This window comes from Salvia hispanica, chromosome 4 (genome assembly GCF_029641045.1).
Source record: "Salvia hispanica isolate PSC_SH4W2 chromosome 4, Shi_PSC_v1, whole genome shotgun sequence".
Classification (NCBI taxonomy): domain Eukaryota; kingdom Viridiplantae; phylum Streptophyta; class Magnoliopsida; order Lamiales; family Lamiaceae; genus Salvia; species Salvia hispanica.
In genome coordinates this window covers 45,417,289-45,705,646 of record NC_142695.1, presented here as the reverse complement: position 1 = coordinate 45,705,646, position 288,358 = coordinate 45,417,289, and the positions used below count along the sequence as shown (strand labels likewise).

Genomic DNA, 288,358 nt, shown 5'->3' with positions numbered 1-288,358 from the left:
ATTTAAATTTTAAATTCAAGTGTATAGTTGTATTGTTGTATTTTGTAACTTGTAAGTTGTAAGTTGTAACTTGTAATTGTATTGTAGAAATTTACATTCAAAGTTTCAAATCAATAAAATTGCAATTATTTATCGTTATCAATTATCTTTGGATTTTACTATAAAATTTAAAAGTTATAACTATAAAATTTAAAAAAATAAAATAAAAATTGAACCGGAACCGAACCGGAATCGGCCCGGAACCGGAACCGCTGAAAAACCGGCGGTTATAAACCGGAACCGGAACCGGAACCGGCGGTTAAACCGGAACCGGATAACCGGTATCCGGACCAGTTACGGTTCCACCAATCGACGAACCGGAACCGCTGGTTTCGAACCGGAACCGGCGGTTTTTGAACCGTGGCCACGTCTAGACTTTCAATATGTGAAATGTCTAAAAAATCCAACTATGTACGTAGAAATTATCTACGTTTATCACTGTTCTAAATTTAATGACTAAAATAGCTGTTAAATCAGAAAAGGTGACAAAAAACCCGAAAATAGTGGAAAATTATTTTAAATGTGCTTAAGTTTTTGTCTAAAAATTTCTGATGATATCATTTTTACTGGGTACCGGAAAATACAAATTAAACGTGACTTTTTTTTTAGTTCGCTAATCGAATAATTATATCTAGAAAGCTCAATAATATATTATCGGAACCATATGCAATTTTTAAAATGCATTTAATTTGTGATAATATTGAAAAATCCTACTATTTGAGGCACCCAGTAAATAAATCTGAAATGTTTTTCTGTCGGTTGTGACGGTGTTCTACAATAAAATCTTAGTTTATTTGTCCAAGTTAATAATTAGTGCCAGTAAATTAAAAATATTCTATGCAAGCATTAGATATTAATTTTCTCTGATAGAATATAAAGTGGAAGAAATTAAATCAAATAATATATTCAATTAAGTTTGACAGATTGGAATTAAGACAACTATTATTTTCAATGATTCACCTACTACTAAGTCAAATTTTCCCTTTTATGAACGATATATGTGTCAGGCACATATGTGACTAAAAATTCTATAATTGATGGATAAAATTTCAAAGGGATATTGGTTCAAAAAAAAAAGGTGAACTTTAGTCGAATTTTAGTATTTTTTATGAATTTTAATATTGATCTAAAATATCACAAATTCTATATTTTGTTTGTTATTTTTCAATCAAATCTAAACAATATATCTTTGGTCAAAATCTTATTCAACGTGGGCAATTATGAAATGTTTATGATATTTTAAATTATTTTTTAAGTTCGTGACAAGTAGGACGAAAAATTATGTAGAAAACCACGTTGATTTAGTAGTGCCAAGTAGGATAAAAAATGCACGGAAGTTGGTCGGATACGGTGTTTGACCTGCCATGTGAAATAACAAACAAAATGTAAAGTTTGTGATATTTTAGACTAATTTTAAAATTAGTAGAAAATACCAAATTTTGGCCAAAATTAATGATTTTAATGACAAATAACTCAATTTCAAACGTACACCAGTCTCATCAATTATTTTATAGAAATATTATTATTCAAAAAATCGTCAACCAATTGGATTTTTATTTTAAAAAATTATTTGTATTCATTTATATTACATTATTATAAGAAAATAGTGGCGAGTTGCACAATATATAATATAAGTTAAAATAAAAAAAAGAGATTAAATAATTATGACCGTTACTATTGAATTATCTATGGACTATTTTTTTTTGGGATATTGACATCTAATATCACGAAACTTTCAAAAAGTTGGGTTTTTCCCACGAACTTTAAAACTGGCAAATAATATCACGAACTTTACCCCGTGTTTGTTTTTTTCCCACAAATGAAAAAATTCCCACAAATAATATTATGTACCGATTTTTTTTTCGTAATTTCTCGACAACAATTTTGAAAGTCTCAAGTTTTTCAATTTTTGAAGATAGTTTTTCTTGAAGCACACCCTCCAAAATTTTCTTCAATCTATTAAAATAACATGAATTTTTTCATTCGTGGGAAAAAACAAACACGGGGTAAAGTTTGTGATATTATTTGCCAATTTTAAAGTTCGTGGGAAAAAACCAACTTTTTGAAAGTTTTGTGATATTAGATGCCAATATCCTTTTTTTTTTTATAAGATTTGAAAAATATCAGAGGTTGGTTTGGAGATTAAAGGTCGCAGGTATGTTGCTTGGTAAAGCTCGGGGTTGGACTTTTCTTTTTCTTCCTTCTCCTGTGGTTGGCTGCGTCTAAGGAATGTGGATGCTTGGTTGCTCGGTGTTGGTCAGTGATTTGTGTGTCTAAGGCTTTGTTAGTTGTTTTCTGCTGTTTTTGCTTTCTTTTTTTCCCCTTTTTGTTGGATCTTTGCTCACCTTCTATGGTCTGAGCCTTTTTTAAATAAATCAAAAAAAATTATCCATGGACTATTTAACTGGCTAATTAGGAATTAGGATTATTGCATGACCTGGAAGGTATAAACCACTTTTATAAAGATGTCAATAAAGAGACCTTTATGATTATAAAACTAATGGATTGATTAGAAGCACACAAATTTTGAGTCAAAAGATATTAGTCCAATCTTCAACTACCTTAAATGAAACGCATGCAGTCCTCCTCGAATTGGCTCATAATATTGTTTGTTTATTTGTATTTGATTAGTTTGATTTTTCAGACTGTTTTACCCTAACCTATATACCCATTAGAACAAGATTATCAATTAGCAGTAGAAAAATAAAGCAAGCTCATTTTCAAGAATCATAGGGCATTAGGGCTAGTGATGTTAAATGCTGTTCTTTGTTTTGACTATTCCGAGTCTAATGCTTCTAGTGGTACGTATACATTTTTTTGCTGGTTGATATAATGTGCTAATTAATGCAAGATTAGAGAGATGAATATTAGTAGTACATGATTGTAAATAATTAAAATTTTTACTCAATATACCTATCAAGTGTGAGGATATTAGATATATGTGCAAAAACTATTAGAAGTTGTATGCTAATAATCAAACAGAGGCCTGATCATAGTATGTAATCTATAATTTATAAATTTCAAAAAAAGGATTAGACTATACTATAGATTACTGATCATCCTAATGAAATTTGATTTAGAATACACATTAGAATATGTACTAATTAGATTAACTTAGTAATCAATCAAATTAAAGCCTTAAAGATTCGTTACACGATATTAATTCTCCAATTAAGTTTACATTTATTTATCAAATTTGTCTTAAGTCAACAATCTTATAGTAATTGTTAATTTTGAATCTAGATATATGGATTGATTTTAGCGTACAATACTTAGGTTTAGATTCACTAATCCCTGTAGATAAGATACCCTTAGCTTAATGTTATAATTATACTACTCCACTATTCACTTGCGGTAGTATTTGCAGGTAAAATACGCTGCATCAGTAATCAACAGAAAAAACAATTTATAATACATAGGTTGAAAATGAAAATTTAAAAGAAGACAGACATATTGGAATCCTATGTGAACTGCAAAAGGAGGATTGGACTTACTGCCAATTAAAAACTAATTCTTTTACTATATATTGAATATGCACGCCACAAAATCACGCGTATATAAGTAGAGTATAGTACTACTATATATTATAAATGTGATCTTAATTGAATAATATATACCGCAATATAAAAAAGACAAAAATAGAAGAAAGTGCAACTTCAATAATTAATAAAGTAATACTGTAGAAAATGAGAGAGTCACTAAAGTTGGATAATGTCCATTAAGTTCAAGCCACGTCTTAATACATCTATAATTACTACACCAACTTTGACATAAATCCAGTGGACGATGAGGTCCGTGTGACATTTAGTTACGTGGCCTTTCTCTTAATTGATCATTTGATTAACGAATAATTTTGTTTTAAAAAAAAATGAACTATATAAATAGATATGGTTGTGACTTGTGCAATAATCATAGAGTGCCCTTTAGTTTGCTAGTATATTAATTTATTTATGATGGTGATCAAATTTGTTTATGAGTGCAGGTTGAACTACTATTTTGCTGCGGTAATCATATTGATGTTGTTGATGATAAGTTTATCGTGGGGCAGCATCCATCCCTCCTCGGCAACGCTCAAAGAAGCATCGAAGAATATTCGGAATCGCCGGTTGGCCGGTAACGGCGTTCCTCCGTCGGGTCCGTCGCATAGAGGACACCAAACACATGATTAAAAAGTGAGTGTTGTGTTTAAATTGTAATGCAATATGAATGCCGTGACGCGTTTGGTGTATCAATCTTGCGTTGTAATTAAAGGGAAATGTTTTTTTTATTGTGGTGCTAATTAGAGAAGTGAAAATGAAATTTTTAGAAGATCAATTAAATACTCATTAAAAAAAAATTGAAGTTAAATATGAAGAAACTTAACATGTGACATAAGATAGCGAATTTTAAATGCTGCCACTCAAACCACTATAAATATTTGAGAATAGAAAAATAAGAAAAATTTAGTTTGCCTAAAAGGAAATAGGAAATCTAGAAGAGGTCGATATCGCAGATTAAGAGGATGGACTAGGGTTGGAAGGAGACGAGGATGTGACAAGAAGGTTGAGCCAAGAAGAGGAGGGAGAGCACGGTTGGTGTCAATAGGGTTGCGGTGGAGGATGTGAAGGGAGGTCGTCGAGAGAAAAGTAAAAAAAGTGAAAAAAGGATAAATGGATAGAATGAAATGGCTCGAGTTGGATGAGGAAGAATTGAAATGCATGGTTGTTTGTCACTACACATATTTAATATTCTACTATATCTAAATTTCGTGAAAATAATATCTATTTTGAATTTTTTCAGTACACTATTTTGTGTGGGAATAATTCATATTTTTTTTTTATCTATTTTTATAAATTTTATCCATTAATATCTTAAATCTTAATAAACATAGATTGTCAAGTTATTAGAAATTGTTATTTATTAATATTATAGTTAGTTATATTATTTTATTTTATTTTTTTGTTTTTAAAAAAATATCTCGCTAAAAAGGGTACAAAATTATTTTAGTCAGCTTTTAAATTATTGAATGCGATATTGATTTGTTATAGACATGAAAATTATAATTCTGACTGTTTGTTATATAAAATTGAATAGGAGTGAAGATCAATAATAAAAAATATTGAGATTTAGATATTCGAGATTAATTGAAAGTTCAAATATTAAATTTGGTTCATTTTTAAAAAATTTCTATTTCATTTTCTCAAAAAACGGATAAAGTGGCTTGACTTTTCAAAATAAAATAAAATTGGAGTAAGAATTATGTTTATATATATTATCACATGCTTAAGTTGCTAGAAGAAATAAAATTCAAAACTATATTCCAAATACAATGTGTACTACTAAGTGTCTGAATGCATACATTTGCATTTCTCATGGGTCGTGGGATTTTGTTGGAAACTTGGCTTGAGCTTTGTATGGATCTAACCAATCTGGGCCACTATTTAAATGGTGAGTCATTCGTCTTTTATATGGACAAAGCCTTTCATCTTTAGGGCATCTAAAATGGGAGGCCCTAAGCGACGCCCTGTGCACCGCCACGTCATCATTTTATCCTCCTCCTATTCCACCTGCAGTGGGGCGGATTATAGCCCGCCCTAAGCGACGCCGTAAACATTTTATCTATTATTTGAATATTTAAATACTTTAAAATTTGAAAAACTAATTTCATTTCATTAAAACTCAAACATTACAATACGAAATAAAAAAAAACTACAATTTCTCAACGGCGGCGGTTGTCGGTTCCAAATTTTTGAAAAAATTCAAAAAAAAAAACGAAAAGCGTTCCCATCGTCCGCGTCGTCCACAGTGGCGGACAATGCGACGGACGATGAGTATCCTCCGCGCATCGTCCGCGATGCTACAGTGGCGGACGATGCTACGGACGATGCATCGTCCGTCATAGAGGTGGCCACGGTTCGAAAACCGCCGGTTCCGGTTCGTCGAAAGCTTGAACCGTAACCGGCCCGAATACCGGTTATTCGGTTCCGGTTTAACCGCCGGTTCCGGTTCCGGTTAATAACCGCCGGTTTTTCACCGGTTCCGGGCCGGTTCTGGTTCAGTTCCAGTTCTTTCTTTTTTTAAAAAAAAAAAATCTTAGAGTTATAACTTTTATTGCAATTCTATAGTAAAATCCAAAGAGAATTGATAACGATAACGATAAAGAATTGCAATTTTATTGATTTGAAACTTTGAATGTAAATTTCTACAATACAATTACAAGTTACAAAATACAACAATACAAGTACAACTTAAGTAAACAACTAGAGAGCAAATTGAGAGAATGAGGTAGAGAATAGAGAATTGGAGATTGAGAGATAAATACTTGTTAACACAAGAATGAGGTGAGTAGAAGTGATGAAGAAACGGGTATTTATAGATGAAAAATGGGAGAAAAATCTGATATTAAAAAAAAAAAGAATTGAATTTCAAATTTGAAAACGGTCGAAAACCGTCGGTTTGTGTTAGAAAACCGCCGGTTTCTGACCGAAAATCGGCGGTTTCCAACACTTTTTCAGACCCTACGCTGCAACCCTAGACGCCTACGCCTGAACCCAGCCCTGAACCGTCGGGAACCGGCGGTTTTGTGTCAGAAACCGCCGGTTTTCCGACACAAACCGGCGGTTTTCCGGCCTTTTTCAGCCCTACGCCTGCAACCCTAGGAACCTACCGGCGACAGCTACATATTCCCGGTTAACCGGCAGTTAACCGCTTAACCGCCGGTTCCGGTTTCGTATTTTTGGAACCGTAACCGAACCGTTATAACCGTGAAACCGGATTTTGAACCGGAACCGTCGTCCGGTTCTGGTTCCAGTTCCGACCCGCCGGTTGGGAACCGGCGGTTAACCGACGGTCCGGTTTGGTTTGGCCACCTCTAGTCCGTCACATCGTCCGCCCCATTGCGGATGCCTTTAAATTGTTGTAAATGTCGATGTATTGATGAGAAGGCGTATTGGCCAGCCTTCTCAAGTCTTCTGTTAAGTTTGAAAGAGAAACATATTCTATTCGCACTTTTATAACACAATAACTCAAAGCTCACGAGATTTGCATCACACACATCTTTAATTAGAAGAATTGTTTTCTACATTTCTAGAATTCTATCAAATTCAAATTGACACCAACGGGCTCGAATCGAAAAATTAATTATAGTAGATCCATGTGCATATCGAATTGAAAAAATAATTATAGGAGATCAATGTATATCCAACTTTTCTTTCGGAAGTTGTACTACTCTCTCGACTCACATTCCTTTTTGGGAACGTCCTAAGATAAATGAGTCATTTCCTTTTTAGGTATTCTCTCTATTACTTTTTCTCTCTACTTTATTAACTCTCTTACTTTATTTTCTCTCCATTTACTAACAAAACCCCATTTTCTTAAATCTCATGCCGAAAAGTTTATGCTCACTTATCTTGGAACGGAGGGAGTACTATTTTATAAATTAAGCGAAATCTATATATGTACGTATTTGAGAACGATTGTAAATGAATATATTTGCATCCACTATAATTGGAGAACAACATTCTTTAAAGCATCTTTCCACCTACTAATAAGGTGTAATGTGTTTGTGGCCCGGAAATTGCACTAAATACTTCGATAAAAGTTCAATTTGAGCTATTCTTTACAAAAGCTACCGACAACATATAGAGATGGCAAAAGAAGTCCCATTTATGGGATCAATTTAATATTCTCTTCTTCAACACTCATACTCCATATTCACAAACAAATCAATAAATAAATACACAAATTTTAGACTCAACTTCCAAAATCACGCAAACACATACTTATTGCATATAGTATTTCAATACATCAGTAACTACAATTCATCATTTTCATGTGGTCATCAAGAGCTAACCACTTTCTGTCCCACCCATTTAAAGAATAAGCTTTCACTACAATTCATAGACAAAAAAATAAAATAAATGATTATTCTGTACAGTTTAAAGACACCAAAATTCCTATTACTAATTCAAAACCAAAAAAAAAACTTTCGTGATCAACAAAACGATCCGAAATTTCGGTCAAGATGGAATCGCAAAAAAAAAAAAAAACTCAATTCTTTCGTAAAAAGAAAAAGAAAAAAAGGCATTAATTAATATATTTACGTTGATGAGTGCTAGTGGCCCATGCCGGGGCTGGGGACGGAGCGGAGAATCCGATCCACGGCGGCGAGATGGCGAGCGATGAGCTTCTCGTCGGTGGTGTCTGAGTGGCCTCTCTTGGTCGGGGCGGAATTCGGTACGTTCCCCTTCGGCAGCGCCGCCAGGTACAAGCTGCCCTCCACCGCCAGCAGTTTTCTACCGCTTGTTGAGGAAATTAGGGTTGAGAATAGGAGAAGAAGAGAGATGAAAATCAATGATTTTGGACTCATCTTTTTAGCTTATAAGAGAGAGAGATGGATTAAGAAGGAGAGTACTCTGTGTTGAGAATTGAGATATGTATATATATATACACAAGTCACAACGAGAGAGGGAAAGGATCTTGGGACTCAAGGTTGTTGGACAAAGTCAAATTTGAACTCACCTTCTTTTTTTTTACACTAATTTATTTATTTTTAATATATTACTAGTAATTTCATATTTGGAGTGGCGGCGGCGAGTGATCCAACTAATTTTACCGAGATTTGTGCTACTTATCCGTAATGTAGTGGTTAAGCTTAATTACGGCCCTATTTTGCGTTTACCATTATAGTGTGTATGATCATCAATTCATTCTATTTTTCGGAGGGAGGTAGATTTTATCAAATACGAAACTTTATCCATTTCAAGATAAGATGTGATGTTATATCACTCTTTTTAAGCCTTGAAAAAGGGAGGAGAATAGGTTTATTTACGAATGCATACGTCGTAGAGATTTGAGTAGACGTTTAAGCCTCTCTACAAATGTCATTTTTACCCAAAATAACTGAAATTTTCATTTACTATAGTACATGGTAAAATGACTACTAATATTTTATGCGCCAATATAACATCTGTAGTACAGATCTGATCCGAGTCATTGAATTTACTTATTTATTTTAAAATATAAATGTTTATTAATATTAATATTAATCATAACAAATGTCACTTTTTTATTTAGAATATTGTGATCTTTATTTATAAAAATAACTTTTCTACATCAATTACTAATTTAGTAGTACCTCAAAAAAACACTCAGTCGTTTTTAGTTTTTAATGCAGTATTTTGTACTCCCTTGCCTCCAAATTAGTTGAGGCATTTCTTTTGGACACGAAATATAAAAATTGATATTGTTAAAAATTAAAATGATGAGAGTAAAATAAGAGAGGAAATAGAGTAAGATGAATAAAATTAAAATAAAATACTATATAAAAAAGGAGAAAGTTTTTATCATAAAAGGAAAATAACTCAATTATCTTAATACAGTAAAAAATGAATAGTATACTCAACTATCTTGGGCGGATGTATAAAAATAACAACTTCTTTAATAGATTCATGGTGAGGAAGAGTTTAGTTTAATTTTTGTCTAGGCTGTATTGGGAAAATGCGATTATGATAGAGTACCAAAACCCCCTCCCTTTCAAGTTAATTACGATATCTCACTAATTAAGTTATCAAATTTAAAACTTGGAAGCATTTTTTTTCTTTATTTTCGAGTTTAATTTATACACATGTATAATTAATTTGTTGATGGTCAGCATTAAAATTGAAGCATAGTATATTTGAGATCTTTTATAGCAATATAATTAAATAAAAAAATAGAGGGCCCTATGAAAGTGGAAGGGATCTGGTAACCTAATAGGTGGAAAATTTGCAATGATAACGAACTTAACACTTGTTAGTGACACTGCTTTTTTAAGCTAACCACTTATTACAACATAGTACCTCCCATTAACGTAGTATTTTGATCATAATTTAGTACCATTATTTTATAAATTTAAATTTTTTTGATAACACGTCTATCTCTTTTTTTTATCTTTTGGCAAGCCGTTAATATAGTTTCATATTAACACAGCAACATTCAACCCAAAAATTGATCATTCTTGAACCTTTTGAAGGTAGATCCATGCTATTGAAGTTTTTAGAGGCTTAAAATTAATGATTAAAATAGTTGTAGCAGGTCCACATCACGCATAGTTGAAAATTAAAGTTAATGGTTCTTAAATAAAAAAATTTAATTTGGTGATAAGGGTGTGCATGCTGGAAATAGTTCGTGAGCCATGTGCATAAATTAGGGGGCTAAGTTGCCGGCCAATTTTCTGACTAATTTAAACTATAGTATTTAATTACACCGAGATTTGACATGGAATCTGAAGTTGAACCTAAGTGTATTATCTATTCTTTAGTTTGCTTTGTTTGATAATTGATTTGATACTTTAATGATAAATATTATAATATTAATACTTAAAAAATTAACCTTGAATTTTATATTTATATATACGGAAAATTGGTCAGAAAAAATCACAAACTTTCATAAGAATCCGGCATTGTCCACAATATAAGTGGTCTTAAAACTCATCAATTTTTCGAATTGTACGGATTTCTCATACTATAGTTTCCGGCTCAAATTTTGCTTGTGTGAAATGCCAAAAAACTTACGTGTAATAGTCAGGGTTAAATTTCATCTTGTGGGAAAGATGAAACTGATGATGATATATGCATGCCCTATTAGTGTCGTTATGTCAAAAATTTTAGTCTAGGAAATTCACACAATTCAAAAAATTGGTAATTTTTAAGATCATTTTCAAAGATTGTGAAAAATACCAAATTTTCGTTAAAGTTCATGGTTTTTCGGCTCATATGTCATACTTTTTACACTATTACTATTTCATAAGGTATGAGTTTAAGCATCTCAATTCTCATAAATAAATATTTTAGATTAAATACGATAAAAATTTATTATTATGTATTTAACTGATTATATGGTAATTTTATCGTTAGAAGCCTGATTAGTCCGTTAGATTAGCGTAAAATTTAAACTTAGAATTGGGATTGAAAATTTCTAACTTAATAAATTATAATCAAATTAACCCACAGTTTGAGTAGAGTTACCCGAATATGAGGTTTATAATATTGCACTTTGCTCAAATCTACCAGTTCTGCGATCCTTTTGAATTGATGATGTGTTCGACAATAAAGACAGGAGTGACGTCACAAGAAGATCAGTTTTTGAGTAATGATAAACAACCAAATTTTATACAACCAAAATAAGATTATATTAGTAATTTTGATGTGTTAATTAAATATTAAAATAATAAATATAGTTAGTTAACAAATTAAAAACACTTTATTAGTTTTTGGCCTCATTTTCAATTTTTTATTTTTATATTTGAATTATTTCTTTATTATTTTTCAAATTTAAAATAAAATATGCATTAATTATATTTTATGATTAAAAAAATTTAAAAAATTATACATAAATACCATAATATTATGAACGTTACCTATACTATATATATATATCTATATTTTTTAATTAAATGCATAAATAAATTACATTTTTTCTCAAATAAACCAATTTTTGGTTGTATAAAATTTGGTTGCATAGCTTTATTGTTTTTAGTTTTACACTTGTAGTAAGGGCCGGGGAATGGAGATCATCTAAGCAGCCTGATAATTATGCTTTTACACTTGATCTGACGTCTTTTGACGTAGATTAACTACCTCTAGATAGCAATTACTCTTGTTAATTAAGTATCTACACACATCTAATTGTAACTGCATAAAAACATACAAACTAAACTACTTACCCTCTAAAATGACCAGTCATAAATAAGTCCAAAATTAATGTCTTGCTCCACAAGGGATTCCCTAGTCAGTATAGCCTGCAATCCGTGGATTGACTCGAATAGCCCACCAAATTTTTAGGGTTAGGGTTAGAAATTTATAGCCCAATAAAATTAAAACCCGATTAGTCTGCACTCGATTAACCCGCAATATGTTAGGGCCAGATCCGAAAATCCGATAAAATTTCTATTATTTTATTTTTTACTCCTAATTCAACCCTTCATTAATTAATTTTATAATATAGATAACTAAAAAACATAAGTTTCAATTTTATATTAAATATATAAATTATATATTTAATTTTTATTAATATAATAATTGATAAATAAATTAAAAGCTTCAAATTCACAAAAAATTTAAATTTCTAAAACATGCATTAAAATTTCACGAAATATCTTAAATATTAGTATTTGATCATGTTTATGATTGAGTTTAAGTATATATTTCAAATTTATCATAAATAAATATTTTACATTTTACGAATATAACTAATTTTCATCAACATTTATTGGATTGATAGTATGTTAATATTAACGGTTGCAACCCGATTAACCCGATGGGCTAGCTTGAAACCCGAGCTTTAAGGGTTAGGGTTGAACTTTTGTAACCCGAAAGAAACCACAACCCAACTAGCCCACACCCGATTGACCCGCAATCCGAATAGGGTTGACCCGAAACCCAGTGGGCCGACCCGATTGACATCCCTATGCTCCACGCACCATCCATCATTGTCCACCTTCTAAATTTGGATAAAGGTAAAGTAAAGACAAATTGAGGTAAGGTTATTTAGAATTAAAATAGGCACGTTTTCACCTATTTAATTTGAAGAAGTAAATCTTAGAGAAAGTAATTTGTAAGTGAATTATTCTAAATAACATTAAATCAAATTATTTTGTTCTTGTTTCCTAATCGGGTGCAGGTTATTGAAATACACTACAGTACTTAATAAGTTAAATACCATCAGTTCGATTCAATCAAATTTATTTCTTGACAATTTTCCGGACTAATTACTTTGTTTGTTTAAATTTGTTTTAAAAAGATAAAGAATATGAGAGATACTCTATAATACAACTCACTTGTGTATCGATTTAGTTATTTAAATTAAGAAGATGCAGTGATTGATAAATATTGAAAAGTACGGAGTATTATATCCTATCTGTCTATGAAGATAGTTCATTAGTACACTTAAATATTCGTATTCTCTGTAAACTGTGAATTGTGAAAAATGATGAAATTATAATTAAAATTATAAATTTTCCCCAAAAAAACTTCAATTCAGCTAGGTTTTGAACTTAGCAAATTAATAAATTCTTCTTAATTTTAACAATTCATATATTAAAAACAATTACTAATTCAAACAGACACAAAGTCACAAACATATAAAATTAACCCACACATGTGGTAGTTAATTTGTGCATCTGTGCACAAACTTTATAGCCCTTCATTAAGAACCTCGACTTCATAAGCAATCAAGACACTGAAAAATTCTCGCCCTACATTTATTAATAATATTAATCATTAATGAACAGATCAAGACTTCTCGTATCTAGTAAGAGTGATACTGAATATCGAGTCCACTAAAAATAAACATAATTATATATGACATAAATTTTAATCTAGAATTGAAAAAGTAAGGGAAAGAAAAAAAAAACAAAGCGATAAATAGTGGATTGCATAGTATTTCACATTATTAATACTAGTACTCCTTATTTAATTGTTTACAGCTTTCCATATTTAAAAAGTAGTCTAATTTTAGTGGACAATTCAAATTGGTAAAAGTCTTTTATCTGTGGATGTAATATATTATGAATATTCAGTCAAAGTATTTTTTTTTTTCAAATTTTATAGAATAAACTTTAAAATTTAAATTATTAATATATATTAAAATACAACAATTAAATAGAATTTGAGCATTCATTGGAATTATAATTTAATATATATACTAAAAATTCTTGGGTGGCCTGCCATAATTTTAACTGGACTTGCTCTAGCCCCAAAATAGTGCAACTCTTGACTTATCAATTTTTTTTAAAATCTTTTATTACTCATGTCGTACGTCATGCAACGAGGTCAAGCATAATAGCGAAAAACTTAATCAATGGAAAAATAAAAACTAAACAAATATTCAGTTAAAACATTAAAAATTGGTATTTTTCCCGCAATTTTTTTAAAAGATACTCTATTCAGATGGCAGCTTAATTATGTGGCATACCATATCGTTGATACAAACAATAACATAATTCAATTAATTCAAACAAAATTATGCAATTTTGTCATAAAACAGAGTATAAAATTTCACTACACTAGTCAAATGTATCCCATTAAATAAAAACTCTCTAAATAATGTGTATTCAAACTGATGTTATACTTAATTCACTAAAAAAGTAGTACTCATATTTAGCAAGTTACACTAAGATTTAATTAAATTTATTAGTAAGTCATACTTCATCATGTAATGGTGTTAAAGCAACTTAGACCATCTCCAACCATGCATACTCCAAAAATGAGTGTTAGTGTAGAAATCTTTTTCAATTATACACCAAATTCAAATTCATTTTTGATGTTTTTGTGAAACTATACCAAATATAGTGTTACTGCAATAATTTTGTGAGACAAAAACCCAAAAATGGTGTAAATTTTAAATTTGGTGTAATTGATTGGAGTAAAACTACTCTTCAGCGTGATGTATACTAAAAAATGAGTTTAAGTTTGATGTAAATCGTTGGAGATTACAGCCGAGTCACATCTGTTCAATGCAAGGAATTTATCGAGAGAGTGTGACTAGAATTTCCATCCTAATTATGAATTATCCCAATTATCAGTGATCCTTCCTAACTTGGATCATAAGATTTCGAATTTAGAGAGTAGTGGGGCGCATGTGTCTTAAAATGCCTAGATTGTCGGCGTCAAAAGTGAGAGCATGTCAAGGCGCTCCACTCCACCATGTTCCGCCTCTATGTGCCTCTACTCAGACAAATCAAATAATTAAGATATTTTTATTTTTATTGGATATTCCTCAATAAATGATACTTCCTCCCGGTCTGTGAATAGGATTTTCATTTTTTTCATTTTAGTCCATCTATGAATAGAATTTTCAGTTACTACAAATAGGTAATAAGGTCACACATTCCACTAACTCATTCTACTCACATTTTATTTAAAACTAATATATATATACAAGTGAGATCCTTATTCCACTAACTTTTTTCACTCACTTTTCTTAACATTTTTTAAAACTCGTGTCGCCAAAGAATGAGACTCTTAATGACAGACGGATGGAGTAATTATTAGGGTATTTATTTGTAAATTATCTAAATTAATTTAAAGTATACTATTTCCTTAATCTAATATCCAAATTGTAAACTTCTGTAGAAAAAATTAACACCGCCACTTCTGTCCAATCCGTCTATATATCATAGTCTAAATCTCAATTAATAGATACATTATCATTTTGGTCTAAATCAATATTGTTTTCGATGTTGATCCCGTAGTTCCAATTCATTTTTTTAAATGGTAAATCAATAGAAAGTTTTAAAGCCTGCGTCACTGAAAATTCAGGTTTTTTTCTTTTTAATCTATGTCGTACATGTTTGTTTGAAAATTGCAGAAAAGTTTATCGACATTATATCTGAAACTATACTAAGATTATTAAATGAGTCCATGTAATAAGGTCTTCTACTTACTTGGGCCTTGTTCGCAGTTTAATTAACCGGGCCTTGATAAAGGACAAAACTATATACTAGTAGTATTTGGGATAATTACTATATATAATATGTTTCATAAATATTTTAAAAGGGTACAAAAAGTTTTGCATCCATATAAATAATACAAAATATTTCATTAATTTTTAAATTAATATAAAAATGGTTAAGTGAAGCGAGGAATTTAAGAGAGAATGTATGATTTATATAAACTAAAAAACTTTTTATACTATTAATTTGGAACATCAATGAAAGATTTTGTATATAGAGTGTAATTATATCTACATGCATAACCAGACAACAGAATACAACTGATTTTTTATTATTATTATCAAGGGTGTCTATCGGCGGATCGATTGACTATTCCCCGTGCTGATTAGTAGAAACTCCAATGGATGGAAAAGTTGGCCCAATGATTGAAAGCTGCTTCATAGCCAAAGATAAGGATACATCAGAATTTTTACCTGAATCCAAGCCAAACTTCTCTCTCAAAATTTGGTCAAAAGATATATTTTCATAATTTAGACTAGTGTCTTGGAAAACAATGAAATTTAAATCTTAGATAGAAACGTTTGTTTTTTATGCATGGATTTAACTGAAAATGTATGTTGTAGTAGTAACTAGTAAGTAGTTGTACTCTCCATTCTACTAAAAATGACTCATTTTCCTTTTTGATTTGTCTCATTTAAGATGACTCATTATTAAAAATGGAAACACCTTTTATCTCTATTTTATTCATTCTCTCTTACTTTACTCTCTCCATTTAACACACAAAATAAAGTTGCAATAAAGCTCGTGTCGCTCAAAAAATGGGTCATCTTCCTTGCGACGAAGTGAATAGAAGATATGGGTAAAGTTGCAAGCAAGAATTGAGCGTTGTATCTCATGAAATGAAAAGGCTGGCAAAACTTTGAATTTGTTATAAAATTTATGAAAAAGTATATGTGAATATTTTGTTGAAGCATTGCAGACTGTTGCTGTCTAATTCAGTCGACATTGTCAGCATTGTATATATTCCCCTGTTCTGCAATATGCAGTGCCCTTCCCAGATTCTACTCCTAGATATTATGCTACTTTTAAATATTAAAAAAAGAAGAAAAAGATTATGCTTTCGATTTATTGTTAGGGTCGATATAATTTAAAGGTTGCAATTAAATTAGAAATTTAGAATTCTAGTATATCCGTCAAAACTCATTTTTTGTTTACGCAATTCAAATACTTAAAGAATGAGCATTTATTTGAATAAAAATTGTGATTGCAACAAATCAAAAGATGTGATGGTGAGTTCTAAATTATGATTATGACAAATATTCCTGATAGTAATTGTACAAAACAATGGGAGTAGTATCTTTGTATTTATTGCCTTTACGGTTTCTCTTTGAGTGGCAGTACTGCCGGTCGGACATTGGCCTATATATATCATATTCATTTACAATTTGTGTATGACTTGTCGTTGTTAATTTAGGGAGCTACTGTAAACCTTGTTTGTTTCTTTTTGGTATATATTTTATTAAAATATATGACACGGTTTTATTTGTACAATGGTGATGATTTTAATATGCGTGGTGCTAAAAAAATGAATTTAAGATTCTAGAAAATACAGGAGAGCTTGAAATATTTATAACTTCAAGCCAATCTAATTTATATTTATATATGTGCATTTTTTATAGATTATCAAAAATCTCAGCCATGCGATGATATTGGTTTCATACTTTCATTTAATATAATAAGACTCAATTTTTGTCACAAGCTAAGTCTACCCTACTAGTATTCGATTTTTAGCCGCTGACGTGTTTTAACATTTTCAAAACATTGACTCATCAATCGATCAAAAGAAAGAAACAAAACAAAATAAAATATCATAAACAATAATTATAACTCATGATGACGAGTATTGTACAATTCCATTCACAACCATTTCTAAAATAAAAATTTCAAACATCAACTTCTTAGAACCTCTTCGGCGAGCACAAACAAGCCTGCAAAAATTCAAACAAAAATAAAATAAAGATTCAAAGCCTTCCTACTCCCCAACACAAAATTAATTAAAAAAAATTAGTGATCGACGGCAACATATATAAAATACGTACATTGAACGAGAGACGAGATCTTCGTTTCTCATGCATCTCGAGCGCGCTTCTCAGCTTCATGGCCATATCATTATTGGTGAAAATATGACCGGGAGAGTCGAGAAACGCGCTTCTTTGAACTGGAGGAGACCACAAGCCGCTCTGCGTGTAGTCAAAGCCGTATTCGGAGATGTCGTAGAATTTGGAGAGGAGCCGGTCGGAGACTGATTTTGAGACGAGTTGAATCCTTTGGTGATCGGGAGAAGAGGATGAGGTTTCAGAGATGGACATTTTGTTTTTTATTATACCTCAAAAATGTGTTAGTGAAAATAATAGGGATGGAAGGTGGAAGATGGTGTGTTTTTGTTGGGTTGTGAAGGTGGGGTATGATGAGACAACGAGGTTACAGAAAAATGGTGGATCTATATTTATATATATGCATATGCATGAATATATTTGTGATCTTTATTCTACATATTTGGCAATTAGACTCTTTCAACGTGCATACCATTATTAGTTTTTGGTTTGTTCAACTTTATGTTCCAACTTCCAAAATTATTACAGAATTTGAAAACCCACATAAATTAATAGAAAATATTGGGTTAATTAAATAAGATGGTTGGTCACTTGGCACAAGCTGCTACATCATCACCAATTTTGGACTCTATACTACTATAACATCTTATATTGCTGCAATTAAATAATGACATATATATGTTGACTTTGACCATACAAATTGCCACGTGGAGTTCATTTACATATGCAATAGAGTTTTACTTATATAGATGTTGACTCATTATTTTTTCAGTTTCAATTTCATATCTTTAATTTAATTTATTTTATTTTATTTTATTTATTCCAACAAATTAGATAATTATTTTTAAAATTTTATATTTAATATAGTATAATTTATTTTTAGGATTGGCTGTGTACATTTTTTTAACATCGAAGTTTTGAGTTAAAATCAAGTACTATGATTCATATTAGAGAGTACAAAAGTGGATCACAGTGGCACACAAAAAACTAAATTGCGTGACACTGGATCGTATCCTGTCAGTCCCCCAACATCCATCATCTTTCGCAAGGTTATGGAGATACATGGGCCAATATGGCAATATATAAGCATTATGTAATTTTATCTAGATTTGTCAAATGGATTAGCAATAAATATCATGGGTTACTTTTTAGAGTTGTCAAATGTTTTGGGCCGGGTCAGCCCATCATGAGCCAGGCCCATCTTCAAAGCAGGTTGGGCTGGGCTAAGTTTCATTTTATAAATTTGAATTCTACCCAACCCAGGCCCACTTAGTAGGATGGGTGTTATGTACATGCAATTTTTTAAATTTCTCGTAATATAAATTTTTTAGATTCTCAAAGATCAGGGGTGTGATCAATTGCTAACTTTCTTAAGTTGCTAACTTGTTAACTCATCAATGTAATGTATTAAAAATGTCAACATAATGACATTAAAATGTCAACACATAATTTTGTTGAACTTCAATATAATGTGTTTATATTATGTGTTGACATTTTGATGTCACCGTATTGACATTTTTAATATACTATATTGATAAGTTAACAGAGTTAACAATTTAAATTGTTAACATCATAACACACCCCTCGAGATGATATCTAGAATACATAAATGCTAGTGTTGCTTTAAGATATCTTAATTTAAAACTACTCCAATAAATAAGAGTAAGTGACATCAACTTCCTATAACTTTCTTTTTTGTCTGATTTTAATTAATCCATTTGTTTAATAGTTTTTTATTTCAATTACTCCATTCCTCTGTCATTAGGAATCCATTTAAGTTCACCACTAGTTTTAAAAGATATACTAAAAGAAAGTGAGTGAGAAAAAAATAGTGGAATGTTACTCATTTTTATGGTAAAGTATATTAGTTTCGTAATAGAATGTGAGTGGAATGAGTTAGTGAAAAGGGGAGTCTACATGCCATTACAGTAAAGTGAACCGAGACTTCTAATGACAGACGAACTAAAATGATAAATCGGAACTCCTAATAGTAGATGAGAGAGTAATATTTTCTTTTTTTAGTATATAAGTTTTGCTTGCAGTAGGCCGTCTGGTCCCTTTGATTCGATACTATCACTTGCCTTTAGGCTTTAGCTATATTAGAATAACAGGTTCACCTACATTAATTTATTGTAATGCTGATTAAAAAAATGCATCAACGCGCTCCGTAGGAAACATTTTAAAAAGTACTACTGTACTACTATTACTACCGAGCAACGTTCCAGTTGGTAATTGGAGGGTGAATTCAGATATCAGATTAAAAAAAAAAAAAAAAAAGTCTGCAGTATATGTAAGTTTTCTTCCTATAGATCAATTTGCCACTTTGCCACCCAATTTTCCATTTTTGTGTGTTTTATTTCTCATTAGTTCGAGAATGAATTGGAATCTCTGGCATTATGGTGGGCCAAACTGCACACTCTATTTGTCACTTTATTAAGTTGTAACTGTGCATCTATTATTTTGTTTGATTTTGATGACAAAATCTAAGCTTCATCTATCGTGCAATCAAATACTACTATTTCCCAAAAATATCGCATTTTGTGTTGATGCACATTAGTACTATCAATGACATAACACGTGAATACTTGTTTGCTCTAATGTAATTTCTCATATTTTGTTTTTCTTCCAGCACAATGGAAGCCACCTTCACACATCAAAATTGAAAGTGGCTCCCAGTTACAACGTAGTAGGACTACTAATAAAATAGCAATACAAACTAAAAAGTGCGTAAAAGAATAAATACAATAATTCAAAACATAGATATTTGAGTTTGTGGTTGGATGAGCTGGAGAATGGCGTCCCTCAAGATTGAGGCATCAATGGTGTCTTCAACAATGGCTTCCATCCCGAAAAAATGGTTGCAAGAAACCCTAGCTTGCAACACATTCACATTTAATTTCTCAAATGCCTCAAGAATTGACACCAAAATCTCTTCTCCTTTCTTGCAAGTCACCATTACTACTAGATGTCCTGTCCCAGCCTTCTCCACCTTCACTTGCTGTGTTTTTTAGTGAATAGTAGTGTATTAAATACTAGTATAATTTCAAGAAATAAAATACTAGTACTAATACATGAGGGAGAGAAAGAGATGTACTCCACTTACTTGGATATTGTTGATTAGGTATTGGTACTCTTTTTTGATGGCTTCAACTTGGAGCTTCAACTTGTAGATGTAGAGAAAAGCATCCATGATAATGGAACTCCTTTTCACCTTCAACACAAAAATCAAATAAATCTATATCATAATAAAAAAATTATTACTACTACTACTAAGTTACCGATTTAGATTTGGTTAGAGTCCTCAAGATGTGAAGCTTTCTTCGCAGTGCCATTTTCCTCTGCGTTTTAGCTGCCATCTTTTCTCTAGTATGTGTGTGTGTGTGTGAAATAATGATAAAAAAGGGGTGTGAGTTTTTATAGAGACTAAAAGAATGACGATAGCTTTTGGAGTCACGGAATGTTGAGATGTGTACTGACATGCACTTTGTCATCATTCTTGAATTATTATGTGTAATAAATTTAAAAAGTACTACTCCACTCTTCTTCCTTTTCACTAATCACTATATAATCATTGCTATCCACTACAAAAATAATAATCAAATTTATTTTAGGATCGACATTCTTTACATGCCCAACCGCTAACAGAATTTTTGAAAAGGTTCAAATAATCAGATCCTATCTCATGGACCACCAATGCACCTTCGAAACTAGTACTACTCCATAGACACTTACTCTAAATAAAAATTATGTGTCCTTTATTTCTTAATATGCCTTTGGTTAATATTACTCCACTTCATTAGAATAATACCTGCGACAGTAGCAGCTTATACCCTATTGTAGTCAAATTCACCAAATTAATTAGACAGTGTACATTCATTTATTTTACCGACAACAAATTTCCCACTTCATTTCCAATTTTAGAATTTCCACCCTCCCGTGCCAATGAAATGACAAAATTAATTAATACATAAATTCGTACATATAATAATTCCGAAAAAAATAATATGATGGCAGTGGAATCCGTCAGATGGGACTGAATTAATATAGGCTTATAGTAGAATATAACAATACCCATTTATACAATTACCAATTTATATTATCTGAAAATATGATAAAAGTTGAAAACACTCTTACAGAATGGAAATTTTAAAATTTGGATATGGTCAACATATTTAACCTGCTAAAACGTACGAAAATAACTATTCACATGTTGAATTTTATTTGACTTTGTACAAATTTCGTTACTGTTTATTTTATGATTTTTTATGCAATCTAAAACTTGGATAAACTCTATGCTACAAAAAAAAAGTTCTTTACCAAGAACCAAAGTAGTCGTTATATAGGAAAAAATGCTCGAAAATGATATAATAACGATGAGATACAATTGAAAAGATGGGTCGGTAATTCAGAATTTTGATTGAATTTGCAAGTATACACAACGATGATGGGTCGTGATAGTACTGAAACAAGTGGTATTTTGAATAATTTAGGATATAATTGATCAATTACATATATATAGAACAAGATAGAATTGAGCAAATTATAATAAGAGTGAGGTATATTTGACTGCTTAGTCTTATTAAGAATTATTAATATTCAAAATTAAAAGCTCACTCGTGCGTAATAAGTTGAAATAAGCCCAAGGGAAAAGAAATTTCAAAGGTTGAGCTTGATTCACCTTCATTATATATCCAACATATAAGAGGAACTCAATCCTAATATTAATCCACATTGGGAGCGTTTGTTGTTAAATAGGAGTATTCTATAATTAGCATTGAAATCCCCAATCAGAAACATAAAAATAAATGAATAAAATTGAAGGTATGAACTCAATAGAAAATTAGTGTCAACATCACAAATGCAGCTATATTAAGCTGAAAAGTAGTTATCGTATCATCAATCATGTAAGTTGTAACCAATGCATTGAAGCACAGAGCTTAGCATTAAATAGGCCTTATTTTGGAGCCTACAAATAGTAATTTTGCAGTCAATTTGTTGGTATCATACCCCACGGAAAACTCTCTCTCAAGAATATCATTCTAAATTCTAAATCATCGATAATATTATCAAAAGTTCAAGCCTTTAAAATTATAACAAAAAAAATCGCAAGTTAAAAATATCAGAATAAATTGAATAAACGTAAAAGTTCCTTTTAAAAGTGTAAAATATCAATATACCATAGTATTTATTTGTAGCTAGTGGGGGCGATCCATATAAAATATTAATATTGGATATGTATATGTTTTCTAAATTTATTTTGATTTTTTAGGCTATTTAAATTATTGGCTAACGTACAATTTACATAAATTTTGGATAAATTTCAAGCCCTATAAAAGAGGAATTTTTTAAAAAATAAGCTTTGTGGTGCTCCAGCTCCTTGAGCAAGTCATTTGTGTCCACAACTTTAGAAGTCTTGTATCTATAACATTTTTTCCCTTATATGTTTTGGAAATTCTCACATTAGGGAAAATAGAATATAATTACTAAAGTTCGCTAACATACAAAAAATATCCAATAACTATTCAACTTTAAATTTTACATGATTTTGCCAACAAATTAGGAATACTAATATATTCTATTGTAAATTCCACGTGGACAAATAAGCTAGTGTGACTTATCAAAATATCATTTTTATTTATTAGGACAACATGAAAAGGCTGAGATATCAATTTGAATGAAATCTTTATTAATCACATTATTGGAGATTGCACGAACGGGTTGTAGCGTGGTTGGCAGTGCGGAGCTGGTGACCTTGAAGTTACGGTTCAACCCCCGTCACACATTGAAAGACTTTCGGCCTTAATCCACAAACCCGCTCGAGCAAGATTAATCTGATTCCGCCAAAGATAGATCCAGTACACCAGTGGTCAAACAAAAAAAAATTTATAGGAGATTGCCTCGATAAGAATAATAGTTAGAGGATAGTTGGAAATGGTATCCTCGAACCGATCCTTGTGGAGCATTTCAGTATAGTCAAAACCATTTCTTTTTATATGCACATGTAATTTCACTCGTATACTATATTTCCTCCTAAATACTCCCTCCGTTCCATAATAATGGAGGCGTTTCTTTTCAGCACGGAAATTAAAAAAAATTGTGTTAGGTGAGTTAAATAAAGGAAGAATGAAGTGGAAAATGAAAAAAGGTAGAGAAATGAATAGAGAGTAAAGTAGGTGTGGAAAAATGTGTTGGCTTTTACTTAAAAGGAAAATGACTCTATTACTATGAAACGTTCTAAAATGACAAAATGACTCTATTACTTTGGAACGGAGGGAATACAGTGTAAGAATTACTAATATAATTTCGACCCTAGGTATATTTCTTAACCGATTTAAATTTATCAATTCTATTCAATTAGTAAAATACTACTCTAAAGCTGAGTAGTGCCTGAGTCTATTACTCTTACCTGCATTCTCTCCTTGGAAGCATTCAATATTTTGGAATATTATCTGAAATATATTCTTGTGACGAACATTATAGGCTAGATATTTTAATTAGTTTACCAAAGCAAAGTCAAATCAAATGAAAATTGTGATTCAGAGAGAGGTAGAATATTACAAAGAAATTATAGTGGAGTATATTATTTGAATTGATAGTTGTCAGGTAAAATACTTGAACTAAGATATGATTTCATAAAATATGATCTCTTCCATTTACCTCGACCTCGAGAGGCAAAAAAAGTGAATGATTCTCTGAGTTTTCGAAAGATAGGTGAAAGTATTGATCGAAAATGTTCATTTATTTTCTCTCTTTCTCATTGCCCATCGTCAGCAAATTTAATATATGAAATGTTGCACAAATGTGACCTAATTTTTTGGATCATTTCATCGTACTGATATAAGGCAAAGACAAATTGAAATATCATTTTCAATGCAGAAAACAAAATTAGCGACCAACAATAAGAAAAACAAAAATGATGAGAGAGATATATCAGTTGAATAATTCAATATATTAATTGAGGGGAAGCATGCTTGAAAATGGCAGAAGAGGAGGGTACATACAATACAGAAAAGCAGGAGAAAACGAAATTGGAATTTAGTAGCTACACACCTCCTTAAATCACTCTTTGAAGATTTTGGCTTCATTTTTGAGGTGGGGAGGGGTTGTCACTCTCATTGTACCTCCTACTTCTTCTCATATTTCAATGTTTTGCTGCAACATCTGTCTCCCTTCCCCCCTCTGCCCTGCATTTCTGAATTTACAAAATATGATTTGACTCTTGTCTTCTTCACCATTACATTACTTAATTATCCATGAAATTTTACTTAATTTCTCTTAATAATGAAGCATAATCCAATTAGTAAAATGTTTTCTTTCCAACCAATAATTAGCTTTATATATATTCATGTCATTTAATTTGTATGGCTTTAGGCGTGTCATGTGATGATGATTTGATTGAATTCTTGTGTTTTTACAGTGGTCTTGGCCTGAGTAAATTCACATTTTGTTGCAATAGTTTGCAAATAGGAACACCTAATGAATGCCTTATTTGAGAAATTAAATACTACTATGATAGATGTGACATTCCTTTGCTCACGTCTTGTAATTCACTGATGAAAGTAATGTTGTTTGGGGTTAAATTATCAAACGAGAAAATATTTTTTTAAAATAGTAGTAGTAAATTCTCAAGGGAAAAAATGTACTATTTTATAGAAAGATAGGAAAAAAAATCTTAATAAATTACTTTCATCAAAGAATGGACCCAACATACTAGTACTTATTATGTTAAATTAGTATACTAAATTTATTGGGCCTAATTTAATCTTATATTTCGCTCTATATCTCGTTTTGGGCCTTCAGACAAACAAACTATTGGGATCCCAAAACCCAAAGAGAAGAAAACAAAACCAAAAAAAAATCTTAGTATCTACTTTAAGCAAGTAGTATATATATTTATACTAAGCTTCTTTATTTATTTTTTCTTCTCTTTTTTACTTTATCCTGGTTGAGAAACAGTTTATTCTTCAGAATTATTTGAGCATTAGAATATGCTAGAAATATCCTAGAATGATCATTTTTTTTCAGAAATTTACCTATAAATACTCTAAGAATTGCATATTGGTCAAATAAAAACCGTTTAAAAATCATGAGTATGGATGCATTAGTGGGCATTTACTCCCTTGGCAGTAGCATTAGCATATATAGTCATTTGTGAAATTTTATGTTTCTTTTTACATCGCTCACTGCCAAAGGAGAATTGCCCGGTAATTCTGCCCATGCTATATACTTTCATAATTACCGCAATCTATCTTTACAATTACATGTTTGAGGTAAATTCAGTCGTGTTCTTATTATCACCCCTGCTTTCATTATTCATAAAAACTAGTAGTACCTTTTTCAATAATGTCGTGCTTTTTGTTTAACATTTTTCAGAAAGACCTCAAGACGCTAATATCTAATACAGTAGATCGGATAATTGACGTGGAATGTGATATGGTGCAAAATTGTACACGTACATGACACTGTCGGATTAGTGTTTCATCATATTAGTGTGTCATGTTGATATTTCGATGCCAAAATTTGGGTCTCGTGCCATTGCTAAAAAAAATACTCTCTTCATCCCATAAAAATATAAGCATATGATATGGCACGAGAACTAAGACAAAATTGTCAAAGTAAGAGAGATGAAGAGAATGATATTAGTTAAAATAATATTAGCGGATGATGGGACCCCTCATTACTATAAATGTTCTAATGGTGGTATAAGTGGTAAATAACTTAATGTATATGGGCAATAAATTGGGATAATTTTATGTAAATGAAAATGCCCATAATTATATAGAATGGACATAAACGAAAAGTGTACATATTTCTATGGGACGGATGAAATACTTAAATAAGGTGTATCAAGTAAAAAAAATAAATGTGGTGATATTATATTGAAAAAAATAGTCAGAAATCGATGTATTAGAAAGTGAAAAAAACAAATACATACTACAACATAAAATTTTTGGGAATATAAGTACATATGTCACGAATGTTCACTAATACATTATTAATCTAAGTTTTTTTAAAAAAAAATCGTTATCGAGTTGCCGCGTATATGAATATGAAACTATATTTGCTAGAAAAGAAAAAAAGGTTCTGTTTAAAATTGCTGGCAAGAATTTGTGCCTTCGTGGGATATGCCCTAGGAAATATGAAGCATATGCCTTTTGTTACTGAGGGAAAATACATGCTCAAGAATAACCCGTCTGTTCATTCAATTACAAAAGATTAAAAAAAAAAGACTACAAAGTTTTTTATACTTTCTGTTTTTTGGTGAATTAGAAAGCATGCTTAGCCTGAATTATACTTTTATTTTAAATTTTGGTTTTTTCTTTATGTTTGCCTTTTGTTGAATTCATCTAAAAAAATATGATTATAATTAGAGGGTGAGATTATAGTTTTAGCACTCTCATTGCATACGTACGGTACGTAGAACCATCTTGGTGCCAAAATGAGACAATTATAGCACAAAACTTTAAAAGATCATCCATTCCCACTAAGTATATCATACTAAATGCACCCTACCGAAATATTAGAATTAAAGTAATTAAGCTTCCTTTACCATTTTATACATTATTTGCTTTGACATTTTGAAAGACTTGGACATGATGTATAAAATTTTGGCCTATCCTTTTTTAACTTTGGACAAGAGAGATAATATACCTTGGTGTATTCATCTCTTTAGTTAGAAAATGTATCCTTAAATTAAGACATTATTATTCCAAGGAACGTGATATAGTAAGGACAATTTGTATAACTCATATTTTATTCATAAATTTCATACAAAGTGAACATGATACAAGGTTAATCAAAAGGTTGAGTTATATAATATCACAAAAACGCACAAAAACAAATACAATCTCGACTTTAAGTGTTAAATTTATGTTATTCATGTAATTCGAGAGATCTATATTTTTATGAATTTAAATACTCCATGATTTAGGTATATATTTTTGTAATGAATATATAAAAGATATTTGAATACCAAATGAAATTTTTATTGGCCAATAAGGTTGTGAAACGACACAACCTCATTGGTCAATAAAATAAATTGATTAAGAGCATCTCCAATTATTCATACTAAACTCAAACTCATTTTAATGTAAATGTCTCATCAAATATGAATTTACTCCAGCTATTTACACGAAACTTAAACTTAAAAGAATATTTTCTATATTATGCATTTTTACTCATAAAATTTGAAAAAGTTTTTTATTTTGATTTAATGTAAACCTAAAATTAAGTAGTACTTATTTTTTACTAAATAATCAAATTTGGTATGGTTTGGGGGTATTATTGAAGCTAATTATTTATCTTATTTTAGATTTTAGTGTACGAGAAGATAGTCTAAGAAAACATTTATTACCACTTACATATTCAGTCGGCCAAGCTCTAGAATAGAGAGAGACCTTGTTTTTATTTTAATTTAATTGAAAGGTCAAATATTATTTCACAATAAACTCATAATCACCCAGAGTTCTTTCTTTCATCATTACTACTAATTTTTAATTGAATCGGACAAATCATGTTCGGAATTGCCACCTATATTAATACGAAAACATTAAAAGAGCGTTGAAATTTGAATATGTTGACACCCAAACTTCAAAGTTTGGGATATGCCTACGAATTTGGAAATGAGTGAAATTGTGCTGTATATATCCAAGATACTATTCTCGTAGATAATAAGATGAATTCTCAGAATAAACTTAGTTTTGACTTTAGGCTTGATATAGAGTACTCCTATATACGTAGAAGATGATAATAAATTTGAAATATTTGTTGTAGAAAATATTACTCGTATTTTGTTACCGTTGGTAGTCCAGGATTATGCATGAGATTAGAAATAAAATTAAAAAATATTTCCGTTGCCGGGACTTGAACCCGGGTCTCTCGGGTGAGAGCCGAGTATCCTAACCAACTAGACTACAACGGATTTACTGGTATTATTTAATTTCATACTAACTTACATATGGGATTGGAAGAAATTTCTAAATTATGCAATTACAATGTTCTAAATCAGTCTGTAGCAAACAGGATGTTGCATTATTTGTCATCATATTTTTAAAGATATTGCTAGTGCTTAGTTAAGCAAAAGAGAGTCATCTGCGTCTCTAGTTAGGAACAAAACAATCGATATATGTATTACACGATGAAAGCTCATTTCTTGAAAATACTAAGTAACAAAATCTTACTTCACCATCCAAAACAAGAAGACTATGCGAGCCATGCCAAAGAACTTAATTATCTCCAAAAATTTGTCAAAATTGAGGATTCGGTTCCGTGTCCTCACAAGATATTTACGCGAAAAAACCATGGGAGGACGAACGCTATTACCAGAAACGCCATCAAGAAGCTACACAAGAGGTGGGCGCTCAACCACCTTGTGCGCTCTCCTGTTGGGCTTTGAGACTCCCTCCATTCCTCCATGAACTGGATGTCTCCCAGCCCAGTGATGTTCTTTGCAGTCTCACTGCATATCTCACACATTCTGCAACCAAGATTGGAAGAAAACCATTTAAAACCAACTTAAAGCACAAAATGATGTGCATGAAACTAAGCATTTACTCTCAACTTTGCACAGTATCTATCATTTTCCATGTTTATGACATACTATTAGGCTTCTCCTCCTATGATAATCAATTATGCTTTAGTCAAGAGATATTCACATACAAAGTCCACAATGGGTAAAAGAAAGGATATGGAAAAAGATTTCAAATTCACACGATCCAACCCATGGATTTAATCAGATTAAACAGACGCGCGCACACAAGCATGGATCAGAAGATTGAAGAAAACAGGACAATTATCCAACAGTTAAATCAATAAAAAAATATGTCTCTCACCTATATCCTCTCACTCTAAACCACGCCTCAGCGCAACGCAAATGAGCAACTCCGAGCTCCCCTTTGCATCCACAACCGAGCTCGATCAACTCCACCGAATTCTCTCCACTCTCCTTCCCATTCAAATGGCATATTCTACACACTCTCTGATTTTCCACCAGAAATTCATCGCATGTCACCTCGATTACATGCGACGGACATTTCTTTACCCCGTCCATTTTCGACTTGGCACCGGAAATCCTACTCTCCTTATTGCTTGAATTTGATATATCATCGGATTCGGCTCTCTGATTGATCTCTTGCAGTTGGTCATCCATTAAACACAATAACCCGGTTTTGCCAAATATAACCGTGTATATGTACGAAACTGGACTGCGGAATTGATATACTACTACATTGAAGGAGATGGAGAATAATAGGCAGACGTGATTAAAGGGGAAGGTGGAAAAACATAAACGTCTGCTTAGGCCTCGAAAATTGGTTGACCAAATTGACATCATTTACACTTCCTTCAACTCCGTCACTGGACTGCCCAGTTGACTCTCTCTAGATTGTTTGAAACATAAGAATAGTAGTAATGGCGTGTGTAAACATATCGCGGACAGCCTTTGACATTTCCTTTCTATACTAAGTTTAGAAATATTATTTGGTTGGGATTTTACAGTTTTACACAATTTTGGTAGTTCGATAGTTAGCTTAATGAGTTCAATCACAAAATAAAATAACATAAGATAAACTAGTTGGAAGTTTAGAGCGAGTATTTTTGTGTGAGCTATGATGCTATGCCGTGTAGCATTATGGTGATTGATGAGTGGTCTATTTATTTGGTGCAGTAGTAGTAAAATACTCCACTTATGGAGATCTTGCTGAAATCAAGGGGCAAATAAGTAATGGTACAAAAACTTGGCATAAATAAGCAACATATTCTCTTTCACATGTAAAGGAGGACAACTGTAACAAGAAGAAACAGAAGTGAAAAGCAGAAGAAAAATAGGAAAATGAATCGAACCTACCACTTTTGGTTTCAGGCTGCCTCCTATAGGACAACATCTATTCATACACTCTGATGATATCGTTGCCTGTTATGCATTCTTCCTTGTGGGTAACCAAACATATACACAAAAAGGATCTCTCCTCTTCCAGAAACGCTGCTGCTACAAGACACAGCCCAACAGGCAACTATGTAGGAAAAGGGGGAAAAAACAGCATTGTATGGAAGACACAATCCAGATGAGCCTGCAGTGGGATTATTGCCCATCCCCCTTCTGTCCTGGTCCTCGTAGATCCACAGATGCCGTTGGTTCAGCTAACCCCTCTCAGTTAGAGGTGTTACAAACCGTTTTAAGAGTTCTTCAACCCGTTAACTACTATTACTTGCAGGTATAATCTATTTTACGTCATTCCATCATAGGATGCAAAGAACTGTAGGCCCATCTGTCTTTTCACGTGGTCAGGTATTAGCTTGTTGATAAGATCTGGAGATGCACCAGACAACTATATGCACAGAAGAAGAAAGTTATGTTAGTAGAAGAGAAGACAACTTAGAAAAACAAAAAAAAATTAATAACACCGTCGAATCTAGTAAGAGACAGGGTTGTTTGGAGGGGGGAGAGATTAGAGGTGATAGCAGAGAAGCTTCCTTTCAAAAGAAAATTAATGACTGATAATATGTTCCGGTTCACTTTAAAGACATGCTAGTTTGGATCAATTCTTTACCAAAAATGCAAGATGATGATAGAATATTCACGTACCTCCTGTTTGAAGTTGAACAGAGGCGGCAATGGGCGACCATTTGGTAACCGTGCATTAGGTTCCCGTAGCTCATCAAAGAAAGGATGGGCACATGCTTCAAGCTACACGAAGAAGCATCAATTTAAAGGATGTGCATACAACGACATATATATTTGGAAAGCATGTAGGCAGCAAATCGCATCAAATATGAAACCAAGAGTCAGATAATCTTTACTTCAACCAAGACCACATCATTTTTCCAAACAGACTGCAAAAAATATAGAAGAAACTCACCGCAGTGCAACGAAGATTTGGAGAGTATTGCAGCAACCTGGAAGTAAGATCTATTGCTTCTGGAGGCATCCTTTTGTGAAATACCTGAAGTAGCCATGGGTAAGGGGCAGGTCAACATATGGAAAGTATGCAATGTTGAATCACGATCCTCACAAAGATACTTTTAAAGGTTAGAACAAAATACAGAACAAAGACCAAAGAGTGAATACATGCACTATACATCAGCATCTGCACTATGCCACAATACAACAGGACTACCTGCATAACTTAGATTCCTCTCAAGTGTTTTTCCTTCTCCCATTCCTCCCCTTCTTTGACTCTATAATGGGGTTGGATAATGTGCATGGTTGTGCACGTTTAAGCATAACTAAGGGGATTGCAACAGGAGACTTATTCTTGTATTGAAATTTGAGGTTGTAGGGACATAGCTAGACATTACTCTATTTGTACATTGTACCATATTGGTATATAGCACCATTGGACAGCAGATCCTCTTCGATTCACCAAGGTTTCCATCATGACAATCCAAAGCAACACATTCTTGAGATGAACTTAGCAATTGCATTGATATTGACCAGTCTTTGCTAAGCTCAGTACAACTCAGAACAAATACATTATTGATCACAATGATGTCAATGATCACCGCATCATCATTTGAGAACAAAGATGGGTAAACGGGTGAATAAATGTCAAAGATTTGACTTCGCCACCTTTGAAGCTCAGCACAGCACTCTAATTACAAGAGAAGCACAATGCAACTCTAGAATGTATTTAATCAATGCTACCCTTCCCATTCTTCTCAACCTTCCCCGACTCAGATATGCCAATTCTAGATTACCGAATTTCACAGGTGAAAAGCACTGTAAGAGTCCAAACAGTATCAGAGATTGCAACAGGCAATGGAGAACTAGAAAAAAGCCACAATATTTAGCTCCAGCAATGGATCATACAAAACTTGAAATGTTGAAGGTATACCTTGTGCCAAGGGTGTGCTTTAATTTGGGGAAATCTAAAATCATTGTAGTTTGGATTCATACAACGGATTTCCTCACGTGTTGGAGTTCCAAGCACCTTAAAGAGAAAACAATATAAGTCAGGAGATAAGTTAATGCATAACATGCCCTCTGAAATAATGATCTGACGATACCTTAATGACTTCTACAAGCTGGCCCACGGCATTTTCCCCAGGAAACAAAGGCTACGCATTGCACAATATGTACTATTAGGTCAAGTGAACATGCTAATAGCCAATGAAGGTGACAAGCATGTGTGTATATCAAAATTAGCAAGGCAACTCACTTGACCCAGAAGAAGCTCAGCAAGGACACAACCAGCTGACCAGATATCAATGGAAGTAGTGTATTCAGTTGCACCAAAAATGAGTTCGGGAGCCCGATAAAATCGAGAACAGATGTACGATATGTTTGCTTCACCTCTTACCTATTAAAAATAGAAGTCAAGCAATCATAAGTACAAGAAGAAACATTTGAGTTGCAAATAACTTCAGTAAAAAATATCAATATGGAAGCTAAGAAGCTAACGTCCTCCATTTATCTCAAAATCATAAGGAGCTTTAAAAACATCACTTACTAATACTTTTGCACTTCCAAAATCACAAATCTTGACAATATGGGTGGCTGGATCGACCTACAGAGATGGAGAAAGCAATATCAATATTAATACCACTCATTTTCTTCTATATGTGAGTGCAAAGTCTACTTATCCCTACCAAGACATTTTGGGGCTTCAAGTCTCTGTGGCAGACACCAGCAACAGAATGCATGTAAGCCAACCCTCTGAAAATCTGCATAATATATCTTAATTATCGTTTTAGAAAACAAAGAAACATTAAACTTGAAAGAACTTTATAAGAAGTTATTTTACTTACTTGATAAGTGTAAAGTTTCACGTAGATGAGTGGCATTTTCTGGTTTGCATCACTATAATGCTTCAGAACACGAAACATACTTTCTGGAACATACTCCATAACTAAATTGAGAAAAAGCTCATTTTGACTTGTAGTTGAGAAGAAACAATGCTTCAAGGAAACAATGTTCGGGTGATCCATAGTCCGCATAAGCTGCAGCTCACGATTTTTATATCTTCTGTCTTGCAAGACCTTTTTTATAGCCACAGTTTCTCCAGTTTCAATGCATTTTGCCTAGAGTAAAATAGCATATAGCAAATAAGTTTCTTGAGAACTGACAACAAGAAATGGGAAACTAGCACTAGTGGCCTATAGATGTAAATACCTGAAAAACAATTCCAAATGAACCGGTCCCTACAACTCGCTCTGCCATGTAACTAACTGTCTGCATAGTACCAAAAAAGAAATTAGAAACTCCATAAACCAAGGTTTTCCTTCTTCCTAGGTTTTTTCTCATTGCAGAGAAATTGAGGTGTAAGAACCAATTTTAATCTCTTCACCCTTGTCTTTGCCAGTTCATCCCAAACTTCTTTTGACTCACTTACGAGTCACTAAAGATCGCCTTAATCTCAAGAGCTAGACTTGACAGCTCAAGATTCTTCGCTATAGTCTTACTGAGTCAAGCCTGTTTGCTTCATGCAAACCAAATGGCCAACATCCCAACTTAATCAAAATTAAGCTGTAGTTATTAACTCATCCAGTCAAAACTTAAGACAAACATTATCAGACAATAGGTTTACCTGCTTAGGTTCCCCATTCTTTCCCCCTATGGTGGTCGAAATTATGTGACCAGTAACTGTGCCATTCCCATCCATCACTGGAGCAGACATCTCCTGTATAAATGATAAATGCTCATATTAGAAGAGAAACCACGTTACTCTACTGGTACTAAAGATCAGCTATGAAAGAACTTCCCACAGATATGCACATTTTGCTAGAATACACAATCTAGCAGATCATGTAGCAAAGTACAAATATGTAATTTAGCAAAGATCAAGAACATAATTCAGGAAATAATGTGAAACTGTTAATTTACAATCCACACACTAAATCAGCCAGCAGAAACTTCTAATAAGTAAGAAATTTTGTGGCTTAAGGCGTCGACATATTCCAAGGTCATAGAAACTTACTAAAATTGAAGTAGATAAACATAAAAATAACTTTCTATAAGCCTAACACTAAATAAAGGATCAATCTAACCTCCAATTCAAATGAAATAAAATACTCTTAGCTCGTCTAAAATTGATAACCTAGGCAAATTATAAAATTGAAGTTTTCACATACACAAGAAGAACAGAGACAAGAGCTACTGCAGAACGATTACAAGCAACAATAACCTCAAGCACCAAAACTATAGAAATCAGCTAAATTAAACGCCGGAGTTCACTGATTGAGAAAAATAAAATAAATAAGTGAAATGCAGATCTATCGTTTCCGGAACTATGACTAATTAAAATAGAAGATCTAACATAGTGCGGTATTTAGAAATCAATCTCAGAATGAGCACAATCTTCCGCAAAGAAGGAAAAAAACTGAATAAAAAAATAACCTTATCGTCGGCCATAACAGCAGAAGCAAATCGAAAGGCGAAAACCTAAAAAAAAACTTAGAACGAGATTTCAACTCTGCGATCTGCGCAGCATTTTTGCGTTGATGATTGAGAGGTTATGATTGTCGGTAGAGAAAAGGAAAAAGAGGAACACAATTAGAGAGAGAGATAGAAAGAGAGAAAGAGGAGAGAGGCGTGGTTAGGGTGGTGGTGGGGGGTGGGGTAGGGATGCCGGGTCCCACAAACCAAACAGCATCCCATGTGATTCCAGCTCTCGCAATTCCTCTTTCGCTGACTCTGTTTTCTTCTTTTTCTATTAACTAGTATATCCCCTGCGCAACACTGAGAAAATTAGCAGTAAATCATATAATTCCGAGACATGAATAAAGAAAATTATTTAACATATTTTATGCCTAAAAGTTTTATACCAATTTAATTGGGACAAAGAGAGTATAATATTCCTATAAATTTATAAGAAAAACATACTCTCTTTAGTTAAGACTAAAAAGATTATTTTAAGATTTCATACCAAAAAATTATGTACCAACTTAGTTTGTACAAACAGAGTACAATAATTAAGAGAATCTAAAGTATTAGTACATCCCCCAACGCGTGGCGCAGTTGACGACATTCGTAGTTAATTACGTATTCATTTAATTACAATTGTAATTAGTTACTGAGTTATCAATGGAGAATGCATATGTATAAAATATTGAATACAATTTTAAATATTTATGTATATCCCTATATTTATGCTTGGTTTTCGGTCAAAAAAAAATCTAAATTATCCCTATTGAAAATATGAGATGCACTTCATTATTGCGTATAATCTTAATATATTATTTAACAACCCAAGTGCAAATGAAAGTAAATCTTATGCGTAATAATTGTGAAAATTTAGAGGTAATATTGTATTTCCTTATCCATTCTCCCTCAGCCACTAAATCAATACAATTTTAAACTCTTCATTAATTATTTTCTTAAATACACTACAAAGAATTCAAATCCTTTTAACCTACCAATCCATAAAGGCAATAATCAACTTATACTAAAATCAAACAAAATACTTTAGCAATAACACATCTTTCAAGTTATATTACCCTATTAATAATTCCTCACAGAATTAAAACCATGATTCACAACTTTCCACATTAACGAAAGAAATAAATAAACACTACTCGCTCCGTCCCGGCTAAGATGACACATTCCTTAGCCGGCACGGGATTTTATGAGTTGTTGGTTAATGTGTTTAATTGGAGAGAGAAAAGGTGGGTGCAAGTATTAAAATAGAGAGAGAAAGAAAGATGAATATTTTAATAGGGGTGAGAAAAAGTGGTTGGGTGTATTAATTGGAGAGAGAAAGTTTCCAAAAAAGGAAATGTGTCATCTTAGTTGGGACAAACTAAAAAGGAAAACGTGTCATCTTAAGTGTGACGAAGGGAGTACAATATAACGACTCTAAGAATAAAAATCAAAAGCAGAAACCTAGCTTCAATAGATATGCAAATCATAATATACAAACACCAATAACATAATATCAGTTTAACAAATACATTTATCATCAACAGAAAACAAAAAAAAATGCAGATATATATTAAACATTAAATATCGACAAATAAATCCTATTATGTAAAACAAAATATAATAACCATATTGCATGTACTCATATTTTATTGCATAGATTAAAGCACAACATATTAACAATTATAGGAATCTCAGCAAAGGTAAAATAATACGATATCATTGTATAATGCAATTATAAATTATAGGTAACAAATTAGTAAATAAAATCCAAACAAACTTCGAACTAATTTAAAAAGTAATCTAGCATGCATTATCCTTTTTGACTATTATAAAAACTAATTTAAAAAGTAATACGGCATGCATTATGTGTATATACGTGTAGTTTATAAAATTGTACGTTTATCAATCACTTTTCTTTATTTTTACTTAGAAACAATTATACATACAGATCTGAAAACACAAGTTGAAGCATAATGTTATTGCACATATACTACACGTCTATTAGTCACTTTTAGGAATATTTTCCTTATATATCTATATAATAAAATGGAGTACTATATTATTTCCTCTTATTAAATTTACAAGAATGATGGCATTAATTTATAGTATTTTATTATGTACTTGAAAAGTTGAAATAAATAGAGAGACGATCTCATCATATCTTTTAATGTTAGTAATATTAATTAGTGATAATTTAGTTGTAATTTAATATATACTTCCAAAACCTATAGAATATTAATATACACCATGTATACTTCCAAAAACTATAGAATATTAATATACTCCATGTATACTTCCAAAAACTATAGATTATTAATATGCTCCAAAATTATTATTACTAATTTCCATCTTTTTTAGGACCAATTGTGTATTTTCAATTTCATATTTCAATTACTGTAATTTATGTTGTTTATTTTATACAATTTTAGTCTATCATTTATCGTGCTTTTTATCAATTTTTAGTGTGCAATAATAAATTTATCATGTAATTTTTTATTATAAAATTTAACAAAAATAAATATATAATGGTGTGGTTGGATAGTCACTAATAAATTACAAAAAAAGTATAGTTGAGTTTGTTGAATATTGAGCATATCTTAAAATATTATAATTTATTATTTTAGGTTCTCTTATACATATATGAGGCAAAAAGTAAATTTCTCATTGATTGATTTAAACTCAATCAAAGATAATAAAAAAGTCCAAAAGTTACATAAATTATATAGCTTCTCTAAGAAGTTTTGCACACAAAATCTTAATAAAGTGCAAATGTATACTATGAGTCAATCTTTGTATGGTTTTTTAAAATATGAGATAAAAATACACTATTGATTAATGACATAAAAAAATATTTTCTTCCAAATTGATAACAAAATTTTATATAATCCATATATCAGTATGTTGTACGATTCTTTCTTTGCACAAATGAAAGGAAAAGTTGAATTAGCCATTTATGATAGTGGAATAGGAATAGCCGTTATAGCCTCTACAGTGTGAATTGGGAATATGAGAATGCATTGAGAATAGAGAAATTTTTTGGAATATGCATCATATGGATAAAGCACCATTATACTTTGTATAATGCACATACAAAACGTGAATGAGTGTTATTGATGTGATTATCAATCAATAAATCAATGTACTAAATGGCACAATCTCATAGGTTGATAAATATTTTTTAAAAAAAAATTATATATGTTTTATCTATTATATTAAGTAATTATATAAATTATACCAAAATTTTTAATTTTTCATCCTCTATAAATATAGACCGCATTTGCTATATTTATTTTATCATAGAAAAATATCATCTTTTCTTCTCATATAATCCCTCTTCTTTGGTTGTAGTCTTCTTTGTTTTTACTATGAATGGTGGTGAGAGTAATATATTATATGATTCTCAAAATTACTACTATTACTTATTTCCATCTTATATTTTGAGCACCAATTGTGTATTTTTCAATTTCATATTTCAATTACTGTAATTTATGTTGTTTATTTGTTTATTTTATACAACTTTAGTCTATCATTTGTTGTGTTTTTTTATCAATTTTTAGTATGCAATAATAAATATTTCATCTAATAATATTATTATAAAAATAAGTATATAATTGTGTGGTTGGATGATCACAAATAAATCAATCATAAAAAAAAAGGTATAGTTGAGTTGGTTGAATATTGAGCATATCTTAAAATATAATAATTTATTATTTGGGTTCTTTTATACATATATGATGCAAAAATTAAATTGTCCATTGTACAAAACAAAAGCTTAAAATTATAATTATCACTTTAAATGTAATTCTAAATTATTATACTATTATGGACATTTCTTTACGTGGAAAGATTAAAATTATAAATAATCACTTTAAATGTATATTGTTAAAATATACTTATCAATTATATCAACTAAATATCCATATTTTATCGAAAAATGATAAACCAAGAGCCGATGTAATCTATACATCTATATCTATATTCATACATATATAAATGTCAAGTTGTAAGAATTTTTATTTTCCCACTCAGATTCATGAATTTTATTGAGTATATTGTATACATCTTTTAGAATGTATTATATAAATTTATGTCAGATGCATGACTTGATAGATTGTCATTGAATAAAGCACCATTATACATTGCATAATACACGTACAAAACTTGAATGAGTTTTATTGTGGTGATTAATAAGATACTACTCCATAAACCAATGGTCAATAAATAAATCAAATGACACAATCTCATTGGTTTATAAATATTTTTTTAAAAAAATTATATATCTTTTATCTACTATATTAAGTAATTATAAAAATTATACCAAAATTTACAATTTTTCATCCTCTATAAGTAGAGACCGCATTTGCTATATTTTTTTTATCATAAAAAATATCATCTTTTTCTCTCATATAATCCTTCTTCTTTGGTTGTAGTCTTCTTTGTTGTTCACTATGAATGGTGATGAGAGTAACATATTCTCCGATTCTCAAAATTACTATTACTAATTTTCATCTTATGTTTTGAGCACCAATTATGTATTTCATATTTCAATTACTGTAATTTATGTTGTTTATTTGTTTATTTTATACAACTTTAGTCTATCATCTATTGTGTTTTTTATCAATTTTTATTATGCAATGTATAATATTTCATGTTATAATATTATTATAAAAAAATTAATAAAAATAAATATATAATGGTGTGGTTGGATAGTCATTGATAAATCAACAAAAAAGGTATAGTTGAGTTGGATGAATATTAAGCATATCTTAAAATATCATAATTTATTATTTTTAATTCTTTTATACATATATGATGCAAAAGGTAAATCGTACAAAACAAAAGCTTGATTTATTGACTGATTCACAATCAGTCAAAGATAATAGTAAAAAAGCTCAAAAGTTACATCAATTCTTTAAGAAGCTTTGCACAAAACCTAAATAAAAGGCAAATATGTACACTGAGCCATTAACATGTCCAATATAAATAAACCATTGATTATTGACATAAAAAAGATTAAAACACATTTTCATCAACTGATTTTAATTTTTCAATCTTACCTACATATTTATTAAACTACACATTAACCCAACAACACCATTAATAATTTACCATTATACAACATTTTTGGACTGCATTGGGACACTCTCATAAATCTATATGTTATTCATTTGCTTACGTATCTAAATTCCACGTTTAATCTCACATCACTCACGAAACATATTCTTTAACCAACACATATATCCAGAAGCAATATAAATAAAATATACATATGCATATGTCTCTCTATTCCTTTTTATTATTCTGTTACATATCAAGCCTGGTATCTGTTCGGGATTCTTCTAGGACCCGAAGGTCCCTCTGTAATTGGACTCATAGGCCCCTCTATAATTGGACATATAGGTCCTTCTGTATTTGACCGGAAGGTCCCTCTGTATTTGACCCGTAGGTCTCTCTGTAATATCATATCCAGGGCAAGACCATCACAGATCCTCTTTAATCATATGATTCATGTACTTTAATCTCAAATAAAAAAAACATATTTCCTCACATCATATTCCACCAAAGAATTCCAATATAGTTTATAAATATATCCATTGCACCAGTCCCACACAGCCAGATCATATTCTATCATTAATAACAAACAACATATAATCATATTAGGTTCACATCATATAATATAATTAATCTCTTCACCAGAACTCAGAATAAAGAAGCATGTGAAACATGTAAAATTAAAAGTATGATTTATACACACCTAAGTACTATAGATATTCTCATTGATTCTACCTCCGGCTGTGCAATCCTTTTCTTCACCCAACTGACTCCGTTATTAATTTGTTACTCTTTTTCAAAATATTATCGGACTATTGCTTCTTTCAATTCCGTGGTTAGGATGACATGTGTATTATGGTGAAATATTATTTCGTAAGGCACATGTATGAATAGGATTTTGAAGCTGAAGTTTTGAGTATACAATTTTCTCATTCACTTTCTTAATAATAATATTCTATTAACTTTAATTACATATTTATAAACCAAAGAGTCGGTGTTAATATGACTAATTTCTCCAACTTATCATACGTGTTTGTCTATTCCATAAATTACTCACACGTATAACACTTCTAGCTATATGTCATGCGTATTCATATAATATTAATTATTAAACTATTAATATACATCCATTTGCCAACACTTTTCTATAATATTCCATGCACCCACTCGTTAATTATACATATATGTATATTATTTATATAATTTCTCATGTGTTTTACATCTCTTATATACACATACACACTTTGTGAATAGTTTAATAATTTTACTATCTATGTTATTTTTTTCGTATAATTATAAAAAATAATAACTATAGTTTATAATAAAATGAAGAGTGATATTAATGATCATGGTCAATCTAATAATAACTATATGTTATAATAAAATAAAGAGTGCTATTAAACTTTAGGAAAATTAGAAGTTAATATAGAATAATTTGATTTGGGCTTATAAAAGAATAAATAAATAGATGAAATATGAATTTTAGTCTGAATAAATTAGAAGATGTTACAACTATACAATGAATTTTAGGTAATTAATTGTAGGTATAGTTATTGATATTTTAAATAATCTATTGCGTAATAGTCTGATATATTGAATAATTACTAAAAATTAGTATTTTATTATGATGGATGGTAAAAAGAAAATATAATTTTTGAAAATGCGAGAAGCACATGTTCTTAACTCATCTATTTAATATTTTAAATCTATATAGTTAATATTTTATATTTCATATAGAATATTACATAGAAAAAAAGATATTGCAGAATGTTGTTAAATTGTAAACTATGTTACTAAGTCCGTACTACAACCTAACCCTATGGATTACTAAACCCTTTGGAGATGGATTTAACTTCGATCACATAGCGAACGCTATTTTATTGAGTTGGTACTATACCATAACCCCATGTACTACTAAACCCTTGGATTGTTGGATTTACACTTCAGCCCCGGCGCGATGCGCAACTGACGATATTTTTAGTAATTAAATAATTACATAATCATGTATTATTGATACATGTGAACTTTAGATTCGAATCGTTATATGCTCCATCCATCTAATAAAATATTGTCCAAATATTCAATCCCAGGACGATGCACTATTTTATTAATTGAATAAGTATATATTTAAGTATTGTTAATAACGTTACATTTTGATATCACTATATATTATTAAGATGATTTTTTTATCCACAAAAATAAACAATTAATGATTTAAATGAATAGAGAAAAAGAGCTCGATATTTTAATTGGAATGAGAAACATGGTTAAGTGTACTAATTGAAGAAAGAAAGTTTTCAGAAAAGATAAAAGTATCATCTTATTTGGGGCAAACTAAAAAGAAAAATGTGTCATCTTAAGTATGTGATAAAATTTACTAAAACTAATACTCCTACATGGCAATAATTAAAATTTTAAAACTAATACACCTACGTGGCCATAATTAAAACTTTAAAACTAATACCTTTAATTACTAAAACTAATATTCCTACATGACTATAATTAACATTTACTAAGACTAATACCTTCAATTTACTAAAACTAATACTTCTACACGGCCACAAATTAAATTTAAAATTATCATTTATTAATTCAAGTGGGGTTTAGTTAATCCTTAATTATTTTTGGCCCAAAACATGTTACCCTAGCCCAAATTCACTTTTAGGGTTGCATTATTCACTATATAAGTCCAACAACACTATTCAATTCCTCCCAACGGCACTTTTCAATTCCTCCAAGTGGTGCCTTTATTTCTTAGTTATTTCTACATCTTTCACGCCACAAATTTTATTCCAGATTTCTTGAATTTGTTTTGTTTACTAAGAATATGGAATACATATGATGTGGAATGTTACTCCATGTTATAAAAAATAAACGAATATGGAATGCATATTATAAAAAGTAAATTGTCCATTGTACAAAACAAAAGTTTGATTGATTGACTGATAGTCAATCAATCAAAGACAATAAAAAAGTCCAAAAGTTACATCTATTATATAGCTCTTTAAAAAGATTTGAATAAAACCTAAATAAAATGCTAATGTATACATTGAGCCAAATTGATTAAATTTATATTATATTAGTATGTGGAACGAATTTTAATTTACATGACCATACCTGATATAAAGTACATAGCATTACACATAGTTTACAAATTTTTACTTGTTTTCTTAATTAATTTTTGACAAAATTTAATAAACTATTTAAACGATTAAAATCTAAAAAATAGTTTGATTAATACCATCATTATGATCTAATTAATGTATATTTTTTGGAGTATTTGATAATGCCATCAGTATTAATTACCTAATAATCTTATGTTTAATCGATTAATGTACACTAAACAATAATAAAATTATTAATGAAGGAGTGAGACGATAGGTCAGGCCAACAACATATATAACAGTATAGGTCATCCCAAGAATCCAATCTCCCTTACCTTTATCCCAAAAAAAGTCCAAAAGTTACATCAATTATACAGCTTCTTTAAGAAGCTTTGCATAAAACCTAAATAAAATGCAAATCTATACATTGTACCAAATTGATTAATTGGTGACAAATTATGCATTAAGAATAGAGAAAACTTTTTGGAATATGCAAATGTATACAATGTGAATTGGGAATAGGAAAATATGCATTAAGAATATTACTTGCTAATCATATAAGCATTACTACATATATTTTGGAAACACTCTTATCTCTATTTTATCCTCTCTTACTTTACTCTCTTCACTTCACATACAAAATAAAATTATATAAAATTATCAATTTTAATTATGCAATAATAAATATTTCATGTAACATTATTAGTATTATTATAAAAATTAATAAAAATAAATATATATAATGGTGAGAAATAAAATGCAAACATGCATTGAGCCAATCCATCATTTGTCATTATAGCCTCTGCAATATGAATTAGGAATAGGAAAATGCATTGAGAATAGAGAAAACTTTTTGAAATATGCATTATTGATATACGTGTGATTTGCTATTAGGAATAAGGCATTAATTGAGTAGACAACACTAAAAATGGAAACACTCTTATCTCTGTTTTATTCTTTCTCTTTTATTTTACTCTCTTAACTTCACACACAAAATAAAATTACATAAAAATATCAATTTTTATTATGCAATAATAAATATTTCACGTAATATTATTATCATAAAAAATTAATCAAAATAAATATATAATGGTGAGAAATAAAATGCAAATGAATACATTGAGCCAATCCATCATTGGCCATATATATGTGAGTGAATTAGTGAATATATGGTAATGCATATTATATGTGGGTGTGTAAAATTTTCATAAAATATATTATAGTGGGGCAATCATGTATGCTTTAGCTAGAGGTGGGTCCCTTTTGTATTTCCATTTAGCAAAATAATGTTGGTGGGACACATCACATCACATCACATCATATCATATTTCTATGGTGGTATCAATACGATAGCTATGAATTAATGCTACTTGTTTCAAGTTTAAATCCTATAAAATGAGCTCATTAGGTTGGACAGAAAATGTATATATTAGTAGTACCTATTAATATTATACTGCATTAATTATTAATTGCTGAATTTTTAAAAAAAAATTTATTTACTTTACAAAAGTATAGAATTTTAACTTATGTAACCTGTTAAATGCATTAATTATTAATGACTGAATTTGACTTTAAAGAACTGCATCTGAAGTAACTTACTTTTAATACTGCAGTCTACTCAATTAAAAAAAATGGGAAGCAACTTGCACTCTTTGCACAATCCTCAATTTAGAAATGAAGGTTTTCAATCTTTTCAGTCTTTTCATCTTTTACAAAGTAAAATGAAACAAAATAAATTTGCATGGTGGAAATCATTTGATGAATTAGAATTTTGGGATATTTAAATCCCTAAAAAATCTCCTACCTTTTATAAGCAGTACAACTGTAAATTTTGGTGGAAATATTTTTGGAATAAGAAAGATATAAAATAAAATCTATCAAAAATAGATTAAGTAGGAAGAGAAAATAATATATCAAAAGCATAATTAAATTATGGAGTAATAAGAAATAGTACTAAATTTCCAACCCCTCTGACCCCCTCTGATTCTTTTAATCTCACCTCCACATCCTTGTTCTACTTTCTCTCTCTCGAGATATATATGAGCATACATATATAATATTAGCATTTATATAAAGTGTCCAGTTGGTCATCAATATTGTCCACCAATGAAGTACATTGGAACTTGCAATTACAAATTATGACAATATATATAGGGGTGCGTTAGGCTCCTTTGCACCCTAAGTGTCCTATTTCCTTCTTAATCTCAGCCTTTGGATCCTTAAATTGGATGGTTGTGATCAATGCATTATTAGTCTATAATGTTGCATTATTAGCCGCTGTGCATTATTAGAATGAAAATGTGCATTATTAAATGACACGTGGCATTAATCTAACCGTCAGATGACAAAATCGTGGGGCTAGGATTAAGAAGGAAAAATGACAAAAGATATGAAAAAAATTTGAATACATCTCTATATATATATATATATATTGGCTTCAACTAAAAATGGGTATCATTGCTCTTAATTAATGAAGTTTAAAATCTATTGCTTCACAATAATCATATGGCTACTAAACTTAATCTCAACTCTTTGTGCCACCTATTTCTAATTGTATCTCTCATTCTCTCTCTTCCTTGAGATATACTGTACGAAACCAATGGTGAAGAAATAGAGGATTCTATTTTATGTCTTAAAGTATATTAAAATAAAAGAAAATATATTATACTAAGACAAAAGAAAGAAATGGCATTGATTTATTGATCAATAAAAATATATAATCATTTACATAGAGTATTGTTCAATAAAAGGAAAAAATGACATTGTAGATGTTGTTTATTTTAGATAAGTTGATTTATTGATTGTAAAAAAATGTACTCCATTTAATACAATTTGAAATTATTTGATTAGAATATATATTTAATGGACTTATGAGAATTAATACAAATAAATAGAGAAATAAAACTCAAAACCCATTTTATAGTTGAAAACTAAGATATTTAATCCTTTATAATTATATAGTACTCTATTATATTACAAACTCATATTTTATGGAAAATGAAATGCATTCCATTCTATTTTTTGTGCAATTATTGCTCCACAATGTGTATACATTTATTGCCTATTAATCGAAACAATGGAAGAGAAAAACCTCTTCGTCATTTTTTCTCTTCCCTTCCTTGTCTTTGGACTAATCATCTTACACAAAATATATATAAAAGAAGAAGAAGAAGTGCATCTGACACTCAAACGTACAAAATGATAAAAAAAAAATATCACTACTAAAAACAAAAAGAAGTGCATCTGACACTCAAATGTACAAAATGATAAAAAAATATTACTACTCCCTAGGAAATTACTCTCTCTCCTCTGCTCCTTTCACCCCTCTCTATCTCTCACTCCTTTCATCTCTATATCCCTCCTTTTTCAGCTATTCAGTTTCACTTCCTCTGTATAAATGGTTGGACAGCTCCGGCAAGCTATGGCCTATGCTGATTTCGTTAGTGCCTTCATCTGTTCTTAGTTTTATGCTTTTTCTCTGCTGGATCTGTACTTCTCTTATCATTCTCTAATTTACTCTTCTTTTGATATTCAATGTTTGTTAATATCTACAAAAACCCAGAAGATGTTGTGAGATATTAGATTTAATAGGACAAACAATGGTGAGTATTAATAGAAGTGAATGCTATTGTGGTTTAAAGAGTTAACCTATGTAAAAAAAGAAAAATGTTAAATAATATTTACATACCTTAAATATCTGCAAAATATAAATGGTCAAGATAAGCAACAAAACATTAAAATAAAAAAAATATAAAGATGAAGATGAAGAAAGATATGGAAGTAAACGTAGAGAGAGAGAAGAACCTGTAACTTATGTAAAAAAAGAAAAATGTTAGATAAAATTCACATACCTTAAATATCTGCAAAATATAAATGGTCAAGATAAGCAATAAAATATTGAAATAAAAAAAATATAAAGATGAAGAAAGATATGAAAGTAAATCGTAGAGAGAGAGAGAACCTGTAATTTATGAATGTGTGTTGTTGCAACTGATATTTATAGAACAACTTTCTAAATAATCTTGGATTTTAAATTTCAAATTTCAAATTTTTTTTGCTCTAGAATGAACAGATTTCCCCCCTTTTTTAGCTCCAAAAAACCCCTCCATTTTGGAGGGGGGAAAACCCACATTATTTTTGGGAGGGAAAACCCACGTTTTCTTTTGGAGGCAAAACCTACTTTTTATTTGGGTGGGAAAACCTTGTTATGCTATGTGTTTCGTATGCATACAAAATGTATTTGTATATATATAGATGATGTAATGTTTAGTCAGCTTTACAATTAAAAATGATGCTATAATCTGATGGTTTTAATGCATGAAGGTGATGGGGTCATTTTAACTATCGGTCAAAGCTTGGAAGTGTAAGTTGGCGGATAGCATTTGCAAAATTCCCTCCAAATCGCAAATTTAAAAACAGGGGGAATTCCCTTTGATTTTCCCCCCCCAAAAAACCCAACTTTTAATGATAGTATAGATTGGGTGTAAAACCACAATGATAGTATAGAATGGGTGTAAAACCACCTTGCGATTCATAAGTAGTCGCTGTAGTTCGGGCTTGCAAGAGCGCAACAGATGGGCTTGGCCTCCTATCTGTTAATTTTGAGCCCATGGTTTTCTTCTACGTAGCCCAATAACTAATTAACATATTTATTCTTCCGATGAAGTTCATCTGCTTTCCTTAAAATCCCACCACTGCAAACTTAATAGTAGTTTATGGCCCAGTTATAACTTTTAAAATACGTATGAAAGAAATAGTTTGAATATATGGCCCACTTACTATATTTATATGGGAAATTATCTATTTAAGTTTGTAAACTTTTTTTCAAGTACAAAGTTCACATGAAAAATATTAAAATTTTCAAAAGTTTATTGACATTAGTCACCTCTTTTGCAAGCCATGTTGTTAGAATCGTCAACTGCAACATTAGTTTGATATTATCCGCTTTGAATTAAGTTCACACGGATTTGTTTTTGGGTCACTCCCAAAAGGCCTCAAACTAATTGGGGTTGGACAGGAATTATATACACCTTTCAGCTTCCCTCCCTTAACCAATGTGGGATGAATTTGTAACCCAACAAACCTCCCCTCAAACCGAGACCACATTGGGAACGCAGTCGACACAAACATGGGTCGTTCCAGCCCTGGCCCCTAGGTCATCCAGGGCTCGACTCTAACCTGAGTCTTTCAAGGCTCGACCCTTACCGAGGCTCATCCAGGCACGACCCAAAGCCACCTGGGCTCTGTTGGTTTCTGGATCTACAAGAGATAAAAGCCGGGCGTAATACAACCCAAAAGAAGGAATACAAATGGAAAACTGAAACGAAATTACAACTGAAAATCGAAACAAATAAACCGTGAATAGTTGTTAGCCGAGTCGAGGAGTCCTCTTTCCGCAAGACTGGATACGCCCCGGTAGTGCTCTTCGGATTGCGTTTCGTCCCCAAAGATAAAACGGCTACGTCTCTGATGAAGCAGCACTGCTATCAGCAGACATCCGGCAAACTAGATGGAGGAGAGTAGGGGTGAGCATTCGGATATTCGCTTTTCGAATTTTTTGCTCACCCCTAGAGGAGAGGGCAGATATTTCGACATAAAACAATGCAGAGAGAGGAGAGAGCTTATGATGCAGAATGCTTGATGTTGTGTGTCTAGAATGCTAGAATGACTAGCCTATTTATAGGCTCGATCCACTGCAGGGGGTCAACAGCCATGATGACTGTCATCAGTGCTAGACTCGTAACGGTCGTCGGTTACAAGACGTTACGGAGCTGGAGCTGAGAGGGTGAATCTAGACGCGTCTAGGTTCATTCACGACGTGGACTATCACATGTCAGCCACGTTGGTTTTACCGCATCATACTGACGAGGTGTCATCCCGCTTGGCTCGCTGATGTAGAAACGGTGGTGGTCTAAAAGGAACTAGACCCACTAGCCTTGGGTCGAACCCACAGACCAAGCCCAAAGACCAATTGCCAAGTCCAAGGACACAGGCATGAGGCGCGTAATAGATTAAAAAAAAAGATTATTCATGTGCATTTAAAATTGGAATTACAGTAGCACGCTTGGTTGGTGTAAATAAAATTTATGTGTCCAATTTATAATAAGGAATCCAATATCCAAAATATAAAAATAATGAAAATTAATTGATTTTTGGAAGAGATTTTGGTGCAGATTTAATAAAGTGTTAGAATGTGAAGAGTATATTTCAGATGAATTAGGGTAATAAAAGAAAATATGATTAATAGGATTCGGGAATGGGTATGATGAAAAGGCACGTGGCAGCATAGATATTTCCGCACAACACGTTTTGGTGGCCATATACGCCGTCTGTGACCCCACGACGTTTACTACTCGGAAACTTCTTCTATTTCGACTTGGATATCAATATATCATATCATCTCTCTCTCTCTCTACAATATCTCCAAAATTTGAATCAACTTGAGACTCAAATATGAGCGGCGGAGACGACGATTGCAGATGCCGCCCCTTGGGTTTTCTCCTCGGCCTCCCCTTCGCCTTCGTCGCGCTCATCCTCTCCCTCCTCGGCGTCGTCATCTGGATCGTCGGGTACCTCTCTCTCTCTCTCTCCGGCTAATTTGCTCAAATTTAGGTGGATAATTAATAAAATCGGTGGTGTGCAGGATTTTGTTGAGCATCGTGTGTCCGTGTTGCCTGTGCGTGACGATGATCGTAGAATTAGCGTTGGCGCTCATCAAGGCTCCGTTTTCTGTGATCAAGTGGTTCACCAAGCAGATTCCTTGTTAATTCATTTCATATCAATTCGGTCATTATATGTTGAATCTGAATGTTCCTAGTTCCTACTATTGAATTTGATTCATCACATTAAATTTGATTTTTGTATTTGTGTTCCTTTCTCCTCTCTCGCTCTACAATTGATTGCTCACTTACCACTCCAATAATGCATCACGGTTTCATGAATTTAGTAAACTCCCAAACTACAAATCATCTAGCTGTACTACAACTGTATGTATGATTCTGGATACTATATTAATGATTAAGTCTATTTTTTCCAACCATATACTACTAAACTCCTCTGTCTCATTGGTTTCCCATTAGTGCTACAAATAAATATTTAATTACTTCATTACTTGATAATAATATATAATGAAAATGTGTTGAATTAAAAAAAGAAATAAAATCAAAGTCAATGCTTATGTAAGACAAAAGAAACGGAGTAGTAACATTTAATCATTTAAACTCTTTAGGGCACGTTTGGTAGCTATGTCATGTTTCGACTAGACATGATACCATTATGATAGTAATCATAGTTTCGATTAGTTAATTTACATATATTGGGTGTTTGGTAGATTAAGATAATTGTGAGTTATCTTATTGTAGTGTTTGGTACAATAAGTCACAAGTAAGGATTAAAATTATGATTGTCAAAATTATCCTCATTAGTTTAAGTTAATTACTAAACTATCATCATTTTACCCTAATTATTCCTATAAAATCGTTTTGTTTAAAATTAACATCTTTTCAAGCTAAACTCCTTATAAAAATTAGCATCTTTATATCAAAAAACTTATATTTATTTTGGTATTCTATTTTTGTGAGCATTAATAATTTTGGACAAATTTTATGAATAATCAATTATTATTTTGGACAAATTCTATATGAAAATATTTTATCAAGTACCAAATTTTATATGTTCAATTTTTTTGAAGTTTAAAGCGTTTGTGGATTGAACAACATCGTATATTTATGTTCAAAACAAAAGCAATTGCCTTCAAGTATTACGTAATTATAAGTATAATATAATATAATGTAAATAAAGTAATATAATGAGAATATAATACGATTTAATGTAAAGTAATATAACGAGAACATAAAGTAATATAATGAGAATATTATAATATAATATAATGTAAATAAAATAACAAAGTAATATAATTAGAATAACAAATTGACATCAACAAAATTCTTAATATGATTTAATAGGAAAATGACGTCCTTCAATACAACAACTAAGTAAAATTGATGGGTTAGAAATTTTGATGGGTAAAATTGTATTTTGCTAACTTAACTAGGCTTCCATGATAAATAACATAGGATTTTGGGTAGTTACAAATATGACTAAAACATAAGATTTTCAGTGGGCTTTGTGCGGGCCGGAAATAAAACACGGGCTACTATGTTTGGTAACATAACTACCAAACACACAAATAAACCCAGATTAATCTCTTATCTAGGCGAAACATAGCTACCAAACGGCCCCTTAGGGTCTTAGGCCCATTAAAATTAAGAGTGAACTGCATAAAAGGTCCCTGACTTTTCGACTTGTTGCACCGTTGACCCCTAACAAAAAAAAATCCCACTTCAGGGGTCTAACAAAAACTAAATTCACAAACCTTGCATATTTTGCCATTTTTCGGACGAAATTGCCCAAATGGCTGGAAGGGCACTTTCGTCCGATTATCCATGAAACCTGCCACTCTGCACCCCTACGAAGTGACTACTAGGTGGCGTGTGTAAGAGATGACTCAGGCGACGCGACTGAATTCAAATTCGAAGTGATTTTGTGATGTATAAAATTATCTCTCTCCATCCCCTTTCTTCTTCCTTCCTTCTTCGTCCTTCTTCGTCTACCGTTTTTTTTTTCTCCGTCGTCGTGTTGTGAACCCCACGAATCGCCATCCCATACTCGAGTTAGTGTGGTTCTGTTTAATTTTTTGTAGAGTGAACTGCTTCCAAATCGATTAGCATGGCAAATTAGGGGTTTAGGGTTTTCAGATTTCTGGGTTATCTACATTGCAAATTTTAGGGGATTTAATTTGACAGTCCAATACTTCCCGATTAGGCAAATCGATAGGCAAAAAGTGAACCGTGATTGTTTTTTTTAGCATATGATTCATTTTAATTTTGCAATTGTGGTAATAATTTTGGCAAGTTGGGCGACTGGATTTAAGCTTATTATTTGGGGATTTCATGTGTTGTTGTTTTTTTGCTTTTGAATTAAGTTTACAGCTGGTTTGAATTATGTTATGTTGAATTGAATTCAGGCCCAATTGCAATGTCCTCTTCTTCTTCTCAATCTTACGGGTCAAGCTTCAATTGGAATTGGCCTCGTCCTGAAATTGTGAACTGTAATCATGATCTTGAGGCGGAGCTTGTGATATCTAGGACGGCTGCTAACCCGGGTAGACGTTACTATCGCTGCCGTATATGGAAGGTTAACATCTTGTATTGTATTCAATATTTCAAAGGAATTTTGTTGGCAGAAAGTTTAATCACAAAGTTTTCTGTTGTGCAGGAAGATGACTGCAAGTTTTTTCGATGGGTTGATGCGGGTTTGTCCCCAAGCCAAGACAGTTACTTTCAAAGAGTGAAACTTGAACGAGACCAATTCAAGTCTCAGCTTAGAGCGAAATCGTTAATTGAAGGTGTTCTTGAAGAGAAATTGCACAAAAAAAGTGAGGAGTGCGAAGCGTTGAAGTTACAATTGGCAATGAAAACTGACGAGTGTGGAGCATTGACACTGAAAATCGCTAATACAATGAAAACATCCCGAAGGTTTAAATTCACAATCGTGTTGTTATGCATTGTAATATTTCTACTTTTGTAACAAATTTATGGTATGTAATTATCTTCTACTTTTGTAACAAATGTATGGTATCTAATTATCCTTCTACTTTTGTTAACCTACTTTTGTAACAAAGCTACTGTCTTCTGTTATCTAATTATTTTATCCTGTTGATTTGTAAAATTTTGCATATGATGAACACCAAATATAATACACTGAACTGCACAAAAACATTTACTGTATAATTACACTGAACTGCACAAAAACATTTGTAATCACTGAACAGAGCAGGTAATAGGATAACAATCACATATGAGGACACACAGTACCAAAAATCACGGATGAAGTTTGCATGTTTTTCAGAAATCACGACTGAGGTTAACCATTCAAATTTGAAGCAACACTCCCAAACCCTCAATCAGTACCAACAAAGATGAAAATTACTCATGAACATTAGCATCACATTCAAATTCGTTAATAACTGTCAGTTTTAAGCATAAGTTCATCACTGCTATGCTACCAAAATATATAAGTTCATCCTTGCCACCAAAATACACCATCATTGTTTAACAAAAATACCATATCAAAAACCACCAAACACCATCAAGGTTATAGGGTTGTTTTGCCATTTGCAACTGATCCAGTGTTGCTTCAATCTTGATCACCGCGGCGGCCACAACGCTGAGGCTGAGACCTGGCCCTTGTTCTGGCGGCCCTAGTGCTAGGTCCCGGATCGGCAACATTAGGCTGCAAGAAAAAAAAGAAATATGATATAAAGCACTTCGTATGTGTATAATTATGCGAGAGCCTGATATGTAATGAATACTACCTCTTGGCTTCGGCGATCCGCTTCGGGCAAGTTACTCCCCCTCGTATCCGTCGTACGCGACCCAGTTTGATGCGAACTCTCCCCAACTTCAGCACGAGCATCTGTCCGTGGATCATTGGTGCAAGTCCTCCTGTTATGCCCTTCTTGGCCGCAGCGGCGACATCTCATGATGAAGGTTCGTCGCAGTGACTCACCTCTGTCCGCATGAAGACGAATCTGGGGCTCCTCACGCCTCAATTTCTTCGGTCGTCCACGTTGTCGCTTTGTCCTAGGAGGAGCCAGTTCCAATGCACCATCACAACTCTTGGGCCAGTTGTCAACCCCATTAATTGGGTAAAGGACATTCTCGTATAGCATCGTCATTGTGGACTTCAGATAATAGCGGGAGACGTATCGCATGACATCCTCGCCGTTCTTGTTGATTGTTGCGATGGCATGAGTACATGGAATCCCTGTTAGCTGCCATAGTCTGCAAGAGCATGTAAAATCGCGCATGTTCACAACATATTGCCCAGACGGCCCTGATACTTGGTACGAAGTATCTCCATTCCATGTAGCTCGCCATGAAGAGGCCCTCGCGTACCACTTGTCAACAATCTCCTTGATAACAGGAGGGACTGCGTGATTGTAGCTTTTGATCCACTGGCCTCTGATCTGAAGCCTTTCCATTTGACTCGTTCGGATGTCCTCCAACATACTGATAATAGCTTTTTCTCGCGCCAATGCAATCTTCGAATTAAAAGTCTCACAAATGTTGTTGAGTAGCACATCACAACAAGTATGTGGGGAGAAAAAAGCCTTCACCCATTTTTCTTTGGGAGCAACCCCAGTAAGCCACTGATGTGCTGAAGGGTACTCAATCCGCAGAGCTTCCATCTTGTCCAAGTAATGTTCAAGGGTTGTACTCGCGCCTATCTCCCACAAACGTTCTTTGAAATTTTCTCCGACAAATCTCTTCTTGAAATTGTTGTATATGTGCTGAACACAGAAGCGGTGCTCGCTCTGTGGGAATTCCTCAAGAATCACTTTCGCAAGCCCCTGTCAATGCACAATACCATTACCACTGAATCACACATCCAGTACTAAATGTTTGAATAAAATCACAGATAGAGTACTAAACTTTAATCACATCCCCAGTGTAATATGTAAATGCGAAATCACAAAAGAGGTAAATACCTTTTGTTGGTCAGACATAAAGACAAATCGTGGGCCATTTGCATGCAATTCGAGGTCGTCGGCCAAATAATCCAGAAACCACTTCCACTGGACATAGCTCTCCGCTTCGGTCACAGCCCATGCAATCGGCCACCATCCATTGTTGGGATCAATTCCCATTGCTGTCATTAGCTGCCCTCTGTACATTCCTCGCAAGAAACACGCGTCCAAGAAGATTATTGTCCGACATAACCGCGTCCACCCCTTCTTCAGTGATCCAAGGCAACAGTAGAACCTCAGGAATCGCGGGCCCACGGCGCCAACATCCCTCGTGTTCTCATAATGGATGTGTACACTGGAATCAGGGTGTGTCCGTTCCAATTCGGCTTTGTAGTAGAACAGGTTCTTGTACTGGGTTGCCGCAGAACCGAATATGCCATCCAGTGCATGCTCTCTGGCCCGATATGCCTTCATCCTTCCGATCTTCAGGCCAAAATCTTCATCCACACACTGCCGTATAGCCGCAAGTGGAATGTGAGGGTTGGCTTTGATCTTCTCAATGTACCGCTCACCTAGCCACTTTGCAGTGAGCCACTTCTGATCCAACACTTGGGAGCATGTGTGCGCGTGATCCCGTTGCATATTCATCAGTACATAATCTGCTACGTTGTTTGTCTCGAGCTTCCTCAAGTATACATACCACTCACACCCTTGCCCTTTACAAACGGCACGTAGTTTGTCGCCGTCATTTCTTTTCACGTGCACCCGCCGTCTAGTCATGATTGCGTACTGTCTCAAGACATCAAACAAAAAATCTCTATGCTTAAAAACATGACCAGGCTTCCAATTCGGGATCTCATTAGGGTTGAGCTTGAACGGGGTATACTTGATGCCTTTCTTCTTCAAACCCTCCAAATCTTCAAGGTCTTCAAGGTCATCAAGATCTTGCAGCTCATCCACAATCTCATCCTCGCATAGTGGGTTCTCTGTCGCCTTCTTTTTTTCCACATAAGGCGAAAATTTCCTCCGCCGTTTCTCCCCTACCCCCGCCTGGTCTTCACCTTCCCCCGTCTGGTCTTCACCTTCCCCAGACTCGTCTTCAGCTTCCTCACACTGGTTGACATTCTGTTGCTCCTGTCCCGGATGTTGTTGTTGGAATATGGATTCATAGTACGACGTAAACAGCTGCTCATCTCGGCACATGTGTGCCAACGAGATAAAATGGTCCATCTCCTCATCTTCATCATCACTCGGAGGTCCCTCGTTGTGCAGATGGCAGCCGTCTGGAACATAATCGAACGATGGCATGTAAACCTCCTCTGGTGCTTCTAGTTCCGGCTCATCATGTACTTCCGGTGCAGCATGTGGTACATCCGGCATTTCAGATACTCCTACAGTTGGTCCATCTTGCACATCACCATTGAAGCCTGACATCAGCATTTCATCCGGTATGTTCTCCACGGTGGGAACTTCCAGATGCGGTTGACAAACCGCTGGGGTTGCAACAAAGTCCATGCTGGGTTGGTATACATCGTCTTCAACTGTTCTTGGCTCTTCTTCAACTGGGGCCATTGGAACTACAACCTACAATGGACAAAAAAGATTATTCACAGATGCAAACCCAACAAAAGACAGAAATCACAAATATAGTTGAGTAGTAACCTCTGCTATGTATTCAGGGACAACTGGCCCAGCTTCATCCACTTCTTCAGGGACAACTGGCCCACCTTCATCCACTTCTTCAGGGACCACTGGCCCATCTTTGTCGGCTTCAGCCTCAAATTGAGTATGTGATTCAGATGGCCGCAGTGGAGATAATGACTGCCCAGTTGACTTACTTGAAAATGTGACATCCTACAATAACAAAACATCATAAATCACAAAAGCATACCAAAAACAGTGACATGCTACAATATTTATTGCAATGCAACTCAGAAATCACAAACAACACATCAACCTACCTCTTGCAGGCATGCATTTACGTCTCCTACTACTGCATCAGGCTCATCAATAGCAACCACAACAGCTTCGGGTTGTGCTCCTTCTGCACTCCTACATGATGCAAAAGCTTCCTCCAAATTTTTACGGGCTGCCTCCTCTTCTCTCTTCCATTCCCGACGTTTGTCTTCTAAACTTTTGGTCAAAAACTTTTCAAACTCAACATCCCTAGGGTACCACTCAAGCATCAACAATGGTGACACTGTTTTCTTCAACTCAGCCGCCAGTTCTCTCTTCTTTGTTGGTTTAGGTTTGGGCACAATAATTGTTTCAGGCTCGTCAATCTCCTCAAGCACAACTTTGGATTTTTTCCTATCTTTGACAAACTTTAGAAACTCCTCCGCTTCTTCAATAAGGCTGCTGCCGCCGTCATCTCGACGACGTAAATGGGAACTAGCCTTGTGCTAGTAGCCGCAACCTCGAGAAAAGCGGCCAAATGTGGGTCGTCAGTCATGGGCATCAGCTCACCGTGTATGTCAACGCCCATACAATCACCACTATACCTTGGATGAACGTAATAGAACTCGCAGACGGTTTTCCTATCATACTTCAACCTTAACACCATACTGGAGAGATCCAATAGCTCGAATTGGTTAATATTACAATAGTCAAACAATGTCAAGTGACCCCCAACATACTTCTTCTGTCCATTGATTTCGAAGAGTGAACCACCGTGATGAAATGCAACGGAAAACCTCCCAGGATGGTCCCCTTAGAAAAATAGAAAAAATTACCAAAATTAATCCAACAAATGTCACATTAGGCCCTAAACCCTAATCACCGAAGAACACAAGGTAATCAAAACAAATTCCCAAAACTAACAATTTTCGAAACCCTAAATTAAATCACAAAATTGGGTACGTGACCGATTTGTGAAATATAAAATTGAACTTACTGTATTCTTCTTCTGGGTAAAAGATATCCAACGCAGGATTGCGGATGTCCCAGGTTTCTGGGTCGACGTCGAATACATCCGGACGACCGCGTCTAGGAGACGGTGGCGGAGACGAAGACGGAGATGGAGTCGGAGACGGAGACGGAGACGGAGACGAAGACGCCGGCGGGCACGGATGCTTTTTCCGCCGCGACGAGGACGAGGACGCTCCACCGGTAGCAGTTCGTTTTCGTTTAGGCGGCATTGATGAATGGCTTCTGTGAGAGAGAGAATGGAGGGAATGGAGGGACTAAAAGTGAAAGTGAATTGGAGGGAAGTGAAAATAAGTGATTTAATTTATTTCCTCTCTAATATTTCCCTCAATCTATTCATCACAAAAAAATTTCATTTCAGGTAAAACAAAAAATTTCACACTATTCTGCGTGTGAGAAGCCAAACGTCGCACAAGTATAAGTGAGAGAGATGAGAGATTTGACATTTCCATCACATCATTGGGGGCTGTCTGTCAGCATCACTGCATGTTGCAGTGAACATGCAGAGGCGGTGCAACAAATGGGCGAAAATGCCCTTCAAGGGCTTAGGGGTGTTATTGTCCGAAAATACCTGGTTTGTGAATTTAGTTTTTGTTAGACCCCTGCAGTGGGATTTTTTTTTGTTAGGGGTCAACGGTGCAACAAGTCGAAAAATCAGGGACCTTTTATGCAGTTCACTCTAAAATTAATATTATGGGATGTGCTTAGATTCTAAGTTAAAATTTTATTTTATTCTAATTATCCAGGGAAAATCTTGAAATTGGAAAAAAAATATCCGAGTAAATCTAATGAATTAAAACCTTCAAAAACTGCACTACTTATTTTATTTAAGATTTTGTATTACTTATAAAAAATCAAATAAATCAAAGAATTTGAAAGTTGGGAATCAAATTACTTTCCCCTATCAAATGGATCATTTATGATTAATTTAGTACGTATAATCCTTTATAAAATTATGACTCAAAGAAACAATATATATTAAGCAAATTGATTTAGTCGATCAACTATCATAAAATGCGTAGTCTTGGATTAGAATCATATATTCGGTGTAATTTCAGAATATAAAAAGTTTGGAGCTTTTACAAAAACAATAGAAATTTTTATTGTAATTGAACTCCGTCCGTCACAAAAAATAGTAGTCGAAGCGGATGACATGAATTTTAATACAAAATTGGTAAATTAAGAAGGTTAGATAGATAAATGGAGAAAATGGTTGAAATAATATTGATTGAAAATAAGACTTACCTCATTATAAAGAAATTTAGTATAAATTCATAAAGTCAGATTTTGGTGTATGGAAGAATATGAAAAATAAAATTAAAATAATACTTCATCCGTCTCACAAGAATATGTAATTTGAGTTGAACAGAGTTTTAATACACAATTGAAAAACTAAGAGAGAGATAGATAAAAAAAAAAAGTAATTAAAGTATTATTAATGGAGAATAGGTCCCATCTCAATAAAGAGAAAATAGTTTTTAAAATTGGAAAGAACGTATTCTTGTGGAACGGACTAATAAGAAAAGAGTACATATTCTTGTGGAACGGATGGAGTATTTTTTTTTTTGACAAAAATAGTATACTAGTATTAATAAAATTTCCCCCTCAAATTCCATCCTCGAAAAAGCTTTTACAAATTTATTTTTTTTAAAGAATTTTTTCTAGAGTGGTGTGAAAGAATATTAACAAAATTTATTTTGTTCTTTTTTTTGACTGGGAAAAAATGAAACTTGGAGAGGTTGGGCCATATATGTGAAGCATTATATTCAGGCTTATTTTAAAAATTTTGATCCAGCACTTTCAACATTTTGGGCTTTATAATTGTCTTGTGCCTTTATCTACATCCAAGTAGTATATTGCATAGAATATCATTTGAATATTCAATATTGAACCTATATATTCATATCTAATTGTAAACATTACAATTTGATTAAAATATGTCATATGAATATTCAATTTTATATCTATAGAACAAACGAACTCAGCATGCAGTATTCCAATTTTACACATAATGTATTGTTTAAATAAATTAAAAGCATGTATACCGTGTTGGGGTTTGGGAATTTTGAAAAAGTAGTCCATATCTTCAAAATTGAAAGGACATAGGTTAAGGGGTCACAAAATACAACATTTGAATGATCAATATATTTTGTTTTATATTTAGGATTATAGTGACGTAAAAATGGACTTGTACATGAAGTTTCCCTTTCAGGTTGCCATGTTGCATTAACGTTATTTGTGGGGGCATATTTAAATTTTAATCATTCCACATCTAATAAAATTACAATTCCTATTTCCGTTTTCTTTTTGTTCTTTCAATTGAAATTACATTTACTGTAGATAAATAATATATAGCATGGTACAAATGAAAGTTAATTATATCAGTGAAGGAAAATTCTAAAATTTAATATGGATTAATCTATAATGCCAAAAAACACTTGTATATCCACTTACTATAATTTTAGGAATTGGATCATCTACTGTGGCTAAATGCACAGCAGGGATGCTGTGCAAATCATATCCCTCCATTGATTTTTATTAAGTTTAGATTATTTTCTTTTATGCATAAATGAGTGGCTTTGATCTACACAGCATCCCCTGCTGTGCATTTTGCCACATCAGGGGATCAAGTCCTTAATTTTATATAGACTATCCACTGTGTACTTGATTTGATGATCTGCCAGCTTTGTTCTTAGCCAATGAAGGAAAAACCAAACCATTGTACACAAGGACCATTAATTAATTCTCCAGATTGGGGCGATTACTTATTTCACAAGACCTCAAATATGTCAATTTTTGAATTTATTGAAGAACTTGAAGAAGGGAAATATTATAACAAAAATGTGACAACTGACATGGTTATTTGTTCACAAGTGAATTACCATGTGTGAGCGGGCAGTTGAGAGCATGAATATAATGTGATATATAGAGGAGAAATATATAAACAATAACAGACTCATCTAATTTTTTTTATATAAGATTCCAAAGTCGTAATTGTTGATACAATAATCCAGCAAACAAATTAATTGCAAGGATAGGTGTGAATATATAAGGATGTTGCATGTGTTTGTAGGTGTAATATGCAAGGATATTGCATAGTTGCATGTGTAGGAGCTATCAAAGGACCGCCAACCATTTATTCTCACCTCTCTCAAATAATGATCTCTATTTTCCAATTTTCATCCGCGATTGATGATCAATTATCAGAACCACTTCTTGCTGATTTGGGTAAAAATGTTCAAGCAAATATTCGGCTTCGGCCAATAGGCCCAGTTCTAGTTGGTAATTACTCATTGTCTAAAAAGGAAGAAAGTTAAACACATTTCATTGGCAAAAATTGTGACACTTTTCTTTTTTTGTTGTCCTATAAACAGTGCCACATTTTCATTTTTTATTAAAAAAAAAATCATTATTAATGTACTTATTTCATTATTAATCTATATATATATATATATGGAGTATTACATTCAATTATTTTGTACACCTCCTAAAATCTCTGTCAATTGTCATTCACTAAGTATATCATATTTTCCAAAATTGAGGAAATAATAATAATAATAATAATAATAATAATAATAATTATAACAGAAATAATCATCCTTGATTTTCATAAATGTCACAAATAGACGAGGTGCATAGTATCTTAAAAATTATACCGCTTAATTGAAGTTTTAAATTTATACTTACACAGAAGTGCATCAGTTTTCATACCATGTCATCTATCAACGCATCTAGAGGCCAAATTTTAACACTTTACATAATCATTAAAATATCCTAATTCTAGCTCTCTCAGATTATATTCATGCATCTCCTATATAGACGATATAGGAATGAGCAAATAGTGATATAATCTTCTAAAAAGGGTATCCGAAAACAATCAGCATTAATTTTATAATGTACTACTATCATTTAGATATTTAGTTGTCCAAAGGGGACAAAAGCAAGTTAAGACAACAAAGATGTGAAAAAGAAAGGGTAGGGTTAGCCAATGGCATATCATTTAGACTAGACCCCCCCTTATGTTGATAGTGATATATCAATCTCTCTCATTTAATTTGTAAATTTAGTTGTATATTCATCCCCACCTAAATTACCACAAATAATGGCACTTAAATATTCACAAATAATGGTACTTGAAAATCCACAAATAATGGCACTTCAATTTTCATAATTACTTTACCTAATGTGGACTATGAGTATGGTGATTAATGGTGAGTGCTGCCGTTGGCTGATAATGTAAATTATTGCTGAATATGCTTGAATCATTACATGTTTTTAAGATTTTTCTTTTGTTAAAAAATTCTATTTTTCTTTGTAATTTTAAATTTTGATTTGGTATATGAATGTTGCTCTTACGAGCATTGTTAATAAAATGCGACTTTAAATACAAACTGCTACTCGCTATAATATTAATAGAGTAAAAGTCAATTACGGTCCTAAACATATGAACAAAATATAAATTTGGTCCAAAACATTCATTTTTTGAAAAACAGGTCCATAGCAAATGAAAATGTCGCGGAAGTAGTCCTTTTTTTTACTGTTAACGGTCAACGTTAATTGCATAATAGCATGACCATTAGTTTTTTTATGGAACCATCAAAAAAGGATTATTTTGACGACATTTTCATTTGTTATGGACCTGTTTTTCAAAAAATGAATGTTTTGGACCAAATTCGTATTTTGGTCATATGTTTAGGACTAAAATTGACCTTTACTCATATTAATATCACTCTCATTTATCAAAATAACTGATCCAAATTACTCCCTAAAAATAGAAACTACTACTTCAACCTTAAGTTGGAGTGGAGTACTCTGATTATGTCGTTGTGCATCTCACGTTCCATCTCCAACATTAACGACGTTTTCTCCTTCATCAGTCCCCTGGATCAGCCGATCCGCTTAGTAAGACTCATTTCGCCTATCGAAAAAACAACTCTATCTAGATTCGGGTTGGATATATAGGGGTTGGGGTGGTTCAGTGCTCGAATATGTCTGGGGCCTTCCCTCTCACTTTTCTCTTTGTTGTCTTAGTCTCATTGGACGGCTCTAAATGTTTGGAGATGAGGTTGGTTCCTCCCTCGTCGTGAGGTCCATGAATGCACCTCCCCAGCTCGTGGAGTAGTCGTCGTTGGCCAAGATGCCACCAAACTAAGTCACATCCTTTTGCACTACAGACCAATGCTGCTATAGCATGTTCAAATCACTAGGGGCGAAGCGAAGAATTTGTAGCTAGGGAGGGAAACAAATTTATATATGAAGGAATTTTAAGAATTTGAGGATGGGCATTTAGTAAGAAATTAAAAGAAATAAATTAGTTGGTAATATATATACATATTAGTTGGAAAATATGAGGCGGGTCAAATGCCTTTCATGAGCTATTGGTAGATCTGCCCATGGCATTCACGCCTGTGTGCATCATTCGGCCTACCTACGATGTACTTCTCGGAAACCCGTTCCCAAAATATCTGGAACTTTTGGTTGTTGATGCGTACGACATACCTCTTTAGCTCATACCCAACCCAGTCTCCGACTTCTTGCCTTCGCCCCTCCTCCGACCTGGCCTCATCTCCATCTAGCAAACCTCGTAGTCATTAGTATTCAACACCAACAACTGGTAATGACTATTGTTCGACCCCGTCAACGGATAAAGGAATACAATATATGTGCTGACTTCCCATTCCGTCAGCCTCTCAGTGTTCCCGCCCCTAGGAAGTGAATTTGAAAAGGAAATGGACGATACATCCTCTTTTACAAAATTTATGGGCACGAAGATTAAGAAATTGTGTTGAACATATTAAATTAGAGTGAACTACAAAAATGGTCCCTGGACTATGAGTTTATCTCGCCCACAGTCCCTGGACTTTAAAAATATCGCCAATAGTCCATAGACTAAGGATTTATTTTGAAATTGGTCCTTTTGGCTATTTTTTATCCGGAAATGCCCTTTTGAGCATTTGGGCAATTTCATCTTTTCACATTTTAACTATTTCAATATGATATTATTTCAACTATGTACTTAATCTGATATTATTTCAAAATTATCTTCTTCTTCCATTTGCCATCCTTCACTTTGTTTTTTTATTTCAATGTTAGATTTAATTTTATAAAATTAAATTTAAAATTTCAATTTTTAAATATCAATAAATTATTTTAATTAAAATTACTAATTTATGTATTTTTTTCTAGTCTCATAGCTATATATGTAGAAATAAAACTATCCAGCCAACTCACACAAAACTTAATTATAGTAGTAATAAAATTAATAATTTTAATTAAAATAATTTATTGGTATTTAAAAATTCAAATTTTAAATTTAATTTTATAAAATTAAATCTAATATTGAAATAAAAAAACAAAGTGAAGGTTGACAAAGGGAAGAAGAAGATAATTTTGAAATAATATCAGATTTAGTAAATCATTGAAATAATATCATATTGAAACAACTAAAATGTGAAAAGACGAAATAACCCAAATGCTCAAAAGGGCATTTACGGATAAAAAATAACCAAAAGATTCAATTTCGAAATAAACCCTTAGTCCAGGGACTACCGACAATATTTTTAAAGTCCGGGGACTACGAGCGAGATAAACTCATAGTTCATGGACCATTTTTGTAATGAGTGAACTACATAAATGGTACCTGATCTTTCACTTTCGCACATAAATGGTATCTGATCTTTACTTTATATCGATTTTGGTACCTCGTGACAAAAATAACCCTAGGTACCAAACATGTGATTTTTTTATTATGGAGGATATTTTTGGAAATTTCAATCAAATAGAACCATCTATGTGAATTTTCTTTTTCCTTTCTTATTTCTTTTTAGTATTTTATCTTCCTTTCTTCTTTCTTTTTTCTCCCTAATTTATGTTTCCTCTTTTTTCTTTTCTCTTCTTTTTCTTCTATCTTTTTAGTGTTTTATGCATTCATAATATAAATCAATAACAAAACACCTAATTAGATTAATTATTTAAAATAATTAAATCAATTGAATATTTTTAATTAAATTATTTATACTCATTTTAGGGTTGAAACATCTAACTAAAAATATTCAACTCTTTATCATTATGAATATCAACTCTTTAAATTTTGATTAAGACTATAATGAATAGTTATTAATTTAATATAAAATAATAATTTTTAATTATTAATTACTGCTACTAGTTTTTACTATTATTACAATAATATTATTATAATAATTAAATATAATTATAACTATAATTATGATTAAATTTATTTAAATGATAAGTATTAAAAAAGAAATTAATTATTATTTTATAACATCAAAGTAATAATATTAATATTGATTAATAATAATAGTATAAAAAGTGGAGAGAATGAGAGAAGATATGATAATATCATTTTTGGTACTAATTTGTCAATGCCCAAAATATCCTTTATGGCACAAATGGAAAATCAAATTTGTTTAGAGGGTATTTTGGGGTTAAAATTGCATTAGGTACCAAAAATGTGATTTATAGGTACAAAAAACGATATAAAATAAAGATCAGGTACCATTTATGTGCGAACGTGAAAGATCAGGTACCATTTATGTAGTTCACTCTTTTGTAATTCACTCATTAAATTAAAGTAAAATAAAAATAGGATAGAGAAAGAAGGAGGAGAGATATGAAAAAGTGAGATAAGTGATGAAATAAAATAAAAATGATTGAATGTTTTATTTTTATTTTTTTAAAAGAAATACTTAACTTTGTTGGGATGTCCCAAAAGTAATATGACTCAACTTAGTTGAGACGAAATAATTATTACTCCATCCGTCCCAGATAATTTGATCCAGTATTCCATTTCGGGTCGTCCCACATAATTTGTCTCATTTTACTTTTATCATTTTTGTTAGTGGACCTCATATTCCACTAACTCATTCATACTCACATTTTATTATAAAACTAATACTTTAAAAGTAGGACCCACATCCCACCAACTTTTTAAACTCAATTTCCATTAGATTTTTTAAAAATCGTGTCGGGTCAAAGTGTCCCAAATTATGTGGGACGGAGGGAGCATATTTCTAGTGTTTTGAATTTGAAATATAAAATAAAAATTTAAAAAGACCCCGTCCCGACGGCGTGACACTGCTCTCATGTTGCCCGCCATCCCCACGGCCCCTCCACTCCGTTGGGGGTGGTCTATGGCCAAATTCTCGATTGGTGACTAAAAATCTAAAATATAAATTTTCACCTAAATTCATTATATTTTACAGAAGAAACTAATATTTAGATTATATTTTTAAATGACTCCAGACTCGTCTGTGCTATGAACTCTATTATTTGAGATTAGATAGTTGCAAAAATATCTTGTAATTAAGATTTTATTTCTATTTAAATACAAACAGCAACTTAAAATATCTAAACATCATACTGTGCATACACATCTCAAACAATTTTATGATTAATTCAAAAATAATATATAGTTTTTGCTTCCGACAAACATTCTGTCATTTTGGACTTAAACATGATTATTTATTCTTCAATATGATAAAAGAGTTGTGTTAATCTATTTTTTGGAAAAGCAGATATATGAATTTAATTCAAACAAGTTACCCTCTCTAAGCCGCACAGAACAGTACACCAAAGTAAGATCGAAAGATCTCAAGATAAGCCGACCGTTGGCCCTTTTAACTTTCAAACTTTAATGCAATAGTATTAAATAACTTTTGGCAACAGTAAATTTGAATTTCATCTCACAAATTCCAAAAAACGAATAACTAAAACAATTGAGAATGGAGAACCACCAACGGCACCAGCGCGTGTGAATAACGTTAGGTAGATGGAATAGATGAGAAACTAACATTCTACATAAACAATAGTGACATTTATTAAATCTGTCGTCCATTAACTATTACTCCCTCCGTCCCACAAAGATTGTCTCACTTTGACCGGACACAAGTTTTAAGAAATGTAATGAAAAATGGGTTGAAAAAGTTAGTGAAATGTGGATCCTACTTTTATATATTAGTTTTATAATAAAATATGTGTAGGAATGAGTTAGTGGAATATGAGGTCCACTACAAAAAATGGTAAAATGTGAAACGGGACAAACTTTGTGGGACTGACGGAAATGAAAAAAATGGGACAATCTTTGTGGGACGGAGGGAGTAACATTTACTCCATTTTTTTCTTTTTAAAAAATAAATAAATTCCTATATAAATGAAGAAATTACAATTGATGTCGAAAGAACTAAGACTTAGCACCTCATATAATAATGTCTAAGCTCTTTACCGCTAGGACAAATGCTCTAGACAACATTTACTCCATCTTTTTCGAATCTAGCTAAAATTACATCATGACAACACAAAATTATAATAATTCTGAATATTATAATATCTGGATGAAGAAGTTTTTATCATATCTAGATGCATTAGTTTATAGCATTGATAATAAGAGATGTGTGTGAGATATATATAGTATAAAAAAACACTAATTCTTAATTACTTAAATAATACTACTCTACTATATATACGAAATTATAAACTTTCTTAACTATAATTTATTAATTATGAATATTATTATAATTGCTTATGCAACATAATGTGTTATAGGGATTATATTCTAGTAGTATCTTCGAATGTTATATCAATATAATTGTTTAACCAACATTACGCATGTTATACAAACTTAACCCCGTACATCAACACAATCAGTTTATTGAGCATATTTTCTTAAAATTTGATAGATATATTTAGTACTCCTAGTACATTTTAAAATGAGCACAATGCAATAAATTAACTTAAAATTATATTTATATAATTTTTTTTCTTCCTCTTTTTATTTTTAGCATTTCTCCTTCTTACAAATTAATCTTTTACAACAGTTTATGTACGTTTATTTCTCTAGTTTCAACCCCTACAAGTACCGACTTTCACCCGCATCAACGTAGTAAGAGTTAAATATGTTTTCCGTTTCTTATAAATTAAACAAAAGAAAATAATAGAAAAGATGAATAAAAAATTGCGTGGTAATAGCTTACCATTAATTTAAGTAGCACTACTTTTATTTTATGTATATCTGTGAATTATTTATGATTTTAAAATTGATCAGGTAAATTAATTTTCTACTGTATTAGTAGTTTACTTTCCATTTGAGCGGTATCAAATCAGTAGATCCTAATATTAATTAATAAGGCAACAAATCCAATTGAACACATTTCCAGGAGAATACTATCGCGCAAGTCAAGAATTGCATTAAACATTGTTCTTGCTAAAATAAGAGCATCCGCAATGGTCGGCTAGCCGATTCATCGCGCTAGCCGATCGGCTAGCTGAACCATTGCAATCGGCCAGCGCGAAATCGGCGAGCGCATCGGCGTGGGCTGGCCGATCGCTCGTTGCTGGCCGATGCGCTGGCCGCCATTGCAGACGCCAAATCGGCTAGCGATCGGCCAGCGGGTTTTTCCGTTTTTTTTTTTTTTTTTTTTTTTTTAAAACCTATATAAACGCGATTTTCGTTTCATTTTCATTTGCACCACTTGTTTTAACGAGTTTTCTCTCTCTCTAACTTTCTGTACAAGAGCATTATTGAGCGATGGATCACAACAACGAGTCCAGCCCGGCGACGAGTGGCTCTCAGACTCCCACAGTACCTGTGGGATCTGGATGGGGGCAGATGGGCCCGGGATTTAACATCCCTTGGAATCAGATGATGGGGATGATGGCTGGTGCGCCGGGGGGGGGGTATGCCTGGTGGGATGCCGGGGGGTATGCCGTGGGGGATGACGGGCGGCCAGGGGAGCGGCGGCCAGGGGAGCGGCGGGCAGTCAGCGCCCGGGTGGGGGGGGTATGCCCCAGATGCAGCAGCAGATGATGCTGCAGCAGATGATGGGGATGATGTGGCAGGGGGGGGTGCAGCATGGTATGTATCCCGGGTTGCAGGGGCAGGGGTCACCGGGAGGGGACCCGGTATATCGGCCGTCTCTTGATTTTTTGACGGCGTCGTCTCACACTTCGACCCCAGCGGAGACGCAGTTCAGCGATGACCTTCTGTCGTTGCATGACATGGGGATCGATCTCGATGATCCGGATACTCCCGTTCCGGCGAGGCGGGCCGCGCCGAAGAAGAAGACGAGGGGGAAGGCGAAGGCGGTTGGCGAGTCATCACAGCCCGCGGTTGACCACACCCCGACCCGGAGGAAGTGGACGGAGGATGAGTACGTCGGGGTGGCCAGGGGCTGGTTGGAGGTGTGCGACGACCCGCTGGTTGCGAACAACCAGCGGGTCGTCAACATGTGGGCGAAGATCAGAGCTGCCTATAGGAGGCACTGCCTGCAGGGGAAGGACTTCAGCAACGAGGAGGTCCGGAAGGGGTGGGAGCGCACCAGGGACGCGGTGGGCCGTTTTGCGAACTTGTACGCCAACGCCCTCCGTCAGCTCAAGAGTGGGCAGACCGAGGAGGACGCCCGGAGGATAGCCGCGGGTCAGTTCCCCGTGGAGGGGAAGTATAAGGAGTTCACCTTCTGGGAGTGCTTCTTGTTGCTGAAGGACTCCGAGAAGTTCCGGGCGGGGTGCGACGCTGGGTGGCCGAAGAAGCAGCGACTGAACTATAGCGGCGACTACAGCGGCAGCAGCGGCGGATCCCACGACCTCCCCCCGGATGTCGAGGAGTTTCCGTCTCCTCCTTCATTTACAGGTCGCCCCCGCCCGATTGGCCAGAAGCGGGCGCAGCGAGCTGCGAGGGGCGGATCCCCCCTATCGCCCCGCGAGGTCCAGTCCTCCGCCCTCCCACCCGCCCCACTCGAGTACACTCTCCATTCGCGTAACCATACGCGGGATCAGATGTACAAGGTCTTACAGAAGTGGAGGGCCGCCACAGACCCCACGGAGAAGATGTTTCTTCAGGAGATGCTCGAGAGCATGCGTGCCGATTTAGCCGCCGCGAGGGCACGGCTTGCGGGTTCCGACATGGGCTCAGATACCACGGGTGGCGGCAGCGGCAGCGGGGGCGGCGACGACGACGGAGACGGCGACGAGGAGTAGAGATCGGCGGGGCCCGTGTGTTGAAGCCCTTTTTTTTTTGAAAAGAATCATGTATTTTTTTTAAAAAAAATTTGTACTTTTTTTTAATGGAATGGATTATTTTTCCCGTATATGTGTCGTAAATTTAATTCCGTATTTTAATTCCGTAAATGTAGTGTATTTTGAATTATTTTTATTGCGGCTGGCCTATGGCTGGCCTAAATCTGATGTGGCAGGGGGTTTTTTGAGTGTTGCTGACGTGGCAGGGGAGAGAATGGCTGGCCTATTTACCATTGCGGATGCTCTAAAGTTGATAATTAGGAAAAAAGGTATATTTGAAGTACTTACTAAATATAACTAAATTTTTCGTGAAAATACTATAATTTGCTCTTTTTGCCCTTGTTATGCAAATCTATTTCTTTTTTATTTTTTTTAGTAATTTTTAAAAGAAATTTTTTTTAGTAATTTTTAAAAGAAATTTTTTTTAGCTGTTTACTTTCCATATATGAATAAAGACTTGAGCGCGTGGATCGGTAAAAATTTGAATTCTATTTACCAGACAGGATCCAAGAAAAGAAGACCGTTTTTTCCATAATCGTTTCATCTCTAACTCAAAGTCTCAAACCCTTACTCTCTTACTCTTCTCTGCTTTCACCACGCCATAACCAATCTACAAAATACACTCATAACGAAAACGACATCTACTCTCGTCCTACTCTTTCCACATTCCCATCCCATTCACAATTTGTAAATAATTTGACGCAATTCAAACATCGCCTCTGCTCCCACAAAATGGTCGCCGGAAAAGTCAAAACGGCGATGGGACTGCAGAAATCGCCTGCTCGGGCGAAGGCTAAGCCCGACGCCTCGCCAAAACCGCCGGGATCCGGCAAGCAGAAAGGCTCCGGCAACGGCTTCTCCCGCTCGTTCGGCGCCTACTTCCCGCGCTCCTCCGCGCAGGTCCAGCCGCGGCCACCGGACGTCTCGGAACTCATCCGATTGGTCGAGGATCTGCGCGAGAGCGAGTCGCGCCTCAAGACGGAGCTCCTCGAGCACAAGCTGCTCAAGGAGTCCGTCGCGATCCTGCCGATGCTGGAGACCGAGATTTCGAACAAGGATTCTGAAATTGAGCGGTTTAGGAAGAAGATCGAGTGGCTGGAGGTGGAGAATGAGCGCCTCAGGAATGAGAACGAGTTTCTGCACATCGAATTGACCCACCAGAATCACAAATACGAAGAGAACATCAAATACATGCAGGCCGAATTGCGCGATATTAAACGAGCTGTCGCCGAGCACGAGGAAACGACGCCGTCTTCTTCTTCTCCGCCGAAGCTCGCTCATGTCACCAATAATTACCACAAATCCAATTTCTCTGCCAAGGTTTTGCGAAAATGCGTCACGCAGAGTAACATTGCCTCCAATTTCTGCGATTCTGTCGCGAGCCTGAAGAAGGACAACACGGCGGAGAAGGACGACCGGCCTCGGAGTTCCCGCTTCGATTCCGAGGAGATTCCCGGAACTTCCGAACCGTTGATCGCGATTCGATCCCGCGCGCCGCGGGTTCCGAAGCCGCCGCCGCTGCCGTCGTCGTCTCAGTCTTCATCCGCCTCTCTTTCTGATTCAGCTGACCGCGCATTGGCGGAGATTTCCAACATTCCGCCGCCTCCGGCGAAATCCAAGGTGTCTGCGCCGCCTCCTCCGCCACCGCCTCCGGCGAAATCCAAGGTGGCTGCGCCGCCTGCTCCTCCGCCACCACCTCCGAAGGGGGGTAAATCGAAGGTCAGGAGAGTTCCGGAGGTTGTTGAGTTTTACCACTCGCTGATGCGGAGGGATTCGAGCTTCAGACGCGATTCCAGTGCCTCCTCCGATGGGATATTGGCCGGAGCTGCGGCCAAGGATATGATTGGAGAAATTGAGAATCGCTCTTCACATTTACTTGCGGTAAATTATTTTTTTTATTTTTATTATACTAGTTACTACTATTTTTTATAAAAAAATAGATTTAATGTCACATTCTCACGGACACGGGTTATGTTGTTTGTCTTTTTATCTGGATTTCTGCACTGCTTTTTTCCCTACTGGATTTTGTCAATTTCATTTTGAAGATAAAAAGGGGTTGAAATTCAAAATCCATATTGGTGAAATCCAGAAAGCTGTAAAATTGAATGACACTATTAAATTCAACGGTTTAATTATATTTACTAACGTTTTCCATGAATTGATTGGCAGATCAAGACAGATGTGGAGACCCAAGGAGATTTCATTAGTTTCTTGATCAAAGAAGTTCAAAATGCTGCCTTCACTGACATTGAAGATGTCGTCCCGTTTGTTAAATGGCTTGATGATGAGCTCTCGCATCTGGTTGATGAGAGAGCTGTGCTGAAGCACTTCAACTGGCCGGAGCAGAAGGCTGATGCACTGAGAGAAGCTGCTTTTGGCTACTCTGATCTGAAGAAGCTGGAGTCTGAAGTTTTGTCGTTTCGCGATGATTCTAGGCTGCATTGTGCTCCCGCTCTCAAGAAAATGCAGTCCCTCTTTGACAAGTATGTAAAATGCCACTTAAAATTTTGAAGGTTGTGAGATGGCAATTAGTAATTCACATTTTGTGCCTTGCTTAATGCAGATTGGAGCACAGTGTTTACAATTTGTCGAGGTTGAGAGAAGTGGCTACTAATAGGTACAAACTTCACCATATTCCGATGGATTGGATGCTTGAAACCGGCTTTGTGAGTCAGGTGAATCCCCCCGACCTAATCATCTTGTTTGCAGCTTAGTGGTGTATGCAAAACAGAGGAAATTGGTAATTTATTTAGGCTAAACATGTGTTAAGAAGAAATTAAATAAAGGCTGTGAATGATTCATTTTAGGAGAAAATGACCGTTAGGTAGAGGACAATGGGATTGAGAAGTTTTTTTGTCTGATTAAGCCTAATTTTGTATTGTCCACACGTGCTTCTCAGTAGTACTACTACTTTTTATGTTGTTGCTGATTAGCTGGGAATCTGGTTATTTATTTATACCTACCATGATGTGTATATGTTCTGCTGCTATCTTGATTGTTATAAACTGATATTTTTACAATTATGCAATGTAACATATGTTGTAGCCACATTTAATTACATCCCAACTCCCTCTCCCTCTAAATCATTACATAGGAATTGAACCCTCAATTGTTCTTATCAGTTATATGTATGGCATTTGAACTTTGCAGATAAAGCTGGCATCAGTGAAATTGGCAATGAAGTACATGAAGAGAGTAACGGCAGAGCTGGGAATGGTAGCCGGCGGTCCTGAAGAAGAGGATCTCATAGTCCAAGGCGTCAAGTTCGCCTTTCGAGTTCATCAGGTAAGAATATATTTATTCTCGTGTTTCACCTCACCACTGGAGATTAATAATGGATGGGGTTATTTTCTCTTCTCAGTTTGCTGGGGGTTTCGACGCGGAGACCATGAAGGCGTTTCAAGAACTGAGGGACAAGTTTCAGTTGTGCCAAAATCAACACCAACGGAAATTTATTTGTTGATTCTGTAGCAAACTCAGCTTCAGAAAATGGCTTATTTTTTGTTGTATAGAGTTCAAATATGGGATATATGCAGATTTGTTGTTAATACAGTTGGGCTTAACTTGCGGCCCAAATATATTTATTTATTTGAAAATAAATGAAAATTTCACAATGAACTGAGCAACATATCTTATAATTTCAATTTCAATTTTAATTTTGTAAGAGTGTGTGGTTTTAAAACATGCTTAGACCAGACGCCCCGAGTACCTTAATCTGTTTCAATTTTAGGACGACTATATTATTCACCAAGCTTGCAGAGTCTCGCAAATACTAATGTCAACAAGAAATAATAGATCATAAATATTGGGATTGTGAGAAATGAGACAATATAGTATATAATATTTGTTTGGTAGGAAAGATACGATGATAACTTATCATAATTAAGTCTAAATCGTGTAACTACTAAGTGCTTGTTTAGTATTCTTGGGCCAAGACAAGATATACTATGAGTTATATGAAATTATTTGACTACTTAGCTCTAAAAATCTTGTGTTAACTTAATGATATTTGACATATAAGATATGAAAATACTAGTTAATTTAAACCCTAAATTTTAAGATAATATGAAAGACTTTTGTATCTTTATTACTACGAGATTTAATTTAATACTTTTTGGTTACTGATTTAGTTCTTTATGAATTAAGCTCAGTTAAAATAACCTATTTAGTTATATTATTCTTTTTTTTTGTTTTCCAAGAGATTCATAGTGCTGAAGGCTAAAGGAATAATCCCCATCGTAGCGAAGCTAGAGGACTAATAATCCTTTGTCCCAATGCTCAGTGTACTAGACGATAAGGGACTAACAAAATAATTTTTTCCATTCACATGAGACTAATCCCTCGTCGTGCGGAGGGACAAACCCCTGATATCATGCTTAAAGGACGAGGTGCTGAACCACCGCGCCAATCATGGTTTCATTATCCTAATAAATGGAAACTTATATGACTGCAATAAATGGAAAATCACGTAATTAAATCCTAATAAAAAATTAAATTGGAGTATAAGTTTATTTATAGATGTGAATTAAGAATGGAAAAAAAATAAATCTCATTTTTTAATGAAAAATAACTGAATTAAAAGCCACATTGCACCATGTGTTGGCCACGTATTAACGTGCGCAAGTGTGCACTGTGCAACCTTTGCATGCTCAATCCGTGTACTTGGGTGTGACCGTGTGAGCATGTCGTTGCGGCTACTCTCACTTTTATCTTTCTTTGCCATGAAATCCTAAAACTATGACTAGAACATGATGTCCAAGCAAAGTTTCAAGAGAAGGGTGTATGAGTTGACCAAGAAGTAGAAAAGTTAATATCTGTTATAAATTTGAGTCTTGCGTGGCTCAGCATTTAAATTTAAATTCATTTACCAATTAAAAAAACAAACAGAAAGGATGTGCTTTCACATTTTGTATTTGTTGAGAAGCAAAGCTGTAGAGCTACTTCCAGTAACAAAATCCCCAAATTGAAACCCTAACTCATAATTCGAAACCAAAACCGAGATGTCCGGAGGTGATGAAGGGATCGAAGAGGTCATCATCTGTTGCAATCCCTCCCGTCAACTGCCGGTTTGTGATCCGAAGCTTAGGTAACGTAAGTTACGAAACCATAATACTTCTTCCTAGCTTGATTTCTTGCATTTAGAGTATTTAGTCTGCGGCGTGGGGTGATGGGAATGCTTTAAACATAGCTCCAATGACGATTTTCTACAATGGAATGATATCTTTATTTAGCGTAACTCCTGTATGAGATTCTGACTGAACTGGGTGAGGGAAAAGTGAAGAAAGAACAGTGGCATTTTGGGGAAGATGAAGTATAATCGGGTCTTGTTTCTGAGTTTAGATCGTTAATTTTCGAAAATGAGTCAAATGCATATTAATTGACATTGGTATGATACAGAATTGATATAATCAACCATATTTAAAATGATTATTAATATGAAAAGGCATAGTACACTTATAGACATACATCATCGATAATGCATAACCGAGCAACTTATAGGAACGAAATTAAAATGTATGCTAATTAACATTTTTTTAGATAAGCGTAGCTGGTAGATAATCAATATATAAAATCATTAGTAATATTTACCTATTGCTGCGACTTATATAGATTTGATCATGTTCGGATGGTTGAGACTGATTTATAAGCTATTTCATTTCCTCTTGAAAAAAAGCTCATCTTGAAAATGCAGCATTTCAACTCACTGATTAGCCAATCAAGGTTTAACCGTTTAGGCCTAATTTCACAACCTGCATTTTCTTATTGTTTACAGAAATGAAGTCACCTCAACTTGCCTTTGTTTTCCTTATCTTTTTTTCTTTTCTAGGATCATGTATTATTGGAGAGACTATCATGGGAAATTGTGGTCTTTCCCACTGTTATCTATATATTTCAGCAATTGGATTGGCTCAACTTTCTTGTATGCCAAAAATGACTTCAAATATTGGGCACAATAAAAATCAAGTTTTTTTTTTTTTTTACTTACGTTGCCTAGATAAAGCTTAAATGTTGCAACATGTAAATAGTAGTACTAATAATCTTTGAGTGTATGTCTTCTGCACATGTTTGTTGATTGATCATTCTTCACTGACGTGTATCGAAGATTTGGTTAGCCATCTCGGACTAGGTTTTTCCCCTTTCTTCTCTTTTAAAAGCCAAAGCAATTTAGTTAGACATCCAGGACTAGGTTTTTATTTTTGAAATCAGGATTTGGTGTAGATCTAGCTTATGGATCCTTTAAAATTATTTATTACTATTAATTTTTATTTATAGCTTGATTTCTACATCTAGCAAGGGAGATACATCTAAGATGGATGCATTCAACTTGATATTCACTAAATGCTTTATGTTTTTTATTTATATCAAATTTTGTCACTAAGTGATCCCTTCCACATAATGGCATTAATTTCAAGTTGACTTTTGACTATTTATATATTACTGCACACTCCGCAAACATGTTCCTATATGTTATATTTTGTTTTTGGATTATGATAATAGAAGTCAACCTAGTTCTCTTTAACTTATTCCAACATTTCTATAAATAAATTATGGTGTACTAGTATATGTTATTGTTTTGAATTATGATAATAGAAGTCAATCTAGTACTCTTGAAGTTATTCCAATATTTCTATAAATCAATTCTGGTGTACTGTTCTCTTGTAATTTACTAAGCGACAATTGAAACTATATTTTATTATATTCCAAATCCAGTTAAGCATGCAAGGCTAACTCAAAGAGAGTGTGAGCCATGCTTGAAATCTTAAGACCCATATTGAAAATTCTTCATATTAGTTGTAATGTTATATATATGTCCTACACATGCACTAAAGACAAAGCACTTCTTTAACAACTCATTAGCTCTAACAAGGAGTCTTTAATGTCAACTTACTAGCTGTATATATATATATATATATGGTGCTTGACTCATTATTTCAACCACACCTTCCAATTTGTAGACATGGAGAAAAAGTTTTATTGCATTCTTGCATATGCATTCCTCACCATAACCTTTCAAACACCTTGTATAGCCAAAATGAGCCTTGCCACTGATCAAACTGCTCTTCTTTCATTAAAGCAACACATCATCTCTGACCCTTCTCATACACTTGCTGCAAATTGGACTAATTCGAGCTCCGTCTGCAGCTGGATTGGCGTGTCTTGCAGCTTGCGTCACCATAGAGTAGCTGCATTGAATCTCTCTTACATGAATCTCTCCGGCAGCATTCCACCACAACTCGGTCAGCTATCCTTCCTCGCCTCCCTCGACCTCACCAGCAACCTGTTCAGTGGAGCGTTGCCTCACGAGCTGTCTTTCCTTCACAGGTTGAAGTTCATGTCTCTCCGACTTAACAACTTCACAGGAGAGATTCCTTCTATCTTTGGTCATCTACCAGAGCTAGAGTACTTGAATTTACGCAACAACAGCTTTGTAGGTTCCATCCCAAAATCCCTCTCAAATCTTACAAGCCTGGAATTCCTCAACCTAAATTACAATTCTCTAAGTGGAGAAATTCCAAAAGAGTTAGGCAGACTTGAAAATCTAGATTCTCTTTATATTAATTGGAATCGTCTCTCCGGGGCTATACCATCAGCGATATTCAACCTGTCGAAGCTGGTGTCTATAGGGTTCACAGGGAATGAATTGAGTGGAAGTCTTCCAACAGACATGTGCACCAATCTTCCATTTCTTGTACAGATCTATTTTTCTAAAAATCAGCTTAGTGGCGCGATTCCGACAAATCTATCACAGTGTTCAGAGCTACAACTGCTGTCCCTCTCCCTCAACTCATTCAGTGGGCAGATACCTGCGGAAATCGGCCACTTAACATCTCTTCACACTTTATACCTCGGTGAAAACAATTTGAATGGTAATGTTTTTATTCTTACCGCACTATATTGATGTAGTATAAACTTGTTTGAATATTCATAATTGTTTTACAGGTACACTACCAGCTGAGATTGGCAACCTTCACAACATGGTTTTTTTTGGTGTTGAAAACAATCAGATTGGGGGCTCATTTCCTTTTAGTATTTTCATGAATATGTCTTCTCTTCAAGAATTAACACTATGGAGAAACAAGTTCACAGGGAATATTTCAAAGGATGTTGGAAATCTTACAATGCTAACTCAATTATCAATTTCCCATAACTACATGACAGGTAATTTAATTAATTTATTTAATTACTAGTACTACAATTTAATTACAATTTGTTTTGCAGGGATTATTCCCACTGAAATGGAGCAACTTTACAGACTGACTATATTAACATCAGATGACAATTACTTGAGTGGTTCCATTCCACATGGTCTCTTTAACATTTCTACTCTTCAAGTTCTTTCATTAACTGGGAATGCCCTCTCTGGAGTTCTTCCACCCAATTTGTGCCAACATGAAACTCTTCCCATTATTGAAGAGCTTTTTCTTGGCAAAAATTCCATCTCTGGACCAATACCCAACTCTATCTCCAATTGTTCCCAACTCAGATTTCTCGCACTTTCTCAAAACAAATTCGGTGGTTATATACCTACTGATCTCGGCAACCTAAGACTTCTCCTACGCCTTGAACTGTTCAGCAACAATCTTTCTTCAAACCTCGATTTCATTACCTCATTGTCAAATTGCAGGTCTTTAAATCGTCTGACTTTAGCTAATAATCCTCTGTATGGCGCCATTCCACCTTCTATTGGGAATTTATCTTCCTCACTCCAACAGTTCTATGCCGGTGGCTGCAAATTGAACGGCACCATTCCTGCTCAAATAGCCAATTTAACAAGCTTGGCGATCTTGAGTTTCCATGACAATGAGTTATCTGGTAATGTTCCCCTCTCAATCAAACATTTGCGTGACCTTCAAGGATTAGATCTTGGTGCTAACATGTTGCAAGGCCCCTTTCCGTATGCTGTATGTGATTTATACAACCTCGTTCATATAAATATTAGCCGAAATCAATTCTCAGGTTCAATTCCTAAATGTTTGGGTAATGCCTCTTCTTTAAGAGTTGTTTTACTAAACACCAACATGTTCCATTCAAGTATACCATCCAGCTTATGGGGCCTTGAAGATTTGCTCAATCTTGATTTGTCCTCAAATTCATTAACTGGGTTTTTACCTCAAGAGATAAGTAATCTAGGAGCAGCAATATCTATTGTTCTCTCCATGAATCAGTTGTCAGGGTCTATTCCTGACACTATTGGAAAGTTACAGAATTTGGCCAATCTTTCTTTGGCAAATAACAGACTAGAAGGTTCTATTCCAGTTTCCATGGGAAGCATGATCAGTTTGGTGACTCTTGACTTGTCCCACAACAACCTCTCTGGTTCAATTCCAAAGTCTTTGGAAGAGCTTCAATACCTCAACTATTTCAATGTCTCTTTCAATAGTTTGAGTGGAGAAATTCCTAGTGGTGGCTCTTTCAGAAACTTTACTATGGATTCTTTTAAGGGCAATGAGGCATTGTGTGGAATCCCGAGATTCCATGTCCCAATTTGCCTAGCTGTTTCTAATCATGTATCAAAGAGGAAGAGGGTTGAACGAGCTTTATTTGTTGCTTTTGGAGTTGTGGCTTTCGTTTCAATTGTGTCTTTGGCTTTTATCTTATTTAGATGCAAAAGGAAAGATAAGACAACTAGAGAAGTTGATGAGTTGATATCCATTGTGCCAGAAAGAATATCTTATTATGAGCTTATGCAAGCAACTGCACATCTCAGTGAGAGCAATTTGCTTGGAATTGGGAGTTCTTGCTCTGTTTACAAAGGAATTCTTAACAATGGGAATGTTGTTGCTGTTAAGGTGTTCAACCTTCAATTACAAGGCATTTTGAGGAGATTTGATGTCGAATGTGAGATACTTCGTAGCATTCGGCATAGGTGTCTGACAAGCGTCTTAAGTTGTTGTTCTAATGAAGAGTTCAAGGCATTGGTACTTGAATATATGCCCATGGGAAACCTTGATATTTGGTTATATTCTCATAACCACTGCTTGAATTTTATGGAAAGATTGAATATAATGATTGATGTTGCATCTGCTCTGGAGTATCTTCACCATGGTTGTTCAACACCTATTGTTCAAAGCGACCTGAAGCCAAGTAATGTGTTGTTAGATGAAGATATGGTTGGCCATGTAAGTGATTTTGGGATAGCAAAGTTACTATGCGATGGAGATAGCATGGTGTTAACCAACACCCTAGGAACATTGGGTTACATTGCTCCAGGTGAATTGTTATTCTACATTAATTATGTACTGTATATACTTATAAATGATGTTTTATGTTTACTGACTGGTATAGTATGGTTTTTTGTGATTTTAGAGTATGGATCAGAAGGACTAGTCTCCACAAGGTGCGATGTGTATAGCTATGGTGTGATGTTGATGGAAGTATTCACGAGAAAAAGGCCAAGTGATGACATGTTTGTTGGAGATCTAAGCTTGAAGAGTTGGATCGAAAGGTCAGTTCCAGAATTCACATATCAAGTTATAGATGCCAACTTAGTAGTGAATGTTGAAGAAAATAATGGCAAAAATATTTTGGAATTCACAACATCCATATTGGAGTTAGCTTTAAAGTGCTCTGCACATTCCCCTAATAAAAGGATTAATATGAAAGAAGCTCTAGCAGAGCTGCAGAAAATCCAACGTGGGATTATAGGGTGAGGCCTTATAGAGTTGTTTTATTACTTTTTTTAGATGTTACTGAGATATGTATAATATATTTGGTCCAATACTAGTTAGTTCTGTTTTGCATTCAATCATGTTGTGTAATGTAGTACTGGTACTTTTTTAAAGATAATATTTGATTCATTACTATTTGTGGTAGTTTCATACATCATTCTTTTGCCAATTTTTTCTGTATTTGAATTATTTGTATCGTCTTTACAAGGTTATATGGTGAAGCAAATGTTAAAATGATAATAGCAGTAGAGTTTATACGAGCATGTTTTTTTTAGTTCGCTACTGGATGCATACAGGTAGATATTCAATAATGGTAGAATTATTAAGTTTTTTGTTTTCAATTAATCCTGTCACTAATGGCAAGTTGACTTTGGATTGTTCATTGCTGTACATTCCACCCATCATACTCCTATATGTTATAAGTACAATATCACAATGCAAGGGTTATGATAATATATACTTGTAGAAGCCAACCTGGTGGTCCTTAGCTTATTCCATTATTATTTCTATAAATAAATTCTGGTGTGCTGTTCATATGGAATTTAGCCAGCATTTTATCTTTTATCCAATAGATCGAGGGTTCAAGTCATTAAGGGTGGATAAGTCATTAAGGGTGGATGAAAAACTGTTATTGATCCTTTTTTAAGTCATTAAGGGTGGATGAAAAACTGTTATTGATCCTCTTTTAAAGAGAAAAAAGTTCAGCTATTTTATAATTAAAATACAGCTAAGCATGCATGGTTATGGCGAGATTTAAGTAGATGAGTTGGTGTCATTTCTTGCAAATATTGAAGCTTTGTGTTGGTGAAGGTGATCTGCCTAACTCTTGTTGAGAAAGAAGTGCAGAGCAGCAAAAAAAACATTGGGGGAACTGTGTTTATTCAACTAGTCATGCTTAGAAAGTTATAAACAATGAAACCAAATTTGAATTCAAGAGTATTATTTTATTCCTTATCCTAATCCGAGACACACGTTGAAAAATCTACATTTAGCTGTAATGTTATAGTAGTAGCTAAGAGGGACAACTGAAACACCACTACATACGAACTACACAGATCTTGAACAACTCACTAGCTTGAACAAACAACACATCATCTCTAACCCTTCTCGTATGCTTGCAATAAATTGGACCAACTCGAGCACTGTGTGCACATGGATTGTCATCACTTGTAGGTCGTGCCACAATAGAGTTGCTGCATTGGATCTCTCTGACATGAGTCTCTCCGGTAGCATTCCACCACAACTCAGGCAACTCTCCTTCCTCGTTTCCCTCGACCTCTCCAGTTTGCCTCACGAGCTGTCTTTCCTTCACCAGTTGAAGTTCATATCTCTCCAGTTTAACAACTTCAAGGGAGAGATTTCTCCTATCTTTGGTCATTTACCAAAGCTAGACTACTTGAATTTATGCAACAACAGTTTCATAGGTTCCATCCCAAAATCCCTCTCAAACCTTACAAACCTCCAATTTCTTGACTTACCAATTCTCTAGATGGAGAAATTCCCAAAGAGTTAGGCAGACTTGAAAATTTCTGTGTATTCAATGGAATCGTCTCTCCGGGGCTATACCATCAGTGATATTCAACATATCGAAGCTGATGTCTATAGCATTGACAGGAAATGAATTGAGAGCAAGTCTTCCAACAGAGATGTGCACTAATCTTCCATTTCTGGCAGAGATTTATTTTTCTAGAAATCAGCTGAGAAATCTGCCACGATGTACACACACACACAGTTGCAGGTGTTTCGAGTGATGTTGTGAATCTTACAATGCTAACCGACTTCCAAGTCTCACAAAACTAGTTGACAGATGTTAGATGTCGAGAATTACAATACTCCATATGTAAATATTTTTGCAGGGTTTCTTCCCTCTCAATTAGGCCAACTTTACCTAGTGAATACATTATCATTACAGTGGAACAAGTTTAGTGGTTCGATTCCAAATAATCTCTTACTATATTTTATGGAAAGATTGAATATATTAGTAAGAAGTAACTGATGTAGCGTCTGCTTTGGAGTATCTTCACCAATGCTATTCGACACCTATTATTCAAAGCGACTTGAAACCAAGTAATGTGTTGTTAGATGAAGATATGGTTGGCCATGTGAAGTTGCTTTGCAATGGAGATAGCATGGTGTTAGCATTCCTCATTAATCAGATGAGAAGTCTCATAATAAAGAATGAAAAGTCTGCAGTTACACATCACATCAAAGAGGAACATGTAAAGTTGTGTTTCAATTATGAGAATTGTCTTCTCATTTTCTCGTTTCTTAACTAGCTATGCTAAGCTGTGTTAGTCTAGATCCTTCCATTGAGCAGTATATATAGAGATAAAATTGTATGTCCATTATGATCAATCACCTTATGAAAGTGACTATACATTAAATCTCATATTCTACGTTTTGATCCTATCTCTCAAAAATGGGTCTACTGCATTTCCTTTATGGTATCTGAGCAGGTTTTTAACCTGTCTCTCTTACCCTTCTATCTCCCTTGCCTTTGCTTATTTTTTTTTAGTTTTGAAAACATGGCTGAGTTTTCAAGCTCAAGCAGTACCTTGCATAGTGATTCTACTTCTTCCTCCCTCACCTATAATATTCCCACCTTACCAAATAACCAACCAATCTCTGTCAAATTGAATGACTCAAATTATTTGATATGGAGGCAACAAGTTTTAGCCACGATTGAAGGCTATGGGCTGGAGTCCTTTCTCACAGGGGATCATCCACCCAGAATGATTCAAGACCAAGGAACTGAGCGAATGAATCCAGAATATTTGAATTGGCATCGCCAAGATCAACGATTGTCGGCCTGGATCCAGTCTTCTCTCACCGAAAGTGCAATGGTGTTAGTTGTTGGACTGAGATCTACAAATGATATATGAAATGCTCTTGAAACAAGCTTCTCAAATCAATTAAAGGCCAAGATGATGCAATACAAACTACAACTCCAGACTATGAAGAAGGAATCCTTATCTATGAGGGACTACTTGAGCAAAATAAAGAATTGTTGTGATTTACTTGGAGCTGCTGGATGCAAAGTGACAGATGAAGATCAGATCTTGCACATCCTGAGTGGCCTTGGAATGGAATATGATCCTGTTATGGTGACTATCACTTCAAGGGCTGAGCCTACAACTGTAGAAGAAGTAAGTGCTTTGCTACATAGTTTTGAAACACGATTCGAATCTGGAAGAAATTCATCTATTAATCTGGATGGTTCGCAACCCTCTGCTAATGTTGTTAACATGTCTGAGTCAAGAAAGGAAAGTGGTTATGGAAAGGGAAATCCACAATTTTTTAACAGGTTTCAAGGAAATAGGGGAGGACACTCCTTTAGGGGTAGAAGAGGTGGAAGAGGAGGAAGAGGATTCAACAACCGTTTGGTTTGTCAACTCTGTCAAAAACTAGGACACTCTGCTGATAGATGTTGGAACAAATATGAACAATCCAGTGGCTTCAACTCACATCCTAGACAACAGCAAAATCACTCCTACCAGCAAACTCCCTTTCACCCTTCAAATCCTACTGCTAATATAGCTCAAGCCCGGGGATCGCACAACTTCCAACCACAACCTGCCCATCAATCTATATCTGAATATGGGTTTGACAACAACTCCACTGTCTCATGGTATCCTGACTCAGGAGCTACTCACCACATTTCAAATGACATCTCAACCTTGAACTCTAGCACAGAGTATCAAGGAGGTACTGAACTTCTTCTTGGTAATGGTATTGGAGTTAAAATTGCTAATATTGGTCAATCTCATGTGATTACTCCATCTGCTGTTCATTCTAAAAATATTCTTCATGTCCCGGATGTCACTAGAAATCTCCTTAGTGTATCTAAATCTTAAAAGGATAACAATGTTTTCTTTGAATTCCATCCTACCTTTTGTCTTGTCAAGGATCAGGAATCCAAAGCAGTCATCCTCAAGGGCACCCTTGATCAAGGGTTGTACCAATTCTTGCTTCCCAAGCAATCCAAGCCACCCATCAGTTCAAATCTTTCAAATACAATCAAGAACATCAAGCAACCTACTATCTTCTCAGCTCATCTAGGACCTGCTGCTGTTCCTAGTTCACTCCCTTGTTTTTGTTAATTTTCAGGGACAGACCGATATGGTATACTGTGTCAAAATTTGGGGGAACGAGGTAGTAATTTTTTCAAAGAAGTGAAGAACAATATTTTAAACTTTGATTTCAGTCTCAAGATTAATTAGTGATTTCAAAAATAAATAATTCAGCGAAGTAAATAGGATTGGAGCAACATGTGAATATTGATGGTCTAGCAATATTAATGGTTCATTCACGTTTTCATATAACAATTCAAAATTTTATAATCTATTGATGTTTTCTAAAAAACATTTGCCCAAAAAAATATAAAAAGTAACCCACTCATATATCTTATTTCAAATAATTTTTTTAATTTTTTAAATGAGTTTTTAAAATATGATGACAATAATAGAAAATAAATGGAGATGCGGGGGATCGAATCCCGCATTGTGCATAAATTTATGGCATAAAAGGTTAGGACATTGTGCTTTTGATATTGTTGAGAAAGCTCTTTAAAGCTGCAATATTTCTTTCAACTCAATGAAATCCAGCTTACTTTGTCATCCTTGTTGTATTGCCAAATCTCATCGCCTACCTTACACTCCTTCTACTGCTCAACATTCATCTCCGCTTGAATTAATTCACAGTGATTTATGGGGACCATCTCCCATTGTTTCAAGAAATGGATTTTCCTACTATGTGACGTTCATTGATCACTACAGTAGATTCACATGGCTGTATCTTTTAAAATCTAAAGGGGAAGTTTTGAATGTTTTCAAAGCCTTCAAAGCTATGGTGGAAAATATGTTATCTTGCAAAATTAAAGTTCTTCAGTCGGACTGGGGAGGAGAGTTTCAAGGGATGTCTTCTTTTCTACAAGAATGTGGTATTTTACACAGAATATCATGTCCTTACACACCACAGCAAAATGGTTTAGCGGAAAGAAAACACAGGCATGTGGTTGAAATGGGGTTGGCTTTAATGTCTCAGGATGGCCTTCCTTCAAAATTTTGGGATGATGCCTTTACTACAACATCTTTTCTCATCAATAGAATTCCAGCAAAACCTATTCTATTCAAAACTCCATTTGAACTTCTTTTTAAAGCCAAGCCTGATTATAATCTTCTGAAGGTTTTTGGGTGCTTATGTTATCCATTTATGAGACCCTACACCAGAAACAAATTGCAAAACAGATCAGAAGCAGCAACATTCATAGGTTATAGTTCCTCTCACAAGGGTTACAAGGCACTTCTCCCATCGGGAAAAATCATTGTCACTCGTGATTTTCTTTTTGATGAATCCAAATTTCCCTTTCTATCATCATCTACACATGCTCCTATAAATCATGCACCTTTGCCCTTTTTCTCCTTCCCTCTACATCAGCCTGATATTGCTCCACAACCTCAGCAGTGTCCTCAAGCTATAGTCAGCACCTCTGTCTCAACACATTCTACTCCTCCTACTTCGCCACAACCTAACACTATCATCTGCAACACCTACTACCAATGTGCATCCAATGGCACTCGTGCTAAAAGAGGCATTTTTAAACCCAAACTCTATAATACTTCTATACCCTCCTACACTCTTCCAAAATCTGTTATTGCTGCCCTTCTTATTCCTATTTGGAAGGATGTAATGTTGGCAGAATTTCTTGCTCTTCTCAGAAACAAGACATGGACTTTAGCTATGCTGCCACCTGGTAAAAATGCTATTGGTCGCACCTGGATCTTCAAGCTAAAGATGCATGCAGATGGTTCGATTGCAAGACACAAAGCTAGACTCGTGGCTCAAGGCTTCTCTCAACTCCCTGGCTTCGACTTTACTGAAACTTTTAGTCCAGTAGTGAAGCCAAGCACCATCAGGATCATTCTCAGCCTTGCTACTTCATCACAATGGAAAGTTACTCACCTTGATGTGAATAATGCTTTTTTACATGGTGACTTGAACTCTAGCACAGAGTATCAAGGAGGTACTGAACTTCTTCTTGGTAATGGTATTGGAGTTAAAATTGCTAATATTGGTCAATCTCATGTGATTACTCCATCTGCTGTTCATTCTAAAAATCTTCTCCTAAAAAATATTCTTCATGTCCCGGATGTCACTAGAAATCTCCTTAGTGTATCTAAATCTTAAAAGGATAACAATGTTTTCTTTGAATTCCATCCTACCTTTTGTCTTGTCAAGGATCAGGAATCCAAAGCAGTCATCCTCAAGGGCACCCTTGATCAAGGGTTGTACCAATTCTTGCTTCCCAAGCAATCCAAGCCACCCATCAGTTCAAATCTTTCAAATACAATCAAGAACATCAAGCAACCTACTATCTTCTCAGCTCATCTAGGACCTGCTGCTGTAATACCCGCTTCTTTAATTACCCCGTTACGTTAATGCTTAATGACGAACTACAAAATTTTCGTTCTCTTGATTCGTGATCGAATGGAAATCGTTACATTTCCTTGTTTATGTTTAATGGTGAGGTTCGCAAAGAGATGAAAGCTAAAGTAAGAAGTTAGCAAGCAAAACAACCTCGAATGTGCGTACAAAATATTTTCGAACCAAAGGTGTTCGAGTACCTTACATACATAATGAACTAGCATCTAATTACAAATGTTTGAATGAAGCAATGAGAGGAAAATCAGGATTTCATTTATTTCACTTCGGGCCTCCCTCTTTAAGCCCAAGTCGCGACCTGTTTTGAGCAGCCCGTCAGGCCCAAGGCAGCAAGGTGGCAGCCGAGATTTGCAGTTCCACCTGCAAGGTAAAAATAAACATTTATTATTTGGGAGACAAGAAGAATTAAAGGGAGCTACTATTAGGAACTTGAGGCAACTTTCCTTTACCAATGAGAGACTAGGATATACCCAAAAAGGGCAAGTCAATACCTGCAACACCCTCTCTTCAAAACAGCCCCTGCAACCTTCTTGTACACTTCAAAAGCAAACAAAAGCACATCAATGCAAGGTTTTGGAACCAAGCCTAACAACAAGTTTCATTAATAAAAAGTAGTGAGGATCAAAAGACAAGAGATATGCTGGGCATAAAAACAAAAGGAGATCAGCCTCATTAACTCCTCCTAAGGTACACAAAATCAGCCTATAAAAACCCCTCCACACTACATATGAACTCCCTTTCACATACTTCAAAATTTCCAGCAGTAAGGAGAGTTAGAGAGTGAGTAAGAAGAGTAATAGTAAGGAAAAGAGTGACGGAGCTCCCTTGCACCACCAGCTTGAACCAAAATCCGCCAGCCACTCAAAGAGGTAATCACCACATCCATTTTATTACATCCATTCTAGAACATCAAATATTAGGCACATCATGATAGACTTTAAACCACAACACAGTAACTATAAGTTTTTACAACAAAACTTCAGCCGATAGAAGCACTTCAGTTTTTCATGTTCAAAATGCAAAATTTACAGTAGCATATATATATGTAAAGACTCTTTCCAGTGAGCTAAATTTATCTCCAAGATCACATCCTCAAAACACAATAAACAAAAGGTCTCCAACATAGCTACTGCCCAAGTCTCAACAAAATACTTAGTAATGAAAGGAAGTATAAGAACGTAGCTTTAAGACCGAGGGGCTCCCTCGGAGACCACCGTAGACGGCGAGGCCAGGAGGGCGGCTGCGGAGACTCCACGGGCAGCAGGTTGCCCGGCTGAACAGCTCCAGCAGCGGCTGTCCCACCGTACATCGGTCGGCGAGGTGGTGGCTGTCCAGCGCAGCAGCAACGACGACTCGTGAAGGACGGTGGCGGCGGCTGCCCAGCTCTGGACGGCGGCGAACAGTGTCAAACGCCAGCAAGGAAAGCTAGGCAGGCGTGACCGCCCGCATGCACCGCTGCACAGCCGACGGCGTCCGCGCGAAGCGACGGCGAGGGCCGACATGGAAGAAAGTGACGCCGTGGAAGAGAGGCGACACCCCCTCCCCTATCGGTGAAATCGCCGGAAAATGCGAGAGATGGAAAGAGGAGTCGTTTCTGTCACAGAGAGAGTGAGAGAGACAGAGGGAGCGACGGGGGTGAGAGCAGCAGCAGGCGGTGACGGCGGAGGGTTTCGCCGGTGAACCGGTGACGCTGGGGAGCTGGAGCCGGCGGTACTCCGGCGACTAGGTGGGGCGGCGATTCCACCGAGAGGAAGGAGGAAGAAGGAGCTAGGGTTGTTCTTTCAATTTGGGGATTTTTGATTTTTATGAAATGAGAGAGAACGATGGATATGGGGGAGTGTTTAGTTTGGGCCAGGCTTGGTGGACTCATGTTTAAGTTGGCTATTTTTCTTTTTGGGCCACTTCATCAATTAAGTTTTAGGTTGGGCCACTAATTAAATTAAAGTAGGTATGAGGGATCTAATTAAATCATGGGCCTTACTATGTTGTGGATTTAATAATTACTGGTCCGCTAATTATTTCCACGAGGATAAGTCTAAATTTCCCGGGATTTAGTATGAGTGCTCAAATAATTAATTTTCCCGATTTAATTAAATCTACTGATTTAATTAATATTCAAGAATTCTAGAACTCTTCTAGAAATTTTTTTTAGAATAAAACGATCACGCACTTAGGATGCATTCATGTTTAAGCTTAATGGATATCTCAAAATCTAATTAAGTATCATTTTATTTACTAAAGGGGCGTCTTCGAACGTCGTCTAAGACCAAGATAAGGAAATTTCGGAAGGAGCGTTAGCTTTTGAGGTGGGCATTTCTTTCAAAATGTGATTTCAGTATGAAAATGTGAATCTTTGCTCAAGTATGTTGTCATGCCATGTTTTGTTTTATGATTACCTATCTGCTTGGCTATGCCAATTTAAGTTAAATCGAATTCGGGTCCCAGTAGGGCCGCAAACCCTACTCGGACTAGTGTACACATAAGGGGACCGTGAGCTAACAAAGGAGTTGGCCGATCCAGTGACCGTCGTGGAATGTGGCCACATTCCCGGTTCACATCAGTTTCAGATATGGTATATCTATGTTATGTGATTGCGCAATCAAATCTTTACTAAAGGAAAAGTATTTTAGTGACTCGGGTCTTTTAAGTAAAACCCCGTGATCACTTAACTGTGGCATTGACAATTTAAAATAGAACTGTTTTTGGCAATGTGCCCACTGAGTATATCAAATACTCAGCCCTGCATGTTATTTTCAAATGTGCAGGTTGAACGTGGACGAGCAGGCGAAGGTGTTGGGAACGATCCTTAAATAAGTAGATAGGTAACCCAAGGTAGCATGTCTTCATACGTGCTATTTTGTCTTGGACTCTTCCGCTGCAAATCTAGAGTTATGTGCTAGAAAGCTATGAACTTAGTCTTGATTCTCTGAACACGTTTTGAGTATGTACCCATATGCCTTTGATACTGTTGATTTAAGTGATTTCATCCTTTCTATGTTGTCCCTTGATTATTGAGAATTGTTTAGTCGCGAAATAGCTACGCTCACTAGCACTAGGGAGTTGTGGTCGTGACAGAGTGGCATCAGAGCAACGTTCTTTCGCTCTGGACCCAAGAACCTTCTTTTCAAGCCTTAGTCTAGAATGATAGTACTAGACTAGAATAGTACTAAAATGGAAAGCTTAAAAGGACCCAACACCTCGACTCGTCACGTTCAACTGCAGCAATGAGGTAAGAAAGAAGTTTTTACTAGAAAATTTTCAGTTATTCATGAAAGACCTTGATAAAAGGAAAAGTGATTTTCTTTCTGAGGATATTGTGAAAACATTCAACGTTTTCAAAAGCTTGTAAATTCCAATTTTTCCTATGAACTATGGAATTTCAAGTTTAAATGTTAGGCATAAGGATGTCTTGAGACAAATGCTAAATTATTATTAATTACACATGCTCGATTATGTGAAGTATAATGATAGATTAAGAACTTTTAGAAAGTTACGAAATGACTAATGCATGCGAACATAGTATGCCTAAGAAGTACATTAGGCTGAACGCTCTTGAACAGTGATATAAGTTGATGACTTCCTTTCCGCTTTCCTAAGCGATAAAACGAACAAGTATATGCAAGTTAGGGCAAAACCCTAGTTTTGTTTCAAAATGAGGAAATATAGATGAATGTGTCTAAAAGTGGACCCCACACCTTTTCCTCTACCCTATCTCTTGACGAGACCACGATCCATGATGTTGTAATTGGAACAATTCCAAATTTACAAGAATGAACCTAACAAATTATAAATAACCCATCTATTCTTAGATGGTAACGATCACACGAGATACGAGAAACTACCTACGGCACATGGGCGTCTGTTGAACGTTTTAAATGATGTGAACAACATGAAGTTCCCTTTGTCTTCATGATCTCAATCATAACCAAAATGAGCGTACCCTCGATCCAGTTAAGGAGGTGTATCCTTACACGAAAAGATATCGTACCTACGATCTAATTAAGTGATCCAGTCTTGCGTAGCAAATCAAGGAGGCTACGCGATTTAGAAACAATGCTTATAGCACGCTGTGAAGCACGATGGAGAGTGCAATGTTTTACGAGAATGACCGTCCTGACTTATCGAGAACATTATGAAAATATGACCTTCAACGACAGTTATTAGTAGTAACACCAGGAATCCTAGCTTGGAATGTATGGCTTCCTATAACGCCCTGATCATGTCCGAGCTCCGAAAGAGCAAACAAGGGGGTGTCACATAACTGGAACAGATGATTATGATCAACAGTACTTACTTGGATTCCAATCGATTTCTTTCTATGAACCTCCTTAATGAAAATGCCCTCGTCTACTTTAGACTTTAGATTTACTTGCATTTATGCAAGTCATGCCTCACTTTTTCCTTTCCTATGAAAGTTGTGACTCTCTTTCAGTAGGTTGGCTATAGTAGTTGAGCTCCTTGTTTAGAAAATGTAAAGCGTTGAATTCATAAGCTTCGGTCATAAACCTACGATTCTAAAGTTGCTTACGACCATACCCTCTAGAATAATCTCCTTTTGAACATCCTTAAAAGGGTGTCCTGCCGTCTATTTAAGACCTTTGATTGACTCGCGTTTTGGCAAGTAATAAGTCACTATCATTTTTTCAACGAAAGTGGTGACTTACTTTCAAATCTTAAATTTAGAAGACTCGTATGTTCTCAAACATCTTTGTTGGTTGTTGTCTCCTATGACCCCCCATTTGCAAGATCAATATCCTGGTTTCATTAACTCTCACGATATAACTTCATCCTTAAGTTGCTTATTGTTCAGACATTTCTCCTCAGAGAATGGCACAAAAAGTGGAACTTTTGTTCACCTCCTTATTTGGCAACCATATTGTGACTATTTCGTTCTTATATGGGTGAATTTGTTTTGCCCAGTTCCACTACGTGCATTGTTTCTAGCTCATGATTTCTTTCTAAAACACTGAGTTAAGGCTAGTGTATTGCATATCCCTTGATGTATTGGACCTATTTGATCGATCGTTCCAAAAAGTTTCTTTCATCTTGGTTGCCTCTAACCAAACTTGCGAACCCATTGACGTGATTCCACAATATCACATTATGATGTCGTTAAACCATGATAAACATTGATTCGTGGCAATTGCCTATATTTCTAAACTCTTCCATGACTGATAAACTCGGGCTTTGACATGTTGAAACCATCATCCTTAATGTTCAGATCTTTTCAATTTGAGCCGACAATTGAAATATCCTATATGGTAGCCCACTATTGAAATTGAGAGATAATTCAACTTCATCCTATTTTCATGATCCATCTCATGTTATTCCAAGCTTCCATCAGAAGTGAGTTCACAATCTCATGGGTTTACCTAAGACCATTCGAACCACGTAGTTCTCTGATTGGTCATGATAAGTTCAATTGACCTCAGTGTTTGCCTTCAAAATAAATTGTCGCAGCTTGATTAAAGAAATTTTCAACCATGCTTCTTCTACGCAATTTCAGATCCTATCCAAGTTAAGACTGATCGATAAATCGTCGAGTTCTTAATACAAGACTCTCATGGAAGGCATAACCTTAATTCCGTATAGATACAGATGACCGACATACATGCAGAAGCAATACGCCAACCAGAAGCGACGGTATAGATAACAACATGAAAAGTTGACTATTCGCACCTGTGTGCCACCTGTAACGAGCTACTAAGGGATGGAATGTTACGCTATTTACGCAGGTAATAGGACACAAAAAGAGAACGGTAAATGAGTCTTATATACGTATAGACCTAATGACTCTTCGTCTTCGTCGCGCAAGACTTATTTAACTAAACAATTCAGTGATTGGCGGGCAAATAACGAAGTGAACTAAGAGAGACACAAGAAATGGAGATCAAGATCATCGTTAGGAAATGAAATCTAGTCAAAATATGAGCACTGTCATAGATTACGGATGTCTTCGACAAGAGGAAAATCGTCTGGGATATGGCGCAATAAAATCAACGAAAGGAAGGAACGATCGAGAAAATGGAAAACGAACTTCAAATGAGAGTAAGAAGCAATAGCTTGCCCCAAAACCACCGCAGAATGGGGTAGACAAACCGATCTCAATAAGAGGGTTGAGTACCGACCTAAGGCCGCTCCCTGTGCTAAGTGGTCAATAAACCACCACGGGGAGTACAGAGTTAGGACATATAGGTGCTTTAATCATGGCAGAAGCACATTTTTCCACGGGATGCTTGAACAAGAATACTGTGGCAAGGGTGGACATTTCTCTAGAGAATGCCCGGATAAGAATGCTGGAGTAAGAGGGAGACAGAACTATCAGGGGCAGCGTCCGCAACTGCGGGCACTTCAAGCTGAGCCGAAAGAAAAAGCGGCCCTACCCCAAGTTCCACAACACCAGCGGCAGTTACGGCAGAGGCTTCCCACTCAGGCCAGAGCTTTTGCACTGAGACAGAAGCAGCCTAAGATGGAGCAAGGGAACCAGGAGCAGGGCAATCTGGCAGGTATGGGAACTCTCCTCAACATACCTATTGCCATTTTGTTTGATACTGGTGCATCACACTCGTTCATATCAGCACCTTGCGTGGATACTTTAGAACTACCTACTGATGCAATCGAACATAAGATGAGGGTGTCCTCACCCGTAGGAGGCCTTATAGATATCTCACGAACTTGCTCGAACGTAGAATTCACTATGGAAACCCTTAAGTTAGTGGCTCACAATTTGCATGTGATGTTGATGTGGAGCGTCGACATCATATTGGGAATAGATTGGTTAGTCGAAAACTACGTTACCATTCTTTGTAAGGAAAGGCAGATCTCTCTGCAATACCCAGGGAAAGAACCCACAATCTTTCACGGAATCTCCATGAGGCGACGAAGGTCCATAATTTCTGGACTACAAGCAACCACAAAGATAAGGAAAGGATGCTCTGCATACCTCGTGTATCTGAATGGAGGAGAGAAAGAGGACCGAATGATAGAGAAGGTAGCAGTGGTACGAGAATTTCCGGATGTCTTTCCTGACGCACTACCAGGATTGCCGCCAGACAAGCAATTAGAATTTACAATTGATCTCGAACCAGGATCAGCCCCAGTATCGAAGGCACCATACAGAATGGCGCCTAAAGAGTTAGAAGAACTCAAGATACAGTTACAGGAACTACTAGACCTGGGCTTCATCCGACCCAGTGTGTCACCATGGGGCGCACCAGTGCTCTTCGTAAAGAAGAAGGACGGAACACTGAGAATGTGTATCGACTACCGAGAGTTGAACAAGTTGACGCTCAAGAACAAGTATCCTCTACCGAGGATTTGATGACCTTTTTGACCAACTTCGAGGGGCTGGTATATTCTCAAAAATGGACTTGAGATCAGGCTATCACCAACTGAAGGTCCGACCAGACGATGTACCCAAGACGGCGTTCCGCACCAGATATGGTCATTACGAGTTCACTGTAATGCCTTTCGGGCTTACAAATGCCCCGGCGGTGTTCATGGACCTAATGAACCGCGTGTTTCACCCGTACTTGGACAAGTTCGTCCTAGTCTTTATAGATGATGTACTTATCTATTCGAAGAACGAGAAGGAACACGAGGAACATCTGAGAACCACCTTAGAGACGTTGAGAGCCGAGAAGCTCTATGCTAAGTTTAGCAAGTGTGAGTTCTGGCTTAACGAGGTGAATTTCCTTGGACATATAGTAACGGCAGAAGGGATCCGAGTGGACCCTACAAAGGTGGAAGCAGTACAACGTTGGCAGTCACCAACAACACCTAATGAGATTCGAAGTTTCTTAGGTTTGGCTGGATATTATCGAAGGTTTATTGAAGGATTTTCGAAAATAGCCAGGCCAATGACTCAACAGCTCAAGAAAGGGGCTAAGGTCAATTGGACGCCGGAGTGTGAGGCAAGCTTCCAGTTGTTAAAAGAAAAATTGACCACCACACCAGTCCTAGCCGTGCCAGCACCAGGAGCAGGTTATGTGGTGTACACAGATGCATCAAAGATCGGACTTGGATGCGTATTAATGCAGAATGGCAAGGTGATTGCGTATGCGTCACGCCAATTGAGGCCGCACGAGTTAAACTACCCCACTCATGATCTGGAACTAGCGGCAGTGGTACATGCCTTGAAGATTTGGAGACATCACCTCTACGGAGTTCGATGTGAGATCTTCACGGACCACAAGAGCCTTAAGTACTTCTTCGAGCAGAAGGATTTGAACATGCGACAACGCAGATGGTTCGAATTAGTCAAGGATTATGACTGTGGTATAAATTACCACCCAGGCAACGCGAATGTAGTGGCAGATGCCTTGAGCAGGAAGACTACACCTCAAGTGGTCACCTTCCTCACACAGAATGAGGAGCTTATACGCAAATTTGCTAAGATGCGACTGGAGGTAGTAAGAGCACCAGAGACGGTGGAAAGTAGGATCGCCACTTTAGTGATTGAACCAGACCTAAGGGCCAAAATTGTTGAGGGTCAAAGGAGTGATGAAGCATTAGAGAAAATTCGACTTAAAGTGAGGACGGGAAAAGAGGTGAGTTACCGCGAAGAAGCAGATAACGCCCTCACGTTTGAAGGGAGATTATGTGTGCCCAATGACGAGACTCTCAGGAATGAGATCATGAGCGAAGCTCACGAAACACCCTATACTGCCCACCCAGGAAGTACGAAAGTGTATCAAGATATGAAGAAACAGTTTTGGTGGGATGGCATGAAGAGGAGCATAGCGTCGTTTGTAGAAAGGTGCTTAGCATGCCAACAAGTGAAGGCTCTATATCAACGACCCTATGGGAAATTGCAACCCCTAGAAATTCCCGAGTGGAAATGGGAGCACATTGCGATGGACTTCGTGACAGGATTGCCAAAGTCACAACGAGGGAATACTGCTATTTGGGTGATTATAGATCGCCTCACCAAGAGCGCCCACTTTGCACCAGTTCGTATCACTTACGGATCGGACAAGTTAGCTCAGATCTATGTGCAAGAGATCATACGGTTACATGGAATACCGGTGACGATCACATCAGACCGTGACCCGAAATTTACTTCTAGGTTTTGGATAAGCCTGCAGCAAGAGCTAGGCACCAGGTTGAATTTCAGTACGGCATTTCCATCCACAGACTGATGGGCAGTCTGAGAGGACAATTCAGACCTTGGAAGATATGCTACGGGCCGTAGTGCTCGACCGCGGAGGAAAATAGGAGCCAGTACTACCACTTATAGAGTTTGCTTACAACAACAGTTACCAGGCAACTATAAACATGGCCCCATATGAAGCACTGTATGGGAGGAAATGTAGATCACCGCTTTACTGGGATGAGGTCGGTGAGAGAAAGACGCTTGGACCGGATTCTGTAGAGGAAATGATAGAGATCGTCCGCCAGATCCGTGAGAGAATCAAGGAAGCTCAAGACAGGCAAAAGTCTTACGCGGATGCTCGCCGAACCGACCTGCAGTTCAAGGCGGGAGACAAAGTTTTTCTAAAAGTATCTCCGTCTAAAGGAATTTTGAGATTTGGCGTCAAGGGAAAGCTAAGACCACATTTCATCGGATCCTATGAAATTCTAGAAGAAGTCGGTCCTGTGGCGTACAGATTGGCACTCCCACCGAGTTTCGGAATATGCACAATGTCTTCCATGTGTCACAATTGAGGAAATATGTGCTCGACCCAAAACACATAGTCCACCAAGAGGAAATGGTTTTGGAGCCAAACTTAAGCTATGAAGAGAAGCCAGAAGCAATCTTGGACCGGAAGGTCAAGGAGTTGAGGAATAAATTTGTTGTAACAGTGAAAGTTCTATTGAAGCGTCGTGGGCACGAGGAAGCTACATGAGAATTTGAAGATAAAATGAAAGAGAAGTACCCAGAGCTTTTCGTTTTGGCATGAGCAAATTTCGGGACGAAATTTTCGTTAAGGAGGGTAGAATGTAATACCCGCTTCTTTAATTACCCCGTTACGTTAATGCTTAATGACGAACTACAAAATTTTCGTTCTCTTGATTCGTGATCGAATGGAAATCGTTACATTTCCTTGTTTATGTTTAATGGTGAGGTTCGCAAAGAGATGAAAGCTAAAGTAAGAAGTTAGCAAGCAAAACAACCTCGAATGTGCGTACAAAATATTTTCGAACCAAAGGTGTTCGAGTACCTTACATACATAATGAACTAGCATCTAATTACAAATGTTTGAATGAAGCAATGAGAGGAAAATCAGGATTTCATTTATTTCACTTCGGGCCTCCCTCTTTAAGCCCAAGTCGCGACCTGTTTTGAGCAGCCCGTCAGGCCCAAGGCAGCAAGGTGGCAGCCGAGATTTGCAGTTCCACCTGCAAGGTAAAAATAAACATTTATTATTTGGGAGACAAGAAGAATTAAAGGGAGCTACTATTAGGAACTTGAGGCAACTTTCCTTTACCAATGAGAGACTAGGATATACCCAAAAAGGGCAAGTCAATACCTGCAACACCCTCTCTTCAAAACAGCCCCTGCAACCTTCTTGTACACTTCAAAAGCAAACAAAAGCACATCAATGCAAGGTTTTGGAACCAAGCCTAACAACAAGTTTCATTAATAAAAAGTAGTGAGGATCAAAAGACAAGAGATATGCTGGGCATAAAAACAAAAGGAGATCAGCCTCATTAACTCCTCCTAAGGTACACAAAATCAGCCTATAAAAACCCCTCCACACTACATATGAACTCCCTTTCACATACTTCAAAATTTCCAGCAGTAAGGAGAGTTAGAGAGTGAGTAAGAAGAGTAATAGTAAGGAAAAGAGTGACGGAGCTCCCTTGCACCACCAGCTTGAACCAAAATCCGCCAGCCACTCAAAGAGGTAATCACCACATCCATTTTATTACATCCATTCTAGAACATCAAATATTAGGCACATCATGATAGACTTTAAACCACAACACAGTAACTATAAGTTTTTACAACAAAACTTCAGCCGATAGAAGCACTTCAGTTTTTCATGTTCAAAATGCAAAATTTACAGTAGCATATATATATGTAAAGACTCTTTCCAGTGAGCTAAATTTATCTCCAAGATCACATCCTCAAAACACAATAAACAAAAGGTCTCCAACATAGCTACTGCCCAAGTCTCAACAAAATACTTAGTAATGAAAGGAAGTATAAGAACGTAGCTTTAAGACCGAGGGGCTCCCTCGGAGACCACCGTAGACGGCGAGGCCAGGAGGGCGGCCGCGGAGACTCCACGGGCAGCAGGTTGCCCGGCTGAACAGCTCCAGCAGCGGCTGTCCCACCGTACATCGGTCGGCGAGGTGGTGGCTGTCCAGCGCAGCAGCAACGACGACTCGTGAAGGACGGTGGCGGCGGCTGCCCAGCTCTGGACGGCGGCGAACAGTGTCAAACGCCAGCAAGGAGAGCTAGGCAGGCGTGACCGCCCGCATGCACCGCTGCACAGCCGACGGCGTCCGCGCGAAGCGACGGCGAGGGCCGACATGGAAGAAAGTGACGCCGTGGAAGAGAGGCGACACCCCCTCCCCTATCGGTGAAATCGCCGGAAAATGCGAGAGATGGAAAGAGGAGTCGTTTCTGTCACAGAGAGAGTGAGAGAGACAGAGGGAGCGACGGGGGTGAGAGCAGCAGCAGGCGGTGACGGCGGAGGGTTTCGCCGGTGAACCGGTGACGCTGGGGAGCTGGAGCCGGCGGTACTCCGGCGACTAGGTGGGGCGGCGATTCCACCGAGAGGAAGGAGGAAGAAGGAGCTAGGGTTGTTCTTTCAATTTGGGGATTTTTGATTTTTATGAAATGAGAGAGAACGATGGATATGGGGGAGTGTTTAGTTTGGGCCAGGCTTGGTGGACTCATGTTTAAGTTGGCTATTTTTCTTTTTGGGCCACTTCATCAATTAAGTTTTAGGTTGGGCCACTAATTAAATTAAAGTAGGTATGAGGGATCTAATTAAATCATGGGCCTTACTATGTTGTGGATTTAATAATTACTGGTCCGCTAATTATTTCCACGAGGATAAGTCTAAATTTCCCGGGATTTAGTATGAGTGCTCAAATAATTAATTTTCCCGATTTAATTAAATCTACTGATTTAATTAATATTCAAGAATTCTAGAACTCTTCTAGAAATTTTTTTTAGAATAAAACGATCACGCACTTAGGATGCATTCATGTTTAAGCTTAATGGATATCTCAAAATCTAATTAAGTATCATTTTATTTACTAAAGGGGCGTCTTCGAACGTCGTCTAAGACCAAGATAAGGAAATTTCGGAAGGAGCGTTAGCTTTTGAGGTGGGCATTTCTTTCAAAATGTGATTTCAGTATGAAAATGTGAATCTTTGCTCAAGTATGTTGTCATGCCATGTTTTGTTTTATGATTACCTATCTGCTTGGCTATGCCAATTTAAGTTAAATCGAATTCGGGTCCAGTAGGGCCGCAAACCCTACTCGGACTAGTGTACACATAAGGGGACCGTGAGCTAACAAAGGAGTTGGCCGATCCAGTGACCGTCGTGGAATGTGGCCACATTCCCGGTTCACATCAGTTTCAGATATGGTATATCTATGTTATGTGATTGCGCAATCCAATCTTTACTAAAGGAAAAGTATTTTAGTGACTCGGGTCTTTTAAGTAAAACTCCGTGATCACTTAACTGTGGCATTGACAATTTAAAATAGAACTGTTTTTGGCAATGTGCCCACTGAGTATATCAAATACTCAGCCCTGCATGTTATTTTCAAATGTGCAGGTTGAACGTGGACGAGCAGGCGAAGGTGTTGGGAACGATCCTTAAATAAGTAGATAGGTAGCCCAAGGTAGCATGTCTTCATACGTACTATTTTGTCTTGGACTCTTCCGCTGCAAATCTAGAGTTATGTGCTAGAAAGCTATGAACTTAGTCTTGATACTCTGAACACGTTTTGACTATGTACCCATATGCCTTTGATACTGTTGATTTAAGTGATTTCATCCTTTCTATGTTGTCCCTTGATTATTGAGAATTGTTTAGTCGCGAAATAGCTACGCTCACTAGCACTAGGGAGTTGTGGTCGTGACAGCTGCTGTTCCTAGTTCACTCCCTTTTTTTTGTTAATTTTCAGGGACAGACCGATATGGTATACTGTGTCAAAATTTGGGGGAACGAGGTAGTAATTTTTTCAAAGAAGTGAAGAACAATATTTTAAACTTTGATTTCAGTCTCAAGATTAATTAGTGATTTCAAAAATAATTAATTCAGCGAAGAAAATAGGATTGGAGAAACATGTGAATATTGATGGTCTAGCAATATTAATGGTTCATTCACGTTTTCATATAACAATTCAAATGAGGCAACCCCCAGGTTTTGGGCAAGGAAACCCCAATCTTGTTTGCAAGCTGAATAAAGCTATATATGGGCTCAAACAAGCCTCTCGGGCTTGGTTCTTTAATGTCCACTCGGTCCTCTTATCCTTGGGATTCTCTCAATTAAGAGCTGATGCCTCACTTTTTTACAAGATCAACAATTCTGAAGTTATCTACTTGTTGATATATGTTGATGATATTTTAATCACAGGTTCTAATCCTTCTTCGATCCAACAAGTAATTGATCAACTTGGCACTCATTTTTCACTCAAAGATCTTGGGGAAGTGAAACATTTTCTTGGTGTTGAGGTGTCTAAAACAAAAGAGGGACTTCACCTCAACCAGGCTGCCTACATCATAGATCTTCTCCAAAAACTGAGTATGCAAGAAGCCAAGGGATATCCTACACCTATGGTCTCTAATTCTCATCTTTCTAAATCCAAGGGGAATCCAACTGTTGACGGGAAGATGTATCGAAGTACAGTAGGAGCACTACAATATGTAACGATCACACGTCCTGAAATTAGTTTCAGTGTGAACAAAGTGAGTCAATTCATGTCATGCCCTTTGGACTCACATTGGAAGGCGGTGAAACGAATTCTTCGCTATTTGGCTGGATCAACTGACTATGGAATACATATTCGAGCCTCGAACACAGTGGTCAGGACATTCTCAGATTCGGATTGGGCTGCTGATCTCGATGATAGAAAATCCATAAGTGGGTACTGTTGTTATCTTGGTGTTTTGATTTCATGGAGTTCCAAGAAGCAAACGGTTGTTTCTAGGTCCAGTACAGAGGCAGAATACCGTAGTCTAGCTCAAGCAGCTTGTGAGGTAACATGGATCAGCTCACTATTGAGTGAATTGCAAGTGAAGCAAAGGACGACTCCAACAATTTGGGTTGATAACTTGAGCGCAATCGCATTGGCGTCTAATCCTGTATTGCATGCGAGGACCAAACATGTGGAACTCGATGTACATTTTGTTAGAGATAAAGTGGCGAAGAAGGAGATCGACTTGAGACATGTTCCAACCACCGATCAGGTTGCAGACATCATGACCAAACCTCTTAGCTTCCAATTCTTCGGAAGATTTCGGAACAAGCTCGGGATATGTCCTCTCTCTTCCCTCGAATTGAGGGGAAGTGTTAGCATTCCTCATGAATCAGATGAGAAGTCTCATAATAAAGAGTGAAGAGTCTGCAGTTACACATCACATTAAAGAGGAACATGTAAAGTTGTGTTTCAATAATGAGAATTGTCTTCTCATTTTCTCGTTTCTTAACTAGCTATGCTAAGGTGTATTAGTCTAGATCCTTCCATTGAGCAATATATATAGAGATAAAATTGTATGCCCATGATGATCAATCACCTTATGAAAGTGACTATACATTAAATCTCATATTCTATGTTTTGATCCTATCTCTCAAAAATGGGTCTACTGCATTTCCATTACATGGTGTTAACCAACACACTACGAACATTTGATAACATATTCCTATACACCATGTTATACATTTTGTTTTTGGATTATGATAATACAAGTCAACCTAGTACATCACATCTAAGATCTAAAGATAGATGCATTCAACCTTATTAATATTCACGTAATGGTATTAATGGTTATGTTTTTTATTTATTTCTTTATTTCCAATCTTGTCACTTAGTGATCACTTCCACATATAATGGCATTAATTTCAAGTTGACTTTTAATTATTTGTTACTCTACACTCCACCGTACATATTCCAATTTTATACATTACTCCTTCGTTCATCTGTCGCTGAGTCATATTCTCTTTTGGGTTGTTAGCTGAGTCAATTTTTTTTTTGCAAAAGGCGAGTATATTTCTCTCTTATTTTCTCTCTTAATTTCTCTACTTTTTTCTTTTCCTACTTTATTCTCCATTCACTTAACTCATTTTTAACACAATTTCTTAAATCTCATACAGAAAAGAAACGTCTCTACCACATACGGACAAAGGAATTACGGAGTACTATATTTTGTGTTTGCTTTTCTTTAATTTGTGATGAATTGTTCAAATATGATACTAATAGAATTCAACCTAGTACTATGTAAGTTATTCCATTGGTCATGTTTGGTTGTCAGGATTTTGTGTGGGAAAGTAATCTAATTCCTTATATTTTAAATTCCTGTGTTTGTTTCAATTTTTAATCAGACTGGAAAAGTAATCAGAATCCCGGAACAAGGAAAGTTAGTACAACTTTTCAGGATTCTGAATCCTAACTTTTCTTAGGTATTCTCTTTCCCAATTTTAGGATTCTTACATATTTAATACAATATTATTATTATTATTATTGTTATTATTATTATTATATTATTATTATTATTATTATTATTATTAGTTTTATTATTATTTTTATTATTATTATTAAATATAATATTTTAAAAATATTTTAAAATTATAAATCATATTTAATTAAAGTATAATAAATAACTATAATTAAATTTATTGTAATTATAATTGTATTATTATAATATTTATATATAATCATTATTATAATAATAGTAGTTAATAATTTATTAAATAATTATAATATAATTATAATATAAATAATATAATAATAATAAATAATAATTATTATTGTTTTATAAATTAATAATTAATCAATAAAATCGTAGTAAAATTTAAATTATAAAATTTATTTAATTATAATATCCGCAAATATTATTATAATAATAATAATAATAACAATAATAATATTAATAATAATAATATTTATTAAATGATTATAATACTTCATGTAACTATAATGACAATTATATTATTATATATTATGATGGATGATCCACATTTAAACTATCCATCGTAATAATAAATATAATAATATAATTATTATCATTTGTAATTAATAATTTATTAAAAAAATTTATATTATTATTTTTTTTATAAATAAAAAATAATATAAAAAATACTAATAAGTACCATATATTTAGTTTGGTGTTTACATCAAATATAAAATATAAAATCTTGATATTTTCCAAACAGTGAAAAGTAAAGTTATTAGGAATCATATTCTCGGGATTCATTTTTCCGGAAATTATTTTTCTTTCCAACTTTACTTTTCCGTCAACCAAACATGGCCATTATTTTTATAAATCAATCCCGGTGTACTGTTCATTTGTAATTTACTCAACCGACAATTGAAGCTAGTAGTACTATACTTATTTTATAAGATCCAGTTAAGCATGCATGGCGTGATTTATGCAGTTCATGTGTAGAAAATTTTCATTTGTTTTATTAAAGAGGAGTTAGCTGTCTTTCACAAAGTTTTATTATATTGTTTCAAATGATATTGTTTTCCAATAAATATAAAATCCTTACACCCTGAGTCCCTGACAAAAGACAAAACACTTCTTTAAACAATAATTTCTACACACCAGGACCAGTTTGGTGGACAAATTTTTATCTGTGCTATTGTGTTTTGGTAGACCAATTACAGACAGAGTTCCGTCGCCCCGATTTGAGGCAATATTACACTTTTGCCCTCTTCTCCCTTTGTTGAACTTTCAAATCATGCAGGTCGATCCGAAGAGGGTTAAGATAGCTTCCTCGACGGATTGGTGGTGGGTCTCATCTCATCCAGAGGCTGCCCCTTTTAGTGTTGGAAATAGTGTAGCCTTTACACGGGCAACTCTTGCTATTACAAAAGAACCAAAAATTAGAGGTAAATAAAACAAAAGAAATACAATAAAAGAACAAGATGCAAACTATTGTCTTCTTCAAGTCGAGTCGAGGTAACCCTCTCTCCGCAAGACGAGATACACCCCGGCTAGTGCTCACGGATTGGCGCAACGTCCCCAAAGATGAAACGACTTTCCTCCTACCGAGTAGAAGCACCTCAAACTCGTAGGCTCCGGCGAACTTGAATTGGAGGCGAGAACCGAGCAATGTAGTGCTCCTAAGATGCGAACTAGAATGCTTGAACTTAGAGAGAAGAGAGAATGATTGTTGGTGTGTTCTCATCTCTCAAAACCACACCTATTTATAGGATAGGGGAGCCTACATGAAAGGTCTTGGTATTAAGGCACTCCGTAAACATTTTGGAGGTTACACCATATGAAAGGCCAAAGGCCTAGCCTTTAGGAATTTCCCTCATGATACATGTTCCCTACATTTAGAAACTTCTTCGGCTCACTCACCATCAAGCAGCTTGGGCTGTCAACTTTGATTTCTCAACTCTGTAGGTTGGTTTGTGAGATTATAAATTTGTTGCATGGTTTCATAATTGTGTGAATTGAGATTGCGAGGTGCTGTAAACTATAGCCTATCAACTGTTTGGGAAAATGTTAAATCGCATGTTTCCTGACTTTGTTATAAATTTTGGAGTTATAATATATCCATTCTTGAATTTGTTTGAAATGATTTGTTAATCAACTTGGAAATGAGGGTAAAGGGACAAAACCGTACTTCAACCTGGAGGTCAAAATTTTCAATCTTGCTTGTTATACAATTTCTAATCTTGTTTGCTGCCAATTGCCAAACAACATATTTTTATGTTAGCATGTCATACTAAACACTTGTTTAACAACTCATTAGCCCTAACAAGGAATCTTTAATTAATGTCAACTTACTAGTATATTGCTTATACATATTTGCATGGCTCATATTATCGTAGAAGAATATCTCCCTCTCTATCACTGTCTAATTATAATCAATCAACCACACCTTTTAATTTGTAGGCATGAAGAAAATGTTTAATTGCATTCTTGCATATGCATTCCTCACCGTAACCTTTCAAACACCGTGTGTAGCCAAAATGAGCCTTGCCACTGATCAAACTGCTCTTCTTTCATTAAAGCAAAACATCATCTTTGACCCTTCTCATACACTTGCAGCAAATTGGACTAATTCGAGCTCCGTCTGCAGCTGGATTGGCGTGTCTTGCAGCTTGCGTCACCATAGAGTAGCTGCATTGAATCTCTCTTACATGAATCTCTCCGGCAGCATTCCACCACAACTCGGGCAGCTATCCTTCCTCGCCTCCCTCGACCTCACCAGCAACCTCTTCAGTGGAGCGTTGCCTCACGAGCTGTCTTTCCTTCACAGGTTGAAGTTCATGTCTCTCCGACTTAACAACTTCACAGGAGAGATTCCTCCTATATTTGGTCATCTACCACAGCTAGAGTACTTGAATTTACGCAACAACAGCTTTGTAGGTTCCATCCCAAAATCCCTCTCAAATCTAACAAGCCTGGAATTCCTCAACCTAAATTACAATTCTCTAAGTGGAGAAATTCCAAAAGAGTTAGGCAGACTTGAAAATCTAGATTCTCTGTATATTAGTTGGAATCATCTCTTCGGGGCTATACCATCAGCGATATTCAACCTGTCGAAGCTGGTGTCTATAGGGTTCACAGGGAATGAATTGAGTGGAAGTCTTCCAACAGACATGTGCACCAATCTTCCATTTCTTGTACAGATCTATTTTTCTAAAAATCAGCTGAGTGGCGCGATTCCGACAAATCTATCACATTGTTCAGAGCTACAGCTGCTGTCCCTCTCCTACAACTCATTCACTGGGCAGATACCTGCGGAAATCGGCTACTTAACAGCTCTTCACACTCTATTCCTCGGTGGTAACTATTTGAATGGTATTGTTTTTATTCTTACCATACTAGATTGATGTAGTAGTATAAATTTGTGTATGTTTGTTAAAATTGTTACTAATTACTTTGACAGGTACACTACCAGCTGAGATTGGCAATCTTCACAACTTGGTTTTTTTTGCTGTTGAAAAAAATCAGATTGGGGGCTCATTCCCTTTCAGTATTTTCATGAATATGTCTTCTCTGCAAGAATTAACACTATGGAGAAACAAGTTCACAGGGAATCTTTCAAAGGAGGTTGGAAATCTTACAATGCTAATCGAATTATCAATTTCAGAAAACTACATGACAGGTAATTGTCCATGGAGTAAATTTCATATTTGGTCCTTAACATATGACCATTTTACGATGTTGGTTCGGAACATTTTTTTTTATTTTCGAATCCCAAACAAATGAAAACAAGCTGGAACTGGTTCTTTTTTTATGACACCGTAAAAAACCGGAGATCAATGTTGTTTAAGATCCATTTTGAGGTAATAAGAATCTTGTAAAGAATAAAAAGGAGGAAAGGCGACGCCAGTTTCGTATGGTCAATAGCTTATGACCATATGTTTAGGACAACTTTAATCTTTACAAGATATTGCATATGCTAATCAAAATTCGCTAAATCGGTCAAAATGGATTTTAAATAGCATTGACCGTCAGTTTTTGATGGTGATGTAAAAAATGACCAATTCTAGCCCGTTTTCGTTTGTTTGGTATTCGAAAATAGAAAAAATAAATGTTCTGAATCACATAATGGCTATATGTTAAGGACCAAAATGGATTTTGATTGTTCATGCAACCATATGCTTAATAGGAGTATTAACTAGGAGAAAAAAATGTTAGGATTGTGTAATTTTTAATCAGAATTTGATTACATTTGGCGCTTTAATCTTATTTTGCAGGGATTATTCCCACTGAAATCGGGCAACTTTACCAAATGTATAAATTATCAATAGATGACAATAACTTGAGTGGTTCAATTCCAAATGGCCTCTTTAACATTTCTACACTTCAAGTTCTTTCATTAACTGAGAATGCCCTCTCTGGAGTTCTTCCACCCAATTTGTGCCAACATGAAGCTCTTCCCATTTTTGAAGAGCTCTATCTTGGCGAAAATTCCATCTCTGGACCAATACCCAACTCTATCTCCAATTGTTCTCAACTCAGATTTCTCTCTCTTAATGAAAACAAATTCAGTGGTTATATACCTACTGATCTCGGCAACCTAAGACTTCTCCTACGCCTTGACCTGTTCAGCAACAATCTTTCTTCAAACCTCGATTTCATTACCTCATTGTCGAATTGCAGATCTTTAAATCGTTTGGGTTTAGGTGATAATCCTCTGTACGGCGCCATTCCAACTTCTATAGGGAATTTATCTTCCTCGCTCCAACAAATCTATGCCGCCGGCTGCAAATTGAACGGCGCCATTCCTGCTCAAATAGCCAATTTAACAAGCTTGGCGGTCTTGAATTTCCATGACAATGAGTTATCTGGTAATGTTCCCCTCTCAATCAAACATTTGTGTGACCTTCAAGGATTATATCTTGGTGCTAACATGTTGAAAGGCCCCTTTCCGTATGCTATATGTGATTTATACAACCTCGTTCATATAGATTTGAGCCGAAATCAATTCTCAGGCTCAATTCCTAATTGTTTGGGTAATGCCTCTTCTTTAAGAGTTGTTTTTCTAAACGCCAACATGTTCCATTCAAGTATACCATCCAGCTTATGGGGCCTTGAAGATTTGCTGAATCTGGATTTTTCCTCAAATTCATTTACTGGGTTTTTACCTCAAGAGATAAGTAACTTAGGAGCAACAATATCTATTGATCTCTCCATGAATCAGTTGTCAGGGTCTATTCCCGACACTATTGGAAAGTTGCAGAATTTGGCAAATCTTTCTTTGGCAAATAACAGACTAGAAGGTTCTATTCCAGTTTCCATGGGAAGCATGATCAGTTTGGTGGCACTTGACTTGTCCCACAACAACCTCTCTGGTTCAATTCCAAAGTCTTTGGAAGAGCTTCAATACCTCAACTATTTCAATGTCTCTTTCAATAGTTTGAGTGGAGAAATTCCTAGTGGTGGCTCTTTCAGAAACTTTACTATGGATTCTTTTAAGGGCAATGAGGCATTGTGTGGAATCCCGAGATTCCATGTCCCAATTTGCCTAGCTGTTTCTAATCATGTATCAAAGAGGAAGAGGGTTGAACGAGCTTTATTTGTTGCTTTTGGAGTTGTGGCTTTCGTTTCAATTGTGTCTTTGGCTTTTATCTTATTTAGATGCAAAAGGAAAGATAAGACAACTAGAGAAGTTGATGAGTTGATATCCATTGTGCCAGAAAGAATATCTTATTATGAGCTTATGCAAGCAACTGCACATCTCAGTGAGAGCAATTTGCTTGGAATTGGGAGTTCTTGCTCTGTTTACAAAGGAATTCTTAACAATGGGAATGTTGTTGCTGTTAAGGTGTTCAACCTTCAATTACAAGGCATTTTGAGGAGATTTGATGTCGAATGTGAGATACTTCGTAGCATTCGGCATAGGTGTCTGACAAGCGTCTTAAGTTGTTGTTCTAATGAAGAGTTCAAGGCATTGGTACTTGAATATATGCCCATGGGAAACCTTGATATTTGGTTATATTCTCATAACCACTGCTTGAATTTTATGGAAAGATTGAATATAATGATTGATGTTGCATCTGCTCTGGAGTATCTTCACCATGGTTGTTCAACACCTATTGTTCAAAGCGACCTGAAGCCAAGTAATGTGTTGTTAGATGAAGATATGGTTGGCCATGTAAGTGATTTTGGGATAGCAAAGTTACTATGCGATGGAGATAGCATGGTGTTAACCAACACCCTAGGAACATTGGGTTACATTGCTCCAGGTGAATTGTTATTCTACATTAATTATGTACTGTATATACTTATAAATGATGTTTTATGTTTACTGACTGGTATAGTATGGTTTTTTGTGATTTTAGAGTATGGATCAGAAGGACTAGTCTCCACAAGGTGCGATGTGTATAGCTATGGTGTGATGTTGATGGAAGTATTCACGAGAAAAAGGCCAAGTGATGACATGTTTGTTGGAGATCTAAGCTTGAAGAGTTGGATCGAAAGGTCAGTTCCAGAATTCACATATCAAGTTATAGATGCCAACTTAGTAATGAATGTTGAAGAAGAAAATGGTGACAAAATTGTGAAATTCACAACATCCATATTGGAGTTGGCATGCAAGTGTTCTGCACATTCCCCTAATAAAAGGATTAATATGAAGGAAGCTATAGCAGAGCTGCAGAAAATCAAACATGGGTTTTTGGGATGAAGCTTAAATCACAGAGGGCAACACCTTACTTTTATTTGGTGAAGCAAATGCAGAGAGGGTTATGAGACTTGCATTGCTATCAGTGTAATTCCATTCGCCGTTTTGTTTTATATTTTCTATGCTTTGTACATTGAACTTGTCTTGATCTACGTTCTACATCTAATTTTATCTTTTCAAACTTTGTCAGTAAGTAGATCTGAATTTTCTCCCAATTTTTTCTGCTTCTCAACTCCAATGTTAGGATATAGTAGTATTGTAGTAAGTAGATGATAATGAGGTAAAATGAGAAATTGTCACCTTATTTGGTAAAGCAAATACAGAGAGGGTCCGATATTTTTATGAGCTTTACATTGCTCTGTAATTCCATTGACATGTTTTCATATTTTTGGTCGGACCAGACGCACCAAGTACCTTAATCTGTTTCATTTTTAGGACGATTATATTATTCACCCATCTTGCAGAGTCTTGCAAATACTAATGTCAACAAGAAATAATAGACCATAAATATTGGGATTGTGAGAAAAATGAGACAATATAGACACAAACAAATGTATATATTTTGTTTGGTAGGAAAGATATGATAAATTATCATAATTAAGTCTAAATCGTGTAACTACTAATAAGTGCTTGTTTAGTATTTTAGATTATGCCAAAATATATGAGTTATATGGACTTATTCTTTTCGAGGGGATGCGATCAATTGCTAACTTAATCTTTAATTGCTAACTACAACTAATTTAAAATCATAATTTTATAGAGATCTAGTAGTTTATAAATTGACATGTGTAATTTCATTTTATTAATATTTAAATTTAAAAAGATAAGAAAACCACCAAAATTAGGGCTTTTAATAGAAATGTCAATATAGTGTATTAAACATATCAATATGATTCCTTGAAAATGTCAACACAATTTAGCATTGAAATTATATATGCTTTATATTGATATAGAGGTGTGATCAAATACAAACCCCTATTTATAATACAATCTACAAACTTTAATCCTACACAAACCCCTATAATTAATCTACGGTTAAGAATGTACTTAATTTCAATGTCAACGGATCCTACAATTCTATCAACATGGGGTATAAATGGAAATTGATTTTGTACCGCAGTTATATACATCCTAATTTCACTCAACCTTCCATTTTAATAACAATCATCTTTTTTTAGCACATTCAGCCGTGTTGACTTTGAATCATGCCCCTAATTTATCTCCATTATTCCAAACAACCAATATTCAGATTTATGGATGCCAAAATCATCATTTTACCATCAATATTCTATACAATCTCATCGTCCAAATTGGTATTTTATGGAGTTGTCTTACGAAGCTCAAGATATGTTCTCATGCTAATTCCACAAATGTCAGCAAAAAACGTCCCATAATGTATGCATAAATTTCAGAGAAATGTCACTAGCAACGCAAATGTTAATATGTCAACAGACCTCCAAAGACACTTACAAAATGTCATCCTAAATTTTGATCTTCAATTCACAATGTCAACAAACCAACATCTACTACATTTAAGCATGTCAACAGCAAATGTCTACAACTGAAGTTTTAGTATAATGTCAACAACAAATTTGTTCACCCAAAAACCAACAACCAATGCCATCGTGTGCAATGTTAACAGTAAAGTTTAGCTAAGTCCAATGTCAAAATCAAATTTCACAACCCAAATAAAAAGCAAAAATCTGTGTCAACAAAACATCAAAGTTAATCTCAAATTTTCAACAAATAAACAACACCCAACTTTCAATGCAGAATCTCAACAAATCATAACTTTTCAACAAATCAACATAACCAAAACTCCAAAATTGCTACCAAATACTGTCACATTTTGACTCCTATTCGAAACACGAGTGGCTGAATATTTTGTTATAATCATGGGAAGAAGATTACATAACAAATAGAAAAATGAGCAAAATGTCACCACGATTGAAAGAGCTCGAAAGACAAAGAATTTAACGAAGTTACAACCAATGTTTTAAAAATCGGATTAACCGGTGAACCGGCGAAGCTACTGGTTCATGGTTCAACCGGTCCAACCGATTTAATCACTGGTCGAACTGTTATATCATTATAAATGTGTATATATATAATTAAATAATATACCAAATATTTTTAATTCAATGAATGATAAAATATACAATGTATTAAATAATATATCCCAAAAATATTACACCTCCACCTATAAAAGTTTAGTGAATGATAGAATTTTATTAATTTTTTTTATCAAAAATATGATTAAATATACAAATTATACTAGTAGTAAGTTATTGTAAATAAAAATTTAATATTTTATGTATAAAAATAAATAAGTTCATTGTATTATTTTCAAAAAGTAGTGCAGCAAAATAATATTATACATAAATAAACATGAATTAAAAATATATATTTAGTAAATAGTGGTGATATATAAACAAATACTCCAGTAAACTTTAAGTATAACTCACATATTCATTATATGCATATATACGTATGGCATGTTAGATAGGGGTGATAACTCATTTAGGGATGAAATTTTATGAAAAAAAATGTCATTTTTGTTCATAAACTAGCAGTAGTTAGCTGTACATAAATAAATTGGATGGTAATTAAATATCATAATTAGTAGTACTAATTACTTTGCAAGTAAACACGAATTATTAGTTTATAATCATATAGATACAATATTTCGTGTTTAATATGTAAAAATAACTTATGTTCATATTACTACCAAGAAGTTCTTGTGGTGTAGTGGTAAAATTATTGGTAAGTTCACCAAGAGGTATTGAGTTTAACCCCTATTAAGGCCGAAATTTTAAAATAAAATTTTGAAAAACATTTAAACCGGTTTCCGGTTCCCAGCCAGACCGGTCTGGCGGCCGATTTCAATGGTTCATGGCGGTCGAACATGTTACTGGTTTTATAGGGCAAACCGAGCCGGATCACCACCGGTTCGCGGCCGGACAGGTCGAACCGGCCGGTCCGATTTTTAAAATACAACAAACACAAATAATTTAACAAAAAAAGCAGCAACTCCAGGTCACAAATCAGAAATAAACCTTTTAATAGCATCTGGAATTCTCATATAAAATTAGCAGAGAAAGTTTAGGAATACATGAAGTCAGTGCCTTCTCTACTAAATAATGAAGGAGAACTGAAATTAACCTTAAATAAAAGTTGCAAACACTGGAAAACTCGATTTTTACACAGATAAACAGAAAATATTAGAGAAAATTCGTGACAATTTTTCAGAATCGGCATGTGCTAGGGTTTTTTGGCCATAAAGCAAACCAAAATTCGTAAAAAACTTTCTTGAAAAGAGCCGCTCCCCCGGTTTCTTGTTGCATCATCATTTCTAGCACCTTAGTCTTCATAGAATAAATATCAACATCTTCCGCAAGTGGAAGTGTTGCTAGGTACTTGTCCAGAGCCTTTGTCCTAGCGGCAAGGAGCTCAGACATCAATGTATGAGGTGCCGAGTTCGAGCCCTCTTGACGTCAGTTGTAATTTTCTCCCTTGTTAGGAGTTTATTTGTAATTTCCTCCTTCATATAGGAGTTAATTTTTTTTTTTTTCAAAAGTGTTGCTAGGTACTTGATGCTAGTGGTTCTGTCGCATCGATCAAAAGTAGTCCTCCCATTTGGGAAACCAAAAACAAGCTCGACATCTTTCATGTCAACCACTAGCTCATCACCATTAGGCAGCTTGAGACTGCACCGTAGGTGATCAAAGTGCACTAAAATCCAATAGGCTAACGTTGTAGGAATAGACGCTACGTCGTAGCCGAAAAGTCCACCAAAGCCTGACAGCTGCTTTCTGTCTTTCAATTAGAGAATTCAGCATGCGCAAGAAAAACCAAGTAGTTCTCTTGATCCTAAGATGAGGTCTCTTGGCTTGTTGAGGGACGCCCACCACAGTCACGGCTTCACACTCCCTTCGCCGTCAACAACAACTTTTCCCTTTCGTTGACGTTTTGCTGATCAAATATAAACATATCAATAAGTACGTCCATGAGAACAGAATCAACATATCTCACTCCTATGTCAACAAAACACCAGATTTGTTGACATCTCTTTGCAAATCCGCATTATAACTTATACTTAGCAGTTAGACCCACTTTATATATGAAATTGAATCAATTACAGTTCAAAAATAAGATTAGATCAGTAATTTATACCATACTCAAAGCAAAAAATGAAATAATCCCAACCATATAATTGAATAAATTTCCAAAAAAATAAATAACCCTCCTTACACCACATTAGATCAGCAAACCTATGACATCATAGGTATCAAACTAAGCAATGTCAGTAGGAACAACATCAAAATCAAAGCATTAAAAAAAAAAAAAAGAAAACATTAAAATGAAAGCAGAATGTCAGCAACACACCATCAACAATGTAAACAACAACTCTAAAATCATTCATTTGTCAACAATGTCAACACCAACTCCAAAATCATACATTTCCAATATTGTCAACACCAAATGTCAACAGCAACACACCATCAACAAAAAAAAATACAGTACTAAATAAACCATGTCTATTTTGTATACTGCTTGCAGCATAAACAACCACCAAAATACCACCATCTCAACATCAAAAAAACAAATAGTTTGTTTCTAAAAAAAATCCCAACACCTCGGAATCTGTTAGAGTTTGTATACTAGAAATCACCTTTCGAGTGATTGAATACTGTTAAAACTCTTATATTATTTTCCAAAGGAATAAACAGATTATTTTTGTCATAATGTTGTTATGTTTTACATTTAATGGATGTTTATTACATGTTTAAATGTATAAGTACCTTAACAAAGTCTAAGTCTTTATTTTAGTAGACCGGTTGTGGGCGTCGTTCACTTTAAGGTAACACGGTCAGTTCTAAACAAAGAAAAAGAAGAATTTCACAACCTAGATAGGCTTAGACTACCTATCGTGAAAGGTTGCAATGTCAGTCCGATTATTTCTAAGCCTTACTGAAATAAGATGACGTTGGTGTGGTATAGCACTGAATGGATCTAACAGCGAGACTGTCTTTATGCTATCTACTGAAAGACGAGGTCTTGTAAATTATTGTTTCTTAATCAATGTACGTTAACATTGAGCATACGATATTGATTATGCACTACTTTGACTTACCAAATGGTGCGGATTTTTCGCAACCCAATAAGCCTGGTATATTGGGTAGTGGTGATTAATATCTAGCGGTGCTAGGATTGCTATTATGTTGAATCGTGCGCGAGGTGAGTCTCGTTTGATAACATCCTCAAGAGGAGCCTGAAATAAGATTTTATTATTCGGAACCTAGCTAGTTGGAGTTTGATTACTCTATGAATAATAAATAAGAATTTCTTGTTGAGTACACTCTTGGAATAAATAAGATATTAATTAATTAAGTCCATAGCATACAATAATTAATTAATGGATGTTTCTATCTTAAGCGCGGGAAATAAATACCAAACGATGGAAACCCGGAGTACTTATAATTTCGGATTTGGATGGGGAGTGCAATATTACTTCTGTAGTGGCTGCTCGTAATATTCCAATATAAGCTTATATTAAATTGAGTTTAATTTAATTAGTAAAAAAACTAACTAGAGGAGCCCATGTCCAAAACCTTCCATAGATCCCTGTCTGAGCCCAATATGTGACTTATTATAAATAGGAGAATAAAGGAGACAGAAAATATACATTATTTTCTTCCAAAAATTTCGACCCCCTCTCTACGTAGATAAGGGGCGATTTTCTCTCCTTCGAGGGATAGGTTTTCCGTCTTCTTTATTTAAGTCCTAGTATACTGGTGAGATCAGTTCACCCTGATATCAGTTTACAGTCTGGGAACCAGACAGAAGATCCGTGGTTTTGTACTAAAGATCTTCACGTGGAGAAGGCGTTAGCTATCTTTGATTCTTTGGAGAATCATCAAGGTAAAATAGCTAAACCTTAGAAAAGCATGTTTTAGGTTTTAATTAATTTAAAGCATGATTTATTTGAGTTATGAACATGATACATGTGATAATTACGCGAATAGAATTTGTCTAAATAATCTGCTAAATAGATCAGGATTATTATGTAATCGATTTATGTGAGCGCTTCCGCTGCCACCCCTTCAATTGGTATCTGAGCCAGTCTTTGGCTCTGATTATTTGGATTTAAATTTTGCGAAATTCATGTAAGCATGCGTTTTTGTTTTCGAAGCATGTTCTTGTTTTTAGTTGTTAATTATTATGCATGATGAACTCAAGACCAATCGAAACAAAGAACTCAAATATTTCGAATGCACGACGCTACATGCGTTCGGAGTAGGGTTGTCGAGCAAGTGGGAGCGAGGGAGGCGACAACATGTTTGGAAACAAAACTCGAGGGCCAAAATTACATAGAATGGAAACAAAAATTGGACATCGTTCTCACGGCTGATGAGTACAAGTTTGTGCTCACTACTCCGCGGCCTCCAGTGCCGGCGGGTAATGCCGCTCAGGCTTTGCCAGATGCGCATAAACGGTGGCATAAGGCGAATGAGATGGCTAAGTGTTATATGTTGGCCTCCATGTCAACAGTGCTTAGACATCAGTATGCCGCCATGGCGATTGCCGGCGAGATTATGCAAAATCTCACGAATCTCTTTGGTACTCAGAATCGAACAACTAAGTCTCAAGCCTTTCGGAGTATCATGTGCAAGACTATGAAGGAAGGTTCATTTGTGCGGGACCATGTCCTCGAGATGATGAGCCACCTCAATCAAATTGAGGTTTTGGGAGGCGTCATTGATACCGAGTCCCAAGTTACTATCATCCTTCAGAGTCTGCCCCCTAGCTTTTAGCAATTCAAGCTCAACTTTGAGATGAACAAAATAAACTACACCTTGGCTGAGTTGTTGACTGAACTTCAGTCGGCAGAGGATCTCATGAACCAAGCTAAGGCTGTGATGGTTAGCTCGTCACATCGCTCCTCAGGCCCTAGGCCTGGCGCAGGAAAGAAGAAAGTGACGAACCAGGTCGTAGCTAAAGAAGCTAAGGGAAAGAAAAAGAGGAGGTCGGGAAAGAAGCAAACAGGAAAGTGTTTCAAGTGTGGTAAGAAGGGGCATTGGAAGCCAAACTGCCCCATAAAGGGTAAGGCTACAGGTATGCACCAAGCTCTAGTTGTCGAGTCATGTTTGGCTTAGACTTCATCTCATACTTGGGTTATAGACACTGGAGCGACTGATCATATTTGTTTTGATCGTGACTTAATGCAGGTGACAAGACGACTATATGATGGAGAGATCGAAGTACAACTGGGCGACGCTACTAAAGTGGCGGCCGTAGCAGTGAGAGACGTTTATTTGCGTTTTAGTAGTGATAGATTTTTGGTTATGAATAATGTTTTGTTGATACCTTCTTTTAGAAGAAATTTAATTTCAGTTTCTAATTTGGTTTTTGATGGATATTCGATTTCTTTTAATGACAGTTGTGTTATTAAGAAAGATAGTTCTTATATCTGTCGTGGTATCATGGAAAACAATCTGTACACAATCATATCTACACAATTTAATAATCGCAAATTTGAACTCAATAATGCATCGAAAATTTCAAAGAAAAGAAAGGAACCTTCAAGTTCAATGAACGAAACGTACTTATGGCACCTTAGACTTGGTCATGCCAACCAAAGAAGGATTCAAACTCTAGTGGACCAAGACCTTGTTAAAGGTCTAGACACTGAGACGTTTCCTACGTGTGAATCCTGCTTGGAAGGCAAGATGACTAAGAGACCTTTTAGGGTGAAAGGTAATAGGGCCAAGGAAGTACTAGAACTCGTTCATACTGATGTGTGTGGACCAATGTCAACCGAGGCAATATGCGGCTTTTGCTATTTCATCACCTTTATTGATGATTACTCGAAAGTTGGATGTGTTTATTTGATGTGCTTTAAGTCTGAATCTTTTGACAAGTTCAAAGAGTTTAAGGCTTATGCGGAGACGCGTCATGGAAAACGTATCAAAAGCCTGCGATCTGATCGCGGAGGCGAATACCTTAGTGCCGAGTTTTTGGACTACTTATCGGTAGAGGGAATTGAATCCCAACTGACTGCGCCGGGCACACCCCAGCAGAATGGCGTAGCTGAAAGAAGGAACAGAACCTTGTTGAACATGGTTCGATCGATGATGAGTTATGCACGACTGCCTATTTCGTTTTGGGGAATGGGATGAGTTATGCGCCGGACTACTTATCGATGATCGATGATGATGAGTAGCTGAAAGAAGGAACATGCTTTCCGCGAGCCATATTTTAGACAATTTACCGTCAAAATCTGTTCCTGCCACTCCATATGAGTTGTGGAATGGGCGCAAGCCCAATCTAGAACATATCAAGATATGGGGGTGTCCAGCTCACGTTTTGGAAAATGATCCAACTAAGCTGGACTCAAGGACAGAGTTATGTTTGCCTATAGGTTACCCCAAAGGTTCGAAAGCTTATGAATTCTATAGTCTCCGAGACAAGAAAGTCATTGTGAGCACTCACGCGACATTCTTAGAGGAAGACTTTGTTATGAATCATAAACCCAGTAGTGAGGTGGCTCTAGAAGATCTCACTTTAGTAACAAGTTCCATTAACCAAGAACAATTACCTATTGTACAACCAATTCCGAACCTTCAACTTCTACACCTAATGTTGTAGTGCCACGCCGCAGTGGGAGGGTCTCTCATGAGCCCGAAAGGTACATTGGTTTGGGAGAATCTATGGATCACTCCTCGGACAACAATGTACTAGATCCCTGGAATTTTGCAGAGGCGCAGGCGGATGTCGATCATTGTCAGTGGGTAAGTGCAATGGATTCGAACTACAATCTATGATAGACAAAGACGTATACGATTTATCTGTCCTACCCGAAGGTTGTATTGCCATTGGGAGCAAGTGGATATACAAATGTAAACGTGGACCCGATAGACGAGTTAAAGTCTTTAAGGCAAGACTAGTGGCTAAGGGGTACACCCAAAAGGAAGGTGTCGATTACGACGAGACCTTCTCCCCAGTGGCCATGCTCAAATCGATCTGGATTCTATTGTCTATAGCAGCTTACATGGATTGGGATGTGTGGCAGATGGACGTTAAGACTACGTTCTTGAACGGTAGTCTTGAGGAGACCATCTACATGGAACAGCCCGAGGGTTATGCCGTCAAGGGCAAAGAACACATGGTTTGGAAGCTTAAGAAGGCCATCTATGGCCTCAAGCAAGCATCTGGATCATGGAATCAGTGCTTCGATCAAACTGTTCACAAGTTTGGATTCGAAAAATGCCCTAACGAGAGCTGCATGTACAAGAAGGTTGAGAAGGGGAATGTGGTGTTCTTAGTTTTATATGTAGATGACATTCTTCTAATTAGAAACACTAAAAAGATGTTGTCATCAGTACGAACGTGGTTGTCAAACCAGTTCGAGATGAAGGATATGGGAGACGCGGGACACATTCTAGGTATCAAGGTCCTACGGGACCGTGAGAAAAGGATGTTGTGCTTATCTCAAGAACCTTACATCGACACTATACTTAGTCGCTTTAGCATGCAAGATGCCAAGAAAGGTTTCTTACCTTTTAGACATGACATCCATTTATCTCAAGAGATGTGTCCTAAGACTGCATCTGAGATAGCAGAGATGAGAAGGATACCATACGCTTCGGCGGTTGGTAGTCTCATGTATGCTATGCTTTGTACAAGGCCTGATATTTGCTTTGCTGTTGGCATGGTAGCAAGATATCAGTCAAATTCGGGCCAAGGACATTGGACTGCAGTAAAAAATATACTCAAGTACCTTAAACGGACTAAGGACTATGTTCTAGTTTACAAAGCAGACGAGCTCTGTCATTTGGGATATACTGATTTAGACTTTCAAGCTGATTAAGACTCGAGAAAATCTACTTCTGGTTATGTGTTTACCTTAGGAGGTGGAGCCGTAATTAGGAAGAGCGTAAAACAGAAATGCATTGCAGACTCTACCATGGAAGTCGAATATGTGGGCGCTTCGGAGGCAACAAATGAGGCTGTATGGCTCAAGAACTTTCTTATGGACTTAGGCATGGTTACGAATCTGCTCAAGAGCATCACCATTTATTGTGACAATTATGGTGCTGTGGCGAATTTGAAGGAATCAAGAGCTCAAAAAGCGAGCAAACATATAGAGATGAAGTATCATATCATTAGAGATATAGTGCAGAGAGGAGACATACAAGTGGTCAAGATTGCGTCAGAGAACAACCTGACAGATCCCTTTACAAAGGCATTGGCGGTGAAACCGTTCGAACGCCATGTTGAAGGAATGGGAGTTCGACTCGCTCGAGACCTCAACTCGCTTTCAGTATAAGTGGGAGAATTAGACGTAGTGCACAGTTTTTTTGTATACTCAAAATCTGTTTTGAGTATAAGTGGTGAAGGAACTGGCAGCGGAAGCGGTGCGGTCATTAACATAATTTAACAATTATTAATCGCACAAATAAATCACATAATAATCAGATCTATTTAGCGGATTATTTAGAAAAAATCTATTCGCGTAATTCTCACATGTATCATGCTCATAACTTGAAATAATCATGCTTTAAGAATATTGAAACCTAAAACATGCTTTTCTACGGAGCAGAAATAATACCTAATTAATTCCCCAAGGAATTAAAGATGGCCAGCAGCTTCTCCACGCGACACTTTGAATACTAGACCACAAATCTTCTCTCTGGTTCCCGAACTGTACTCCGATATCAGTGTGGGCTGATCTCACCAGAATACTAGGACTTAAATAAAGAAGACAGAAGAAAACCTTTTAGGAATATGACAAAATTTCGAGCTCCACTCTCTATAGGGGGGGACGAAAATTTTGAGTATTAAAACTTATCATTTCTGTCTCCTTTATTCTCCTATTTATATTAAGTTCCTTTTGGGCCCAAACAGGGATCTATGGAAGGTTTTGGATATGGGCTCATCCAATTTACTTTTTACTAATTAAATTGAACCCACAATTTAATATAAGCTTAATTGGAATATTACGAGCAACCACTACAGAAGTAATATTGAACTCTCCCCATCCAAATCCGAAATTATAAGTAATCCGGGTTTCCATTTAACTTTCATTTCCCGCGCTCAAGATAAAAATGTCCATTAATTAATTGATGTCTGCTATGGACTTAATTAATTAACTTCTTATTAATTCCAAGAGTGGACTTAGCATGAAACGCTTATTTATTATTCATAGAGTAATCAAACTCCAACTAGCTAGATTCCGAATAATAAAACCTTGTTTCGCGCTCCTCTTGAGGACATTATCAAACGAGACTCTCCTCGCGCATGATTCAATATAATAGCAATCCTAGCACCGCTAGATATTAATCACCACTACCCAATATATCAGGATTATTGGGTTACGAAAAACCCGCACCATTTGATAAGTCAAAGTAATGCATAATCAATACCGTATGCTCAATGCTAACCTACATTGATTAAGAAACAGATATTTATCAAGACCCCGCCTTTCAGTAGATAGCCTAAGGGCAAGTCTTGCTGTTAGATCCGTTCAGTGCTATACCACACCAATGTCATCTTATTTCAGTAAGGCTTAGAAATATGCGGACTGACATTGCAACATTTCTCGATGGATAGTCTAATTTCATCTTGGTTGTGAAATTCTTCTTTTTCTTTGTTTAGGACTGACCGTGTTATCTTAAAGTGGACGCTGCCCACAACCGGTCTACTAAAACAAACACTTAGACCTTGTTAAGTTAACTTATACATTTAAACATGCAATTAACATCCATTAAATGTAAAACATAACAACATTATGACAAAAATAATCTGTTTTATTCCTTGGAAAATAAAATAAGAGTTTTACAGTATTCAATCACTCGAAACGTGATTTCTAGTATACAAACTCTAACAATCTCCCACTTATACTCAAAACACTTTCGAGTATACAAAATGTGCTAACGTCTAATTCTCCCACTTATACTGAAAGCGGATTGAGGTCTTGAATTAGTCGAACTCCCATTCCTTCAACATGGCTCTCATACGGCTTGACCGCTAATGCCTTTGTGAAAGGATCTGTCGGGTTGTTTTCTGACTCAATCTTGACCACTTTTATGTCTCCTCTCTACACTATATCCATTTCGTTGGCAGAAAGGATCCAATCCATAAACACGGAAACGAAACAAAGTTCGTTCCCTTTCGTCAAGTAGGCATACGAACATAAACTTGTATGTAACTATTGAAAGTGAAGATAGTCGACATAATGTAAATATTCCACCCCAAAGTTTTCTTTTAGTTCAAAACGATCAATATGTAGAATCAGAACAAGTGATTGCTGAGATTCGCGCAGGAACATCCACTTTGAATTTTAAAGAGAAAGTTTGAAAACATATTTATTCTGACTCAGACGGGTCTATGTGCTTGCTCGCTTTATGAGCCCGTGGTTCCCTCGAATTTGCCACAACACCAGCATTATCACAATAAATGGTGATGCTCTTGGGCATATTCGTAACCACACCTAAGTCCAGCAGGAAGTTCTTAAGCCATACAACCTCTTTTGCAGCCTCCAAAGCAGCCACATACTCGGTTTCCATGGTAGAGTCTGCAATGCATTTCTGCTTTACACTCTTCCAAATTACAGCTCCACCTCCTAAGGTAAATACATATCCGGAAGTTGATTTTCTCGAATCTACATCAGCTTGAAAATCTGAATCTGTATATCCTAAAGGACAGAGCTCGGCTGCATTGTAAACTAGAACATAGTCCTTAGTCCGATTAAGGTACTTGAGTATGTTCTTTACGACAGTCCAATGTCCTTGGCCGGGATTTGATTGATATCTTGCTACCATGCCAACATCAAAGCAAATATCGGGTCTAGTACAAAGCATAGCATACATGAGACTACCAACAGCCGAGGCATATGGTATCCTTCTAATCTCTGCTATCTCAGATGATGTCTTAGGACACATCTCTTGAGATAAATGGATGCCATGTCTAAAAGGTAAGAAACCTTTCTTGGCATCTTGCATGCTAAAGCGTCTAAGTACTGTATCGATGTAAGATTCTTGGGATAAGCACAACGTTCTCTTTTCACGGTTCCTAAGAACCTTGATACCGAGAATGTGTCCTGCTTTACCCATATCTTTCATCTTGAACTGGCTGGACAACCAAGTTCACACTGATGACAACATCTTTTTATTGTTTACAATTAGAAGAATGTCATCTACATATAAAACTAAGAACACAACATTTCCCTTTTCAACCTTCTTATACACGCAGCTTTCATTAGGGCATTTTTCGAATCCAAACTTTTGTACAGTTTGATCGAAACACTGGTTCCATGATCTAGATGCTTGCTTGAGGCCATAAATGGTCTTCTTAAGCTTCCAAACCATGTGTTCCTTGCCCTTACTACATAGCCTTCGGGTTGTTCCATGTAGATGGTCTCCTCAAGACTCGTTTAAAAACGCAGTCTTAACGTCTATCTGCCATACTTCCCAATCCATGTAAGCTGCTATAGACAAAAGTATACAGATCGATTTGAGCATGGCCACTGGGGAGAAGGTCTCATCGTAATCGATGCCTTCCTTTTGGGTATACCCCTTAGCCACTAGTCTTGCCTTGAAGACTTTAACTCGTCCATCGGGTCCACGTTTACGTTTGTATATCCACTTGCTCCCAATGACAGTACAGCCTTCGGGTAGGACAGACAAATCATAGACGTTTTTGTCTACCATTGATTGTAGTTCTGAATCCATTGCTTTCACCCATTCGCAATGATCGACATCTGCCTGCGCCTCTGCAAGATTCCGGGGATCAAGTACATTGCTGTCCGAGGAGTGATCCATACACTCTCCCAAACCAATGTATCTTTCGGGCTCATGAGAGACCCTCCCACTGCGACACGGCACTACAACATCTGGAGTATTAGTTGAAGTTTCTGGAATTGTTGTTACACTAGGTAATTGTTCTTGGTTAATGGAAGTTGCGATTGGAGTTAGCTCTTCAAGAGCTATCTCACTGCTGGACTTATGATTCATTACAAAGTGCTTCTCTAAGAATGTGGCATGAGTGCTCACAAATACTTTCTGATCTCGGAGACTATAGAATTCATAAGCTTTCGTTCCTCTAGGGTAACCTATAAACACACATACCTCCGTCCTAGATTCCAGCTTTGTTGGATCCTTTTCCAATGCATGGGCCGGACACCCCCACACTCTGAGATGTTCTAGATTGGGCTTTCGCCCAGTCCACAAATCATAAGGGGTAGTAGGAACTGATTTAGAAGGTAAGTTGTCTAAGAGATAGCTTGCTGATAGCAAAGCATGCCCCCAAAACGAAGTAGGTAACCGTGCATAACTCATCATCGAGCGGACCATGTTTAATAAGGTTCTATTCCTTCTTTCAGCTACGCCATTCTGCTGGGGTGTGCCCGGCGCAGTCAGTTGGGATTGAATTCCCGCCACTGATAAGTAGTCAAAAACTCGGCACTTAGGTATTCGCCTCCGCGATCAGATCGCAGGCATTTCATACTCTTACCATGACGCGTCTCTACTTTAGCCTTAAACTCCTTGAACTTGTCAAAAGTTTCAGACTTGTAGCGCATCAAATAGATGTATCCAAATTTCGAGAAGTCATCTATAAAGGTGACGAAATATCGAAAACCGCCCCTTGCCTCGGTTGACATTGGTCCACACACATCAGTATGAATGAGCTCAATTACTTCCTTGGCCCTATTACCCTTTGACCTAAAAGGTCTCTTGGTCATCTTGCCTTCCAAACAGGATTCACACTTCGAAAACGGTTCATTTTCAAGACCTTTAATAAGATCTTGATCAACCATCGCATGAATCCTTCTTTCGTTGGCATGACCAAGTCTAAGGTGCCATAAGTACGTTTCATTCATTTAAATTGAAGGTTCTTTTCTTTTCTTAGAAATTATCGATGTAGCATTGAGTTCTGATTTACGTTGATTAAACTGTGTAGAAGTGATTGTGTACAGATTGTTTTCCATGATACCACGACAGATATAAGAACCATCTTTCTTAATAACGCAATTGTCATTAAAAGAAATCGAATATCCATCAAAAGACAATTTAGAAACTGATATTAAATTTCTTCTAAAAGAAGGTATCAATAAAACATTCTTCAAAATCAAAAATCTATCACTAGAAAAACGCAAATAAACGTCTCCCACTGCAACGGCCGCCACTTTAGTAGCGTCGCCCAGCTGGACTTCGATCTCACGATCATGTAACCGTCTTGTCACCTGCATTAAGTCAGGATCAAAACATATATGATCAGTTGCTCCAGTATCAATAACCCACGTATGAGTAGATGTCGAAGCCAAACATGACTCGACTACTAGAGCATGGTGCATACCTGTAGCCTTGCCCTTTTTAGGGCAGTCTGGCTTCCAATGACCTTTCTCTCCACACTTGAAGCATTTTCCAATAGGCTTCTTATCGGCCTTCTTCTTCTTCTTTCCCTTAGCATTCTTAGCAGCCACTGGATTCGGTGCCCTTTTCTTTCCTGCGCGAGGCTTAGAGCCAGAGGAATTAGGCGCCGGACTCAGCATAGCTACTTTAGCTTGAACCATAAGGTCCTCCGCCGACTGAAGTTCAGTCAGCAGCTCAGCCAAAGTGTAATTTCGCTTGTTTATCTTGAAATTGAGCTTGAACTGCTGGAAGCTGGGGGGAAGACTCTAAAGGATTATAGTAATCTGGGACTCGAGATCGATCGTCCCTCACAAAACCTCAATCTGATTGAGGTGGCTCATCATCTCGAGGACATGTTGCCTCACAGATGTGCCTTCCTTCATAGACTTCGTCATGATACTCCGAAAGGCTTAAGACTTAGCCGTTCGATTCTGAGTACCAAAAAGATTTGCAAGATTTTGCATAATCTCGGCGGCAGTTGCCATGGCAGAATGCTGATGCTTGAGTACTGAAGACATAGATGCCAACATGTAGCACTTAGCCATCTCATTCGCCTTATGCCACCGTTTATGCGCATTCTGAACTCCCACCGAGGCATTAGCCGCGGGAACTGGAGGCTGTGGAGTAGTGAGCACAAACTTGTACTCTTCTGCTGTGAGAACGATATCCAAATTTTGTTTCCATTCTATGTAATTTTGGCCCTCGAGTTTGTTTTCTTTGAGAATTGCAGACGAGGATTAAAAGACATCTTGACGGATTTTATTGCACTGCAAACAGAAGAATTTACTATTTGTCATAAACTTATATAAGGAAATTGAGTAGATTAACCACAAAACTTTTCAAAATCTTACAACAGCAAAATTAATAAATTGTATCTTCCTTTAGAGGTTAATACGCATTAAAATTTTGACAATTTGACTGGTTACAACACTGACGAATAGTCCAGAGACCACAAGACATGGCATGGCCGCCTAATGTTGCCTAAGCACGACCATCAGATTTAGCATTACAGAATTTTATTTCTACAACACACTCCCATAACAATGTTCATGTGCTGATAACAAAACCAAGCTATCTCATAAATTCTGATTGAACCCTGAAACTTGCAGTTCCTTAGGATTATTGTCCCTACTTTGCAGGTGGCAATAATATTGGGAACCATTTTCTAGTTCATTCTATTTATTATGTGAGAAGTCCGCCCTTATGAACTTATTGTTTTCGTAGGATTATTGTCCCTACTTTGCAGGTGGCAATAATATTAGAAAACCAGCTTCACAAAATATGGCAGTCCAACCGATGGAGACCATATATAAACTTTTAGTTCATAATTATCGCTTAGATATTTGGGTTATGGTTTTTCATTAATTATCCTTTAGCCTTAAGGCAGATTAAGGCTAATTAAATTCTGTTGGTATTTAATTGACTGGATAATTAAATCTTTTATTATCTTTAGTATCTTAGTTTAGGAATCTATTGATCTAGAATTTAATTCTTATTCATGTCATACTATAAGATCTATCTAAAATAAAGTACATTATTTATAATCTTAATTAGACATGAAAAATTAAATTCATATAATTTCCATATTCAAGATTAGGAAGAAAACAATTTTATACTCCCTCCGTCCGTGAATAGGAGTCCCAGTTGAGTTGGGTGCGGATTTTAAGAAAAGTTTAAGTGTAATAATTTAAGTGTGTGATAGTGGAATGTGGGACCCATTTATATTATTATTTGCAATCAAAGTGGATTAAATTAATTGCAGCTTCTAAATTAAGGGAAAAGTGGGGTCATTTTTTATACTCCCAAGATAAAATGTCTAACCGGGACTCCTAATGGCGGACGGATGAAAATGGCCAACCGGGACTCCTATTCGCGGACGGAGGGAGTATTATTTAATGTAATCTTATATATCTATCTTATTAAGGATTCTAGATATATATAATAATTAGGAAACCATTAAATTATTCTTATCTATATCATCTAGGATATAAAATATTCATAGATATAGAAAATAATCAAAATATTCCTAAAATCTAGGGAAATCTTCCCAAAATACATTATTTCATTAAATAATATTATTTTTAATGATATCTGTTAATTTAGGAAATAAATAATCATTAAAATAATCTTTCGTCAATATCTTGTTGTTCGAGGTTTGCACGAATCAACACGACGAAGATTTGCATCGGGCTCCGCCTAGGGTTTTCGGGCTTGGCCGGCGGCGCGCACGAGCCCTTGCTCGTCAGCGCGTCGCCTTATGTCCGTCGACCCTCGGCTCCCACTGTTTCGACACCCCTCTTTGATTGCATGTAGTGCGATTCGTCCTGGCGCAAGCGCCGACGAATCGCACATCTCGTGCGTTCGAATAATTCAAGTTCTTGATTCGAATGTTCTTGAGTTCATCATGCATAAAAATAAACAAGAAAATACAAGAACATGCTTCAAAATCAAATAACACATACATACATGAATTTCGCGAAATTTAAATCCAAATAATCAGAGCCAAAAACCTGGCTCTGATACCAACTGAAGGAACTGGCAGCGAAAGCGGTGCGGTCATTAACATAATTTAACAATTATTAATTGCACAAATAAATCACATAATAATCAGATCTATTTAGCGGATTATTTAGACAAAATCTATTCGCGTAATTCTCACATGTATCATGCTCATAACTTGAATTAATCATGTTTTAAGAATATTGAAACCTAAAACATGCTTTTCTACGGAGCAGAAATAATATCTAATTAATTCTCCAAGGAATTGAAGATGGCTAACAGCTTCTCCACGTGACGCTTTGAATACTAGACCACAAATCTTCTCTCTGGTTCCCGAACTGTACTCCGGTATCAGTGTGGGCTGATCTCACCAGAATACTAGGACTTAAATAAAGAAGACAGAAGAAATCCTTTTAGGAATATGACAAAATTTCGAGCTCCACTCTCTATAGGGGGGGACGAAAATTTTGAGTATTAAAACTTATCATTTCTGTCTCCTTTATTCTCCTATTTATATAAAGTTCCTTTTGGGCTCAGACAGGGATCTATGGAAGGTTTTGGATATGGACTCATCCAATTTACTTTTTACTAATTAAATTGAACCCACAATTTAATATAAGCTTAATTGGAATATTACGAGCAGCCACTACAGAAGTAATATTGAACTCTCCTCATCCAAATCCGAAATTATAAGTAATCCGGGTTTCCGTTTAACTTTCATTTCCTGCGCTCAAGATAAAAATGTCCATTAATTAATTGATGTCTGCTATGGACTTAATTAATTAACTTCTTTTTATTCCAAGAGTGGACTTAGCGTGAAACACTTATTTATTATTGATAGAGTCATCAAACTCCAACTAGCTAGGTTCTGAATAATAAAACCTTGTTTCGCGCTCCTTTTGAGGACATTATCAAACGAGACTCTCTTCGTGCACGATTCAATATAATAGCAATCCTAGCACCGCTAGATATTAATCACCACTACCCAATATATCAGGATTATTGGGTTACGAAAAACCCGCACCATTTGATAAGTCAAAGTAATGCATAATCAATACCGTATGCTCAATGCTAACCTACATTGATTAAGAAACAAATATTTATCAAGACCTCGCCTTTCAGTAGATAGCCTAAGGGCAAGTCTTGCTGTTAGATCCGTTCAGTGCTATACCACACTAATGTCATCTTATTTCAGTAAGGCTTAAAAATATGCAGACTGACATTGTAACCTTTCTCGATGGATAGTCTAATTCCATCTAGGTTGTGAAATTCTTCTTTTTCTTTGTTTAGGACTGACCGTGTTACCTTAAAGTGGACGCCGCCCACAACCGGTCTACTAAAACAAAGACTTAGACCTTGTTAAATTAACTTATACATTTAAACATGCAATTAACATCCATTAAATGTAAAACATAACAACATTATGACAAAAATAATCTGTTTTATTCTTTGGAAAATAAAATAAGAGTTTTAGGCCATCCGCAACGCTATCTCTTATCTGTCTCTTAACCGTCTCATCTCTTCACTATTCATGGGCCCCACTGTACTTTTCAGCTCATCTCTTAACTAAGAGACAACACCTGCATCCCTCCATCTCTTAACCATCTCTTAACCATCTCTTAACTATTCATTCAATTTCATTTTTTATTTTTAATTCCAACAAATTCAATTAATAAAAAACACACTTCATTATAAATAAAATAAAATTACAATTTAAAATACCTAAAAAATAAAAAAGACATAATTAAAAAATTAGAAATTACAAATTGCACACTTAAACTCAAATAAAAAAAATGGAGGCAAAGAAGCAGAAGGAGTTCTCTAGTGATGATCATCTAATGGTTGCTAAATTTTGCCCAAATGTGCTCCATTAGATCCTCTTGGAGTTGGGCGTGGGCGGTAGAATCACGTGTCCTTACCCGAATAGACAACCACTCTTGCAAAGACGGATGCACTCCCGTTCGAGGCGGACTACTTGCGGTTGAGATTCCCGGGGTTTCAGGGTCGAACCAATTTCCCGCCTCAGGTCCTTCGTCGGCGACAATCATGTTGTGCAAGATTATGCACGTATACATGATGTCTACCATATTCTCCATAAACCACTGTCGAGCCGGGGCTTTGATAATGTTCCATCGAGCTTGGAGAACCCCGAACGCTCTCTCCACATCCTTGCGAGCTCTCTCCACATCCTTGCGAGCAGACTCTTGCTTCTGCGCAAAAAGAGACTGCTTTTCGTCCGTAGGCCTGTTGAACGTCTTCACGAAGGTTGGCCACTTCGGATAGATGTCGTTGACAAGATAGTACCCCATTTTATACTGGCGATTGTTAGCGACGAAGTTGATGGCCGGCGCTTTACCATTAAGAACTTCAGCGAAGAGGTCGGAGTTGTTGAGCACGTTGATGTCGTTGTTCGAGCAGGGACCCCGAAATACGCATGCCAAATCCATAGCCGGTAGTCGGCGACGGCCTCGAGTATTACGGTGGGGTGGGTGCCTTTGTGGCCGCTCGTGTATGACCCCTTCAACGCCACAGGGCAATTCTTCCATTGCCAATGCATGCAATCGACACTCCCGAGCATCCCGGGGAATCCGTGCACTTGTTCGTGAAGACGGAGCAGAAACTGACAATCTGCGGTGGTTGGCTTCTTCATAAATTCGCCGGTGAAGGCTGCCCGGACGCCTTTGCAGAAGTTCAACAAACAAAGTCGCCCAGTGGATTCTCCGACGTGCAGGTATTCGTCGAACGCATCCGCCGTTTGTCCAGTAGCAAGCTGACGGATCGCCGCAGTACATTTCTGGAGCGTCGTGTGGCTAGGACGGCCAACAGCGTCGAACCCTTCTCTGAAGAACTCTTCCCGTGCCGCCAATGTATTCGCGATATGCAAAAATAGCGGGCGTGACATATGGAAACGACGACGGAAGTAGATATCTCCCCACACCGGGTTCGGACTGAAGTAATCACGTTCCAACCTTGCGGCGGCTTCCTCCCGATTACGGTGGATGTATGTCCGGCGTCGCCTAGGAGGCGCGGCAGCTTCCTCCTCCCTACGTCGATCTTCTTCTAGCGATTCTTCCATTATTCGACGCATTTGCTCAAATGGATCCATAATTGATTAAATTTGGGAGAAGAAAAAAATAAAGGAATGATTTTATAGAAGTGATTGGAGAGGAAAGAAAGAGAGATGAGAGAATAGATGTGTGTTTGTGTGTAAAATGGAGAATGGAGAAGAGTATATATAGAATATAAAAAAAAAAAAAAAATTAAAAATATGACCGTTCAACGGTCATATTACCGTTTTTATTTTTATTTTTATTTATTTTTTTGAAAAATCTGATTTTTTTTTTTAAAAAATTGAATTATGACGTCATAAATCCGACGCCCACTCGCGGGTCGGCGAGTGGGCGTCACGCCAGCAGCCCGCGCGCGCCACGTGGCGCCGGGCGCGTGTCTCGCGAGCTCGAGGCTTGCCTCGCCGGGACGCGTCGGGCGTCGAGACATCTCGTCTCGTCGAGACGAGACGGGAGCCGCAACGCTGTCTCGATGCCGTCTCGTCTCGTCGAGACGAGACCGAGTCCGCAACGATGCAGCGTTGCGGATGCTCTTAACAGTATTCAATCACTCCAAAGGTGATATCTTGTATACAAACCCTAAACCCACTTGTTAGAGTTTGTATACTAAAAATCACGTTTCGAGTGATTGAATACTGTAAAACACTTATTTTATTTTCCAAAGGAATAAACGGATTATTTTATTATTCGGAACCTAGCTAGTTGGAGTTTGATTACTCTATGAATAATAAATAAGAATTTCTTGTTGAGTCCACTCTTGGAATAAATAAGATATTAATTAATTAAGTCCATAGCAGACAATAATTAATTAATTGATGTTTCTATCTTAAGCGCGGGAAATAAATACCAAACAATGAAAACCCGGAGTACTTATAATTTCGGATTTGGATGGGGAGTGCAATATTATTTCTGTAGTGGTTGCTCGTAATATTCCAAAAGCATATATTAAATTGGGTTTAATTAATTAGTAAAAAAGCTAACTGGAGGAGCCCATATTCAAAACCTTCCATAGATCCCTGTCTGGGCCCAATATGTGACTTATTATAAATAGGAGAATAAAGGAGATAGAAAATATACATTATTTTCTTCCAAAAATTTCGACCCCCTCTCTACGTAGATAAGGGGCGATATTCTCTCCTTCGAGGGATAGGTTTTCCGTCTTCTTTATTTAAGTCCTAGTATACTGGTGAGATCAGCTTACCCTGATATCAGTTTACAGTCCGAGAACCAGACAGAAGATCCGTGGTTTTGTACTAAAGATCTTCACGTGGAGAAGGCGTTAGCTATCTTCGATTCTTTGGAGAATCATCAAGGTAAAATAGCTAAACCGTAGAAAAGCATGTTTTAGGTTTTAATTAATTTAAAGCATGATTTATTTGAGTTATGAGCATGATACATGTGATAATTACGCGAATAGAATTTGTCTAAATAATCTGCTAAATAGATTAGGATTATTATGTAATCGATTTATGTGAGCGTTTCCGCTGCCAACCCCTTCAGAATCAACCAAACAAATAGCCAAAAACTAAAAAATATTTCCGACAATCAGAATTAGGGCTTTACCCAGGAAAATCAGAAGAAAAAAAGCTTGCAGAAAGCGTGTGGTTTCAAATCATGCGATAGGTTTTTGGCATATAATACGAACAAACAACCAAATTAAATGTCAGTACAGAGTGTAAAAATAGTTTTTGAAGGAAAAACACAAAAAAATCAGGAGAAAAAAAAAACTCACCACGTTTGAAAACTAGGGTTTTAGCCTGAAAATCTCACCTTCCATCGAATCAGTGGAAGCTTGGCCACGTCGTCTAACAGAACTCATGAGGCCGGCGAGGATGGTTCACTTCAACACTGGATCCGATTTGATGTTTTCGCCGCAGCCGCAAAGACGCACCGTCGTTGCATTTCGGAGGGAAGAGGAAAAGTTGGAATGGGGTGGAAAGAGGAGATGTAAGAGGAGAAATGAAACGTGAATAGTGGAGGGAGTGACTAAACGACCCAATTAACTGGATTACATAATCTCAACAAATTTTAATGATATCAGCGTGTAATTTTTAGTCCCAATAATATCCCGTGTTGACAAATTTATAGGAAATGTTGACATTATGATGAGTGCTTATCATAAACCGTTGATTAATTATATTGGGTGTATAAAAGTAGAGTTTGTAGTTTGTAGATTATCATGACCCGATTGATATAAGTATTATCTTAGTTGCGTTGACATTAAACTGTTTACGAAAAATACAAAAATTTTAGATTCTTTTTTTAAAATTTTAATATTGGAACATATGCAAGTAAGATCTTGTTAGAATCCCTATAAAATTATCTTTAATTTGATGTATATTGTGTAAAAAACTAATTTAAATTGAGATAGTTATAACAATTTAAAGTTTTGAGATATTTAAAAAAAAGCTAGTTATAACTAATAGTAACTGACATTAATACCTTTAATTGACATTTTTTTTACCTCAATTGCTATTTGTTCCTTAATGTTGTTGTACCTTAATTTAATGATCCAATGTCTATTATTTAGCTATAGTTAACAATTTAAGGGTGAGTTAGCAATATAACACACCACTCAAATGAGACATGTTAGGCACTTATAAAGTTATAAAGTTATAAAGTTATAAAGTTCATCTTACTTAGGGGTGTAAATTCGGGTACCCACGGATACCTAAACCTGAAAATTCGGGTACCCGAACCTGAAATCTAAAAAATATCATACTCAACCCGTATGTGAATTCGGGTACCCTAATACCCGATGCGGGTACCCGAACCCAACTAATCGGGTACCCATAAACCCGGAATTATTATATTTAAGATTTATTCTTTTGTATAAATAAAATTGTGATGAGATAGAAATTATTAAAAATAACACAATACTTATACTACCTATTTATTGACTATAATTCTATATTATATAAAACAAACATTAGACAAATAGACACTACTTAATTTTAAAATAAAATTTTTTTTGGTATAAATTGAAAAATAAAAGAGATTAAAACAATTTTTTAAGACATTAAATGAACAAGTAAATAAAATGGGGAAAGCATAACTAATTAACTATATATATTTTCAAAAGATAACAAGTAAGAAGATAAAAAATGCAACATGAACCGAACACGAATGTAAAGAAGTATTAAAGTCGAAATAACAGAACAATGAAATGTCAAAGCAACCAAATATAATCTAAACAATGTCAAAGCAATTAAACATAATCCAAATAGTATACTAAGAACTTTATAACCCAAAAACTAAGATTCATGGCATTCAATTCATCTTAAGTGCTCCTCATTTGTCATTCATCTGTGATTTTGTGCGACCCATCTCTCTGACGGTAGCTAATAGTTCTACATAAATAAATAAAAAAATTGAGAGAAAGATAATAGTAAGAACAAATAAATCTAAAGAAACGTACTTTCCACTTTGAAAAAGTGAGGCACACGGAAAATTTATAAATCTACATGTGATTAAATAAAGTTATCCTAGGAAAATTTATAAATCTACATGTGATTAAATAAAGTTATCCTAGATTTACCCTATGAGCCATATACCATATACTAAATAAAAATATTTATCATAAATACATAATTAGTCGGGTTTAATCGGGTATTAATCGAGTACCCTAATACGGGTTTCGAGTACCCTAAACCCAAAAAATCCTAACATTAACTACCCAAACCCGTACCCGAACCTATAATTTTAGGTTTCGGGTACCCAAAACCCGTCGGGTATTGGGACTGGGTCGGGAATGCCTGAATCCCGCGGATTTAAATTTTCATGCCTAATCTTACTCTAATTATCTTGTGTTAACTTAATTATATTTGGGAACATATTATTATTATTTGGGAATGGCTTGATTTATGGACACTTTTATAAATAATTAGACTTTATTTTTCTAAATTTTCTTCTATAAATTAATTTTTTCAAGCAATTCGATTGATGAATGAAAGATTTAAATTAAAATTTCAAATTTTATAGAGTACAATTATTTGGCCAATAATTGATAAGAATATACCAAAAAAATTGCAGAAAAAATAAAAATTGTAGGTGGAAACCCTTCATCAAATACGTCACTTTCTAAGTGAGCAAGATATGACAGCACGACTGGATCTGGGCACAATTTGGAATTTGGTTAAAGATGGATTGGAGGTATGTGGGGAGCCTGAGATGATGGACTACCGTCCTTCCCAGCGACCTGAACTTGACACTGTCATGCCCGTGAGGCAAAAAGGGAAGCGTCGTGGAAAGAAGAAAACTGCTTGTGGAGAGTCGTCATCTTCAAGGATGGATGCTCATCTAGTAGATGATTCTGATGAAGATTTTGTCCCTCCACCTCCACCTCAGTCTGCAGTTCGAGGTCGGCATTCTGTCAGTCACACTGGTGGAACGGGTGAAGATATTGGTCTCAGTGATGTCTACCATTCTCCACCTCGGTCTTCTGTGCGAGATGACTTTTTCGGGGTGGATTTAGAGAATATGGTTGTTCAAGATACTCCTCCCTCTAGAATCCCTACTTCCACAATCGGTAAGGGGATCCGGGGCCTGTTTATGCGGAGAAGGCGAAACAATTGAACTAAACTAGAACTATTTTTATTTAGTTATTGAGTTGATCATCGTGTTTGTGAATCGTGTAATCTTTATATTAGGCATTTGTTCCTTGTATTTTTTATTTAGTTATTGAGATGACTTTTAAAAACATTACAAATACCCTATGCAGTTGTTCCTTGTAATTTTTTTTTACTATTTGGGCATTCTGACTAGAAACGCCTTTCAAATAGGCGTTTTATACTTCTGGTAAATTGTTTTCGGAACTGGCCAAACATTCTGACTAAAAACGCCTGCCCGGTTGGCGTCTTTTAAGTTTTTTTTAAAAACGCCAACCAGGTTGGCGTTTTATACTTCAGGTAAATTTTTTTTGGAACTGGCCAAACATTCTGAATAAAAACGCCTGCCCGGTTGGCGTGTTTAGTCGTTTTTTTAAAAACGCCAACCAGATTGGCGTTTTATACTTCGGTTAATTTTTTATGAAACTGTGGCAAACATTCTGACTAAAAACGCCAGCCCGGATGGCGTGTTTTAAGTTTTTTTTAAAAACGCCAACTGGGTTGGCGTTTTATACTTTGGTTAATTTTTTTTTCAGACGGAACGCCAATTTCAATGGCGTTTTAAAGCAGAAACTTTTTTCTCAACAAGTTTTAATTCATAACCTGCCCTGCGGAGCCACCATTAATACAATGCATGTAAATATAATTCAATACATGATTATGGATAAAATACCACAAGTCCAAATAGTAAACATTCATCATAAATCCAAATAATACTCCATACATAAGTTTAAACAATCAAGAAGTTGGGCAGTTGTGCCTGTCATGACCAGGTTGACGACAATTTTTACATTTGCGTCGGGCTCGTGGCTGGTCGGCTTCACGGATATCCATCTGATTAGGAATCCTAGTTGTACGGTATCGACCGCGACTTCGAGGCAATAACTGTCTTCGTGAACACTGCAAAGTCCATTCAGGCACGTCCCAATAATCTGGGTGTCTGAGTGGATTGAACACCCCAGAATATTGTTGTACCCAAACACTTGTGTGATATACGGGGTTAACAAGCGATAACATGTTGTCATTTCTAAAACGCACCACTGCCGCTGCATGTGAACACGAAAGTCTCCACATCTGCCACTTTTGACATTTGCAATTCGACTCCAAATACTTCACCTTCCACTTGTTACCACCCTTTCCACCAACTCGACGTTGTGTTCGAACCACATAAATCCCTCAAAGTGTGCTTGGTGCTCTCACATTATGTAACTGACCCTTTGCATCATTTTTGCACACCTTTTCATGCGCCCACGGGGTAAGTGGTGTCGCACACTGTGTTGATGCAATTGACCGCTGGTTGAACCATTCTATTGTCCTCCAAAATGTCATATCAATGCAAGCCTTGATTGGGAGTTCTCTTGCGCCTCTCAACACATTGTTGTAAGATTCCACCATATTAGTGGTCATCTCACCCCATCTTTTGCGATTGTCATACGCCAAATTCCATTTTTCTTTATCTACAGTATCAAGGTACTGCAAAGCCTCGTTGTTGACGTTTCGAAGTAAACGACGTCTTTTCTTAAACTTGCGCTTTTTGGTAGCAATACCCATTTTCCAAACCAACCTTTTAACCATGATACCTTTGTGATTCTGCAGAACATTCTTTCTAACATGTACCAAGCAAAACCTGTGATGACCTTTAGGTTCTTCTTTCCATATGGGAGAATTCATTGCATCTGTGATTCCGACATGCCTATCCGAAATCACACATATTTCATACTTTGCTACATGCAGTCTTATGCGTTCCATAAACCAATTCCAACTTTCTTTTGTTTCCTCATCAGCAATGGCAAATGCAACCGGCAAACATTTCTTATTAGCATCAAATCCAACGGCAATAAGAATTTTACCTCGACATCGTCCACGTAGATGAGTTCCATCAACTGTTAAAACTGGTTTGCATAGTTGAAAAACCTCCACAGCTGGTCCAAAAGCCCAAAATACGTACTTGAAAACCTTGTTCATACCGCGGCTTAAGCTGTCATCATGCAACCATTCGACAATTGTACCAGGATTTTGCCTCTGCATTTCATTCAAATAAGACGGTTGAACTTTGAATGACCACTCCCAACCACCATATACAAGCTCAATAGCTGTCCTCCGAGCATACCATGCTTTCTTGTAACTAACTTTCACATGAAATCTATTTTCAATATCCGCCACAATAGCTTTTACCTTGTAAGCAGGATCATTTTCTATCTGATGCCGAACACTCAATGCTATCATGGAAGACCCGAGATTGGCGTGCCCATCATAATTGCGATCCCCCATACAAGTATGAGCAGTGGTAAACACTCTAATTTGCCAGTGTTCATCATGCTTTCTCAACGTTGCTCGACACTCCCACAAACATTTCGGTAATGACTTATCTTCCGGATTTCTCTTGTAGACGTACCAATATCGTAACTTATGACATGATGACTATTTTGTTGAGTAATTGCCGAATGCTCAACAAATAATTCAATTTGACCTCCTTTAGCCATACTCTCACTGAACATTAGTGGCATGCATACTTCTTCTAGTAGAGTACCTATAAACGTGACTGCAGATCCAACGCATATGGTACGTTTCCATATTATTTGAACTTTGTTTTCAAGTATGCTTATACCCATCCTTTCACAAATTGTATCCACAAGCTCATTGTAGGATATACATTTGTCCAACATAATGAATCCTGATGAGAAAGGAGGATCATATGAAATAACTGGTCCGAACATTATCTTTCCGCCCCAATATAAATTGACACACCACGACATAGTATCTGCAATAACGTAGCACAAAATATAAATATGTATTATTTTTACACTTATCATTATGTAGAAGAAACTTTATACATCATCAATATTTTTGTAATCAGTTACACAACAATGTATACTTTCATAATAATCCATCAAATATTGTTCAAAAACTATGTATACTAACCGAATAGGAGGACTAATGAGTGGAAAAATAGGTCAAAATCAAAATTTTCTCTCTCAAATCGCCGATTGGATCGTCCCGGGCAAGGGTTTCGCGCAGCTTGATGGTTTTTCGCATTTGGGTGGGCTTTAGCATTAGGGTTCGTCAATTTTGGGGGAAAACTGGCTGATATATGCCCGCGATATTGGCGTTTTAACAAAGACACGCCAATGAACATGGCGTTTTTTGAATAATTTTTTTTTTTTTAAATATGGTTTATTTTGTTAGAATTCGGCTTAAGAGCATCCGCAATGGTAGGCTAGCCATCGGCTAGCCGATTGACGTGGCTAGCCGATCGGCTAGCCGAACCATTGGAGTAGGCTAGCGGGAAATCGGTCAAAATTTCGGCGTGGGCTAGCCGATCGCGTTGCGCTGGCCGATGCGCTAGCCGATGCGCTGGCCGCCATTGTGGCGTGCCGATCGGCCAGCGATCGGCCAGCGCTATTTTTTAATTTTTTTAATTTTTTTTTTTGAAAAAATATATAATGTATTTTTTAAATGTTTTTTCATGAATTTTTTTTAATTATGTAATTTTTAAATAGGCACACAGCGAGACCCCCGTTCGGCTAGCGGCAAACTATAATGGATTCAAAGCATACTAACATTTGTTAATGTATTTTTTAATAAATTAGTGAGGAGTAGAGTGGGGCGGTGGCTCGTGTGTGGAAGCCCGGATTTTATTTTATTATGTAATTTTTTTTATTTTTGGTTAATGTACTTTTTTTATTTAAATAAAATTAACGAATTTTTTCAGTATATGTGTCGTAAATTTAATTCCGTAAATGTAGTATATTTTGAATTATTTTTATTGCGGCTGGCCTATGGCTGGCCTAAATCTGATGTGGCAGGTGGTTTTTTTAGTGTTGCTGACGTGGCAGGGGAGAGAATGACTGGCCTATGGCTGGCCTACCGACTATTGCGGATGCTCTAAAGACGCCTACTTGAAAGGCGTTTTATATAACACGCCAACATCATCGCCGCCGCAATTACCTGAATCTCGCAGCGTTTTCCGGTAATTCCTCTGATTTATTCCCTATGACGATTCATTTTTCAATTCTATTACGGAGCCATGGGGATTTGATATTGGTGGCGCTTGTTTCTGCAAATACTGTATTGATTCGCTCTGTTTATGCCATTTGCTGTTTATTGATATTAAATGAAATTGTGTTCCGTACTCGACAATGAGTAGAAATGAAGAATGTTGTGGGTAGATCAGCTAACTGCCGTTGCCATCTGTTTAAACTGTAGTATAATTATTGAGCTCTTTCTGAAGGAAGGAAACGAAAAGACGTTTGTATTTGGTAGTATCACTTTTTCATTGGGCTGGAGCTTACATTGGCTCGATCATGAGAACTCTGGTAGGCTTTGATTTGTTAAAATCAACGACAAATATCCTACTAGATGATTTTCAACATTTTTGGCACTGAATTTGAGGTCTTGTCGTGTGTAAATCTGTAGGTTAGCTTCTTTTTCTCTCTGTTTTTGTGTAGATTTGAACCATATATTTAATGCTTATCTCTTTTCAGATAATCTTCACAAGTTGTTTTATTTAATTTTTTCTTTACCTATCTCTGGTAAGTTAGTTTGTTCGCTCAGCTAGTTTTTGTACTGTCCACCCCTACAGTTTGCTTCCAGTCCTATCCATTTAGTTTGAAATCCCTATTGATAATTTTACTCTAAGATTACTCTTCGCCTAAGATTCTGTTAAACTTTAATCTGAATAGTAAAACCATGAAGTTTGATATTGCTTTGGTCTTCTAAATTTATGTTCAGAATTGCTTAATTGCTCCTAATTTGTCTTTGAATTCGGATACTTTTTTTGCTGCTTTAATTTAAAGCAGATGTTCATGATTCTCACTTCGGGTTTAACTTTTACCAAGCAGGGTTGAAGAATATCTTGACGAATCAGAACCTTACAGCTCAAGCCATGAGTACATCTCAGGGAAACCTGGCTTCGAATCTTGCATCAAAGGTTGCCTCACCGCGGGACATTGTAAATATAGAGGATAGACCTGATCATCTTCTTGTTCTTGTACATGGTATCTTGGCAAGGTAAACATTTTCTTGTACATGAAACTTGGATATCTGAAGTTTTACTCTGTTTATGCAATCACCAGAAATAGATATAGACATGCTTCCAATTTGATTGCATAAAATGTTGTCTCCGAATGAAAATGTCTGCAACTGAGGATAAGACAGAGGTAGAAAGCAGTGATATATATTTCGAGATAAAACCTTGAATTGTTGTCATCTCTTCATTTCATTTGAGGCCTCAACTCCTTGTGCTTCTTTCTTCATGGCATACATGTTTTGCATTATTGACTTCTCTAGATGAGCTAGGGTTTTGATAAGGAAAATGTGTCGTAGAATGATTTGATTCCATAGAATGCACCTTGCTAGGTGAAATGTAATACCATTCCTAAAAAGAGCATTAATGTTTAATAGGTACCATCTTGAGAATGCCAGTATTTAGTAGTATTACAAATTACAAATACTATGGACGTCTTCAGTTTAATTGGGAAAACCATGACGTGAATTCCTAACATTAAGATCTGGTTCATCTAGACTTGTGCTTTATGTAAAATCGGTGGAGGCTTCTCACCACATGAGCTAGTAGAAGAAACGTTTAGGAGTACTTTTTCATGATAATTGCGCTACTTTCTGGACGAGGCTATTTCATTTAACTCCATCATCCTCTTCTCACACAATGTTGTAGTCAATAATAATTCACTGGAAACAGAGGGTACTTCACTCACAATGTTGTATTAACATTGATAGAGGTTTCCAACTATTGCAGCCCAAGTGATTGGACGTATTTTGACACAGAGTTGAAGAGACGAGTAGGAAAGAAGTTTTTGATTTATGGTATGTTGTTTATGCATTGCCAAAATACGATGTTCACTCAGCTTAGACAAGATCCAATTTGACCTGTTCAACATTAACCACACAAACACATTGGTGAAATTATTTGGATCTAGTTCCTCTCATATTATGTGCACTGGCAGCAGGCAATGCATAAAGCATTCTTTTTTTCCCTGTGAAAGTGTGTTTTTTAATAATGACTGAGCTGTGCAAGCATTTGAAACTTGCTTATTACGTGCAGCTAGTTCATGTAACATGTACACTAAGACTTTCACGGGGATTGATGGTGCTGGAAAACGACTTGCCGATGAAGTAAGTTTTGGGAGGGAATCTTTGTACCTGTCGTATCATTGCTGGAGTGTCTTAGTGTAGCTATCATGGATGAACTGTTTCACGAGGAGTCACTTCATATGCGTCTTTTTCTGTTTATGTTATAACATGTTCTCAGATCCCCTTCTTCATTTTCCTTTCCAATCTCTATTAGCGAATTATTAATGTAGATTTTGCAACCAAAACTAATTACCCCAATAAACAGGTCATTCAGGTTGTGAAAAAGACAGAGGGACTAAAGAAGATATCCTTTCTGGCCCATTCACTTGGTGGACTATTCGCAAGATATGCAATCGCTGTTCTGTACACTCCCGGTGATGTAATTGGGACTCAGGCTTCGGCATTCCAATCCTCGGGCTCTTCAAATAAAGGTTTGATTGCCGGGATGGAGGCGATTAACTTTATCACCCTGGCAACTCCTCATCTTGGAGTGAGAGGAAATAGGCAGGTACATTCCTTAGCAGACAACTTAGTTGATTGTCATAGATTTTATGGATTTGATTCACAAACTCTATAATTTTCTCAACGGTGGCAGCTTCCATTCCTTCTTGGTGTACCTTTCTTGGAGAAACTTGCTGCTCCTATTGCCCCTATTTTTACTGGCCGAACTGGGAGTCAGCTCTTCCTCACAGATGGAAAACCCAGTAAACCCCCTCTTTTATTGAGAATGGCATCAGATTGTGAAGAAGGAAAATTTATGTAAGTTCCAAGCGTATAAACATGGGATTTCTGCAAAGTTGAATCTTATTGGTCGACTATTTTTACAGATCAGCACTCGGTGCTTTCAGATGCCGAGTCCTTTATGCTAATGTCTCCTATGACCGTATCCTTAATCCTGATGCACCCAGAAAGAGTATTTGAAAATCTGTGTTTTTCTCTGTTCAATTAATTATTCTTAACAAACACAGATATGGTTGGTTGGCGCACATCATCCATACGAAGAGAAAAGGAGCTTTTCAAGGTATGTGAAATAATTTTTTTTATTGAGTAGTTGCTTTTGAATACAAGAATGATAATAATCAAGCCATTCCCGTTTAGGCCTAATTTCACAACCTGCATTTTCTTATTGTTGACAGAAATGAAGTCACCTCAACTTGCCTATGTTTTCCCTATCTTTTTTTCTTTTCTAGGATCATGTATTATTTGGAGAGACTATCATGAGAAATTGTGGTCTTTCCCACTGTTATCTATATATTTCAGCAATTGGATTGGCTCAACTTTATTATATGTCAAAAATGACTTCAAATATTGGGCACAAAAAAAATCAAGTTTTTTTTTAACTTATGTTGCCTAGATAAAGCTTAAATGTTGCAACATGTAAATAGTACTAATAATCTTTGAGTGTATGTCTTCTGCACATGTTTGTTGATTGCTCATTCTTCACTGACGTGTATCGAAGATTTGGTTAGCCATCTTGGACTAAGTTTTTCCCTTTTCTTCTCTTTTAAAAGCCAGAGCAATTTAGTTAGACATCTAGGACTAGGTTTTTATTTTTGAAATCCGGATTTGGTGTAGATCTAGCTTATGGATCCTTTAAAATTATGTATTACTATTAATTTTTATTTATAGCTTGATTTCTACGTCTAGCAAGGGAGATACATCATACATCTAAGATGGATGCATTCAACTTGATATTCACTAAATACTATTAATTGTTATGTTTTTTATTTATATCCAATCTTGTCACTAAGTGATCCCCTCCACATAATGGCATTAATTTCAAGTTGACTTTTGACTATTTATATATTACTGCACACTCCGCAAACATGTTCCTATATGTTATATTTTGTTTTTGGATTATGATAATAGAAGTCAACCTAGTTCTCTTTAACTTATTCCAACATTTCTATAAATAAATTATGGTGTACTAGTATATGTTATTGTTTTGAATTATGATAATAGAAGTCAATCTAGTACTCTTGAAGTTATTCCAATATTTCTATAAATCAATTCTGGTGTACTGTTCTCTTATAATTTACTAAGCGACAATTGAAACTATATTTTATTATATATTCCAAATCCAGTTAAGCATGCAAGGCTAACTCAAAGAGAGTGTGAGCCATGCTTGAAATCTTAAGACCCATGTTGAAAATTCTTCATATTAGTTGTAATGTTATATATATGTCCTACACATGCAGTAAAGACAAAGCACTTCTTTAACAACTCATTAGCTCTAACAAGGAGTCTTTAATGTCAACTTACTAGCTGAATATATATATGGTGCTTGACTCATTATTTCAACCACACCTTCCAATTTGTAGACATGGAGAAAAAGTTTTATTGCATTCTTGCATATGCATTCCTCACCATAACCTTTCAAACACCTTGTATAGCCAAAATGAGCCTTGCCACTGATCAAACTGCTCTTCTTTCATTAAAGCAAAACATCATCTTTGACCCTTCTCATACACTTGCAGCAAATTGGACTAATTCGAGCTCCGTCTGCAGCTGGATTGGCGTGTCTTGCAGCTTGCGTCACCATAGAGTAGCTGCATTGAATCTCTCTTACATGAATCTCTCCGGCAGCATTCCACCACAACTCGGGCAGCTATCCTTCCTCGCCTCCCTCGACCTCACCAGCAACCTCTTCAGTGGAGCGTTGCCTCACGAGCTGTCTTTCCTTCACAGGTTGAAGTTCATGTCTCTCCGACTTAACAACTTCACAGGAGAGATTCCTCCTATATTTGGTCATCTACCACAGCTAGAGTACTTGAATTTACGCAACAACAGCTTTGTAGGTTCCATCCCAAAATCCCTCTCAAATCTAACAAGCCTGGAATTCCTCAACCTAAATTACAATTCTCTAAGTGGAGAAATTCCAAAAGAGTTAGGCAGACTTGAAAATCTAGATTCTCTGTATATTAGTTGGAATCGTCTCTCCGGGGCTATACCATGGGCGATATTCAACCTGTCGAAGCTGGTGTCTATAGGGTTCACAGGGAATGAATTGAGTGGAAGTCTTCCAACAGATATGTGCACCAATCTTCCATTTCTTGTACAGATCTATTTTTCTAAAAATCAGCTTAGTGGCGCGATTCCGACAAATCTATCACAGTGTTCAGAGCTACAACTGCTGTCCCTCTCCCTCAACTCATTCAGTGGGCAGATACCTGCGGAAATCGGCCACTTAACATCTCTTCACACTTTATACCTCGGTGAAAACAATTTGAATGGTAATGTTTTTATTCTTACCGCACTATATTGATGTAGTATAAATTTGTTTGAATAGTCATAATTGTTTTACAGGTACACTACCAGCTGAGATTGGCAACCTTCACAACATGGTTTTTTTTGGTGTTGAAAGAAATCAGATTGGGGGCTCATTTCCTTATAGTATTTTCATGAATATGTCTTCTCTTCATGAATTAACACTACGGAGAAACAAGTTCACAGGGAATCTTTCAAAGGATGTTGGAAATCTTACAATGCTAACCCAATTATCAATTTCCAATAACTACATGACAGGTAATTTAATTAATTGTTCATGCTCCCATAGGGGAGCACTAGAGCACATTCTTAATAGAGTGCTAACGTACATCCAATCTCGTGCTGCCACGTGGCACGAAAAATGCAATATTGTAAACATTAAAATGTAATATACATTTGTGAAGTTGTATATACATTTCCGCAGATTGCATTTTAGTTATAGGAAAATTGCATATTATAACGTTGAGTTTTGCATTTTGTAATAAATTGTCTACAATGCAAAACAAACTACTCCCTCCGTCCATAAAAAAATAGAGCATAATTACTATTTTTGGCCGTCCACAAAAAATGGAGCACATTCATTTATGGAAAGTTTTTAACAAATAATAACCTTAGACATCATTCCACTAACACTAGTTCTCACTTATTTTTTCTCCTTCTATTTTACTTTTTTTCCTTCTCTCTTGTTTTACCAATTCTACATTAAAACCCGTGCCATACAGAAATTGTTCTATTTTTTGTGGACGGAGGGAGTATTATATATATAAATACAATCTGTCTATATATAAAATGTAAATTAAACAATTTATATCTAAAATACAAAACTCAATGATGAAAAATGCAATCTATTCTACCTATAACTAAATGTAATATGCCGAAATTCGTCTATCACTTTTAGAGCATTCCCAATGGAGGTGGCGAATTCTCGGCGATAAATCGCCGGTTATCGCCGAATTATCGCCGGCCATTGTGGCGAAGTCGGCGATAATTCGGCGATAATGTTGCCGTTGCTTCGCCGAGTGGCGTTCTAACGCCGGATTATCGCCGAGCGATCGCCGGCCACTGTGGCGACGCTCGGCGATAATCGGCGATAATTAAAATTTTTTTTTTTTTTTTTTGAACCCAACGGCTATTTTACATTCCACCCCTATAAATATTTCCTCCACTTCCTCCATTCATCACCCACAATCTTCATTCTCTCCATTTTCAATCTCTTCTCCCAATCTTCAATTTTCATCAAAATTATGAGCTTTTGGAAGAAAAGTTCCCGATCGGGTAAGGATAAGGGTAAGGGGAAAGAGTCGAGTTCACAAATTCCCAACACGGATGAAGCAAACGAGCAGTGGATGCAGTCGTTGTTGGCGATGGGTTCTCCTCCCGGCCAACTTCCATACGGGGGTCCGTCTCCTTTGCAGACTCCTCCGGCGCGGAGACTTTCTCCGTACTTCAACTCTGCCGGCAGAATGCCCTTTCCAGCCGACGATGTGTATCGGCCCCAGTTCGACACCCCCGGATCAACCCCAGGCGACCAAGAATCTCAGGCCGCGACACTGAGCGCGGAGGACTTCGAGGTGGAAGAAACGCCCACCGAGCCGCCTTCTAGGAGCGGGAGGGGGAAGGCGCCGGCGTCGTCGGCTGCGACTGATACGGGTTCCGATGAGAGGCCGAAGCGGGTAAGGACTACTTACACTCTGCAAGAGTCCGAGCTGATAGCCGACTGCTGGGCGGACACGTCACAGGACGCGGAGCGCAGCAACTACCAGACTGAGATCATATTCTGGGAGCGGATTGCCGCGAAGTACAGGAGCCACAAGACTGCCTCAATGAAGGACCATGGCAGCGAGGCGATCCGTCGGCATTGGGAGCGCCTCATGAGGGACTGCGGGCACTTCAACGGTATTTATTCTAACTTGATGACTCACATGACGAGTGGCCAGAACGAGCACATGGTCCGAGATGAGGCCATCCGGATGTATAGTAGCCAGTACTTGTCGACGAAGGGCTTCAAGTATTGGAACATCTACGATAAGCTGAAGGATCTCCCCAAATTCCGGACGGGAATGCACGACGCGCTGCACGGGAAATCGGTGCGCTCGCGACTTAGCGTTTCGGAGAGCGAGGGGAGCGCGGCCCACATCGACTTGAGTGGGGATGGTCCGCACGAGCGCCCGGAGGGAGTGAAGAAGGCGAAGGGGAGGCGGAAGGGGAAGGGCGCAACGTCGGAAGTCGCGTCGGAATCCGTCATCGACTTAGAAAAAGCCACTTATTCGAGCAATGTCGCCAATCTGACCCAGATGTACACGCTGTACTTCACCGGCGGCGGGACCCCTGAAGAAAAGGCGGCCCTCTGGAAATGCATCCAACACCTGCAGAGTACGCTGGGGCTCGATCCCGACGCCCCTCCGGCCCCTCCGTCTTAGATTTTTTTTTTTTAAATCTTTGTTTATTTGCGTTTTTTATTTGTAGTTTTTTTTTTCTCGTTGTATTATATTTTCCAATGATTAATACAACGATGAATTGTTCATTATTAGTCTATTTATTAAATACATTTGTAGGGAAAATTAAATAATATAAAAAATAATGATGTAAAAATGAAATGTTGAGTTAGGGAGAAATAAGGGAGAAATAAGGGAGAAACCAATGTAGCACTTGGCTAAAAACTGGGGATAAATTTTGGTGCTGATGTGGCGCTGATGTGGCAGGAGTTAGGGAGAAATAAGGGAGTTTTTAGGGAACTCCATTGGGAGTGCTCTTACAGTAATAGTATATCCCTGCCGTCATATCTTTAATTACTACTCCTAGTACAAATTATTTTGCAGGGATAATTCCCACTGAAATGGAGCAACTATACCGACTGAATAGATTATCAATTGCTGAGAATTACTTGAGTGGTTCCATTCCACATGGTCTCTTCAACATTTCTACTCTTCAAGTTCTTTCATTTTCTGGGAATGCCCTCTCTGGAGTTCTTCCACCCAATTTGTGCCAACATGAAGCTCTTCCCATTTTTGAAGAGCTCTATCTTGGCGAAAATTCCATCTCTGGACCAATACCCAACTCTATCTCCAATTGTTCTCAACTCAGAATTCTCGCACTTTCTGAAAACAAATTCAGTGGTTATATACCTACTGATCTCGGCAACCTAAGACTTCTCCTACGCCTTGAACTGTTCAGCAACAATCTTTCTTCAAACCTCGATTTCATCACCTCATTGTCAAATTGCAGGTCTTTAAATCGTCTGACTTTATCTAATAATCCTCTGTATGGCGCCATTCCACCTTCTATTGGGAATTTATCTTCCTCACTCCAACAGTTCTATGCCGGCGGCTGCAAATTGAACGGCACCATTCCTGCTCAAATAGCCAATTTAACAAGCTTGGCGATCTTGAGTTTTTCTGACAATAAGTTATCTGGTAATGTTCCCCTCTCAATCAAACATTTGCGTGACCTTCAAGGATTAGATCTTGGTGCTAACATGTTGCAAGGACCCTTTCCGTATGTTGTATGTGATTTATACAACCTCGTTCATATAAATATTAGCCGAAATCAATTCTCAGGTTCAATTCCTAAATGTTTGGGTAATGCCTCTTCTTTAAGAGTTGTTTTTCTAAACGCCAACATGTTCCATTCAAGTATACCATCCAGCTTATGGGGCCTTGAAGATTTGTTGGATCTGGATTTGTCCTCAAATTCATTTACTGGGTTTTTACCTCAAGAGATAAGTAACCTAGGAGCAGCAATATCTATTGATCTCTCTATGAATCAGTTGTCAGGGTCTATTCCTGACACTATTGGAAAGTTACAGAATTTGGCAAATCTTTCTTTGGCAAATAACAGACTAGAAGGTTCTATTCCAGTTTCCATGGGAAGCATGATCAGTTTGGTGACTCTTGACTTGTCCCACAACAACCTCTCTGGTTCAATTCCAAAGTCTTTGGAAGAGCTTCAATACCTCAACTATTTCAATGTCTCTTTCAATAGTTTGAGTGGAGAAATTCCTAGTGGTGGCTCTTTCAGAAACTTTACTATGGATTCTTTTAAGGGCAATGAGGCATTGTGTGGAATCCCGAGATTCCATGTCCCTGTTTGCCCAGGAGTTTCTAATCATGTACTATCAAAGAGGAAGAAGGTGGAACGAGCTTTATTTGTGGCTTTTGGGGTTGTGGCTTTCATTTCGTTTGTATCTTTGGCTTTTATCTTAATCAGATGCAAAAGGAAAGTTAAGACAACTAGAGAAGTTGATGAGATGATATCCGTTGTTCCAGAAAGAATATCTTATTATGAGCTTATGCAAGCAACTGAACAACTCAGTGAGAGCAATTTACTTGGAATTGGAAGTTCTTGCTCTGTTTACAAAGGAATTCTTAATGATGGGAATGCTGTCGCTGTTAAGGTGTTCAATCTTCAACTACAAGGCATTTCAAGGAGATTTGATGTCGAATGTGAGATACTTCGTAGCATTCGGCATAGGTGTCTGACCAGCGTTTTAAGTTGCTGTTCCAATGAAGAGTTCAAGGCATTGGTGCTTGAATACATGCCCAATGGAAACCTTGAGAAATGGTTATATTCACGTAATGATTGCTTGAATTTTATGGAAAGATTGAATATAATGATTGATGTTGCATCTGCTTTGGAGTATCTTCACCATGGTTGTTCAACACCTATTGTTCAAAGCGACTTGAAGCCTAGTAATGTGTTGTTAGATGAAGATATGGTTGGCCATGTAAGCGATTTTGGGATAGCAAAGTTGCTATGCAATGGAGATAGCATGGTGTTAACCAACACCCTGGGAACACTGGCTTACATTGCTCCAGGTGATTTGTTATTCTACATCAATTATGTATGTACTTTTTAATAAATGAAGTCTTTTGTTTACTGACTGGTAGAGTATGGCTTTTTTGTGATTTTAGAGTATGGTTCAGAAGGACTAGTCTCTACAAGGTGCGATGTGTATAGCTATGGTGTGATGTTGATGGAAGTATTCACGAGAAAAAAGCCAAGTGATGACATGTTTGTTGGAGATCTAAGCTTGAAGAGTTGGATTGAAATGTCAGTTCCAAAATTCACATATCAAGTTATAGATGCCAACTTAGTAATGAATGTTGAAGAAGAAAATGGAGACAAAATTGTGGAATTCACAACATCCATATTGGAGTTGGCTTGCAAGTGTTCTGCACATTCCCCTAATAAAAGGATTAATATGAAGGAAGCTGTAGCAGAGCTGCAGAAAATCAAACGTGGGTTTTTAGGGTGAGGCCTTATAGGGTTGTTTTACTACTACTTTTTAGATGTTACTGTAGATATGTATAATATATTTGGTCCAATACTAGTTAGTTCTGTATTGCATTCAATCATGTTGTGTAAAGTAGTAAAAAAAGATATTAAATTCATTACTATTTGTGGTAGTTTCATGCATCATTCTTTTGCCAATTTTTTTGGCATTTGAATTATTTGTATCGTCTATGGTTTACAAGGTTATTTGGTGAAGCAAATGTTAAAATGATAAGAGCAGTAGAGCTTATATGAACATGTTTTTTTAGTTCGCATACAGGTACATGGTAAGTAATTATTAAGTTTTTTGTTTACAACTAATCTTGTAACTAATGGCATTAATTTCAAGTTGACTTTGGACTGTTCATTATTGCACATTCCACCCATCATACTCCTATATGTTAGATGTCCACATTAAGCGGAACAACCACGCCACAACCAAATAAAACTCGTCCGTCTAGTTAGTACAATCATAAAAACTTGTCCGCCTAGTCAGCACGGAGCCACAAAACTTATCCAGCCACAAGATTGCCACGCCACAACCACAAATCACATTATTTTATCAATTGTTGGTATATTTTAATTGGACTAGAATAAAATTAATTAGACAAAAAAATATTTTAAAAAACATAATATATTAAAAAAAAAATCAAATCTTCGTTGTATTATAAATTTGGAAAATTATACAATAAAAATTATCTAAAAACACTAAAAAAACACTGTCGTCGCTCACTCGGTGGCATTCTCGGAATCTGCCGCTTCATCTTCATCCATCCTCGTTAAGGTCAATAGAATATGAGCCACTGCTGCTGCTGTAGTTCCTGGCTAGGCCGAGTCTCGTCCGCTTCGGCGAAGACCAGTCTACTCCCTCGTAAGTAGTCTTGAATTTTGGAAACTCCTGGAGAATGAGATATTCTTCCTAGTAGTGGGTTCCCTCCCGCTCGATGCATCTCGTACGATAGAGCCCTTATGTCGGCTTCGTTGCGGCCGCTCTCAGCTGTGCGGAGGTTGTTCTCGTAGATGCCCGAGAACCTCTTGACGGCGGCTAGAATCCTCCTCCATTTTTTGCGGATCTGGTCCACATTCTGCTCTGCGGCCCCTGAACTACGATATTTTTAAGCTGCGTGCACAATATGGAATATCAAGCTTCCTGGGTCCAGAGAATCCACTAGATCACAAGGTCTAGGAACTCGCGGAACGCTGAAAGATCTCGGTCGTTGGACACACAGAGTATCATTTCAAAATCCTCAACCCGCGTATATTTGAATTAGTATGGGGAAGTAGGGATCGGTCCCACGAGGACAGATGCGAAATCATGCATTTAAAGGGCTTTTGGGTGGTATGGCTGCTGCCACGCAAATATGGGTTGAGGAACTTATACTAGACAGAGGAAAAGAAATTTAACTATCTCTAGATCTAGTAATATTGCTACCTAATCTAGCTAGATAGACTCGATGCATGCAGTGAGGACCATTTTTCCAAAAATAGAAGTGTACGACAAAAAAGCTGCAAAATAACCAATTCTAAGCCTAACTACCTACAATCGCAAGCATCATCGGAATTTAATTGAAACATGAAACAGAAAAAAAAAATGCTAGTAACTCAACGGCGGCCAACGGATGGAACGCCAGAAAACGCCGAGAAACCCAACAAAAACTCAGATCTCTATCTCCTAGACGAAGTAAAACAAAAACGAAGCAGAAGTTCAAAATCCATGCACAATTCAATTCCCCTGTTCAAATCCACACTTCGGATGCTAAATCCACTCCGGATCCAAGCATCCGAGATAAACTCCGGTCAAAATTATCTCCATAACTACAGATTCGCTGATTTTCCATAGATCAACAACAACAACAACAACAGATCAACTCACATTCCCCAGATCAAGTACGCAAAGCATCCAACAATTTGAATAACAATCAAACCTCCGGAACAAACTCCTCAAAAACAGAATTAACATAAATCAACGCAGAATCAACACCATCATAACATGAAATAAAATTCATAGATAAACATCAAGTAGCAAAACGAACAATTCGACTTCGAACGGCGAAGTTCGACAGAAATCAAAACATAAACGCTAAAAAGTAAATGATTGTATCTTCGCCCTCCTTGAGGATGGTGTTGTATAAATTTCCCCGAAGATTAGACCTCAATTCTACCCCAGAATTCTCATTTCCCAAGTGTGTGTGTGTGTGAGAGCTGAGAGCTATCGTCTATATCATGTGTGTTGCATGCTCCTCCTTATATAGGCGTGAAAGTGGGTCCAGCAGAGGCTTCTTTTGTGTGAATTGTCTTCTTTGCCCTCAGCTTCGAACTCCCCTCGTCTAGCCATTTTCTTCCTCGATTCTGCTCACTTTTCGTCTCCTTCCTTCGCTAGTCCACTTCCTTCAATTCTTCTTGGACCTGGCGAATTTCCTTCACACACCTGGCTTAAACAATGTGTTAGACCCAGTAAATGGTGACTTTTCATCATATAACCGATGTATGAAATTAGCCTTATCAAACTGCTCACACTTAAACCATACTTGTCCCCAAGTATAAAGACAAGAAAAAGAAATAAGGCGAATTTCAACGCATGGTTATCCCCTGACCGACTCTCTAGACTCTAACTTAACACAGACTCCTAGACCTAGACACAAACTGACACAAAAAATGACAAAACACTTACAGAAAAACACATAAACACATATGCATGAACTAGCTTCAACTTGTAGGCAACCGTCCCCACAATATTAAGGTCAATCCAACAGGCTGCACTTCTCCAAATTGGCCCATTCCCTTCTTCCACCTAATCAATCTGTCAGTTCGTCAAGATAGCCTATTACTTTCCCAATTGTTGGATTCACTCGATCACTCATTCCTCACAGGGATGTTAGGACCGAATCTCTCGTAAGTTATTTCCATACCACTAAAGCGTCGGGTTATGAGAGTTTTCACCTTTCTACACTTCGTTCCCCCTTTTGTTCCTGGGTCAGGTTGCTATTGCTCTCTGCCCTTAGACATATTTTCCCTGGACTTCGTCCAGCTTATACCTCCATTTTTTTCTTTTTTTTTCCCTAGACTTCGTCCAGCTTATAACTCTTTTACCTGGACTTCGTCCAGCTTATACCTTCATAACCCAATTTTCCCCTATTGTTTTCTCCTTCAGGACTCTTCTCCCTAAGCATTCAGTGGCGGCCCCATTTCACATGTGTTAGCTCAAAAATGTTTTAGGCTTATAACTCGCTCTTATAGTGGGGCTTCACAACTAAGTCAGCTAAGGCATCTTCTATCGTTCTTACTTCATCCAGACTGACCTCGGCTTATTAAAGGAAAAGGCTTCAAAGTTGAAATACATCCTGTCCTCAATTGCTCTCACTAAGGAGATCATGCCGTATTATATCCACCAGCTCATGCGACACAAACAAAACCTAGACTTAACGACTCTTAACATTCTAAACACATACAAGCATTGACTCACCTCCCCCTCCCACTTCACTCAAGCTTGTCCCCAAGCCATCGTCGTGAAGGGGGGAAACAGGGCAGTCAATCCAACATACAACAAACAATATATCCAAATAAACTTCTCACACTTAGACCGAGCATCGGGCTAAGTGGGAGAAGACAACATTAAAAAGAAAACACAAACTTCTCACACTTAGACCAAGCATTGGGCTAAGTGGGAGAAGGTAGACACATATAACAATTCTTAACAGAAACACAGACAATAACAAAGACATTAAAAAAAATAATAATAATAAAAATAAAAATTAAACTAATACTGAAAATAAAAGTTACTTGGTCATGGGGGCAATTCATTTATGGGTCTGGCCCCCTCGAGAGCCAGACTGGGGTGGGATTCCGGGACGGGTCATCTTCACCTTCTTCTTCGCCGGCAGCTCCGGCTCTTCTTCCTCCTTCTCTTGTTGCTTGGACACTGATTTCTTCATCAGTAGGGACTTTGACGTAGATGGGGTTAACACCGGCTTGGATGCGGATGGAGTGACCACTAGCTTGGGCGGTGGTGGGGGTCGCTGGATGGAGCCTTGGCTGGGCTGCTTGACCTCATTGCTGGATCCAGGAAGCACCTTCTGCTGGGTCAGGGAGAGTGTCTTCTCCACCCACTTTGACATTTTCATCATCAGCTCCACGGCCTCTGCTATCCGCTCATTCTGCTTGGAGGACTTCATCGCCAAGTCTGCAATGTTCCCCGCAGCGCCTTTACCTCATCTCGGGCCCTGCCTAATTCTTTCCGCATTCCACCGAGTTCCTTTATCATCTCCTTCCTCATCGTTTGCATTTCCTTCTTCAATTCCTCAACCTCCTCACTGGGCACAGCCTCCACAGCCTCCGACTCCGTCTTCACCTTATCTCCCACCTCGTAGAAGAAGGTTTCCTTGCCGTGTGCCTGCAGCAGCCCTTTGTTGAAGAAATATTCAACGCTGAAGGTCTCTGGGGGCTCACACATCACGACTAGAGGAGCGGTCTTAGCTATCTTCATTATGATGTTCCGTTGGAGATAAGCGCCGAGGAGATGGCATGTGTACATATGTCGCGCGGGATTGCTTGTCATTTGAGGGCAGGCCTGGGCCAACCAGTAGCCGAGATGTACCTTCACACCTTTCGCCATACACCGGGTGAAGTAGAGGTCAGTGGTTGTCAGAGCTGAGTTCGTCGTTCCCATCAGATTGTAGCTAATGAATGTCTAGGCGAATCGGAGGATGTGGTCTTCAATGTGGGAGGCTTTGGAGTAGCTGGATTTGAACGCCCCCGCATTAGAGTGGGTGACGAGCTCCCATGCTGCCTGTACCTTAAACCCTGGTGTGTTCTTTGGTACACCGACCATTCTCTCATTCCAGATGCCTTCGTCGTCATCAACCCTCCCATCCTCAAGGACCACTCCCTGATACTCATCACATGTTCTTCGTTGAAAAGCCGGATGTGATGGAGTCCGCGTCGAGGTCAGAAGTGTTCTTGAGTCGAACGTTGAGAAAAATTCTCGAGCTAAATCCACCGGCACCTCTGTCGTGTTGTGCTTCAACAACCACTTAAATCCGATCGCGTAGATACACGCGCGGAACTCCTCATCGCTGTCAATTATCTTAAGCTCCTCAGGGCTGTACTGCTTGCCTGGTTTTGCCATCTTCCATGCGCTGCATCTCTCCTTGTATGTTGCGGCCCTTTTCTGATCATCAAAGCGCTTCATTGACTCCAGCAATTCCCTAGTTAGTCAAATCTACGGGCGCTCATAGTTTAACTCCTCATCAGATTCATCTTCTTCTCCGGGTTCGGAATCGGACCCAGGAGTAGGATCGGCTCGTTCCTCGGTGGAGGGGACTTCGGTCAGTGGGGAAAGTGGCTCCTCAACCTCCTTGACGAAGGTAGTTTTCCTTGACCGCTTCGACTGGGTAGCAGCTGCCTACTTCCCTTTCCTCGTCCTTTCCTTGGCCAGGCGGCTATCCTCCGCCTCATCACCTGCTGTCCCTCGGGCAGGGAACTCTTCTTTTTCAGAATAGACCAAATCGTCCACCTCGTCTAGTAGACTCCTCCTGGCCCTTCGCCTCTCTGTTCTTTCGTCGATCCATGGTTCGTCTTCATCCTGGTCATCCATCAGGTCCACAATCAGATGTTGCCCTACTCCGACGGGCTCTAGTACTCCAGTATCGTCGGGGTTCGTCTCCCCCAAAGGCTCCTTCGGGGTTTCCCCCATATTGTCCACCATTAGGGTCCCCCCCTCAATATAGACAGGGGTTTCCCCCCTAACATCACTCGGGGTTTCCCCCTCCTCCATTGGTTCGGGGTTGTCCCCCTAAAATCCATCGGGGACTCATCCCCGGTCTCCATTGGGGTTTCCCCCTCGGCAAACTCTTCCAGAAGAGGGGTTTCCCCCTTTTCTCACCCTCAGAATTAGGGTTTTCGCTTCCTCGCCCTTCGGGCTCCACATTCTCATTACCATCACTCGGCCGACCGTCTGCCGCCAGTTTACCCGTCGCCTCCTCCTTGTCCGCTTCCGGTGGACTTGTGCTTGGAGCGGTTTCCGACTGTTGAAAACCAGAGTCTGGTTCTCTGGTCAAAGCTTGGGGCCTTTCGTCGTGGGGAATTGCGGTTTGAGCCGTCGAATCAACAGGGATCGTCGGCGGTGGTGCGGCAGCCGCGGATGTCATCATACTAGCCGAGAATAAGGCGTAGACCTCCTTCGCTTTCTCGACGCTTCCCAATTTTTGCGTCAACTCCGCCAGAAGAACAGCGTCGTATGGGTTCTGGACGGTTTTAGATCCCGTGGCTGACGCCTCCGGCCGTGAACTCCTTGTGGTATGAGTTGGATCCATCACTGTAATCTGAAATCAAAAAGTAACCTGGTAGAAATCGGGTTAGGGTTTGCAATTCTTGAGAGAGAAACAAAGTAGAGAGAAGGGAGAGAATCGGTGTTTGACGTTTGAGATTATTGGAGAGAGAAAATGGCGGTTAGCCTTTTTGGTGAAGGGATGGTGCGGTTGCAGGCGTGATGTAAGCAACCGTACACCTCCCATAAATATCGGACAATTTGAAATTCAAATTTCTCAATCCTTCCCCTAAAATTCCTTCTCTAGACTTCCTTCCCCTGGCTAATTTTCCTGATCACAACTTTACACTTATATATAAAAAAATAAAAACGCCAGACTCCTAGGTCGAGGATAAAGTACAAGACAAATCGATTTCCCTACGGAGTCTGCTGCTTCGAAAATATTTTTGGAAGATTTAGATTTTCTCTTTTTTTTTGGACTTTTACTTATTTTCACAACGCAATTAAACTATTTACACATTCCTTTTGAGTATTCCCGAGATCCCCTGGTTCAGTGTATATATTAAAAACGTAAACCAATTTACCTGACCCAGGAGTTCATCGAGAATACTTCATTGTCTGACTAGGTGATAATAGGGAGTACACGTAGTGGCACTTCCTCCACTACACACAACTCAGAATTATCCCTATAGACCTTTACTCTATGACCATTAACAGGGAAAGGGATAAAGTTAGATTACTTCCCTGGATCTCTACAGCTCCATTCGCGCGGAGGCCGACAATGGTATATGGACCAATCCACTTAGACTTCAACTTTCCTGGCATAAGCTTGAGCCGGGATTGGAAAAGGAGCACCTTCTGTCCCACATGGAGTTCCTTGACTCGGAGATTCTTGTCATGCCATAACTTTGTCCTTTCCTTATACCACATAGCAGACTCATAAGACTCCAGCCTTAGTTCCTCCAGCTCTTGTAACTGTAACTTCCTTTCCTCTTCACAAGCCGAAGGCTTCATACTCATCTCCTTGACTGCCCAGTACGCCTTGTGCTCTATACCCACGGGCAGGTGGCACATTTTGCCAAACACCAGCCTATAAGGCGACATTCCGATAGGAGTCTTGAAAGCAGTTCTATAGGCCCATAATGCATCACCGAGCCTCTTACTCCAGTCTTTCCTCCAGGGATTAACTGTCTTCTCCAGTATTGCCTTGATCTCTCGATTAGAAATTTCTGCCTGACCGTTAAACTGAGGGTGGTAGGGGGTAGATACCCTATGGTGCACACCATATTTCCTCATCAGAGCCTCGATGGTGCGATTACAAAAAAGTGTTCCCTGGTCCGAGATGATGGCTCGAGGAACTCCGTATCTGTTGAAGATATTGTCCTTCAGAAACTTTGCTACCTCCTTCGATTAACATGTCGTGGTAGCCTTGGCTTCTATCCATTTAGACACATAGTCCACTGCGACCAATATATATGTGTTCCCATAGGATGATGGAAACGGTCCCATGAAGTCCATCCCCCATACGTCGAAGATTTCGCAGACTATCACCGGAACCTGGGGCATCTCGTCCCACCTTGAAATTCCCCCTGTCTGTTGGCACCTTTCGCAACACTGACAAAACTCGAAGGCATCCTTATTAAGCGTCGGCCAGTAGAACCCACTATCCAATACTTTCCTCGTTGTTTTCCTCGGTCCAAAGTGACCTCCACACGCCAAGGTGTGGCAATGATTCAGCACATCTCTTTGTTCCCATTCGGGAATGCAGCGTCTGATCACTTGATCTGAGCACATCTTCCATAAGTAAGGATCATCCCAAAAGTAATATTTGGCCTCACTTTTTATTTTAATCTTCAAGGCCCGGGAAATTTCTTCTGAACTTGGCACCTCTCCCGTGACCAAGTAATTTGCCAAATCCGCGAACCATGGTTCTGCGTTTAGTGTTCGCTTCCCCTTGTCGGATTCTCCTAGACCGGTTAATGCCAACACTGCCTTCCAACTGATCGGTCTAGGGAATTCCCCTAGATAATACAAATGCTCTTCAGGAAAAGCATCGGGTATGGCCTCTTCCGTTTCCCCTTGAAAAGTTCTGTTTAAGTGATCGGCTACTCTATTCTCTGTCCCTTTCTTGTCTCTCACTTCCCCATCAAACTCTTGCAAAAGCAACACCCAACGGATTAACCTTGTCTTAGACTCCTTCTTTGCCAGTAAGTACTTTATCGCTGCGTGATCTGTGAAAACAATAACCCTCGACCCAAGCAGATAGGGTCGGAAAATCTCGAATGAGTACACGACAACCAACATTTCCTTCTCCGTGGTATCATAGTTCTTCTGAGCTTGATTCAGAGTCTTGGATGCATAGAAGATCACATAACTTTTCCCATCTACCTTTTGACCTAGGACGGCTCCTACAACAAAATCACTAGTGTCGCACATTATCTCAAAAGGGTGATTCCAGTCTGGCGCCCTGATTATTGGTGCTGACACGAGTTTGTCCTTAAGCAATTGAAAAGCCTACTTGCATCCCGCGTCAAAGACGAATTCCACATCGTTGTGCAACAGATGGGTGAGTGGTTGCGCGATTTTCACGAAATCCCTAATAAACCTCCTATAAAATCCCGCGTGACCCAGGAAGCCTCTAACTTCTTTTTGTTTGTGGGGTAAGGTAACTTCGATATCACATCCACCTTTACCTTATCCACTTGTATCCCTCTTTCAGAGACCACGTGACTAAGGACAATACCTTCAGACACTATGAAGTGGCATTTTTCGAAATTCAAGACCAGGTGCTTCTCCTGGCATCTTCTCAATACTAAGTCAAGGCTTGCCAAACAAGTGTCGAATGAATTCCCATATACGGTAAAGTCATCCATGAATATCTCAATGCATACCTCAAGCAAATCCGAAAAGATACTCATCATACACCGCTGGAACGTTCCTGGTGCATTACTCAATCCAAACGGCATTCTTCGGTATGCATACGTACCAAAAGGGCACGTGAATGTGGTCTTCCCCTGATCCTCTGGGTCTACGTAAATCTGGAAATAACCGTTGTATCCGCCAAGGAAAATAAAATACTGTTTGCCAGCTAACCTTTCTAACATCTGGTCAATGAAGGGTAGATGGAAGTGATCCTTCTTCGTGGATTCATTCAGCTTCCTATAGTCGATGCACATCCTCCATCCAGTCACAAGCCTAGCAGGCACCAATTCGTTCTTTTCATTCTTGACAACCTGTATTCCTGACTTTTTGGGTACCATATGGACTGGACTGACCCACTTACTATCCGGAATGGAGTAGATGATCCCTAGAGAGAGCAATTTCAACACCTCCTTCAGAACTTCCTCTTGCATGTTCGGATTCAGCTTCCGTTATGCGTCTCGATGAGCCTTCGCACCCTCCTCTAACCCGATGTGGTGCATGCAGAGATCAGGACTGATTCCTACTAAATCAGAGAGGGTCCATCCTATTGCTTTCTTGTTCCGCTTGATTACTTCCAATAGTTCCTTCTCCTGCTCCTCGGTCAAGTTACTGTTGACTATTACTGGGAATGTCTCATTCTTTTTCAAGTAAGCATACTTGAGACCTGGTGGGAGTGTCTTCAGTTCCTTCTTGGTGTCATTCGTCTCCTGGGGCAAGGGATTTTTCTCTGCAACATCAGGTAATGTCTCTGAAGATACGTGTTATGTTTAGACTGTGTGCACAGAAAAGAAATACAAGATTCCTAGGTCCAGCAAATCCACTAGATCACAGGGTCTAGGAGCTCACTGGTCGTTGGAAAATCTCAGTCGTCGGACACACAGAATACTTCTTCAAAAACCATCAACCACTTATACTAAAACTTAGCACAGGGAAGTAGGGATCGATCCCACAGAGATGGATGCGTAAAGAACATGCTCAAGGATTTGGAAATTATTTTTGGGTTGGCTGCTGCCACGCATTTTTTTTTGGGTTGAGGAAATTATACTAAACTTGGAATTGAAATCTGCTATGCTAACAGCTAGATCTAGGCAGAACAGAAATCATGCATGTAAACTGAAATCGAGAAAATCACTAGATCTAAGAAACTATTCTAAATTACCTAGACCTGGGAAATAAAGTGACGGTGGGGACCATGACTGAAAAAGCAAGTACGGACGAAAAGCTGGGAAAACAACTAACTAAAGTACTAACTAACAGCGACATCATCATCTTCAATTCTAATTGCACAAAACTCAGAAGAAACAGGTATGAAACGTAATCGGAAAACAGAGCAGACTGGATTTTAGTGATTAACAAAAAAAAAAATTACGAATTAAGCAGATCTACGGCTACTAGACGAAGTAAAACAGAAAACTCAAAATCCGTGCACAACTCAACTTCCTCTGTTCAGATCCAACCTCGGATGTTAAATCCACTCCGGATCCAAGCATCCGACACAAACTCCGGCCAAAAATATTCCATAACTACAAAATCTCCAAACAACCTCCGATCAACAACAACACCACAGATCTACCGCCAAATTCCCCAGATCAAGCACCAAAGTGACAAACAGAGATTAACATGCAACATGCCGAAATAAAACTTCAAACAACAAGATCAACGTAGATCAACACGAGATAACACAAATATAACAGAAACTAAAGGAATGCATAGATAATCAGTAACAGCAACAACCAAATCGACTTCCAAAAGTGAAGTTCGAACGAAATAAAGTGCAAAAGAACCGAAAGTAAATAGATTGTATCTTTGCCCTCACGCGGACGGTGTTACGACGGACTTCCTTTGAAGATGAGACCCTTAAAACCCTAAACTACCCCAGAACTCCCATTTCCCAAGTGTGTGTGTTGTGTGTGAGCTAAGAGCGAAAAAATCGTATATCGTGTGTGTTGCATGCTCCTTTATTTATAGGTGTTGAAGTGGGTCCCAGCGAGGTATAGATAGACTTTGTTGCCCTCAGTTATTCACTCCCTTCTTCTAGCCTCCTTTTCCTTCAATTCTGCTCACTTTTTCCTTCATTCCTTCGCTAGTCCGTTTCCTCCAGCTTCTCCTGGATCTAGCGATTCTGTCACACACCTGGCTTAAAAACTGTGTTAAACCCAGTAGAATATAGTGCTTTTCACCATATAACCGATGCATGAAATTAGCCTTATCAAACTGCTCACACTTAAACCATACTTGTCCTCAAGTATAAAGACAAGAAAAAAAAAAGAATAAGGCGAATTTCAAAGCAAGGTTATCCCTTGACCGACTCTTTAGACTCTAGACAGACTACTAGACCTAGACACAACTTGAAACTAAAACACTTAAAGAAAAACACATAAACACATAAACACATAAACACATATGCATGAGCTAGCTTCAACTTTTAGGCAACCGTCCCCACAAGATTAAGGTCAATCCAACAGGCTGCACTCCTCCAAATAGGCCCTTTCCCTGCCTCTACCTAGCCAATCTGTCAGTTCGTCAAGATAGCCTCTAACTTACCCAATTGTTGGATTCACTCGATCGTTCATTCCTCACCAGGGATGTTAGGATCGATTCTCTCTTAAGTTATTGCCACACCACTGAAGCGTCGGGTTATGAGAGTTTCCTCCTCTTTTCCTGGGTCAGGTTATTATTGTTCCTGCCCTTTAAACAACTTCCCCCTGGACTTCGTCCAGCTTATACCTCCTTCTTTTTTTTATTTTTTTCATTTTCTCCTATTTTCCCTTTTTTTTCTCTTTTTTCCTCTGGACTTCTGATAAGGCTAATTTCATGCATCGGTTATATGGTGAAAAACGTTACATTTTGCTGGGTCTAACACGTTTCCTAACCCAGGTGTGTGATAGAATCGCTAGATCGAGGTAATGCTGAAGGAAACAATCTAGCGAAGGAATGAAGTGAAATGAGCAGAATTCAAAAGAAAAGAAGGCGTGACGGAGGGAGTCAGTAGCTGAGGGCAACAAAGTCTATCTATACCTCGCTGGGCCCCACTCCAACGCCTATAAATAGAAGAGCATGCAAAACACAAAGAGGACGTTATCATTTTTTTTCGCTCACTCTTAGCTCATACACACAACACACACTTGGGAATGAGAGATCTGGGGTAGTTTGGGTCACGAAGGGGTTCATTTCTTCAGAAGTTTTAGTTGCAACACCGACCGCGTGTGGGCGAAGATACAATCTCTTTAAATTTCAGTTGTTTTTGCACTTTTGCGGTCGAACTTCACTTTTGGGAGTCGACTTGGCTGTTGATGTTACTTGTTATCCTTTCGTTTCTGTTGGTTTGCGTTTATTTGTGATATTTCAAGTTGATTTACGTAGATCTTGCTGCTGAGAATTTATTTTAACAATTTTTATGTCGATCTTTGTTTTTATTTTGATGTTGTGGTACTCGATCTGGGAATTTGGTGATAGATCTGTGGTTTGTTGATTTATTGGAGGTTGTCGTTAAAATCTGAAGTTATGAAATGTTTCTGTTGGTTGGAGTTTGTGTCGGATGCTTGGATCCGGAGTGGATTTAGCATCTGAGGTTGGATCCAAAGTGAGAAAGGGGAGTTGTTGAATGGATTTGAGTTTTCCGCTTGTTTCCTGTTTTACTTCGTCTAGCATCTCTGGATCTGTTTAGTTCTTGTTGTTATGCATCAAATTGGTTTAAATTTAGTTTGCTCTGCTCTAATTTCGTTCATGTTGTTTTTCTTATGAGTTTTTACGCAATTTGGTTGAAGAAGATGATGTCGCTGTTAGTTAGTACCAGAGTTAGTTATTCTGCCAGCTTTTCGTCCGTACTCTATTTTTTCTTTTCAGTCATGGTCCCCACAGTCAGTTTGTTTCCCGAGTCTAGGTAATTAGAGTAGTTTTTTTTAGATCTAGTGATTGTGCGGTTAATTTTCCTTGCATAGTGTTCTTTGTTGTTTCGCCTAGGTCTAGTTGTTAGCGTAGCCGTATTAAAATTCCCAAATCAAGTTTATTTTTTCCTCAACCCAAGAAAATGAGTGGCAACAACCAACCCCAAAAACAACTTCAAATCCTTGAACACGATTATTACGCATCCATCTCTGTGGGATCGATCCCTACTTCCCTATACTAGGTTTAGTAAAGTGGTTGAGGGTTTTTTAAAACAGCTTTGTGTGTCCGACGACCAGGATTTCCTACGACCAACGAGTTCCTAGACCGCGTGATCTAGTTGATTTGCTGGACCAAGGGAACCTGTTTATTTCCTTCTGTGCGTACCGAGAGCATATACCGACTTTCAACTTCGTCCAGCTTATTCCTCCATTTTCCTCTTCTTTCCTCTGGACTATGTCCAGCTTATAACTCCTTACCATATTCCCCTATTTTTTTCTCCTTCATGACTCTTCTCCCTAAGCATTTAGTGGCGGCCCCTTTATATGTGTTAGCTCAAAGTTATTAAAGGCTTATAACTCACTCTTATAGTGGGGCTTCACAACTAAGTAAGTAAAGGCATCCTCTATCGTTCTTACTTCATTCAGATTGACTTGGCTTATTAAAAGAAAAGGCTTCTAAGTTGAAATACCTCATATTTTCAATTACTTTCACTAAGGAGATCATGTCGTATTATATTCACTGGCTCATGCAACACAAACAAAAACTAGACCTAAAGACTCTTATCATGCTGACAATACATGCATTGACTCCTCTCCCCCTCCCACTTCACTCAAGCTTGTCCCCAAGCCATCGTCGTGAAGGGGGGAAACAGGGAGATCAATGCAACACACAACAACAGTTTATAAAAATAAAAACTTCTCACACTTAGACCGAACAATGGGCTAAGTGGGAGAAGACACAACAAAACAGAAAATATAAACTTCTCACACTTAGACCAAACATTGGGCTAAGTGGGAGAAAACAGAAACAAAACAGAAAATACAAACTTCTCTCACTTAGACCAAGCATTGGGCTAAGTGGGAGAAAACAAAAACAAATAGCAATTAACAAATAGACAACAAAAACAAAAACAGATAACTGAAAACAAAAATTAAAAGTTACTTGGTCATGGGGTGATTCACTTCTGGGGCTGGCTCCCTCGAGAGCCAGACTGGGGTGGGATTCCGGGTCGGGTCATCTTCACTTTCTTTTTTGCCAGCTCTTCTTCTTCCTGTTCTGGCTGGTCGGATACTGGCTTCTTCATCAGAGACTTTGACTTCGTAGGGACTGACACTTGCTTGGGGATGGGTGGGGAGACCATCTGCTTGAGCGGTTGCGATGGTCGGTGGACGGAGGGGCTGCTCTGGACGGGTTTCTTGACCTCACTGCTGGACCCAGGAGTTACCTTCGACTGGGTTAAGGGGAGCGTCTTCTGCAACCATTTCATCATCTTCATTACAAGGTCCACCGCCTCCATCATGCGCTCGTTCTGTTTGGCGGATTTCACCACCAAATCTGCAATATTGCCCCTCAGGGTCTTCACCTCTTCTCGGCTCCCGTTCAATTCTTTTCTTATCCCCCCAAGTTCCTTCACCATTTTCTTCCGCATCACCTGCATCTCTTTTCTCACATCCTGAACATCCTTTCGCAGCTCTTCAACATCTTCACTCGGCATGGCCTCCGCAACCTCCTCTGTCTCCGCCTTCACCTCTTCTCCTACCGTGTAGAAGAAGGATTGTTTTCCGTGCGCTTGAAGCAACCCCTTATTGAAAAAGTATTCAACACTGAAAACCTTAGGGGGTTCGCACATTACGACTAAAGGTGCGGCTTTGGCTATCTTTATTTCAACGTTCCGCTGGAGGTAGGCGCCTAGGAGGTGGCAGGTATACATATGTCGAGCAGGGTTGCTGGTCATTTGATGACATGCTTGAGCCAGCCAATAACCCAGATGTACCTTAATGCCCTTTGCCTTGCACCAAGTGAAGTAAAGGTCGGTAGTTGTAAGAGTTGAATTAGCGGTTCCCATTAAGTTGTAGCTGATAAACGTCTGAGCAAAACGGAGGATTCTGTCCTCGATGTGAGAAGCCTTGGAGTAGCTTGACTTGAATGTCCCTGCCTTGGAGTGGGTGATCAGTTCCCATGCTGCTTGCACTTTAAAACCCGGCGTGTTCTTCGGCACACCGATCATCCTCTCGTTCCATATTCCTTCATCATCCTCAGCCTAGGTGAACAACCCCATTTTCAAGGACCATTCCCGGATGCTCATCTCATGTTCTTCATTAAAAAGCCTGAAAGTTATGGAGTCCGCGTCAAGATCAGTGGTGTTCTTCGATCGGAATGTGGAGAAAAATTCCCTCGCTAGGTCCACCGGCACTCTCTCCTGGTTGTGCTTTAGCAACCACTCGAACCCTATTGAATAGATACATGCGCAGAAATCTTCATCGCATGCGATCATCCGAAGTTCTTTGGAGCTGTACTGCTTCCCAGACTTAGCCATTTTCCTTGCACTGCATCGTTCCTTGTACACTGTGGCCCTTTTCTGATCGTCGAACTACTTCATCGACTCTAGCAGTTCCTTAGTCAGCCACACTTCCGGGCGTCCTGGAATAAACTCTTCTTCAGCTTCCTCAGATTCAGAGTTGGATTCATGGGTAGGCTTGTCTTGTTCCTCGGCAGAGGGATCTTCGGTCACTGGGGAAAGGGTCTCCTCAATCTCCTGGACGGAGGGAGCTTTCCTTGACCGTGTAGACGTGGTCGCCACTGCCTTTCCTTTTCTCGCTCTCTCCTTGACCAGGCGACGTTCCTCTGCCTCCTCAGCGTCTGGAACTAAGTCATCAACTTCGTCGAGCAGACTCCTCCTGGCTCGTCTCCTCTCTGTCCTCTTGTCCACTTGGGGTTCATCCTCTTCCTGGTCATCCACCAGGTCCACGATCAAATTCAGCCCTTCCTCAACGGGCTCCGGTACTCCAGTAACATGTAGATCTGTTTCTTCCACAAATTTTTCTGGGGTTTCCCCCACATCATCCACCATCGGAGTTTCCCCCTCAATATAAACGGGGGTTTCCCTCCTGACATCACTTGGGGTTGCCCCCTCTTCCATGGGTTCAGGGGTCGCACCCCTGAAATCAGTTGGGGTTTCATCCCCAGTTTCTATAGGGGTTTCCCCCTCAGCCATCGATTTTTGAACAGGGGTTTCTCCCTCCACAACTTCTACCACAACAGGGGTTTCCCCCTCAACAGTTGTTTCCTCAACAGGGGTTTCCCCCTCAGCATCTTTCTTACCCTCAGAGTTAGGGTTTCCGTCACCTTGTTGTTCGGTTTCCACCTCTGTTCCGCCGCTCGTCTGCCCACCATCCTCTGGCCGTTCGTGCACCGCCTCTTCTTTATCCGCCTTCCGTGAAACGGTTTCTGCATGTTGAGATCCAGAGTCTCGAGGCCCTTCTTCCAGGAAAACTGCAGGTTGCGCCGCCGAATCCGCCGGAATTGTCAGTGATGGTATGGCCGCCATGGATGTCATTAGGCTAGCGGAGAACAATGCGTACACTTCCTTCGCTTTCTCGACGCTCCCCAATTTCTGCGTCAACTCTGCTAGTAGGGCTGCGTCATACACCGTTGGCTGCGAACTTCCGGTGGCTTGGGTTGAATCCATTTTGTAGATCTGAAATTAAAAGGAAACTTGGTCGAATTTGGTTAGGGTTTGTGTTCTAGAGAGAGAACGAAAGTAGAGAGAAGGGAGAGGAAATTCAGTTTTTCATCGATTGGGATTATTGGAGAGAGAAGTGACGGTTGCCTTTTCTGATGAAAAGATGGTGCGGTTGCAGGCGTGATGTAAGCAACCGTACAACTCCCATAAATATCGGCCAAATTTTGAAATTCAAATTATCTTCATCCCTCCTTGACCTCTTCCTCCAGGCTCTCCTTGACTTCTTCCTCCGGGCTCTCCTTCCCTAGCAGACTTCCCTGACCATGACCATATAAAAAAAAATTAAAAATTAAAAATAATAAAGGCGCCAGACTCCTAAGTCAAGGTTAGAATATAAGGCATCGGTTCCCTTCGGAGTCTGGTGCTTCGAAAATAATTTTGGGAGATTTAAATTGTATATACATTTTTTGGATTTTCCTTAGTCTGAAAAGCAGTTAAACTATTTATACATTCCCTTCGAGTATCCCCGAGATTCCCTGGTTCAGTACATATTTTCAAAAATGTCAACCCATTTACCGGACCCAGGAATTCATCAAGAATACCTCGTAGTCTGTCTAGGCGATAGTAGAGAGTGCGCGTAGTGGAACTTCCTCCACTGCACCCAGCTCGGAATTATCCCAATAGACTTTCACTCTATGACCATTAACAAGAAAAGGAACCGATTTAGAGGCACTTCCCTGAATTTCCACTGCTCCGTTTGCGCGAAGGCCGACGATGGTATATGGACCGATCCACTTTGACTTCAACTTCCCTGGCATCAGCTTGAGCCGGGATTGGAAAAGGAGCACCTTCTGTCCCACATAGAGTTCCTTGACCCGGAGATTTTTGTCATGCCACAACTTCGTCCTTTCCTTGTACCACATGGCAGACTCATACGACTCCAGCCTCAGCTCTTCCAGTTCTTGTAACTGTAATTTCCTTTCTTCTTCACAAGTCGAAGGCTTCATGTTCAACTCTTTCACTGCCCAGTACACCTTGTGCTCAATACCCACGGGTAAGTGGCACTTCTTGCCAAACACAAGCCTGTAAGGCGACATTCCAATAGGCGTCTTAAAAGCAGTTCTGTAGGCCCATAATGCGTCACCGAGCCTCTTGCTCCAGTCCTTCCTTGACGGATTAACTGTCTTCTCTAATATTGCCTTGATTTCGCGGTTAGAAATTTCCGCTTGGCCATTAGACTGAGGGTGGTACGGGGTAGATACTCTATGGTGAACACCATATTTCTTCATCAGAGCCTCGATGGTGCGATTACAGAAATGTGTTCCTTGATCTTAGACGATGGCTCTAGGGACTCCATATCTGTTGAAAATATTGGCCTTCAGAAATTTTGCCACCACCTTTGATTCACATGTTGTTGTGGCCTTAGCTTCTATCCACTTAGACACATAGTCTACTACAACCAATATATAAGTGTTCCCACAGGATGATGGAAATGGTCCCATGAAGTCCATCCCCCATACGTCAAAAATTTCGCACACAATCACCGGAACCTGAGGCATCTCGTCCCTCCTTGAAATTCCCCCTGTCTGTTGGCATCTCTCGCAACACTGGCAAAACTCAAAGGCATCTTTATTGAGTTTCCGCCAGTAAAAACTGTTGTCCAATACTTTCCTTGTTGTCTTCCTTGGTCCAAAGTGACCTCCACATGCCAAAGTGTGGCAGTGAATTAGCACATCTCTTTGTTCCCATTCGGGAATGCAGCACCTAATCACTTGATCTGAACACATCTTCCACAGGTAAGGATCGTCACAAAAGTAATATTTGGCTTCACTTTTAATTTTGAACTTCTGGGCCCGGGAAACTTCGTCTGAACTTGGCACCTCTCCCGTGACCAAGTAGTTGGCTAAGTCAGCAAACCACGGTTCTGCGTCAAGTGTGCACTTCCCTTTATCGGATTCTCCTAGACCGGTTAAAGCCAAAACTGCTTCCCAGCTAATTGGTCTAGGGAATTTCTCCAGAAAATACAAATGCTCTTCAGGAAAAGCATCGGGTATGGCCTCTTCTGTTTCCCCTTGATATATTCTGCTCAAGTGATCGGCTACTTTATTCTCCGTTTCTCTTTTGTCTCTCACTTCCCAATCAAACTCCTGCAAGAGCAACACCCAACGGATTAACCTCGGCTTAGACTCTTTCTTGGCCAATAAGTACTTTATTATTGCGTGATCTGTGAAGACTATAACCCTTGACCCAAGAAGGTAGGGTCGGAATTTTTCAAACGAGTATACGACAGCCAACATTTCCTTCTCCGTGGTGTCATAATTCTTCTGAGCCTGATTCAGAGTCTTAGAAGCATAGAAGATCACATAACTTTTTCCGTCGATCTTCTGTCCAGAATAGCTCCCACAGCGAAATCACTCGCGTCGCACATTATCTCAAAAGGATGATTCCAGTCTAGCGCCCTGATAATTGGTGCTGACACGAGTCTGTCTTTGAGCAACTGAAATGCCTTCTTGCACCCTTCGTCAAAGACGAATTCCACCTCGTTGTGCAACAAATGAGTGAGCGGTTGCACGATTTTTGCGAAATCCTTGATAAACCTCCTATAAAAACCTGCGTGACCTAGGAAACCTCTGACCTCTTTTTGGTTCGTGGGGTATGGTAACTTTGATATCACATCTACCTTTGCTTTGTCTACTTGAATTCCTCTGATGACTTCCAACAATTCCTTCTCCTGCTCCTTGGTCAGGCCACTGTTGACTATTACTGGGAATGCCTCATTTTCTTCCAAGTAAGCATACTTGAGGCCTGGTGGAAGTGTCTTCAGTTCCTTCTTTGTTTCATTCGTCTCCTGGGGCAAGGGATTTTTTTCTGCAATATCCGGTAATGCCTCCTTCCCAGACCCAGGAGAATTCTCCAGACTAGCCACGTGAGCCGATCCCCTTGATCTAGCTGACTCGGGATTTCTGCAAAACTCCATAATGTCCTCTGTGAGTTCCTCATCTGTTAACTCCGTTGTGTTCATTGCTGCACAGCACCCTACAACTTTTTTGTCAATTAAATGGCTCAACTCCGAGTTGTCAATTTGTTCCTGTATCAATTCCGTCTCAAGATATTCTTGGACCAGGGGGTTAATAACATCAATAGCATACAGATTCTCAACATCTAATGGCCTTTTCATCCCCTCATCTATGCTAAATGTGTATTTTTCCCCATTATAATCTAAACAAATTGTTCCATCGAAGACATCGATAATGGTCTTAGCAGTACGCAAAAATGGTCTCCCTAAAAGTACACCACTAGACTCAGCAGACTCATTATCATTCATCTTGAGCACATAGAAATCAGCAGGATATAGAAAATCATGCACTTTAACTATGACATTTTCCAACACACCTTCAGGACAAATGCAAGTTCTATCTACTAACTGGATTACCACTTTGGTAGCGACCATCCTTACCCCTGTCAATTTCTTGTAGATCGAAAGCGGTAAAACATTGATAGATGCCCCTGGATCACACATAGCATGCTCGACCTTGATATCCACTAGAGAAATGGGTAATGTGAACATACCTGGGTCTGTGCATTTCGAGGGCATCCTTCTCTTTTATATCACAGCAGACACATTCCCCCCGATCACAATCTTCCCGTCTGGTTTGGTCTTCCCTGCAATGAATTCCTTGAATTCCTTGATGAACTTGCTGAAAGCAGGCATTTTTAGGGCTTGCAAGAATGGCAAGTTGATTTCCAGCTTGCTAAAAATCTCCATGAGGTCCTCTGTATCATCCTTCTTCTTCTTTGCTTCCCCCCGGTATGGAAATGGTTTTGCTCGCTTCACTACATTTGTGGAATTCCCAGCCTGGGTTTCACCAACTTCCCTGCTTCCTTCCTTACTTACTACCTCAGGTTCTGGATCTAGGGAAAATGGGTCACTTGGTCGAGGCAGAGATCCCCCTAAATCTCCCTTCTGGAGGTCATTCTGAACAAGGACTTCTCTGGGTCTAGGGTTATCCCCTTGAAACACTTGACCTTCTTTCCCTTTACTAGCCTGTATGGGTACCTCCTCGTCAATCTCCAGGGTCGGTCCTTCGTAGCCTCGCCCGGATCTCAAGGTGATTTGACTAATGTTCGCTCGGTCCGGTGGTTTGACTATGGCAGGAAGTTTCCCTTCATTTTCCCTCATCTCATTCAAAGAAACTGCAATCTGGGACAGTTGCTTCGCCATCATATCCATGGCGGCTTTATGTTCCGTCTGGGCGTCTTGCAACTTGTGCACCACGTCGTTGTTGGAATCCAAGTTATTCTGCATTAACTGCTGTGAATTCACCAGGTCGTGGACCATGTCATCCAAACTCCTTTGTGGCCTGGAGTTGAATTGATTAAAATTCGATCCTTGACCTTGGTTCTGCCCCTGGTTCTGCCGATAGTTCCCTTGATTTCCTTGATGGTTGTTGTACTGATTGCTAGACCCTTGATTCCCTTGATGATTCGGTTGGGAATTCTGATAGTTCCCCTGGTTATTTCTCTGGTGAGGTGGCACATAAGAGCTCCCTGGGTTGTTCTGATTCCTATTTCCCCAATTCGTATGGTCCTGATTCCTGTACCCCAGTTGCAATTGCCCCTCTTGACTTTTCCCTGACCAGTTGGACTGCCTCTCCGGAGGGTGTGCATAATTCGTGATCTGCATTGGAGGTGGCTGACTTTGATCGTTGTCAGTCCATCTAAAATTGGGGTAAGTCCTCCATGGGGTATCCCTTTGTCTTCCTTGGTTCCAACTTCCATCCGGATTCCAGCTCCCCATCGAATTTGATTGAGCTTAGCATTCCCTTCACAGGGCTGATTGTAATAAGGCTGAAGTTGCCTTTCCTCTGGACCAGGGGGTTTCTCACTTTCTGCTGGAGCATGAGGGTTGTATTTCTCAATTGCATTCAGCAGTGCTTTCTCCAATTTATCTATCCTGTCTTCCACCTTCTTGTCATCTTGTTCCGTCACTGCATTGGCTGACCCCCTCATCAATATGCTTCGCGGGTTATCATAGGCCTTCTTCGCCTCAATCAGCCTTCCCAAAGTCTCTCAGGCTTCACTTGCTTTATTCTTGGTAAAATTTCCCCCGCTCGAGGAATTCATCAAGTCCTTTGACTCAGGGTTTGCTCCTTCGTAAAACAGATAGTAAGTCTCCGCTTCAATCATCCTGTGGTTCGGACAAGCATCCAACAGTCCCTTGAACCAGGACCAATAAGAACTCAGAGACTCATCATATTCCTGCTTGCAATCCTAAATCTCCTTCTTCAAGGCATTCGTCTTGTTGGAAGGGAAAAAATAATCCAAGAACTCCAGCTTGAAATCTTTCCATGTGTTAATCGAGTCTGGTGGAAGCCTCAGCAGCCAAGTATTAGCCTCCCTCTTGAGGGCAAATGGGACTGCACACAAACGGTAGTCCTCCTCAGTCGCCTCGTTGGAGCGCTTTTGAATGCTAAACAGCTTACTAAACTCGTTCAAGAATTCGTAAGGACATTCGCTCCTTCGTCCAGAGAATGTGGGCAAAACTCCGAGCACATTTGTCTTGATATCAATAGACCTCCGACGCGGGTTTGAGACTATAGCATGGGCGGGTTCACCGTCGAGATGTGCGGTGAGTGACCCTATCTCCGGATTGGGATCTACTAAATGAGCCATATTTGGGTTTTCCACCTCCTCGGTATCGGAATGCTCTGTTTCTGTTGACGACTTCGGGTCTCCTTCTCCTGACGAATTCCACTCCTTCTCACTTTCTGATTCGAACGGAAATGGGTCCACTGTCCTCAAACCTGATCTGGTGGTGATAGTGGACGTAGACTCCTTGACTTGCCACTTGTATCGGCCGCTCCCTGACCCAGATGAACTAGCCCAACTTCCAGAATGGAAGCCCGTGTTCATAAACTGTCAAGGAGAACAAAATAACATAAATTAAATTATTTACACCAAATCCTCAAACGCAATAACAATAAACGCCATCCTTCCCCGGCAACGGCGCCATTTGAACTACGATATTTTTAAGCTGCGTGCACAATATGGAATATCAAGCTTCCTGGGTCCAGAGAATCCACTAGAGAACGCTGAAAGATCTCGGTCATTGGACACACAGTATATCATTTCAAAATCTCAACCCGCGTATACTTGAATTAGTATAGGGAAGTAGGGATCGATCCCACGAGGACATATGCGAAATCATGCATTTAAAGGGCTTTTGGGTGGTATGGCTGCTGCCATGCAAATTTGGGTTGAGGAACTTATACTAGACAGAGGAAAAGAAATTTAACTATCTCTAGATCTAGTAATATTGCTACCTAATCTAGCTAGACAGACTCGATGCATGCAGTGGGGACCATTTTTCCAAAAATAGAAGTGTACGACAAAAAAGCTGCAAAATAACCAATTCTAAGCCTAACTACCTACAAATGCAAGCATCATCGGAATTTAACTGAAACATGATGAAAACAGAAAAAAATATGCTAGTAACTCAACGGCGGCCAACGGATGGAACGTCAGAAAACGCCGAGAAACCCAACAAAAACTCAGATCTCTATCTCCTAGACGAAGTAAAACAAAAACGAAGCAGAAGTTCAAAATCCATGCACAATTCAATTCCCCTGTTCAGATCCACACTTCGGATGCTAAATCCACTCCGGATCCAAGCATCCGAGACAAACTCCGGTCAAAATTATCTCCATAACTACAGATTCGCCGATTCTCCACAGATCAACAACAACAACCACAGATCAACTCACATTCCCCAGATCAAGTACGCAAAGCATCCAACAATTTGAATAACAATCAAACCTCCGGAACAAACTCCTCAAAAACAGAATTAACATAAATCAACGCAGAATCAACACCATCATAACATGAAATAAAATTCATAGATAAACAGCAAGTAGAAAAACGAACAATTCGACTTCGAACGGCGAAGTTCGACAGAAATCAAAACATAAACGCTAAAAAGTAAATGATTGTATCTTCGCCCTCCTTGAGGACGGTGTTGCACAAATTTCCCCGAAGATTAGACCTCTATTCTACCCCAGAATTCTCATTTTCCAAGTGTGTGTGTGTGTGTGAGCTGAGAGCTATCGTCTATATCATGTGTGTTGCATGCTCCTCCTTATATAGGCGTGAAAGTGGGTCCAGCAGAGGCTTCTTTTGTGTGAATTGTCTTCTTTGCCCTCAGCTTCAGACTCCCCTCATCTAGCCATTTTCTTCCTCAATTCTGCTCACTTTTCGCCTCCTTCCTTCGCTAGTCCACTTCCTTCAATTCTTCCTGGACCTGGCGAATTTCCTTCACACACCTGGCTTAAACAATGTGTTAGACCCAGTAAATGATGACTTTTCATCATATAACCGATGCATGAAATTAGCCTTATCAGCTCCATCTTGTCGTAGGCCTCCAGGACGCGGGTCCAGAACCCCTTTCTGTCTGATCTGTGCCAACAGTCGCATCCGCCGTGATGGTGTACCCCGCCTTTGCCACAACAATGAATTCAAATATTCAATCCAATTTTTATACCTCAATAGTAGCAATTTGCAAGGTCTCGGGTGATGTTGGGAATCTTACAATGCTAACCGACTTCCAAGTCTCACAAAACTAGTTGACAGATGTTAGATGTCGAGAATTACAATACTCCATATGTAAATATTTTTGCAGGGTTTCTTCCCTCTCAATTAGGCCAACTTTTACCTAATGAATACATTATCATTACAATGGAACATGTTTAGTGGTTCGATTCCAAATAAGCTCTTACTATATTTTATGGAAAGATTGAATATATTAGTAAGAAGTAACTGATGTAGCGTCTGCTTTGGAGTATCTTCACCAATGCTATTCGACACCTATTATTATAAGCGACTTGAAACCAAGTAATCTGTTGTTGGATGAGATATGGTTGGCCATGTGAAGTTGCTTTGCAATGGAGATAGCATGGTGTTAACCAACACAGTACGAACATTGGGTTACATATTCCTATACACCATGCTATACATTTTGTTTTTGGATTATGATAATACAAGTCAACCTAGTACATACATCTAAGATCTAAAGATAGATGCATCCAATCTTGTCACTCAGTGATCACTTCCACATATAATGGCATTAATTTTAAGTTGAATTTTAATTATTTGTTACCCTATACTCCATCGGGAATATTCCAATCTTATACATTACTCCCTCGTTCTTTTGTCGCTGAGTTGTATTCTCTTTTGGATTGTTAACTGAGTCATTTATTTTATTTTTTGCAAAAGGCGAATATATTTCTTCTCTCCTCTCTTCATCTCCTACTTTATTCTCCATTCACTAACTCACTTTAAACCCAATTTCTTAAATATCATGTCGAAAAGAAACGCCTCTACTGTAGACGGACAAAGGGATTACTATATTTTGGGTTTGCTTTTCTTTAATTTGTGATGAATTGTTCAAAAATGATACTCCATAGAATTCAACCTAGTACTATGTAAGTTATTCCATTATTTTTATAAATCAATCCCGGTGTACTGTTCATTTGTAATTTACTCAACCGACAATTGAAACTAGTAGTAAGGGTATTTATAAGATCCAATTAAGCATGCATGGCGTGATTTATGCAGTTCATGTGTAGAATAATTTTCATTTGATTCTTTTAAAGAGAAGTTAGCTGTCTTTCAAAAAGTTTTATCCAATAAATATTGTAGTGCTGTATAGTATATGCCTTACACAGTGACTAAAGGCAAATACACTTAATTATGCACACTAGGGCCAGTTTGGTGGACTAAATATTACTACTACTATCTGTGCTCTTTACGTCGCCCCGATTTGAGGCAATATTACACTTTTGCCCTCTTCTCCCTTAGTCTGGTAAGCCTTGAGTTCTTCCGCCCTTTGTCTTTCGAATCATGCAGGTCGATCCGAAGAGGGTCTCATCCAGAGGCTGCCCCGATGCCCGCCTTGTTGGGAAACTTCTTTGGCTCACTCACCATCAAGTAGCTTGGGTTGATTTCTCAACTCTGTAGGTTGATTTGTGAGATTATAAATTTGTTGCATGGTTTCATAATTGTGTGAATTGAGATTGCGAGGAGCTGTAAATTATAGCCTATCAACTGTTTGGGAAAATGTTAAATTGCATGTTTGCTGACTTTGTTATAAATTTCGAATCTTGTTTGCTGCCAATTGCCAAACAACATATTTTCATATCATACTAAACACTTCTTTAAAAACACATTAGCCCTAACAAGGAATCTTTAATTAATGTCAACTTACTAGTATATTGTTTATACATGTGCATGCCTCATATATTATCGTAGAAGAATATCTCCCTCTCTATCACCCTCTAATTATAATCAACAATCAACCACACCTTCCAATTTGTAGGAATGAAGAAAATGTTTTATTGCATTCTTGCATATGCATTCCTCACCGTAACCTTTCAAACACCTTGTGTAGCCAAAATGAGCCTTGCCACTGATCAAACTGCTCTTCTTTCATTAAAGCAAAACATCATCTTTGACCCTTCTCATACACTTGCAGCAAATTGGACTAATTCGAGCTCCGTCTGCAGCTGGATTGGCGTGTCTTGCAGCTTGCGTCACCAGAGTAGCTGCATTGAATCTCTCTTACATGAATCTCTCCGGCAGCATTCCACCACAACTCGGGCAGTTGTCCTTCCTTGCCTCCCTCGACCTCACCAGCAACCTCTTCAGTGGAGCGTTGCCTCACGAGCTGTCATTCCTTCACAGGTTGAAGTTCATGTCTCTCCGAATTAACAACTTCACAGGAGAGATTCCTCCTATCTTTGGTCATCTACCACAGCTAGAGTACTTGAATTTACGCAACAACAGCTTTGTAGGTTCCATCCCAAAATCCCTCTCAAATCTAACAAGCCTGCAATTCCTTAACTTAAATTACAATCCTTTAAGTGGAGAAATTCCTAAAGAGTTAGGCAGACTTGAAAATGTAGAAACTCTGTATATTGAATGGAATCATCTCTCTGGGGCTATACCATCAACGATTTTCAATATGTCGAAGCTGGTGTTTATCGGGTTTACAGGCAATGGTTTGAGTGCAAGTCTTCCAGTAGATATGTGCACCAATCTTCCATTTCTTGCTGAGATTTATTTTTCTGAAAATCAGCTAAGTGGCGCGATTCCAACAAATTTATCGCACTGTTCACAACTACAGCTGCTGTCCCTCTCCTACAACTCATTGGTGGGCAGATACCTGCAGAAATCAGCTACTTAACATCTCTTCACACTTTATTCCTCGGTGGTAACAATTTGAATGGTATTGTTTTTATTCTTACCGCACTATATTGATGTATAAATTTGTGTATGTTTGTTTGAAATTTTGAATAGTCATAATTATTTGACAGGTACACTACCAGTTGAGATTGGCAACCTTCACAACTTGATTCTTTTTGCTGTTGAACAAAATAAGATTGAGGGCTCATTACCTTTTAGTATTTTCTTGAATATGTCTTCTCTGCAAGAATTAAACCTATGGAGCAACAAGTTCACGGGGAATCTTACAAAGGATGTTGGGAATCTTACAACGCTAACCGTCTTAGCAATTTCAGAAAACTACATGACAGGTAAAAAGTCTTTTAGTAATAAATAAAAACAAAACTAAAATATTTAACGTGAGTTGAATTCTTATCTTATCAATCCAAATGCAACTGGTCGCAAAAATGTTAAGATTGCCTAATTTTTTAGATAATTGTATCTACACTACATATATCTTTTACTTACCAAGCTGAAATACATCAAATATCCAGAATTACAATTTCATTACACTTGGCACTTTAATCTAATCTTTTGCATGCAGGGTTTATTCCCACTGAAATTGGCCAACTTAACCGGCTGAAAAGTATAATTTCAGAAGACAATAACTTGAGTGGTTCCATTCCACATGACCTCTTTAACATTTCTACTCTTGAAGCTCTTTCATTTGCTGGGAATGCCCTCTCCGGAGTTCTTCCAACCACTTTGTGCAAAGATGAAGCTCTTCCCATCCTTGAATATCTTTTTCTTTGCCAAAATTCCATTTTTGGACCAATACCCAACTCTATCTCCAATTGTTCTCATCTCAGAATTCTCGCGCTTTATGGAAACAAATTGAGTGGTTTCATACCTACTGATCTAGGCAACCTAAGACTTCTCCAACGCCTTGAACTGTTCAGCAACAATCTTTCTTCAAACCTCGATTTCATTACCTCATTGTCAAATTGCAGGTCTTTAAATCGTTTGGCTTTAAGTAATAATCCTCTGTATGGCGCCATTCCACCTTCTATCGGGAATTTATCTTCCTCACTCCAACAAATCTATGCCGCCGGCTGCAAATTGAACGGCGCCATTCCTGTTCAAATAGCCAATTTAACAAGCTTGATGACCTTGGATTTACATGACAATGGGTTATCTGGCAATATTCCTCTTTCTATTAAACACTTGCATAACCTTCAACTGTTAAATCTTGGTGCAAACATGTTGCAAGGTCCCTTTCCAGAGGCTATATGTTATTTATACAACCTGAATGGTATAGCGATTCGCCAAAATTAATTCTCAGGTTCAATTCCTAAATGTTTGGGAAATGTCTCTTCTTTAAGAGTTGTTTTTCTAAATGCCAACATGTTTCATTCAAGCATACCGTTGAGCTTATGGGACCTTAAAGATTTGCTGAATCTTGATTTGTCCTCAAATTCATTAACTGGGTTTATACCTCGAGAGATAAGTAACTTAGGAGCAACAATATCTATTGATCTCTCCATGAATCAGTTGTCAGGGTCTATTCCCGACACTATTGGAAAGTTGCAGAATTTGGCAAATCTTTCTTTGGCAAATAACAGACTAGAAGGTTCTATTCCAGTTTCCATGGGAAGCATGATCAGTTTGGTGACTCTTGACTTGTCCCACAGCAACCTCTCTGGTTCAATTCCAAAGTCTTTGGAAGAGCTTCAATACCTCAACTATTTCAATGTCTCTTTCAATAGTTTGAGTGGAGAAATACCTAGTGGTGGCTCTTTCAGAAACTTTACTATGGATTCTTTTAAGGGCAATGGGGCATTGTGCGGAATCCCTAGATTCCTTGTCCCTGTTTGCCCAGGAGTTTCTAATCATGTACTATCAAAGAGGAAGAAGGTGGGACGAGCTTTATTTGTGGCTTTTGGGGTTGTGGCTTTCATTTCGTTTGTATCTTTGGCTTTTATCTTAATCAGATGCAAAAGGAAAGTTAAGACAACTAGAGAAGTTGATGAGATGATATCCGTTGTTCCAGAAAGAATATCTTATTATGAGCTTATGCAAGCAACTGAACAACTCAGTGAGAGCAATTTACTTGGAATTGGAAGTTCTTGCTCTGTTTACAAAGGAATTCTTAATGATGGGAATGCTGTCGCTGTTAAGGTGTTCAATCTTCAACTACAAGGCATTTCAAGGAGATTTGATGTCGAATGTGAGATACTTCGTAGCATTCGGCATAGGTGTCTGACCAGCGTTTTAAGTTGCTGTTCCAATGAAGAGTTCAAGGCATTGGTGCTTGAATATATGCCCAATGGAAACCTTGAGAAATGGTTATATTCTCGTAATGATTGCTTGAATTTTATGGAAAGATTGAATATAATGATTGATGTTGCATCTGCTTTGGAGTATCTTCACCATGGTTGTTCAACACCTACTGTTCAAAGCGACTTGAAGCCTAGTAATGTGTTGTTAGATGAAGATATGGTTGGCCATGTAAGCGATTTTGGGATAGCAAAGTTGCTATGCAATGGAGATAGCATGGTGTTAACCAACACCCTGGGAACACTGGGTTACATTGCTCCAGGTGATTTGTTATTCTACATCAATTATGTATGTACTTTTTAATAAATGAAGTCTTTTGTTTACTGACTGGTAGAGTATGGCTTTTTTGTGATTTTAGAGTATGGTTCAGAAGGACTAGTCTCTACAAGGTGCTATGGTGTGATGTTGATGGAAGTATTTACGAGAAAAAGGCCAAGTGACGACATGTTTGTTGGAGATCTAAGCTTGAAGAGTTGGGTTGAAAAGTCAGTTCCAGAATTCACATATCAAGTTATGAAAAGTCAGTTCCAGAATTCACATATCAAGTTATAGATGCCAACATAGTAATGAATGTTGAAGAAGAAAATGGTGACAAAATTGTGGAATTCACAACATCCATATTGGAGTTGGCATGCAAGTGTTCTGCACATTCCCCTAATAAAAGGATTAATATGAAGGAAGCTATAGCAGAGCTGCAGAAAATCAAACATGGGTTTTTGGGATGAAGCTTAAATCACAGAGGGCAACACCTTACTTTTATTTGGTGAAGCAAATGCGGAGAGGGTTATGAGCCTTGCATTGCTATCAGTGTAATTCCATTCACCGTTTTGTTCTATGTTTTCTATGCTTTGTTCATTGAACTTATCTATATCTACGTTCTACATCTAATTTTATGTTTTCAAACTTCGTCAGCTAGTAGATCTGAAATTTCTCCCAATTTTTTCTGCTTCTTAACTCCAATGATAGGAATTAGTAGATGATAATGAGGTAAAATGAGAAATTGTCACCTTATTTGGTAAAGCAAATGCAGAGAGGGCCGACGTATTTATGAGTTTTGCATTGCTGTGTAAATTGACAGTTTTGTTTTATGTTTTCTATGCTTTATTCATTGAACTTATCTTTATCTACATCAAATTTTATGTTATCAAACACAGTCACCAATTAGATCTGAAATTACTCCCAGTTTTATGCTTTGAATTATTCTTCTGATGAAAGGGACTATTTCAAATTTTATGATAGTACAAAAGTAATTCAGAATTGAAATGGATATATTGACACTCATAAAAAAAAGAACGAATTTGAATGAAGAAATGGCAATTTTTAAATGTAAGATAGTAGAAAGTAAACAATTTAATCTACTCAACACCAAAAATGCTTCCATCTTTAAGTTTGATTGTTTTAATTGAAGCAACGGTATGCATCAATGCCATTTAAAAGAAGATTGTTCAGAAGTGGAGTAGTATACTATAGTAGTGCCCATTCTTGGTTTCAGAGAGAAGAGATTAATCAATTTACTACATACAACATCCTGTATTGCAAATCTAGCCATTACATCTACCCATATCTACTAAAGTTTCCTACCACATCTCAATCTTCAAAAAATACATGTACAAATGCTGTACTAGAATCGAGTGAATACCACCCATCATCAGGTAAAAATCAAGAAATGAGCTCCAGCCAATACCTTCACCTAGATAAATTTTCCCAATCAAAAAACCGAATAAAGTATCAATCATAACCTGCAACGGAAGAGGTTTGAAGCATTCACCTCAGCAGAAGAGGCCCAACAGAAACTAAGATAATGATCTGTGTGGAACGCGAAGAAATTGGAACTGAACCTAGATCAAGTTGAAGTTATGTCCTTTGTCGTGGATTCAGTCAACAGATTCGCCATAGACTGTATTAGGGATGTCGGATCATAGATTATGCCCGCTGCTGCATCGTGTACTGATTCAACAGTTACCTACAATTTCAAGATAACCAACAAAAGATTAACACGTCAGAAGCAATTCACATGCTACTAAAGCAACGCTGTTTAGTAGCTTTAGTTCACGTGTATATATTGCATCAAAGAACACATACCACATGAGAGATCCCTTGCGCAGCCAATTTATCAGTATCAATGAGAATCTGACCACCTTTGGGCACAAATATTGTGTTGATGTATTGGTTAGGCTACAAAAAGATGCGAAAAATATTTGGGTTCATATTTAAGTTTTTTTATGGTCAAAATAACACAACTCACATAATTACATGAGGTAGAGTCAACCATATATAGTTGAGTAAAATTCAAGAAGAGTTTCTCATGTTTCACAAAACACTAAGCAACGATAAAAGAATAAAATAAATAATTTTATAAAAGAAAGTTGGGATACTTACAGGACTGTTTAGACTCTTATGAGGATCGCCATACGTTCTGTTCAGAGCATCGGCAATAGCTGTCACAAAGCAGGAAGCTGTAAAGCCGCCAGTTTCTCTATCATGCGTACCATTCAAGAGAAGCACCTTCAAAAAACGACAACATTCAAGACATGATTGATTGTAAGAAAATGAGATCATCTGAACATAACATAGATACAATCATATGAACATACGTATATGGCAAAAAAAAAAAAGTTAATAATGGTAAAACCCATTACACAGCCGAAAATTCAATTAAAGAGATCAAATCATATTAATTAGGCAAGAAAAACTGAAGGACGTACGATCAAGATATTTCAAGCTTAAAAATGTATTAATACCTTGGGACATGATCTTGAAGAAATACTTTCACCAATTCCACGTAAAACCTGAAAAGAAGGCCTCAAGTTATGTACTCAATGCTCAAAAGGGGGTATTTAAGCTAAAGGGTCACAAATAGTGACAAGGTTTTAAGCATAGCATATAACAACCCAAAAGAGGGTGTTTACAAGAGAGGGACCAGTGCTTACAAGAGAGGGGCATATCGAAGTAAACAGTGAACCCATGGCATAGATAATGCAGTCGACGCTGTTCAGCTGATCTAAGACAGATGGATTTACAGAAGGAAATACCTGTAACAAAAACATAAAATCATGAGAAAGTATTTCAAATCGAGAACGCGTTCATTCCTTGGCCTTGAGTCTGGTTGTTAGAAGCATGTAACATGTGCATACAGCATAATCACAAACTTAAATTATGAGTCGTAATCCAATGATACAAGCTAAAAGAGCTCCTACCTCATGCAATAAATTGCTGCCTTCGCTAGACATGTAAAAGACCCGCTTTATTCTTGAAGGAAGAGTTCGAACTGAAGAGTGACTCTGTAGAAGAAACCACCTCTTCAATCAAACATACAGGAATTTACACTGTGATGCAGTACCCAAAGAAAAATAGAAGATGAGTTGAAAAATAAGACCAGGACCTGTCCAATAATAAAACCTCAAATCGTATGAACTGATAACACAGTGCTATACTGGCGAAAATTGAGGGATTTTATCAATCACTACCAGCCAGCGAAACTAAAGAGGGATATCAACATACGTGAACTTTTAATCATATTTACCTTATCTATAGGCTGCATAGATCCACTGGTTGGATGTGAAATTTCATTCTGACCCCGTATTATGGTTCCATCCTAGAAAACAATCAAAGAAAGTGTAGATTTTAACTTGTGAAATCAACTCATAATTAAATTTCACAAGCCTGGCATGGTGCGATGTCAGAAAGCATCCTATGGCGAAATACATGTATTCGTACCCATAATTCACAGCCCAAGGTAAGCCTATCATTTGTGGATATAACTGGTAGGACCAGGCTTTCTGTTGGAATTTGTGACACACGTGAAAACAAGAAAATTGCAGCATCTAGAGACTGAAAGAATATCCGAGCTCCAGCAAAGAAAAAATTTCCGATGCTGCAAGTAAGAGAAGACTGAGCTGATATTCATTTTAATTTTGAAATAAAAAGAGCAAACATAACACATATACAGCATGTTGATTCGATCCTGCATTGAATGATAATTTGCAAAGGAAACTCTACCAATCAATGAAATCCAGAGATAGACAGACAGTAGTAATACATTCAATACAAGAATATGTATTTTGGGAATTTTATCAGACATAACTGAGTACCTTCCGTTGCTGAAACAGAATACTTCATCCGACCTTCTAAGGATCTGCAAATTATAGTTTTTCCCTATATTTATAATGAGCATAATTGTATAAACCACTAAAACAGAAACGTGGTAATACAGGTGTGGACTGTTTATTCTAGAAAATTCAGCATATTCCAAAGACAGCATCAAGGATATTATATGGTCTCACCAAATTTGGCACATATATAAAATCACTAAATAGACAATGGTTAAAGATAATTAGCCCTCACATTCTAACATATCATTCAAACGAAATCGTATTCAAAAGATTCAAAACGTAATTAGTGACCAAAGCTATTATACCAAATGCTAACTCAAATCAATACTATTTGGGGCTGTTCGGTTTGCAAGATTATATTTCATTATTGAATATGTATTGTGTTTGGTTCATAAGATTGAATCCCACAACTTAATCCTAGATGGAGAGTCTTACGATAATTAGTCATAACCACCCCCTCTAGCAAAAATAATCTCACAACTTATCCTAGATGGATCATATGATAATGAGTCATGGCAACCGAACTTCATCAAAACTATAAAAATACTTTCCGTGCCAAAAAAATAGAAAAACACTAATGCGGTAATGCCATTTAACAAGTACCAAATGATCCATCTTGGAGAAGTGGAAATCAATAAGCCCTACCAAAGAAACAGAGTAGTGACCACTAGGCAATACAAAGCTATTTCAGAGAAATAAGTTAGAACAATGAGATATGCAAGCTTGAGAAAGCACTGAGTAATAACTAATAAGAGCAACATGCTCAGGACTAACACGGACCTGATTCTGGAAATAAACCAAAAATGCTCGAATAGTCTCCCTGTATGGTTTTGAGACACCTGTCCACAGAGAATGGTTTCCTTCTACAATATCGTACCTGTTGAATTGTCAACTTATCAGACAAGCAATCATTGTTCAAAAAATACAGTAAATTCGCAAGAAGATCTCAAGACTTCAGATGAAAATAGCCCAAAGAAGAATAAAGAACCAGTGGAAAGGGATCACTAAAACAAGATTTCTCTCACTACCATTCGAACTTCGCCTTTTGTGCTTCAAGGGGCAACCGGTGACCTAGCAATGTCCGAACTGCAAGACCCTCAGAGGTACTCGGATCAGATAGTCTCAAGCATCTCGACCGAATGTCTCCAACAGCTGGCCCTCCTGCAAACAAGAATCCATGTCAGTATCACATGATTCCTCAAAACCTATGTCAGTTCCTGAAATGACAGGGTCAATATACAACACACCAAGAACACGAACAATCTCCGCCGTGCTCCCCCCATCATCAGAAACAGGGAGAACATGAGCCACATGGACTGTTAAGCTCTTGAGCTCTTCCACAACACCATTGAAGGCAGTTCCTCCTGCAACACTGCAAAGTTTCAATATTGCTTCGACACGAAAGATAATGAAAATCTTCGTTTCACATCAATATAATGCAGGTTTTATATCAAATTCTCCACTACAACTACATGATCCTTAGATTCCAATTCACCCATTTTCTTATGTCAGACTTATTAACATGGCAGTGCTAAAATCACATTGGTTGATTAAAATGCAAAAACGGGTTAGCAGTTGAGAGCACAATCACAATACAAAATTTTCTTGTTCATTAATCCTAATTAGGCATTGGTTAAGGCTTAATTACCAGGAAATCATCAAGAACTAACATTCAAATCCCAGCATTACGAAATCCAAAACACCCAATTTTTCATTAGCAAGAAAGTAAAAAAGATGACGTACCCGAAAAGACAAGCAAAGAGGGGTGAGAAGAGAGGCTTTTTGGAGAGGTGGAAGCAGAAGAGCAGTGAGAATGATGGGAGGGAATGGGATTAGAAGAGGGCGCCATGAGAGAGAGGTTTCTGGAAAATGGCGTGGAACGGTGATGAGAGAGAAGAAGGAAGGGAAAAGAGATTTGATTTGGGGTATTTAAAAGAGAATGAGGAGGCTTGAAAAGCGGGGGTCCCAAACAAGTATCCGCCATAATCACTGTTGTTCAAGCCAACACTCTCCTCCACCTGAATTTCAGTACTATCTCCTATTTTCCCTTCTATTTCCAATTTTATCTTCGACCTTTCAAACTTTTTTTTTGTCTTATAGTAGCATCAATTTTGAAATGCATTTACTATAAATAAAGAGCGAAAATGGTATCTGATCTTTCATTTTCGCGTACCTGATCTTTATTTTATATCGTTTTTAGTATCTAGTGACAAAAATAACCCTAGGTAATAAATATGTGATTTTTTTTCATGGAGGATATTTTTAGAAATTTCAATTAAATGGTATACCAAATATGTGATTATTTTTTCTTCCTTTCTTATTTCTTTTTTTCTTATTTAGTTCCTTATTCTTTCTTTTTTCTCATTTTCTTCTTTCTTTTTAGTATTTTATCTTCCTTTCTTTTTTTCTTTTTTCTCCTTAATTTATGTTTCTTCTTCCTTCTTTTTTTCTTTTTTCTTCTTTTTCTTCTTTCTTTTTAATGTTTTATACATACATCTTATTGCATTATATAAATAAAAAACAAAATTCCTAATTAAATTAATTATTTAAAATAATTAAATTAATTGAATATATTTTATTAAATTATTTTATACTCATTTTAAGGTTGAAACACCTAACTAATAATATTCAACTTTTATATCATTACAGTTCACAATGTTAAATTTTTATTACGGCTATATTGATTAGTTAATAATAATAATTATTATTATTATTATTATTACATAATATTATGTGATTTATAATTTATATAATTATACTACAATTATTTATTAATTACTATTAGTTTTTAGTATTATAATAATAATATTATTATAATAATTAAATATAATTATAACTATAATTAAATTTATATTTGAATGATATTAAAAATGAATTAATTATTAATTTATAATATTAAAATAATAATATTAATATTGATTAATAATAATAGTATAATGAATTAGGATAATGAAAGAAGATATTATAATATCACTTTTGGTACTAATTTTATGGATGTCCAAAATACCCTCTATGACATAAATGGGAAAATATATTTGTTTAAAGGGCATTTTGGGAAGAAAATTGCATCAAGTACCAAAAATGTGATTTAGAGGTACCAAAAACGATATAAAATAAAGATCAGGTACCATTTACGTGCGAAAGTGAAAGATCAGGTACCATTTATGTAGTTCACTCATAAATAAAAACTAATGTTGAAGACTTGAGTTTGAAATACAACCTCTTTCAGAGGCTATTCATCCGGATATCGGGCATTGGATATTTCTCGATTCGATTCAAAAGTAATATGGATATTGAGTACTATATGATAATCGTAATTTGGAATATCGGATCGAGTTCTAAGTACTTATATTTCAGAAAAATCTAGATTATCCAATTGAATATTGGATATATATCGAAAGGATAACCCAATTTTATTAGTCCAAATAACTTTTACAAACAAATTCCATAGAAATTCCCTTGAGGTTAGATTTATAACTGAATTAATTGAAAGCCAATAAAATCAATACCAATCTACTCCCTTCTTTAATTGATTCAACCCTAGTTTTCCATTTGTCATATTTATTTGCTTTCATTTATGCATGTTTAGTTACATATAAAACAATACTTATATTCAACTCTTTTTGTCTAAATAATAGTAGTAGTAATTAAGAAATATATGTTGCATTACTTAAATTTTAAATATTAATCTATCTGAATAACATACTGCATTAGCATTTAGCTACTTTTTAGCACTACTAAATAATTTATTGATAAAAGGCCGAGTCTTGGCAAGAGCAGGAAACTACGCTGTGCTGCCAAAGCTCTTATGTTTCAATGTCTCATAAAATATAAATTTGTTTTTATATAATCTATTTATTGATTTAATTTGATTAAATTGATTTATTGAGAAAATTGATTGAAAAAATTGAAATTTCATTTGTAAAAGTTTTTCATTTTGATCCTTCTTGTATCGATTCTAATTGCACAGGGCTTATCTCATAGTTCCAAATTTAGTTACACTAGAAAAGTGACGAAAGAAGATTTTACCAGTTCAGATCCTCTATAAAGACCTTTGGACTTTTATAAGTGAATTTGAAGACAATCTAATGACTACTTTCACCAAGAAAGAAACTTAAAACGGTTTCACTTATCCAAGTATGAATAATATATAGAGTCCTATTAATCACAAATCCACTCTTAAAGACCGAACTAGAGACCAAATTAGAGTCATCCATTTTCTTAATCTTGTGGTTAGGATTAATATACAATTAATTTAATATTTTATTTAATAAAAACTTTTTTATTTTAATTTTAATTTTTTAATTTTTTTTAATTCTTTTTACATTTTTTTTAATTTTTTTTATTAAATAAAAACTTGTCAAAGTAAATAATGAACTAAATGAAGTATGTTATGAACTTATTACTTCATTCCGTTAGTTTATTACTTTATTTATTCATGTTATTACTTCATTCTATTAGTTTATTACTTCATTCCGTTAGTTTATTACTTCATTCAGTCATGCTATTACTTCATTCCATTAGTGTATTACTTTATAATGTGTTATGACATAATTATCTTTCAGTTGGGTTTAGGATTATTACTTCATTCTGTTAGTTTATTACTTCATTCCGTTAGTTTATTACTTCATTCTATTAGTTTAGTATTTCATTCCGTTAGTTTATTACTTCATTAAGTCATGCTATTACTTCATTCTGTTAGTTTATCACTTCATTCAGTTATGTTATTACTTCATTTCATTAGTTTAGTACTCCATAATGTGTTATGACACAATATATAATGAGTGCGAAAAATTACTTCATAACATACATTCATTTAGTTCATTATGTAGTGAATATAGTTCATTATTTACTCCAGCAAGTTTTTATCGAATAAAAAAATTTAACTTTTTTTTAAAAAAATAAAAAAAATTAATTTTTTTTAAAAAATAAAAAAAATAACTATAAGATTACCAAATTTAGTCACTAGTTCGGTATTTAAGAAGGGTTCGACATTGATCACAACTCATAGTATGTAGTATTAATTACTAATTATAATAATAACAAACAAAATGTGTTTGTACGAGCAACTTATTAAATTCTTTAAACAACAAATAAAACCTTAGATTCATTTATCAGGTCCAAATAAAAGAAAATTAATATATGCACCAGCCGGGAATCGAACCCGGGTCTGTACCGTGGCAGGGTACTATTCTACCACTAGACCACTGGTGCTTGATATGTATTTAGATAAGTTTTAACTATATAACAAGTTTCATATGATCTTGCAAACAAATGTGCTAGTACCTATTCACCAAGAGAAATGGTCAATATTCAGATGCAAATTACACTTATGAATGGAGTTCATACCCCAATTCAAACCATTTTGGACCATTACAACATACAAATCATGAAAAGCCACACAATATAGCATTCACCACCATCATCATCTACAACACTATAGCACCACACAACTCTCACTCCAACAAGTTCGACGAAGAATCGATGCAAGAACCACGCTGCCTCTTACGAGAGATAAACAGTTGCTCAGCAGACTCCGCCAATGCAGACACCTTCTCAACAATATCGCTCAAAGCTGCACGAACCAAACCAACCACACCGTCGTCCCCTTCAACTGACGTGATCAAGAACGCAATCTTCACCCTGCTTCCCAACGTTGATACCTCGGACTTCACCACTTGAACTGGTAGTCTTTTCATCACCTGCCTCACATCAGACAGCAGATCAGGCCAGTGTTCGCAGCAGAGCGAGGCCATAAGCAAGAACGAGCCATCACCACTATGATTCTCCACTCTTTCGACTCTTACTTCATCCGTGTCCATCGGGATGTGCAGGCCTTCGCTGGCTAGTGACGCGGTTTCCCTCAGTTGCTTTATTTGGCTAACGACTTCAGCTAGTAGAGTCGCCTTGTCCATCTGCTAATTGACAAAATAACTTTCATTAAACTGAAAATTAATGCATAAAACAAGTTCTGCATAAAAGTTCCTTAAAATTATCATAAACATGTCAACTAGAAACATCTATGGCTAAAACACAATGAAAAATCAAATTAGACAAAGTCAGAGTCTGACAAAACACAGCATCCGATTGATGCAGACACATAGTAAAGTATATATAACTAGTGTGGTTTGTCAATCTTTGCATTAAATCATAACTAGGGAGGGTCATTACTGTCAAGTCAAAATTTGCAGCAGATGTCGTAGTCACTGCTCAACGTTACTTGATCACGTCTAACTCATTATTGAATCCAGACAACAACAATGTGTCATATAATATCAGCACAAAAACAAATAATTGGTGCAAAAATTGACTTGTGAGACTCAACATAAAATGTAATCCCCACCCACATCTGCAGGTAGTTAGCCTTCCATCCAACCAAAATCATCATTCAATCACATCAAAGTATAGCCTCACTTCCTAAATACAGAAGAAATGTTTGATTAGATAACAATGGAGTTGAACATTGCAAGAGTAGAATACCTCACTTACTAAATTCAAAGGACAATATACTCACACGCGTCTAATATTTTAGTCGAGTATAGTAATAGAAGACACACACAGTCCACATTCCATGAAGACAATCAATCCCTAGTTCATAAAAAACTCAGTCTTTTCCTACTATTTAGCATTTAACCTCTCATGAAAGGGGGCTAAACAAGAAGTGCATCAGATCAATGATATAAAAGCACACGAGTAGTCAATATTACCAATCAAACAATAGACAAAAATGATGGAAAATGTAAACAAACTATAAAACTACATCTTAAAGCACACTAGTAATCAACAATAGAACTAATCAACATTCAAAAGCAAGCATCTATACATTGACACAACGGACCTTTTCATTGTTCGGTACAAGCTCACGGAGGCTCTCCAAATGTGCATTGATTCTTTCCCTCCTTCGTCTCTCTGCCTCGCTATGACTCCTCAAAGCCTCTTCTGTCTTCGTCCCTGAAACCCCTTTTCTTTTCCCCACTCTCCCACAAGCCTTGACTAACTCCCCCTTCTCACCATCCAACACCAAAGAATGCTTAACAGGGGTAGACAAACACCCCCGTTTTTCAACATTCATAGTTGAGTTATGCAGCAATTGATACACATCAGACTCAATGCTGAAACCATACTCATTCTCACACTGCATCATACTACAAGATTCTTAAATGTGTAGTTAAAGTGAAATGTAAAAATCTCAATATCAAGACAAATAATATTCGTTGCAAGATATCAGCACAGAGCATGCCACAAATAACACATGCTTCATGAGTCAAAGTAATAATCTTGAGTCACTAATATAAAGCTTCAAGAAATTCTGAAAAATAGGCGTCAGCACAAAATGAAAGTTTTTTCAAAAACTTGAAAATAGGATTTATGGGTCGAGGCCAGGGGGGCGAGTGGCGAGGGAAAACCAGAAAGCAAGCATTTTTGACTGAATTTTGAGGGTTGCAACTGAAGGGATTGTGATTATCAGCAATGGCGTGGACATTGCTTTAATTATATGAAGGGGGGATGACAAAATCAAGAAGGCGAAGTGGTAGTGGGATAGGATGAAGACGCAGAACTAGAGGCAAATTAGCTTCTTTTTCTTTTTGACGGTGTCGAATTCCTGCATTTCTAAATCTCTTGCAAACTCAAATTGAAGAAATTAAGGGGGATAAACGAATAGCATAACTTTGTGTGATATTTATATTGCATTCGGAACGGAACTACTACTAAAAAATACACAAAAATTTAGTCAACGGACAGCGAATTTTTAACTGCAGCTAACTAGAATCGCTGATTATTCGGTTCGTCATCGAAACAAGTAAAAGTAAAACCATTTTTTTTTTGGCTTTTGGTAATAACCAGCTGGTTAAATTGAAATAACCGATTAATAAATAAATTATGATTTATTAGAATTTTTTTAGCTCACTCCACATTAATCTACTAGTATTTGCATGTCACTAATATAAGACTGTTTGATAAATACTGCTCTAAAAATTGATAAATACTGCTCCTTAAGTTGCACTTTTAGATAATTTACTTTTAGATAATTTTTTAAATGCCCTTCAACCTTGCTATGTTTGGTAGGAGTGCTAACTTGTTCATAGATTTCCATTCACAGATGAATTATCATTCCTACCAAAACATATCATAAGGGTATTATTATACTCCCTCCGTCCCAAAGTATTAGACCAACTTTCCTTTTTGGGATGTCCTAGTATATTAGACTCATTTCCTTTTTTTAGCAAAAAGCAACTATCTTATTTTATTCTCCACCTACTTTTTTCTCTCGTATCTCTCCTACTTTTTCCCTCTCTCATACTTTACTCTCTCCACTTTAATTATTTAAATATCAATTCCTTAAATCATGTGCCCAAAAGAAGTGAGTCTAATACTCCGGGACGGAGGGAGTATGATTCTTTACATATTTAGACTCTCTCTCCTCTTTCTCTTCTTTATTTTTACTCTTTACCTTTTTTCTCATAATTTTTCTATACCCGATTCCTAACTTAATATTTTAATTTCATCATCATTGCGCAGTTACGCACCAATGTTGTTGACCCTCTCCGCTGTAATAAGTCTCTAATATTACAACTCGCCAACCCACTGTAATAAATCTCTAATAATACAACTCGCACGTTATGAGTGAACTACTATTCATACTATTCTCTTAGTAGCTGAGTCATATTTCTTTTTGGATTGTTCTATTGCAGCTAAGTGAACTACTATGTATACTATTCCCTCGGTAGTTGAGTCATATTTTTTTTTAGATTGTTCCATTGCAGCTGAGTTATTTCTGATAAAATTTTATGGGTTCCATTCTAAAACCAATTGGTAATAGGAGGAGTTAGTTTCAATTGCCAACACCCTCCCTCAAACCCTTCAAGGTGAACCTTGGAGGGGTTGGACTTTTTTCTAATCGATTGGACAATCGGCCCAATTTTTTTTCGATCGGTTGGACCACTTGGCCCAAATTTTAAGTCCAGATATACTGCTGGGTCAGTCATTTTTCCGGTTTCGGCCCAGATATACTGCTGGGTTAGATAAATTTGACCTACAGTCGGCGACCCGCTCTGGTACCATGATAGAAATCCATGGGTTCCATCCTAAAACCAATTGGTGATAGGAGGAGGGGCCCATGAGACTTATATACTCCTACTAGTTTTAGTTTTCTCTTGACGCCGATGTGAGACAGTTATATGTTATTTTTAGTTTTAATTGCCAACAATATCATTTTTTGACAAAAAGTACTTTATTCTCTCTCATCTTTCTACTTTTTTCATTTCTAATTTATTCCTTCTTTTATTCAACTCATTTAAAACAATTTTTCTTAAATCTCGTACCGAAAAGAAGTGCCTCTATTACGGAGGGACGAAGTGAGCATTATAATTGTGAATTGTGATGGCGTAATAATGGCCCATGACTCAATGTTTAAGTAAAGCTTCGAATAATTTTTTGTCAATTCTTTTGATTTTGAATGAGTAGCATTAGTATTCTCTTCATCCTCTTTTAGTCATCATCTAATTTTTCTACTTCAAAAATAAAATTGAATCGAGTGAAATTATTTGATATTCATATTAGTATACCATATTTGGTCAACTGCCGCCTAAACTACTCACTTTGACATCAGATTCTTGACAATCTATAATTAATTTGAACGAAGACATAGGATTTCAATTATTTTATATTCTCTCCGTCCCGCTTAAGATGACACGTTTTCCTTTTTAGTTTGTCATAACTAAGATGACACATTTCCTTTTTTGGTAACTTTCTCTCTCCAATTAATACACTCAACCACTTTTTCTCACTCCTATTAAAATATCCATATTTCTTTATCTCTCTACTTTAATACTTATACTCACCTTCTCTCTCTCCAATTAAACACTTTAACCAATAATTCTTAAAATCCCGTGCCGGCCAAGTAATACGTCATCTTAGTCGGGACGGAGGGAGTAGTTGACTTAGCTACTATTCGTTGAGAGGTATCTTTCTCATCAACATTTTGACTTCTTATTGGAATTGTCGAGTCTAGATTCAGTTTACCTGCAGGCCTAATTTTGAACCTCATATTGCTAAGAAAAAAGAACGTTGATGATTAGTCTAGTCAGTGATGTATTTAGAAATTTAAACAATTCGATGAAAAATGTCTTTACAAAATATTAAACGGAACCAAATTATTTCGTAAAATCGTGCGACTTGTCAATAAAGTTTCATTCCTTTTCTTATAAGTAAACCCTCTTCTTTGTTAACCTAAACCCTAAGACCTAATTATTTTGTTGTGCAATATAGGGATGATGGGCTGTAATGTAGTATAGCAGATAAAATAAAAGGCCCAAATGATTATAAGCCATAGAGTACTTCAAAAAGAGGAAATGATGAATCTCAGTTCAAAAGGCAGAGCTTATTTATTTGAGAATGGAGACGCTACGCCATTAATTTTTAAATTGATTTTGACATAAAAATTCAACAGCAGCTAGCCAAGTAGTTCATATAAACAGATATGGTACAAATTTCATGTCTTTAAAATGAAGTAGAGGAGCTTCCCTTCCACGAAACAGAGTTTTGAATCTATTTATGCTTCACCGTGTTTCTAAGGTAGACATGGACATTCAAATGCATGCATATTTGCTACTATTTCCTTCTATAAATAGACTTTCCCTTTTCAATTGATTCATAAATCCAACACTTATCTCCACCAAATATAGCCATCACATTTTCAAGAAATGGCCCTTGCACCTTCTTGGAAGCTTCTCGTTGCAGCAATCATGCTGCTACACCTCTGTGTTGGGTTTTCTTGTATTCATCTAATGAGCGCAGCGGAAATTGCATACAAGAATACAGATCTAGATTCATAATCATATTGCAAGTTGAGCATGTAAAACACAACGGAACTAAATCTTACTTGTTGTGTTGTTTTCTTCTGCGATTGAATCCTGCAAGTTGAATCCACTACTATCGAGGTCCACGTGCAATCCAATCCGATGCAGGAACTATCCCGGTACAATTGCTCCGTAGAAGAATGCTAGGAATTCTCTCTACAAAGCTTTACGTATTTTCTCTCTAATGTTACGCTATTTCTCATGTCCCACAATGGAGAATAAATAACCATTATATAGATGAAGAGTCACTAGGGTTTCATGATTGTTGGGCTTATGAACTAATATAATTATAGCCCAACTATAATTAATTAATCTATATTAATCTAATTCTAGCCCATTTCCTTTCAATCTCCCACTTGGACTAGCATTAGATATAATACGCAGTTCCAACTTTGTACCCTTGAGCGGATCAAAATACACTTATAGTGTGACCCTTTAGGCCCTCATTATCGACGACGATCTAATCGAAGTCTGCACAAAACTCCTAGACTGCGTTGGCAGCGTAGCTCGATATATGAAGGACGTTTACATGAATTCGGTAAACAAGCCTCTACATAAAGTTTATAGTAATATCCTTTCATTCACGAACCACCCGATTGAGCCTAAGATTTGCTATGTGTCATCCAAATAGCTCAATCACTTTATCTCATCTTTATTAAATGACCCATTAGATCATATTCAATTACTTTAATTGAATATATCTTTCGCATTGGCCAATGACTTAGTGGTCAAGTAATATAGAGAATTTGAGTGTTCTCTCGAAATTCTAATCGAGGAATGAATCTCAATCTTGGCTCAACTACCATTTTCATTTATCTTATGATATACCCAACACAGGTCCGTGTCTCAATCCTCCTTTGGGAGGCAAAGCGTTGGACAAGATCAAAGCACACCACTCAACAAACAAAATGTGTAATGACCTCAGATCCAAGGACTATTACATACTTCATGCACTAATAAACTGTAGACACTTAACAAAACAGTTTAATAGTAGGGTATACCAATACTCTCCAAAGTATACCATGTGTCCATCACGAGTATCAAATATCTCATAGCTGTGAGAACAACTACATTCTCGAAGAATGTGATGCAAACCCCATGCTAACCTATAACATATCATCAATATCCCATTCTTGATGATCATTGGTTAGGGCTATTTTAGAATTATACTATATCATTAATGTCTCACCCCATTAACGACAGTCACAATTCAAGGGAACAAATATTTAGAATAAAGACAAACATTTAAACAATTATTCCAATAAGTGCACAAAACCCATAGAAAATAAAATTTTCATAGAATGTGATCAAGTAATAATGTCTCAATACAAAATGTTTCTAAGACATATAAAACTTCAACTCCCACTGATTCAAAGCCATCTACCAACATGCTTAACACCTAAGCTCTCAAAGTGCTTGTTGTGTTTTGCTATACATAACGGTTTAGTGAAAGGATCAGCTAAATTATCATCAGTGGGTACTCTTTCTAATTTTATGTCGCCTCTTTCAATTATTTCTCTGATCAGATGATATCTTCTAGGAACATGCTTGTTCCTGTTCGTAGCTCTGGGTTCTTTTGCTTGCGCAACAGCACCAGTGTTGTCACAGTACAAAGGTATTGCACTACTGGCACTCGGAACAACACCCAGTTCCTTAACGAACTCTAACAAAGCAACATCTTCTTTGGCAGCTTCAGATGCAGCAATATACTCGGCTTCGGTGGTGGAATCGGCAGTTGTACCTTGTTTGGAACTATTCCAACTCACTGCTCCACCATTGAGGATAAAAACATATCCAGACTGAGACTTATAGTCGTCATGGTCTGTTTGGAAACTAGCATCAGTATACCCAGTAACTGATAACTCTAGTTGTCCACCATAGACTAAGAAATATTCTTTAGTCCTTCTAAGGTACTTAAGAATAGTCTTAACAGTTTTCCAATGTTCCTCACCGGGATTTTGCTGAAATCTGCCTGTCATGCTAAGCGCATAGGCCACATCTGGCCTAGTAGATATCATGGCATACATAATAGATCCTATAGCCGAAGCATATGGAATCCTCTTCATGTTGTCTCTTTCTTTGTCATTAGAAGGACAATCCTTCTTTGACAATACAATGCCATGTCCCATAGGAAGAAAACCTTTCTTAGAATTCTCCATTGAGAAGCGCCTTAACAACTTGTCTATGTATGTGGATTGTGATAATCCCAACATCCTATTTGGTCTATCTCGATAGATCTTAATTCCAAGGATATAGGAAGCATCACCCAGATCCTTCATCATAAAGGATCTAGACAACCACTCTTTCACGGATTGCATCATGGAACGATCGCTTCCCATAATCAAGATGTCATCAACATATATGATAAGGTATACGACGTTTCCATTTTCGCGTTTACTATAAACACATGGATCCTCTTTGCTTCTGACAAAACCAAACGATTTGATTGTTCTGTCAAAACAAATATTCCAACTCCTCGAAGCTTGCTTAAGTCCATAAATGGACTTCTTTAGCTTGCACACTGCATTCGGCCTTTCTTTCGATACAAAACCTTCAGGTTGTGTCATATAGACATCGCCTTCTAATTCTCCATTGAGAAATGCGGTTTTGACATCCATTTGCCAAATATCAAAATTGTAGTATGCAGCAATTGCAAGTAATATCCTAATGGACTTGATCTTAGCAACTGGCGAAAAGGTTTCATCATAGTCAATGCCTTCGCGCTGACTATAACCCTTTGCCACTAACCTAGCCTTGTAGGTTTGTACTTTGCCATCTGCATCTCTCTTCTTTTTGAAGATCCATTTGCAGCCTATAGGGTAAACCCCATCTGGCAAGTCAACTAGTTCCCAGACTAAGTTGAAGTACATCGAGTCCATTTCAGATATCAAGGCTTCTAGCCACTTCTCTCGATCGGTGTCTGACACTGCCTCGGCATAGGTCTTAGGCTCATCGTCATCTAAATCAACTTCATCATCTTGGTTCTCAACCATTAGATTTAGTCTCTCAGGTGGACGACGAGTCCTTCTAGGCCTATTGAGTTGGTTTTGCTCTGGATCAGGCTGTTCATTCTGTATGTGAGAAGGTTCAGGAATATCACTATGATCTTCTTGAGGTGGAGGTGATGCAACTATTGCATTATCTTGTCTTTGATGCATCTCATTGTCTTGAGGTGGTCCCTCGAGAGTCTCTCTAAGGTCCTCTCTAAGAGTAATTTCCCCTCCCAATAGATCATCAAAAACTTCCACTGAGTTATTGTCCAATCCAGTGGATAATCCCTTATCCTCAATGTTATCTTGTGGTTCTTGAATTTCTTCAAGATCTACTATATTTTGACCTTGTTCCTTGGAGACGTAACTGTCTTCAAGAAACGTCACATTCCTAGAGATTATCACCTTGTGATCTCCAGGGCAGTAGAACTCATATCCTTTAGTTTCTTTAGGATATCCCACAAAATAACATTTCTCACTTTTAGTTTCCAATTTATCAGTCATCATTTTCTTAACAAAAGCTGGACAACCCCAGGTCCGGATATGGTTAAGACTTGCTTTCTTGCCACACCATAACTCATATGGTGTTTTCTCAACTGATTTAGAGGGAACCCTATTTAGAATGTAAATAGCCGTTAGTAAGGCATGGCCCCATAGGAATAAAGGGAGACTGGCGAAGCTCATCATGGATCGAACCATATCTAATAATGTTCGATTTCTCCTTTCAGATACTCCATTCATTTGAGGTGTACCAGGAGGTGTCCAGTCTGACTGGATTCCATGTGACTTCAAGTAATCAAGAAATTCTCGGCTCAAGTATTCCCCTCCTCGATCTAATCGAAGAGTCTTGATACTTTTCCCAAGTTGTTTCTCAACTTCACACTTAAACTCTTTAAATTTCTCGAAGGCCTCGGATTTATGTTTCATAAGATACACATATCCATACCTTGACAAATCATCAATAAAAGTTATGAAGTACGAATAACCACCTCTTGCTTGAGTTGGAAACGGTCCACACACATCTGTGTGAATTAACTCTAGCAAATCCTTAGCACGCACCCCTTTCTCAGAAAATGGTTTACTTGTCATTTTTCCTTTGAGACAGAATTCACAAGCTCCGTATGATTCTAAATCAAATGAAGTGAGATAGTCTAACTTTCTCAATCTTGCTATTCTTTTCTCATTAATATGACCAAGTCTGCAATGCCATAGATAAGTTGCATTATTCGTATTACATAGCTTAGGTCTTTTGTTTTGCACATTGAAAATATTTCGTTTGTATTCAAGCATATATAATCCATTTTCAAGAGCGGCATTTCCATAAAACAATCCATTAAAAGAAAACGAGCATCTGCTGTTTGCAAAATGGAAGGAAAAACCTTCAATGTCTAACATCGGAATGGAAATAATATTCTTAGAAATAACTGGAACGAAATAACAATTGAACAATTCTAGTCTATGTCCTTAGGGAAGATCCAATCTGTAAGTCCCCACGCATTCGGCAGCAACTCTTGCTCCATTCCCAACACGCAAATCAACTTCCCCAGGCCTCACTTTCCTGCAGTCACTTAGACCCTGCACATTATTACAAATGTGTGAGCCACAAGCTGTATCTAATACCCAAGATTGTGATTTATTCATAGACATATTTATCTCAATGACAAACATACCTGAGCTCCCACTTTCTGCACCTTGTGCCTTGAATTTTGGGCAGTCTCTCTTCCAGTGTCCCTTTTCATGACAGAAAAGACACTCATCCTTTGATAACTTCGACTTCTTCTTAGCCCCTCCACTCTTAGGCTTTAGAACAACATCCTTAGATGCTTTCTTCTTCTGTTGCTGCTTATTCTTCCCTTTGGAAGACTTCGCAGAAGAGCTCACCATGAGCACAGATTTTACCTTAGTAGTGGAAGACTCATAAGTCTTAAGCATGTTGTGCAACTCTGGCAGCCCAACCTTCGTGTTGTTTATGTTGAAATTCACAATGAAATTCTCAAAACTACTAGGAAGAGACTGAAGAATTAGATTTGTTGAGACATTTGCGGGAAGCACCGTTCCAATCGATGCTAACCTCTCAATCAAACCAATCATTTTCAGCACATGCTCAGAAACCTTGCCTCCATCATGAAGCTTGCACTTGAAGAGATCGCGAAGTATCTCATACTCCATAGTTTGAGCTTGTGAAGCATACAAACTCTCCAAGTGTTTAACCATCTCATATGGAAGCATGTGCTCATGTTGTCTTTGAAGTTCCAAACTCATGGATGACAACATGATGTACTGAGCATCATTTGCATTTTCAACATGTTTCTCATGAGCAGCTGCGTCAAACGTAGCAAACTCAGAAGATTCCTTACTGGGAACGACACCAATTGGTTTGTCCAAGACATAATCAATTTTGTCATGCCTTAGCACCAAGCGCAAACAACGGAGCCAATCCGTGAAATTTGACCCAATCAATTTGTGTGTTTCCATCAAACACTTGTAAGTCAAGTTTGACATTTTATCTGAACAGAAAAATACAATGAAAAGTAAATTAGAAAAGCATATAAAGATCACATTCGTATCTCTAATCAAACAAGAGTTTATTGTATTGATTAGCTCCCACTAATTTTAACATATATTATGTCCCCCAAACATAAAATACGAATTTATATCAAATATAAATTTTAGTGGTCCAAGATCCAAGTCCATATCATCGCAGCCCCTGCTTTGGCTGATCACTACAGTAATATTACAAGGTAGGCCTCTAAGCCAATTGCAACAACTATTTTGCAATTCTTGGTTTATTAATCCAATTAATATGCATCCATAAACTATTTAGGTCGCTTTGGCTTTACTAAACAATTTAAGCAAGTCAACCCCATCACACGATGCCAACTATGCATCTATGAATGAGCCTAGACCTTGTGGATTTAGAGTAAACGCTTTGGCGTAAAACTCGTGGTCGAAAAGGCTAGGAACATCAAACAATTATGATGGACGATGCATTTGTTTCAAAAACAAGACTTATATTTTATGGGGAAAAGTGTGATACTAGTTATGTGAATATAATATCCAATATTAAATTTCAAACAATTACTGGGCGCCGCCTACCCAGGCATAGTATAACACGGACTACAAATACTGGGCGCCGCCTACCCAGACATAGTATAACACGGACTACACATACTGGGCGCCGCCTACCCAGACAATAAAACGGTCTCTAACTACTATAGTTAAAATAAATAAGCATAAATCAAATAGCATGCTTATCACATAGGATATCAAATAATGCTCAACAAATAAAATCAAATTTTATTCTTTAATTAAATGTGGACTAATAATACACATTAATTCTAAATTAATATAAATTTTAATTTATCAATCTAATTGAAAATCAATTATGTAATTGAAATTATACATAGTATAAACAGGCTACTGCCTCACGCCCATGTACAATGATGCAATAATAAAATAAACAGCCCAACTGCTTATTATTGTGTAGCCAAACTTATTTAAAACCGACCCAGTCATGTTAATTAAATCTTGGCCCATATTTGCATCACCCTTCACAAACAAACGCCACTGACATTTATTGCGAAGAATCAGTTGTCGTCAATTACCGTCTCCACAAGCAACAACATTGATGCCGACTTCGGTGGAGCGAAAAAACGGAATGAAAACTGATTTGAGTTATAAGTCTCAAAAGCTTTGGAATAAATAATATTCATTATCTGCACCATTTTGGAGTAAGAAATTGAATCCAATTCAAAATTAATTGCGTAAAACAATTCCGAAAACAGTTCATAACTTTCAAAATTTAAGTTTCCAAAACCAATTTCGTAGCTTTTAATTTTAAAAGATTTTGACATATAAACTTGAGTTTGGCCATTGGTTTTTGCAAAGTCACTTTTCGTTTATAAAGAATTGAAGTTTACATAATCAAATAAGAAATCTAATTTCTCAGAAATCAGTGCAGAATTTTTCAAAATTTTCGGATTCGAAGTTCGAAACTTTAAATCCGTAAACAATTATAGTTTTCATTTATTTTCCAAAAATTTTCAATTACATGAACACGGTTAATCCACAACTAATTAGCAAACAAAATAATTATGAATCGAGCCCCGGGCTCTGATACCACTGTTGGGTTTTCTTGTATTCATCTAATGAGCGCAGCGGAAATTGCATACAAGAATACAGATCTAGATTCATAATCATATTGCAAGTTGAGCATGTAAAACACAACGGAACTAAATCTTACTTGTTGTGTTGTTTTCTTCTGCGATTGAATCCTGCAAGTTGAATCCACTACTATCGAGGTCCACGTGCAATCCAATCCGATGCAGGAACTATCCCGGTACAATTGCTCCGTAGAAGAATGCTAGGAATTCTCTCTACAAAGCTTTACGTATTTTCTCTCTAATGTTACGCTATTTCTCATGTCCCACAATGGAGAATAAATAACCATTATATAGATGAAGAGTCACTAGGGTTTCATGATTGTTGGGCTTATGAACTAATATAATTATAGCCCAACTATAATTAATTAATCTATATTAATCTAATTCTACCCATTTCCTTTCACTCTGCGCTTCTCTAGCTGCAGCTCGAACTGCACCCGATGCATCGATGATGGAGAGGCATGACAAATGGATGGTGGAGAATGGGCGCGTGTACAAAGATGAGGCTGAGAAAGAGAAGAGATTCAATATATTCAAGGAGAACGTTGAGTACATCGAGTCCTTCAACGAAGCAGCTTCAAAGCCTTACAAGCTTGCTGTCAACAGATTTGCTGATCTCACCAATGCTGAGTTTCACAACTCTAGAAATGGATACAGAATGGGATCTAAGGCTTCTGCTTCGTCGTCGTTTAGGTATGCAAATGTGAGTGCAGCTCCAGCCAGTATTGATTGGAGGAAGAAGGGAGCTGTTACTCCTGTTAAGGATCAAGGCCAATGTGGTAACTCTCTCTCACGCACATTTCTAATTCATTCAAACATTACACTTTGCATTTTTTAAATATTTTGTTTAAAACAAACATTGCAGGATGTTGTTGGGCGTTTTCAGCAGTTGCAGCCACGGAAGGAATCAACCAAATCAAGACAGGGAAACTTGTTTCTTTATCTGAACAACAACTTGTTGACTGCGACACAAGTGAAGATCAAGGCTGCAATGGTGGATTAATGGATGATGCGTTTCAGTATATCATTAACAACAAAGGCCTCACAACAGAATCCAACTATCCTTACCAAGGAGTTGATGGCACTTGCAACTCGAAGAAGGAATCATCTGACGCAGCCAAGATCACTGGGTACGAGGACGTGCCATCCAACAGCGAATCAGCGCTCCTCAAAGCAGTGGTTAACCAACCGGTATCCGTGGCCATTGATGCTAGTGGTTCAGACTTTCAGTTCTACTCGAGTGGAGTCTTCACCGGAGAGTGTGGGACCGAGCTAGACCATGGTGTGACTGCAGTTGGGTATGGTGTGGCTAGTGATGGCACCAAGTATTGGATTGTCAAGAACTCGTGGGGAACTAGCTGGGGTGAAGATGGATACATCAGGATGCAGAGGGATGTTGGAGCTGCAGAAGGCCTCTGTGGCATTGCCATGGAAGCTTCTTATCCAACAGCCTGATTTTGGGATGAAGTTTGTGCAAGCTCATTATAAAAGTGATATGTGTATATGGATTCATATGTTAATATATACTTATATGTAAATGACTTCCTTTCCAAGAGTTACTTGTAACTAAAGAAGTCTCTTATCCAAGAACTAATTAGTTGGTTGTCTATATGGAATATATCTAAGAATATCTTAGATTAAAATAGTACTCCTATTAAGCAAAAGACTGAAAGGGTAGTGATTACAGATAAACTTGGACTTATATAAAGGCACAATATGTTGAATTCCACCTGAGATATTTAATATCTGAATGGTTATTCTTGTTTGATTTGCATTGAATTGTCTATCAGGTGCTCTTCCGACCAGTTTGCGCAGTGGGTTTCCCTTTAATGAAAAGCTTTACAAGAAAAACATCGTGCAACAATATGTTTATAGGAGATCTAAGCTTGAAGAAGATTTTTATTGGAAGATCAGTTCCATCAACAACATAACGAGTTATAGATGTCAACTTACTAATGAGTACAACTATTAACAAGGCGATAGTGAAGGAAAAATAAACGTGGGAATCCTAAAGACTAGGCCCTTGGCCTTTCATCCAGTGTAACCTCCAAATGCATTATGGAATAATGGAATGCCTTAATGCTAAGACCTTTTATGTGGTCTCCCATATCTTATAAATAGGTGGAGTTTCTCTCTAGCTCTCAAGCATTCCAGTTCGAACTTAGGAGCATTGCATTGTTCGGTTCTCGCTTCCAGTTCAAGTTCACCGGTGCCTACGAGTTTGAGGTGCTTCAACTCGGTAGGAGGAAAGTCGTTTCATCTTTGGGGACGTTGCGTCAATCCGTGAGCACTAGTCGGGGCGTATCTCGTCTTGCGGAGAGAGTGATACCTCGACTCCATTTGAAGAAGACAATAGTTTGCATCTTTGTTCCTTTTATTGTATTTACCTTCTAGTTTTTGGTTCTTTTGTAATAGCAAGAGTCTGTCCGTGTAAAGGCTACATTATTTCCAACAATCGCAAGACGAGATACATTCCGATTAGTGCTCATGGATTGGCGCAACGTCCCCAAAGATGAAACGACTTTCCTCCTACCGAGTTGAAGCACCTCAAACTCGTAGGCACCGGCGAACTTAAATTGGAGGCGAGAACCGAGCAATGCAATGCTCCTAAGTGCGAACTAGAATGCTTGAGAGGTAGAGAGAAGAGAGAATGATTTGTTGGTGTGTTCTCATCTCCCAAAACTCCACAAATTTATAAGATATGAGAGACCACATGAAAGATCTTAGCATTAAGGCATTCCATAAATTTGAAGGTTACCCAAGATGAAAGGCCTGCCTTTAGAAATTTCCCACGTTTATTTTTCCTACAGATAGAATTGTGGAATTCACATCACCATAATAGGGTTGGCTTTCAAGTGTTATGTAGAATCCAAATCCCATAATGATAGGATTACCATGAAAGATGCTCTAGTGAGCTGTAATAAATCAAACATCGTCTTTTGAGATGGAGCCTAATGGCCAATGCAGTACTTATATTTTAGTCACAATCTTATTTTCAGCTGTTACGTTAACTTTTTTTTCATTGGGTTAATAGTCATTTAAATCATATTTGGTCAAATTTTCGTATATCCTATGAACTATGAAATTGGAATATTAAATCACGAAGTTTCAATTCTTTTCTCAATCATTCCATTCATGCACAAAATGTCGTATTTTAACGATACTAGTGTTAACACCTGTGCTATGCACAGGACAAAATATTTTTAAATAATGAAGATATATTAACTTAAAATAAAGAATATAGAGTAAATAAGTATAAAAATATTTTTACAGATAAGAACTAAATAAAATAAGTATTTGTAATATTAAACACAACAACAAAAAAATATTTGTACAATTGTACTTCTCTCAAGCCACTCTCAATGATGCATTTCATATTTTAGCAGATGATTATATACTATTTTAATACTATTTGATATGAGTGTAATATAAAATAAAAGAAATAACAAAAGAGGAGATGTGTGAATGAAATAAAATAAGACATACAAATAAAGAAAAATGTAATACTACCATTTACAAAAGAATAAAAAAAAAAACTATTTGAAATTTTGATTATTTATACAGTATTTTGTAATTTAAATAATTGATCAGTATTATCTTTATCCAAATAAACATGAAATATAATTCATTTTATTATTTATCCTAATGGTCAAATTTCTAAAATTGTTAGAATGTTGCATATATCACAATATTTATTGTAATAAACTAATAAAGCAAATGGATATCATGAATTCTTTTAGAAGAATTGAAAGAAAGACAATAAGAACAGTTATCTTAAATAAAAATCAATTAAATAATAATAATAATAATAAATTGCTAAGATTATGAAAATCAATTAATATATTATCCTAATCCAAAATTGGTTTCTATAACAAATAATTCAATTATCTCTTCTCTCTCTTCGTATATAACTTTAAAAAAAAGTGGGGATGGAGTGTTCTCCTTCCTTTACTATCTTAAATACTTTGTACTAACTTTTATCGTATATAAGTTTATACAAAGTCTACAATTAAAATTAAAAAGAACATTAATTATATACTACTCCTATATGAACACAAATTATATGCTATATTAAAAGCCCAAAATTATAGCCCAATTAGAATACAATAACTAATAGTATTCCATGAAACCCTAAAACATGCGCCTGATTTCTCTCTCTCTCTCTCCCTCAACGGTACCCCAATCCTTCCGCCCTGTTACGCGCCGCCGCCCGCCCGCCCCGCCTCCCTCCCTCCCTCCCTCCGCTTGCCCGACGACACAGTTCGCCGGCACGCATTGCCTCGCCGTCCACCGCCCTGATTCACCACCCACTTGCTTCCTCCACACCCGCCACTGCGCCACACTTCATAACACTCTCGGCCAGCAGCTGCCCACCGCCGCCCTCTCCTTTCCTCATCTCTCTTTCCTCCGACCACCGCCGTCACCTTCGCCACCGCCGCTGCCTCGCCAGTTTTTCTCCTTCCTCTCCGTTTCTTCTTCTCCTTATTTTTTCTCACGAATCTCTCACGGTTTCACACAACCGCCGGAGGATTTTGGCGAGTCTGCACTGCCTGGTAGCCGCTTCTGTTGTACTTCTCTCTCTTCTTCCCCTTCTTTTTCATGTTCACACCTTTCCCTCATATCTCTCTCGCCCCGGATCTGTCACTTTCTCATAGCCAGTCGCCGCCTTGCCGCCACTGCCCCGCCTCCATCAGCCTTGCCGCCTTCGCCACCCATCGCCGGAGCCGTCGCCGGATTCCAAGATTCCTGCTTTGCTGCAATAAAAAATAAAAGTATCAGTAAATCAATCAATAAAAATGCAGCTTCAATTAAAGATGTGTGTATGTATAGGTGTTTTATCTGGTTTGAGAAGCCAATGTTTCATTAGACCAATTTTTTTGTTCAATAATATTTGTCTCTTTTTTTGTCCAATAGTTGCCATTTCTCAAAATGACAAAAAGGATAAATAAAATAGCTTTACATTTTCCCTCCAAAAAGGACATAAATGACTTTTCAATAAACTGCCACTTTATATTAGTAAGATTCAAAACAATGTGTTTTTTTAATTAAAATAGTCTTTTTCATTTATATCCTTTATTTTCTTATTTCACTTCTTATTCTATTAAAATTTTGTCATTTTTAACATTACCAAAAGACAACAAGATTTTGATTTGTGCGTGAATGTGACAATTACAAAAAATTTAAATTAAATAATAAATGTAATTAAATTCAAAAAACTACATTAGTTAAAAGTTAAAAAATATATATAAAAATTTAAATAGCACAAATTACATTAATTTAAATTTCTAGATTAAAACAAGTGTTACATTTCCTAATTTCTTCAATTAGATCTTGTTGGATCGGAGCTGGCCATGAGCCTGCCCCACGTGGACGGAAGCTTGTTGGGCCATATACTCCCGGGATAAGAAGCGGTGCACCTTGGGTGATAAAACGTGAATAGAATAATTTAACTGGTAAGTAATCAATATAATTTATTTCACATATTCTTGTGCCTCCATATGTACTTATAGTTTTTATTGTCCTTCTTCTAACTTTTTTTCACGGTTTATTTCTCCCACGATTGTGTTTAAAGACACTGACAAAAAAACTAAACAACTATTAACATAAATTTGAACTCTCCATCGTTAAATTCATGGCTCCGCATCACATTGGTGATATATGATTCGTACCACATTTTCATCGGTCCATTAATACTACCCAGGGAAATTGCAAGACACCAAATGTCCTCTCAACATCCTTCTATACACTATACATCTTGTCTCAGGGCAAATAATTCACCCTCTGAACCAATCAGACATGTAATCGATTATTCATGAACACTGAACACTTTGATAAATCTCATCTTTCAAGTAGTAGCTTATTTGATATTATCTGCGGTTGGGCAGTGAATTTAATCCTAATATTTATAATAAAATTTATTTTTATAACTTAGAAAAAGTGGTGACACTCCGTTACCATTTTTGATGAAACAAAATAAAAATCAAATGGTGGCGGTACTCTATTTTTGACATTACGTACTTAGATGAAAATAAATATACTACTAGTCTACTAGTATAGTATACTAATTAGCGGTGCGTCGACGAAATTGAGTTAAGAAATTAATTTGTTGGAAAAGTAATTTGTCGAGGCAGACATGAACGTCGAGCTCTTCGGAACTCTAATGCATGTTTTCTACAGCTATAAATATCTGACCTTTTCCTCAGTTAAATTATCAACCTTCTTAAAACATTTCTAAACAGATTTCATTCAACACAAAGAAACAACTATGGCTTCGCTAGCTACTTGGAAGCTGCTTCTGGCGCTGCTCGGGTTGTGGGCTTCTCTAGCTGCAGCTCGAACTGCACCCGATGCATCGATGATGGAGAGGCATGAGAAATGGATGGTGGAGAACGGTCGTGTGTACAAAGATGAGGCGGAGAAGGTGAAGAGATTCAATATATTCAAGGAGAATGTTGAGTACATCGAGTCCTTCAACGAAGCAGCTTCAAAGCCTTACAAGCTTGCTGTCAACAGATTTGCTGATCTCACCAATGCTGAGTTTCACAACTCTAGAAATGGATACAGAATGGGATCTAAGGCTTCTGCTTCGTCGTCGTTTAGGTATGCAAATGTGAGTGCAGCTCCAGCCAGTATTGATTGGAGGAAGAAGGGAGCTGTTACTCCTGTTAAGGATCAAGGCCAATGTGGTAACTCTCTCTCACGCACATTTCTAATTCATTCAAACATTACACTTTGCATTTTTTAAATATTTTGTTTAAAACAAACATTGCAGGATGTTGTTGGGCGTTTTCAGCAGTTGCAGCCACGGAAGGAATCAACCAAATCAAGACAGGGAAACTTGTTTCTTTATCTGAACAACAACTTGTTGACTGCGACACAAGTGAAGATCAAGGCTGCAATGGTGGATTAATGGATGATGCGTTTCAGTATATCATTAACAACAAAGGCCTCACAACAGAATCCAACTATCCTTACCAAGGAGTTGATGGCACTTGCAACTCGAAGAAGGAATCATCTGACGCAGCCAAGATCACTGGGTACGAGGACGTGCCATCCAACAGCGAATCAGCGCTCCTCAAAGCAGTGGTTAACCAACCGGTATCCGTGGCCATTGATGCTAGTGGTTCAGACTTTCAGTTCTACTCGAGTGGAGTCTTCACTGGAGAGTGTGGGACCGAGCTAGACCATGGTGTGACTGCAGTTGGGTATGGTGTGGCTAGTGATGGCACCAAGTATTGGATTGTCAAGAACTCGTGGGGAACTAGCTGGGGTGAAGATGGATACATCAGGATGCAGAGGGATGTTGAAGCTGCAGAAGGCCTCTGTGGCATCGCCATGGAAGCTTCTTATCCAACAGCCTGATATTGGGATGAAGTTTGTGAAAGCTTATTATAAAAGTGATATCTGTATATGGATTCATATGTTAATATATGTAAATTACCTACTTTCCAAGAATTACTTGTAATCGAAGACGTCTCATATCCAAGACTTCAGTTGATGAAATTAATCCAAGAATATCTTAGATATTAGCCAAATATAGTACTGAGCACAATCTTCATATCGAATAGGCAAATATCATGCAAGAGTTGTCAAATCTTCCAAGACCAAAAAGGCTGGTGATTCAAGATAATCATCTATCGGGCATTATACCATCTGCTTTATTAGCAAAGAAACCAACAAGTTTTCTAGATGAAATAAAACTATGAAGATCTTAAAAAAACTTAGTATACCTGTCACTCATCTTTGTATACTACTACTACATAGAATGTCGTTCTAACAAATATTGAGAGAAGATATACAAGTTAGTATAGTATATTATCGAAGCATATTGCGATTGTAGAGCTACAAATTAGCAGCAATGAACGTAGAGGAGGTTTCCTGTAGCATATCCTGTTGCTTAATGGTGTCTGCAACATGAGCCACCACTCCAGCTCCAGCGTTGTGAAACCACTCGTTTTTCACCTGATTGAGAATTAACAAATCACATGTGAGGCGAGTGGCACATATGAGTTACGAGAAGTTTGAGGAGTCTCGTGTTACATGGATGTTATTATGAGCAAAGAAGGGCCAGAATGATGAGTGAAAGCTGACATCAACTTTCTTCCACCCTAGTCGCTGCAAACCATGGATCATCTCCTCTGTCGAAAGAAAGGAAAGAAGTTAGTATTCATATTAACAGATATTTGTCTAGCTGCTTCAGTTACCATTTAACATGCATGTACCTTCCATGATCTCGTGATAGTCTACTGTGTTTTGTACGCTGGGTTTGTTTTTAGCAGCCTCCTTTGCTTTCGCTGCTTCTGGTGGGAAATGTGGAGCCTCATATAAAACGGGAGGGCAGTACTCCACATCAACAACGTGTTTGTAGCCATCCAAAGATCGCCTAGGAGGCTGTCAAAGTTCAAAATCCTCACAAGAGTGATAGCATGGAATCTTGTCAACTTTTTATCTAATTTCTTGATAGAATCCTCAGACAGCATGAAGAAAGAGAGGGAGTAGAAGCAGTCTTCTACAGCTTAGGCTAAACTTTAAGCGAATCAGAATGGCAAGAGAGCAATTATATTTACTATCTATATCCATGCATTTTTTATCCACACATCTCGAACTGAATCATGCAAGCCGCTAGATCTAAATTGACACTCAGCACAATTTTATTTTACTTTTAACAAAAAGGATTCTAGAAGACACTCATCTATTTTATTGTGGAAACAAAGTTGCCAGTTGACAATAATAAACACATTTAAATATAAACTGATATAACACAATACAGATTATTATCATTCTTGTATTCAAAAGCAACTACTCAATAAAAAAAATTATTTCACATACCTTGAAAAGCTCCTTTTCTCTTCGTATGGATGATGTGCGCCAACCAACCATATCTGTGTTTGTTAAGAATAATTAATTGAACAGAGAATAACACAGATTTTCAAATACTCTTTCTGGGTGCATCAGGATTAAGGATACGGTCATAGGAGACATTAGCATAAAGGACTCGGCATCTGAAAGCACCGAGTGCTGATCTGTAAAAATAGTCGACCAATAAGATTCAACTTTGCAGAAATCCCATGTTTATACGCTTGGAACTTACATAAATTTTCCTTCTTCACAATCTGATGCCATTCTCAATAAAAGAGGGGGTTTACTGGGTTTTCCATCTGTGAGGAAGAGCTGACTCCCAGTTCGGCCAGTAAAAATAGGGGCAATAGGAGCAGCAAGTTTCTCCAAGAAAGGTACACCAAGAAGGAATGGAAGCTGCCACCGTTGAGAAAATTATAGAGTTTGTGAATCAAATCCATAAAATCTATGACAATCAACTAAGTTGTCTGCTAAGGAATGTACCTGCCTATTTCCTCTCACTCCAAGATGAGGAGTTGCCAGGGTGATAAAGTTAATCGCCTCCATCCCGGCAATCAAACCTTTATTTGAAGAGCCCGAGGATTGGAATGCCGAAGCCTGAGTCCCAATTACATCACCGGGAGTGTACAGAACAGCGATTGCATATCTTGCGAATAGTCCACCAAGTGAATGGGCCAGAAAGGATATCTTCTTTAGTCCCTCTGTCTTTTTCACAACCTGAATGACCTGTTTATTGGGGTAATTAGTTTTGGTTGCAAAATCTACATTAATAATTCGCTAATAGAGATTGGAAAGGAAAATGAAGAAGGGGATCTGAGAACATGTTATAACATAAACAGAAAAAGACGCATATGAAGTGACTCCTCGTGAAACAGTTCATCCATGATAGCTACACTAAGACACTCCAGCAATGATACGACAGGTACAAAGATTCCCTCCCAAAACTTACTTCATCGGCAAGTCGTTTTCCAGCACCATCAATCCCCGTGAAAGTCTTAGTGTACATGTTACATGAACTAGCTGCACGTAATAAGCAAGTTTCAAATGCTTGCACAGCTCAGTCATTATTAAAAAACACACTTTCACAGGGAAAAAAAGAATGCTTTATGCATTGCCTGCTGCCAGTGCACATAATATGAGAGGAACTAGATCCAAATAATTTCACCAATGTGTTTGTGTGGTTAATGTTGAACAGGTCAAATTGGATCTTGTCTAAGCTGAGTGAACATCGTATTTTGGCAATGCATAAACAACATACCATAAATCAAAAACTTCTTTCCTACTCGTCTCTTCAACTCTGTGTCAAAATACGTCCAATCACTTGGGCTGCAATAGTTGGAAACCTCTATCAATGTTAATACAACATTGTGAGTGAAGTACCCTCTGTTTCCAGTGAATTATTATTGACTACAACATTGTGTGAGAAGAGGATGATGGAGTTAAATGAAATAGCCTCGTCCAGAAAGTAGCGCAATTATCATGAAAAAGTACTCCTAAACGTTTCTTCTACTAGCTCATGTGGTGAGAAGCCTCCACCGATTTTACATAAAGCACAAGTCTAGATGAACCAGATCTTAATGTTAGGAATTCACGTCATGGTTTTCCCAATTAAACTGAAGACGTCCATAGTATTTGTAATTTGTAATACTACTAAATACTGGCATTCTCAAGATGGTACCTATTAAACATTAATGCTCTTTTTAGGAATGGTATTACATTTCACCTAGCAAGGTGCATTCTATGGAATCAAATCATTCTACGACACATTTTCCTTATCAAAACCCTAGCTCATCTAGAGAAGTCAATAATGCAAAACATGTATGCCATGAAGAAAGAAGCACAAGGAGTTGAGGCCTCAAATGAAATGAAGAGATGACAACAATTCAAGGTTTTATCTCGAAATATATATCACTGCTTTCTACCTCTGTCTTATCCTCAGTTGCAGACATTTTCATTCGGAGACAACATTTTATGCAATCAAATTGGAAGCATGTCTATATCTATTTCTGGTGATTGCATAAACAGAGTAAAACTTCAGATATCCAAGTTTCATGTACAAGAAAATGTTTACCTTGCCAAGATACCATGTACAAGAACAAGAAGATGATCAGGTCTATCCTCTATATTTACAATGTCCCGCGGTGAGGCAACCTTTGATGCAAGATTCGAAGCCAGGTTTCCCTGAGATGTACTCATGGCTTGAGCTGTAAGGTTCTGATTCGTCAAGATATTCTTCAACCCTGCTTGGTAAAAGTTAAACCCGAAGTGAGAATCATGAACATCTGCTTTAAATTAAAGCAGCAAAAAAAGTATCCGAATTCAAAGACAAATTAGGAGCAATTAAGCAATTCTGAACATAAATTTAGAAGACCAAAGCAATATCAAACTTCATGGTTTTACTATTCAGATTAAAGTTTAACAGAATCTTAGGCGAAGAGTAATCTTAGAGTAAAATTATCAATAGGGATTTCAAACTAAATGGATAGGACTGGAAGCAAACTGTAGGGGTGGACAGTACAAAAACTAGCTGAGCGAACAAACTAACTTACCAGAGATAGGTAAAGAAAAAATTAAATAAAACAACTTGTGAAGATTATCTGAAAAGAGATAAGCATTAAATATATGGTTCAAATCTACACAAAAACAGAGAGAAAAAGAAGCTAACCTACAGATTTACACACGACAAGACCTCAAATTCAGTGCCAAAAATGTTGAAAATCATCTAGTAGGATATTTGTCGTTGATTTTAACAAATCAAAGCCTACCAGAGTTCTCATGATCGAGCCAATGTAAGCTCCAGCCCAATGAAAAAGTGATACTACCAAATACAAACGTCTTTTCGTTTCCTTCCTTCAGAAAGAGCTCAATAATTATACTACAGTTTAAACAGATGGCAACGGCAGTTAGCTGATCTACCCACAACATTCTTCATTTCTACTCATTGTCGAGTACGGAACACAATTTCATTTAATATCAATAAACAGCAAATGGCATAAACAGAGCGAATCAATACAGTATTTGCAGAAACAAGCGCCACCAATATCAAATCCCCATGGCTCCGTAATAGAATTGAAAAATGAATCGCCATAGGGAATAAATCAGAGGAATTACCGGAAAAGGCTGCGAGATTCAGGTAATTGCGGCGGCGACGATGCGAATGATTGGGATAAGAAGAATAGGGGGAAGGAGAGCAAGAGAAATTGTTGGTGGAAATAGGGGTGAAAATGGCATGAAATTGGGGAGAGGAAGAGCAAGAGAAAGGCGCCATTTGTATGCGAAAATACTATTTATAGAAATAGCGCGAGCAAGTAGTGTGAGATGAAAGTCAGCAGAATGGAGAGAGAGAGGAAGAGGCATTCCATTTCCGCCCCATCTTCACATTGTATCAGAGTGCCATACCAGCGCCCATTCTCTCTGCCGTCGGAAGACGACTCTATTTTTGTTTTTTCTGCAATTTTTTTGTTATATTCTTATCAATTATTGGCCAAATAATTGTACTCCATAAAATTTGAAATTTTAATTTAAATCCTTCATTCATCAATCGAATTGCTTGAAAAAATTAATTTATAGAAGAAAGTGTCCATAAATCAAGCCATTCCCAAATAATAATAATATTATGTTGTCTCCAATTACATAACAAAACAATACTGTATAATAGAGGCTCAAAAGTTTGGTATATGTCAAACTTGTGGTCAAAGTAGGCAATTTAGAAGCAATTTAAATGTGTGGACCTGGGAGAGAGGCCATATGATACGAGTATATCTACAGAATATTCTCATATCTTTATTATTATTTAGCATATCATATCTTTCTTATTTCTTGATCACTAAGTTAGGTTATTAGGGAGTATTATAAATAAGAGTCTTTGTTTATCATTTGAATTATTCATTGAAGAAATACAATTATTCTTTTATTGTCTTTTACTTTTCTCTGCAATTTACATTATCAAAATCCTTAGTTGAACGATAGTTGGCTGCTCGACGGGAATCTTCCCGCGAACGAACCAATATCTTCTCTGCGATCTCTCGCAGTTATCCCTCGATACGAGTCCCCCCGTATCAACTGGTGCTTTCATTGAGAGCCCAAACGGTTCGGAGTGGTGGCCGGGCAAAGAACTCGCCATGACCAACGAGTACGTTTGGGACCGACTCGGAGTGGTGACCCACGGAGTGGTGGCCGGGCAAAGAATCCGCCGTGACCAACGTGGCCGTGACCAACGAGAACTCGGAGTGGTGGCCTGGCAAAGAACCAGCCGTGACCAACGTGGCCGTGACCAACGAGGACGTTGGCCCTTAAAGGAGGGTCGAATGTTACGAACTCAATTCCCACATCGGTTGTGAGAACAACTGGTGTGGGGTATATAGACTAAATGGGCTCTCTCTCCTAACAGGCTAGTCTTTTGGGATGAGTTCTCCTGATTGGTCTGTATCAATTGGTGCTTTCATTGAGAGTTGAACTCAAGACCTCCCGCTTACCAAACGGGTGCTCTAACCAACTGAGCTATGAAAGGTCAGTTTGGTCTGTATCAACTGGTGCTTTCATCCAGTCCTCAACCTCTCTGTCTCTATCTACCACCGTCAATCATCTTCATCCTTCATCCATGAATTCCTACAACTACGCCGGCTATCACCATCGCCAATTTGACAGACAGTTCCCCTTGCCGCTGCCCATGCCGAGCCCCACATCGTGTTGGTACCCCCAGAGACAAGACGTGCAATTTGGGTACTCCTATCCAGATATGGCGGCTGTCTCAAATCTGGAGACTCGGCTTGACAACACAGATCGGTTCGTTGAAGTACTTCGACCTCCAGCACAGCCGCAACCAGATCCAGATCCCGCATATAATCAGTCGCACTATTCTGGTGCAGCGATGACAACTACTCCACACTTCCCATGGACGCAGCCCTACCAGTACAACCTACCGACCATCGACTACTACCAACCATTGTCGTTATATCGGCAACCTCTCGATCCCCCAGTTTGGCAAGATCATTCAACGACCAATGATATCGGCCATACGGAGCCTCTCGGCATGCCACGTGATCCGGTGACGCAGGAGTTGGAACCGAACCTATCGTTGGCTGCCTTGGTTTCACAGCTTGAGTGCTTGACCGCAGATGTCGAGCAATTGGTGTCACGGATGGATGCAAATGAACGTCTCTTAGGCGATCCATACGGACAGTCGCCGGGCGATTCACACGCTGCGAGGAGCCTTTGCCGCACAGCCGCCCTGCTTCCCGCTGCAGCTGCTGTCCTGCCCTTAAATCTGCCCCCACCAGCTCCTCCGTGCAGCTCCGACATCAATGGAGATGAGGGCGAATTGTTAGACGATGACCCGCCCCCACTAGCCGTGATCTCCCAGCCCGGTGGCCCCAATACCAGTCCAACATTGGTCCCTCATGTTGTACTTGTTGTTGTCCCCAGTTTAATAAACATGGAGATTTCAGAGAGTGTGAAATGCGACTGCTCTAGTTTTTCTTCCGGCAAGAGAATAGCTAGGGAGGAATTTCACAATTCGGATGATATAAGTTTTAATGATAGAGTAAATCCAAATCATGGTGAGGATGCGTCTTTCAATTCATTTTGTTATTCAGCGCTCGACGCCGATGCTAGGTTAATCCCTCCTCGCACCAATCAGTTTGGTATGCCTGGAATGGAGGACATAGAGCGCGATCCAATAATACTTGCGCGCGAGGATGCGCAGTCGATGAACCTTACTGAAGCGAAAGTCAATCTGATAGCGACCATTGCTGAATTTGAGACACCTTTAGACGCCGCGGATCGCCACGTCGACAATCTCCAACCTGATCCTGATCCACCGTACGACCTTCATGAGTATGACTTGACGGAATTGGCCTTGTTTTCGAGGGAGGATCTATTAACTGATGATGTTAAAGACTTCAGCCTTGATATTTCTTTGGAAATCTTGGGAGTTACGGATGTGGACGAGTCTAAGAGCGAAAATGGAAGGCAGCTTTTCTTGTCCATGCTTCGAGGGGCTCATTATATGATGGCAAAGCTTTCAAGGGAACAACTTGTGAGAGGAGCGTTATGTTCATCAGATTGTACTCTTGCACAGGGTATAGCATCATCTGCCTGGAATTTGGGATGCAATGTTGTGATTGTAATGCCGATTACTGCTCCAGATATGAAGCGGAGTTCGGTTGAAGGACTAGGGGCGACTATAGTGATTGTGAGATATTTGAATGATGAAGCACAGTTTCTCCCAACAGAGCAGGCGGAAAAGGAGGGTCGCACAGTTATTATTCCAGTCGATCATCGTGAACATATAGCTGCTGCATCTGAAATTGGGATCTTTCCTGAAATGGTAGTTATTGGAGTTGATCCTTCTGATCAAGTGGCCTTTCTTCTTTGCACAAAATTAATAGATGGGATGCTTCTTGTTAGGTGCAATTATATTTGTGCTTCATTAAAGGATATGCTTGGGAAGAATAGGAGTGTTGTAGAGCTCTCGGGTGCTCTCTCCCTAGCTGGGGCTGAAGCCTCTTGCAAGTACGATGGTCTCAAGTGTATTACGATAGCAGCTGTGGCAAGTAATGTCAACGAGAATTTTTCTGACCTGATCAAGAAAGAGATAACAGTTGAAGTTCATGGATCTAGTTTAGAGGCAAAGATAAATGATTTAATTGTACTGCCGAATAAGGCCAACAAAAACAAGGGAATTGAGGTTCAAAGCATTGTTGAGGAGCACAAAGATACCTTTGTGATAACAGGGCCAGACATTGAAGTAGGAAGGGAAGAGGAGAGACGATTGTTTGCGGATGATCGTCAAGTCAGAACTGGAGAATTGGTTATGAAGGAGAGTACAATCTTTCATACGGTGGAAACGTGGAAAAAGAGGGGGCAGAGGCAGACGTGTGTGTTTGATCCAGGAGGAAGAGACTATTAGTTGAGTCGTGGTTTCCACCTTGAGGGCAAGGTGAATTTTAACCGTGGGGGAGTTGATACGAGTATATCTACAGAATATTCTCATATCTTTATTATTATTTAGCATATCATATCTTTCTTATTTCTTGATCACTAAGTTAGGTTATTAGGGAGCATTATAAATAGGAGTCTTTGTTTATCATTTGAATTATTCATTGAAGAAATACAATTATTCTTTTATTGTCTTTTACTTTTCTCTGCAATTTACATTATCAAAATCCTTAGTTGAACGATAGTTGGCTGCTCAACGGGAATCTTCCCGCGAACGAACCAATATCTTCTCTGCGATCTCTCGCAGTTATCCCTCGATACGAGTCCCCCCGTATCACCGTATATCATACCAATCTAAGTATATATGCCACAAACAAATACCTGGATTGCGAAATGAGAAAATGGGTAAGTTTGATAAGAATTGTTGTTGTGTAGGCCGGGCCGGCGCCATATTTGTGAAGTTTGCCGCACCAACTTCATCAACAGGCGCTCGAGCTCGATCCCGATGGTGTCACGGTTTGATCGCTCTAATGTATAATGTGTTTTGCTCTCTTAATCGCGCTTTCATTCATCATTTCTTTTTACAAATCTCAGCATATATACGTACAAGTTGCACAAATTTCACCTACAAAGTGAATCAAAACTATACATGCATATCAGCATATGTATAATGTATGTAATAAAATCTTGCCGCAATTCGTATTGATGAAGATAGAACCACCTTTTGGCATTTGATTCTTATATCTACTGTGGGATCGGGATCGGATCCTAATTCCATTAATATCAAGCTTCACAAATTTTTTAAAAATAGGTAATACTTCGCTGATATGTTACTAACCCATTTCAACTCCAATCAATTTTAAATTGGATGCTACTCAATCTTTCGAATTATTATTAATCGAAACACTTTCCTAGTTGGAACAAACTGAATTAAATCGAGAAAGCAGAGCTTTCAAGCTAATCGGAAAAAAAAACCCAGAGCATTCTAGTTTAAATTCCTTTGTGATATATATACCTATCACCTGCGCATATATATAGGCACACTAACCCTTGAGGGTTCATTTGGTAGACTATATATGTTTCAATTAGATAGGCTAATTAGCGGATCCTTAACTCAAAAATGAAGGGAGCAGAATTAACACTACTATTAAAGACTTAAAGTGTAGTCTTTCGGTGTCATGAAACCATGCTGAAAAATCAAACACCAAGAGCAATCAATTAGTCTTTAATTAGATTAAAGAATTATATGGAGTACAAAAAAATTGAAGTCTCCCTAGCTAGTTACATTAACTATTCAAAACACATTATGGAGTAGCATATTAGCAATGACCCATGCTTTAATAAAGACTAATTTATCAACGACGTCTTATAAGCCCTACGGCCCCTACCCTCTTTTGAATTTATAATGTTAATACAAATAATTAATATTCCACTTGACATATTATACTTTAGAGCATAACGAACTGAGTCATTATTTCATAGTCAAAATATGTGCAAGTGACACATAAATCAATTATGTTTTCTATAAAAAAAACCATAAGTTTGGAATATTTTTCGAATAAAACTTCAAGTCGGGGACATAAAACATAATCAAGTTTTTTTAAAAAAAACATAATTATATCAAACTACGACAGGCTGTTTAATACAGAAATTAATCAAGAACTTACTATTAGTTAATAAAATATTTATCTACAATTTATTTATTAATTAACTTGTACTACATGACAAATTTAAAAAAAAAAGATAGAGATGATGATCAACTACTTTGACTATTAGAGGCGCATCTCCGGCGCTTCCCGGGGAAAAGATGCCGGAATCCGCCGGCGTGCCAGTCCCCCACGGCGTGGAAGTCGAGTTGGTGGGCCGCGGGCGATGAGGGATCGAACATGCAACCTTGGGGAAAGGGCGGAGGCTTGGCCTTGCGGCGGCCGGCTCCGACGGGCACATTGCGGAGGGCGCCGCCGGCGGTCCAGTAGCGGTGGCAGGCCTTGCAGAAGTGGCGCGGCTGGTTGACGTTGTAGTTGTTGAAGTAGCAGAATTTTGTCTCCATGCTCTTGCACCTCGGGCACGGGATGATCTTGTCTGGCCTCTTCAGATCGGGTTTCTGGTCATCGTGGTCGTGGTCGTGGTCGATCTTTGGCTGTGTTTTTTGTTTGGGCGATATTGTGGCTCCGAATAGCTTGATTGATAATGGGGTGTTGTGTTCTTGAAGTTGAGCCATGTTATGGAATATGAGAAGCACAAATTAAGTGTATATGATTGCTATTGCTTGGTGAAGAAAATTGTGTTGTGAATATATGCTTCAAATAAAGCGAAAAAGTGAACCGGAAACACAGGAGGTGGGAGTGGTTTGCTTTATATGTATCTCTCATTTTTGTATAGAAGAAAATTAAAATACAAAACAGAATAATTCTTCATACATACGATACCATAGTGAGTAGTGACAGATGATATTCATGACATCAATTTCTTGATTTCATTGAGACATAACATAAATATGCAATCCGACGGTCGTTATTATCTTATTAATGACGAATTTTAAGTTACTAGATTAATGACATAATTAATGTTTTCTTTATTTTATGCTCCACTAGTAGTAAATTAGTAAAACGAATCTGGTGTGGTGCATGGACTTGGGAGCAAAGAGAGCCGCCAGCGGCAAAAGAAGGAAAGTTGAGGTTGAACTTTTTGTCCACGTCACTATCTAGTTGAGTTAGTGGGGCCCATGGAACAGGTGGATTGATTGAGTGCAAAGTGTTCAAAAAAGTACAAGTATAAAGCTAAAGATTAAAGGGATATAAAGCTTAAAAGATCTTCTCATTTTAATTCAATTTTATAATTACCAATATGTATCCATTTCCATGTTTTTCTAATCAATGTTTCTCTTTCTTTTTCCCTTTTAGTGGACTACTTTTTTATGTGCTTTTAATTCTTAGCAACGAAGAGAAATAGAAACTGAAAACATTATTTTATCTATTATCATACTTATAAAATTAATTCAAGATCAAGTAAAACTGTTTTGCGTCTAAAATCAAGGTTCACTCATTTTTCCGTCATACATATAAAATCAATCCAATCAAGTAAACTGTTTTGCATAAATCCTCAAAAAAGAACTAGCTTGAATTTTTTATATATTTATTCTTAAAAATGCTTCTATTAAACTAAAATGATCAAATAATTGAAACTACTACATTTCAAGTTATTCGGAAAGAAAAACATTAAATAAAATCATTTTGGAGAATTGATACACGCCTTCACGTGGAAAGAAATCTAATGTACTCGTTGTAATCTATTAACAATTTCGACTATTTAAAGGTAATCGAGTTATTTTTCTTTTGACAAAAAACTTTATTTTCTCTCACATTCTTTATCATAAATATTTCCTCTTCACTTTAAATTTTATGTAAAAAAATGTACTATCAATTATCTTGAGACAGACATGGAGAATACTCTCATTTAGTACTAGTATATTGGAATAATAACTTGTAGTATGTCATATTTGACTTGTTAGACAACGTGACACAAGATTCTTCCTTAGGAATGAGTGATGTGTTTTTGTAAGTACCATTAAACTTTAGATGGAAAGAATATCTTTTATATTAATTGGAGTATTTTTTTTGTGCAACCATAGTCCAAAGTTGTACATCTGTCAAATTTAGGGATGATGTGTTTTTGTGCAAGTTTTAACATGAGATTTGTCTTCTAAGTAAGTATATAGTAAATCACAAATAACATATGCTAGTGCAATATTTATATCTGGTATCTGTTTGTTTTTTTTTTTCCACTGTTCATTCACGAATTATGTTGTTGAGTGGTCCGGGTGGATTTTCATTATATTAAGTTAGTATTACTACTACTTTAATAAAGTCACCTTTTAGGATTAAATGAAAAGTAGTCATTTCCATTTCCAACCTAAATCTTTTCTCACTCATAAACAACCATTTTCGTGGTTTAGTTGGAAAGATACACCCTTTTTTTTATTTTACGTCTTTAACCTTTTCTTTAATTGCCAAAGTTTATTTAAAAAAAAGGGGACATGATCCAGTTGTTTAAACGGCTAATTACTTTTTGCTAATTGCTCGTTTGTTGAGCATCATGACATGCCAATGACATAATTATCCTCGATTTCTATTAACTTGGAGATTATTTCTAAATTCATTGCGTTTATTGTTGGTTTTATGGAGTTACAAGAGATAACCGGGTGTAATACAACCAAAGAAGGAATACAGAAAAGAACTGAAATGAAAATTACAAACGGAAATCGAATCTATAAACCGTAGGAAAAGGAAATAGCCGAGTCGAGTAGGCCTCTTTCCGCAAGACGAGATACGCCCCGGTAGTGCTCTTCGGATTGACGTTTCGTCCCCAAAGATAAAACGGCTACGTCTCTGGTGAAGCAGCACCGCTATCAACAGAGCTCCGGCGAACTGGATAGAGGAGAGGGCAGAGCTTCGACAGAAGAACAATGCAGAGGGAGGAGAGAGTGTATGATGCAGAGTGGATTCCAGTTTCTGTGTGTAGAATGCTAGAATGACTAGCCTATTTATAGGCTCAGTCCACTGTAGGGGTCAACGCAGCCTTGATGGCTGTCATCAATGTCAGACCGTAACGGTCGTCGGTTACGAGCTGTAACGTTCGGGCGTTACACGCTCAGAGCTAGAGAGGTTGAATCTAGACGCTTCTAGATTCAGTCATGACGTGGACTGTCACGTGTCAGCCACGTTGGCTTACTGCGTCATACTGACGAGGTGTCATCCCGCTTGGCTCACTGACGTGGAAACGGTAGTGGTCTAAAAAGAATTAGACCCTAGACCCACTAGTGCCAAGTCCAAGTCCAAGTCCAAGTCCAAGTCCAAGTCCAAGGGCACGGGCTCGGGCTCGAGGCTCGCGGCGGGGCGGGAGGCGGGGCGCGCGTGTGGGCTCTGCAGCCCATCTTCGTCCACTATAATTATTCCATATAATAATCCTTCTTATTAAATACTACTAGTTTAATAAGGTTGAAACTTCCAATGTGGGATAATTAACTCTCTTAATTATTCCTTAAGCTTCTCCCATAGCTCATTAAGTTTGCAATTTTGCACAACTTTAATCCCTTATTTCTCACTCACCGGGAATCGGATTTGAAAAAATGAAGATACCACGGTCATATACTCCGAACGTAGATCGACGCTATATCATTTAATTTCACAAAATTAAATGTCTCGTTGTAATTATAATTGGTCAAAGTTCATTGACCGGGCATAAATTCCAACATTTATCTTCTTTTTCTGACAAAGAAAAGGCATAATTATTCCGCCAAGCTTGAGTAAACTGAATGGAAAAGGTTAACCAAAAATATCTTGTTGCATCAATGATTTATGACTATATTATTCTATTTAAAGCAGGCTGACTGTGTTGGAAAAGTGAATGGGCATGTGGCTAATATTCAAATTTGCTTTACTTAAATGAGGAGAATAATAGAAAGTCCCCTTCCCTTTCCATTTATTAATTTATACTCCCTCCGTCCCGCTTTAGCAGTCTCATTGACTTTTCTGCCCTCTTTTTATAAAAATGATAAAAAATAGTTAAAGAAGAGAAATGGTAAATTAAGAGAGAGAATAATATAGAGAAGAGTCTTATCTACATTATTGTCTTTCTTACTTTATCATTTCTCCACTTTAACTATTTTTTATTATTTTTACAAAAAGAGGGCAGAAAAGTCAATGGGACCGCTAAAGCGGGACGGAGGGAGTAGTATATTTTAGAGATTATTACTTATGGATTAACAAAAAATTAATAGCTGTGCTTGTCACAATATATTTTCCCAAGTGGCCAAGTTGGAAACACAACTTCTAGAATCTACCGGGAAATTCGCGCATTCAAAAAATGATAATTAAAGCTAAGCAAGTTATATTTTTAAATAATTTTGAAATAGTACGAGTATGAGATTAATCCCAACTTGGGAAAACTGGAATGATTAGTGAATTAAAACTCCTCGGATGACTAAATTGGTCTTTGGAATTAATTATATTTTCTTTTTGAAATATTCATAATCAATATTTCAATAGTTTCATCTTGAAAATGATAAATAACATTGACTTATAGATTGGTATTTTCAAAACAAAATTATGAAACAAAAAACGAATTGAAAATGATAATTACTTCTCTTCAAGTATACTATATGAAAATTTCTTCGCGTGAAATCGTGTTTTGAAATAAAAAAAAGGGGAAGAGAAATGCAAATCACAGCCAACCTAACACTGAATTCGAATAACATAATCATCTCCAATCCGATATAGACAAATAAAATATTACTATATTATATTTAGGAAAAAAAGGAGCGGATTAAAGGTGGGAGTGTTATTAAATATTGTAGATGCATGCATCATATTATACTGTGGAATCATTATCCTTTTAGTTGCTTAATAGATATACTGTGGAATCATATACCTGACTTGGTTTCCCAAGAGAAAATATAACATCATTGTGACACTTGATGCATTGCAAAAAAAGCAAACCGATTTACAACTGAGAAAAATGGCTTTTTCAAGGGAACTGAGAATTGGAACATGAAACAAAGTATAACAAATAGGTGACTCAATAAAAAGTATAGCAGTTTACATCCAAGCATGTATGTAAATTACTACTAGTCAACCGGCATCAGATTTTTTCTTTTCCCCACCTAATTCACAAGATAATTTGAGCTACAAAGGAACAACGTTTTTATCATACAAATAAAGGCCCTACAAACTAATTACAGAGATGGATTATTCACAAATATTTACCATGCTGTCGAATTCGTACATCAAAATTTCATGGCCAATGGACTGTTTCAATTCCAGTTTATATCATGAATTGAGATTATTAAGCGTCACTCCATGTTCCATCATCTTCAGCATCACTTGCAACAGCCTGAACAAGGGAACAGAAGTAACATAGTGAATAACAGAGATCGGCAGAGGTATCTTCAGGTCATAAAAAAGACTTTTCTACTTATTGGTGGCGAGAGAGAGAGAGAGAGACCTGGCGAATTGCGTTTGCCTTCTCTAAAATTGCATTGACTTGGACAGTGGCAGGGGCCCCAGATGGTGCGATTGATCTTGTCGTCATGGTTGGTCTCAGACTAAAAGACTGAGACCAAAATGATCAAATGGGAAAAAGAGAAAGGAGAAACCAAAAGTCAGTTGAGAGGAAAGATGCAAGTAAGCTAAGTTTTACAACTCTCTATCATATTTCCTTTTTCTAAATAGAATCTCTAATGCCAGGATACTGGATAAGAATAATGTGAGCACATGATGCAGGCAAACCAATATCATGAAAACAGAGACAATATGAACAATTACAAAGCCAGCCATGGCCAAGATGACAATCCACACGAGGTAGTAAATATTAAATCACAGCAAAACTTGAATGACTACAAAAAAAAGTAAACAGACGTGAAATTTCAACTAAATCTAAATAATATAGTACTCCAATATTTTAGGTAAATTTAAGTATCTGAACTTGCAAAGCATGCTTGAAACTGCATCTAATAACGACTAAATTCCCAAACAAATCAAATTTGAAGGAAATGACATAAGAAATAGTTTAGCAATAGTGACTTACTTTTGTTCTGATTTGGTGCAGAAAGTCATTTTCATCTGTGCTCTTGCTCTGGCTTGTTGGTCTTTGTCCATTTGACTTTTGTGAACTGAGCTGCTAAGCACAAATAGTTTGATCATAAATAACCATCGAACAAAAGAATGGAGAGAAGATAAGGAGAAGACGTAGAGGAAGAAGGGACATAGAGATGTCAGACCTTGCTTTTCTGCAAATAAGTGGTGTCATTTTGATCTTCACTTAAGGGGGCTGGTTTTGGCTGAGATATGGTTGAGGCTGAGCGTGTAAGATCAAGAGCATAGTAGGAGCCTTCAGGCATTGCATCAGACTTGTCATCCATAGACGTCGTACCTCGCCACTGAAAAGGAGGGAGAGGCGGTAGAGCAGAAGAAGGCAAGAATTGTGGCTCCACAAGGTACTTAGGGTTGGAATCAATCCTTTCCTTTCTGAACGAGTTATTTATGGTACTTAAACTTTGAAGATCAAACGAACGACAAGACTCAGACTTTTGAACCCCATTATCAATGAAAGGAAATTGAACTCCCAAGTTGGCAGGGATATTTTCCTGGTTTGCCTTCCCATCTTCTGAAACAGATTCTGTCAGGGAGATTCGGCGAAGGGCATCATATAAATCACGGTCCTTGCTAGTTGGAGATTCACTTGACTCCCACTGCTCAGAATTTGATTCTGACTGATTGCTTTGGCAATCATCTGACAATGAAGGTGATGATCGGTAGAATGTGTCAGCATCAGAGTCCGAACCAACATTGTACCGAGGAATAGACACCTCTGGAACCAACTGAAATGAAGGGTATATGTCACTACCACTTCCATTCATATTCTTCCCATCAGGGAATTTCAACTTCAGCTTCGAACTTTCAAATCCATTTATTGGTTGGAATGATATTTTCATGTGCTCCAGTGGAGGTGATGACGATGGTGATAATATAGGAGATTTACCACCAAAGAGTTCTTTACTTCTTCCAGAAAACATGTCATTTTCCACACTTCGATAATTTTTCAGCTCAAAATCATTAGCATTTTTGGAGCCTGCAGAATAAGTGTTGCCACTCCCACCAGGCAATGATTTTTGGTTAGATCCATTCGTAAGCAATCTATTGCTGAGTCCAAATATCCGACATGAGTTTGTGCTATTTTCTTGATGAGCTGAATTTGCAGGCATAGAACTTCCAGGTGCGGGCACATTTGATCCTGTAGATTTGGCATTGTGCTGATAAAGTGAATCACCGAACTTTCCAAGATTAATTTCTAAGTCGGCAGGTGATATTTTCCAAGATGCCTTTCTAACATTCATACCACTTTCATGGTATTCATGGCTGGAAATATCCATTTCGAGGTCCTCTTCAATGCTTCTGGACGTCTCTAGTTGATCTGGTTTACCTGAATTATCACTAAGAATGAAATGCTGGATAGAAGAATTATTATTCACATCCTTCTTATACTCTGGATCTTGAGGAAGAGCATTCTGTACGCTGCAGTCTGGCGGTTTTGATGGCCGGAGTCCGAGCAAGCCACCATTTGTCCAGATTGAAACTGGAGTGACATTAGAAATTTCTGGCACATGTCCGTGAGATTCTGAACTTTTCCTTGTTCCATCAGTAACCGGTCTTGGCCTTCCATCTCTCAAGTTAGATGATACAGTGGATGAAACAGATTCAACATACATGCCAACACCAACAATACCATTTTCATGAGAACCACTGCTTTTTGGGTGGCCTGAACTCAGAGCATCTTCCGACCTTTGGGATGATTGTAAACTATTATTCATCTCGGGGATTGAGTTCACATCATCTTCTCGCAATGCTTCACTAGCAACACAGACAGTTGCATGAAGAGACTTCTGAGATGTTGGGATGAGAGTATGTCCACAACTACCATTGGCCAGAGGACTGCTCGCCACAGCATTAGATTCAGGACTTGAAGATTGACATTCCAAATTATGCTCAAAACTTCCAAGATTTTGAGATTCCAGACTTTTCGCTGTCTCGTCACTAATCGGGGCTAGCCTTCCATCTCCATAGTTAGATGATACAGTGGCTGGAACAACTTCATTGTTACTTTCAGCATCAACATTATCATTGCCATGAGCATCATTTCTCTTGGGGCGGATTGGAGTGGCTGAACCGCCACTTCTTTGAGATGATTCTAAGTCCTTGTTCATCAGGGATACTGAGTTAAGATCATCCTCTGGTGATGCATCATCAATAAAGTCAGTCGCATAAGAGGACTTTTGAGGCATTGGAATTATACTGTCTCCATGAGAAGTGGGATTACCATTGATCAGAGGACTGCCGGCCATAACATCAGATTCTGGACATGAAGATCGGCATTCCAAATCGTGCCTTTTTAGCTCGCACTCATCATCATCTTCTCTTTTCTCCTTCATCTTAGATTGATGCTCTGCAACTTGCTTTCTTGTGCTGTCTAAATCGGTTTCTGATTCAGATTCGATGGTGTTAAGTGCATCCATAAAATTATCAGTTTCACTTTCTATGTCATCTAGATGAACATTACCAGATTCTTCTTCTGCTTCACCATCAGCTTCATTACAAGACTGATCAATCATTTGGTCAACAATTTCAAAATCTGGACACTTATCTCCAAGCGTTTCCATGTCCAAATTCAGAGAAAATGATTCTAACTGTCTATTATGATTATATTCCTGTACCACGCCATCAATGTTCAACTCTTGTAATGTAGGTTCAAATGATTTTCTCTTTTCTTCCCAAGCGATTGAAGATGAACTACATCCAGGCTGCTCTTGAGTGCCCACTTCAATAGTATCATAAACATCTGTAACTTTTTCCTCGAGGAAACTGTAATCTAGAAAATCATTCTCGTGCCTCTTTACTGCAGAAGAAATGGAATCTCTTGATTCAGGTTCCACTGAGTAACTTGGACGGAAATCACCTTCAATGTAGCCAGACCCATTTCTTAAATCCAAATTTGACTGCTCACCCAAATCTGATCTAATCATAGTATCATATGTTGATGCTGTTTGAGTAGGGGAAATATGTCCACCACCAATGCTCTGCTGAGTGAACGGTGTTCTGTAATATTTGCATCATAATGTTAGTCTTTATCATGGACAATCACAATTGTTCATTTTAATAGTATATCACACATGGCTTTCATGCTTTCACCACAACTTCCCACCCCTTCTTTTCCATGATATATCATACATTTACCTGTGATTGTTATAAGAAAATGATGCATCTCTTGACATTTCCTCATTCCTGGGACGTGACCTCCTTTTCTGCTCCAGCAGAACATGCAAGCAAGACAAAAAGATAAGCAACAATGTGAACAGAGAAGGAAGAATAAGAAACAACGGCAAAAGTCAAATGGTATAAATATATCTGAATTAAGCAGTTTTCCATTTCTGGTTCCTTCCACCATGGCACAATCTTTATATTAATATTGCAATACTTCTTCATAAACCTATATACTCTACTCAAGCGAACAATAGGAAACGTAAATCCTAGCCAAGTCAGTTGACAAGAATTACATACGCATAAAGATCTAAATTACCACACAACTGAAAAACATTAAGGTCTCTTTTGCTAGGTGAGTCATGATAAGGATGGATATGATAGCAAAACCAATGCATCCCCTTAGTTACAGATTATAACTGAAAAAGACACCTATTTGGTAGCATAGATATCTTAAACCAGTAGCTAAAGTAAGTGTTTGGCAAACGTGTCTGGAAGTGTGTAATAAGCAAAAACGAACATTTTATCCTAACTAATTCATTTTTTAACGCGTGTGGTGTCCCTTTACCCCTGCTTTCAAAATCAAAGTTGCTCTAATGCTGCTCTCAAGAAAACCTAATCGACCCTTTCTTGGAGCTGCGTGTTTTTGGTTGAACAGCTCACAATAGAGAGTGAAGAGCCTAGCTTACACCCAAAATCCCAAGATATTCATCTTCCTTCTCCTCGCACAATTTCTATTGTCTGTCATACACAGATTTTTTTGGTCCATAAAAGTTGAAATCAAAATCAAAATCCAATTCTAATCCCTAACTCGGAAACAACAAGAGCGTTCAATCTTTGTGTTCAATGGTAGCTGAAATGTGACCACTATTTTTTAATAAAAACAATCAGCACAAAAGTGAGCGAGGAGAGAGCTTCCTTTGTCTGATTTGGTGAGCTGCCGGAAGTGACACACGGATGTGGGTATGCTCCAATAGCTGCCTGACGCCAGCAAACAGAACGCGTCTGTGACCACACTAAGAAACAAGATCATCCAGGAGGGTTCCACGACGCCTTCCACTATTTGAATTCGCTGAGAGTAAAAAGGTGGACAAAGCTATGACTGAGGGGTTAATGGTAATTTCGCCCTCTTGTCACCATTGTGTTACCAATGCAGACTCTGAATCGCACCCATATATCGGAAAAGGGCACTTCTCCGTGCAGGCTTCAGCGGGCTGAAAGCCAAACATGGGCCACCGATAATGCAGAACATGGCTACCAAACACCCAGAATGTGCCAGATAGCATTCATATCTTATCAAGCCTAACAACTGGGGCCTATGTAATCAATGGGTGTTATCATTTTCCTCTATGATGACTCAGCTATAAGCTTCCTCCCTCGTGACATAATTAAACAACTCATAAAAATGGAGAAACTCTCATCACTTTGATGACCCTATCAAGCCTACTCAGGTGCAAAATCATCACCAGGTTCAATTGGAAAACAGGAGAAATGGCCAAGCATCATAGTTCTTTTATATCTGGATGACTAGGACAATCTGAATATATCTTAGATAATTTTAGAAAAATCCTCATAAACATACTTGGAAAAGAGTATATTCTTGGAACCTTCGCAGGGTTCACTTATAGGAGTACTTACAAAATGACTTGGATAGAATGCCACCCAACCCAGGTACAGGTCACCTTTCAAGTTTTATGATGTAAACTAAATTAACTCTGTTTCCATCATTTCACTTATGCCACTAGGCCAAATTCGGACATGTTTTTTCAATCTTATGTGCTTCATAATTTATGAACCAGAAGAAGTCAGAACAAATATTATCACAGGCCTTCATCAAGGTTATCTACATGCAGCTAATCAAACCATTCAACAATGTCTAGCAAATTGGGAGCTTATATAAGGTTGAAAGGCACACAAAAGATAGGATCAAGTTTAAATTGAGGGATTAATTGTAGAGGCTTAGAGGTATGCATCACATTCATTAAGTCATAGCAAAATACTATGCTTATATATAGTTATTTACAGCAATATAATGATATTACAGAATTACAGCACATTACCTTAGCCTTGCGAGCCTTCTTTTCTTTTGAACTCTTGTCTATACTAGCTTCACCAGATGTCACTGATGCTCTCTTAAAAAAAGTTGGATCTGAATACCTTTTCAAGCATGATCCCGGACCACCAGCATCAAACCTAAAAAAGAACACAAGATTTATCCACATGGCCAACAACTGGAATCTATATCAAAATTTTAAGAGTTGGCCATACCTATCAAGCATATGCAAACAAGGTGGGTGACGGCAGTCTTCATAAGATTCTGTGATGAATTGGGGCACGTCACTGTATATAAAATGATTTTGTTCACATCGGATCCGCGTATGCCAATTGGAACCTACAGAAGATTATCTTTGTAAGGACCAAAGGAATGGCAGAGCAATTACGTAGGAATTATCAGTTCATGCAACTCTAAATTAGTACAAAACGTCAAGAGACAGCTCGAGCATAAGTTCGAGAAGCTGACTTATAGCTGCTAAAAATCACTTAACACAACTTAAAAAATATAGTAAAGGGTAACAGGGTAGAAATTGCAAGGCCAGAAATTTAAGACTACCAGAAGTATAGGCAAAGTGTAAGTGACTCCTTTGAGCCAGTAAAGCCTTCTCAAGCGGAGAAAGGGCAGATTCAACTCGTCGAACACGTGCCATCAACTTATGGCTTCTAGCAGTTGTAATGGTCACTTCTTCCTGCAACCCATGAAAAACTTCTGCTGCAAACCTACCAGATGCAAAGAAGTTGTCTCGGTATCAGCCTCGTTTACATATTACACTTTTGGGAACTTATTAATACAACCATTATTGTTTCTTTCCATTCTTTCTAGCGTCGATTTTATTGCATTTATGTGACATATGCAATCAACTCACTACCCTATACACCCGTATCCATGAATTCGTGTAAATGTAGATACACTTGCAAGCCTAAATCTGCAGAAAAATTACTTAGCGCGATTTTGACCAAGCTGCGGTAAATGGGGAAACTATCCCCTTTCCTAATTTAACTGAAGGGAAGCAACAACTCTCCCTTCCCACAACTTACAACACTTGTAACCTAGCATCACATTGTTTCACCAAAAACCAAATCGTGAACCTACATATCAATTGCCCAAAATTAAGACTCGAAACTACACAAATTCCCGTAATGAGCGCATAACGCCCCCACTAGAACTCAAGCCGGCTCAATGAAGCAGAAAAGATAAAAGGAAACTGACTCAGCGAGATCACCGAGCTGACGTAAGACGCCGACGAGGCCGGCGACGGCGACTCCTTGGAGAATCTCCTTGGGTTCGTCCTTATTGGCCTCTCTGTAGAGCTCCGGAGCTCCAAGCGCGTACTCATTCCTGACCTCCGCTCTCAGGAGCGGCATCGCAAGTCAACAGGAAAAAAGGAGAAATCCTCCGAAATTGTTGAGGCAGAAACAAAAAGGAAATGCGAAATGATGGCAGGTGAATAGAATGAGAGGGGGAATTAGGTTTGGGGATTACAGCAGCGTAACTGCTGAGAGAGTGATGTGTAGAGAGAGAAAAGCCTTATCTGTCTACTGCTACTATTCCTATATAACATGAGAGAGAGAGAGAGAGAGAGAGAGAGAGAGAGAGGAAGACGACATTGCCAACCCTGCAAGCCATTCCTGGGTGGGCGCGCACAGTAAGAAAAAAAGTGGTTGAGAATGACGGAAATAGGCTTGTGATTTTTACGAGTGAAATTGACTTCCATGGAGTAAATGACGAAACTGACCCCGCAGTTTCGGAATTTAATTATTCCGCCGTGAAGGACTCGTCACGCCGCTCTGCTTATTTTATGTCACCTAAACTACTCCTAGCACTCCTACTAAACTATGATTTGCATAACAAACTTTTTTCTTTTTTATATTTATTGAAGATTTAATTTTATTTAGTTTTGCTGTGTTCCAACTTCACCTAGATAGTGAATTGAGAATCGACATATAAATATCAATGCCATTTATATGGTAGGTGGACATGTTTTCATACGAAATACTGTATGTAAATTGTGATGCACTCACAAAACAAATTTAAGGAAAGGATGGAATTTATTTCTCCTTATTGGTGCGCAGTGGCCAACCAAATCTGACTAGGCCAATTATTACAACTGCCATATTCCTCTCCTTCTACCTTTATTTAGTTTTTATTTTTGGTAAAATGGAGTATAGCAAACTAATCGGTTATCACTCCGATTCAACAAAAAGAAGTTTTTATACCAACCTGTTTTCGAATATCACTGGCCTTAAAACGAGTCTCAAATTAATTTTGACGACATTTGAATCTTGCAAACAAAACAAAATTTCGTTGGAAAATCACAAATCGAGATTGGTGGGGCCATTAGGTCATTAAATCAGATCAAGTTGAGGACCATTTTAGATATCATAATATACAAGTTACAAGCATTGAAGAAAAAAAATTAGAAATTGTTCTTAAAACCCAAACTAATAGTAGTAATATTCAAAGTTCTTCATATAAAGTTATAGTAGCATTATATTGGAAAGTATCCGATAACCTGCAATCTGCATGCTTAAGTAAAAACTTAAAAACTCACCTCCTCAGATTTCTGATCAGTTCTTCAATATATTATTTTCTTCTTTTTAAAATAACTGAAAGTTTGCTCAATAACATATTCAAGAAAAAGAAAATGATCGTCGGATTTTAAAGGCTCCAAATCATTATAGCTATTTATTTTATAGAAAAACAAAAAATCCATGATACACCACTCTTCATAAACAAACTTAAAATAGACTACTGTAAATTGAAGTCCTCGTAAAATTAAGTGGTCCTAACGGCTTAATCAAGGAGTCAAAATAAAATAATGTCCCAATTGAAAAAAAAAATGTCTGTCGTATTTATTTATAAATTATCTCTATTGAACGTTAGTTCAAAATTTTCGCAAGTCTTTCAACGTAACTTAATTTATTTGAAATTTTTTAGACTTTAAACCCTAAACATCAACGTCAACAAATGGAGGTCACATTAGTCTATTATCTCAAATAACATCATCTTCTGAAATCTAATAACATTTGTAAAATTTATGTATGTACATCTCACCTACTATAACTAAGATAATTAAATTAAATTTTTTTAAGGCGAGATAGAGAATCACATAGGCCATACATATTGATACTTTTTATTTTGTCTATTAATGACCCACAGGGAATATTACTTTATATCAATAGATCTCTGTCCCATTAAAATATTTTGCAACTATCAGTTCTGCAAAATAAAAAACTTAAGGATGGATCAGATCTTGTAATATTTCCTCTTGTTTGATTCCTGGCACACATGGCCTAGCTAGTCACTAACTAATTTAAAATTAGAAATAATTATTAGTACTGAATTAAACAAAAATATAAAACGAGACAGCAGCAGTATGTCAGTCAGTGTACATAGTTGACTTTTGACTGTGTTACTGTTATGTTAATTGGAGATTTCTTAGACATAATTTAGGTGTTTGGAATCTTGTCATTAATGTCACCCACTCTAAATAACAATACAAGGAATTGTGCAATTAAGTAGTAGGCTAGTAGCTCAAAACCCAAAACACTAATCTGGCCTGGGTTGCCCATACGTTCTTCTAATCAAATTTTGGGCATTGTTGCAAATCAGGCTTAACTTTTAATACACGAGAAGGAAATCACAAATGCAAAATCAGTACCCTCCGCATGGAAAACAAAATAGTACTCGTAAATGAAAAGGTTTTATAAGCATCAATATATATTTATATGCTTTTATTGGCTTTAATTCCAGGAATCCTGGATTCTATGCTCTTTGTTTCTACATACACTGCACCTTTTTCATGTTGTAAGGAACATGTGGTAGGGCTTAAGCCCTCTTAACTAATTTCTGATCATAATACAAAGTCTTTTAATTATCCTTTTTTTGTAGCTACATTTCGCAATAACTATCTCTAATTAATGTATTAATTTAAATGTGGATGAATAATGTGTTCCATCATACTCCAAAATACTACAAAATTCCATATAGCTTGGATATAACCGTTTTACTATCTTAATTTTTGTTAGACCGTATTTTGTGAATGACCATATCTATCTCCTTATCTTATTTATAATTACTCTATAAAATAAATATTACTTATAATTACTCTATAAAATAAATATTACTATGGTCTCTCTATCCTCAACTCAAGTTAGCCACCCAAGAATATGAGGCCACATGGTCATCCTCGCTCTACTACTATTAATTATTTAATTTCATGTATTTTGTTTATATATTATAGTGGTGTTAAAAGGAGTAAAAATTATGCCAAAATTCAAACTAGTACTTTATAAACAGAGATAAAATTTGCTATAGTTTTACACACACAGAAATATCTTTTATCCACCTATAATATTTCTTTTTTTAGTACTATACTTTTATTTACTATAGAAGATTAAAATTACTCATTCTCTAATTTCCAAATCATCAATTCATCTACAAATTCAAAAATGGTACTCGAATATGAAATTGCATCATATGTTTAGCATCAATGCATTTTCAATAACTCATATATCAATTTATTATAATTTATGTTTTTTATTTATTTATTTTTATTTTATTTTTATTTTTTTAAAATTTGCAATAATACAATGCTTGATCATCTTTATTGAAAGTAATTATATTATCAGTAAAAAATGATATAAAAATATATATACAATGATGTGGTTGAGTGGAGATTGATAAAACCATTAAAATGATGTATAATTAGGTAATTGAATGAATATTGAGGATCCAGGAAAAAGAGAAAATTAATTAAGTATTGAAAAATGTGATAAATAATTGGATGATATCATGATATGTTTTGTCAATTATAATTATGGTCTTAGTCTTAGCCCTAGGCACTATTACATGTTAATGGGAAAAATATTTTGCATTGATGTTTTTTGTTTACTTTCTATTTCTATGAAAGATACAAATTTATAACATGTTATCATCAATTTAAGCCCGCAATCGATCATAATCGAGCTTTCTATATTGATATGATGACAAAGAAAGCTCACGGTCGTTACCATAGGATGCACTTTGGATAAATCATAATGATATGTGATTGTGAATCACACAAAAGAAAGGAGTAAATCATATTCGGAAAACTTTGTGAAACAAACTCAATACACTATTCAAGGAGGAAAAATACTACTCATAAGAGTATAAGTTTTAACGCAATAGCTAATAGCAAGTGGGGTTATTCACATTTAATGTTAGGTCGTTGAGGTAGAAATTAGGGACCAAATTTTGATAACATTATAATTGGATGTCCCCAAATCATATCATATCATAAATCAATGTTAGTATTAGGAATATTAATCATTTAATTCTATTCTTATGTCAAGGTCATTATAATCTATTCATTTGACCATTGAAATTATAAAAGTCCAAAATTTGTTGAATTACCAATCTTACTCAAGCATATGGCTTTTATTGAACATTAACAAAAAAAATATACTACTCCTATAAAGTATTACTCATTAATCCGATTGCGATATTTGTTGTGGTACAATGATTGGTGACCTTTCATGCTTCTATTAATTGTCCGACAATCACCAAACGAAGCCGTAATTGTACTTTGATTATCAATTTGGGAATTTGAGAGTAAATTTGGTAACAGAAACCCAATAATCTTAGCAGATTTGATGGTAGTGAGTCCAAATGAGAGGACTCTGATTTATTCTTCATTCCACTCACCTCTCTCGACAAATAAAACAAAATTTGTGACTATTATTATTTCAATAGTTCTAATTATGGAGTAAATTTGCATTGTTTCCTACAATTATGAGTTGAACCAGAAGAATCACATGAATGACAGGCCCGGCCCATTAGGTTGAGATAAATGTAGAAAATATTGCAAGTATTTGGGCCTTTTGTTATCGGGCCAAGTCTTCTGGAATAAAAATATAAAGAATCATATATCCACATTTCCACACTATAAGTAATTTCTCCAAAAAAAATACACAAAAGCAAGAGCAAAATGAGTATGGTTGAAGGCTTGATGCCTTAAATTAGTTGGTGCAGAAAATAGGATAGGACCAATCACATGGAACGACATGTCTTTCTCCACTATAACAATTAAAGTTAATTAAGAAAGAGAGAACATATTAATCTACTTTTTCCAGAATATTCTAACACTATATTTTTTACTATTCCCAGAAATATCACATTCCGACAATGAATTTCATGTAATACATGTTTCTAAATGTTAATTTATAAGTACTCCATTATCAAAAATATTATCTAATGAGGTAGAATATAACCTCATAGTCTGTGTTATTTTACAGTCGCAATTTTATCATTTGATCAATCAATCATCCACTAAAATTTATTTGTATTAATCATTAAAGGACAATCATTCTTACCAACTAACTAACTAAGTTAATTTCCCTTCTGTATCAATATAGGGCTTAAACACAAGGCAATCTCAACTGGGCCAGTGAGTTCTTGGATGAATAGAAAAAGACCAAGTTAGGCCCAAAGGTATCAAAGATTCGATAGATAAATATATATGTGTTTCGAGAATATTATTAAATGAAAACTCCCTTTAAAAAATAATTATTACTCCTATTACCCCTCGTTGGGCATATGATATGTACAACCTCTAAAATAGTGTGTTTTGACATTTTATAGTCAAGCATACTGTAAATATATGTACAACTTTTGAGAATTGGATTGTGGCACAAATTGGACTAGATTCTTGATTGATCATCTTTTTGCAGACTCCAATTTCTGAGTCTTTCTCCTGAATCTGATTCATATAGTATTTGCATACTTTGTCTAAGAATACTTTCTTCAATAATTCACCCCCAATACCTTTTCCTCGAAAACATTAAAAATAAATGGAAAACATAAATACCATATTGAGAAATTAATTAAAGTTGGGAGTCCCACATCACGTACTCAAAAATTGATCTATGAAAAATGGTGCATGCAAATTTGTCATCTCATTTGATGCAAACAGAATTCACCAAATCTTCTAAGCTTAAAATCTTGAAGCACTATGGCAAAAATGGCAAAAGGTACAATTCATTTCTTCGTGTAAATTTCTGGATAATATTGCAAGAAAATGACTAATCAATATTGTACTTCAGAATGGGTACATATATAATTAATATGATCAATAGTGATGGTTTGAATAGTATTCAATTAAACACACACACATATATGTGTGTGTTAGAGTTAAGTGTTTCATCATTATTTGATGATTTTGAAAATGACTGTGTTTGAGATTAACTCGAGTCAGTCTCTGTAAATAAATTAACTAATTTAAAGCAGCAGATAAATATACAGAAAATATTACGTACAAAAACTATAGCCTATCATGATAGGTGTGGGTTTAGCGTGACGTTTAATAATTAATTAATTGTCTATTAGATATGGGATATTCCAATTTTGTTCCTCCAAAAAGGGGTTCCATTTTCTTAAAATATTGCTATTATATTTTAGTCTAATTATATGTAGATAAGTTATACAATAATTAATAGACTAGCTTTCGGTTTTTGGCATCTAAGACTGATATGACATGAAAATCCAATCTGACTGTCTAATTTCTAATTCAACAGTTATGATAACATTGAAATTTAATCAGTATTTTGCGTATGTGATCAATCATGTGATTGTACTGAGCAAGATAACATAAAATAGAAACTAACTATAACTACGAAAAAATTAAGTATATTATATATAAAAAAAAGTTCATTCACAGCAAATGTACAAATTATTACTAACAAATTTCTTTTTTTTTTTTGGGTTATCTATTACTATAAAATTGATGCTAAATATATAAATAGGAGAAATGTATTTCAAAATTTCTCTGAATTCAAACTCAAGCCACCTCAGCATTGCTGTGGTACGACGATTTAGCATCAAAATAGATAATATAGCGAGTTTAATAGTAATAATAAAACCAGTGTCACATCATCTAAAGATGGTCTAAAAAATTGACGTTGCACCGGAAATGATTTACTACGTACGTTTCAAATAAAAAAAATCCTAAATATATGTGGTCTTATAATTGAAATGATAAATCATGATGAAACAAAGAAATGACATAATGCTCGTTACTTTTAAAGCAAATAAATCGTTTGGGAAATTATTGGAAACGGAGTTTATTTTGGATGTCTATTTCATCCCTGATTGAGGTCTAAAAATATCTAAAGACGCTCAATTATAGTTATATTGCGTCGCACCATTATTATCAAGACCATTTCCAAGGGTACACTAAAACCTAAAATGAGATAGGTATTTAGCTTTAATAGTAATAAAAAATTAATTCTATTTTTGGTTTTTGAGAAAATAATACCTATCTTTAGGTTTACACTAAACCTATATCTAAAAGTTTTTCAAATTTTGTGAGTAAAAAAGACATAACAAAAAGGCATAATATAGAGAATATTTTTTTAAGTTTGAGTTTAGTGTAAATGATTGGAGTAAAATCAATATTTAGTGTGAGATTTACACTAAAATGTGTTTGAGTTTAGTGGAATGGTTGGAGATGCAATAAGGCCATCTCCAACCATTTACGCCAAACTCAAACCCATTTTTTAGTATACGTCACACCAAAAAGTAGTTTTACTCCAACCATTTACACCATATTTAAGTTTACACCATTTTTGAGTATTTGTCTAACAAAATTTTGGAGTAAACACTATATTTGGTGTTATTCCATTGAAAAACCCAAAAATAGGTTTAAGTTTGGTGTACGGTTGGAGAAATTATATACACCAAAAATGAGTTTTGGCGTACGGTTTATAAACCTTAATTTAGGAAATGATATAAAACTGCCTTCCTGTCGGTGGTTTAAAACAGCTGAAACTCATCAATTTATCAAGTTAAATAATTTATGGGTAACTAGCTGTGACTTTAATGGTTTGTATTCATTAATATTCTTGACTTTGAAAAAGAAGCCAGTCATGTTAATTACTCGATCAAATTATAAAACCAAACCGGGTAATGTTTTCCAATATAAATGATGAAATCAAATGTTGTGTAACATATATACGCTACAACAAAAAATACTGTTATTTTTAATGTAATTAAGGATGTTAATTTGTATTTTTAAATATAAAACCATCACTTTGAAAATCATTTTTATTATTAGTGTCCTAATTAAAATTAGAGGATGCAAATGGAAGCGTCCTAATAAAATAAAAGATTAAATTAATTTGTTATTCGTATTAATTTAGAAATTTTTTATGTCCTAAATTATTGTTATTTTTAAAAAATTTCAAGGCAAGTAATTGTAATTTAATATTTCACAAACATATAGATAACTACTTAGTAAAATAAAATAGTATTAAGATAATTCAGATTAATATAATAGACTATCTTTTCTTTTGTGGGAGGGAGAAAATATTTTCTATGGCATGGGAAAATGGAAAACCCGGAGAAATGATTTTTATCTATAGGTTCATCACATTCAACAATTCATGTATGTAGATATAAAAGCCAACCTTCGAAACCCTACCATATCACTCTTAGATAAGCTTATAAAAATAAAATATGTTAGTAAAATAAAATGTGACCACATATTGAGTCAAAAGGTAGTAGTACTAGGGAAAACTGCCAAATTAATTAAGTACTCCTAATCGATAATTTGAACACCAACTATTTTAATAATGACACGATTAAATACACAGTAATTCATTTGTTATTGTAACTCGAATCGATCCCTATTTTGGTTGATCGCAAATTCCTCTTCTCGAATTAAATTGTTGATGTTACTCATCAGAGATTACTATTATTCCAATTAACCTCTCATAGTTAATAATCGGTTTATTGATCACAAAACCTAGCTAATTAAGAGACCCAGAACATAATGAAGCAGTCTTTATTTATTACTAGAAGAAAAGCAGGGGGCCATCTCTTGTCCCCTCAATAAAACTCTGAAAATTCTCCATCTTCATTTCTTCTCCACTAGCTCACCCAAATTAAAAAAGAAGAAGCTTAATTCTCTCTCTTCTCTTCTTTTTCCAACCATGTCAAAGGAATCCGGCAGCCATGGCCAGCAGCAGCACCCGAGCCGCTACGAGTCCCAAAAGAGAAGAGATTGGAACACCTTCTTGCAATACCTCAAAAACCAGAGGCCTCCAATCCCCATATCCCTCTCCAACTCCACCCACGTCATCTCCTTCCTCCGCTACCTCGACCAGTTTGGCAAAACCAAGGTCCATCTCCTTCCCTGCGTCTTCTTCGGCCAGCCCGACCCCCCCGCCCCCTGCGCCTGCCCCCTCAGGCAGGCCTGGGGCAGCCTCGATGCTCTCATCGGCCGCCTCAGGGCTGCCTTCGACGAGCACGCCTCCTCCCCCGAGAACAACCCTTTTGCCGACGCCGCGATTAGGGTTTTCTTGAAGGAGGTCAAGGACTCCCAAGCCAAAGCTAGAGGGATTCCTTACAAGAAGAAGAAGAAGAGGAGGAGAGTCGTTCACCATCCTCTTAAGCTGCATGATGACAGCTTCATCAACAATTCTTCTTGATTTCTCCTATTAAGGTACTGATTCAATAATATGTATTTATAAATCTGCCCTAAAAGAGTTAAAATTAAGACTATTTATATAGAGACAAATGAATGAGGGAAGAAGCTTAGACATCAAGAAAGGGCAGGACCACAGTAGTACAATTGAATTTTTTTAAATAACGTTTAACAAAACAAGAAACCCTAGATCTGACAATCCCTAAAATATGGGAAGAAAACCCTAAAATTTTGTGAGGGCTTTTGTTGAGCCATGTCTGAGTGTTTAGTGAAAAACTTATAAGTATCTGGGAACATTTGCTTTAAGTCTTTTCTTATTTCCAAAAAAAGGAATTGTTTATTGATATGATGGAATGTATCACCTCTCTCACTCTCTCTCAAATAATGCAATTCACTGTTGATCTATTTTGCCCTTTTAACTAGTAATATTTGGCTCTTTTGGGATTCGGGGAGATCTTGTGAACCCCATGAAATTACTGGTAATCATCATAATGTCCCTCTGATTTTACATGGAAAACACACACTGATGTTTCAAATATGTGTGGTGTGTGACCTTCAGGTAGACAACCACCGTTCAGATTTTATTTTTTTTAATTAATTTACATATTTTACTAGATGTTTGCTGACAGTACCTAGTCCTTAGTTTATGGTACAATTGTCTGAAGATGCCTATATAATGTAAAACATTAATGCCAATCTTCCTATTTTTTTCATAGAAACAGATAAACGAGTATGTCGTTAGTCCGTAGCATCAATCTGCATTATGAATGGACTACTAATATTTTTACATCTATTTATACATATACGGTCTTTTCTCTTTTCTTCTTCTAAGATAAAAGAGATTATCAGTCTTTTGGATTTAAACGAAATTTTTAGTAGTAGTAATATTTTTCGACATATCCCACATGAGTATAGAAGTTGTGAAACATGCAGCCACTATAATAGGACAAAACTATCTCAATAAAAAGTAGTGGAGATACTAAATAATAAATATAATGATTATCTGATCATCTGCACTGATTATTTTTATAATTATCATATAATTAGGCTGCTGAACTTTATCTTGACTAATTTCGCTTCACTTGGCTTGCAGATGAATCATTTTTGTTTTCGGTAGTTTTGGTGTGTCTAATTTGTGGTTTGTGCGAATTGGCGATGACTAAACTCATGTTTAGTTATTTCCTAGATTTCCCACTGTCCTTAACACATAAAAAGTAGTTGTAATAGAAAATGTTGCCCACTTATCACTTATGCAATAATTACAGGATCCGACCTGTAGGGCCATCCCAGAAAATAAGAAGATTGGTGTTTAAGATAAAGATGAATTCAAATTAATACTACTATATATCCCTCAATAAACAGCGAGGCAGCCAGAACAATAACTTGTAACTATGTGGTTCAGCTGAAATCATATCAAATTAAACGTAAATGACCAAATTAAAGAAAGAAAGAAAATAAGAAAAGTTTGGTTAAAAGGAAAGGTTTTGAAATATATTACTATAAGTTAATACTATATTTTTTTAAAGAACAAAAAGATGTAATGTGCCATCATATTATATTGTATTTGAGCATCCATAGCATTAACATTTTTATATTCCTGGAAAATTGTCATTTCATAAATTTTTAAGGGAGATGATATGATAGTTTAAACTCATAATAATTGCAACTACACAGAAGTATCAAACTTTCTAATCATCATGGAATTAAATTCTTGACTATATTATTTTGGAGTAAATTAAAGAACTTTATAAGCTTGAAAATGGAAATATTAGATTCAGATTTAGAAAACTGGCGTGACACTGCGAAATTTGCGTAGTGCGTGTAGTGTGTGAAATGTGTAGTGTGTGTAGTGTGTAAAATGTGTGTAGCGTATGAAAATTGTGTAGTTTGTGAAATGTGTGTATTGCAGGAAATGTGTGAAATTTGTGTAGTGTGTGAAGTGCATGTAGTGTGTGTACTGTGTGAAACGTGTGAAATGTGTGTGTGTGTGTGTGTGTGGTGTAGTGTAGTGTGTGAAGTGTGTGTAGTGTATGTGAAATGTGTGTATTGGGTAGTGAAGCTATCTAATTTTATAACTACTTGGAATTCCAATTTTCTAATTCAAATTATGGAATTGAAAATTTTGGAATTATAATTCAATCTCAAATCTATACAGTTTTGTGATACCAAACAATGGAATTGAAATTATAGCTTTCAATTCTAGTTCTATAGCTTCAATTCAATGTTCCCAAACACACCCTTACTGTGTTACATAAAAGTTGAAACATAATTAATTGAATTTGTTCCTTTTCATTGACGTAATTGTTTTATACCCTCTTCATCAGAACTCGTGATTATGTTTTGTGATGTTATCTCAGTATTGTGTCGTCATGTAGAGTAGAACGCATGTATTGATTGGTAAATGAAATATATTTTGAAATTAATTCATTTTTATCATAAGTTGCGATGTTGCATAACATGGTATTGCCTCATGTGATGACTTAATAAGTTAATCATGTATCTTCATTACATATACTTTTGAATTAACATAACATTGATCAATCTTTTCATTATTTGCAGGCTATATAACCAAGAGCAATAAAGGTTGCTGTAATTATTTATCCTTTAATTTTATGGCTAGTTTAGCCTAGATTAATTATAAGTCAAGAATCTCTTTTTATATATTTTGTATTTTTACTTATTTCATTTTTGAATTGCCTTGTATCAAAATTGGATTCTGCTTGGTTGGATTCCTTCGAGTTAATGCAATCAAGTTCTGAATAACAAGCAACATACAAATCCGAACATATATAGATGGTATATATGTGTAGTAATTTGTTGTTGCCATAAATTTCATTGCCATTTCCAGGAGGGTAACTATATAGCAGATTGTGTTAAGCACAAGAAGTGTGGTCACGCAGTATCTGTTATTTATGTATAGACAAATAAGCATTTTAGTAAACATTTGTTATCGAAATAATGAGATCATTTGCGTGTGCCCTGTAAATAACTTTCAGGTTTACAACTGGAGCATACACATCGGTGCTCTTAGCTAAAAGCAGGCGCCGTGTCGTCGGCACGGTGGGTACCCTGTTCACCGCTGTGCTCTTGCCAACGGCACGGCCCTGCTCATTATTGGTTTCTGGAATTACAAGAGATAAACTAGTCGGGCATAATACAACCCAAGAAGAAATACAAATGGAAAACTTAAATTACAACTTGAAAAATCGAAACAAATAAACCGTGAAAGTGTTTAGCCGAGTCGAGGAGTCCTCTTTCCGCAAGACGAGATACGCCCCGGTAGTGCTCTTCGGATTGACGTTTCGTCCCCAAAGATAAAACGGCTATATCTTTGATGAAGCAGCACCGCTATCAGCAGAGCTCCGACGAACTGGATAGGGCAAAGCTTTCGACAGAAAAACGATGCAGAGAGGGAAATAGATTATGCAATGTATGCTTTGTGTTCTAGTTTCTGATTACTAGAATGCTAGAATGACTAGCCTATTTATAGGCCCAGTCCACTGCAAAGGTCAACATAGCCTTGATGACTGCCATCATGGTGAGGCTGTAACGGTTGGGCGTTACAAGCTCAGAGCTAGAGAGGTTGAATCTAGACGCTTCTAGATTCGATCATGACGTGGACTATCACGTGTCAGCAACGTTGGCTTCTCGCGTCATAATGACGAGGTGTCATCCCGCTTGACTCGCTGACGTGGAAACGGTGGTGGTCTAAAAAGAACTAACCCACTGGCCTTGGGTCGAGCCCAAGCACCAAACCCACGACCAGGCCCAAAGAACAGCCCAAAGACCGAATTCCAAGATCCAAGTCCATGGGCTCGGACTCGAGGCTCGCGGCGGCGGGGTGCGCGTGTGGACTCTACAACCCATCTTAGTCCACTATAATTATTACATGTAATAATCATTCTTATTAAATACTAGTTTAATAAGGTTGTAACTTCCAATGTGGGATAATTAATTCTCTTAATCATTCCCTAAGCTTCTCTCATAACTTATTAAGTTTGTAATTTTGCACAACTTTAATCCATTATTTCTCACTCACCGGGAATCGGATTTGAGAAAATGAATATATCACGGTCATCTACTCCGAACGTAGATCGACACTATATCGTTTAATTTCACAAAATTAAATGTCTCGTTGAAATTTATAATTGGTCAAAGTCCATTGACCGGCATAGATTCCAACACTCTTAGCTAAGAGCACCGCCGTGCCAACGGCAAGAGCAAGATCAGCGACGTGGCATGCTCTGATTGGCCGTTGGTTTATCATTTTTTTAATTCAAAAAAATATGAAAAATTCAAATTTAATATTAAAAAAAATTCCCACTTCCCAATAAAATATATCCATTTTTTCCACACTTTTAATTTATTTTTTCATTATTTTTATCCCAAAATTCACACTTTCATCAATAAATACATCCATTTCAACATAAAAAATCACACTACACCAAACAACTCTCCCAACCTCATTTTTTAGGATTTTAATTATGTAGTAATTTTTAATTTTTAAAATTTTAATTATGTAATTTTTAATTTTTAGTAGTTTATAATAGTATGTCGGGTATTTTTAATGCATTTTAATATTGTGAAAATGTTTTTAATAATTGAAGTATTTAAATTAAATTGAAGAATAGAATGGTGGGACCCTTGAGCATGCTCTTGCGGAAAAGCATGGATGTGGGTGTTGTGCTCTTGCGGAAGAGTAGGGGAGTAAAAGTGGGTCCGGGCCACTTCCATGCTCTTGCCAAAGAGCATGGATGTGGATGCTCTTAGTTTATTTAGGGGGTGTTCCGTTTCCAAGATAAACCAATACCAGGATACAATCTAGAATTGAGTTTTGAGATTATTTTAGTCATTGAGGGTTAAAGGTAAGTAGTTATCCCATGATTATTCATAGGATTGAGTTGTGGGATTGAATCTCATGAACCAAACACACTATAAATTTAATCTCGAATATAATCTTGCAAACCGAACAACCCTTGTACTATTTGCTTATGGCGCCGGAGTTCTAAATCAGGGAGTGTACATTTCTCCTTCGAATACTTTTAAATTTTTCCCTTGGAATATTTTGAAATCCCACGATGTCCATTTTATAAAGAAATTAAACAAATAAGCGAAACATAGTCAGATGAACATAGGTAAACTTATTCTTAAAGATTTGATATTTCTAAAATATATAGCATCAATTACTTGAAACCCATCATTTAAGTATACAAATGAATTTAATAAGGTATTTAATATACTAAAAGTATCAATAGCACATAAGGCACCAATGCACCTATTTGTAAGCACTTTACTTAACATCTACAAAGTCGTGCTGAGAACTTCACTTGTACTATTCACTATTTTCATTTCATATACTCCTACTACTTTTTATTTTATTTCTTATTTCATAGGAGTACATAAAATAAATTACTCCATGTACTACTACTTCACAAGTACTCATTCTACACTCTACAGTACGCACTCAGAGTGCATTCTTATTAGTGCTTATTCTCCAACAATCCATGAGCAGTGCAGAAACTGTAGTACTCTTATTAGTTACTGTTAATAGAGTATATAAAAAGACCAACATATATCAAGTTGACGATCTCATACACTCAAACTAACTAAGCACAGTATGTCAAGTTCAGACTCAGACACACTCAATAAACTAACATCTCAACGATATAAAATTGTCCAACATGCATTGCAATGAAAGAGAAAAAATGAAAATGCAGGATTGTAATTTATCAATACAATATTACAAAAAGGGACAGTATCCTTCCTTCTATTTGTACAACTTGTTTCCTATTTATCCAAAACAGTAAGAAAGAGGACATATCACCTCACTTGCAAAGAACAGAATGGTAGTAAAAGATAGTAGTAGCCACACCCTTTTCAGTCACTTCACTTCTCCTCTTTCTTATACCGAGCACAATGTTCGAGATATTCTTCGAGTTCATTCTCCAGCTTTTCGATGAACTCACTTGTATGCTCTAACGATTGCTCGTGTTTATATTTTTCTAGGGCCTGCAATTTAAATCAATCATTTTTATGTAAAAAAATGTGGTGTTGACCATCAAATAATCACCCGGAGCAGCTCCAAAACAACAAACTAGAACATATACAAGCCTCGAGCTTTAAGCACATGTTCAACTTGAAGTAAATACATGGTAAACATATTTAATCATATATATTTGACAGAGTAATGGCACAAATAAGCAAGATATGAGTTGAATATCCTAATTGGTAATCTTGAATAAGCAAATTAGAATATAAAAAGAACTTACTTCAGACTCAGCCTCGACAGATTCATCATATATACACGGAGAGTAGTGGCTCAAATAAGCAAGGTATGACTTAAATATCCTAATTGTAATCTTAAATAAGCAAATTCTAAAATTTGAACATCAAAAGAACTTACTTCAAACTCATATAAGCATGATACGAAATGCACATCCTAATTGGGAAAAATTATACAAGCAAACTAGGAAACACAATATCATTTTTAGACAGTTCATACCTTAGCTTTAGAAAGAGTATCTGGAGGTGACATGACATCTGGTTGAACATAGTTCTTCCCCCGATAAAATATAATAACATCATCCGGCTTTATGTCGATAACAATGCCTTTGCTCAACCTAGCAAGCTCCTCAGCATATTGATGCACTTGCCCGGGCCTACAGGGTTTGCAGATGACTTTTACAGTCTCATGGTTCTTCCAATGTAAATGCATATTAAGAACAACACCACCAAATACTCCTCGTCTCCCCACAGGAACATAATGTTTCTTTTTCTCGCCAGTGCGCTTTAGGTAAAACCTCTCTTCTGCAGTCAATATTTCAGGATCATAGGTTTCGGGTGCTGCTTTAGGTACATCGTATTTCCTCAGTTTCTCTATCAGCCATGCTTCTTTTCTTTTTGCCTAACAGAAAGTATAAACACAGACAACAGGAAAAATTTGACTATGAAAAGAGCTGCTCAACTAAAGTAATCCAAGAAACCAGCAACAGCAATGTAGGAAATTTTGTCTACCTTCTCAAGCTTGTACCTTATTCTAACTTCAGGATTTGGAGAATTCATTTTCTTTTTTGCTTTCAACCGGTAAAACCTAAGTTCATTCAGCTTCTTCTTTCTAGACACGTCTGACTTTTTTGTCGTTGCCTTCCCTTTCTTCAACGACATTCCTTCTGGACTCATATCACCAATTTTAAATCGGATAACATCTTCATCCGTCTTCATCTCAATGGATTCATTAGTTCTAACTCTAGCATATTCCCTTGTTAAACAATGATTCCAAGGTCCAATTGTACATGATCTATTAACAGATAAAGCATTCACTGAGATCAATCTAAACGAATGAAGCTCCCCTACGTTTCTGCGCTCAGAATGATGGATAAAACGCAACAGAAACGTCGGACAAGGAGGTGTAAAAATGCTTCTCAATAAGCATTTGGAACCAAGCATAGAGTCCCTGCATAAGATATAGTAACATCTATCACTCAAACAGTTGAATCTTGTTTGGCCAAATAATCCAAATTCATTCAATTAGTGAAAATTAGCAACAATTATCCCGTAAAAAGTTCAGCATATCTTCTCGAATCACACTTAGACAACGATTGAACTGAATATTTCTTAATTACATTACAGAGTATGCGAAACAAGAAGCTGCAGAATACCTTGTGTTAATAATGGTAAAGACGGTGGGTGAGAGCCTTGAGATGGAAGCTCTTGACATCTTCAAACTTGTGAAATTGAAGAAATATTGTGATGTCAAGTTACATGACACAGATTTGCTTCACCATTGTTCCTAGCATAATTAGGGATTTGTTCATCCTTACCTCAGCGCCAGTTTTCTTTTCTTCTTCTATTTTTCCAGCAATGTGTATATTTCCTTCTTGGGCCAAGATGGTTTGGGCTCTGTGTAAAGGGATGGGCTGACCCAAACTTTACTTTCAAATCTAACATAAAAATTGTATTCTAATGTACGGTAATTGAAAATTTCTCTTAATACGTGAAAATAATTGTCTTATTACGACTTTAGAGTTTTTTTTATGTAAAATATAAATGTAATTTCTAGCTGATTAAAAACATAAAATATAATGTGGTGGCTGCCAATCAATAGATTGCAGATGAGAGTGAATCAAGTTATATATGAGCAATCTAGCTATTTGTTTATTTCTGAAAGGTCCCCTAATGGTGGGAGTTAGTAGGGTCAGAGTATGGGAGTTATCATCTTTTTCCAAGAATGAAAGTCGTTACCTTTGCTGTAATCACCTTTTTAGGATGCTATTGGCATCACATAAAATAATCTCTTGGACCAACAAATGCTTAAAGACATTGCCCACTTGCTTAGATGCAAGCCACAATTGCATTATTTTGATTCAAAGTCTTGTGGGGACAATTATTCCATCAAATTCTACTAATTTCGATCATATATGCTTAGCTAAATTATTAGCATAACGAAAATGAGACTCGTGATTTGAATTAGTTAACATTAGTCTGAGTTATACATGATCCTATAAAACCCCCGAATTAATAGTTGGGGAATGGAAAATCAACAAATTAAATTGCACTTTGTCATCATACGAATAATAAATTCACTCTACTTAGAATCCGAAATATATATGGCGCTTTAATCATAAAAAAACAAGACAGGCTCTTAAAATAAAAATAAGACACACTGTTAAAATAGTAAAACCATATAAAAAGAATTCTAGAGTGTTGATTTGTTATTTTGAATCTCTTGGTCTTACTTAACATCAATGGACCAGCCTGATTTATAAGTAGTACCATAATTAGGAATATTTCTGCCTAAATAGTACTTAAGATATATGTATAGAAAATGGTTATATCAGTTTCGCAAATACATTAATACCAATTGACATGCATCACAAAATATATTAGTTCTTGACTTAATATTAGTTCATTAATTCATGAATATAAGTCCTTGACTTAGTATCAGTTTCTGATTGAATCAACAATTAATACATTTTGTTATGTCAATTGATATTAATGTACCGGATATGAATTTTAATCCACAGAGTTCTAAAAAAAATCACAAAGTTCTCAATTTTCTAAAGTTCTCATTGGAGCCGCCTCTAATTGTATGTGTATCTTTTGTAGTCAGAGAAGGAAATGCATGATTGTTTTGGCATAATTATGCAAAATAGTGGCTACCCATTTTTATCACTAAGCATACTACTCAAAAAGGACAATAGCTCGCCTCGAACATATGTTTTTCCCTAATCGAAAAAAATACGACTCAAAAGGGCACTAGATAATTGGACAATTTGTTTAAAATCATGTTTTCTCGTACGAGGACGAATTGATAGTACGTGCATCAACTTAATTTTAATAGATTGAAATTCCGACGATGTCATGAATCATGATTATAGCCAATTAATCAAGTTCGTGCGCCTACTAAAAAATGTGTAATTATAGTCTATATACCCAAAAACACGTTATTCCTTGATTTACTTAAAATTCATCTGAATAATAATTGAGCGCGTTGGCAGTTATACTTGGAAAGGGAATATCATTATTAGGACAGGCTACAATGCATCCATATACAGAATTATCGTAAACAATTAAATACACTAAAAAAAAACTATTTTGGCAATTGGCAAGTATTGTTTTTTGTAGTATTTTTTTTTCAAAAACAAAATCAGCTCCATTTCCCAAGTTTTCGGTTCTTAATTAGAAGCACGAGCTTGTTAAATTCTTAACATACTTTTCGAGTTCAATTATAGCACTAAAATATTTTCATGAGTATTACTGCCGGCTGAAGAGGGAGCTAGAGCCTGGAAACAAGGAATTGCTAATATCTTTTTCCTTCACAAATCATGACATGTTTCTGAAGATAATTTTATTTGGTCAAAAATAAATAAAAAAACACTAGAGTGTAGGGTAGGGATATGATTTTAAACTAAGTTTTTATACTTGACTTGATAGATTGATGATTAAAAAAAAAAAAAAAAATCTAACTTGACTATTAGTTAATATTTATAATCATTATATACAGTGGCGGAGCCAGACTTTCAACGGTGGGGGCCCAAACTACAATTAAAATTTGCTGAGTGCATTAAGTGCTAACGACACGAAAATAACTCGGACGTGATCATTATAAAAAGCCGCACTTTAGAAACGAATGATTAGGGGTGTAAATTCGGGTACCCGCGGGTATCCAAACCCGAAAATTCGGGTACCCGAACCCGAAATCTCAAAAATATCATATCCAATACCCGACCCGTATGTGAATTCGGGTACCCTAATACGCAATGTGGGTACCCAAACGCAACTATTCGGGTACCCATAAACCCGGAATTATTATTTTTAAAATTTATTCTTTTATAATAAATTAAATTATGATGAGAATATAAATTATTAAAAATCACACAATACTTATACTATTTATTGATTATAATTCTATATTATATAAAATAGACATTAGACAAATAGACACTACTTAATTTTAAAATGAACATGTAAATAAAATGGAGAAAGCATAACTAATTAACTATATATTTTCAAAAGATAACAAGTAAGAACATAGATAATGCAACATGGACCGAACACGAATGTAAAGAAGAGAGCATACAGCCAAAAGAGAGCAGCAGCAATGGCGTGAAGGAAACTTGAAAAAGTGAGGCACACGAAAAATTTATAAATCTACATGTGATTACATAAAGTTACCCTAGATTTACCCTATGGGCCATAGGCCCTATACTAAATAAAAATATTTATCACAAATACATAATTAATCGGGTATTATTTGGGTACCCTAATACGGGTTTCGGGTACCCTAAATCTGAAAAATCCTAACATTAACTACCCAAACCCGTACCCGAACCCATAATTTCGGGTTTCGGGTACCCAAAACCCGCCGGGTATTGGGACTGGGTCGGGAATACCCGAAACCCGCGGATTAAATTTTCAGGCCTACGAATGATGAGAAAAAATTAATTGATGAATAGATTTTTAGAGCATAGCACCAATTTTAATAGTAATATGATATATTTACGTATTAATTACTAGATCAAAGAGTTATTCTTTTTTTATAATAAAGTATATCAAATTAAACATATTAGCATATAATATTTTAAATTTTTATAGAATCAAAGAATTATTTTCTATTTTTAAATTATAAAAATCATTTCTTATGATTACAATTTAAAATGATTCCTACAAAATTACTTGTGAAAAAAAATCAAGAGAAGTCACTAATGTGAGAAAACCATAAAATTAATATATTTAAGCATAAAATCAATTTTACTAATATTATAAATCTATTTAATATAAATATAAGAAACATAAATGAATCCAAAATAGAAGGAAATATTTAATATTAAAAAATGCTCTAGTTGGGAATCGAACTCGACACATTGCACACAAGAGGCTGACATATAAACCATCTGTGCTACCATTTTATTTTCTTAAGTTTGCCTACATATATTATATATGCGAATCATCCAAATGGCTGAGGGGCCCAAGGGCCCCCCAGGCCCCACCGTGGCTCCGCCACTGATTATATATATGGAGAGCGTTATGGTGACACCGTAGTTAAAATAATAATTTAGACAAGCAATATGCAATACAATAGGCAAACAACTTAGCATATGGTTCCAAACAATCTGCGATACGAAATCAGAGCAATATGATAATACCATATTTAAAATGACAACCTAGGCAAGCAATCTGTGATACATAGATAAACAATTTATGATACAAAATAATATATAATCAAAAATCTACTATACATAAACAAGCAAGCTTGCCACGTGGTAGACCAAAGTTGAATTTGCTCCTAAATCAAAGGATCCTCATTAATGGTAGGTTTTTATTTTAATTTGGATTGTCATTTTAGTATAACGATATATATGTATGTCGTTGAGACTGTTGAGTGTATTAATTTCTGTGATGTTGAAATAGTAAAATCAAGGGCACATGAATAGACATTACAAAACTAAATCAATGTCCACATGATGATAAAACCTATACTTGGAAACATATCAGAACAAGAATAATGGAATACTCTATCAAAATTAAGATCATTAAGTTACTTCATGTCACGATGAAGGGACTTGTGAGTGCTGAAAAAGAAACAATTACAATACTCAATTAAAGAAAAAGACATTTGTGGGCGCGCTTATGATGTGCGTGCCATTACCTTTCATTAATTACACAGATTTTAAAATAATGATGATTAAGCTAATTAAAGTTATTAATATTGCGCTTATGGAGAGGCCGCAGTATGTGAGCGGGGGTAACTTTTAATTACAAGTTGGAAGAAAAAAAAACTTTTAATTAAAAGTTATTATTAAATTTCAAACATCCATTCAATATAAATAGCTGCATAATTGGATACTATTTCATTAATCAAAATATCTACTCAATTCATGGATAATACTACTATTATTGCTCTATCAATAACATGATAGAGAGGAGAGAGAGACAGGATTATATTTGAAAACCAATCTCTTATCTGATGACCAACAAAATAAATGCTTTCTTTGTCCATAATCAGAAGTCACTCTCTCCACAAAAATGGATTTTCTCAAAAAAATTTCAATGTAAACACACTTTTCCTGGCGCCGGAAAGACCACCACTAGTCGATAACAACAGAATTCAGTATTCAGATATGAATTTTTATTTTCTCACACGTAATTTAGGAAAATACTTATGTACAAGCAAAACTGATATAATAAAATCGAAACACCAAAACAAGGTTTGAGCGATATAGCTTCAATTATCAAACCATACTAATTCACGTATTTATTTATAAAAATAAACACTAATTAATTAAGGAGCGATCAACAGGCGTCTCCGAAATGCTCTCCAAATGCGGCCGCCACACGCCAACGCGGCCGCGCCGCCGATCTCTCTGCGTCGAGATTTTCTCCGATAGAATCTCGCTCAGATAGCGATCGGAAATCAGGAGATTCGCCATGGAAATACTGCATCCGGTCTTCTCCGTCGTTCGCGCCGAATCTCTCCTTTTCCTCTTCGATCGCGATTTCTCCGGCGGCGGCGGAAGAGGCATGAGGAAGTAAATTTTGCCTCGCTTGAGCTGCGCGTCGGGCGGCACGATACCGGATTCCGAGGGCTTTTTAAGGACGTGTTTGCGGTGGAGCTTCATGATCTCGGCGGCCGTGACGGCGCCGCTGATTTCCTCAACGCGGCCGTTTGTGTGGACGATTCGGAGGACGTCGAGCGCGCCGCACGGCAGAATGCAAGAGATGCAGCATCTGATCGCGCTTTTCATGCCCGCCGATTCACAATTCCTCTCTCATTAGTAAACCTATGTTTCTTTAATTATACCTATTTGTATCCAACGCCTCTTTGAGTTGTACAAATGCTGTTTCTTCAATATATATGCCACCTAAAAGAGAAGCACAAGTTACTTTTTTTGTTATGTAGACATATGCTAAATGTCCATTTAGTTATGAAGCTCCATCACTTGTTATTAAATACATAAATAGCCATATAATCTCATGTAATTGTATCCCAAAATATTAATTCTACTTGGGATGGTGTTTTTTGCTATATGCTATTGGAGTTCACTTCTTTTATTTGTTTGGTTGGAATGTTTACGATTGTTTGTATTTATTGAGTGTGACTTTGTTGGAATGAAATCTATGGCGTGGATTGATAATTGGAGTCATTTTTGCAATTAGCCTTTTGGAAGTATCAATCGTGAGCTTTTAATCAAATTCAATAATACCAAATGAGAAATTGGGCACTTATGGTTGCACTACTTGCATGTGGAAGTTGGGCACTTATGGTTGCACTTGCACATGACATGTTAACTCATCATTACTACGGCCAAAGCAAAGCACAAGTCCAACTCCCAGTCCCAGTATTCAAAATAAAAGGTAAACACCATTTTATCTAAATTAAAGTTTTTTATAAAATGGATTATTTTATTGATATCCAACGTAAGGTGGGACGGTACAATACCATACACCGTACCAAAAATATCGGTATGAAAACTATCATACTGTTACCGTACCAAAATTTCTAGGACACAAAGTTTCGGTATGGAATAAAGTAGAATACCGTTACACGTATCAATTTTATGCTATATCGTACTGAAATTCGGTACGTATACCTAGTTTTGGAACACTATACCGTTCTACTGTACCATTTCTTGTAACTGTATATCGAAAGTATCATTTGAAAATCGGTATATGGATCGTGTTTTTTTTATAGATTTGGTATGTATTGATCCTTGTATGTATCGTGGCATACCGATACCAAACATAAGGATATATACGCCGAATGTATCGGTACCAAATATATGGTACATGCCGTACGTTCAGTATACCGCAGTACAAGAATATTCACACTGTTACCGTACCGAACCCTTACACTTTACAGTATGATATTATACTATACCGAAAGTTCCAGTAAATTGAAAATTCGGTATTTTTTCGATACGATAAGTGCAATATACTGATATTTTGATATTTTTACTACACTCCTAGACGAAATAGTATCCAAAAGACCAAAATATTGATTTTATTAGACGGGACACACTTATTAATACTGGATACTCACACTAGCATAATAGCATTGCATAAGATTTGCTGATTAGGTTAATTTTATGAGTAGTACATACCAATATACATATCAAATGGTTATTAAAGTACTTCTAAACTTTATACTGTATGTTATTTGTTCTAAAATTGGATTGGATCTAGTTTCTAAAACGGGATTAATTTAATTATTATTCTATCAATATCAAAAGATTCTTGTAGTTAAAAAGAGAGCTAATTTCATTCTCAAAAGAAAAGAATAAAAAAGGAACAAACTTATATCGGTCTATAAAGTTAAGTTAACCCAATATGTGCTTTTTTTCTTTTTTAAAACGCAATTGGAAACTTGACTGGATTTGGTTGAGTATGTGTGGTCTCATGCGTTTAATGAGCCTAGCTAGATTATTCGTCCTATATAATTGGCCCATGCTTTGAGCCTTTGTCTGAGAACTCTTTAAGAGTTTATAATTTGAAAAATGTTTTTCTAGTACTAGTATTTAATCAATATAGAGCACACAATAAATAGCAAATGATAGAAGAAATTAGCAGAAAGAAAAGAGGGAACAAATAATTTCCAATCTCTAAAAAAAAAATAACTCATATATGCAGGAGGAATTTACAACCGGCTACAAGAGGGCTTGAATTTGACACCTCATACATTGATATCTAAGCTTCTTGCCACTAAGACAAAGACTCTGGATAAATAATTTTCAATCTCTCACTCTGAAAACCATGCTACCCAATTTCCATCATTTTTTTTTTATGTTCATAACCTCTTAATTATTTAATGATAAAATAGAAAGAAAATTAAGAGAGAGAATAATATAGACTTCTATTATCATTTTTCCAAAATGAAGGATAAAAATGAAATAGTCTTATTTTTCGTGGACGGGGGAGTAGGGTTTTAATTTTTAGTACACATTCTTTTCATTTATATGATTAAAGTGGACCTTCAAAATTGGGCTTGCCTGATAATTGGGCTAGTTAATTATGATAATTAGTTTTAACTGGGGTTTAATGTTCGATGATTGATAATAAAACCTATTAAAGTATTTAATAATTGGGCTAGTGATAAATGATTTAATTACGTTAGTAGGTCTAATTAGATTTAAATGTTTAATGGCGTGTCATGCATGGTCTATTAAATTTTCGTTGTCAATTTTTTTTTGTATTTTTATTACTATAGTATTTAAATTTGAATGTTATTATACTCCATTTTTATGTAAACATATTTATCACTCCCCTTATAAAGTTGTGGAATTAATGTGCAATTTAGACATAGTACTATAAAATGTCAATGGATAGTGATTATTTTTTTTGAGTTTATGTTTAGTGGAAATGGCTAAATAAAATTATGATTTGATTTGACATCCAGCAAAATATAAGACATGAATGTCTACATAATAGTATAAGTCATTGCCTTTTCCATATTGATCTATGATTATTTACTAGATTGAGAAGAGCAGTGTGCGGAGCGTGTATCTCACCTGATGTGCGGGCGTTGCCACGTGACGGTGTCCCCGTTTCTGCGGCCACAAAGCATGCACGTGGCAGATTTACGTGTGTGTCGTTACTTCCACGTGTTCTTGACCATATCTTTTACTGCCATCTAATTAGTTTACACGAATCACTTTCCACACTCACTCTATTTTGACACGTAAGCGACAGAAATACTTAGTCCTTGTGTGTGCTCTACCTTAATGCTGAAGAAGTCTGCTTTAAATTAATACAGAAATAAAGAATTCATCATCTCAGTCCTCTAATGTGTGTAATTTTTTACGTTGATGATAATAAAACTTTTAAATTTCCTCTTGTTAGGTATAGATCAGCCGAAGGCTTGATATAATCCAAGTATATCTACAGCAATTCTGAGGAGATCTACCCCCAGATAACAGATCTGATACAAGAACTATAGCTATAACTAGAATCTGCAAATATTGAGCCTGAAACACTAAGTAAACGATTAGTAACTTCAAGACAAAATAAAACAGCAGAAGTAATAGCAAGATAGAATCAATGATTTGAAGAAAACAAGGTTTTGATGTGGCTCAAGTTGCACCAGGTACAACTGCACAGATCTATATATAACTGGCCCTCAACTATCCAGCCAACTCCGATTTGCACCAAGGGAGAACTCAGATCGACCACAGTCGATCAAGGCAAGTCACACCGGAACCCTAGATCCACCACCACACATCCACCAGTAGATCAACCGCTTCACACCGGTCACAACAACAACCCTCGCGGTCTCGGAAGAACTCTCTTCAGAACAAGAAACCACCAACCAGTCTAAGAAGCACAAGACCAGAAAACCAGAGGTTTCCTCACAACTACACACCTTCGAGCTCACTACAGAGAAGAAGGAAGACAGCTAATCTCTCAAGATCACACAGAGAGAACACACCATATTAAGGGTAGAAGAACCCTAAATCTGTAGAAGCGAAGGAGTTCTAACAGAGAGAGAATGAGAGTAAAGAGAGTGAAGAGAATGAAGCGTATCAGAGAAGAGGGAGTATATATATGACACATACATGACACCCAATCACCCACTGACACGTAGCTAGGGTTAAGAGCTGGGCCAGCAGGTAGATGGGCAGTGGATATTGGGCCCGGGACTAAACACTTGGGCCTCCTGCATAATGGCCCACAATCTAACATTCTCCACCTTGGGCCTTATCAGGAGAGGCATTGGATTCGATCTTGTGCTTTTCATCATTGCCAAAACATGCCTACAATGTCTTAGACATCAGTAAGCACAAATCCCACAGATTGTGGTTTTAAAACCTTTTAGAAAAAGCAGAACTTTAGCAAGAGGTAAAACACAACCTAAGGGAGAGAACCTGAGGTACCAGTGTTACCTATCCACTGTCAATGTGGAGTTTTCTGATGCAGGACAACATTTTCTCCACTGACAAGCACTTAGTACCCATATCAGCTGGATTGGAGTCTGTATGAATCTTCTCCAGCAACACTTCACCTTTCTCCACAACATCTCGGATAAAGTGAAACCTAACATCAATGTGCTTTGTCCTGTCATGGAACACAGGATTCTTGCACACTTGAATAGCTGACTGGCTGTCAGAGTAAACAACTATGGGCTGCTTAAGGAACCTCAGTTCACTCACAACTCCTTTTAACCATAGAGCCTCTTTCATTGCTTCAGTGATAGCAATGTACTCTGACTCAGTAGTTGAGAGAGCCACAATATGTTGCAATTGTGACTTCCAACTCACACAGGAGCCTCCAAGAGTGAAGACATATGATGTTGTTGACTTCCTCTTGTCCCTATCATTAGCATAATTCGAATCTACAAAACCACACAGGTTAGTAACATCTGAACATTTAGAAAAATGCAAACCATAATGAGAAGTATGCTTGAGATATCTGAGCAGCCATTTCAAGGCTTCCCAGTGAGGTGGTCCTGGATTTGCCATGTATCTGGAGAGGCAGGAGATAGAGTAGGCTATGTCTGGCCTAGTGCTCACCATTAGATACATCACTGATCCTATGGCATTGGAGTAAGGAATTTTCTTCATTTTCTGAACCTCATCTTCATCCTTAGGACACTGATCTTTGCTAAGGACAAAGTGAGCTGCCAAGGGAACAGTACATGGCTTAGCATCAGCCATGTTAAACTTGCTCAAAATTTTCTTCACATAGGAACTCTGATGCAGAGTCATCTGGGAATTTTTTCTATCTCTCACAATATCTATTCCCAGAATCTTCTGTGCATCTCCCAAGTCCTTCATCTCAAAGTTAGAACAAAGCATATCCTGCACATGTTTAACAGCATTAGAACTTGGGCTCATAATGAGCATATCATCAACATACAAGAGAAGAAAGATAGGAACAGAATCAATATTTTTATAATATAGGCAGTGATCAAAAGCACTTCTGATAAAACCATAGGACTGCATGCATTGATCAAACTTAATGTTCCATCTCCTAGGGGATTGCTTCAACCCATAGAGAGCTTTCTTCAATAGGCAGACATGATTAGGGCGTTTGGGATCAACAAATCCCTCAGGCTGCCTCATATATATTGGCTTGTCAAGGTCTCCATGCAGGAAGGCTGTCTTGACATCCATTTGCTTGAGTTCCCAGTTAAAAATTGCACACAGAGCAAGCAACAACCGGACAGTTGTAAATTTCACCACAGGGGCAAAGATCTCAGTGTAATCCACCCCCTCTTGTTGGGTGAATCCTTTGGCTACAAGCCTGGCCTTATATCTAGGGCCAGTAATCTCCTGCTTCAGCTTGAATAGCCACCTACACTCAACAATAGTACAGTTAGAAGGTTCAGGTACCAAAATCCAAGTTTTATTTTGAATTAGGGACTTCATTTCTTCCTCCATGGCTAAGAGCCACTTGGGGTAGAACATAGACTTGATAGCCTGTTTGTATGATTGAGGCTCATCACCATCAGCCTCATGTACATTGAAGGCCAAGGCTACAAGGTTCATTTCATCAGCAAATCTTCTTGGCTGAGTAATGGTCCTCCTTCCCCTGTCCCTACACAACAAATAATCTGTTAGATCATTATTAGTGTCAGAACTTTGATTATTCACAACTGGAACTTCTTCCCTGGTTGAAGAATCTGGGATTACTCCATCTTCACCACCAGGTTGGGGATTATCAGGGGTGGGGACAAACCCCTGGATAACAGGGCTCTCCACCTCATTTGAAGTGACCTCCACCTCACTTGATGTAGCCTCCACCTCATTTGAAGATGGGGTGGCCTCAGGAGTACCAGGATTAGGGAGACAGGGAAACTCAGACTCATTGAAGACAATATCTCTACTAATGGTCACTCTAAACCCAGGTTCATCCCTAAGCCAAACTCTATACCCTTTAACACCTTCAGGGTATCCTAAGAAGACACACTTCCTAGACCTAGGCTCAAGTTTGTCAGTCTTTTGGTGTATAAAGGCACTGCAACCAAAAACTTTGAGGTGAGCAAGGCTGACATTCTTTCCAGTGAAGACAGATTCAGGACATTTTCCTTTGAGGGGAACAGAGGGGGACCTATTGACTAAATAGGCAGCAGTGATTATGGCTTCCCCCCAAAATTTCTTAGTCAAACCACTCAAGGATAATAAGCACCTCACTCTTTCAAGCAGGGTCCTGTTCATCCTCTCAGCCACCCCATTCTGCTGGGGGGTGTAAGGTACAGTTTTGTGTCTCCTGATACCTGCATTCACACATAAGTCATCAATCTGAGAATTACAAAATTCTAAACCATTGTCAGTTCTCAGAGTCCCTATCTTTCTTCCAGTTTGGTTTTCTATTAGCTTCATCCAAGTCTGAAACTTCACAAACACATCAGACTTATGTTTCATCAGAAAAACCCAGACTTTTCTGGAATAGTCATCTACAATAGATAGGAAATAGGAGCAACCACCATGTGTTGGAACAGAGGCTGGGCCCCAAACATCAGCATGAAGATATTCAAGCACATTTGCACTTAAGCAAGTAGGCACAGAAACTGGAAAAGACACTTTATGTTGTTTTCCTTTCACACAGGTATCACAAAAGGGGAGAGGCATGCTAACATCATTACTGTCCAAGTAACCATTTTTATGCAAGAGATGCATGCCTTTCTCACTCATATGTCCTAATCTATTGTGCCACAAAACAGTATTATTCACCTTCACAGCATGAGCAACAGGATTATCACATAAGGGTTCAGCAATGCAAACATACAAATTATGCTTTCTCTCAGCTTTAAACATGCACAAGGAACCCTTAAAGATTTTCATGACCCCATTGCCCCATCTACCCTCCAAACCATCAGACTCAAGAGAGGCACAAGAGAGAAGATTATAATGCAAGCTAGGCACATATTTCACATTTTTCAAAGTCAACTTACAACCAGAGTCAAATTTGAGGCATACTGTACCAATGCCTTCAATCCTGCACTGTATGTTGTTAGCCATAGAAACAAAACCATTAGAGACAGGGTTTAATTCAGTAAAAATATCTTTGAAAGGAGAAATATGATAAGTGCAGCCTGAGTCTACCAACCACTCAGACTTATTAAACTCTTTTCCCAGAGAGGCATTCACAGAAATAACATCATGCAGCATGAAGCAAGTTCCTTCATCATCTGACTTGACCATGTTAGCAATCTGCTCAGAGTCATCCTTCTTATTTTTCTTAAGAGGACACTCCCTACTATAGTGGCCAAACTCATTACACTTGTAACACCTCCTAGACTTTTTAGGGTCTTGAGAGGAGGATCTGGATTTATTTCTGTAATGCCTTTTGTTTCCCTTTTCAGAGGGTTTGCCATTAGACTGCTTGTCCTTTCCTTTGGTGTTGGATCTACCTCTGACCTGCAAGGCTTTGTCCAGAGCAGCCTTGGAGTCACTTTTTTCTTTCAACTCTAACTCTTTGGACTTTAAGGAGCTAACAATCAAATCCAGGGAGGCTGTGTCTCTCCCATATTTAATAGCTGCCTTAACATCACTGTAAGAATCAGGAATGGAGTTCATGAGAGCAATTGAAGTATATGCATCAATATTTTTGTCTCCAGATCTTTTAATATCAAGCACAAGTTTAGAGAAACAGTCAATATTCTCATCAATATCTTTGGACATATCTAATTTGAATTTGAACAGTTTCTCAAGCAAATACATGCGGTTAGACAAAGAGGTTTCAGTATACAAATCATCAAGTTTTTCCCATAACTCCTTAGCAGAATCAACAACACCAACTTTTCTAATTACAGAGTCACTCAAACTCAAGAAAATAGTAGAACAGGCCAACTCATTCACTTCTGCCCTAATGGCATCAGTATCAGTATCAGAAAACTTTTGATCAATGGCTTTAAACACTTTCTGCTGAACTAAGACACACTTAAGTTTCTGTTTCCAGATGCTGAAATCACTCTTTCCATTGAAAGGAGTGAGTCCAAAAGGTAGGTTAGACATTTTAAAAAAAAAGAACCAAAGGCAAACAAGCACAAGGCACAGAAGCACAGAGGGCTCAAGACAACTAACCACAACACAACACAAGGCTAAGAGGAAACAGAAACAGAAACCTGAACTTAATCTAGAAGCGATTCTGACAGAGCAAGGCACAACAAGTTGTCAAGAACAACAGAGCATCTAGAAACCAGGATTTCCCAGTTCACAAGCACTCAATTTATTGAGGGTGCAGGGGGTCACTGGAGTAGACTTTAAGCCCTATTGCAACCACAAAGTTTTGCAGACAACTTGAAGCAGCCTAAAGCAAAATCACCACCGAGATTAACTCCAAGAAAACACACAGACAGAAAGAAGAAGCCGCACAACGGAAGCAAGAGAACAACACCAGGAAACACACTGAAAACACAAAAAGAGAGTGAGATCAGAAGTACTATACCACCCAAGAGACTGAAAAGATCTCTTGATTTACCGGATATCCACGATAGGAGCGAGGCTATGTGAATACCAAAGCCTTGACTGATCCTAACGTGGCTCTGATACCACTGTTAGGTATAGATCAGCCGAAGGCTTGATATAATCCAAGTATATCTACAGCAATTCTGAGGAGATCTACCCCCAGATAACAGATCTGATACAAGAACTATAGCTATAACTAGAATCTGCAAATATTGAGCCTGAAACACTAAGTAAACGATTAGTAACTTCAAGACAAAATAAAACAGCAGAAGTAATAGCAAGATAGAATCAATGATTTGAAGAAAACAAGGTTTTGATGTGGCTCAAGTTGCACCAGGTACAACTGCACAGATCTATATATAACTGGCCCTCAACTATCCAGCCAACTCCGATTTGCACCAAGGGAGAACTCAGATCGACCACAGTCGATCAAGGCAAGTCACACCGGAACCCTAGATCCACCACCACACATCCACCAGTAGATCAACCGCTTCACACCGGTCACAACAACAACCCTCGCGGTCTCGGAAGAACTCTCTTCAGAACAAGAAACCACCAACCAGTCTAAGAAGCACAAGACCAGAAAACCAGAGGTTTCCTCACAACTACACACCTTCGAGCTCACTACAGAGAAGAAGGAAGACAGCTAATCTCTCAAGATCACACAGAGAGAACACACCATATTAAGGGTAGAAGAACCCTAAATCTGTAGAAGCGAAGGAGTTCTAACAGAGAGAGAATGAGAGTAAAGAGAGTGAAGAGAATGAAGCGTATCAGAGAAGAGGGAGTATATATATGACACATACATGACACCCAATCACCCACTGACACGTAGCTAGGGTTAAGAGCTGGGCCAGCAGGTAGATGGGCAGTGGATATTGGGCCCGGGACTAAACACTTGGGCCTCCTGCATAATGGCCCACAATCTAACACCTCTATTCTTTTTAACAAAAAGCTTTTAAATAAATACTCCCCTCTGTGCGCAAATAGGAGTGTCCGTCGCAAATAGGAATCCCGGTTCATAATTATTATAAATGTTAAAGAGACCCACATTCCACTAACTCATTTAACTCATATATCATTTAAAACTAATATATACAAGTGAGACTCATATCATTAACTTTCTTCCACTCAATTTTCTTAAAATTTCTTAAAACTCGTGACAGAAAGAAATGAGACTTCTACTCGGGGATGGATGGAGTACGCTATATCTTAATAAAGCTATTAAACTTAATATTACCTTAATAATCTAATATAATTATTGACATTACCTTTTGAATAAAAGTAATGGAATCCTACTTACATGATAGCAAGATACAAGTTCCAAGATTTAATGATTTAATCAAAGTTACCTAGGCACGATGAAAACAAAACATAAAGAGAAGTAAATTACACATAAACATCATACACTTGCATATCAAAAACTAGATCGAGATTGGTACACGTAAGACTTAAATCTCCCCGACTATTAATAAACACGTACGAATTTCTAGTTCAATGATCCTCATTGTCCAGCAATTAAACAACTGTTACACATATAATATTAGGATTTATAAATAAAAGCATTTTGTTCTAGTGAAGATATAACAATAGCAACAATAATATGGATAATAATAATGATAAGTAATATTATATGCTGTTTTTAAGGTGGAATTATGTGAATTTGGTGCTTACAACGTGTTGATTGGTTTTAAGGTGAAATTTCTATCATAATATCATAGCGTATAGTCTTTTAGTTAAGATGGAATTTATCATACTATCATACTACGGGCAGTGATAAAATGCAAACTTATATATTGTATACAAACTCAAAACTCCTCAACACAGCTTCAAAACAATATCAATACAGTGTAAAATTTCAAGATTTTAATATCAACACAGTATCAACACAACATCAATCATTGACTACCATTGAAATGAAATTCTGTTGACATTTTCCTGTTGATGCTTTTTTATAATCTGTTGACGTTTTTAAATGGTTCAAATCATAATTTTGAGTTTGTACAATAGTTAGAGTTTTCATTTGATTACATTCCGTCGTGCTACACTATTATTTAGATAAAGAGAAAAATTAATAAAAAAGAAGGTAGTCCATAAAAATCAATTGAGAGTATAGGCTAAGAAATTGACCGCAACACATCCAAAACAGAGACCAAATCTGAATGAATCCGTTTACTATTTATAGAAAGCAGCAGCAACTCTAATGGCGGCTACTGAAAAAAACTTATATAAACCCCACCCCTCAAATCACTTTCCTTAAACATGCAACAAAGCACACAATTCCCTCTTCAAAAATCAATCTCCAACGAAGAAAGCATGATAAGCCTCCACCACAGCCCCCGCCTCTCCGCCAACCAGTGCGGCTCCGTCGTCACCCAGACCATCCAGGCGCCGCTCCCGCTCGTCTGGTCCGTCGTCCGCCAGTTCGACGAGCCGCAGGCCTACAAGCAGTTCGTCAAGCACTGCGGCCTCAGCTCCGGCGACGGCGGCGCCGGCAGCGTCCGGGAGCTCACCGTCGTGTCGGGGCTGCCGGCCGAGCGGAGCACCGAGCGCCTCGACCGGCTGGACGACGAGTCGCATGTCATGGTGATCAGCATCATCGGCGGCGACCACAAGCTCGTGAATTATCGGTCGACGACGACGCTGCACGAAGGAGGAGATAATACGGTGGTGATGGAGTCGTACGTGGTGGACATTCCGGCCGACAGCTGCGAGGAGGACACGTGTCTCTTCGCCGAGACTATAATCGGGTGCAATCTCAAATCCCTTGCCAAGCTTGCCGAAAAAATGGCTGATGGCTGATGCTGATCATCATCTATAGACTATAGATGTTTTAATTTCACCCTATTTTTCTATTTCGTTTATTAATTTTGACTTGCGATATTAGTAATACCTATCTGCAATACAGAATCTCATTTCGATCGGTGTAATACTGGCTTATTTTATTTTATGCATGGAATTGAAATTGAGAGCTATCGAATTTCTCCCATTACAATACGGACATACGGTACTACTCTACATAATACAGTTAAGAATTGCATATCGAAAACTAGCCACCTTTCTAATTTTTGAGGATAAAACAGGGGATTTTGCCATTTTGGAGTCATCTAATAAACTCAGATCCACTGCCAAGTTCAATGGTATATTCTTCAATTTTATTAGTTTTAGTGGTCTGTTGTTAATTTCTACAGGCTGCACACATGTTGATAGATTACCTTGTTTTTCTCTCTATTTTGGTAACTTTTGTGATGACTATAAATCGATTGTTTCAGCCGCTGCGCTATCACATTCATCTTATTGGTTTGGTTATACATTGTTTTGATACCTAACTTAACTTTGTCAGATTGTTGGACTAATAATGTTAGAATGGAAAGATTTCATCGAATCAATTAAGATGATTTGTGGGAATCAATCTAGAAGATTGGTAGTATAATTGTCGTACAATAGATTGATAGTATTATTTATTCTAGACAGGAAACCTTCCTTGTGTACAAATGTATTGAACCTCTATATAAGAGGAGTATTATACAATGAATAAAAACACAACAGTAAAAGTAAAATTCTCCCATATCCATTGATCGTGTAATGTTTAACATAGTATCAAGAGCAGGATTTTTTCTGTGACCTAGAGAAATATCATCATCGTCTATACCTTCCCCGACAAATTGTAACCAAAACCTGTGAAAACCAGCAAAAGGATGTCAGAATCCGATGAAGTCAAACAAATCATTACCAACAAAAACAAGACAGAAGAGTTTGCAAGGATGTTTGCAAACTTCATGCGCAATAGTTTTGCCATGGCGAACACAGATGCGACCAACAACCATCAACCACCACCACCGCCGGAAATTGTGGTGGATACTAAATCACTGGATATCGGGTACAAGCTGAATAATGAGAACTACTCGTTCTGGGTCGTGTTGATGGAGAGAGCCATCAGCGGCAGGGGAATGATCTCCCACATCATCGGGCATCCTCCCCCCTCCATTGAAGACAGATCCGGCCTTTGCACGGTGGCAACAGGCGAACCACTGTGTCTTCACGTGGTTGGTTCAAAATATGGAACCAAAGATTGTAAGCCGGATATCCAAACACGCAACAACCCGGGATGTGTGGAAGAACCTGGCCGTGACTTACTCAAGCGACGGAGATAGGATACAAGTTTATGACCTCCGTCACCGCGCGACCACTCTGAAACAAAAAGGAGAAACATTAGAGGAGATTTGGAGCCAATTGCAGGAACTATGGCTTGCCATCGACCAAAAATCACCAAATTCGATGAAATACCAGGAGGATGTCGAGATCTACGAAAACTGCACACAAGATGATAGGGTGTATCAATTACTCACAGCCCTAGATGACAAATATGAAAACACAAAGAGGGAAATTCTCAAGATGGAACCGTTTCCATCGTTAGATGATGCGTATGCCACAATAAGGAGGGAGGGTGCAAGGATGAGCGTCTTACAACCTTCTTACATCGAGGAGAAGAACTCGCTGCAAGGAGTGGGTGCCGGACTGGCCGTGCGAACCTGACCGCCTCAATCACAAAGGAGCAGCGGCGGTGGCGGTGGTAGTGGCTGGAATCGGCGAACGGAGGATGACCGATCGAAGATGGTTTGTTCGGTGTGTGGCCGGAAAAAACATACCAAGGAGACCTGCTTCGAGGTAGTCGGTTTCCCGGAGTGGTGGGAAGCCAAGTACGGCCGACCACCACCACCAGGCTCGAATAGAGGAGGATATCCGACTTCGGGCAGAGGCAGCGGTGGATGTGCAGCTGTGACAATAGTCGGAGATGGAGCGCCCGCCACCATCAGGGGCAACACTGAGGCCGCGTCAACCCGAGGCAACAACGGCGACCGGCGACCGACGGAGGATGTGAACGGAGGAGTCGCCAGCGCAAATATGGCAAGTGGAAAAAATGAGGAGGCGGCGGACACAATACGAGCTCCACAAGGTAATTTAGGGCTTGAGGCATTTTTTAACTCAAGCCCCCCAAGTTTCTATAAACCCTACATTGAACCCCACTATTTACCCCCAGACCCTCTAACTTTGGAAGTTGTACACAGTGACCCCAATTATTTCGAAAACGGCAATCAGGCCCCAATTTGTGAAGAAATGGGCAATAGTGAAACTATTTTATGTAAAAATCGTTTTGAAATACTCGGGAATGTGTCAACTGCATGTGCAGTATCCACAAATTGTGAGGAAAAACAGGTGGATCTTTGACTGTGGTGCGACGGATACAATGACTTACGATGCCTTCGACATCACTGAACCTACAAAGCCGGGAAAGGCGTACATTCAGACGGCCAGTGGAGAAGTGTCAACTGTTGAAGGGGCTGGGACAGTAAATATATCATCGACGTTGAAGTTGTCTAATTGTCTTTATGTTCTGTCTCTGTCGCATAAATTACTGTCAATTAGCCATGTCACCCGAGAACTGAATTGTTCCTTGCTGATGCAGGTAAATGTTTGCTTTTTACAGGATATCAGGACGAAGGAGATTATTGGACGTGGCACTGAGAGGGATGGGTTGTACTACGTCGACGAGATAGCTCAAAAAGGAACCGCGTTGCTGACTCACGGGTCCGCAAATCGAGAAGCTTGGTTGTGGCATCGTCGCCTAGGTCATCCTTCTGCGAGTTATTTAAATTTGTTATTTCCCAGTTTTTCCCACAATTTGCATTGTGAAACATGTATCCTGGCCAAAAGCCATAGACAATCCTACCAGTTAAGTAACACACGGGTTGAGACTTTGTTTTGTTTAGTGCATTCTGATATATGGGGACCCGCACCAGTGGTGGGGGGTCAAGGGTTTCGATATTTTTTACTTTTTTGTGGATGATTGCACTCGTATGGTATGGGTTTATTTTATGAAGAATAAGTCTGAAGTCGTGTCTCATTTTATACACTTTTGTAAACTTGTGCAAAATCAGTACCAAAAAAAATATCCAAACTCTTCGGTCTGACAATGGGGGAGAATTTGTCAACTCGGGTATGAAAGTCTTTTGTAGTGATAATGGGATAGTTCACCAAACCACCTGTCCTCACACACCGGAACAAAACGGTGTAGCCGAAAGAAAAAACCGTATCCTCCTCGAAATAACTAGAGCAATGCTTCTTGAATCCCAAACACCAAAACATTTCTGGCCTGAAGCTCTAGCCACTGCAGCCTACTTAGTAAACCGTTTGCCCACACGAACCCTGGAGTTTAAAACCCCGCTTGAAGTTCTCTCAACTCAAGCTAAAATTCCACAAGCATTGACCCTCCGACCTAGCATCTTCGGGAGCTCAGTTTTTGTCCATATTCCAAAACACGAACGGACCAAACTCTCACCGTGTGCTGTGAAATGTGTTTTTGTGAGGTATAGGGTAAGTCAAAAGGGGTACCGTTGCTATGACCCTAAAACCAAACGAATCCATGTCACGATGAATTGTAATTTTTTGGAATCAGAATATTTTTTCCATCACCTTAGTGGTCAGGGGGAGAGTGATAATGATAGGAGAGAGGGGGAGAGCAGAAATAGTGACCCACTAAGTTGGTTGTCATTGCCAAGCTACCTCACTATGGACCCACCCGAGAAGGTTGTCGGAACCACCGAGCAGGTCTCAGTCGAACAGCCCAGCCAACTCAGTGCCCCGAATCAAGATCCTCCCCTGATATCTAATGTAAGTATTCTCCCTAACTCTGATACTGTTGATTCTTATAAATCATCTGGAACTGCTAGTAATGAGGCAAGGGGAGATGAGTCACAAGGGGTTACCGAGAACATCTCCATACCTGAGGAGGTCACAGTTGATGAGGATACTGGGCGGTATATATTGCTGAACCGGTTAAACAGAGGAGTTCCGCCGAAAAGGTATTCCCCAGAAAAAATTGGCAAAAGTACACGTTATGCGATAGCAAATAGTGCCATCAGTCATTTGTCGGAGATGGCACGAGCATTTGAAGCTGCACTGTGTGAGGAGGAAGATATACCATACTCAGCGGAGGAAGCTATGAAGCACAAACACTGGAGGGCAGCCATGTAGAAGGAAATGGATGCCCTAGATCGAAATCAGACGTGGGATAAGAGCAAGTTACCAGAGGGAGTGAGGCCAGTTGGGTGCAGATGGGTGTTCACAATTAAGAGGAGACCAGACGGATCCATTGAAAGGTATAAAGCACGGCTGGTAGCAAAGGGATATACTCAGACATATGGCGTGGACTATGAAGAAACCTTTTCGCCAGTCGTGAAAATGAACACAATAAGAGTTCTTCTTTTGATTGCGGCTAATCAGGACTGGCCTCTTTACCAGTTCGACGTCACGAACGCCTTCCTGCATGGAGAATTAAAGAAGAGGGTATATATGGAGGCACCACCGGGTTTTACACAGGGGTTTGGAAAGGGAGAAGTCTGCCACTTGAAGAAGACGTTGTAGGGGTTAAAACAATCACCGAGAGTGTGGTTTGGGAGGTTCACTGATGCTATGGTTTCGTATGGATTCCACCAGAGTCACTCGGACCATACATTGTTCATCAAAAGGCAAGAAGGAAAAGTAACGTGTCTGATCATTTACGTAGATGATATGATTATTACTGGTAATGATGCGGAAGAAATCAAGAAGCTGAGAGATAGTTTGTTTAAGGAGTTCGAGATGAAAGATCTAGGCGACCTCAAATATTTCTTAGGGATCGAGGTGTTGAGATCTCAAGGGGGAATATTTTTGAGACAGAAGAAATACATTCTCGACATCCTTGCTGAAACTGGACTACTAGATTGCAAGCCTCCTGACACACCAATTGAGGTGAATCATGGGCTGAGGATCGTGGAAGGTGCTGAGTTGGCAGATCGTGGTAGGTATCAACGTTTAATTGGGAAGCTCATTTATCTCTCCCATACTAGACCAGATATCGCATATGCAGTCGGAGTGGTAAGTCAGTTCATGCATTTACCACAAACTGATCATATGGAAGCTGCGCTGAGAATTGTGAAGTACTTTAAAGGAACTGTTGGTCATGGAGTGTTGTTAAAAAAGGAAGGACATCTAGAGATAAATGGGTATACGGATGCAGACTGGGCCGAAAATCCAGTAGATAGACGGTCCACCTCCGGTTACTTCACCTTCGTTGGAGGGAACTTAGTGACTTGGAAAAGCAAGAAATAGAAGGTGGTGGCACTATCCAGTGCGGAGGCAGAGTTCAGAGGAATCAAAAGTGGGTTGACGGAATCACTTTGGCTAAGGAGATTGAAGATAGAAATTGGCTTTCAACCTCAGAAAAGCCAATTGTATTGTGACAATAAGGCGGCAATAAGCATTGCGGAAAATCCGGTGCAACACGATAGAACCAAACATGTGGAAGTCGACAGACACTTCATCAAGGAGAAAATTGAGAAAGGAATCGTGGAATTTCCATTTGTGAGGTCAGAGGATCAGTTGGCGGACATTCTCACCAAAGCAGTCAGTTCTAGGAATTTTGAAGATGCGTTGAGCAAGCTAAGTATTGGTGACCCCACTACTAAGCTTGAGGGGAAGTGTTAGAATGGAAAGATTTCATCAAATCAATTAAGATGATTTGTGGGAATCAATCTAGAAGATTGGTAGTATAATTGTCGTAGAATAGATTGGTATTATTTATTCTAGATAGGAAACCTTCCTTGTGTACAAATGTATTGAACCTCTATATAAGAGGAGTATTATACAATGAATAAAAACACAATAGTAAAAGTAAAATTCTCCCATGTCCATTGATCGTGTAATGTTTAACAAATAATTCAGGCCAACTAGTGGATTTCGAGTTGAAATGACATATCTAGTGAAACACATTCTCTTCTAGTGGAGTATATGCTAGTTTTTGTATTGTCACTGTGACTGCGGAAAAATCTTCATATGTATATTCAGGAAATCAATTGCGTGCTTTCTTTTGGTTGGGTGTTCCATTTTTCACAATTTGATAAGAAATGAATTTCTATTTCTATTGTCACTTGGAATATTCAAAATAAAGTTGGTGCCTTGCTGGTAAACTAAAAGTTGGTGCATCAATTTGGTGTCTTTTTCTCCTCCTCCTCTTCTTTCTTCTTATTTTTTCTTTCCAAATGTGAATTTGAAATCGAATTAATTTAAATTATTGCAAAATTATATTTTTTGTTAGATTGATATATTTATATTTGTTATTCTCTTTTATATACCTAGGAATCTAAGGTTCCAAATTAAAGAGTGATTTTTTAAATTAAATTTGAAATTATCTAATTTGTATCAAAATTATAATCACTTTTAATAATATTAATAAAATATTCAAAACATTATTATGTTATAATTGAATAATGTTATACTAATAAAGTAATCATGTAAAATCATTAATAATCACAAATAACTTTATACATCAGTGAAAAGAGCATACTTAATTAATTGTCGATTGATTATTTATAAATCAAAATTTCTTATTTGTGTTAATTTATTTGGGATTATAAGTGGCATTAATCTTCAATTAATCTAATTAATGATCTAATTTTCTTAACTTATTATCATTTTTAAAATCTTAAGATTAATTTGATTTCAAATTCATATTTTAGAAAGAAAATACTAATAAAACTAAAGAAGAACAAGAAAAATGAAAAAAATAGAAAAAATAAAGAAACCGAAATCAAAATCACAAATTATGTACCCAATAAATTACTCCATTTGTCCCACAATAAGAGTCCTATTTTCTGTATGTCCTACAATAAGAGTCATATTTCACTTTTATCATAAATGGTAAATAGGACTCATATTCCACCAACATATTCTTCTCACATTTTATTTTAAAACTAATATAAGTGAGACCTCTATTTCACTAACTTATTCAACCTACTTTTCTTTAAATTTTTTAAAACATGTGCCGAAACCAAATAGGACTCCTATTGTGGGACGAAGAGAGTATCTAATATAATTTCAAGTAGTAAATAGGACTCCTATTGTGGGATGAAGAGAGTATCTAATATAATTTCAAGTAGTAACATTTATTTTTTTTTGTGATTACCAAGGATATCTGCCAGTGGACCCAGCGACTATTTCACGCGTTGATTTGTTGCCATCTCAATGGATATGACAGTGTTGCTCTATACCCAATTAATGCAATGATCGATCCTCTAACCACTTGGTTAAAGATGAACGAGTCTTATTCCACTCAACTACACCCCTTGCATTTTTTCAAATAACATTTAAATGACATGTTAGGGAATTTATTCAATGGACATGTAAAAGTGAAAATATAAAAACATGTCGCGGTAGTTTAAAATTGCCTCAAATTTGGCCCACGAAATATTAAAACTCACCTTGCACCAAAAAATGTTAGAACTGAATTTTCATGAACTATTTTTACAGTTCACTCATATGCATAATACACACAGAAATGCAATATGTGAGTTATTAGATTTTGTACTATATATATATGAGTTCCTATACGATAATGTTGTATGCAGGGGTATATGTTTGGGTACTTAATTATGTAATTACGTGGAATGTGAAAATGTATAAATATGTTCTTCACATGATCATGGCAATTTTTAGTCCCAATTCCCAAAAGACTGAAAAGGTGCAAAAATACCTTAAATACAAATACATCAAAGTCAAGAGACTTACCATGATAATTTTCCAAGGACAAGTAACATATAAAGTTAAATAACTATATATGTAATTTACTCTTAAATACTCCTACGTACAGTACATTATTATTTTTATTAATATAATAGATAAATGAATCAAGAAATTCAAATTCCCTATGTAAATATTCTAAATTTCAAAACATACCTTAAAATTTATCAAAATGTATTTATATTAACATCTTAAAACATATCAATATTTACTTATTTAGGTATAATTAACCTGCTCTTATACTCCATATTAAATTATGCAACAACTGAATACACTACAAAAAACTTATCTTTTAATAACATAAAAATTGAGACATAATGATTATCGTTTGAAATTTTTTAAAAATAATCTTAATTTAGGACGTTAAAGAAAGCATCAATATGTTGAGGATAAATTATCTTAATTTTTTTGCTTTTTAAGACGTTTTTATTCGTGTCCCTTAATTTTAGTTGAGACATCAACAATAAGAAGACTTTATGAAGCGTTGGTGGTATACCTAGACACACAAATTAGCGTCTTTAATAACATTAAAAAATGTCTTTAGCATTTTTTTTGTAGTGATGTCAACACGTTATTTTATCCAATGTCATATTTTATAGCATTTTATATTGTTAGTACTTATTTTATTTGAGTTTAGCCATGTAGTAATTTATATATTGTATTATGAATAATAAGATTTTTAAGAATAAATTATACTCCTACATATTAAATTTTAATATATCTGGCTTTAGTTCGATTAACCTGAATATCGATGTATTTTTGAAATTTAAACATTTAGTATTAGAGGTAGAAAATTTCTGATGTATTCACCAATTGAGATCTCTATATATACTAACATGACTACGTGAGTGCCTTGCTCATAAAGGTGATGACAAGGGTTTCTTATGCTAGCCGAATTATTGGAACCGGCCAGCGGTGAATCGGCGAAAAAATCGGCGTGGGCTAGCCGATTTGAGGGCGCTGGCCGCCATTGTGGCATGCCGATCGGCCAGCGCCCAATTTTCGTTTTTTTTTTATTTTTTTTTTGAAAACCTATATATACGCGATTTTAGTTTCATTTTCATTTGCACCACTTGTTTTAATGAGTTTTCTCTCTCTCTAAATTTCTGTACAAGAGCAACCTCGAGCGATGAGTGACGCGGGTGGTAGTGGTCGGGATGCCGAGGAGTATGAACGGCGGATGAATGAGGCTATGGAGGCCTACATGAACCGCGAGATAGAGCGGTACATGCGAAGGGTCGAACAGCAGACGGTACCTCGCCCTCCACCAGTTGTCCACCGCTGACTGAAAGTACGTGGATGTGTTCACGGTGCGCACAGAAGGAAATAAACAGGTTCCCTTGGTCCAGCAAATCCACTAGATCACGCGGTCTAGGAACTCGTTGGTCGTAGAAAATCCTGGTCGTCGGACACACAGAGCACTTCTTTCAAAAACCCTCAACCACTTTACTAAACCTAGTATAGGGAAGTAGGGATCGATCCCACAGAGAAGGATGCGTAATAATCATGTTCAAGGATTTGGACTTGTTTTTGGTGTTGGCTGCTGCCACGCATTTTTCTTGGGTTGAGGAAAACAAATTAAACTTGACTTGGGAATCTTAAAACTCCTACGCTAATAGCTAGACTTAGGCGAAATAACAAGAGAACGTTGCAAGAAAATTAACTGCTCAATCACCAGATCTAAGAAAACTACTTTAATTACCTAGACCTAGGAAACAAACTGACTGTGGGGACCATGACTGAAAAAGCAGGGTACGGACGAAAAGCTGGCAGAATAACTAACTCGGGTACTAACTAACAGCGACATCATCATCTTCAACCAAATTGCGTAAAAAAAACTCATAAGAAAAACAACATGAACGAAATCAGAGCAAAGCAAACTAAATCTAAATCAAATTGATGCATAACAATGAAGAACTGAACGGATCTACAGATGCTAGACGAAGTAAAACAGGAAACAAGCAGAAAACTCAAATCCATCTAACAACTTCCTTTTCTCACTTCGGATCCAACCTCAGACGCTAAATCCACTCCGGATCCAAGCGTCCGACACAAACTCCTCCCAACAAAAACACTTCATCACTTCAGATTTAAACAACAACCTCCAATCAGTCAATAAACCACAGATCTATCACCAAATTCCCAGATCGAGCACCACAACATCAAAATAAAACAGAGATCGACATAATACTTGTTAAAATAAACTCTCAGCAGCAAGATCTACGTAAATCAACTCAAAATATCACAACTAAACGCAAACCAACAGATGCGAAAAGATAACAAGTAACATCAACAGCCAAGTCGACTCCCGAAAGTGAAGTTCGACCGCAAAAGTGCAAAACAACTGAAATTAAAAGAGATTGTATCTTCGTCCACACGCGGACGATGTTGCAACTGAGACCTTCTAAAGAAATGAACCCTTTCGTAACCCTAACTACCCGAAATCTCCCATTCCCAAGTGTGTGTTATGTGTGTGAGCTAAAAGAGAGTGAAAAAAGTGATATCCTTGTGCGTTGCATGCTCTTCTATTTATAGGCGTTGGAGTGGGGTCCAGCGAGGTATAGATAGACTTTGTTGCCCTCAGCCACTGACTCCCTCCGCCACGCCTTCTTTTCTTTTGAATTCTGCTCACTTCACTTCATGCCTTTGCTAGACCGTTTCCTTCAGCATTCCCTCGATCTAGCGATTTTATCACACACCTGGCTTAGGAAACATGTTAGACCCAGCAAATTGTAACGTTTTTTACCATATAACCGATGCATGAAATTAGCCTTATCAAACTGCTCACACTTAAACCATACTTGTCCTCAAGTATAAAGACAAGCAAAGAAAAAGAACAAGGCGAATTTCAAGCAAGGTTATCTCCTGACTGACTCCTTGGACTCTAGACACAATTAAAATCTTAAAAAGTGTAAGAAAAAACATACAAACACGTAAACACATATACATGAGCTAGCTTCAACTTTTAGGCATCCGTCCCCACAAGATTAAGGTCAATTCAATAGGTTGCACTCCTCCAAATAGGCCATTTCCCTTCCTTTACCCAGCCAATCTGTCAGCTTGTCAAGATAGCCTTTTACTTACCCGATTGTTGGATTCACTCGATCACTCATTCCTCACCAGGGATGTTAGGATCGATTCTCTCTTAAGTTAATGCTACACCACTGAAGCGTCGGGTTATGAGAGTTCCTCCCTTTCCTGGGTCAGGCTATTATCATTCCTGCCTTCTAGACAACTTTCCTCTGGACTTCGTCCAACTTATTCCTCCTTTTTTATATATGTTTTTTCCTTTTTTTCCCTTTTATATATATATATATATATATATATATATATATATATTTTATTTTTTTTTTCTTTTCCTCCCTGGACTTCGTCCAGCTTATTCCTTCATTCCTCCTCTCTTCTGGACTTCGTCCAGCTTATAACACCTTACCCTGGACTTCGTCCAGCTTATACCTTCATAACCCAATTTCCCATTTTTTTCCTCCTTCACAACTCTTCTCCCTAAACATTCAGTGGCGGCCCTTAAACATGTGTTAGCTCGAAGTTATTTAAGGCTTATAACTCACTATTATAGTAGGGCTTCACAACTGAATAAGTAGAGGCATCCTCCATCGTTCTCGCTTCACTCAGATTAACTAGGCTTATTACAGGAAAAATCTTCTAAGTTGAAATGCCTCATATCTTCAATTACTTTCACTAAGGGAATCATGCCGTATTATATTCACTGGCTCATGCGACAAAACTTAGACTTACAGACTCTTAACATGCAGAAAAAGTAATGCATTGACTCCTCTCCCCCTCCCACTTCACTCAAGCTTGTCCCCAAGCCATCGTCGTGAAGGGGGAAAACAGAGAGATCAATGCAAAACAACAAAACAGGTTACAAAACAGAACTTCTCACACTTAGACCAAGCATTGGGCTTAAGTGGGAGAAAAACACAATAAAACAGAAAACACAAACTTCTCACACTTAGACCAAGCATTGGGCTAAGTGTGAGAAAAGCACAATAAAACAGAAAATACAAACTTCTCACACTTAGACCACGCAGGGGGTTAAGTGGGAGAAGACACAAACAATTATAAAACACACATAGGTAACAGAAATAAAATAAAAAAAACTAAAAGAATGAAAATTAAAAGTTACTTGGTCATGGGATGGTGATTCACTTCTGGGGCTGGCTTCCACGAGAGACAGACTGGGGTGGGATTCCGGGTCGGGTCATTCTTACTTTCTTCTTTGCTGGCTGCTCCAGCTCTTCCTCCTCCTGTGCTGTTTGTTCGAGTACTGGCTTCCTCACTATAGACTTTAATTTAGATGGGGCTGGAACTTGTTTGGGAACGGCCGGGGAGATCAACTGCTTGAGCGATTGCTGCGGTTGCCTGACAGAGGGACTGCTCTGAATGGGCTGCTTGACTTCACTGCTGGACCCAGGAGTTGCCTTCGACTGGGTCAAGGGGAGCGTCTGCTGCATCCACTTCAACATTTTCATTGAAAGCTCCACCGCTTCCGTCATTCGCTCATTTTGTTTGGCGCACTTCACCGCCAAATCTGCAATGTTGCCCCTCAGGGTCTTCACTTCCTCCCGATTCCCAAACAATTCCTTTCTGATCCCACCAAGTTCCTTTATCATTTCCCTCCTCATTGATTGCATTTCCTTCTTCACATCCTGGACTTCCTTGCGCAGTTCTTCAACCTCTTCACTTGGCATGGCTTCCTCGACTTCCTCAGGCTCTGCTTTAACCTTATCCCCTAACGAGTAGAAGAGGGTCTTGGCGCCATGAGTTTGCAGTAACCCCTTGTTGAAGAAATAATCAACACTGAACACCTCCGGGGGTTCGCACATGAATACCAAAGTAGCGGTCTTGGCAATTTTCATTTCTATGTTCCGCTGGAGGAAAGCGCCGAGGAGGTGGCAGGTGTACATATGACGCGCAGGGTTGCTCGTCATTTGGTGGCATGCCTGCGCCAGCCAATATCCTAGGTGCACCTTTACACCTTTCGCCATGCACCATGTGAAGTAGAGGTCGGTGGTTGTAAGAGCTGAATTAGCGGTACCCATCAAGTTGTAACTGACAAACATCTGAGCAAAGTGGAGAATTCGGTCTTCAATGTGGGAGGCCTTGGAGTAGCTGGACTTAAAGGTCCCCGCCTTGGGGTGCGTGATCAGTTTCCATGCCGTTTGCACCTTGAAACCGGGTGTGTTCTTCGGCACTCCAACCATCCTGTCATTCCATGCCCCCTCTTCATCCTCGGCTTGGGTAAACAACCCCATCCGCAGAGACCATTCCCGAATGCTCATCTCATACTCTTCATTAAAAAGCCTGAACGTTATAGAATCCGCGTCGAGATCAGTGGTGTTCTTCAAACGAAAGGTGGAGAAAAACTCCCTTGCTAGATCCACTGGCACCTTTTCCTGGCTGTGCTGCAGCAACCACTCAAATCCAATCGAATGGATACAGGCGCGGAACTCCTTGTCACATGCAATCATTTTAAGCTCCCTTGAGCTGTACTGCTTCCCCGACTTGGCCATCTTCCCGGCGCCACATCGTTCCTTGTACACTGCGGTCCTCTTCTGATCTTCGAACTGCCTCATCTCCTCCAGCAGTTCTTTAGTCAACCAAATCTCTGGACGTCCTGGAATAGGCTCCTCTTCGGCTTCTTCAGAGTCATAGATGGGCTCAGAAATGGGTTCATCTTGTTCCTCGACAGAGGGATCCTCGGTTATAGGGGAAAGGGTCTCCTCGACCTCCTTGACGGAGGGAGCTTTCCTTGACCGAGTAGATGAGGTCGCCGCCGCCTTTCCTTTCCTCGCCCTTTCCTTGGCCAGGCGGCGTTCCTCTGCCTCCGCAGCATCAGGAACTAAGTCATCGACCTCATCGAGGAGACTCCTCCTGGTGCGCCTCCTTTCTGCCCTCTCATCTATCTTTGGTACATCTTCCTCCCGGTCATCAACCAGGTCCACAATCAAGTGTAGCCCCTCCACAACGGGCTCCGGTTCTCTAGTCATCTGTAATTCTTCCATCAATTTTCCTGGGGTTTCCCCCTCGCCATCCAACATCGGGGTTGCCCCCTCAATATAAATGGGGTTCTCCCCCCTGACATCTCCTGGGATTGCCCCCTCTTCCATGGGTTCAGGGGTTGCGCCCCTGAAATCAGTTGGGGTCTCGTCCCCAAAGTCCATAGGGGTTTCCCCCTCAGCAACATTCTCCACAATAGGGGGTTTCCACCTCAGCAACTTTCTCCAAAATAGGGGTTTCCCCCTCAGCAACTACATCTACAACAGGGGTTTCCCCCTCACAAACTTCCCTACCTTCAAGATTAGGGTTCTCATTTTCTTGCTTTTCTGTCCCCACCATGGTTTCGTCGTTCGTCAATCCGTCACCCCCCGGCCGTTCTTCCACCGCCACCTCTTTCTCTGCCACTTGTGAAGCGGTTTCTGCATGTTGAGATCCAGAATCGTGCGACCTTTCTTCACGAATATCCGCCGGTTGTGCAGCCGAATCGACCGGAATCGTCAGTGGTGGTATGACCGGCGCTGACGGCATCAGGCTAGCGGCGAACAAGGCATACACTTCTTTTGCTTTCTCGACGCTCCCCAATTTCTGCGTCAATTCCGCCAACAGGGTTGGGTCGTACATCGTGCTTTGTGAACTTCCGGTGAGTTGGGTTGAATCCATCACTGCAGATCTGAAATCGGGCAAAAAAAACTGGACTGAATTTGGGTTAGGGTTTCTATTTTAGAGAGAGACAACGAAAGTAGAGAGAAGGGAGAGTAAATCAGATTTCGTCGATTTGGGATTATTGGAGAGAGAAAGACGACCGTTGCTTTTCTTATGAAAAGATGGTGCGGTTGCTGGCGTGGTGTAAGAAACCGTACAACTTCCAGAAATATCGGCCAGATTTTGAATTTCAAAATATCTTTTTCCCTCCTTGACCCCTTCCTCCAGGCTTCCCTTGACTTCTCCCTTTAGGTTCTTCTCTAGTTGATTCCCTTGACCATGTCCTATATAAAAAAAATGAAGGTTCCAAACTCCTAGGTCAAGGTTAGAGTATAAAATATCGGTTTCCTTCTGAGTCTGGTGCTTCGAAAATATTTTTGGATTTTCTAAGTTTGAAAAGTAATTAAACTATTTACACAATTTTTAGAGTATTCCCGAGATTCCCTGGTTCAGTTTGTATTTTCAAAATTGTTAACCTACTACTTGATCCAGGAATTCATCGGGAATATCCCCTCGTCTGTTTAGGCGATAGTAGGGAGTGCATGTAGTGGAACTTCGTCCACAACACACAACTCGGAATTATCCCTATAGACTTTCACTCTATGACCATTGACAAGGAAAGAAACAGAGTTCGGGGCACTTCCCTGGATCTCCACTGCTCCGTTTGCTCAGATGCCGATGATGGTATATGCGCCGATCCATTTAGACTTCAATTCACCTGGCATTAGCTTGAACCGGGACTGGAAAAGGAGCACTTTCTATCCCACATGAAGTTTCTTGACCCGGAGATTCTTATCATGCCATAACTTCGTCCTTTCTTTGTACCACATGGCAGACTCAAATGACTCCAGCCGAAGTTCCTCCAATTCTTGCAATTGTAACTTCCGCTCTTCTTCGCAAGCTATCGGTTTCATGTTCAGTTCTTTCACTGCCCAGTACGCCTTGTGCTCAATCCCAACAGGCAAGTGACACATCTTGCCAAACACAAGTCTGTAAGGCGACATTCTAATAGGCGTTTTAAAAGCAGTTCTGTAAGCCCACAATGCGTCTCCGAGCCTCTTGCTCCAGTCCTTCCTTGACGGATTAACTGTTTTCTCCAATATCGCCTTGATCTCGCGATTAGAAATCTCCGCCTGGCCATTAGACTGAGGGTGGTATGGAGTCGACACTCTATGGTGAACACCATATTTCTTCATCAAAGCCTCGATGGTGCGATTACAGAAATGAGTTCCCTGATCCGAGACGATGGCCCGAGGAACTCCATATCTGTTGAAAATATTGGCCTTCAAAAATTTTGCTACCTCCATCGATTCGCATGTTGTGGTGGCCTTAGCTTCTATCCACTTAGACACATAGCCCACTGCAACCAATATATACGTGTTCCCACAAGACGATGGGAACGGTCCCATAAAGTCCATTCCCCACACATCAAAAATTTCGCACACGATCACCGGGACCTGAGGCATCTCGTCTCTCCTTGAAATTCCCCCCGTCTGCTGGCACCTCTCGCAACATTGGAAGAAATCAAAGGCATCCCTATTTAGCGTCGGCCAATAAAAACCGTTGTCCAAGACCTTCCTCGCTGTCTTCCTTGGTCCAAAGTGGCCTCCACATGCTAAGGTGTGGCAATGAATTAACACATCTCTTTGTTCCCATTCGGGAATGCAGCGTCTAATCACTTGATCTGAGCACATTTTCCACAGGTAAGGGTCGTCCCAAAAGTAATATTTAGCTTCACTCCTAATTTTCATCCTCTGGGCCCGGGAAACTTCGCCTGAACTTGGCATCTCTCCCGTGACCAAGTAGTTGGCTAAATCAGCAAACCACGGTTCTGCATTTAGTGTGTGCTTCCCCTTATCCGATTCCCCTAGACCGGTCAGAGCCAAAACTGCTTCCCAGTTAGGTGGTCTAGGAAATTTCTCCAGAAGGTACAAATGCTCCTCGGGGAAGGCATCGGGTATGACCTCTTTTGTTTCCCCCTGATGTATTCTGCTCAAGTGATCAGCTACTCTATTCTCCGTTCCTCTTTAGTCTCTTACTTCCCAATCAAACTCCTGCAAGAGTAACACCCAACGGATTAATCTCGGCTTAAACTCTTTCTTAGACAGCAAGTACTTAATCGCCGCGTGATCCGTGAAGAATATAACCCTCGACCCAAGGAGATACGGTCGAAATTTTTCAAACGAGTATACGACCGCCAACATTTCCTTCTCCGTGGTGTCATAATTTTTCTGAGCCTGATTCAGCGTCTTGGAAGCATAGAAGATCACATAGCTTTTTCCATCAATTTTCTGTCCTAGGACAGCTCCCACAGCAAAATCGCTCGCATCACACATTATCTCGAAAGGATGGCTCTAGTCTGGTGCCCTGATAATCGGTGTTGATACTAACATGTCCTTAAGCAACTGGAACGTCCTTTCGCATCCTTCGTCAAAGACGAATTCCACATCATTATGTAACAACCGAGTGAGTGGTTGCGCGATTTTTGCAAAATCCTTGATAAACCTCCTATAGAACCCTGCATGGCCTAGGAAGCCTCTCACCTCTTTTTGGTTCGTAGGGTATGGTAATTTTGATATCACATCCACCTTTGCTTTGTCTACTTGAATACCTCTCTCAGAAACCACGTGACCCAGGACAATGCCTTCAGTCACCATGAAATGGCATTTCTCGAAATTCAACACTAAATGCTTCTCTTGGCATCTCTGTAACACTAGATCAAGGCTGGCTAAACAAGTATCAAATGAGTTCCCATATACGGTGAAATCGTCCATGAATATCTCAATGCATACTTCCAACAGATCCGAGAAAATGCTCATCATACACCGTTGAAAAGTTCCCGGTGCATTACACAATCCAAACGGCATTCTTCGGTATGCATAGGTACCAAAGGGGCACGTGAATGTGGTTTTCCCTTGGTCCTCTGGATTAACGTAAATTTGGAAATAGCCGTTGTATCCATCAAGGAAACAAAAGTATTGTTTGCCAGCCAGTCTTTCTAGCATCTGATCAATGAAAGGTAGGGGAAAATGATCCTTCTTTGTGGCTTCGTTCAACTTCCTGTAGTCGATGCACATCCTCCATCCTGTCACTAGTCTGGTGGGTACCAACTCATTCCTTTCATTCTTAACAACCTGTATTCCAGATTTTTTTGGTACCATATGGACAGGACTGACGCACTCACTATCAGGAATGGAGTAGATAATCCCTAGAGCAAGCAATTTTAACACCTCCTTTAGGACCTCCTCTCGCATGTTCGGGTTCAGTTTCCGTTGTGCATCTCGATGAGCCTTCGCACTTTCTTCTAAACGAATGTGGTGCATACAAAGATCCGGACTTATTCCCACCAAATCTGAGAGAGTCCATCCTATTGTTTTCTTGTTTCTTTTGATGACTTCTAATAACTCCTTCTCTTGCTCCTTGGTCAGGTTGTTGTTGACTATTACCGGAAATGTCCCATCCTCCTCCAAGTAAGCGTACTTGAGGCCTGGTGGAAGTGTCTTCAGCTCCTTTCTTGTTCCATTCGTCTCCTAGGGCAAGGGATTTTTGTCCGCAATTTCTGGTGATGCCTCCTTCCCAGACCCAGGAGATGTTTCCAGACTAGCCACGTGAGCTAATCCCTTAGATTTGGCTGACTCAGGACTTCTGCAGAATTCCATAATGGCCTCCGTGAGTTCTTCATCTGTCAATTCCGCCGTGTTCATTGTTGCACACCATCCTACAACTTCTCTGTCAATCGAATGACTCAACCCCGAGTTGTCGATTTGTTCCTGTATCAATTCCGTCTCAAGATACTCTTGGACTAAAGGGTTAATAACATCAATAGCATAGAGATTCTCAACATCTAAAGGCCTTTTCATCCCCTCATCTATGCTAAAGGTATACTTTTCCCCGTTATAGTCCAAGCAAATTGTTCCATCAAAGACATCGATAATGGTCTTAGCGGTACGCAAAAATGGTCTCCCTAAAAGTACCCCACTGGACTCAGCAGACTCATTATCATTCATCTTGATCACATAAAAATCAGCAGATATAGAAAATCACGCACTTTGACTATAACATTTTCCAACACTCCTTCAGGGCAGATGCAAGTTCTATCTGCTAACTGGATCACTACCTTGGTAGCAACCATTCTCACCCCAGTCAACTTCTTATAGATTGAAAGCGGTAAAACATTTATTGACGCCCCTAGATCACACATAGCATGCTCGACCTTGATATCCCCTAGAGAGATGGGTAATGTGAACATACTTGGGTCAGTGCATTTTGTGGGCATCCTTCTCTTTTGTATCACAGCAGACACAGTCTCCCCGATCACAATCTTCCCATCTGGCTTGGTCTTCCCTGTAATAAACTCCTTGATAAACTTGCTGAAGGCAGGCATTTTAAGGGCTTGCAAGAATGACAGGTTGATTTCCAACTTGATAAAAATCTCCATGAGATCCTCTTTATCATCCTTCTTCTTCTTCGCTTCCCCTCGGTATGGAAATAGTTTTGCTCGCTTTACTGCATTTGTGGAAGTCCCAGCCTAGGTTTCATCAACTCCCTTGTTTCCTTCCTTGCTCACTTCTTCCGATTCTTGGTCTAGGAAGAATGGGTATCTCGGTCGAGGTAGGGACCCCCCTAAATCTCCTTTCTGGAGGTCATCTTGAACAAGGCTTTCCCTGGGTCTAGGGTTATCCCCTTGATACATCTGGCCTTTTTGTCCTCCACTAACCTGCACAGGTACTTCCTCGTCAATCTCCACAGTCGGCCCTTCATAACCCCGCCCAGATCTCAAGGTGATTTGACTAATGTTTACTCGGTCTGGCGGTTTGACGGTGGCAGAAAGTTTCCCTTCATTCCCTCGCATCTCATTCAAGGAAACTGCGATCTGGGACAGTTGCTTTGCCATCATGTCCATGGCAGCCTTATGTTCAGACTGAGCGTCTTGCAATTTGTGCACCACGTCATTGTTGGAGTGCAGGTTACTCTGCATGAACTGCTGTGAATTCACTAGATCATGTACCATGTCGTCCAAACTCCTCTGTGGTCTGCAGTTAAATTGACCAGAATTTGGTCCTTGACCTTGGTTCTGACGATAGTTACCTTGATGATCGTTGTATTGGTTGTTAGACCCTTGATTTCCCTGATGGTTGTTGTACTGGCTACCAGACCCTTGATTCCCTTGATGATTTGGTTGGGAATTCTGGTAGTTCCCTTGGTTATTCCTCTGATGAGGTGGCACATAGGAGCTCCCTGGGTTGTTCTGATTCCTATTTCCCCAATTAGTATGGTCCTGATTCCTGTACCCCAGCTGCAATTGCCCCTCTTGACCTTTCCCTTACCAGTTGGACTGCCTCTCCGAAGGGTGTGCATAATTCGTGAGCTAAAGTGGGGGTGGCTGGCCTTGATCATGGTCAGTCCATCTGAAGTTTGGGTGAGTCCTCCGTGGAGCGTCCATCTGTCTTCCTTGGTTCCAACTTCCGTCGGGATTCCAACTTCCCATCAAATTTGCCTGAGCTTGACACTCCCCTTCGCAGGGCTGACTGTAGTATGGTTGAAGTTGCCTTTCCTCCTGACCATGGGGTTTCTCAATTTCCACTGGAGCATGCGGATTGTATTTCTCAATTGCATTTAGCAAGGCCTTTTCCAGTTTATCGATCCTATCTTCCACCTTCTTGTCTTCTTGTTCCATCACTGCATTGGCTGATCCTCTCCTCAATATGCTTCGTGGGTTATCATAGGCCTTCTTCGCCTCGATCAGCCTTCCCAAGGTTTTCCGAGCTTCACTTGCCTTATTCTTGGTAAAATTTCCCCCGCTCGAGGAGTTCATCAAGTCCTTTGATTCAGGGTTTGCACCTTCGTAGAACAGATAGTAAGTCTCCGCTTCTATCATCCTGTGGTTCGGACAAGCATCCAGCAGCCCCTTGAAACGGGACTAATAAGAACTCAGAGACTCATCGTATTCTTGTTTGCACTCCTGAATCTCCTTCTTCAAGGCATTCATCTTGTTGGATGGAAAAAAGTAATCCAGAAACTCTAGTTTAAAATCCTTCCACGTGTTGATCGAGTCCGGTGAGAGCCTTAGCAGCCAAGTGTTCGCCTCCCCTTTGAGAGCAAACGGAATTGCTCGAAGATGGTAGTCCTCCTCTGTTGCCTCGTTGGGTCGCTTGTGAACGCTGCATAGTTTACTTAACTCGTTCAAAAATTCATAGGGGCATTCGTTCCTACGCCCAGAGAAAGTGGGTAGAACTCCAAATACATTCGTCTCGATATCGATCGACCTCCGCCGTGGGTTCGACACTATAGCATGAGCGGGTTCACCGTCAAGATGTGCGGTAAGCGACCCTATTTCCGGATCAGGGTCTACTAGATGAGCCATATTCGGGTCTTCCTCCTCCTCGGTCTCGGAATGCTCTGGTTCTGTTGACGACTTCGGGTTCTCCTCTGTCGACGAATTCCACTCTTTTTCACTCTCTGACTCGAACGGGAATGGATCCTCCGTCCTCAATCCTGATCTGGTGGTGATGGTAGATGTAGATTCCTTGACTCGCCACCTGTATTGGCCACTCCCTGACCCAGATGAGCTTGCCCAACTTCCAGAATGGAAGCCTGCGTTCATAAACTGTCAAGGAGAAAGAAAATAACAGAAATTAAAATATTTACACCAGATCCTTAAACGAAATAACAATAAACGCCATCCTTCCCCGGCAACGGCGCCATTTGAAAGTACGTGGATGTGTTCACGGTGCGCACAGAAGGAAATAAACAGGTTCCCTTGGTCCAGCAAATCCACTAGATCACGCGGTCTAGGAACTCGTTGGTCGTAGAAAATCCTGGTCGTCGGACACACAGAGCACTTCTTTCAAAAACCCTCAACCACTTTACTAAACCTAGTATAGGGAAGTAGGGATCGATCCCACAGAGAAGGATGCGTAATAATCATGTTCAAGGATTTGGACTTGTTTTTGGTGTTGGCTGCTGCTACGCATTTTTCTTGGGTTGAGGAAAACAAATTAAACTTGACTTGGGAATCTTAAAACTCCTACGCTAATAGCTAGACTTAGGCGAAATAACAAGAGAACGTTGCAAGAAAATTAACTGCTCAATCACCAGATCTAAGAAAACTACTTTAATTACCTAGACCTAGGAAACAAACTGACTGTGGGGACCATGACTGAAAAAGCAGGGTACGGACGAAAAGCTGGCAGAATAACTAACTCGGGTACTAACTAACAGCGACATCATCTTCTTCAACCAAATTGCGTAAAAAAAACTCATAAGAAAAACAACATGAACGAAATCAGAGCAAAGCAAACTAAATCTAAATCAAATTGATGCATAACAATGAAGAACTGAACGGATCTACAGATGCTAGACGAAGTAAAACAGGAAACAAGCAGAAAACTCAAATCCATCTAACATTTTCCTTTTCTCACTTCGGATCCAACCTCAGACGCTAAATCCACTCCGGATCCAAGCGTCCGACACAAACTCCTCCCAACAAAAACACTTCATCACTTCAGATTTAAACAACAACCTCAAATCAGTCAATAAACCACAGATCTATCACCAAATTCCCAGATCGAGCACCACAACATCAAAATAAAACAGAGATCGACATAATACTTGTTAAAATAAACTCTCAGCAGCAAGATCTACGTAAATCAACTCAAAATATCACAACTAAACGCAAACCAACAGAAGCGAAAAGATAACAAGTAACATTAACAGCCAAGTCGACTCCCGAAAGTGAAGTTCGACCGCAAAAGTGCAAAACAACTGAAATTAAAAGAGATTGTATCTTCGTCCACACGCGGACGGTGTTGCAACTGAGACCTTCTAAAGAAATGAACCCTTTCGTAACCCTAACTACCCCAGATCTCCCATTCCCAAGTGTGTGTTATGTGTGTGAGCTAAAAGAGAGTGAAAAAAGTGATATCCTTGTGCGTTGCATGCTCTTCTATTTATAGGCGTTGGAGTGGGGTCCAGCGAGGTATAGATAGACTTTGTTGCCCTCAGCCACTGACTCCCTCCGTCACGCCTTCTTTTCTTTTGAATTCTGCTCACTTCACTTCATTCCTTTGCTAGACCGTTTCCTTCAGCATTCCCTCGATCTAGCGATTTTATCACACACCTGGCTTAGGAAACATGTTAGACCCAGCAAATTGTAACGCTTTTTACCATATAACCGATGCATGAAATTAGCCTTATCACTGACTCATGCTAAATTTGCAATAAATATGTCACCCACAAGTGTATGGGGTAAGTAGCACGTGGCAAGTTGAAATTATCGATCCTCGAAGACTAAATGCCGGCTTGAGTACTATGATGCAACTTTGAACACTATCTAGACTAATAGAAGGGGTTTTTGGGTTTTTCTTAACTAAGATCAAAGAACAAGTAAACAAATAGCAAATTAGGAAAATAAAGCAAATAAAAGGTAGAATTCACTCAAATTGAGAAGGTAGGGATATGGATCCGTTGGTATGGATCACGGGTGTTCACCTAGGAATCATGCTCATCTAAATGGCCTTATGTGTGGCTAGGAAGGTCGGGTTAATTGGTTAGACCCCCTCTCGGGTGCACCTAACGCGTTGATCGGCCTCTAATGCCGAAGTCTCCTCCCTACACTTCGAAACCGACTCCTAAAACCTACGGACCCAAACCCTCTCTCTAGCTATGCCTCTCTCGAGCACATACAACGCATGGAGTTGTTGGTTATTTAACAATCTAATCAAGCATCTCTCAATGACAATAATTAGAATAAGACATATCCAATTGGTAGCTAATCAATTAGACAATGAAAAAGCACAATAACCAACAAAGCCACCACAAAAGATATAGATAAGCATAAATCAAGGTTTAACCCATGGATTCCATACAAACTTCATCAATATCCCTAATAAAGACTTAGCCACTCATAGTGGAAGCTAAGACAAAGGAAAATACAAAAACATCAAAGGAAAACATAGTAAGAAAAGATAAGAGAACTCTCTAAGGTGGACTTGATGTTGGGGAGAATCTTTCTTCTTCAATCTCTTGAAGATGGAAGCCTCCTTGCCTTCAATCCTCTTGGATCTCTCGATTTTTCTCTCAATTTGCAGTGTGGGAACCCCTTTTATATTTGAAGCTGTCAAAAACACCCGACCGGGTGATTTGCAGGTGGCAAAACACCCGAACGGGTTTTCCGAGAATGGAAAACACCCGGTCGGGTTTCTTCTCTGGAATCAGTCATTTGCTCCATTTTGCTCCGTTTTGACCTGTTTTTACTTCAAAACTCCGACAAACTCATTACTTCATCTAATTGATGACTATATGAGTGAAAACCTATTATAAACACCTTAATTCAACAAAAACATGGGTTAAACACCTCTAAGACCATCCTAAACTATGAGTTTGTC

At 37.3% G+C, this 288,358-nt stretch overlaps 20 protein-coding genes, 4 non-coding genes and 7 pseudogenes across 30 annotated transcripts; 13 read left to right on the top strand and 18 right to left on the bottom strand.

Moving 5' to 3' along the window:
- Positions 1-17,295: 17,295 nt before the first annotated feature.
- On the bottom strand, positions 17,296-17,904 carry LOC148929285 (uncharacterized). Its single transcript, XM_089069625.1, has 2 exons — positions 17,551-17,904; positions 17,296-17,439 (listed from the first exon to the last, which is right to left on the bottom strand). Exons 1-2 carry the CDS (start codon positions 17,818-17,820, stop codon positions 17,410-17,412), a joined length of 300 nt encoding a protein of 99 aa, XP_088925751.1. The 5' UTR covers positions 17,821-17,904; the 3' UTR covers positions 17,296-17,409.
- A 2,261-nt stretch (positions 17,905-20,165) lies between these two features.
- LOC125192168 (transcription factor BHLH3-like) lies at positions 20,166-20,958 on the bottom strand. The gene is made up of 3 exons (XM_048089672.2): positions 20,844-20,958; positions 20,669-20,776; positions 20,166-20,563 (listed from the first exon to the last, which is right to left on the bottom strand). The coding sequence occupies exons 1-3, from the start codon at positions 20,919-20,921 to the stop codon at positions 20,315-20,317; spliced, it is 435 nt and encodes a 144-aa protein (XP_047945629.1). The 5' UTR covers positions 20,922-20,958; the 3' UTR covers positions 20,166-20,314.
- A 7,455-nt stretch (positions 20,959-28,413) lies between these two features.
- On the bottom strand, positions 28,414-28,486 carry TRNAE-CUC (transfer RNA glutamic acid (anticodon CUC)). Its single transcript has one exon. It is a non-coding gene; the product is annotated as a tRNA-Glu (tRNA).
- Positions 28,487-28,685: 199 nt separating this feature from the next.
- Positions 28,686-30,211, bottom strand: LOC125191963 (uncharacterized). The gene is made up of 2 exons (XM_048089404.2): positions 29,397-30,211; positions 28,686-29,041 (listed from the first exon to the last, which is right to left on the bottom strand). Exons 1-2 carry the CDS (start codon positions 29,894-29,896, stop codon positions 28,840-28,842), a joined length of 702 nt encoding a protein of 233 aa, XP_047945361.1. The 5' UTR covers positions 29,897-30,211; the 3' UTR covers positions 28,686-28,839.
- Positions 30,212-30,280: 69 nt separating this feature from the next.
- Positions 30,281-35,070, bottom strand: LOC125194041 (shaggy-related protein kinase eta). Of its 2 annotated transcripts, XM_048092042.2 has the most exons (12): positions 34,898-35,070; positions 34,089-34,181; positions 33,674-33,733; positions 33,310-33,582; positions 33,151-33,225; positions 33,012-33,068; positions 32,721-32,861; positions 32,569-32,619; positions 32,397-32,492; positions 31,422-31,505; positions 31,148-31,249; positions 30,281-30,890 (listed from the first exon to the last, which is right to left on the bottom strand). In XM_048092042.2, exons 1-12 carry the CDS (start codon positions 34,910-34,912, stop codon positions 30,789-30,791), a joined length of 1,149 nt encoding a protein of 382 aa, XP_047947999.1. In that variant the 5' UTR covers positions 34,913-35,070; the 3' UTR covers positions 30,281-30,788. The 2 variants fall into 2 exon arrangements, with proteins under 2 accessions (XP_047947999.1, XP_047948000.1); XM_048092043.2 differs by lacking the exons at positions 34,089-34,181; positions 34,898-35,070 and adding an exon at positions 33,849-34,063.
- A 14,372-nt stretch (positions 35,071-49,442) lies between these two features.
- Positions 49,443-49,950, top strand: LOC148929284 (signaling peptide TAXIMIN 1-like). The gene is made up of 2 exons (XM_089056173.1): positions 49,443-49,646; positions 49,721-49,950. The coding sequence occupies exons 1-2, from the start codon at positions 49,531-49,533 to the stop codon at positions 49,842-49,844; spliced, it is 240 nt and encodes a 79-aa protein (XP_088912299.1). The 5' UTR covers positions 49,443-49,530; the 3' UTR covers positions 49,845-49,950.
- A 20,153-nt stretch (positions 49,951-70,103) lies between these two features.
- Positions 70,104-73,184, top strand: LOC125193108 (protein INCREASED PETAL GROWTH ANISOTROPY 1-like). The gene is made up of 5 exons (XM_048090850.2): positions 70,104-71,443; positions 71,732-72,045; positions 72,126-72,237; positions 72,713-72,847; positions 72,924-73,184. Exons 1-5 carry the CDS (start codon positions 70,295-70,297, stop codon positions 73,023-73,025), a joined length of 1,812 nt encoding a protein of 603 aa, XP_047946807.1. The 5' UTR covers positions 70,104-70,294; the 3' UTR covers positions 73,026-73,184.
- Positions 73,185-74,453: 1,269 nt separating this feature from the next.
- Positions 74,454-80,361, top strand: LOC125196135 (uncharacterized). 4 transcript variants are annotated; one of them, XM_089057168.1, is made up of 5 exons: positions 74,454-74,648; positions 76,706-77,430; positions 77,504-77,722; positions 77,783-79,774; positions 79,871-80,361. In XM_089057168.1, exons 1-5 carry the CDS (start codon positions 74,563-74,565, stop codon positions 80,212-80,214), a joined length of 3,366 nt encoding a protein of 1,121 aa, XP_088913294.1. In that variant the 5' UTR covers positions 74,454-74,562; the 3' UTR covers positions 80,215-80,361. The 4 variants fall into 4 exon arrangements, with proteins under 4 accessions (XP_088913294.1, XP_088913295.1, XP_088913293.1 ...); XM_089057169.1 differs by having other exon boundaries at positions 74,506-74,653; XM_089057170.1 differs by lacking the exon at positions 74,454-74,648 and having other exon boundaries at positions 76,706-76,800; positions 76,886-77,430.
- A 632-nt stretch (positions 80,362-80,993) lies between these two features.
- LOC148929283 (uncharacterized) lies at positions 80,994-81,983 on the top strand (annotated as a pseudogene).
- Positions 81,984-83,267: 1,284 nt separating this feature from the next.
- Positions 83,268-83,406, top strand: LOC125197614 (small nucleolar RNA Z247). The gene has a single exon (XR_007172150.1). It is a non-coding gene; the product is annotated as a small nucleolar RNA Z247 (small nucleolar RNA).
- Positions 83,407-104,714: 21,308 nt separating this feature from the next.
- LOC125195218 (uncharacterized) lies at positions 104,715-109,136 on the top strand. The gene is made up of 4 exons (XM_089057436.1): positions 104,715-105,624; positions 105,713-105,931; positions 106,527-108,518; positions 108,615-109,136. Exons 1-4 carry the CDS (start codon positions 104,715-104,717, stop codon positions 108,956-108,958), a joined length of 3,465 nt encoding a protein of 1,154 aa, XP_088913562.1. The 3' UTR covers positions 108,959-109,136.
- Positions 109,137-134,030: 24,894 nt separating this feature from the next.
- On the top strand, positions 134,031-134,510 carry LOC148929282 (uncharacterized). The gene has a single exon (XM_089069686.1). It carries the CDS (start codon positions 134,031-134,033, stop codon positions 134,508-134,510), a length of 480 nt encoding a protein of 159 aa, XP_088925812.1.
- Positions 134,511-135,280: 770 nt separating this feature from the next.
- LOC125195217 (uncharacterized) lies at positions 135,281-136,828 on the bottom strand (annotated as a pseudogene).
- A 1,606-nt stretch (positions 136,829-138,434) lies between these two features.
- On the top strand, positions 138,435-149,314 carry LOC125194151 (uncharacterized). Its single transcript, XM_089070246.1, has 12 exons — positions 138,435-138,512; positions 138,749-138,858; positions 139,384-139,552; positions 140,298-140,365; positions 140,604-140,674; positions 140,898-141,140; positions 141,228-141,391; positions 141,601-141,653; positions 143,110-143,865; positions 143,939-144,157; positions 146,719-148,713; positions 148,810-149,314. Exons 3-12 carry the CDS (start codon positions 139,428-139,430, stop codon positions 149,151-149,153), a joined length of 4,038 nt encoding a protein of 1,345 aa, XP_088926372.1. The 5' UTR covers positions 138,435-138,512; positions 138,749-138,858; positions 139,384-139,427; the 3' UTR covers positions 149,154-149,314.
- A 5,603-nt stretch (positions 149,315-154,917) lies between these two features.
- LOC148929281 (uncharacterized) lies at positions 154,918-165,933 on the bottom strand (annotated as a pseudogene).
- Positions 165,934-174,564: 8,631 nt separating this feature from the next.
- LOC125195216 (uncharacterized) lies at positions 174,565-179,583 on the top strand (annotated as a pseudogene). The gene is made up of 4 exons (XR_016129057.1): positions 174,565-176,206; positions 176,295-176,513; positions 176,747-178,968; positions 179,001-179,583. The product of XR_016129057.1 is annotated as an uncharacterized LOC125195216 (transcript).
- Positions 179,584-179,920: 337 nt separating this feature from the next.
- MEE18 (maternal effect embryo arrest 18) lies at positions 179,921-184,623 on the bottom strand. The gene is made up of 14 exons (XM_048090056.2): positions 184,335-184,623; positions 183,839-183,955; positions 183,620-183,752; positions 183,372-183,468; positions 182,571-182,614; positions 182,197-182,353; positions 182,003-182,074; positions 181,677-181,760; positions 181,410-181,511; positions 181,221-181,268; positions 180,859-180,984; positions 180,562-180,654; positions 180,248-180,442; positions 179,921-180,169 (listed from the first exon to the last, which is right to left on the bottom strand). Exons 1-13 carry the CDS (start codon positions 184,573-184,575, stop codon positions 180,323-180,325), a joined length of 1,434 nt encoding a protein of 477 aa, XP_047946013.1. The 5' UTR covers positions 184,576-184,623; the 3' UTR covers positions 179,921-180,169; positions 180,248-180,322.
- A 3,111-nt stretch (positions 184,624-187,734) lies between these two features.
- On the bottom strand, positions 187,735-187,805 carry TRNAG-GCC (transfer RNA glycine (anticodon GCC)). Its single transcript has one exon. It is a non-coding gene; the product is annotated as a tRNA-Gly (tRNA).
- An 89-nt stretch (positions 187,806-187,894) lies between these two features.
- Positions 187,895-190,260, bottom strand: LOC125193592 (transcription factor bHLH30-like). Of its 2 annotated transcripts, none has more exons than XM_048091423.2 (2): positions 189,430-190,260; positions 187,895-188,509 (listed from the first exon to the last, which is right to left on the bottom strand). In XM_048091423.2, exons 1-2 carry the CDS (start codon positions 189,733-189,735, stop codon positions 188,048-188,050), a joined length of 768 nt encoding a protein of 255 aa, XP_047947380.1. In that variant the 5' UTR covers positions 189,736-190,260; the 3' UTR covers positions 187,895-188,047. The 2 variants fall into 2 exon arrangements, with proteins under 2 accessions (XP_047947380.1, XP_047947381.1); XM_048091424.2 differs by having other exon boundaries at positions 187,895-188,506; positions 189,430-190,255.
- Positions 190,261-194,820: 4,560 nt separating this feature from the next.
- LOC148929280 (secreted RxLR effector protein 161 pseudogene) lies at positions 194,821-195,519 on the bottom strand (annotated as a pseudogene).
- A 2,798-nt stretch (positions 195,520-198,317) lies between these two features.
- Positions 198,318-198,942, bottom strand: LOC148929279 (uncharacterized; annotated as a pseudogene).
- Positions 198,943-201,051: 2,109 nt separating this feature from the next.
- Positions 201,052-202,058, top strand: LOC125193058 (senescence-specific cysteine protease SAG12-like). The gene is made up of 2 exons (XM_048090765.2): positions 201,052-201,382; positions 201,469-202,058. Exons 1-2 carry the CDS (start codon positions 201,052-201,054, stop codon positions 202,056-202,058), a joined length of 921 nt encoding a protein of 306 aa, XP_047946722.1.
- A 4,810-nt stretch (positions 202,059-206,868) lies between these two features.
- Positions 206,869-208,024, top strand: LOC125194152 (senescence-specific cysteine protease SAG39-like). Its single transcript, XM_048092209.2, has 2 exons — positions 206,869-207,289; positions 207,376-208,024. Exons 1-2 carry the CDS (start codon positions 206,869-206,871, stop codon positions 207,963-207,965), a joined length of 1,011 nt encoding a protein of 336 aa, XP_047948166.1. The 3' UTR covers positions 207,966-208,024.
- Positions 208,025-208,197: 173 nt separating this feature from the next.
- LOC125195998 (uncharacterized) lies at positions 208,198-212,904 on the bottom strand. The gene is made up of 11 exons (XM_048094332.2): positions 212,574-212,904; positions 211,534-211,702; positions 210,721-210,788; positions 210,412-210,482; positions 209,946-210,188; positions 209,695-209,858; positions 209,571-209,626; positions 209,433-209,485; positions 208,826-208,994; positions 208,644-208,741; positions 208,198-208,565 (listed from the first exon to the last, which is right to left on the bottom strand). Exons 1-11 carry the CDS (start codon positions 212,728-212,730, stop codon positions 208,446-208,448), a joined length of 1,368 nt encoding a protein of 455 aa, XP_047950289.1. The 5' UTR covers positions 212,731-212,904; the 3' UTR covers positions 208,198-208,445.
- Positions 212,905-213,898: 994 nt separating this feature from the next.
- On the bottom strand, positions 213,899-213,972 carry TRNAT-GGU (transfer RNA threonine (anticodon GGU)). The gene has a single exon. It is a non-coding gene; the product is annotated as a tRNA-Thr (tRNA).
- Positions 213,973-218,070: 4,098 nt separating this feature from the next.
- On the bottom strand, positions 218,071-218,754 carry LOC125197050 (dof zinc finger protein DOF1.5 pseudogene; annotated as a pseudogene).
- Positions 218,755-222,960: 4,206 nt separating this feature from the next.
- On the bottom strand, positions 222,961-230,839 carry LOC125193946 (protein SCAR3-like). The gene is made up of 9 exons (XM_048091904.2): positions 230,478-230,839; positions 229,824-229,987; positions 229,481-229,604; positions 229,273-229,405; positions 227,189-227,256; positions 224,179-227,050; positions 223,986-224,075; positions 223,404-223,511; positions 222,961-223,292 (listed from the first exon to the last, which is right to left on the bottom strand). Exons 1-9 carry the CDS (start codon positions 230,630-230,632, stop codon positions 223,245-223,247), a joined length of 3,762 nt encoding a protein of 1,253 aa, XP_047947861.1. The 5' UTR covers positions 230,633-230,839; the 3' UTR covers positions 222,961-223,244.
- An 8,245-nt stretch (positions 230,840-239,084) lies between these two features.
- Positions 239,085-242,500, top strand: LOC125193008 (protein LIGHT-DEPENDENT SHORT HYPOCOTYLS 10-like). The gene is made up of 2 exons (XM_048090708.2): positions 239,085-239,748; positions 242,290-242,500. Exon 1 carries the CDS (start codon positions 239,237-239,239, stop codon positions 239,732-239,734), a length of 498 nt encoding a protein of 165 aa, XP_047946665.1. The 5' UTR covers positions 239,085-239,236; the 3' UTR covers positions 239,735-239,748; positions 242,290-242,500.
- Positions 242,501-245,431: 2,931 nt separating this feature from the next.
- LOC125192512 (putative CRM domain-containing protein At3g25440, chloroplastic) lies at positions 245,432-247,570 on the bottom strand. Its single transcript, XM_048090110.2, has 4 exons — positions 247,389-247,570; positions 246,745-247,183; positions 246,233-246,634; positions 245,432-245,739 (listed from the first exon to the last, which is right to left on the bottom strand). Exons 1-4 carry the CDS (start codon positions 247,445-247,447, stop codon positions 245,617-245,619), a joined length of 1,023 nt encoding a protein of 340 aa, XP_047946067.1. The 5' UTR covers positions 247,448-247,570; the 3' UTR covers positions 245,432-245,616.
- A 4,766-nt stretch (positions 247,571-252,336) lies between these two features.
- LOC125196823 (uncharacterized) lies at positions 252,337-253,163 on the bottom strand. Its single transcript, XM_048095469.2, has one exon. The coding sequence runs from the start codon at positions 252,972-252,974 to the stop codon at positions 252,504-252,506; it is 471 nt and encodes a 156-aa protein (XP_047951426.1). The 5' UTR covers positions 252,975-253,163; the 3' UTR covers positions 252,337-252,503.
- Positions 253,164-263,905: 10,742 nt separating this feature from the next.
- Positions 263,906-264,554, top strand: LOC125197021 (abscisic acid receptor PYL12-like). Its single transcript, XM_048095712.2, has one exon. It carries the CDS (start codon positions 263,949-263,951, stop codon positions 264,432-264,434), a length of 486 nt encoding a protein of 161 aa, XP_047951669.1. The 5' UTR covers positions 263,906-263,948; the 3' UTR covers positions 264,435-264,554.
- The last annotated feature ends 23,804 nt before the right edge of the window (positions 264,555-288,358 follow it).

Coding starts and splice junctions, on each gene's coding strand:
- LOC148929285 (XM_089069625.1), bottom strand. CDS start 17,820: ATGTCCATCTCTGAAACCTCATCCTCTTCTCCCGATCACCAAAGGATT. Junction 17,440..17,550: donor GATCTCGTCTCTCGTTCAAT/GTACGTATTTTA, acceptor GAATTTTTGCAG/GCTTGTTTGTGCTCGCCGAA.
- LOC125192168 (XM_048089672.2), bottom strand. CDS start 20,921: ATGGCAGCTAAAACGCAGAGGAAAATGGCACTGCGAAGAAAGCTTCAC. Junction 20,777..20,843: donor CTCTAACCAAATCTAAATCG/GTAACTTAGTAG, acceptor TTTGTGTTGAAG/GTGAAAAGGAGTTCCATTAT. Junction 20,564..20,668: donor ACCTAATCAACAATATCCAA/GTAAGTGGAGTA, acceptor TAAAAAACACAG/CAAGTGAAGGTGGAGAAGGC.
- LOC125191963 (XM_048089404.2), bottom strand. CDS start 29,896: ATGATGTCAATTTGGTCAACCAATTTTCGAGGCCTAAGCAGACGTTTA. Junction 29,042..29,396: donor TTTAGAGTGAGAGGATATAG/GTGAGAGACATA, acceptor TCTTGGTTGCAG/AATGTGTGAGATATGCAGTG.
- LOC125194041 (XM_048092042.2), bottom strand. Junction 33,734..34,088: donor AGAATGGGGAACCTAAGCAG/GTAAACCTATTG, acceptor GGTACTATGCAG/ACAGTTAGTTACATGGCAGA. Junction 31,506..32,396: donor AAGCACACCCTTGGCACAAG/GTATACCTTCAA, acceptor TGGCTACTTCAG/GTATTTCACAAAAGGATGCC.
- LOC148929284 (XM_089056173.1), top strand. CDS start 49,531: ATGAGCGGCGGAGACGACGATTGCAGATGCCGCCCCTTGGGTTTTCTC. Junction 49,647..49,720: donor GTCGTCATCTGGATCGTCGG/GTACCTCTCTCT, acceptor GGTGGTGTGCAG/GATTTTGTTGAGCATCGTGT.
- LOC125193108 (XM_048090850.2), top strand. CDS start 70,295: ATGGTCGCCGGAAAAGTCAAAACGGCGATGGGACTGCAGAAATCGCCT. Junction 72,046..72,125: donor ATGCAGTCCCTCTTTGACAA/GTATGTAAAATG, acceptor TGCTTAATGCAG/ATTGGAGCACAGTGTTTACA. Junction 72,238..72,712: donor AAACCGGCTTTGTGAGTCAG/GTGAATCCCCCC, acceptor TGAACTTTGCAG/ATAAAGCTGGCATCAGTGAA.
- LOC125196135 (XM_089057167.1), top strand. CDS start 76,521: ATGGAGAAAAAGTTTTATTGCATTCTTGCATATGCATTCCTCACCATA. Junction 77,431..77,503: donor CGGTGAAAACAATTTGAATG/GTAATGTTTTTA, acceptor ATTGTTTTACAG/GTACACTACCAGCTGAGATT. Junction 79,775..79,870: donor ATTGGGTTACATTGCTCCAG/GTGAATTGTTAT, acceptor TTGTGATTTTAG/AGTATGGATCAGAAGGACTA.
- LOC125195218 (XM_089057436.1), top strand. CDS start 104,715: ATGAAGAAAATGTTTAATTGCATTCTTGCATATGCATTCCTCACCGTA. Junction 105,625..105,712: donor CGGTGGTAACTATTTGAATG/GTATTGTTTTTA, acceptor TTACTTTGACAG/GTACACTACCAGCTGAGATT. Junction 108,519..108,614: donor ATTGGGTTACATTGCTCCAG/GTGAATTGTTAT, acceptor TTGTGATTTTAG/AGTATGGATCAGAAGGACTA.
- LOC148929282 (XM_089069686.1), top strand. CDS start 134,031: ATGACAGCACGACTGGATCTGGGCACAATTTGGAATTTGGTTAAAGAT.
- LOC125194151 (XM_089070246.1), top strand. CDS start 139,428: ATGAGTACATCTCAGGGAAACCTGGCTTCGAATCTTGCATCAAAGGTT. Junction 140,366..140,603: donor AAAGAAGTTTTTGATTTATG/GTATGTTGTTTA, acceptor TATTACGTGCAG/CTAGTTCATGTAACATGTAC. Junction 148,714..148,809: donor ACTGGCTTACATTGCTCCAG/GTGATTTGTTAT, acceptor TTGTGATTTTAG/AGTATGGTTCAGAAGGACTA.
- MEE18 (XM_048090056.2), bottom strand. CDS start 184,575: ATGGCGGATACTTGTTTGGGACCCCCGCTTTTCAAGCCTCCTCATTCT. Junction 183,469..183,619: donor CAAAAGGCGAAGTTCGAATG/GTAGTGAGAGAA, acceptor ACAATTCAACAG/GTACGATATTGTAGAAGGAA. Junction 182,075..182,196: donor CCTTGGGCTGTGAATTATGG/GTACGAATACAT, acceptor ATTGTTTTCTAG/GATGGAACCATAATACGGGG.
- LOC125193592 (XM_048091423.2), bottom strand. CDS start 189,735: ATGATGCAGTGTGAGAATGAGTATGGTTTCAGCATTGAGTCTGATGTG. Junction 188,510..189,429: donor TTGTACCGAACAATGAAAAG/GTCCGTTGTGTC, acceptor TTTGTCAATTAG/CAGATGGACAAGGCGACTCT.
- LOC125193058 (XM_048090765.2), top strand. CDS start 201,052: ATGATGGAGAGGCATGACAAATGGATGGTGGAGAATGGGCGCGTGTAC. Junction 201,383..201,468: donor TAAGGATCAAGGCCAATGTG/GTAACTCTCTCT, acceptor CAAACATTGCAG/GATGTTGTTGGGCGTTTTCA.
- LOC125194152 (XM_048092209.2), top strand. CDS start 206,869: ATGGCTTCGCTAGCTACTTGGAAGCTGCTTCTGGCGCTGCTCGGGTTG. Junction 207,290..207,375: donor TAAGGATCAAGGCCAATGTG/GTAACTCTCTCT, acceptor CAAACATTGCAG/GATGTTGTTGGGCGTTTTCA.
- LOC125195998 (XM_048094332.2), bottom strand. CDS start 212,730: ATGGCGCCTTTCTCTTGCTCTTCCTCTCCCCAATTTCATGCCATTTTC. Junction 211,703..212,573: donor GAATCTCGCAGCCTTTTCCG/GTAATTCCTCTG, acceptor TTTACCAAGCAG/GGTTGAAGAATATCTTGACG. Junction 208,566..208,643: donor TTGCTCATAATAACATCCAT/GTAACACGAGAC, acceptor ATTCTCAATCAG/GTGAAAAACGAGTGGTTTCA.
- LOC125193946 (XM_048091904.2), bottom strand. CDS start 230,632: ATGCCGCTCCTGAGAGCGGAGGTCAGGAATGAGTACGCGCTTGGAGCT. Junction 229,605..229,823: donor ACACTTTGCCTATACTTCTG/GTAGTCTTAAAT, acceptor AATCTTCTGTAG/GTTCCAATTGGCATACGCGG. Junction 227,051..227,188: donor TTTTCTTATAACAATCACAG/GTAAATGTATGA, acceptor CAAATATTACAG/AACACCGTTCACTCAGCAGA.
- LOC125193008 (XM_048090708.2), top strand. CDS start 239,237: ATGTCAAAGGAATCCGGCAGCCATGGCCAGCAGCAGCACCCGAGCCGC.
- LOC125192512 (XM_048090110.2), bottom strand. CDS start 247,447: ATGTCAAGAGCTTCCATCTCAAGGCTCTCACCCACCGTCTTTACCATT. Junction 246,635..246,744: donor TAAGGTACAAGCTTGAGAAG/GTAGACAAAATT, acceptor ACTTTCTGTTAG/GCAAAAAGAAAAGAAGCATG. Junction 245,740..246,232: donor ATACTCTTTCTAAAGCTAAG/GTATGAACTGTC, acceptor TTTAAATTGCAG/GCCCTAGAAAAATATAAACA.
- LOC125196823 (XM_048095469.2), bottom strand. CDS start 252,974: ATGAAAAGCGCGATCAGATGCTGCATCTCTTGCATTCTGCCGTGCGGC.
- LOC125197021 (XM_048095712.2), top strand. CDS start 263,949: ATGATAAGCCTCCACCACAGCCCCCGCCTCTCCGCCAACCAGTGCGGC.